The sequence below is a fragment of the Anolis carolinensis genome, chromosome 6 (genome assembly GCF_035594765.1).
Source record: "Anolis carolinensis isolate JA03-04 chromosome 6, rAnoCar3.1.pri, whole genome shotgun sequence".
NCBI classification, from domain to species: domain Eukaryota; kingdom Metazoa; phylum Chordata; class Lepidosauria; order Squamata; family Dactyloidae; genus Anolis; species Anolis carolinensis.
Window position 1 is genome coordinate 57,087,111 of NC_085846.1, and position 252,456 is coordinate 57,339,566.

A 252,456-nucleotide genomic window follows, 5' to 3' on the forward strand; every position below is an offset into this window, starting at 1 on the left:
AATCATCACCTAATTTGATGTTTAATAGGCTTCTCCTTAATCTCTCCTTATTATCCAACATATTCGCTTATCTAACGTTCTGCCGGCCCGTTTATGTTGGATAAGTGAGACTCTACTGTATATATAAATGTAATGTGCATAATTCCCATGGAGTAAACAACAAAACCACTGGACCAAATCACACCAAATTTGGCCACAAAAGGCATTAGTCATCAAATCAATCTGCATGCGTGTCAGCAAAAATGGCTAGGCATGTCAGTGCTGACACGCGCGTCATGGGTTGGCCATCACTGGATTAGAGGTTTCAGTGTAAGGAGTGTAGTGAATGTACTCTGAGTTTCAGTCCAAACACTAAAGCTATCCAAGATAGTGAACCCTATCTCCAAATAGGGTCAGCAACATGGGTTGCTGCTTTAGAATTCACACAGTGGAGTCACTCCTTACTCCACTAACATCATAAACACCAATCTCTACTGCCACTAACTCTACTGCCACTAACTACACCAAGAGTTATAGAGAGAAGATCAGAGAATGGCATCTTGGAGAAAATGAGGATTGGGCAAGAGTGGATCAGAAGTCACATGATTAGGAGCGTCCAGAGGAGGGCGATTAAAATGATTAAGGGTCTGGAGAACAAGCCCTATGAGGAGTGGCTTAAAGAGCTGGGCATGTTTAGCCTGCAAAAGAGAAGGCTGAGAGGAGACATGATAGCCATGTACAAATATGTGAGGGGAAGCCATAGGGAGGAGGGAGCAAGCTTGTTTTCTGCTGCCCTGCAGACTAGGACACGGAACAATGGCTTCAAACTACAGGAAAGGAGATTCCACCTGAACATCAGGAAGAACTTCCTGACTGTGAGGGCTGTTCGGCAGTGGAACTCTCTCCCCCGGACTGTGGTAGAGGCTCCTTCTTTGGAGGCTTTTAAGCAGAGGCTGGATGGCCATATGTCGGGGGTGCTTTGGATGCGATTTCCTGCTTCTTAGCGGGGGGTTGGACTGGATGGCCCATGAGGTCTCTTCCAACTCTACTATTCTATGATTCTAGGAGGGGCTGCAGTTGTAAAGAACCCTTTGGTCTGGGACTATAGTTAAATAAGAATGAGGACAGTTCTACACAGACACTATAATGCAGTTCGAAGCCGACTGAAGGGTGGGGTGTCCACAAAATGTATTCCCCTAATGTGCACTGCAGCATGCAACAAGTCAGAAATTGTGCGGTGTTTTTTAATTAAGTCTGAAACAAGCCAGATAATGCATTGCAGCCACGGACTATATCCCATGCTGGGCTCAAAACTAATACCAAAAAATGCAGAGTGCTTGTCAGGATATGGCTAGCACTGAAATCCTTTTAAAACCACCCAAACACAGCTTTCTGGAAAGTAAACAAGTACTCCTCTGGGAGAGGAAACTGCAACACTCCCATGGGAATACTCGCTTTCCACCCCTTTGTCCACATTTCCTGTGGCCTGCACTGATCCTGAACTGACATGGAGATTCTCATCTCAGAGGTTAAGAAACAACTATCTAGCTGCGGATACTGAGTTCCTGAATTCATTTTCAATCTGCAATCAGCAGATATTGTGGCCACTGTCTCAGCCTCAAACCAGTTCCTCAGGTACAGTAGAGTCTCACTTATCCAACATAAACGGGCCGGCAGAACATTGGATAAGCAAATATGTTGGATAATAAGGAGGGATTAAGGAAAAGTCTATTAAATGTCAAATTAGATTATGATTTTACAAATTAAGCACCAAAACATCATGTTATACAACAAATTTGACAGAAAAAGTAGTTCAATAGGCAGTAATGCTATGTAGTAATTACTGTATTTATGAATTTAGCACCAAAATATCATGATGTATTGAAAACATTGACTACAAAAATGTGTTGGATAATCCAGAACGTTGGATAAGTGAGACTCTACTGTATTTGTGTAAGCACTGCACAACAGAACCTGTTTGTTTTAATCCGCATTCAAGATGGATTATAGTGTCTGTGTAGAACGAGCTCAGTAGTTTATGGTAAATGTCAGAATGAAGTATTTGAAGAATCAGTTGGAGAACTCATTAGCTGGAAACAACCGAAGAGAGAGAAAGATAAAGAAATACTATATTTACTTGAATCTAATGCTCACCTTTTTGGCTAAATTACCTTGCCAAAATTAGGGTGCAAGTTAGGTAAAAGTAAAGGTTTTCCCCTGACATTAACTCCAGTCATGTCCAACTCTGGGGATTGGTGCTCATCTCCATTTCTAAGCCGAAAAGCCGCAGTTGTCCATAGACTCCTCCTAGGTCATGTGGCCGGCATGACTGCATGGAATGCCGTTACCTTCCCTCCAGAGTGACACCTATTGATCCACTCATATGTGCATGTTTATGAATTGTTAGGTTGGCAGAAGCTGGGGCTAACAGCAGGAGTTCACTCCGCTCCCTGGATTCAAATCGTCAACCTTTTACTTGACAAATTAAGCAGTTCAACGGTTTAATCCGCTGCGCCACCAGGGGCTCCGTAATATTGTAATCTTAGTCCTGAGCCAAAGCAATAGGGGAAGCTGCTTCAGAAGCACCTGGAGATTCTATTTGAGGGATGGGGGGATGTCATCTGTAATTTAATTGTCATAACTCAATACTATGCAATCCTGGGATTTTTAGTTTGATGAGGCATCAATACTCTTTGGCAGAGAAGGCTCAAGACCTTTTACAAACTCCCATGACTCCATAGCACTGAACAAAGGCAATTAAAGTGGATTCATTGTATAGCATAATGCACCGCAAGGTTTCTTTTCCATTGCTAAAGACTTTGATGTTCCAACACAATTGTTTTTAAAGAAGGAATTCTAAGCAGGCAACAACTGTAATGGGCATATTACAAAGAGTGCACTTTTTGCTGCTGCACATGACATTTGCCAGCAAATACTTTCTTTGGTTTCAGGGTTTTGAAAACTGAGGTGCGCATTAAAAGTAAAGGTAAAGGTTTTTCCCTGACGTTAAGTCCAGTCGTGACCGACTCTGGGGGTTGGTGCTCATCTCCATTTCTAAGCCGAAGAGCCGGCGTTGTCCGTAGACACCTCCAAGGTCATGTGGCCGGCATGACTGCATGGAGCGGCGTTACCTTCCCGCTATTTATCTACTCACATTTGCATGTTTTCGAACTGCTAGGTTGGCAGGAGCTGGAGCTAACAGCGGGTGCTCATTCTGCTCCCAGGATTTGAACCTGGGACCTTTCAGTCTGCAAGTTCAGCAGCTCAGCGCTTTAACAAACTGCGCCACCATCCGGGGCCCTTGAGGTGCGCATTAGGCTCGAGTAAATATGGGTAACAAGTCTGGTTTTAGTATTACCCTGTTTCCCCGAAAATAAGACATCCCCAAAAAATAAGACCTAGCAGAGGTTTTGCTGAATTGCTAAATATAAGGCCTCCCCCGAAAGTAAGACCTAGCAAAGTTTCTGTTTGGAAGCATGCCCGCCAAACACCAGAGCATGCAGGATTGGTAAATGTAACTACAATAGGGTGTTATACATGGAAAAAATGGAAGTAATAAGAAATTCTTGATAGGATCCACATTTTGTCTGCTATGCTGGTTGGTGATGACAACTACTGCACAGTATATAATAAATGTTCATTTTTTTGTTCAACAATAAATGTGAATTCTTCTTCATGGAAAAATAAGACATCCCCTGAAAATAAGACCTAGCACATCTTTGGGAGCAAAAAATAATATAAGACACTGTCTTATTTTCGGGGAAACACGGTATACCATTTGGTAGGCAGTGGTAAGGGGCATCACATCACTTCAAGCAGCAAGATGTGTGTCTGCTTTGCAGACTTCTTTTCTGGCTGAAATAGTTTGATTAAGGATATTTTCCTCAATGCCAGATTTTTTTTCTTTAATTGGAAAAATTACTTTTTAATGCTAACTTCTAAAAAAAATCCTTAACTAGGACGGCCATGCTGGCTGGAGAATTTTGAGAGTTATAGTCTGAAGCTCTATGTTTATATTTCCTGTTATTTCCAGTTAAGAATGTTCTCATTTTCATTCTGTTAAACTGCTGTATAGCTGCAGCATTTCTATTTGAACTTGATTTCAGAAAATAGACTTCTAAAGCCAAGTGAATGCCTTTAAAAACAACTGCTGCCGAGCTTCCTCCTTTTGCCTTTTTCTGTGATAATTAAAGCTTTTTCTCAAGTGAAAAACAGGGAGCGTAAAATCAGTTCAGTTGCATAGACAGACCAAAACATTACAAAATTTTGTTTTGCAAGGCGAGATGGATTATGGTGTCTTCTGCTAATATGCATTCCTCAGAACCTTAGAGCCCAAAATAAAGCTGTATACAGTAAACAAGAGATGATGGATTTTAGATAAAAGTTACAGATTTCTTTAATCTCCAGGGGCTTTGTATTTATTTCCTCCAGTCATCAGATGTAACTGCAGTGTTCAGATTAAAGAAACAGACTTATGTCAGTGCATGAATAATGAATTTTTCATCACAGAGGAAAGCTTAAAATGGTTTCTGCACTGTTATGATATATCGGTGCATTTCCAGCAAATGTTTGCAACTTGCAAACAGAAGGAAATAACTTCTTTCTCATTATTTAAATTCTAGCTTTCTTTGCTTTCCTTGCTTCCAGGTGTTAAATTACACAATAATTTAGAACTGAAGCTGACAGCTGTGAATTTCTCCACCACTATCTATTTATATTAGAGTAAACACAGGGGACCCAATATGGAACAGGGCCTTGATATGTGCGGTTTAAGCCTTCACTTTACACTGTTTAAAAATGAATAAGTTGCTTTGGCCTGAATTGTTTGTTTTTCAGCCTATACTGAAGCAGGCAAGTTATTATTGAAATGGACTTTCTAGCGCCCTATCCAGTGTAACTTTATGCAAGAAGCTGCAATTCAGCAGTATCTGAAAGCATGAAAACATGAAAGAATTAATCATTGTAAAATCCAAACATGAAATATCCTATGCATTAAAAGGACACATTGTTGTTTCCTTTTATTAGCCTCGGCGTGATTCACTTGCATAGAGCTGTCTGTGTTAAGAGGAGTGCTCCTTCTTAAAACCTCAACACACTTAAATGGATCAATTGATTTCAAGCAGAAGGAGATGAGAACAATTGCCTTGGCTAGACATTGCTAATGTAAATGACTATATTCTCCCCTCCTGCCAGTGTACCCACATATGCACGCTAATAAGTTATATGCCAGGAATACATATCAAGATGTGTGCAGGAGGTGTGTAATTATTATCCGAACCATTTTAAAATGTTTTAAGCTTATGTAGATTGGTTGTTGCACTGCTCAACAGGTATTCTAACAACTTGTACATTTGTCAGAAAAATACTATTTATATTTAATTGAGTCGGCTAGTTAAATCTGCTGAAAAGGACCCATAGGAAGGGCAGTAATGAGAATGCTAGTCAGTCAAGCAGTCAGCCATACTGCAGAGCATAAGAGCAAAAGTGTTGTAAGGCATGATTTAATGATTCCAGCAGGAACCATAAAGCTAGACTCTTTGTTGAAACTTTTTTCTGTTAAAGTGAAGAAGCTGCAAAGATTAATACCCTTCCAATTCCCTCTTCCTTGTTTACACGGTCTTCCATTGATTTTACAGTATTGACTTCTGGAAGATAAATGAGAAAAAAGGGGAGTTTGCTATCTCTGTGGGTCATTTAGTATGAACGATTTGTCTACTTGGTTTGGATTCCTGATTACAAAATATATGTGCTGCTTGTTTCATGTGTAGGAAGGAAGGACACATTGTAAATCAGTCCTTTATATTTATGAAAGCAGCTTGATTTGTAGACATTAGCCAGCAAGAATGCTTCTTCCTGTAGCACCATAAGGTAATTTTGGCAAATGAAGTTTTTGTTGCAAACCTAGGAGCAGGGTAGTGGTAATTTGGCAACCTTAACTATGAAGATATTATGTCTAGATTTGTTTCTTCATAGAGAAAGCACTGAGTTGCATTTCCATTTATGCATATTCTTGTCTACAAAACTATCATGTAAGTGGCCAATAACATTATTATTCCTTCATTGTCCCTTTTCTGATACTCTAGGGCACTGCTTCTTAAACTATGGTCCCTGTACTTTAATGTTGGAGGCTCAAACAAATTGGCAAAAGGTTCTGAACACTAACTAGTGGTTGTTTAAGATATTACATGAATCTATTGTACAGTATTTACTAGACTTGTGCATTTTGGGTGAATTACTGTCTGTTTCTGCTTGCTGGGTACCGGAATCCCCCCATATCCGTTTTCCAGTACCTCCCGAAAACGAGCATGCTGCTGAATGGGCATTTTCGTTCCACATCCAGAAAAAAAAGGCTTTTTTGGCCCAATGGGGAACTTACGAGGCTCCCCTTTCTCTTGGGACCCTTTTCTTTCTTCCCTTCAAGGGAGCTTGTGTGTCAACAAGCTCAGGCCATGAAAAGAAGAGAAGCAGGTGAAACCCCATTGGATAGAATAATTAGAAGGAAAATAGAAATAGATAAAGGAATGACTGGGCTATGGTATGACGAACTAATCACCTTAACTTATAACACAAAAACCACACTTATAGAGAACTGGAAAAAGGAAAAAAACTTTACTGAGAAACGAATAGGGTCTTGGATCAATAATATTCATAAAATTAATCATATAAGGATCAAAGAAACACAAAGGAAAATAATCTCTAAAGAGCCCCGGTCCAATTAGCACATATAACAGGAAATACCTGGAACAAGTGTTGGCACAAATGTGGGGAATAGGTTCATTCTCCCACATGTGGTGGGACTGTAGAAAAATTCAGATCTTTTATAGAAAAATAAGAAAAGTAATGGAAGAAATAATAGGGAAAGAATTAATATGGGACAAAGCCAGATATTTGTCTCTCACAATAAAGGTAAAGGACGATAACAATAATTGGACCGAGATCCTAAAATATATGACAGCCGCAATACAAGCCACAATAGCCCGAGGATGGAGGGATGAGACAAAATGGGACGTAGAAACTTGGTGGTCTTATAGATCAGAATATATAATTAATGACTTCATTAATCAAAGGAAAAGAAAAGATACAAATAGCCTAAAAGAATAAGACTGGTTCAGGAAATGGTCAGTCCTAATTGACAAAATAAATGGAGATGAAAGATACACTACCTTGAACCAGGTGTTCCACACAGTTAAAATTATACAATGATAATATTTTAAATTGCTGTTTCAGGGGGGAGGGGGGAATGGGGGGAGGGCAGGGGGGTGGGTGATACATTTCAAAGAATCACTGAAAATGTCATTTAAACATTAATTACTTCTGGTATTATGTATACTGAAATAAGATGTATTGCAAAATTTGTTAATTGTTGGGATGTATCAAAGGAAAAAACAACAACAACGCAGTTAAGAAAGCACCATATCCAGCCCATTGTAAGGGGGACTTCCCACAGGCTCCCCTTCCATATCTCTGGATCCTTTCCCTTCTGATATATATTCTTTCCTTTCCTTACTTAGGTTATCCATACCTCACAACCTCTGAGGATGCCTATCATAGATGTGGGCGAAACGTCAGGAGAGAATACTTCTGGAACATGGCCACACAGCCCGAAAGACATACAACAACCCTGTGATCCCGGCCATGAAAGCCTTCGACAACACCTTTCCCTTCTGTTTGTAGAGGAGGAGACCAGATTTCATGCTTCTTAAAGCCATTCTACTCTAGAGGAGAGGTAGGTGTGTGCGTTTTTTCTTCCAGCACTAGCAGCATGCCACGCAGCTTTCCAACTTAGGCATTTTAAGGAAAACCAGGGAAAGAAAAGTCATGACCTGGAGCTCCATGGAGCTATCCTTTAAAATCCCCTCTCTTGCCTGCAAGGCTGCAATCTCCTTTCTGCTTAGGGTTTTGCTTCCTTAAAGCTGTGTTTCTACTTTCTACTCCAGAAGAGAAGTAGGCTTCTCTTTTTGTTTGCTAGGATTACTGTTATGATTAATAATTATTATCCTTTAGAAGTATTTTCTGAAGGAGAGGAAGGGAAGGAGAAAAAGAAGCTAATAGAGTGAAAATCCCCAAATGCGCACACCCCACCCACCTTGCCTCAGGTCCCCAACTCCCTGTCAGGACAACTGAATGAATATAAATTCCATGCAAATTGAGCATAGCACATACACAGAGAGGGATAACTGAATTTTGTTGAAAATTTTTAAACTATTAAAATTTCCTAGGTATAGTGTGATAAAACATGCTGCTGCTGCTCAGTCGTTTAGTCGTCTCTGACTCTTCATGACCTCATGGACCAGTCCACGCCAGAGCTCCCTGTCGGCCGTCACCGCCCCCAGTTCCTTCAAGGTCAAGCCAGTCACTTCAAGGATACCGTCCATCCATCCTGCCCTTGATCGGCCTCTCTTCCTTTTTCCTTCCATTTTCCCCAGCATCGTGATCTTTTCCAAGCTTTCCTGTCTCCTCATGATGTGGCCAAAATACTTCAGTTTTGCCTCTAATATCCTTCCCTCCCGTGAGCAGCCAGGCATTATTTCCTTGAGGATGGACTGGTTGGATCTTCTTGCGGTCCAAGGCATTCCCAGGATTTTCCTCCAGCACCAGAGTTCAAAAGCCTCTTCCTTCACTCAGCCTTCCTTATGGTCCAGCTCTCGCATCCATAGGTTACTATGGGGAATACCATTGCTTTGACTATGCGGACCTTCGTTGCCAGTGTGATGTCTCTGCTCTTCACTATTTTGTCAAGGTTGGCTATTGCTCTCCTCCCAAGAAGTAAATGTCTTCTGATTTCCTGGCTGCAGTCTGCATCTGCAGTGATCTTCGCGTCTAGAAATATAAAGTCTGTCACTGTCTCCACGTTTTCTCCCTCTATTTGCCAGTTATCGATAGGTGTAGTTGCCATGATCTTGGTTTTCTTGACGTTTAACTGCAACCCAGCTTTTGCACTTCCTTCTTTCACCTTGGTGATAAGGCTTCTCAACTCCTCCTCGCTTTCAGCCATCAAAGTGGTATCATCTGCATACCTAAGGTTGTTAATGTTTCTTCCAGCAATTTTAACGCCAGCCTTGGATTCCTCAAGCCCCGCATGTTGAATGATGTGTTCTGCATACAAATTGAATAGGGAGGGTGAAAGTATGCAGCCCTGCCGCACTCCTTTCCCAATCTTGAACCAGTCTGTTGTTCCGTGATCTGTAATTTTCCTAGGGGGACCAATGCTTGCAAATATCTTTCAATATATTTGTGTGAGTCACGAAATTTGCAAGCATAATTGGTCCCTCTAGGAAAATGAAGCTTACCACATTTTAGACAGCCAGGTGTGTATAAGTATGTGTCCTCCAATCCCACATCTGGGAGGTTATAATCATTTAAATGTTTCCCAAAAATGTGTCTATGTTTAATATTCACTTTGCATGAAAAGTGTTTGTGTGTGTGTTTATGCAGTGGGAGTTCCTTTTTGCAGTTTATTTGCTTCTCCACAATAGTAAGTGGAGACGTGTGAAGCTCAGTTTTCTAAGGTGAGGTTCTAATTTGGACCTGATTACAAGGTTTGCATAATTAAAGCAATGGTATTCCTCGTAGTAACCTATGGGTGCGAGAACTGGACCATAAGGAAGGCTAAGAGAAGGAAGATAGAGGCTTTTGAACTGTGGTGATGGAAGAGAATCCTGAGAGTGCCTTGGATCGCAAGAAGATCCAACCAGTCCATACTCCAGGAAATAGTGCCCGGCTGCTCACTGGAGGGAAGGATATTAGAGGCAAAGATGAAGTACTTTGGCCACATAATGAGAAGACAGGAAAGCTTGGAGAAGATAATGATGCTGGGGAAAATGGAAGGAAAAAGAAAGAGAAGTTGACGAAGAGCAAGATGGATGGATGGTATCCTTGAAGTGACTTGCTTGACCTTGAAGAAGCTGGTGGTGGTGACAGCTGATTGGCATGGGCTGTTCTATGAGGTCACATAGAGTCCGAAGCGAATGAACAATAAACAACAAAAACAATCCTATGGCCTTATATTTGGTGGACATCCCTAGGGGCATTGAAGACCAACCTAGGCTGTATCACCGCATCAGCTCTTTATCTGGGAGGCTCACACAAACATAGTAAATTGACATAGTAAATTGGGCTCGGGCTGTGGCGCAGGCTGGAGAGCAGCTGCAATGAATCACTGCAATGAATCACTCTGGCCAGGAGGTCATGAGTTCGAGGCCCGCTCGGAGCCTATGTTTGTCTGTCTTTGTTCTATGTTAAAAGACATTGAATGTTTGCCTATATGTGTAATGTGATCCGCCCTGAGTCTCCTTCGGGGTGAGAAGGGCGGAATATAAATGCTGTAAATAATAATAATAATAATAATAATAATAATAATAATAATAATAATAATCAGAGTGCATTGCATTAGGAAAAAAATCATTATTAGAGAAGAGAAGGCTAGAAGGGAGGAAAAACCACCTTGAAATAATGAGCTTTTGAAAGCTTTGCATTCGGAACAATGCCTCACAATTGAAGGTCCAGAGTTTCAAGATATATCAAAGTATCATGGAATCACATGCGACTTGCTTTTAAAAGGTTCTTCAAAAGATAAAAGGAGATGGAAGCATCATAAGGTGCTGCCTCCTTAACAAAGGCGCAGCTGAAAGAAAGAAGAAAAATGCTTCACTGGACCAGGTACAGAGATGTCATCTTGCATTTAGACTGCCTAAGTGACTGCTGTGCACAGGAGAGGCATCCATTTTTCACGGTTGCTAGTTCTATTTGTAAAAGCAAAACAAAACAGAAACTGTTTGGATAATCAAAATGCAAAATCTGACAGCAATGTTATCTTTAAAAGGTCACAACTGTCAAAAGAAATACATTAGAAGGACTAACAGCAATTGTATTGGTCATCTGTGGCAGGAGCAAATTTGTTGATTAAGCCATAGTGACACCCGTAGTATTTTTAAAGACTTAATCTTCCACAGTGAAAATAATTGTGGAGAGATTAAATAGCAATTCTAAAAATCCTACAAGTACATGGCCTCTCTCTCACTGTGGACACCAACTAGTTCGTGCCTCTGGCATAAGGTCACCAAGATTTACTTAGGACCTTATCTCATAAGGAGAGGAAAACGGGAGGAATCGTCTTCTTACCGTAGTGTTTCGTTCCAGCCCATTTATAAAGAAAACGGATAATATATTTACCCCATCACACAAGATGTACTTTCGTCAATTTCTACTGTAATCCTCCACATTCTGGGACTACCGGCAAGTGTAGTCCCTGCCCATTCCACATTCTTCTTTTTTAAAGGAAAACTTCGCAGAATATAGGTTTTTAAAATGGACAAAATATAGCCACAGTGAAGTGTTGATCTATTGAAATCGTGCAATTCCTGAATAATATTTTTTTAATTACAGTAGAGTCTCACTTATCCAGCATTCACTTATCCAATGTTCTGGATTATCCAACACATTTTTGTAGTCAATGTTTTCAATACATCGTGATATTTTGGTGCTAAATTCGTAAATACAGTAATTACTACGTAGCATTACTGCCTATTCAACTACTTTTTCTATCAAATTTGTTGCATAACATGTTGTTTTGGTGCTTAATTTGTAAAATCATAACCTAATTTGATGTTTAATAGGCTTTTCCTTAATCTCTCATTATCCAACATATTCGCTTATCCAACGTTCTGCTGGACCGTTTATGTTGGATAAGTGAGACTCTACTGTACTATAAAGGTTTCATGCAAGAGGATTACTAGTGAGATAAGGAGCACCAAGGCTCATTTCGAGACCATCAACAGGAACAACAAAACAATCTAACACAGGGCAATCGGACAGTTCCCATCCCACGTGTAATAATCACCTTAACCCATTTCTGCACGAATCAGGAGCGCTGAAAACAATTGCTACGCAACTCCTAAAGCCTCAATTTCTAACTTCAAACATGTTTTTCAGATGGAATCCCACGTTTTGCATCATGTGGTGGGTTCCATTTTAATTGTCTTTAAACTGTTTTTAAAGTGTGTAGAAACGGGGGATCTTGCATCTGGTGAGGCCCTTTGGGGCCTGCCATTCCTTCTCTTTGAGGGTGAAAGAGTGTGATTTGACCGCAGTCAGTGGGTTTCTATGGCTAAGCAAAGGATCAAAGGGGTCTAAACACTGAAAGCATGTTAACTCTCCATGTTAACCCTCCTTAAATACTCCATGCAATATATTACAGTAGAGTCTCACGTATCCAACATAAACGGGCCGGCAGAACGTTGAATAAGCGAATATGTTGGGTAATAAGGAGGGATTAAGGAAAAGCCTATTAAACATCAAGTTAGGTTATGATTTTACAAATTAAGCACCAAAACATCATGTTATAAAACAAACTTGACAGAAAAAGTGGTTCAATACGCAGTAATGCTATGTAATTACTGTATTTACGAATTTAGCACCAAAATATCATGATGTATTGAAAACATTGACTACAAAAATGTGTTGGATAATCTAGAATGTTGGATAAGCGAATGTTGGATAAGTGAGACTCTACTGTATTTAGAAAAGAGGAAAATAGCAAATTCCCAAATTCCTTTATAGAATACTAGCTGTGCCCGGCCACACGTTGCTGTGGCGAAGTATGGTGGTATGGGAAATAAAAGTATTGAGGAATTGGTGGTAGTTAAGGTAAAGTGTAAAAGTTTTACCATTCATTAAGTCCATTATAAATGGGTTATATAGCTGTGTGGAAGGGCCTTGAGTTTACACTGCGATATAATCCAGTTAAAATCAGATAATCTGTATTTTATATGCAGTGTGGAAGAGGCCTAAGTGAGGCCTAACTCTGCCTGTCCCCTGGGCTGAGTGGGTTGCTAGGAGGCCAAGTGGGCGGAGCTTAGCCTTCTAACTGGCAGCAATTGGATACAAACAATTATTCCTCTCCCTCTAATTAGGACTTTATTTTTCTTTTCTTTTTGTTGTATGAATGTAGAGGCATGGATGACGGGTTGTGCTGCCAAGTTTAGTGTTTCTGGGATGTGCAGTTTTGTTTTGTCCTAGGCCGAAATTTCATTACCCTTTTATATATATAGATTTTCATATTTTCCATACTGAAAATGTAAGTAAAATTTGTAAGGAGCTAGTGTTGTATGTGCTGTATAGCAATCGAAACACTTACATTCTCTCTCACACACACATACATGATATATGTGAACAAATGCTTCGACTGCTGTTCCATACATATCACACCAGCCCCTTGGAATTCAAGTACAAGGGACACATTGAATCAATCAAACATTATTTTTTGTAGTAGTTTCTAGGTTCCAATATGTAGTGTGAACAATTGCCTCTTATGTTTTAGTTACAGTTGGATTACATTTATGAGAAAACATCAAACAATAATCTTTCCTGCCCAGTCCCACCCTCATACGAATGACACCACAGCTATGAAGAAAAGAGGAAGAGGAAAACCAAGACAAGAGCCAGCTTCTGTGAAATAACTGTCTCCTCAGGAGGCATTTCCTTTTGATGTTGCGTTGATATTTAGAAGACCCATTTTCAGAAATTACTGGTAAGTCATACAACATTTGTTCTATCATGTAGTAGACTGCTGTTGTCTTTTTAGGGTTGACTGCCTCTCTTATGCTTCTGCAACAACTGTCTCTAGCATCTACGTACTGAAACTGGGAAAAACATCACCTGTACTCTTTTCTGTGGAGCCCCGGTGGAGAAGTGTGTTAAAGCACTGAGCTGCTGAACTTGGAAATAGTCAGTGTTTGGTTTCTGGTTTAACGAAAGGACCTATTAGAAAGTGTATAACGATATAGGTGACTTACAAGTCCCAACATCATGGGTCAATTTTCACCCAAACACCGTCAGTATTCAAAACTGGTCATGTTGGTTATGCATCCATTGTCGGCAGGGTTCACAGTGCTCTTTGACTGTGCAAGAACTATAACTCCCAACCTCCAAGATCAACTCCCTCCAACCCCCAGTATTTTCTGTTGGTCATGTTGGCTTTGTGTGCAAAGTTTGGTTGAGATCCACTGTTGGCATGAGTCACTGGATGTGGGGTGAACTATAACTCCCAAAATTCATGGTCACCCCCCCAGCGCAACCCCGGTAGTATTTTCTGTTGGTCATGAGGGATCTGTGTAACAAATTTGGTTCATATCCATTATCGGTAGGAGTCACAATGATGTCTGGAAGTGGGATCTATCTCAGGAATTGCCCTCTCCCCAAACATGCGTACATATATACAAACATAATTTCACTTTTTATATATATAAAAGGGTAATGAAATTTCGGCCTAGGACAAAACAACAAAACTACACATCCCAGAAACACTAAACTTGGCAGCACAACCCCTCATCCATGCCTCTACGTTCATACAACAAAAAGAAAAGAAAAATAAAGTCCTAATTAGAGGGAGAGGAATAATTGTTTGTATCCAATTGCTGCCAGTTAGAAGGCTAAGCTCCACCCACTTGGTCTCCTAGCAACCCACTCAGCCCAGGGGACAGGCAGAATTAGGCCTCACTTAGGTCTCTTCCACACTGCCTATAAAATACAGATTATCTGATTTTAACTGGATTAAATGGCAGTGTAGACTCAAGGCCCTTCCACACAGCTATATAACCCATTTATAATGGACTTAATGTCACGGGAAAACCTTTACCTTAACTACCACCAATTCCTCAAGACTTTATTTCCCATACCACCATACTTCGCCACAGCACAGCTAGTATTATATATATATAGATATACAGGCAATCTCTGAGTTACAAAGAGGGGTGGGAAAACAAGAAGTGAGAGAAATCTACCTCTCAGAAGGGAAATTCACTCCTGGAAGAGTTATCATGGGGGAAAGGTCGTCTCCACTGAAGATTTGTCACAATTTCTTGTTTCTTGTTTCTACAACAAGCCAATTTTGGGGGGGAAATTGAATTATCACAGGGACAGAAAGTGAGGTGAAATCTTCTGAACAGAGATACAAACAGCAGAAAAAACACCACAGGGGTGTTAACCCTTCCCTATGCCATCCAACTTGGGAATGCCTGTAGATCAGTGGTTCTCAACCTGTGGGTCCCCAGGAGTTTTGGCCTACAAGTCCCAGAAATCCTAGCCAGTTTACCAGCTGATAGGATTTCTGTTGAAGTTGAAGGCCAAAACATCTGGGGACCCAGAGGTTGAGAACCACTGTTTTAGATGAACAACTACAGTGGTTCTCATTATATTTTTCTTGAAACCACATTCACATAGTAATCTTGTTATGGGGGACTAATCAATCTCATCAAATTGTAAGTCTCTTTACATGGTGACCCATCTATCTATCTTATTTATTAATTAAAATATTTATAACTTGTGGTATACTCAAGGATAGATTATAAGAATAATTTAAATGCTAAAGGCTTAGTAAACCATATGACACTTGAAACACGACATTTTTTACAACAGTTAAAATGGGGAGAGGTGGGTAAGAATTATTATTACTTTATTGTATGACACAGCAAACAAGATAGGTATGCTGGATTTCGTATCACAAAATCACAAGTCGAACACTTCCCAAGTGTCTAGGACTGTGTGATGTATTTTCGGAGGATGCGCGCAGATCCCAGTAGGGTGGCCTTCTGCAGTTGGCAGATCGTGATTTTGTCAATGTCTATTGTTTCCAAATGCTGGCTGAGATCTTTTGGCATGGCACCCAATGTGCTGATCACCACCAGGACCACCTGGACTGGTTTCTGCCAGAGCCTTTGCAGTTCGATCTTGAGGTCCTGATAGCGGCTGAGTTTTTCCTGTATTATTATTATTATTATTATTATTATTATTATTATTATTATTATTATTATTATTATTATTATTACACAGCAAACAAGATAGATATGCTGGATTTCGTATCACAAAATCACAAGTCGAACACTTCCCAAGTGTCTAGGACTGTGTGATGTATTTTCGGATGATGCGTGCAGATCCCAGTAGGGTGGCCTTTTGCAGCTGGCAGATCGTGATTTTGTCAATGTCTATTGTTTCCAAATGCCAGCTGAGATCTTTTGGCATGGCACCCAATGTGCCAATCACCACCGGGAACACCTGCACTAGTTTCTGCCAGAGTCTTTTAATTTCAATCTTGAGGTCCTGATAGCGACTGATTTTTTCCTGTTGTTTTTCATCAATGCGACTGTCACCTGGGATGGCGACATCAATGATCCAAACCTTTTTCTTTTCCACAACTGTGATGTTTTTCCTGTATTATTATTATTATTGTTGTTATTGTTATTATCATCATCATCATCATCATCATCATCATCATCATCATCATCATCATCATCTATGTGTAGTGGCTTGCTCCGAGATAAGAGATAAGCCAAAAGAGTTCCCCCATGGCATAAAGAAGACTAGTTTTGATCGATTATACAGAAATTGGTTGCCATGCAGAGAGAGCTACCATGCGGAATAATTTAAAGTGGGCGCAACATGTGTCTGCATTGAACTTGGAGATGGAAAACCTGCATGTAACCTTGACTGACAAAAGAAGAAGCTCTGGCCTCTACCCCTTGTGTCAGCTGCCAAAGCTGGAGTTCTTGTAGTTTTTGTAATTGCTTTTTTGCTTCCATATCAGCACACCTTCATATGACTGCCCTTGAGGTTAACTGCAAGAATGAGAGTTTGACCAAAAAAAAAGTTCCTCTTTTTTCAAAGTTGCTTTTTGGGATATCCAGACAGTTTCCTTTTGAAACTTGTTGAGAAAGCTTGGAATATCCTTGTCAGTGTCAGTTGCAAGACAGCTGGTTTCAATAAATACTTATAGCTAACTTCTTAAGTATTTTAGTATTCTCTCCTTATGAGAATGAACAAAATGCATTTGATTCCATGTTTCCTGCTGCTACTAATGAAAACTGTCTAACTTGTGTGAAGTATAGTAATGTCCATGGGAATTTTTTAATTCATCTCTTCCTTTTCCAGTTATGTTTTTTTCTTTATTTCTTCAGAATCAGAATGGGTTGGAAGATGGCCCCTTCCTCAGTCTTCCTGCTCCTCTTCCTGCTTTTGCCAAATGGCCTTTCCTCCCTTCCAAATGTCAAACAAAAACTGCTTTATGATGACAGACACCAGAAATTTACCTGTATGGGTATGTATTCAATAATGGGTTTTTATGATGGGGTTGCTTACTCCATTCTTGATTCCATTAAGGTATGAAAAGTAAATTACCAATTGGCAACAATTAATGTACTTTTAAAATTGTGGGTTTATATGGAGCTACATGATTGGAGGAGCCCCGGTGATGCAGCGGATTAAACTGCTGAGCTGCTGAACTTGAGCTGCTGCTGTTAATCCCAACTTTTGCCAACCCAACAGTTCAAAAACATGCAAATGTGAGTACATCAATAGGTACCACTCCGGCAGGAAGGTAACAGCACTCCATGTCAGTCATGCCGGCCACATGACCTTGGAAGTGTCTACGGACAGCGCCAGCTCTTCAGCTTAGAAATGAAGATGAGCACCAACCCCAGAGTCGGACATGACTAAACTTAGTGTCAGAGGAAAACCTTGACCTTGACCTTACATGATTGTATGTTTAGTTTCTTGTGGTCGATCTGCGGAGAAGGCCCTTCTCAGTCCCACCCCCATTGCAAGCACAGTTGGTGGGAATGAGAGAGGGGCCCTTATTTATTTATTTATTTATTTATTTATTTATTTATTTACAGCATTTATATTCCGCTCTTCTCACCCCGAAGGGGACTCAGGGCGGATCATATTGCACACATAAAGGCAAACATTCAATGCCATAACATAGAACAGAGACAGAGACAAGACGCAGGCACGGGCTGGCCTCGAACTCGTGACCTCTTGGTCAGAGTGATTTGTTGCAGCTGGCTTGCTATCCAGCCCGCGCCACAGCCCGGCCTTCCCTGTGATCACTCCCCGATTCTGGGAACTCCCTCCCAAAAGACCTAAAAACTGCTCCCTCTCTCATCACCTTCAAAAAGCTGCTTTTTTATCATGTTCAAAAGCAAATTGAGAATATACTGCAAGTCGCTTCTGGTGTGAGCGAATTGACTGTCTACAAAAACGTTGCCTAGATGTTACCATCCTGTGGGAGGCTTCTCTCATGTCCCTGCATGGAAGCTAGAGCTGACAGATTGGAGCTCATCCTGTCTCACCAATTCAAACCACCGACCTTCAGATCTTCAGGTCAGCAGTTCAGCCGGCACAAGGGTTTAACCCATTGCACCACCGTGGCTCTTAAAAAGCTGCTAAAAACCCATCTATGCACTCTGGTGTATGGAGAGGAGAAAGAATAACACGCCTCGTAGTAGCAAATTTTCGTTGTTCTCTTTTTTTCCTAATGTAAAACTTGAAGTCTGATATCTTTTGGTTTATGGCAGTAATTGCTTATTTGTGGGCAATTATTTCTCTCTATGTCAGTTGCTCACAACAACAACCAAAGTGCTGAACAAAAGCTGTTCTAGGTTCCTCAGATTTGTGAGTAACAATGTCCCAGGGGAATTGTTAATAGGGAAAATAATAAAGATTAATGATCTTCAAACGAAAGGGATCATGAGAACAAGTCCTCACTAGTGGCAAGCTAGCTTACCGTTTAGGGAAATAACCAATGACTATGTGTTCATATTATTTACCTGAGTATAGTTGCAACTGTGAAACTAATTACTGTATATATTCGAGTATAAGCCTAGTTTTTCAGCCCTTTTTTAGGACTGAAAACCCCCCTCCTCGGCTTATACTCGGGTGAGGGTCCTGGTGGACATATATACAGGTTGACTTATACTCAAGTATATATGATAAATTTATTATTTTTCTTTATTATTATTGGTATTGTTACATTTATTATTTTACTGCCTTTATTATTATTATTATTACATTTATTATTTCACTCTATTATTATTAAAATGATACATAAGCACATTTACATTGAAGAAGATGAAAATAATGATTTAATCAGAGTTGAACAGTCATATCTTAAATTACAGTTTGATGTAAACATTCAAAAGCATTTAAACTACTGATGCCTCAATTAATGTAATTTTATTGGTATCTCGGCTTATACTAGAGTCAATGTTTTCCCAGTTTTTTGTGGTAAAATTAGATGCCTCAGCTTATATTCAGGTCAGCTTATACTCGAGTATATATGGTATTCATTAGTAATCTCGACTGAACTATTTATAAGCAAGTGACTTCAATACGAGAGCCTTTGTATTTTAATCATGGTAACAGCACGTATAAATGAGGAATACAGATTTCTTTTAACAGCAGTACAAAAATGTTTTAGACTGGCTTCACTGGCAACATATTTTTGTAGGTTGGCACTTTTAACAGGTGGCTGAATATGCCCTTCTGGTGTGGTAGTACTATTGTCTAAGAATTAAGTCATTTCGGCAGCTCCCCAGCCCAGGCATTTTGTCAGCAACTGTGAACACTGCTATTCCTTAATCTTCGGGCTTGGTTTACAATCAGGACAGGCTGAGCATTATCTGCAGTACAGAATTCTCAGGCAAATCTCAAAAACTGAGCAAACTATTCAGTGCCATAGCTAGTATCTAGTATCCTGACTTGGACTCTCTTCTCAGCTTGCATTATGTCTCCTCCTCTCTGACCACGGACTGGCCTGACTACACTCTTGCTTCTTGTTTGGGCCTTTGTCTTACTCCAACCTTAGATATGCACTCCACAACCTTTTTAAAAAAAGATAGAGGGAAGCGCTCTAATAAGGATGGGTATACAAGTGCCTGCTTTGTTTGGGTGAGGGCCATATCATACAATCCTGCTCCTTATTGCGAGGATTTCATGCTCAAGAGGAATCATGAAGTCCATTTAAAGGCACTTTTGAATGAGAATGTGTTGACTCTGATGTCTACCACTTTGACAACTTCATCAAAACCTACTCTGAAAGGCAAGGGTTTAGCCCCGCCAAATCAGTCAGTTCCCCCAAAGTCCTTATTAGCACCCTTGATCCTGTCAATCCTGATGAAGCTCACCTCAAATTCAATGTTGGTACTGTCCAACACAATTTTCAAGTGAATGCAAACAACAATGAGGTTCTGAATAGGAAACTAAATGACCTTGGAATGCAGGTTGTTTTCTCACCAGTCCTTTCAATTGAACATCATGGCTGTGCTGGTACGGCTGTACCAGAAGCTCCAACTTAATTTTCTTTCTGCTAATGTTTGCAGTCATAGGGCAGGCTGCCTGTCCATCATCATTAAGTTTGGTTCTGCCCCTTGTTCAGGGATCTGGGAGGGAAGGAGCCATTTTTAAGTCAGTCTCACTTAAGGAAGCTAAGCTATAGGATGTAGACCAGCTCGTCCCATAGAAAAGCTTCATATCTCAAGAACATCTGGGGATGTAGAACATCCAGGGATATAGAACATCCAAGGAATCAGAAACACAAATTCCAGGGGAAAGGTCCCAAAGGTTTTGGCTAAGAGCGCACAGCCTCTCAGCCTCACAGCTCCTGAGGGAAACAGCCCTAAAGTTTCCAAAGAAACCTTGGAGAGAGAACAGCACCACAGATCCATGGAACCCCAGCTGAAACATCTGCAAACCTTGGTTGGTAGGTCCACTCGATATCCAGACGCATTTGGAATCGGTAGTGGGTCCCACATCAGCATATTATAGACAGCCTGGGAGAGGTTATAAGGGGGTTTTCTTCTTATAGAGAAAGCACAGTTATCCAAAGCCAATTGTCTGTCCCCTGGGGACAAGACTGAAAAGGCCAACAGTTTATTAAGGAAACCTTGAAGTGTTATTTGATTCCTTGAAGATTTATTCTTTGTTCAATAATAAAGACTTTATTATCTCATTAAAGACTCAAAGGACTATCCTTTTCAGGAAAATCCTCAAGAACCTCTCTTTGAGGCACCCTGGCTTCCCAATGGGCAAAAAGTATACGTCCTATACAAAGACAATAGCTACAGGCCCAGGGCGTGACAGAACAATGGCCCAGAAAGAGAAAGAGGAATACTATATGTGAATAATTGGAAGTGCAGATGTATCATCAGGAAAGATTTTATTCTTGGACCATGGTGTGAGTTTTCATGAAGAAGGACTTCTGGCAAGAAATGTGTTACACTTAATTATGATTGGTAAAAAATGCCATGAACCTGGTTGGAGGATTTTACACTGTATTCTGTGGTGGAGAGGAAGACACCAAGTGTTGAGAACAAGAATACAAATAATGCAGAAGAAACAGACTATGATACCGTGTTCCCCCGAAAATAAGACAGTGTCTTATATTAATGTTGGCTCCCAAAGATGCTCTAGGTCTTATTTTCAGGGGATGTCTTATTTTTCCATGAAAAAGAATTCACATGTATTGTTGAACAAAAAAATTGAACATTTATTATATACTGTACAGTGGTTGTATCACAAACTAGCATAACCAGACAAACAGTGAATCCTATCAAGAATTTCTTGTTACTACTATTATTTCCATGTACAACACTCTATGGTACGTACATTTACGGATCCTGCATGCTCTGGTGTTCTGTTTGGCAGGCATGCTTCCAAACAAAACCTTTGCTAGGTCTTACTTTTGGGGGAGGCCTTATATTTAGCAATTCAGAAAAACTTCTACTAGGTCTTATTTTCTGGGGATGTCTTATTTTAGGGGAAACAGGGTATGTGATTGGGGTTGTTGTATGTCTTTCGGGCTGTGTGGCCATGTTCCAGAAGTATTCTCTCCTGACGTTTCGCCCACATCTATGGCAGGCATCCTCAGATGTTGTGAGGATGCCTCTGAGGATGCCTGCCATAGATGTGGGCGAAACATCAGGAGAGAATACTTCTGGAACATGGCCACACAGCTTGAAAGACATACAACAACCCTGTGATCCCAGCCATGAAAGCCTTCGACAACATAGGGTATGTGATTCTTTCAGTCGACACGAAAAAAATAAAAGGAAGGAGATGAGAGCACTATCTCTGCACTATTGTAGAGAGCATAGGAAGCAAACAAGATGAATCTGAACTCTTAACAGAGAAAGGCAAATATGATTTAATACACAACCCTGAAACTTAATGACATGATATTTATGACTGAGATGTAACAATTCAGCAGTATAACTTATTCAGAATGAATTAATCAAACAAGAAGTAGGGGGAGGAGTAGCCTTATAGGTCAAGAATGTGTACATCTAAGTAAATCCATGACTTAGATTTGTATTTTCCAAGCTATCTGATATGGAAGTCCAGCAATTTCCTCCATCAATGTTCCAGAGACTGGTGCTATATCTGTGCCCATTGCCTGCAGTTCTTCCTTTCTTTCCTGGAAAATTACCAGCAACCAGCAGCTTTGGCATCATTCCACTGAATAATACTTTGAATATCTCTGACTTGCACCATGGCAGATAGGTTGAAAACATTTGATTTTTAAAAAAATATAAGGGAGAAAGAACAGTGGCAACATTGTTGAGAGTGTTCTATAGACTTGTGTGCCAGACAGAAGACTTGGATGAGGCTTTCCTAAAAGAGATTACCAAAAATTAAGAAAATGAGATATAACAGTATTGGGGGAATTTAACTACCCCTAGTACCATCTAAGAATGAGGGGAGTTTTCAGTGCAGTTTTGAATGTTAAAGGCTAGGTGTTAAAAGTAAAAATGAAGATATTTTCTACAAATTGTTGTTGGTAGTTGTTTTTCTGAAAGGATGGCCACAAAGCTGTGTTAGACTAGTGGGAGTTGGTTGCTTTTGTGTACCCCACGCTATTATGAAACTATTTCAGAGATTCTGGTTTTCTGATGTAAACAGTACAAAACACCCCCAATGCATTTGAGTATAAGAGCTATTTCCCTTATGTTCTTCAGTTATATAGAGGCATATGGAAAGTCTGAGGCTTGATATCAAATAAAGCAAAGAAAGAAAGCTGTTCATTGTGATATCTATAAAGATGTAAAGTCTTTGAGAAGAGATACTTGCTTTCATAACAGTCAGTTTTTCTTCTCTACAGAAAGAAAGCAGTGGGCTTTGTTACATCTGTCCCATTGAATCCGATCCACTTTTCATTGCATAGAACTCTGTTGGTGTTTTAATAACTAGGATAATTCATTTAACTGAGCTATTGGAGGCACAGAGGAAAAGAAAGCAGTCACAATCCAAATCACTTTGTTCCTGTGTGTTTATTTTGAGAACTATAATAGAACATTAACAAATATATTACATAATACAGTAGAGTCTCACTTATCCAAGCCTCGCTTATCCAAGCTTCTGGATTATTATTAACATTGGTAGTCAATGTTTTCTTATATATATATATATATATGGCGGGGTATAAATAAAGTTTTATTATATATATATATATATATATATATATATATATATATACATACACTAGCTGTGCCCGGCCACGCGTTGCTGTGGCGAAGTATGGCGGAAGGGCCTTGAGTCTACACTGCCATATAATCCAGTGCAAATTAGATAATCTGTGGAAGAAGCCTAAGTGAGACCTAAATCTGCCTGTCCCCTAACTGAACCCTGGCTGTCCCTTGGCTGAGTTGGTTGCTAGGAGAGCAAGTGGGCAGAGATTAGCCCTCTAAACTGGCAGCAATTGGATAAAAACAATTATTGCTCTCCCTCTAATTAGGACTTTATTTTTCTTTTCTTTTTGTTGTATCAACCTAGAGGCGTGGATGATGGGTTGTGTTGTCAAATTTCGAGGTTGGGGGGCCTGTAGTTTTGTTGTTTTGTGGGTCGCCGTGATGCCATCACTCATTTATATATAGATAGATAGATAGATAGATAGATAGATAATTATTAGAGCTTTTTTCAATATACATATTAAAATGAAAAAGATAGATATCCTAGGTTAGATATCTATCTTTTTCATTTTAATATGTATATTGAAATATATCGTGATATTTAGGTGCTAAATTCGTAAATACAGTAATTACAACATAACATTACTGCGCATTGAACTACTTTTTCTGTCAAATTTGTTGTATAACATGACGTTTTGGTGCTTAATTTGTAAAATCATAACCTAATTTGATGTTTAATAGGCTTTTCCTTAATCTCTCCTTATTATCCAAGATATTTGCTTATCCAAGCTTCTGCCAGCCCGTTTAGCTTGGATAAGTGAGACTCTACTGTAGTTCCAAGCCGTGAGTCGGGGTAAGCTCCCAACTGTTAGGCCTAGCTTCTGCCAACCTAGCAATTTGAAATCATGAAATGCAAGTAGATCAATAGGTACCGCTTTGGCAGGAAGGTAAAAGGGCACACCTTGCAGATATACAAAACATGCCGGCAACTGTTTGGAGATATCAACAGATAACAGACTTCTAGGCATGGAAAAATGGAACAAGAGCACCTCCCCATAGCTAGAAGTTCAGCATCGCCTCCAGACTCCGGAGTTGAAAAAGGGGGAGGACCTTTACCTCAGTCTGTGTATTGTATGTCGTTGTGTAAAAGGCATTAAATGTTTGCCTTACATGTGTTGTGTAATCTGCTATGAGTCCCTCCGGGGAGATAGAGTGGAATATAAATAAAGTGTATTATTATTTAATTCTATTTTAATATTTGCATTTTTGTATATTTTAAATTGTATATTAATGCTTTTATGTCAAATTGCTTTGAGTCTCCTTTGGGGAGATAAAGCAGGGTAATAATAATAATAGTAATAATAATAATAATCTGCACGCATCATCCGAAAATACATCACACAGTCCTAGACACTTGGGAAGTGTTCAACTTGTGATTTTGTGATACGAAATCCAGCATATCTACCTTGTTTGCTGTGTCATAAAATAATAATAATAATAATAATAATAATAATAATAATAATAATAATAATAATAATAAATGTGTCATTTCAACCAAGACCACAAAGTAGCACTTCCATTGTAAATGAGAGAGGGTTATGGAAAAGTACCTTGTTATCTTGTTTTCATATTTTCTAATGCTAACTTGTTCCCATTTGGTTACATTAAGGTGAATGGGATTATTCAGAACACCACAATATGTAAATATAATAACACAATTAGGCATTATTCCTGTATGTCAAATCCAGATGCCTTTAAAAAGCAACCTTTTTTGCCCAGCCTTTTATCTGCATCCACTGGTACCATTCTAATTAGAATTTCCTTTGTGTGTTTGCTGCAGAAGTGGATTAATTTAAGCAGTCTGTTCAGCTTGCCAGAGGGTTCGTGGCCAGCAACTCTCACTTTGGCTTTATTAGCTGGGATGTAGTTAAAAGAACCCTCTAGTCTATTGGAAATGCCATTTTGTCATTAGACACACACTCTTTTTATGCTATGATGGGAGAGCAGTTTCTTAAAACATGAATTTTCAGATTACTTCTGTTGAACAGTATGAGCACAGAATCATCTTATGCCCATCATAAATCAATAGCAGGTGGAACAAACTCAAATATCTGAAAAGTGACAGGCAGTTTTATTAATGCCCAAGTCAAGCTTTGAATGGATGATAGACACTGTAATACCAAGACATTTCTTCAAATGTGAAAACATTCTTCATTCTATCAAGGAATAGAAAGCAATTGTCAAATGTCACCTAAAAGTCAATCCTTTCACTAGTGTCTTAAAAATAAAACGGCTAAATGTTGCTCCTGAGTTTCAAAATGACATGGAAACAGATAGAGAAAGGATGAAGGAAGAGCAGGAAGTCCAGCTGTAGTTTTGTTTTAAAGTACATGCTAAGTTTTGAAAGGGTAAGAATGATCTTATTTAAACCAAACATGTCGTAATATTGTCAGTTACATATCAGGTATGAAATCATTTCAGCACCTGCTAGCCAACAGCATCACCAAAGCTTGATCCAAAAAATGTAAAACTAAAATGATAAAGCCAGAATTGAGGGAATAGTCTAAGGCAGCAGATGCTGAAAATCAGAAAGGCACTCTTTTGAAGGCTCAGGGTGTTTTCCTTGCTTATGCAGGCTTCCCTGACCTAGTTGTTTCATTTCACAGGTACATATTTTTAGTTTTGGAGGCAAAAGTTGATGAAAAATCTTAAACTTCTCTTTTTTGTGTGTGGTGTAGGAATCTATCTCTACTCCTCCTGTGTTATTTCAGCTCCTGGTATCAAATTTCCTGTTAAAGAAGTTATGCTTAGGATCACATCTATTTTGTTAACGGTGGTATATCTGTAAAGTACACTGTTTATATTAAAGAGTTATGCTTCAGTTGCTCTCTCAGAACTGATCCGCTTTGATCTGACCTTAACTTGGTGTCATTTTATCTTATCTTTGTCTTTGTACCTGATAAGCAGGCCTGTAGCGAGGGGGGGGGGGTTAGGGGTTCAACCCCCCCCCCCCCCCGAAATTTTTCAAGTTATAAAAAAAATCTCATTTACTCATGAATTTTAACTGGTTAACCAAATCCCCATGCTAAGTCTATGAGATGCAAAACATTAAGAGTCCCTCCAGGCACTATCTCAAGCAGATATTGACAGGTTTGTAGCGAGGAGGAGGGGTATGTGCTAGGGGTTCAACCCCCCCCCCCCCCGAAATTTTTTTCTGGCTACGGCCCTGCTGATAGGCATACCCTGTTTCCCCCAAAATAAGACAAGGTCTTATATTATTTTTTACTCCAAAAGATGTGTTAGAACTTGTTTTTTCTAAATTGACATTTTAAATGAACTATATCTAGGGCTTATTTTTGAAATAGGGCTTATACTTTGGGCATCTTCAGAAATGCTGAAAAATCATGACAGATCTTATTTTCGGGTAAGGTCTTATTTTGGGGAAAACAGAGTACGCTACTGAACTTTTTCCTGTGCTATTCTTTCCATTTTTCTGTCTGTATAGGATTCATGTTTTCTCTTCCTCTTATTCTTTCCTGTTCCTGTATTATGAGCCTTAATGTTACAGGTTATAGATTCCCTTCATTTCATGGTTAATCTCTGGATCATGGAGAAACATGTTTCTAGAGGAGCATCATGAGATTGGGTTCATACTTGAAAGGTGTGGTTTGTTACAAGTCCGCCCTTCCTGTTCTGTCATGCGCTGGGCCTGTAGCTATTGTCTTTGTATAGGACGTATACTTTATGCCCAGCGGGAAGCCAGGGCGCCTCAAAGAGAGGTTCTTGAGGATTTTCTTGAAAAGGATAGTCCTTTGAGTCTTTAATGAAATAACAAAGTCTTTATTATTGAACAAAGAATAAATCTTCAAGGAGTCAAATAACACTTCAAGGTTTCCTTAATAAACTGTTGGCCTTTTCAGTCTTGTCCCCAGGGGACAGACAATTGGCTTTGGATAACTGTGCTTTCTCCATAAGAAGAAAACCCCCTTATAACCTCCCCCAGGCTGTCTATTATATGGGCTTAGCTGATGTGGGACCCACTACCGATTCCAAATGCGTCTGGGTATCGAGTGGACCTACCAACCAATGCTTGCAGATGTTTCAGCTGGGGTTCCATGGATCTGTGGTGCTGTTCCCTCTCCGAGGTTTCTTTGGAAACTTTAGGGCTGTTTCCCTCAGGAGCTGTGAGGCTGAGAGGCTGTGCACTCTTAGCCAGAACCTTTGGGACCTTTCCCCTGGAATTTCTGTTTCTGATTCCTCGGATGTTCTATATTCCCGGATGTTCTTGAGATATGAAGCTTTTCTACGGGATGAGCTGGTCTACATCCTATAGCTTAGCTTCCTTAAGTGAGACTGACTTAAAAATGGCTCCTTCCCTCCCAGAGCCCTGAACAAGAGGCGGAACCAAACTTAATGATGATGGACAGGCAGCCTGCCCTATGACTGCAAACATTAGCAGAAAGAAAATAAAGTTAAAGCTTCTAGTACAGCTGCACCAACACACTTCCATTAGACAAAATGATCATGTTTAGGATGACTAATTATTTTGTATTTTGTGTTATTTTAATTGCATTTTTACCGCTAAGGATGAGGGTGAATATATTTGGTATTTTTCTGCATCATTCTCTAAAATAACGTGCTTTGAAATGGCTGAGGGACCATTTCTTGCTTTGCTTCAGACAAATGGTTTGCTTGGAGCTCCATATGTGGATACATGGACCTCAAGGCCCTGGACCTTTTCTTCCAAGAGGGCCACCATCTTGCACTTGCTGTGTGTTCTTGCCCATACTCTCGGAAAAGAACACACATATTCCACAGTTGTTGCAGGGGACATTTGAGTTCCCTCACCTTCTATTTTTAGCAGAACATTTTTAACCTCCCCCTCAAACTCCCCCACTAAATACTGACACCAAGCACCCTGTTTGTCTCTCCTGTTTGCCTAGCTCCTGTACACATTGCCTATATTATCAAGAAATATTCTCTTGCGTGGACTGGTCCATGAGGTCACACATGAGGTCGGAAATGACTATGCGACTGAGAGAGAGAGACAGATTCTTCCTTCATCACCAAGATATTTTTTATAAAAACAAACACTTTTATTATTAATACATAAAAGGCTTTAGTAGTTTACTAGAATTTCAGATGTGTTTAAATCAATGTGAGTAACATCTCTCTCTTGGAATTTGCAGGGTGTGTGCTTATAGTTTCCATGGTAGAGCAGCTTGCTCAGGTCCACAACTCTACTGCAAAAGAAGCTCTGGAGAGATTCTGTGGCTACTTACCTGGTAAAAAGCATTGCACCACATGTCTGTCTGTTCTCTGTTAATTATGAATTCACACTTATAAATATAAATGTTGTCCCTTATCAGTCATGGCAACGTGGATTGATAACTTAGAAATATAGCAAAGATTTATACGTGGGATCTATTTTTACTGTTTCATGTGATAACATTTACGACCTCATCAAACGAGGCTGATTTCAGCGACATATGCCAGTTCCTCTCTAGTTTAGCTATGGAGCCCGCTGGCTCCCATCCCTTCTGTGGATAATCTAAAGCTGAACCGGCCTATGCCATGCCGCAGCAACATGGGAAGATTCCCGTGTTGCATAGAGATCAACAGTGGGAAGCTGGGAAGCAGAAGCTTTCCTGCATGGGATGGGGCCTGGGGTGAGTCGGGCAATGCGGGGCATGGGGTGACAGATTCTCCACATTCCCCGCCGTACATGACCGGATTCGCCACGAACCATAGCAATTCCAGTGACACATATTATGAGATCCTTAGATGTTTATCTTGTTAGAGACTGTAAGAATAGTAGTGGCGAGTCATTTGGGAGGCCATTTTATACAATAAAAAGATAAATAATTTTGTCTTGGGTTGTACCTTTTCCGGCTGCAGATGGAGAGGAGGCATATTTGAATCTGCCTGCCAGTCTTCATAGAATAACATAATGCAAGAAAATAAACCTTTTTATCTCAAATTGCTCAGTTTCTATTTACAAAAAGTATCTGTGGCTCTATTCCATCATCTTTTTCTCAAACAATTGCTATCTGATGCGCTACAATACAGAAAGACCAAACACTTTTATGTTTCTGTTGCTGAATACTGAAATAGGTAGCTTTGTTTCTTCTTTTTAAAAAGTTGTGCCAGAACTTTGAATCTTTTTTTTTTTTTGGACCACATCTGAGAGAAGGCCCTGTCTTAATGATCTCAGGGCCTGGCCAAGCTCATGAATTGAGTTATGAGCTAATAATGGAATAGACTACCTTAATCATGTCAGTAGTCCCATGTAAAGTAAACTTACTAAGTGATTCAATGACTATGTAAATTCAGTTGATTCAATAAGATTCCTCATTGGACCAACCAATACCATTGAGGTCAAAATATTCTTGTATTTTCTTGTCGTTTTAATGGAGTTGAATTTTCTTTTTGTTTTATTTTATTAAATTTTAGTGTTGAGTTCTCAGCATTTCTTTTTTAATTTTGTGCAGTAAATTCCACACTGCAGTAAAATTGTGCAGTAAATTTTGTCTTTTCTACTTGATACTTCTCCTGAGTAGCAAAAGTACCCCATTCGGGGCTTGCTTACTAATGGCATTAATGTAAAGAATTCATTATCACAAAAGATTCATTCATAAATATTTATTCAGGTAAGACTTTTCCCCCAATTGAGAAAAAAAAAGAAAACTCATGGTACCTGATAAGGTGTAGGAGGGAAAATTAGAGCAATGGGTTAAATAATCACCCAAGTAAAAAATGAAAAAAGTCTAAAAGGGACAGGACACAAATTTAGGGCAAAGAAAGGAGAAAAGGCAAAAGGAAAGGAAACCAGCAGTGTTTTGTTTTTGAGCATTTTGAAGGATCTTGTCGTCTGTAGTTGGAAAAGGATGCATTAAGTGCCGTATAACGTGTTTGTTTTTCATATATTTAAATGCCATCTTCTAAGCCTGAATGTGCTCTTTTAAATGTGTCATTTTCCAGAAAAATGGACCTTACAAGACATTTGCTTTCTGATTTCTGAAATATTTGGACCAAGTATAATTAAAATGTAAGTATTCATGAACCAAATTATCAGTCACCATTTCACATTGGCAGGGTGGAGATGAAACTGCAGAGCAATATTATGCCTAAGTTGAATATGTTAGAAATGTTCATAATATTTATAAGATATAGCTCACAGTACTTTAGATTGGTACAAAGCAAGGATTCAGTTGTCAGGTAGCCAGACATTTGTACAATAGTACCAATAGCTGAATGCTGTGCTGACATGAAGTGGCAGGAATCTTGATTTTACCACATGGTGACATCATTTCAAGCACTGCATTCAGCATCTTGGAAAGTGTCATGCCAGTTTACTACGTAGATGGGTAACTGCTGGAAAATACTGAGTCCTTCCCCCCTTCTTTTAACCAAACAAAAAAGGGGTTGCAACTATTAAACTGTGATGACTATTAAAAGGTAATGTTAAGTCCAGTCGTGTCTGACTCTGGGGGTTGGTGCTCATCTCCATTTCTAAGCCAAAGAGCCGGCGTTGTCTGTAGAAACCTTCAAGGTAATGTGGCCAGCATGACTGCAAGGAGCGCCATTCCCTTCCCGCTACTTACATTTGCATGTGATGACTATTACACAGTGAAAAATATTTACAGCTATGAGCTTCCCTCGACTGACAGTCAAGAAAGGTGGTAGGCGGTTGGTGTGACTATTATGCAAGAAACATCAATTATACCAAGTTTGGCATCTCAAAAAAAGGGGGGGGACTATTATGTGATGGCAACTCTTATGCGATGAAATATGATATTTCAGAGTCGGCTAATTTCAGGTCACTTCTGAATATGCATTGCCTAAGAAAGCCCTATGGCGTTTGCCATAAATTTTCAGGTGACTTGAAGGCATACACACAAGCAAATACAAACATAAATTGTGTAACTTAGTAAATAATACGGTAGTGGCAATGTTAATCAGTTACTTAAGATTGTGTGATAATTTTGCAATAGTTGCATATCCAATTAAGATTATAAATAATAGTTCAAGCCCATATGACTTGCTTAAAGATTTGTACCAACACAGAGTTCCATAGATGCTCCCATTTGACAACAGAGCTGTTCTACCAGTTACTAGACTTCTAATCAACTTAAATGGAAAGCTTTTAGAAAGCTAAATCTGGTTGCAGATTGGATTTATGCAATCTTCTCCCTTTTCTCAGCTGCTGATCTTTATTGTGCACCTCAGAATTCTGTGAATTGCTGCAGCTTCATTTTACATTAAAATCAGAGTGTGGAAGCTCAGCAATTATGTAATATTATTCTTTTTAGAACTTACCAACCTAAAATTAAAATATTGATTTTATAATTAAAAATTCAGTAAAGTAATTTGTCACGTATTCAATAGTAAATGTGTCCAAGAAAGAAAGACCACCCCAATGAATGTGATGCATTCTTAAGAATATATGCTGAGCTTCATGATCAACATCATACTTTTAATCTTTATTTTGCATACAATTTGCAGAAACAGAAAAATCCAAATGTTTTATTCAAGAACTATCCCTAAAGCACAGTTTCTCCACTATTGGTAGAAGGTTCAAAATGCTGTGTTGAGTTTAGAGCAGAAAATCATTGCACACGCACTGATCTAAGATCACATGGACTACAATTATGGAGTAAATCATAATTCAGTATTTGTAAGATTTATCTTTTCAGCAAAGGGCTTACAGTTTTCTAATAATGAAGAGAACCTAAAATATGTTTTGTTTTGCCCCATTTCTTTTCAGGATCGAAAGGAAAATGAATGCTGATGTAGCATGCCATGCCCTTCAGCTATGTAAACAGGAGGCAGGACAACCATTTTGTCATCTTTATCCTCTCCCTAAGGTGAGTTTGACTTGCAAATTGGAAATGAGAGCAATGCAAAAACCCAAAGGAAGAACCATTCACTATTTTTTTCAGCATGTCACCAAGGTGATTTTGATGACAGTTTGAACCTACTAATTTGTGTACGAGCAAATTTTAATATAGAAATGTGGTGTTCAGTCAATCCAACAATCAGATGGATTGTTTCTACTCATATTTTTTCTCATCTAAGAGCAATTTCATTCCATTGTTATTCCACTGTTTCTATTGAGTTCAAGGTGGTTCATATATTCCCCCACAACTGATCCTCAAAATACCACTCTGAAGTAGATTAGACCATCATAGGCAATCACTTGCATCCAAGTGTGATTGGCTCCAGCGGTAGGGTCTTGGTGGTGGGTCCATACATGACTGTGAATACATATTCTGCATACACATGGTATTTCACAATGATGACATAGATTTTATGATGGAAGGCCATCACTACAAGGATTGGCCTGGTGTTCCTTCCTCTTTGCATGTTTCTCCATAGCACCATTGATAACAGCTGACCTCTAGTAACAATGCTCAAGTGCCCGTTCTTGGTGTTAATACCACATTTTTAAGGTTAGCTTTAAATCCATCTTTAAATCTGTTTTGCTGTCCACCAAAATTCCATTTTCCGTTCTTGACTTGAGAATGAATTAACTGTTTTGGGAGACAATGACTGGACATTCAGATATGAACATAAAGGTGTATAGCATGAATTGTTAGGCCATAAATGACTTTTGTGGCTTTAAAAAATCCCTGTGCATCATGAACATCTGCAAAGTGTTGGATTTCTTGAGCTTTTTTTGTTCTTAAGTTCTCTGATTCTTTTTTGGACATCGGTTTTTCCAATAGTGGAGATATTTTTCGTAGTGGCACAGTTGGTGTCTCTTTGCCATATTTGGAAAGCATTCATTTTCTTATTGATTATATATTGGATTGTTATAATTCTTGTCAAACCAATTTTTAAAAAAACAAATAATTTTTATTAAACATTTCCAAATGAAAGTAAAAATAAAATTGATACTAGGAGAGAAAAAGGTGAGAGAAAAAGAGAAGGAAGAATAATAATCTGAGGATAGTAGATCTGTTATTGATTGGTTGCATCTTTACAAATATCTAATATGTCACAAGGAAAGAACAATGAGAGTGTGGGTCATTAGGGTATGGGGAGTTGTTTTCAAAATTATCATTATTACAACTAAGTCTTCTTCTCTAATACTTTAACATACATTTAATAAAAAATTGAAGATTCTAACAATTTTAATATTAAGTCTATTGATTTTATCTTTTTGTGTCTTTTGTCTCACATTGTCTCATGATCTTCATCTCTTCCTTTCTTGTCAAACCGATCTTGATGTTTCTTAGTTTGATATCCAGTGATTTGTTCATAGACTGTAATGATAGAAGTCTTAAATTGTTCATTTTATGCCTTCACTTTCTTTCTTGGAGTATACATTTGGAAGCACTCTTGATGGCCATTGTAGATCGAATTAATTGATGATCTGTCCAGTAGTCATCAGTATTTGTCATGGTTCTTGTGAGAAACACATCATGGCGGTCTCTAGCACAAATAATCATATAATGAAAGAGGTGCCAATGCTTTGACTGGGGATGCTTCCATTAGGTCTTAAATTTTCATGTGGCCCAGGGAATTATGCGACATTCTACAGAGAACACCCCTATATTAAATTTTGAAGGATATGGATTGTATTTGGGATTGTATTTGGTGGCCAGGAGGGCCTTTGCACAATTAAAATGGGTGCGCCAACTGCGCCCGTACCTTGAGAAGCCAGACTTGGCAATGATGATCCACGCTTTGGTTACATCCCACTTAGATTACTGTAATAGGCTCTACATGGGGCTGCCCCTGAAGAGTGCCTGGAAACTTCAATTTGTTCAGAGAGCTGCAGCCAGGTTGCTTACAGGTGATGGATCCAGAAAGCCACTGTTTGGCAGGCCTTTAGTGAAGGAAACTAATCTGGCATGATAAGAAACACCATAATGTTATGGATTAGAACAAAGTGCAATAAAATCTGACTTGATGCTACAAGAATGTGAATATATATTATTATTGTTTTAAATTGTTCATTTTATGATGTTTCATACTTATTATTGATGTTTCCAGATTGTTGTTAACATGATTTTAATATGTTGTAAGCTGCTTTGGGCCCCGTGAGGGAGAAAAACAGGATATAAAGATATTATTGTTCTGATGGCTTGCTCCTGGGCTGCAAGGATCAGGCCTTCTGTCTCCTTTTTCAGGGTCCCATTTGTGAGCCAGAGCCAGGTCTTCTCCTTATCAGCTTTTCCTTCAATTTTGTCAAGGAACTTTCCATGCAATGTTTTGTTGTGCCAGCTATTATTATTATTATTATTATTATTATTATTATTATTATTATTATTATTATTATTTTATGACACAGCAAACAAGATAGATATGCTGGATTTTATATCACACAATGACAAGTCGAATACTTCCCAAGTGTCTAGGACTGTGTGATGTATTTTCGGATGATGTGCACAGATCCCAGTAGGGTGGCCTTTTGCAGTTGGCAGATCGTAATTTTGTCAATGTCTATTGTTTCCAAATGCCGGCTTATTATTATTATTATTATTATTATTATTATTATTATTATTATTATTAGGAGCACAAATCCATCCTGGGACCATTTGAATACATACAGCAGAGAGGTGAAAAATACCTGAAATGGACCACAGTTCTTTGAATAGTTTTGATTGAAATGTTCTCAGTAGGTAATGATAAGAATTAACAAATGGGATCTGTCTACTGTGGTACATCCCAAAGAATAAAGTAGAGGTTTATAGAAAAGATTCACTTTTCTAGACAGCAGATTGGACTAAATCGAACCTGATTTAACTGTCCAGATTGTCTGGAAGTGGAAAGATACTTGGGAGTTTCCAGTAAACTCCAGAGTATGCCCTGACCTTTCCTGAAGTGGGACAAAGATGGATGAATAAAAAAATTGCCAAGATAATAATTGGAAATATCTTTGTGTTATTATGACAGTCTTCCATTCAAGATGAGGCTAGTTTTGCTAGAAAAGCCCCTAGTTTACTACAAGGGACTTTATGCTTACAGCTGTATGCATCAGCTTTTGGAAAAGAAATAGTATTTAGGTATGTGGAGGTGTTCTAGAAGGGGAAGCTTACTAACCAGGGCATTATGTCCCTACATGTGCAATGAGGGATGGATGAAGGAAAAATAATTCAGTTATTTTTGTCATTTATAGTGCTGGGGGATTACATTCCCTTGGAACACAGGTTGATTAAAGTAGTAAAGAATTTTTATAACCTTTTGACTGGTTGAATGCTGGGGGGAAAAGGCCAAGGGCAAAGACATGCTAGTAGGAGGAATAAATCAAGCTGACTATAATTTGCTGTGGAAAACAGAATTTGACAGAAATCATGAGTGCCTTGTGTCCTTTTTGTCCCAATTTGGTCCAGTCATGCCTATGCTGGTTACAAAAAAGAACACTTTTTGTTTATTTTGTTTATTTACCTAGATTAATGTCCTGCCCTGTTTCAAAGTCTCAGAGCAGCTTACAGTTATGGAATAATATTGAAAAAATGGAAAACCCAGTGCAATTCACAGTTAACACAGTTAACAATTCGAAGAGCAGGGATAGAAATAGAGGGCAAATGAGTGCAGCATAGCTGCAGTCAGATGTGTGTTTCCTCAGAAGGAAGCTGAAGAAAGATTGAGTTTCCTTTAGAGAAAAGTAGGTTCACAATTGCAACTGCAGTAGTTAGAATACTGGTAATAAAGACCTCAGTCCTATTGCTAGATAGGGAGTCAACCCTTACGTTGTTGAAGGCTATCATGGTCGGAATCACTGGGTTGCTGTGAGTTTTTCTGGCTGAATGGCCATGTTCCAGTAGCATTCTGTCCTCATGTTTCACCTGCATCTGTGGCTGGCATCTTCAGAACTTTTGAAAATGCCAGCCACAAATGCAAGTGAAACATCAGGAGAGAATGCTACTGGAACATGGCCACACAGCCTGAGAAACTCACAGCAACCAACCCTTATTTTAACCCCCTTGATTCAGGGCCCATGCTGTAAAACCTGGAAGTAACCAGGTTAAAGGAGTGGTGACTAAACAACGTTTAGACAAAGTACTGGAGGGATCGAGTTAAGAGCCAAAAAAGCACGTGTTAAAAAGGGGAGCTTATAACTCGATTCTGCCTGAAAAATGTGCACCTTTGCATGACTGTTATAATAGAACGATTGCAAGGGGAAAATCTTTTTATAATATCCCACCGCTGCCACCAATATAAAGAAATACGGGGCAAAGCGGGGAGGCAAGGCTGGGAGACTAATTATAACAGATTTTCTTTTTAAAAGGTAGCTGCCACCAACCTAAAATGTCTTTATGATTTTTGTTGTTAAATGTGTCTGAGGCAAACTTCTCCCATTCCCTGCCCACACTGTTTCTACCCTTGGCTCCCAAACTGATGTTCACTATGAGGCTTTTCTGTGGTATTTTATTGTTGTATTGCTGGAACTTTTATTAAGTCTTCTCGATGGAAAATATACACTGTGGAGGCTCTTGAAAGTTGAAAATAGAATAACAATTTATTTTCTTTAAAACAGGTAAATGATTACTTCAGAGAGGTTCATAAGCGTAATTGGTTACAGACGTTCTTCAGCTTAACTTAGTTGTATGTTTCAGATTAACTTCACTTAGTTTCAAACAGTTCCAACCAACCAATCTAACTATTGGTCACAAAAACCCTCGCTCTATTTGCTGAGAATAGTCACGAGTTCCCCTGGGTTGTTAATTAACTCTAACCTTCTATTAACCAGCCCAGTAGTGAGAGTCAATCCCTTGAGTTATCTTCCCCCAAGAGATTCAAACTGCCTGACTTAGCCTATCAGTTTCCACAGCTTTCAGTTCTCTCTCACACACACACTCCCAACTCCAAAACCAAACTGCTCTCTTCAAATCCTCAAACAGAACTCACTGGAGCTCTTTTTTTTCTGCACTCTAAGACTTGGCTCCTCCCATCTGCTCTGGTTGGCCAATCCTAAGAATCTCTCTCTAAGCTCCTCCCCCTTTCTAACCACACTCAAGATGGCTGCCTGGCATTCCTCAACAAAATGGAGGCTGCCTCACTCACTGTTACCAAGGCTTCATCTCAGGCCTAATAGGTAAGGTTCACTACAACTGTGTATTTCTGCAGTCATGTAAAACATGTGTTTTCCTTCCCTCCCCCCATGTAGACTGCTCCAACACACATGCGCTTTTCAAAAGCCCAAAACAGCTGATTGGGCTGTCAAACAGACATGCAGGTGGTTCAAGGGAAGCACAAATGGAAAGCAATTAGAACTCTCTGAAATACTTTATTTTACACTTAAAAAACTTAAATAGAGGTTGAATTAAGAATTGGGAAAGAGAGACATCTGATGAAAGTTTTTTTTCATTCCTTCTGTTATACATTGGACCTCACATGTGCTCATTCGTTAATTTCGAATTTTTTGGGGGGCAAAATGCGTAAATATCAACAAAAACGAAACACTGCCCCCCTCTAGTTTTGAAACGAGTTTAGAATCAAATTTTTCATGGATCGATCAAGCCTAATAAATAACATTAGAAAAGCAAATACTGTCTGAAACGGGTGATAGAAATAGGACTGGACTTTAGCACAGCAGGTTAAACCACCAGCTGCAATAAATCCTGTCAGTCAAAAGGTTGACAGTTCAAAGCCCGGGTCAGGATACACTCCTGGCCTTTAGCACCAGGCCTTTAGCTTCTGCCTACCTAGTGGTTCAAAAGCAAAATGTGAGTAAATAAATAGGTACCACTTAAAAGCAGAGAGTATTTTAAGGCACTCGTAAAGAAATGCTAGAAAAATGCCGGCGATTCGATCAAGGATGAAGTTTACAAACAAAAGCTCTTTGGCAGGGTGATGGAGCGACAGCACCCCCCCCCCAAGATGCCAAAGATGAGAAAAGCCTATATATATATATCTCTCTGCTGCTGCTGCTGCTCAGTCATTTAGTCGTCTCTGACTCTTCGTGACCTCATGGACCAGTCCACGCCAGAGCTCCCTGTCAGCCGTCACCGCCCCCAGTTCCTTCAACGTCAAGCCAGTCACTTCAAGGATACCGTCCATCCATCCTACCCTTGGTCGGCCTCTCTTCCTTTTTCCTTCCATTTCCCCCAGCATCGTGATCTTTTCCAAGCTTTTCTGTCTACTCATGATGTGGCCAAAATACTTCAGCTTTGCCTCTAATATCCTTCCCTCCAGTGAGCAGCCAGGCATTATTTCCTGGAGGATGGACTGGTTGGATCTTCTTGCGGTCCATGGCACTCTCAGGATTTTCCTCCAACACCAGAGTTCAAAAGTGTCTATCTTCCTTCACTCAGCCTTCCTTATGGTCCAGCTCTCACATCCATAGGTTACTCTGGGGAATACCATTGCTTTGACTATGCGGACCTTCGTTGCCAGTGTGATGTCTCTGCTCTTCACTATTTTGTCAAGTTTGGCCATTGCTCTCCTCCCAAGAAGTAAACGTCTTCTGATTTCCTGGCTGCAGTCTGCATCTGCAGTGATCTTCGCGCCTAGAAATATAAAGTCTGTCACTGCCTCCACGTTTTCTCCCTCTATTTGCCAGTTATCAATAGGTGTAGTTGCCATGATCTTGGTTTTCTTGACGTTTAACTGCAACCCAGCTTTTGCACTTTCTTCTTTCACCTTGGTGATAAGGCTCCTCAGCTCCTCCTCGCTTTTGGCCATCAGAGTGGTATCATCTGCATACCTAAGGTTGTTAATGTTTCTTCCAGCAATTTTAATTCCGGCCTTGGATTCCTCAAGCCCCGCATGTCGCATGATGTGTTCTGCGTCCAAGTTGAATAGGGAGGGTGAAAGTATGCAGCCCTGCCACACTCCTTTCCCAGTCTTGAACCAGTCTGTTGTTCCATGATCTGTTCTTACTGTGGTGCTTGGTCTTTATACAGATTTCTCAGGAGACAGACAAGGTGACTTGGTATCCCCATATCACCAAGAACATGCCATAGTTTATTATGATCCACACAGTCAAAGTCAATAAAGCAGAAGTAGATATTTTTCTGAAACTCCCTGGCTTCCTCCATTATCCAGCGGATATTGGCAATTTGGTCTCTGGTTCCTCTGCCTTTTCTAAACCCATATATATATATACCTCTATATATGTACAATTGTCTGCCTTGTCAGTATATAAACGGCATTGAATGTTTTCCGCATATGTATGTTTTGTGATCCACCCTTCGGGGTGAGAAGGACAGAATATAAATATTGTAAATAAATAAATACAAATAATATTCTAGATTATGTAATGCTGGGTTATATAGCTGTTGCCTTTCCTGTTCTAGGTGGGGTTAAAGGTAACTATGAAGAAACCAGAAAGAATGGCCACAGTGAAGATCCTGGTAAGAAATAGTGCCAGTAGATTTTTTTTTCTCACTATTGCACTCAAAATCCAATAATGTTGAAGCCAGGTGAAAATAAAACATACCGAAACATTCCAGAATGAACATTAGACATTTTGAAAAGCTACTTTCTGTCTCTGTATAAAGATGACAGCAACCATTAAGGAGAGAAAAGATTGATAACCCCCCTCCCAAAAAAAAAAAGGAAAATGGGGATCTAAAAAGTAGCCTTTGCCAAAATCAATGAAAGAAATGAGGGAGTTTATTAAATGAGCACCCAACGTTCTAATGAAAATCTAAAATTCGGATAAAAATGACCAATTAGATCTAAAGATAAAAGGAAATGTTTGCACTTGAAGTTCAGATGCACCTTTCAGTCTTCACAGTATATCAAATAAAGTTGTTTTCTAGATTCTAAAATAACATTGCACTTAACATTTTAAATGCAAAATATTCATGATCCTTAGAGAACATTTGTTCCCTTCTTCTTTTTAACTATGATTCAGATTTCAAATTAAATGACTAATCCAACAAATTCCCTTAACCTTTTGACTTTGGTCCTATTTTGAAATGACGGTTTTGCCTCACTCATTCTCCTGAAGTAATTTATGAGAAGTAGTTACATGAGCCTCTACACGCAGAGATGCTGTACATGAATTGTAGCTTTTCCATGAGTAGAACAATCATTTCTTGTTCATTGCTGTTCATGAAATGATGGATTTAACTGTTAGGTTGATGGATTGTACTGTAGCTCAATGGTAGAGTATATGCTTTATATGGTGTGCTCTTCCCTTTTTAGCTAGCAGTAAAAATGGAAAAACTTCTCAGATTTTGGGATCTAGATTACTAGGGTGGGGTTGTGGAGAGCTGTAGAAAAGCTAACAGGTGTTCATGCATTCCTGGGGGCACACACTTTCCACATCTCTGCTTTAAACAACGTTGACCTAAGTAAACCAATGGCCTGATTCCTATGCTTCTAAATTCTTGTACTAAACTTCCACATGAAAGGACGGATCGGATTTTTTAAATCTGAGGTGTGAATGCAAAATAATGCATTAGGTTCCAGTATTTTGAGGTTCCAGTGCACTGAACTCATTTTACCTAGCAGGAAAGCAAACAAGCAAATTCCCTTCTGCTTAGCTAGACTTTCAGTTTTATATGTTGACTGAAGTATACAGATTGCTTCCAGTTTTCTCTGGGTATGTGATTTGCATACAAATGTGTTCGTTGTTTGCAAAGGGATTACTGTATTATTTCTCAAGTTATTGCTGCGAAGCTGGTTACAGAAGCGAAAATTGTGTTTTCTAATTAGCCCCTAGGTTAATTTCAAGCAATGGTGCCAAGGCAATAAAGTATATGCTGTAAATAAAGACTTTCAATTCAGATGTAGGAAAAGCAGAAAAAACATGAACGTTAACTTTTCTGTTAATTACTATCTTCTCTTTTGCTACAAATTGCTTGGATCAAAAGGTAGACATTGTTAACACAGTGGAAGTTATACATCCATAAAAGGTAAAGGTTTCCCCTGACGTTAAGTCCAGTCGTGACCGACTCTGGGGGTTGGTGCTCATCTCCATTTCTAAGCCAAAGAGCCGGCGTTGTCCGTAGACACCTCCAAGGTCATGTGGCCGGCATGACTGCATGGAGCGGCGTTACCTTCCCACCGGAGCGGTACCTATTGATCTACTCACATTTGCATGTTTTCGAACTGCTAGGTTGGCAGAAGCTGGAGCAACAGCGGGCGCTCACTCCGCTCCTGGGATTTGAACCTGGGACCTTTCGGTCCGCAAGTTCACATCCATACTTTTTCAAATTCAGATGGCACCATTCTTTTAGTGTACTGATTATTGCCCAATGGTAGTACCTACGCAGGTTAAAAAAATTGGGTTGCTCCTATGCATTGCTGCTTTGGACCAGCCCTGGTTACTGCTTTGGTGTTCACACCACTCTCCTCCTGAACCACAGCAGGAGCAGCAGTAGAATCCTCTCTGTCCAGTGAGACTGAGCCTGGTTCAGTGGTTCAGCCTCACTTGACAGTAACCCTTACCTGTATCATTGTTCATTATCATAGAGTGGCCCCATCTCCAGAGAGCTTGTTGCCATTGCTCAGTATCCTTACCAATGTAAGCAATGGCATCCATGCAGAGCCGGCCCTAGGTATTTTTCAAGTGTAGGCAAACAGAATTTTGGCGCCGGCCCCCCCAAACCAATCACTGAAAAGTAAAAGCATTGGATAAGCGAAAATGTTGGATAATAAGGAGGGATTAAGGAAAAGCCTATTAAACATCAAATTACATTAAGATTTTACAAATTAAGCACCAAAACATCATGTTTTACAACAAATCAACAGAAAAAGCAGTTCAATACATGGTAATGTTATGTAGGAATTACTATATTTGCGAATTTAGCACCAAACATTGAACAGGGATATAGGGCAGTGTGGACTTAGATAACCCAGATAGCCCCCATTATTTAAAAAAAACCCCTCAAAAATCAGGAAATAAATAAAGAACAACACTCTGAAAACAGGAGAAATCCAGACATTCGTTCTCGCCAGGAAGGCGTTTGGGGCTTTGGGGAGCAGAGAAGCGGCACTTCTCTGCTCCCCAAACCACCGAACGCCTTCCTGGCGAGGCCTTCCTGGCGAGGCCTCACCAGGAAGGTCTCTCCAGGAAGGCCTCGCCAGAAAGGCATTTGGCGGCTTCTCTGCTCTGCAAAGCCCCGAACCCCTTCCTGGCGAGAAGGAAGGTGTTTGGGGCTTTGAGGAGCAGAGAAGCGCCGATTCTCTGCTCCCCAAAGCGGCGACCTCGGCTCCTTCCTTGCGGAGGGAGGTGCGGCAGCGGAGGCAGGTCACAGGAGACAGGAGTTGTCTCAATGGCGCCCCCAACAAGATGGCGCCACAGGCAACTGCCTAGTTGGCCTGGTGGTTGAACCGCCTCTGCATCCATGTGACTCAAAGATGAGATGGGAGAAAAGAGCGGGCAATACCTCTCTCCTTTCTGAATTGTGTAGGCATCTTTGCCTACATCTGGAGCTCTGAGGCTGCCTCTAGGGTGATGAACAATGCACTTCATCAGATGGAGGGAGGGGAAAGCAGGGGAAAGCAGAGGGAACCATCTGAATCCATTCCCATCCCTCTTTCCCCATCTTGAGGAATGGCCAGCCATCTCACGTTCTTACCTGTCTTTCTACTGTCAGGAATCTGTTTGGTAACACCCAACTTCTGAAGATGAGCTTTGAGGTTGTTGTGTGGCCATGTTCCAGAAGTATTCTCTCCTGACATTTCACCCACATCTATGGCAGGCATCCTCAGAGGTTGTGAGGTATATGGAGAAACTAAGCAAGGAAGGTTTATATGTCTATGGAAGGTCCTGAGTGGGTGAAAAGAACGCTTGTCTGTTGGAGGCCAGTGTGAATGTTGTAATTAATCACCTTGATTAGCATTAAATGGCCTTCCCAGCTTCACATCCTGGCCTGGGGAAATACTTTGTTCAGAGTTATTAGCTGTCCCTGATTGATTCATATCTGGAATTCTTCTATTTTCAGAGTGTTACTCCTTATTTACTATTCTGATTTTAGAGTTTTTTTTAAATACTGGTAGCCAGATTTTGTTCATTTTATTTTATTTTATTTATTTATTTGCGGTATTTATATTCTGCCCTTCTCACCCCAAAGGGGACTCAGGGCGGATCACATTATACACACATAGGGCAAACATTCAATGCCCATAAACACATCAAACCAAGCCAGAGACAGACAGATGCAGAGGCAATTTAACCTTCTCCTGAGGGGATGTTCGATTCTGGCCACGGGGGGAGCAGCTGCTTCATCATCCACTCTGATGGCACTTCCTCACTTCCTCATTCCAACGTCGTAAATTAGTTAAACTTGCCTGCCCACTTTTTATAAGAGGTACCTTATTTCCTACTTGATAGATGCAGCTATATTTTGGGTTGCTAGGTCAGCAATGAGCAGGGGCTATTTTTTATTTTTAATTGACGGGTACTCACCCCGCCATGGGCTGGCCTTGAACTCATGACCTCATGGTCAGAGTGATTTATTGCAGCAGGCTGCTCAACAGCCTGCGTCACAGCCCAGCCCCTGGTTTCCTCATGGTTTCCTCCTTTCTGTTGAAATTGTCCACATGCTTGTGGATTTCAATGGCTTCTCTGTGTAGTCTGACATGATAGTTGTTGGAGTGGTCGAGCATTTCTGTGTTCTCAAATAATATATTTGCTTAGTTTCTCCATATACCTCACAACCTCTGAGGATGCCTGCCATAGATGTGGGTGAAATGTCAGGAGAGAATACTTCTGGAACATGGCCATACAGCCCGGAAAACACACAACAACCCTGTGATCCCAGCCATGAAAGCCTTCAACAACATAGTGAGCTTCAGGCTCTGTTTCTGTGTACTACAGAAATGAAGCCCCACAAATTCCCACCGGAAGTGCCTCCACGTCATGTGATAGCCTCCGTGGCACTCCATTTCCTAAGTACATAGAAATGGAGCCTGAAGTCTGTGGCATGAAGTCCAATGACACAGGTAAGTGCCTTCCTATTTTCCCCATACCACAGAACATGGGTATGTATAATGGCACTGATCCATATAAACAGCAGGGCTGGCTTCAAATCAGAATCAGTGCCACTATTCACCCCCACCCCCTGAAGTGTAGGGTGCTTCAGAGATTAAGCCTAACTGTGTTAAGTGGCTGTGCCCCATGCTGAGGTTGAGATGGCTCCATTTGCCATGTAAATGCTGTAGAACCAATTCTGCCCACTTTGGGTCAAAGTGGCCATGTAGATATGCCCTATGTCAATATAAACATCAAAGGAGTATATAATGCCATATGTACACATATATTTCACTAGCCAGCAACAACTATGCTTTGAGATTAGTTCATGTTTTCTGTATCTAAGAAAAGACTTTTCATAGAACATTAAAATTATGATTCCTACACATACACTGACGTCTATGCTTTTATTAAACCACTTCCTTTAATAACAAAGAAACTTAGTTCAGTGACAACATTTTCCACTATGAAAAAAATGTTCTCTTTATTAATCTTATTAAGGTAATGTACAATTGTTTCATGTCACAGTGAAAACTTAAGCCATCATTTGGTTCCACGTGGGCTTAAATCTCTGTGTTGGGAAGTGGATATATAGACTTCCTGAACTAATAATCTCTTTTCTATTTCTAGAAGCATATTCCTCGGTTACTAGGCTTGTGTTCACTTCCTTTGCTCAAGAATTTGTGTAAGAAAATTGAAGGGTGTGTATTGTGCTTTTTAAACATTCATTTCTAAACCACTTTATTCATTTCACTCCAGAGTATGGCAGACAATTCAGGGGGTGATTCTGCATGCTGAATCTTAGAATCATAGAATGATAGAGTTGGAAGAGACTACGAGGGCCACCCTGAGCACACCTAGATATTTTATTTCCTCAGTCAAGTTTTACCACCAATTGCACCAGACAAAGTGAATTCCAGAAACTTCCCTTTGTCAATCCTATAACCAGAAGCTGATCTTGTTATTCATCTGACCATTGCAGAACCTGTTGAACACTGTCTTACTCTCTGTTCCTGACTTGGCATACAGTGATGCTACACAGCCTGTTGACGTGTCTAGGGCCCACCCAAAGAAAAACCACAGACAAAACTAGAATGTATCACCTGCTTTCTGCATCTTCCTTCCATTGCTTCTTTGACATTGAAATCACTTGTAGCACAAAACAAAATGGCAGATAACTAGAATAGGTAAGATACTGTATTTGTTTAAATAACTTCCAATGCATCTCCTTACAGCCCATTCCAACCCTACCTCCATCGGCCATCTGCTTAGGTGTCAGTAATGAATGAAAGGTCATTAAAAAATATATCACTATTGTTACCTGCTAGATTTTGTTCAAAATTGTTCAGTCACTTGTTCAGATCACTACGTTAAATATAAAACATCAGCTGTACACTTTTCTTTACCCTGTGCAATTTCATTAGGCAACCAAAATACAGGAGAGAAAAGCCCCTAGTCTAAAGAGAGAGAGAAAAAAAAAGAAAAATGAGTAACCAGATTAGAAAAAAGAAAAAGTTTTCTAAAGATTATAATTTTTTTCAATTCTAAGACACCATTGATTGTAAGAACCTCATGACATTGATGATTTGCCAGCCTCCATGGTGTATCGGCGGGGCAGGAGGGCAATCCCAGCATCCCATGTCTCGGCCGGCCGGCTGGCCGCAATGCTTCCCCATCACACGCGGGGAAGTGTCACTGCACAGCTTGTCCCTGAGGTATCTCCTTGTTCTAAGTGGAACACGGGAGGCTTCCATGTGGGTGGCACAGAGTCCTACCACACTGCTACACCAGTTGAGCAATGAAGCCCCGCCAGAAGTGAGGCTACTTTGTGTGATGGGCAGCGTGGGGCTCCGTCACTCAACTAGGGTGGCAGAATCCTAAGACACTAAAAATTGGTAATGTGATGAGGTCATAAGACACACACTATTTTCATTACCACCACCAAAAGAAATCCTTGCAATATATATATATATATATATATATATATATTCCAATTTCTAAGAGATTTCTTAAAATTCTTAGATTTTGGACATGTCTGTGTTACAAAACATCACAACTTATGCCGTCACACCCGGGCATCTATGATAAACTAAGATGTGCTTCTTTCTTTGCCGGGTGAACTGTGGAGGCCTTACTTAGAAGCTCAGTAATCCCAGTAACCAAGGCCACTTCAAGTTGAACATCAAGCAAGATTTTTGTTTTCTCAAAGTCCTTGACAGACTTGGCACATGTAGTTAAGGTTACAAATATAAACAGTCAACTTATAAAATCATGCAGATATTTCTTTCTTGCTTTTACCCTTAGCTGCTGGGCTAACTTCCTCCAAAGGCGAAGAGATCGTGAGATGCTCTCTACCCTGAGCTGCTATATTAGAAAGAGCAGGTCTTTCCCTATCTGAGCTCAAAGCTAGCTTGGAGACAAAGTAGTTGGAGCTTCTTCCAATGGCAGAGAAATCCTGAGATATTCTCTGCCCCAGTGCTGAGTTGCTATATTAGAAAGAGCAGGTCTTTCCCTATCTAAGCTCAGCACCAGTTTCAAAGGCAAGAGGTCAGTACTTACAATGGCTTGTCTGAGCTGACCTGGCTTGGCCACGCAAGCACATCTGAGTTCTTTTCTCTTCTGTAAAAAGCAAAAGAGGCTTCTCAAAGAGGCTTTCCCTCCCAGGAAAAGGGGTGGTCTCAAGAACAAAAGGATACTTTGCAAGCTTTCAACAGCAAAAACCTTGCAGAATGGTTACAAATGTCTGCTAATGGTTAACTATCAGGGAGTTGCTGAGTCTGTAGCAACCCTGGAAGAAATGCTAACAGGTGCTATTTCCTACAACTATGGGAAAATTCAAATCAAACCCCTGGGAGACTGAACACAACTTGTGAGAATCTTCCTTTCTTAGGCCTTGTAAAGCATTTGGTTGTTGCTTTACATGAAAATATGGATTTGCAATCATTTCTCCAACAATGAAGATTAACTTTGCTAATGTCAAAATGTCACTGACATGCCATTGCCTATCTTTCAATGTTTTTTTTAAATGGCAATCTTCCAAGAGGTTGATTTCCTACCTTTAGCAGTGGTGGTCTTTCTTCTCTTTTTGAGGAATGCAGAGATCATATGTTCAATTGAATTTGTGCTGCAGAACATCATTTGTCTGCAAGAGGCTTTAGAACAAGCGGAAATGTATCATAACTATAGCCATTTGTTTTGCGCATCTTGACATTAATATGGTTTTAAATTATGTAGTCTTTGTGACTCAGTTTTGTCATCTCCTTCAGAAGTTGGAAATGCTTTGATAGCCTTTACACTTAGGATATAAATATACATGCTGATATGACTATAAAATGTCACTATAATAGTCCTGCAAGATTTGTGTAATCTCGTAATGTGAATCCCACTATCAAACCTACTGATGCCAGCAATGAATAGAGCAATTTAGATGTAGGTGTAAAAGATGGTTACAGTGATTAAGGAGCAAAATAAGGAAAAATAAAAGGATATCTTAGAATGCAGAGTTGATAGAAAGTATTGATTATAGCATCCCCGAGAAACTAATTTCATGCACTTGTAAAAATCTTTCAGCTAACACTGTATTGTTTATGATTGCAGTTCTTCAGCAGGGTAAGAAGGAAAACTAATGGACCAAAGAAAAACCCAGAATGACATCCAATTTTAGATAAATCCTGTAATGTCAGTTCGAGATTTATATCATACCATTTGTGTTACTAAATTCCAGGGCCTGAAAATGAAAAGCAACCAAGTAGAAAAAGCTCATATGTGTTAAAATGTAGGAATAAAACTGGTTTTCAAAGAAAAGGTAGCTTATAATTTATTGGAATTATACTTTAAAGTGTCTCTTTTTTACCCTCTGGCCGTGGGGCAAAATGCAAACTTCAGAGAATCATTAAGCCTCATTGAGCATAGATTTCAGCCAAGGCCAATCCAGTATGTGTGTACTCAAAAGTCATTTGGTGTGCCTAGAATATCCACTTTAAGCATTTTAGTGAAGTAAATTGGTTTTCCTGAAAAGTTGATTGATTTATTTCTGGTGGTTTGTAAACATTGTCAGATCATACCAGGCACATGACTAGCATTGCAATATGCCAACATCTTCATGGCTTTCATAGAACAAAGCTTTCTTAATTCTTGCACCCAGAAACTTCTCCTCTGCCTGAGGTATATTGAAAATATCTTTATAATCTGGACTCATAGAGAGGACTCACTCAATATATTCCACCAGAATTTCAACAACTTCCACCCCAACATCAATTTCAGCCTTAAATTGTCAACAGAACAAATGCATTTTCTGGATACCACAGTACAAATACACAGTGGATATCTGATACTGCATTCTGATACTCTCACCACCACTCATAGGGATATCAACTCACCTTGACTTTAGGCAATATCTTCCCCTCTGCCTTTGTCCCCTCAACACTGTACCCTGAGGTTTTGCATTTCAACCTACTTATAAAGATATGTTCATGGGCTCCATTTAGTTGTGGGAAAAGTCTTAAGGTCAAGACTTTCTGTATATATTTCAGATTTCAATATTAATGTCAAAAATACATACCGTGTTTCCCTGAAAATAAGACAGTGTCTTATATTAATTTTTGCTCCCCAAGATGCTCTACGTCTTATTTTCAGGGGATGTCTTATTTTTCCATGAAAAAGAATTCACATATATTTTCGAACAAAAAAATGAACATTTATTATATACTGTACAGTAGTTGTCATCACAAACCAGCATAACCAGAGAAACTGTGAATCCTATCAAGAATTTCTTGTTACTACCATTATTTCTATGTATAATACTCTATGGTAGGTACATTTACTGATCCTGCATGCTCTGGTGTTCTGTTTGGCGGGCATGCTTCCAAACAAAAACTTTGCTGGGTCTTACTTTTGGGGGAGGCCTTATATTTAGCAATTCAGCAAAACCTGTACTAGGTCTTATTTTCTGGGGATGTCTTATTTTAGGGGAAACAGGGTAAGTGTAAAGATACAGTTGTCCCATTGCTAACTAATATCCAGAATAGAACATAAGTAACAAACTGATTATAATCATTACAGGCGCAAGAGTAATGCACAGATGAAGACTGTTTACAACATTACATCAAACATTATTTTCATGATTGTATGTTTTTTCAGTAACAGATAAGTATATTCATTGACTGAGCACAACACTTTGAATTTCAGTATTGTCCCACACAGATAAAAGTCTTAGGAATGCATCGTCAATGAAATAAACAACTGATAATTTCTTCTGAAAATTGTGGATAATGTGGATAATGATCCTTCTGCCTTCCATTTGTGAGCTCACAAATGGAAGGCAGAAGGATCATTAACCACATTTGAAGTGCTACAGCAGAGCCACAAACTCCTTAGTGGAATTTACAAAAGCTTCAGGAGATTCTACCACAAACGCATGAAAAAAATCCTCAGAAGCAACCTGAAAAAGGGACCTTGATCCAGAAACGAGGATTGCAAAATACCCGGGAATCCTTGTTGTTCTTTACTCCTTTATGTTTTACATTCCTTTATACGCATCTCCGAGACATTAACTTGTATGGGACAATGGGGAATTTATCTAAAGTGTGAACCACAACTTTCAGAAGAAATTATCAGTTGTTTATTTCATTGACCATGCATTCCTAAGACTTTTATCTGTGTGGGATAATACTAAAATTCAGTGTTGTGCTCAATCACTGAATATACTTATCTGTTACTGAAAAAACATACAAGCATGAAAATAATGTTTGATGTAATGTTGTAAACAGTCTTCATCTGTGCATTCCTCTTGCGCCTGTAATGATTATAATCAGTTTGTTACCTATGTTCTATTCTGGATATTAGTTAGCAATGGGACAGCTGTATCTTTACACGTATTCATAGATTTCTGTGTACTTTTATGGGCAAACTAAGGCCCGGGGGCCGGTGTAGCCCTCTGGGCACTTACCTCAGCCCCCCCACCCATTTTCCCTGTCCTCTTGGCATAAGGACATGGTGATTCGTCACATACTTATGCCAAAAGGATGGGGGAGGAAGGCATGGAGCAGCTGAGAGCCTCCTGGAGCGCTCTCAGCCATCACATGTCTCGTCCTCCTCTCGGTATACAGATGGTGAGAGTGATCCCACCCTTATGCCGGGAGGAGGACTCGAGGAAGGCACATGGCGACTGAAGCACACTCAGTCACCGTCTTGTCTCACCCTCCTCCCAGTATTCTGCCAAGAGGACAGCCTGAGGATCAAGGAGGAGGATGGGAAAGAGGATTTTATTTATTTATTACAGTACTTGTATCCCTCCCTTCTCACCCAACAGGGGACTCAGGGCAGCTTACAATAAAAACACGTATATAAAAATAATACAGAACATTCAATCAATTAAAATTAAATTTGGAGCCTCTTTGGAGGCTTTTAAGCAGAGGCTGGATTGCCATCTGTCGGGGGTGCTTTGAACATGATTTCCTGCTACTTGGCAGGGGGTTGGACTGGATGGTCCATGAGGTCTCTTCCAACTCTACTACTCTATGATTCTATGAAATACAATAAACATTCCTAAAAATATACATATACCGTGTTTCCCCGAAAATAAGACAGTGTCTTATATTAATTTTTGCTCTCAAAGATGCTCTACGTCTTATTTTCAGGGGATGTCTTATTTTTCCATGAAAAAGAATTCACATTTATTGTTGAACAAAAAAATGAACATTTATTATATACTGTACAGTAGTTGTCATCACAAACCAGCATAACCAGACAAACTGTGAATCCTATCTAGAATTTCTTGTTACTACCATTATTTCTATGTATAATACTCTATGGTAGGTACATTTACCGATCCTGCATGCTCTGTTCGTTGGACATGCTTCGAAACAAAAACTTACTAGGTCTTACTTTTGGGGGAGGCCTTATATTTAGCAATTCAGCAAAACCTCTACTAGGTCTTATTTTCTGGAGATGTCTTATTTTAGGGGAAACAGGATAGTATAATTTTACATAGGATTGGTGCTATATTAGAACAGTGCACAGGCCATATACAATGGTAGAGGGAACCGTCTTACCCTGTTCTCTCCCGTCTCTCCCCGTCTTCGGGGATGGCCAGCCACGAGTTTTCCGTGCCTTTTCGCATCTTTTCCCTGCTTTCTCTCACATTCTGCTGCTTAGAATCGGGTAACACCTGACTTCTGAAGACACCTGCTAGGCTCCATTTCTATGCACTGTGGAAACACTGCCCCATTGAGTCCCACCAGACTGCCCCATTGAGTCCCACCCTTATGTCATGTGATGGCCTCTGTGGGGCTCCCATGGAGCTTCGTTTCCACAGAGCATGGAAACATAGACTTTAGTCCATCTGATGAGGTCCTTAGTCTAGAAAAACCTATGCTACCAACTTCATTCTCTCAGGTAATCTCTAAGATGTTACAAGACTCCTTTATATACCAACATTTGACAAGTTTTGTCTACTTGCTTGCTCGGTTAATAACACACAGGCACCAGACCTAACCTCTTAAATGTGTACTTCTGTTTTATAATTTTTCTTTTCACTAAAAATGATATTGCATTCATTAATCCAGACACCAACATCAATGTATGGTAATATTTATAAAACAAGGCTATGTCTTTTCTTCTTTCTTTTATACCTTTTCCTAGTACTGTATATACTCGAGTATAAGCCGACCCAAATATAAGCCGAGGCACCTAATTTTACCACAAAAAAACTTGGAAAACTTATTAACTCAAGTATAAACTGAGGGTGGGAAATGCAGCAGCTACTGGTAAATTTCAAAAATAAAATTAGATACCAATAAAATTACATTAATTAAGGCATCAGTGGGTTAAATGTTTTGAATATTTACTGTATTTCAAAGAAAAACAGTAAACTAACTCTATAAGTGGAAAAGCAACAATAACTTTATAATCATCATCATCACCAACAACAACAGCTTCATTTGTACCCTGCCCTATCTCTCTCCCCCTGGGGACTCAGGCCAGCTTCCAACATAATAACAGGCAAACCTATAATGCCTACATAAACAATGCAGAGCTAGATATAGATCTATCATTATATATACTAATTTCACATGTGTATTTCCCCCTGAAACCTTTGCATATCCTCTCTCTATGTGCATTTTCCTCCTGCAATATTTCCAGCCCTGATTTATCAATATTTATATCTATCTAGACGTGTGTGTGTGTGTGTGTGTGTGTGTGTGTGTGTGTGCACATGCATTTTCCCTCTGCACTTGAAAACATGTGAGGGTAAAATTCATATAAAATTCATATATAAAATTAATGTATACATATAGGAACAGATATACAGGTACATGGAAATCTCTAGTTATCTATATTTACATAGGATTTGCAAAGACCTGTAAACATATGAGGGGAAAATTCATATATTAATGTATTTTTAGGGGGAACATCTATATAAGTATTTAGAAGCTTTGGGGCATGCATTTACCCAAGGAAGAAATGCAAGCAAAGTCCCCCTAAAAACAACTTTGGCCTCTTTTCTCCTGCCCTTTCCCACCTCTTTTCTTTCTCCCTTTTTCAAACTCTAAAAGTAGCCAGAAAAGGCTTTTTAAAACTTCTCTCCCCCTCCCAAAAAAGCCCACCTCATTTTTGTTTCCTTAGGAATAAAAAGAAATACACACCTTCTGTTGCTCTCTTTTCCCTCCTTCTCTCTCTTTGGACTCAAATGTTCTTGCAATAGTAGTAGTAGTAGTAGTAGTAATAATAACAACAACAACAACAACAACAACAACAATAATAATAATAATAATAGCAATGAATCGTGCAAATTTGCAAGAATATCTTTTTTTCTTCCCCTTCTGCCCATGCAATCTGGCTTGCAAGGGTTTCTCTCACACTCTCCTTTCGCTTTTGAAAACACTAGCTTCTTCTCTGTCTCTCTCTCTCAAAAAAATATAAGATAACCAGCCTGGGAGGAGAAGCAGAGGAGGGAGGTTTTGGAAAAGAAAACATACTGTGGCCTCCAGGCTCAGCTGCTGGCTTGACCTTGACCTGAATATAAGCCGGGGGAGGCTTTTTCAACTCATAAATAAGGGCTGAAAAACTCGGCTTAACTTTGATTACATACAGTAATTTGTCATAGTTGGGTCTAGTATGACCTTGACATACACACACACACACATGAATGTGAATTGATAGGCTGATGCAGATAACTGTAGCCAGCTAAAGTCCTGCCCTGGTATTATTCCCCACACTTTCTTGAACAAGGATAAATTCTGCTCCCTCCTCATAGAAAGTGACACATGTGAAAAAGGGAGGTTCCTATTCACATGTCAGTCACCATGTGAACAAGGATACTGAAAAACAGGAATGTTGTTTCTTTCTTGTGCATTGCCTTTTGTGTGAGGAAAGCAAAAATGGAGCTAGAAGCTCCCCAGGTCCTGAATAACAGACAGCATAATAATAAGTAATGGCTTGGTTGGAATTAAATCGCTTCAGGTGTGTGTAAGGAAGATGTCAGTTTCCACTATAATGGGCTCTTTGCATTATAATACAAATTACTTCTGGTACAGAGGGCTGTGCTTAAGAATAGAGTTGGAAATAATGAATAAATAATAAGTTGAACTTTTTATGTTAGCCCTTGAGCAAAAATGCACATGTGCACTATGTTCCTTTCCCACAGTTTTGTCAAAAACAAGTTACCTTATGAAGACTTCGATGGAGATAAATTCAGCATTTTCCCAGTAAGTAAAGTAAAGCAACATAATTCTAGAATCTTTTAATAGTCATAAATGTTAGTGTGGGATTTGTGTATTGATAGTGTTTAAATGAAATTTGTGTCTTGCCTGTATTGCATACCGATTGCATCATCCAGAGTATACTATAGTCTGGAAAGAGTTAATTACTAAGAAGCTGTGTTGACCTTGATGTGTGGCTGGAACTGGGGAGTGTCCAGACACAAGTGTGTGCATTGCTGATTGTGTCAGTTGAGTGCTGTCTGCTGAGAGTGAGAGTCCTGTGTTTGTCCATTGTCTGCAAGTCTGTTTGTCTTGATTATTACTGCATATAGTAAAACTTGTATATAGTTTTACTAACGTCTCTGGGTGTCTCTTCGTTCTGCGTTCCACTGACTCCATCCAACTACTGCTGCGCTGCAATTACTCTGACAATAAAACCTTTTCTTTCATTAAAAAAAACTATTAATAAAGAGGCAAATGTTCTTTATAGTCTTGAAGAAGCATTTTCTTTGTGGGGAAGAAAAATAATTATTCCATTATAATCTGTCTAGAAGTCTGACCATGACATTACTCTGCCCCAAGAAGCAAATTGAATTAAATTAAAATCAAATTAAAAGATGAAGCAAAGTTATCTGAAAGAAATACTAGAATTGTCAATTTCATTCTGCATTAATATGAGCTATGTGTCATTTTTGTAAAGACAGCTAGGAGAGAAGGGGTTGATTTACCAGCTATTTCGTTCTTGTCTCTACTCAGAGTTTTATTTTTAAAGTTTGATGCCTAGAAGGAGGGGAAAAGTAATAATGTGACATTTTATCTGTGCTTCTATTCCTGGTTAGACCTTGAGGGGGTATTACTGGAGAGGCAGAGATTGTGATGATGCAGACGCCGCTGTGTATCCGGGAAGACGGTAATGTGAATGTTTCAGCTCTCTTGCGAAAGCAATTACTTCTTTTAATTATGAGAGAATTAAGCCTCCAAAAGTATTTTATATTAGAGTACAAGTCCAGTTGTCCCAGTTATTTGGGTTGGAGAGGGTCTCACAAGCTCTTTGCTTTATTCAGTAGTTCATATTTCAGTTTTCATGAGAAAGGAGCAGTTCATAGGGGAGGTTTACAAAGGGAAACTTGATTCATAAATATTTTGTCTGTATTACTGTTTCCCTATTTATCTTCTACTCGTAGGTGTGTTTTTCCTAAAAGTTGACCATTTTGAAATGATTAAAACTAATGTGATTATGTTATGTTATTTTATTTTAATTGAAACAACGTCATCCTTTTCTTCAAAAAGTCCTCAAGGTGGTCATCTATAATAAAAATAAAATAATAATAGCACCACAACTAAGAAAAAGCAGCAGAAATTTTTAAGAATAACCAAATGACACCTAAAATTGATAAGAACAACTTTGTAACATTTAAGTGGAATTCACCTTTAAAAGAAAAGTTCTTACAATATGGCAAAAGTCACTAAAGATACTGGATTTGCTCCCCCCTTTTTTTTCTTCTTCCTTTTTTTTCTATCACTTATTCCTCTATCTAACCTATGATATCTATCTTTTCATTTTAATATGTATATTGGAAAAAAAAGCTTTAATAAAGATTATATTAAAAAGGTACTGGATTTGTCTTGGTCCTCCCACAGATAGTGAAAGACCCTTTTCTTAGACCTAACCTAGATTTTAGGGTTACCAAACCTACATATCACATTTCTCCTTTTTTATGTGTGTTCTCAGCTTATCCTCTGCAATATGTATAAGATCTCTTTGAGTTTCAAAAAATCAACTAAGCCTCTTATACTCCTACTTCTTTCCCTGAGGACTTTATTTGTGTTATGAAAGATAGGGTCATTCCCGATATCCTAGTAATCACTGCAATAATTTTTGTTGAGGACACTGCAGTCTAGGAAACACCTGGTGTGTAACGTCCCATTCCAGGTTCATGTCCAGCAAGCAGGTTTAATTTTAATCATTGTTCTGTGTATTTTAATATACGTATCTCATACAAATGTGTTTTAATATGTATTTATAATGATGTGTTTTTAACTACGTGCCCTGCCTCGAGCCACAACAAAAGGCGACTAAGAAATAAAATAATTATTATTATTATGATTATTGACACAACAACATTGTATGACACAGCAAACAAGATAGATATGCTGGGTTTCGTATCACAAAATCACAAGTTGAACACTTCACAAGCGTCTAGGACTGTGTGATGTATTTTCGAATGATGTGTGCAGATCCTAGTAGGGTGGCCTTTTGCAGTTGGTAGATCGTAATTTTATCAATGTCTATTGTTTCCAAATACCGGCTGAGATCTTTTGGCACGGCACCCAGTGGACCACCTGCACTGGTTTCTGCCAGAGTCTTTGAAGTTCAATCTTGAGGTCCTGATAGCGGCTGAGTTTTTCCTGTTGTTTTTCGTCAATGCGACTGTCACCTGGTATGGCGACATCAATGATCCAAATCTTTTTCTTTTCCACAACTGTGATTTCTGGTGTGTGGTGTTCCAGAACTTTGTCAGTCTGGATTCAGAAGTCCCACAGAATCTTTGCGTGCTCATTTTCCAATATTTTTTCAGGTTTGTGATCCCACCAGTTCTTTGCTCCTGGGAGGTGGTACTTGAGGCATAAGTTCCAATGGATCATTTGGGCCACATAGTTGTGCCTCTGTTTGTAGTCTGTCTGTGTGATTTTCTTACAACAGTGAGGATATAATCAATGGTTTCGTCGGTTTCCTTGCACAGTCTGCATTTTGGGTCATCAGCTGATATTTCAATCTTGGCCTTAATTGCATTTGTTCTGATGGCTTGCTCCTGGGCTGCAAGGATCAGGCCTTCTGTCTCCTTCTTCAGGGTCCCATTTGTGAGGCAGAGCCAGGTCTTCTCCTTATCAGCTTTTCCTTCAATTTTGTCAAGGAACTTTCCATGCAGTGTTTTGTTGTGCCAGCTGTCAGCTCTAGTTTGTAGTGCAGTTTTCTTGTACTAATTTTTTGTCTGCTGTGCTTTGAGGAGTTTCTGATTTTTGACTTCAATCAAAGCAGGTTCTTCACTTTGCTTCACATATTCTGTCAGGGCATGTTCTTCTTCTTTGACTGCTTGTTTTACTTGTAAGAGTCCTCTGCCCCCTGATCTTCTAGGCAGATATAGCCGGTCAACATCACTTCGAGCATGCAATGAATGATGAATGGTCATGAGTTTTCTTGTTTTTCTGTCCAAATTGTCCAGTTCCGCCTGTGTCCAGTTTATGATGCCAGCAGTATATCTTATGACAGGTATGGCCCAGATGTTTATGGCCCTGATGGTGTTGCCTCCATTGAGCTTGCTTTTGAGAATTTTTCTGACCCTTTGTGTGTAGTCTTTGCTGACCACAGTTTTCACATGTTCATACTTGATGTTATCCAACTGTAATATGCCCAGATATTTATAGACCTCTGGCTGGTGACACTTTATTGTTTGGCCATTAGGCATATTTATGCCCTCACTTTTAATGATTTTTCCCTTCTTCACTGCCACTGTCGAACATTTGTCCAAACCAAACTCCATGCTGATATCAGTGCTAAAAATTCGGACAGTGTTGGTCAGAGACTGGATTTCAGTTTCCGTTTTCCCATACAGCTTCAGGTCATCCATGTACATCAGATGTGAAATTTTGTGAGATTTCTTAGATGTTTGATAGCCGAGATTTGTTTTTTGTAAGATTGTTGACAGAGGGATCATGGCAATAATGAAAAGCAGAGGGGACAATGAATCTCCCTGGAAAATTTCTCTTCTGATATTGACAAGTCCATAGCTTTCATCATCATCATCATTATTATTATTATTATTATTATTATTATTATTATTATTATTCCTGTAAACCGCTGTGGCTATGCCTATCAGTCCATTCTTCTTTACCATCTCTCTGTAACAATATTTGTTTTCTTTGATGATAGTGATCCTTCAGTATTTGATATCAATTGTTATAAAAAGCAACCATTTCATTTTTACAAAGCAGAATTTACTCTGTATATATTGCTGCCAGATATCCCATTTCTGGGTTTTGTCCACAAATCTAATTTAGACAAGGGCAAAATATACCCTGCCCATCTCCTGCTCCTTAAAACTCCTTATAACTCCTTAAAGATTTTTTTTGAAATATAATCCACTTCATGACTGGGTCATACTGTCTCTTGCCCAGAGTACAACCATTATACAAGTCTAATTCTCCTTGTCAGTCACCATGAGGAGTAAGAGCCTTCCTTAGTCTCTTGGCTGCTAACTCTTAAATGGCTTTGTACATGCTTAGACTGTCACTGTACCTCTTGCCAAAGCTTGGGAGCATTATTCCTTTCAACCACAATTCTCAGAGCTGTGGGGAATGTTAACTCAGGAATTCTAATAGATGCAATCAAAAACCCCAACTTTTCCCAAGCATATGGAAACAGAGCCCTAAACCTATGAAGTCCTAAGTGTCTATCCATGGTTTGGCATTTGATTTACATCAATATTTTTCCCTTGACATTTTTGTAAAATGTGTTAGATTTCAGACTTTGATAAAACAATCTAGGCCATAGACTTCTTGTAACAAAATAAGTATAGTAAACTAAGTTAGAAGCCCCGGTGGCGAAGTGTGTTAAAGCACTGAGCTGCTGAATTTGCAGACCGAAAGGTTGCATGTTCAAATCCCAGGAGCGGAGTGAGCGCCCACTGTTAGCTCCAGCTCCTGCCAACCTAGCAGTTCGAAAACATGCCAATGTGAGTAGATCAATAGGTACCGCTCTGGTGGGAAGGTAACGGCGCTCCATGCAGTCGTGCCAGCCACATGACCTTGGAGGTGTCTATGGACAACGCCGGCTCTTTGGCTTAGAAATGGAGATGAGCACCAACCCCCAGAGTCAGACATGACTGGACTTAACGTCAGGGGAAACCTTTACCTTTAAACTAAGTTAACCATCACCAATGGGAAATTATAAATGCCACATAAATTCATTTCTAGTTGCTTGATAGTTACTATTAACAGTAGTCCTAACTAATACTATACCTCATACTATACCGTACCATAAATTCTGTATTGGCTTGATATTATTAGAGAAATACTGTAATAAAAACAAAATGAGATGAATAAAGACTTAACGTAACACAGCTTTGCTGTATTATAAAAACAGCTTTGTGAATGTAATCTGCAATTTTAGTTAAATGGCAGTCAATAAACTTTTCAACTTCATGTGGTGCACAAAGTGTGGGCTTACTGCGTGGAACACCGCGTTGACTTACATTTCTGTTGAAAATTGATGCTATTTTAAGTTATATTATTTCTTTGATTTTTTGCTGGTTCCTTGAGAGTTTCAGTTGCTTAAGTTCCAGATAACTGAGAGTCTGTTGTAGTATGAAAAAATGTAAATGGTTTGGAAATGTATAATCCATGTATTTTACAATGATTTGGGAATCTGCATAACCTTTGATGGTGTGGGTGTAATAGCTAAATAAAATCACTGATGTAGTGATGTTGGGTCATCCGCTAGCATTCTCATTCAGACTAAATGTGTATAGTTTTCTTAAAGTCTATTATTGCCAAATATATTTCTTGGATGTGTTATACACCTCATTCATCTACTAACATATACAACATAACCTAAGGACACAACCTGATGAAAGAACCCCCGGAACAAGGACTATGTACCCAGGATTACTTGTTGTTGTGTCATGTATATATCATATACTAGAACTGTTGTCCTGTTGAGATTGATATAAGTTATGTTGTATATGTTTAGTAGATGAATGAGGTGTATAACACATCCTAAAAATATATTTGGCAATAATATATATACTTTAAGAAAACTATACACATTTAGTCTGAATGAGAATATTTACTTTAGCATTTCTTTATGGCTACTAGAACTACGTGAACAAAGTAGTGAGAAGTAAAAATTGTTTTCTAATTTTTATCTTTATTTACACCATTTGTTTTGTATTCTGAAAAATCTAGAACAAAGACATTTTCTGATTCTGCTAAACATTTCTGTTTTTAGCCCTGATCAGTGGGATGTAAAGGTGGATTCTAACTGTAATGGAATATGGGTAAGTTGCTAAATATGCTATCAAAACCTTATCACCTTTGATCTTTCTCTATTTTAGAATCAGCTTTTTTGTTTTTATGTCATGGATTTGTGAAAGAGTATATTTCTGCAAACTAAGCATAACAAAACTGTTACCCAACATAATATAGTGATAAATTAGTCCTGTACCAATAGTGATAATATGAAAATTGTAACAGAGAAATTCTAATCTTTCTGATTTTTTTTTTTTTGGACAGTGAAACAAGTTAATTCTTGTTTTAGATGGCGAAGTGCGTTAAAGCGCTGAGCTGCTGAACTTGCAGACCGAAAGGTCCCAGGTTCAAATCCGGGGAGTGGCTTGAGTGCCCACTGTTAGCTCCAGCTCCTGCCAACCTAGTAGTTTGAAAACATGCAAATGTGAGTAGATCAATAGATACCGCTTCGGCGGGAAGGTAACGGCGCTCCATGCAGTCATGCTGGCCACATGACCTTGGAGGTGTCTACGGACAACGCCGGCTCTTCGGCTTAGAAATGGAGATGAGCACCAACCCCCAGAGTCAGACATGACTGGACTTAATGTCAGGGGAAACTTTTACCTTTACCTTTAAATATGATGAGGCAGTTTGGAAAGTTACTTTTGAAAATTAATTTGGTTCTTTCATTCATTATTATGCTTCTAATCTCCCCTCTTTGGGCAAAGTCTTGGAACGTGTGGTCACCTTGCAACTTCAGGTGTTCTTGGAAGAAACAGATTATTTGGATCTGTCACAGTCTGGCTTTAGACCGGGCCATAGAATTGAAACAGCCTTGGTTTCTTTAGTGGATGATCTACGCAGGGAATTGGACAGGGGGAAGGGTGTCCCTGTTAGTTCTCTTGGATCTTTCAGCAGCCTTCGATACCATAGACCACGGTATCATTCTGAGACGCCTCGCAGAAATGGGGCTGGAAGCACTGTCCTACAGTGGCTCCGGTCCTTCCTGGGGGGTCACACTCAGAAAGTGTTGCTGGGGGGTACCTGCTCGGCCCCGCAGCCTTAGTTCTGTGGGGTCCTGCAGACTTCAGTATTGTCCTCCTTGTTATTTAACATCTACATGAATCCGCTGGGAGAGATCATTCGGAGTTCTGGAGTTCAATGTCATCTGTATGCAGATGACATCCAACTCTATCACTTCTTTCCACTACTGCTAAGGAGGCTGTCCAGATCCTGAACCAGTGCTTGGCAGCTGTGATGATCTGGATAAGAGTGAACAAATAGATATTGAATCCAGACAAGACAGAGGTACTCCTGGTCAGTCGAAAGGCTAATCAGGGTATAGGTTACAGCCTTGCTGGACGAGGTTACAATCCCCCTGAAATCACAGGTTCGCAGCTTGGAAGTCCTCCTGGATTCATCACTGAGCCTGGAACCCCAGGCCTCGGCGGTGGCCAGGGGAGCTTTCACACAATTCATCATCATCATCATCATCATCATCATCATCATCATCATCATCATCATCTAATTACTTATTAATCGCCCTCCATCCAAGATGCTCTAGGCGATTTACAAGCTAAATTGTAGAAATACATACATACATGGCCGTAGCCAGAAAAAATTTTCAGGAGGGGTTTTGAAAATTTGGGGGGGGGGGGGTTGAACCCCTAACACATACCCCTCCCCGCTACAAACCTGTCAATATCTGCTTGAGATAGTGCCTGGAGGGACTCTTAATGTTTTGCGTCTCATAGACTTAGCATGGGGATTTGGTTAACCAGTTAAAATTCATGAGTAAACCTGATTTTTTTTATAACCTGAAAAATTTGGGGGGGGGGGGGTTGAATCCCTAAAACCACCCCCTTGCTACAGGCCTGCATACATACAAATATTAATAAAATTAACATAAATCAAAAGCTCTAGTAAAAAGCCAGGTCTTAAGTGCTAGGGTAAAAGGCCCTAACTCACACATGGCTCTCATATAGGGCAGCAAGGCATTCCATAAGGCAGGGGCAGAAATAGAAAAAGCTCTGCGTCTGGTCCTTTCCAGGTGCACTTCTCTAGGACCCGGTACATAAAGTAAGTCGCATTGGGATGGTCGTTGTGACCTCCGATGATGGGAGAAGGAGAGACGGTCCCTAAGGTACGATGGGCCCTGGCCGTAAAGAATTTTAAAGGTCAGAACTAGCATCTTATATAAACCACGGTAATCAGTTGGAAGCCAATGCAAATGCTGCAGGACTGGTGTTATGTGGCATTTCATGGGTGTTCTTGTGAGAAGCCTGGCTGCCGCATCCTGAGCAATACGGAGCTTTCGGGTCGTAGACATCGGAAGGCCAACATACAGGGCATTGAAATAGTCCAGCCTAGACGTGACCGTGGCATGGATGACTGTTGCCAGAACCTCATCAGATAGATAGGGTGCCAATTGTCTCGCTTGATGTAGAATAACATTTGTGTGTCGGTTGTGCCCATACCTTGAGAAGCCAGACTTGGCCATGGTGGTCCTAGCTCTTATTACATCTCAAATCGACTACTGCAATGTGCTCTACATGGGGCTACCTCTGAAGACTGCTTGAAAGCAATCTGAGCAGCAGCCAGATTGCTCACCGGAGCAGCGTACAGGGAGCATAGCCTCCCCCTGTTATGTCAGCTCCACTAGCTGCCAGTTTGCTACTGGACACAATTCAAAGTGCTGGCTTTACCCTATAAAGCCCTAAATGGTTCTGACCCAGCTTACCTATCTGAATGTATCTCCCTCTATGAAGAAGGCTAAGATCTTCTTAGAGAGGGAGCTGCTCTTGGTCCCATCTCCTTCGCAGGTGCGGCTGATGGGGATGAGAGACGGGGCCTTCTCGGTGGTGGCGCCTCGACTGTGGAACTCCCTTCCCAGTGAAATCAGATCAGTTCCCTCCCTCCTGCCCTTTAGAAAGAAACTAAAAGCCTGTCTATGGGACTAAGCTTTCAAAGAGCAGTCAGTGCAATAGCTGGCAATAAAGTAATTGTAACATGACTAGAAAGAATGACTCCTGGATTATGACTTCGGATCTTGTGTGGTTTTACTAATTGATTATAATGTACAGTAGAGTCTCACTTATCCAAACGTCGCTTATCCAAGTTTCTGGATTATCCAAGGCATTTTTGTAGTCAATGTTTTCAATATATCATGATATTTTGGTGCTAAATTCGTAAATACAGTAATTACAACATAACATTACTGCGTATTGAACTATTTTTTCTGTCAAATTTGTTGTCTAACATGATGTTTTGGTGCTTAATTTGTAAAATTATAACCTAATTTGATGTTTAATAGGCTTTTCCTTAATCCCTCCTTATTATCCAAGATATTCGCTTATCCAAGCTTCTGTCAGCCTGTTTAGCTTGGATAAGTGAAACTCTACTGTATTGATATGCTATATTTTTTAAAATTTACTGATGTTAATGTATGCGTATATTGTATTTTTTGTTTATGTTTGCATGACATTGAATTATTGCCAATTTGGAAGCCACTCTGAGTCCTCGTTGGGGTGAGATAGAGTGCAACAAAAAAAAAGAAGTAAATAAATAAATAAATTGGGATTTTTTTTTGTTATGTTATTAATGTTGAAAAATTAATGTACTGTATTATGTTTGTTGATTTTTGTTGCATTTTTGCTTATTGTTTTGGAGGTGTTGTTTGGGATAAAAAATTATAATATAACTAGCTGTGCCCGGCCACGCATTGCTGTGGCTTATGGGAATCCTTTGTTGGCCAGCTGGAATAGCAGTGAATAGCCTTGCAGTCTCAAAGCCTGGCCATTTTCTGGAGTAGCTGGAGCTTTTTGTTGTATGAACGTAGAGGCATGGATGAGGGGTTGTGTTGCCAAGTTTAGTGTTTCTGGGATGTGTAGTTTTGCTGCTTTGTCCTAGGGCGAAATGTCATTACCCTTTTATATATAGAGATGTCATATAACCTTTATAATTTTAGTCAAAATACTTCAAAATCCCTACAATTCCTTTTTAAAATAACATTTAAAATTAACGAAAAGAGATATCTGATTATGCCAAGAAAGTTACTTCATTGTCCTTCTTTGAAATGCATTTCATTTAATCCTTGTTGTTACAACTAGTTCTTAGATGCAGTTTAGGTCAGCAAGCACAGCCCGGAGCCCCCTAAGACCTTCAGATGTGATGGGTGATAAACCACAAATATAGGGGAAGAACTGAATTGTTTTCCAGCATGTTCTAAGGCACCACTTTAGGGAATTTTCATTCCTTACACCATGCAACAAGCCTCATCAGCATGTGTGTGTCTAAAATGTATTCTGCTGGAGCCTAACTGATCTAGAAGATTAGACTGAATGTGTTTTCTTGGTCATGGTGTATTGCTTATGTAATAACCAAAAGAAAATAGAAAATGCATTAATTAATTCATGTTGTCAGGGGTTTCAGAGACACAAGTTAATTTTGTCTTTTCCCGTGTTAGGGTGTGGATCCCAAAGACGGCATCCCTTATGAGCAGAAATTCTGTAATGGTAAGTATGTAAAAATTTAAAAATATAGGTGAGAAAGCATTGATAGTATTTTTATTTTTTTAATTGCTATCATTGTTCAGACTCATTAAACTGTTTGTACTAGTTCTCTAAACTTATGTATGTCTATGTATGTATGAGAAAATAGTAGGCATGTAGGTTTGTCATGGATAAATATGAGTACAAATAAATGATGAAAAAGATACATACTATAGCTTTTACAAGGAAAATGTAAATGTGTCAGTATGATAATTTCAAATAGTGAAGGCAGAAAATGTTGTTTTCAATTTCAAATGGTGAAGGCAGAGCACATGAGTGTGGTTTGCAATATATACACACAGTTTGAACCATTTGCATGATGTGGGACATCCATTGTGTCCTAAACTAGCTCCCACAGCAAGGACTGCTGCAGCTTTGCCAGGACAAAGCTACTTAAAACACATTACAACTCACATGCTGTCTTTTGTTAAATCTGGAGATATGACCTTGGTAGGCAGTGGCTCAGTCCCCTTCATAGAATCATAGAGTTGGAAGAGGTCTCATGGGCCATCCAGTCAAGCCAAGAAGCAGGAAATCGCATTCAAAGCACCCCCAACAGATGGTTATCCAGCCCCTGCTTACAAGCCTCCAAAGAAGGAGCCTCCACCACAGTCTGGGGGAGAGAGTTCCACTGTCGAACAGCTCTCACAGTGAGGAAGTTCTTCCTGATGTTGAATCACCTCTTCCTGAGGTGGAATCTCCTTTCCTGTAGTTTGAAGCCGTTGTTCCGCACCGTAGTCTGCAGGGCAGCAGAAAACAAGCTTGCTCCCTCCTCCCTATGACTTCCCTTCACATATTTGTACTTGGCTATCATGTCTCCTCTCAGCCTTCTCTTCTGCAGGCGAAACATACCCAGCTCTTTAAGCTGCTGCTCATAGGGTTTGTTCTCCAAACTCTAGATCATTTTAGTTGCCCTCCTCTGGACACATTCCAGCTTCTCAACATCTCCCTTCAATTGTAGTGCCCAGAATTGGACACAGTATTCCAGGTGTGGTCTGACCAAGGCAGAGTAGAGGGGGAGCATGACTTCCCTGGATCTAGACACTATACTCCTATTTATGCAAGCCAAAATCCCATTGGCTTTTTTAGCAGCCGCATCACATTGTTGGCTCATGTTTAACTTGTTGTCTACGAGGACTCCAAGATCTTTTTCACACATATTGCTGTCAAGCCAGGCATCCCCCATTTTGTATCTTTGCATTCCATTTTTTCTGCCAAAATGAAGTATCTTGCATTTGTCCCTGTTGAACTTCATTTTGTTAGTTTTGGCCCATCTCTCTAATCTGTTAAGATCGTTTTGAATTCTGCTCCTGTCTTCTGAAGTGTTAGCTATCCCTCCCAGTTTGATGTCGTCTGCAAACTTGATGATTGTGCCTTCTTACCCTTCGTCTAAGTCATTAATAAAGATGTTGAACAGAACCGGGCCCAGGACAGAATCCTGTGGCACTCCACTTGTCACGTTATATGTCATAGGATGCTGTTAAGTAATTTCCACTTTTAAAGTGTTGGTACTGTGAACTAGCCAGTGTTTATCAGCATTTTGTAATTTTGCCCTAATAGACAAGACCATAGGCTATCCTTTCAATACTATGATTGAGCTGAATGATTTGAATTTATTGACCTTGCAGATGCTACAAATTTGTGTTTCTCCCAAAATCCATGTTTAAGTAATGACCAGAGGCTTAAAATAAACCTAATAGAAATTACCCTAATTTAATATGGACTTTTTGTTAAACTGATTGATGCATCCATTTCACCTAAGTTATTTATAGTGCAGATGAAATGCACTGTATGTCAAGGATGTTTTGAATATTTATGTTTACACCTTTGAAGACATGCAGGGCTTAAATCTTGATAAACAGGTTGAGAGCATATGGATAAGAATTAATGAAACAAGGACTGAAAAAGATGTAGTTGTGAGGGTGTAGTAAAGACCTCCAAGCCAGACTGAAGACGTGGGTGAAGTATTCCTTGAACAGATGATCAAACACGCAGAATGAAGAGATGTAGTAGTAATGGGAGATTTCAACTATTCTGATATTTGTTGGAAAATAAACTCTGCCAAGAGTCCAACAAATTCCTTACTTGCCTTGCAGACAATTTTATTGTCCAGAAGGTAGAAGATGCAACAAGGGGATCAGCTATTCTGGATCGGATCCTAGCCAACACTGATGACCTGGTCAATGGAATGGAATTGGTGGGATCCTTAGGTGGGAGTGGCCGTGTGCTCCTGGAGTTTGTGATACAGAGGAAAGGGGAAACTAAGAGAAGTCAGACAAACTTTCTAGACTTTAGGAGAGCTGAATTCAGGAAATTTAGTCCTCAGAAGAGAAGGCTGAGAAGAGACATGATAGATATGTTTAAATATTTTAAAGGCAGTCATAAGGAAGAGGGATCAAGCTTGTTTTCTTCTGCACTGGATTCTAGGACATAGAGGAATGGGTTCAAATTTCAGGGAAGGAGATTCCATCTGAACATTAGCAAGAATTTCCTGACTGTGAGAGCTGTTCAACAGTGGAACTCTCTGCCTCAGAGCGTTGTGGAGGCTCTTTCCTTGAAAGCTTATAGACAGAGACTGGATGGCCAGTCAGGAGTGCTATGTCAGGAGTGCTACTGTTGTGCTTTTCCTGCATGGCAGGGGGTTGGACTGGATGGCCAGCATGGTCTTTTTCAGCTCTATGATTCTATGAAGTGGAAAATTGTATGCCATGTTTGAAATGAACACAAGTGGTCAATTCATTATTTTGAATATTTTTTCTACTAATGCTGTTGCATGGGTTTTAATATAGCTGTGCTTCCAGCCACGTATAACTTTGCATCATGAGAAAAGTCCATGAGAGTTCTGAAATTATTAACAAAATTCCTCCCTCAGGCACAGAGTCCAAGGGAGTCATTATTCTGGGAGATTCAGCTTCAGCCCACTTTCATATCCCTCCTGAATGGGTGACAGCTTCACAGATGTCAAGGGTATGTCACTTTGCTCATTGCTACTGTATGGTGCCTGTTGACTATCTGAGAATTTATTTTCTGTGATGAAAGATACTCAATGAGAATAAAGGCTGAAATGCCATTTATTTTTCTGGGAATCATCACTTTCTCTGGAGGAAGTTACCATGATAATAATGCATTATTGCAGTTCATTACAAGAGATGCTCAATGTATATTAATAGACTGATAGGATAGGAAGGCTAGAAAGAGGCTTAATTTTTAAGAAGACCCCTAGCAATAGAACCAGTAGCAGAGGACATGTTGACATCCTGGCCTAGAGAGAGTCCTTTAATCAAAGTTTTCTGGTTTGGACATACTGGAAACTGATACTGATCTGTGATTTTAGAAATCACTGCAGCCAAGCAAATAAGAGGGAGACAAGAGGTGACAGATCAGAAGGTTTTCTCAACTCTGAAACTTTTTTCATATATAAACAAACTACTGTATATACTCGAGTATAAGCCTAGTTTTTCAGCCCTTTCTTTAAGACTGAAAAAGCCCCCCTCGGCTTATACTCGGATGAGGGTCCTAGTTGGCTTATATTTGGGTCAGCTTGTACTCGAGAATATATGGTACATTTATTATTTTTCTCTATTATTATTGGTATTATTACATTTATTATTTTTCTCTATTCTTGTTGCTACGATTAGATTTACTTTACTCTATTTTTATTATTATTAATACAGTAGAGTCTCATTAATCCAAGCTAAACGGGCCAGCAGAAGCTTGGATAAGCGAATATCTTTGATAATAAGGAGGGATTAAGGAAAAACCTATTAAACATCAAATTAGGTTATGATTTTACAAATTAAGCACCAAAACATCATGTTATACAACAAATTTGACAGATAAAGTAGTTCAATACACAGTAATGTTATGTTGTAATTACTGTATTTACGAATTTTGCACCAAAATATCATGATATATTGAAAACATTGACTACTAAAATGGCTTGGATTATCCAGAGGCTTGGATAAGTGAGGCTTGGATAAGTGAGACTCTACTGTAATACATTTATTATTTCACTCTGATATTATTATTATTGCATTTATTATTTTACTCTATTTATTATTACTTGTATTATTTTCCTGTATTGATTATTATTATTACATGTATTATTTCACTCTATTATTATTAAAAGGATACATAAGCACATTTACACTGAAGAAGATGAGAATAATGATTTGATCAGAGTTGGACAGTCTTATCTTAAATGTGAGCTTTATGTAAATATTCAAACACATTTAACCTACTGATGCTTCAATTAATGTAATTTTATGGGTATCTATTTTTATTTCTGAAATTTACCACCCTTGGCTTATACTGGAGTCAATGTTTTCCCAGTTTTTTGTGATAAAATTAGGTGCCTCGGCTTATATTCGGGTTGGCTTATACTCGAGTATATACGGTATTTATGGGTTGTGAATATCAGATCCAGAGAATAAGAGTAAAAGAACAAGGTGAGTCGAAAGAGCCTAAGGGACTGCAGGGACAACCTGGAGTAGAGATCTGTCAAATATCGCATTGGTCATGCTCTAGAACAAGTCTGCATGTGTTTCTACAGATTGGGGATTCTAACTCAAAGGTCCTGAATTGTCCAGAAAAGCTAAGCAAAGTCCTGGCCAAATGCAATAAAGGAAACATAATATTTGATAGTAAAAGACCCTAAAGATTAAGTTTCCCTGGCAGGCTCTGTGGCTCAAGAATAGTAAGGACATCATCATAGGACAGTCCATTTATCTCATCTGATGACGTCCTAGCTCATCTATACTGGCAATTTATGAAATAAAGTTTTGTACTTAACAGGAAATTATGTGATAATACGCAGTTTATCCCCAACACTAAAAGCTAAGCACAACAGCAACCATGACCACTATTTTGTATTTTAATTGTTGCTTATTTTGTTGCATTGTTTTCAATTTTTATTTTCTCTTTTGAGAGCCCAAAAGATTTAAATATTCTAGATTAGCAGTTGTTGTTTTTTTTAATACTTTATGAGAAATTGTTATAGAAATGACACTCATGATGAACAGGTTATGAATATAATAAATCAGAGTCAGGAGCAATTGAGATTAGCATGCCTAATAAATATGGTGGGCCCCTGGTGGCACAGTGTGTTAAAGCACTGAGCTGCTGGACTTGCGGACCAAAAGGTCCCAGGTTCAAATCCTGGGAGCGGAATGAGCACCCACTGTTAGCCCCAGCTCCTGCCAACCTAGCAGTTCGAAAACATGCAAAATGTGAGTAGATCAATAGGTACAGCTCCGGCAGGAAGGTAACGGCACTCCATGCAGTCATGCTGCCCACATGACCTGGAGATGTCTATGGACAACGCCGGCTCTTCGGCTTAGAAATGGAGATGAGCACCAACCCGCAGAGTCGGTCACGACTGGACTTAACGTCAGGGGAAGCCTTTACCTTTACTAATAAATATGGTAACAAAACTAATGATGGTGACATCCAAGGAGCATGAAAGTGATGTGTTCAACCTAGCACTTAGATTGCGTCAGTATGACTTTTACAAAGCTTTCATGACCATCTTGTCGAAGTTCTATGCACACATTTTATTCTATATCTATCTATCTATCTATCTATCTATCTATCTATCTATCTATCTATATATATATATGGGTAATGAAATTTCGGCCTAGGACAAAACAACAAAACTACACATCCCAGAAACACTAAACTTGGCAGCACAATCCATCATCCATGCCTCTACATTCATACAACAAAAAGAAAAGAAAAATAAAGTCCTAATTATAGGGAGAGGAAGAATTGTTTTTATCCAATTGCTGCCAGTTAGAAGGCTAAACTCCACCTACTTGGTCTCCTAGCAACCCACTCAGCCCAGGGGACAGGCAGAGTTAGGCCTCAGGCCTCTTGCACACTGCCTATAAAATACAGATTATCTGATTTTAACTGGATTATATGGCAGTGTAGACTCAAGGCCATTCCACACAGCGATATAACCCATTTATAATGGACTTAATGTCAGGGGAAAACCTTTACCCTTTACCTTAACTACCACCAATTCCTCAGTACTTTTATTTCCCATACCACCATACTTCGCCACAGCAACGCGTGGCCGGGCACAGCTAATAGTATATAGGATCCTTTTTGCTCTGTTTTAAAGTGGTATTTTTATGCCATGCTTTGGGGCTATGTGCCCTGATCTCAGACCTCAAAGCCTCTTCTACAGCTCTTCACTCTGCAGTCATGAAGTGCACAGGGCCAGCCATTGTATCCAGCAGAGTGAGGCAGCTGCTTCAGGCAGGATTTTGGGGTGAGGGTGCAAAGATGTGGGAGGGCAGATAACAGGATGCTGCCATGTCCTCACTGTCAAAGTGAGATTTACCCTCAGCCTTCTGAGCTTATAAATATGGCATGATATGGGCTTGTCCTCTGCATTAGACAGCAAGATGTGATCTGGGACTCATATCAGATTAACCCTAAAATCTGCTTTAAATTACAAGCCTCAGGCTTAGAATACACAAAGTATTGATGCTAAAGTCAGAGCTTATTATTTATGTATTGATTTATATTTTCCCAAGTTGGAACGCAAGACAGCATACATAAAATTAGATATCCATATAGTAGTCTGTGTCAGACCTGCTCCATGTCAGCAGCATTGCTGTATCAAGTGGACTGTGGAATGACCTGCTGGAAAAAAAAATTGACAGCAAGATCAGCAGCTAGACACAACTTGAAGACCCATATCTTCTGGCTGGCTAGATTCCACCTGAACATCAGGAAGAACTTCCTCACTGTGAGAGCTGTTCGACAGTGGAACTCTCTCTCTCCCCCGGGCCGTGGTGGAGGATCCTTCTTTGGAGGCTTTTAAGCAGAGGCTGTCTAACTTTCGATAGAGTTACGAGTTGGGTCGATACAGGGAATGCTGTGGATGTAGCCTACCTGGATTTCAGTAAGGCCTTCGACAAAGTCCCCCACGACCTTCTGGCAAATAAACTAGTAAAATGTGGGCTAGACAAAACTACGGTTAGGTGGATCTGTAATTGGCTAAGCGAACGAACCCAAAGGGTGCTCACCAATGCGTCGTCTTCATCATGGAAAGAAGTGACAAGTGGAGTGCCGCAGGGCTCCGTCCTGAGCCCGGTTCTGTTCAACATCTTTATTAACGAATTAGACGAAGGGTTAGAAGGCACGATCATCAAGTTTGCAGACGACACAAAACTGGGAGGGATAGCTAACACTCCAGAATACAGGAGCAGAATTCAAAACGATCTTGACAGACTAGAGAGATGGGCCAAAACTAACAAAATGAAGTTCAACAGGGACAAATGCAAGATACTTCATTTCGGCAGAAAAAATGGAAATCAAAGATACAGAATGGGGGACGCCTGGCTTGACAGCAGTGTGTGCGAAAAAGACCTTGGAGTCCTCGTGGACAACAAGTTAAACATGAGCCAACAATGTGATGCAGCAGTTAAAAAAGCCAACGGGATTCTGGCCTGCATCAATAGGGGAATAGCGTCTAGATCCAGGGAAGTCATGCTTGCCTTGGTCAGACCACACCTGGAATACTGTGTCCAATTCTGGGCACCACAGTTGAAGGGAGATGTTGACAAGCTGGAAAGCGTCCAGAGGAGGGCGACTAAAATGATTAAGGGTCTGGAGAACAAGCCCTATGAGGAGCGGCTTAAAGAGCTTGGCATGTTTAGCCTGCAGAAGAGAAGGCTGAGAGGAGACATGATAGCCATGTACAAATACGTGAAGGGAAGTCATAGGGAGGAGGGAGCAAGCTTGTTTTCTGCTGCCCTGGAGACTAGGACACGGAACAATGGCTTCAAACTACAGGAAAGGAGATTCCACCTGAACATCAGGAAGAACTTCCTCACTGTGAGGGCTGTTCGACAGTGGAGCTCTCTCCCCTGGGCCGTGGTGGAGGCTCCTTCCTTGGAGGCTTTTAAGCAGAGGCTGGATGGCCATCTGTCGGGGGTGCTTTGTATGCGATTTCCTGCTTCTTGGCAGGGGGTTGGACTGGATGGCCCATGAGGTCTCTTCCAACTCTACTATTCTATGATTCTATGATTCTATGGCCTACCCAATCAATTTTAACTTATGAATTTTAATCTGCATGTCATCAGTTAATTTTAACTTGCATTTTAACTCTGTGTATCTAATGGTACGTCTTTTCATAATGTTTTTCTCTTGTTTTAATGATGTTGTATCCCGCCTCGAGCTGCAGGGAGAGGCGGGTAATAAATAATTTTTATTATTTTATTATGACACAGAAAACAAGATTGATATGCCGGATTTCGTATCACAAAATCACAAGTCGAACACTTCCCAAGTGTCTAGGACTGTGTGATGTATTTTCGGATGATGCGTGCAGATCCCAGTAGGGTGGCTTTTTGCAGTTGGCAGATCGTAATTTTGTCAATGACTATTGTTTCCAAATGCCGACTGAGATCTTTTGGCACGGCACCCAATGTGCCGATCACCACCGGGACCCCCTGCACTGGTTTCTGCCAGAGTCTTTGAAGTTCAATCTTGAGGTCCTGATAGCGGCTGAGTTTTTCTGTTGTTTTTCGTCAATGCGACTGTCACCTGGGATGGCGACATCAGTGATCCAAACCTTTTTCAACTGTGCTGGCTGGTGTGTTGTGTTCCAGAACTTTGTCAGTCTGGATTCAAAAGTCCCACAGTATCTTTGCATGCTCATTTTCCAATACTTTTGCAGGTTTGTGATCCCACCAGTTTTTTGCTGCTGGGAGGTGGTACTTGAGGCATAAGTTCCAATGAATCATTTGGGCCACATAGTTGTGCCTCTGTTTGTAGTCTGTGCGATTTTCTTACAGCAGCTGAGGATATGATCAACGGTTTTGTCAGCTTCTTTGCACAGTCTGCATTTTGGGTCATCAGCTGATTTTTCGATCTTGGCCTTAATTGCATTTGTTCTGATGGCTTGCTCCTGGGCTGCAAGGATCAGGCCTTCTGTCTCCTTCTTCAGGGTCCCATTCGTGAGCCATAGCCACGTCTTCTCCTTATCAGCTTTTCCTTCAATTTTGTCAAGGAACTTTCCATGCATATTATTATTATTATTATTATTATTATTATTATTATTATTATTATCCTTACTTGTATCAAGTATTTCTAAGATGGTCTAATAATGTATATCTTTACCAGAGTTTACCTCATTAATGCAGAAACCTGGGTCTTCTAAGGCATACGATTCACGACAATAATATTAACCTGGCACCAACCTTTCTGTTTTGTGGGACAAATATGCATCCAATCTCTGTTGGCTGGCTCTTCATCTTTTGAAATTTAGTTATGTCAAAATATGAGATGACTGACATGACTCTAAGATCCACCTGATGTCCAGCAATAAAGCCACAGAGGAATAGGACTGTGACTTATTACCAGCACACCAATATATACATTTACATGTTCCAGTTAAACTGATGCCTCATGTGTAATTAGTACAACTATTCAATTTGATTAAAATTAGTCAAAATATTTTCAACTACAGGAGAGTCTCACTTATCCAACACTCGCTTATCCAACGTTCTGGATTATCCAATGCTTTTTTGTAGTCAATGTCTTCAATATATCGTGATATTTTGGTGCCAAGTTTGTAAATACAGTAATTTCTACATAGCATTACTGTGTATTGAACTACTTTTTCTGTCATATTTGTGATATAACATGATGTTTTGGTGCTTAATTTGTAAAATCATAACCTAATTTGATGTTTAATAGGCTTTTCCTTAATCCCTCCTTATTATCCAACATATTCGCTTATCTAATATTCTGCTGGCCCATTTATGTTGGATAAGTGAGACTCTACTGTACTTAAATGTCCCTTTGTTCTTTTCATGCTAACTGATAACTAGCAAATTAATTACTCAAGTTTACTACAAGAAGGCAAAACCACACTGATTTCTTCACCTCCTTTCCAGAAAGCATTTTCCAACCTTCCTGAGGCATTAACCAACGAGCTCGATTGGCCCCAGTTTTCAGAAGCCACTGGATTTCTCAACTCCACCATTGGGTAAGCAAACAGCAACTAAAGCCTCAAGTCCGAATACATGAAGAATGATGATCGCTGTAGGTTTCAGCAAAAGTACTGAAATGTTGCTATGGTCTTCTTCTAAAAATTGTTTAGTTTCCTAATGTTTCCCAGTGATTATGAACTGCCACATTTAAAGTAAATGCAAAGTGTTAGGTTTTAGGTATGTGGCTTGGGCCTCAGCTGACCTCATTCACACCTTACTAACATGTAGATCAGAATGCAGTTATCTTTTCAATTGCACGCTTTTCTGAATTTTGTAATGTACTATTTCTCAGCTCCCTGAATATACCAAAATGCATGTTTAAGTGAAGAATGCATTTAGCGATGCAACTCTTATGCAAAAAAATATTCTTATATTGTTTTGTGTGAATTCAGGAAAGCCACATAGTATTGCAGGAAAGAGAATGGATGGAATTATGAAATTACTCATGTGAAATTAACGGATGCTTTAACTGTAAGCAATCTTCATCACCGCTGCCACCTGTGGTTTCATTGCAGGCCAGGTTTTCTGTTTCTGTTTCGCAATATTTACTTAATTTCAGGCTCAGGCTATTTAACCGCAGCAAGCCCACGTCCCCTTAATTTCCCATCTTAAGATGTGGCAGAGTGTAGTTTAAGGCCCCTTCTTACACAACTGTATAAAATTCAGATTATCTGCTTTGAAGTGGATTATCTGGCAGTGTAGACTCAGATAATCCACTTTAAAGCAGATAATGTGGATTTTCTGTCTTGATATTCTGGATTATATGGCAGTGTAGAAGGGCCCTAAGTAAGAAAGTGACACACATGCTAAACCTTTCTCAGTTCTTCAGGCAATAACATCTTGACTGGGATCATTCTACTTTTGCCATCTGAATGGGATATGCTTTCATTATCATTATAGAGCAGTGGTTCCCAACCTTTGGACCCCCAGGTGTTTTGGACTTCAACTCCCAGAAATCCCAGCCAGATTACCAGCTGTTAGGAAGTGTGGGAGCTGAAGTTCAAAACACCAGGAGGCCCAAAGGTTGGAAACCACTGCATTAGAGGGACCCCACCTATTTGGCTCCCTTACGTATACCCAGCTTCTGCCAACTTAGCAGTTCAAAAACATGCAAATGTGAGTAGATAGGTAAGCGGGAAGGTAACGGTGCCCCATGCAGTCATGCTGGCCACATGACCTTGGAGGTGTCTACAGACAACACTGGCTCTTCAGCTTAGAAATGGAGATGAGCACCAACACCAGAGTCGACACGGCTAGACTTGATGTCAGAGGAAAACCTTTACCTTTACTTATTTATCCCCAGATGCCCCTTAAATTTCTAAAAAAAAACTATAGGAAACTAGGGGCAGAGATGTCACAACAGATGAGATAGGGATAGGACTCTCTCTGGCATTGAATTATCTAGATAAAAATAAAGGAGAGTTTGCAGGAGTAAGAGCAGTAGACTACAAACTCTATTAGGTTTTTAGCTACTATATGGCACAATTGAAAGTGTCGTACGGTGGGTAAATTTACCCATGTGATGAAGTCCTAGGACAGTGATGGCCAACCTATGACACGCGTGTCAGCACTGACACGCCTAGCCATTTTTGCTGACACGCTGCCGCATGCAGATTGATTGGATGACTATGTCTTTTGTGGCCAAATTTGGTGTGATTTGGTCCAGTTGGTTTTGTTGTTTACTCCATGAGAATTATGCACATTACATACATATATATATATATATATACACACACACACACACACACACACACACACACACACACACATACTGTATATTAGGCTTGATCGATCCATGAAAAATTTGATTCTAAACTCGTTTCAAAACTAGAGGGGGCATTTTTTCGTTTTTGTTGCTAATAACGAATTTGGCCCCCAAAATTTTTCGAAATTAACGAAAATTCGTTATTTTCGAAATTAATTCGTTAATGGCGGACGCGCATGCGTGGTGGCCCAAAAACAGCCCGAAGGGGGGGGGACCTAGGGGGCTCTCCCGCCCTCATTTTTTGAGTGATCTTCTTCAAACTTGGTACAGTGGTAGAACACATTTAACACTGATAGCTCACCAAAATGTGGAACGTTTCCCTTATCCTCTGATTTTTGGCAAATTTTCATAGCTTTTATAATAAACCATTTTTTAATAATTGCAGAAATCTGTTCCTGGTTTGAAAGTCTTATTTCCTGTTAAATTGGGTTGTCTTTACTGTGAAAGTCATTGCTCTACTTCAGAAACTTTGTTTTTGTGGCTGAAACTTTGTTAAATTGGTGTAGTCCCCGGCTGAGACACAAGCAGCCCCGCTTGTGTTTGAGAGCGGTGAAGGGACAAAGGCACCCCCCTTCTTTCCCCAAAAGGAGTTGTATTTTGTACAGGGAAGTATGGGATATGCAACTCTTTCCCAAACTTGGCTTAGGATTATCAGAAAGCGTCCCTGGCTGAGACACAAGCAGCCCCGCTTGTGTTTGAGACTGGGGAAGGGACAAAGGCACCCCCCTTCTTTCCCCAAAAGGAGTTGTATTTTGTACAGGGAAGTATGGGATATGCAACTCTTTCCCAAACTTGGCTTAGGATTATCAGAAAGCGTCCCCGGCTGAGACACAAGCAGCCCCGCTTGTGTTTGAGAGCAGTGAAGGGACAAAGGCACCCCCTCTTCTTTCCCCAAAAGGAGTTGTATTTTGTACAGGGAAGTATGGGATATGCAACTCTTTCCCAAACTTGGCTTAGGATTATCAGGAAGCGTCCCCGGCTGAGACACAAGCAGCCCCGCTTGTGTTTGAGAGCGGTGAAGGGACAAAGGCACCCCCCCTTCTTTCCCCAAAAGGAGTTGTATTTTGTACAGGGAAGTATGGGATATGCAACTCTTTCCCAAACTTGGCTTAGGATTATCAGAAAGCGTCCCCGGCTGAGACACAGCAGCCCCGCTTGTGTTTGAGAGCAGTGAAGGGACAAAGGAACCCCCTCTTCTTTCCCCAAAAGGAGTTGTATTTTGTACAGGGAAGTATGGGATATGCAACTCTTTCCCAAACTTGGCTTAGGATTATCAGGAAGCGTCCCCGGCTGAGACACAAGCAGCCCCGCTTGTGTTTGAGAGCAGTGAAGGGACAAAGGCACCCCCTCTTCTTTCCCCAAAAGGAGTTGTATTTTGTACAGGGAAGTATGGGATATGCAACTCTTTCCCAAACTTGGCTTAGGATTATCAGGAAGCGTCCCTGGCTCGGATCCCTTGTTTCCAAAAACACTTTTGCGTGGAAAAAAGAAAGGAGAAAGCCCACCCCGCCCGCAAGAAGAAAAATGGCGTAGCAGAAAAATTGCTGCGCCAGGAAAAAAACACCCACAGGACAGCCCTTTGCAAAAACAAAAGAAAAAGAAAGACCCAACTAACACACACCACCCAAACTCAGCCAGCCACCCCACCTTTTCTCCCGGTCTTCACACAGCCATGCTGTGACGCAGCAATCTTTCCTGCCTGCCAGTGCCTGCACCAAAATCTCCCTTCCACCCTCTCCAAAATTCCCAGTGCGACTGAGCCACGAGGCGTGTGCACGCTCAGGACGTCCTACCAGCCCCTCCCCCTGGTTAAACGTGCTCTCTGATTGGCTACAAGGTGCAAACAACACGCTAGATTGCCCCAGTGGACTTAAACAAGTTTGGATGATTTGCCAAAGCATTTTTTAAAAACGAAAAAAAAGGCGCCATAACGGAAAACGGCCAATCGCGGTTCGAAACCGCGATATCCAGGCGTGTGGACAACCAAGGTTCGATATTGCTTCAAAACAAACAAAAATAACGAATCAATAACGGTAAACGGGGAAAACGAATTATTTGAGCAAGCCTACTGTATATATATACAGTAGAGTCTCACTTATCCAACATTCGCTTATCCAACATTCTGGATTATCCAACATATTTTTGTAGTCAATGTTTTCAATACATCGTGATATTTTGGTGCTAAATTCGTAAATTCAGTAATTGCTACATAGCATTACTGCATATTGAACTACTTTTTCTGTGAAATTTGTTGTATAACATGATGTTTTGGTGCTTAATTTGTAAAATCATAACCTAATTTGATGTTTAATAGGCTTCTCCTTAATCTCTCCTTATTATCCAACATATTCACTTATCCAACATTCTGCCGGCCAGTTTATGTTGGATAAGTGAGACTCTATTGTATATATATATATAATCATTTTATTATTATTCTATTATTATTGTAGTATATTATTATTACTATTATACAGTAGAGTCTCACTTATCCAAGCCTCCCTTATCCAAGCCTCTGGATAATCCAAGCCATTTTTGTAGTCAATGTTTTCAATATATCGTGATATTTTGGTGCTAAATTCATAAATACAGTAATTACAACATAACATTACTGCGTATTGAACTACTTTTTCTGTCCGATTTGTTGTATAACATGAAGTTTTGGTGCTTAATTTGTAAAAATCATAACCTAATTTGATGTTTAATAGGTTTTTCCTTAATCCCCCCTTATTATCCAAGATATTCACTTATCCAAGCTTCTGCCGGCCCGTTTAGCTTGGATAAGTGAGACTCTACTGTATTATTATTATATTATTCATTATTCATGACTACATTGAAACTACAATAGAGAGAAATCAGCGTGGAAATTGCAAGAGATACTATAGATTGTTGCACATGGAAATAATGATAGTAAATAGTTTTTGATTTATTAAATACAGTTATATATTTCAATTATATATTTTTGTTATTTAAACTGCAGTATATATATTGTGAAAATATGGTTTTTTCTCTTAAAGTTACACACCACCCAAGTCAAGTTAGGTTTTTTGGTGAATTTTGATACACCAAGTGCAAAAGGTTGCCCATCATTGTCCTAGGACTATAGTGGAGGGAAATAAAACATCCTTTTCCCTTATTAGGATCTCAGTCTAGATCAGGGCCCTCTGCCTAATGTGTCAATAATTAAATAACAGGTATCACATCTGGTTTAGCCTTTACAAATTAGAACTCAATATTACTCAAATAACTTTGTGAACTAGCCCTTCCAAATATAGTACTGCTCAAAACAAAGTCTGTCTGCTCTAATTAGTTGTGTTTCATGCAGCTGCAGTGGCTTTCTCCCCCAAGGGTTTATCTTGATAATTTAATCCCAGTTTAATTATTTCCATTTGTTTAATCCTGCCATTGAATACCTTCTTGCACTTTACTTATTCTGAAAAAACATCCTTTTTAAGGACCTCATCACATAGAGGTCCAAAGAGTGTGCAGGCAGCATTGTGAATCTGGCAGGCAGTAGAGTAAACCGTTGCCCCACGCCCGCATCAACCCCTTGCCCATCCCATGGCATTATCACATGAGTTTCTGATTTCTGTAAAGTGCATTTATTCCTGCAATCCCATTGCTGGTTCTTTTCTCGTGGATTCCCCAAGGAGCTATTTTTTAGCTTTGTAGAAGAATATGGGAGCCCCTGGTGGTGGCGCAGTGTGTTAAAGCGCTGAGCCGCTGAACTTGCAGACCGAAAGGTCCCAGGTTCAAATCCCGGGAGCGGAATGAGCGCCCGCTGTTAGCCCCAGCTCCTGCCAACCTAGCAGTTCGAAAACATGCAAATGTGAGTAGATAAATAGGTACTGCTCCAGCGGGAAGGTAACGGCGCTCCATGCAGTCATGCCAGCCACATGACCTTGGAGGTGTCTATGGACAACGCCGGCTCTTCGGCTTAGAAATGGAGATGAGCACCAACCTCCGGAGTCGGTCACGACTGGACTTAACGTCAGGGGAAAACCTTTACCTTGGAAGAATATGCATCCGTTTTGGTCAAATATTGAATTGAAAGTTTTGTGAGGCTGCTTTACACTAATTCTGTTGCTGCCGAATAAGGTTATCACATTATTTTTTAACTCGAGATACAGCTTTCTCAGTGATTGCGAAAATCAGTGCATGATACATCTATATCAGTGCTGGATTCATTGGCAAATTATAGGTGGGCAATAGTTTATAAGGAATTATTGGGACCCATATTTTGGCCTCAGAACCCATTTCCATCAGGCTTCAATACTTGTGCAATGTCCAAACCTCCTTTAACATTGGGGTGGGGGCAATGAGGGGGATGAGATGTCCATTGTGAACTCTCCTGTCCTTCTCCACCAGTCACAAAATAACAAATTAACCATTTCTCCCCAGTTATTTATATGCTTCATGTACCTCATGGGTTTGCTGAAACTGATTTTTGAAGCTGGTTGTAGCACTAGCAGCAGGAACATAAGAAACAGGAGATTGTGGTAGCAACGTTACTGTTCTTAGCCTGTTATTTACACACTGTTTTGTTACCTTTGTTTTCAGGGGATGGACAGAGTCGATTTATCTACAGCTGCTCAGAAGAAACCGCTGCAATCACCGAGATTACCAAAATCTTTCTAAAAATGGTATCCTATTCTCATTCCCCACTAGCACTGATGCATCTCCATTAAGCACTCATAGAAGCTGTGGCAGGGTGTTATCAGAAGCTACATGCTCAATACCACACAGATCAGAAGATTCTGTTTTTAAAACAGGAGAATGGTTCAGTGATAGACTACAGGATTTGCATGCAGAAAAGAAAAGTGGTTGGTTCAATCCCTGACATGTCCAAGCAAAGCTGAGACCTTGTCCCTGTCTGAGACCTTGGTCTTTGTTCTCAATTGATCACAGGCCAGATGTGACCCTCCAAATCAGTGGTTCTCAACCTTGGGGTCCCCAGGTGTTTTGACCTACAACTCCCAGAAATCCCAGACAGTTTACCAGCTGTTAGGATTTCTGGGAGTTTCAGGCCAAAACATCTGGGGACCCACAGGTTGAGAACCACTGCTCCAAATGTTGCTGAGCTACTTTAATCACAGCCCAATACCATCTGAAGGGCCAGATAATGATCTCTATTCCTGGTGTGGATAGATGCATAGTTCAGGAAACAAAACCAACCTCTGTACATGGCATTCATTGACTTTGCAAAGGCATTCTACACAGTGAATCGCAGCGCTCTCTGGACCATCCTCCAAAAAATCGGGTGCCCTGACAAATTTGTGAACATCCTGCGGCTCCTCCATGATGACATGATGGCAACAGTCTTGGACAGCAAAGTGACCCATTTAAGGTGGAATCAGGTGTCAAGCAGGGATGTGTTATTGCCCCTACCTTATTTTCCATCTTCATCGCTATTCCTGCAATGCCAGGAATACAGCTTAATGGTGTAACATTAGAAAATGTTGACCATTTCCGCTACCTTGGCAGCCACCTCTCCACAAAAGTCAACATTGACACTGAAATACAACACCGCCTGAGCTCTGTGCAGCATTTTTCAGAATGAGGCAGAGAGTTTTTGATGATCGAGACATTGGTAGAGATACCAAGGTGCTCATTTATAAAGCCATTGTCCTCCCAACCCTGCTCTACGCCTGCGAAACGTGGATGGTCTACAGAAGTCACACTCAACTCCTGAAGTGTTTCCATCAGCGTTGCCTCAGAAAAATCCTGCAAATCTCTTGGGAAGACAGGCAGACAGATGTCAGTGTGCTTGAGGAAGCAAAGACCACCAGCATTGAAGCAATGCTCCTACGCCATCAACTCCGCTGGACTGGCCACATTGTCCGAATGCCCGATCACCATCTCCCAAAGCAGTTACTCTACTCCCAACTGAAGAACGGGAAGCGTAATGTTGGTGGGTAGGAAAAGAGATTTAAAGATGGGCTTAAAGCCAACCTTAACATCTGTGGCATAGACACTGAGAACTGGGAAGCCCTGGCCCGTGAGCGCTCTAATTGAAGGTCAGCTGTGACCAGCAGTGCTGCAGAGTCGAAGAGGCACGAATTGAGGGCTTAAGGGAGAAATGTGGAAGGAGCGTCAAGCCAACCCTGACTGGGACCGCCTTCCACTTGGAAACCAATGTCCTCACTGCGGGAGAACAAGCAGATCAAGAATAGGTCTCTTTAGCCATCTACGGACACACCCCCAAGACGGAAGACAATCATCCTCGAACTATGAGGGATTGCCTAAGTAAGTAAAGTAAGATGCATAGTGGACTGAATCACCATAACAGAACTTCCTATGTTCTTAGGGAACTATAGAACTTGGAGACATTACAATTTCCTTATCCTACTCGCCTCCAGTCAATTTGTGCTGCAAACAATAACTCTTTGAGCTCTGGGCAAAAAATTAAACATCTGAATATTTGTCAACAAAAAAGATAAATTTCTTAACTTCTGGTCACAAACATTTTGATTTTTTTTATTGCACACAATGCACTGCTTTGTTCACAACAAAGATGTTAGAAATTATGTACAAACAGATATATGAGCATAGTACTTACAATTCTTCATAATCAAGACATTAAATAATTTCAACCACCCAGTTTTTTTCAGCAGCATAATAGTGGCGAGTATTCTTCTCATTCTTCCAAATGTAGACTGAGCTAGGCTTTGACAGTAATTAAAAAATGTACTTGGTAGTTTTTTTAAAAAAGTGTGACACCTTAGACGAGCATCTTTTTGTTTATCACATCTACGACTTCAAATGCAAATAACTATATCTATATACGAGGGTTATCCAGAAAGAACATTACGTTTTGGAATTAAAAATGAACAAAGTATAGGAGAAAACATTTACCATATGCAGTTGAAAGCCACACCCAAATACCACATCTCACGTAGTTGCCATTTTAATCTAGGCACTTATCATAGCGATAAATGAGCTTGGAAACTCCATCCCCGCTAAATTCTGCCGCCTCCGTCCTCAACCCTTCCCCCTTCCCCCTTCCCGCAGCTGCGTAGCGTCACCAAAACGCTGTGTTGCCAGCCACATCCCCATTGTTGGAAACAAGTGGTTGAGGACACAAACAGCAGAATTTAGTGGGGAAGGAGTTTCCAAGCTCATTTATCGCTATGATAAGTGCCTAGATTTGAATGGCGACTATGTTGAGAAGTCGTATTTGGGTGTGGCTTTCAACTGCATATGGTAAATGTTTTCTCCTATACTTTGTTCATTTTTAATTCCAAAACGTAATGTTCTTTCTGGATAGCCCTCGTATTTCAGAATGGCCTGTCAGTCATTATATTTTGGATGTCCTTTCCATCTCTCCTACTTACTCCTAGTGTATTCAGTATACCCAGAGGTATATTCAACTTCGATGCAGCACAATATTCCTGTTATATATGATGAATGAAAAGCCTCTTCCTGAACTTTGTTCCCCTTGACTTTACCATTTCTCACTGTTGCGTTGTCACATTCTGTGATGATGGATATTGTCTCGATTCTGAATATCTCTAGTTCTGTGTAATTTCATGAATTATCCAGCTGATTGCACATTAGGAGGCCCAATATTGCATAGTTGTGTAGAGCGGTGAAAAGTCATCTTAACCCTGCTTGCCCTTGGGGATTATAGTTCACCTGAATGCAATACAAAGAATCTTAGTGTCTTCTGTTTGCACCACTAATTTTTATACTTTCTTTACAGCTTTTGGGAATAAAACATTTGTTTAGCCAAAAGATAAGTGCAATAAGGAGCCAAACTGTACTTGTAAACAAAGGTGGTAGTGTTTTTTCTTAGTCCTATATTTATTTATTTACAGTATTTATATTCCGCCCTTCTCACCCCGAAGGGGATTCAGGGCGGATCACATTATACACACATAGGGCAAACATTCAATGCCCATAAACACATCAAACAGAGACAGACAGATGCAGAGGCAATTTAACCTTCTCCTGAGGGGAAGTTCGATTCTGGCCACAGGGGGGAGCAGCTGTTTCATCATCCACTCTGACAGCACTTCCTCATTCCAAGTCGTAAATTAGTTAAACTTGCCTCCCCACTTTTATAAGTGGTACCTTATTTTCTACTTGATAGATGCAACTATCTTTCGGGTTGCTAGGTCAGCAACGAGCAGGGGCTATTTTTTATTTTTAATTGACGGGTGCTCACCCTGCCACGGGCTGGCCTCGAACTCATGACCTCATGGTCAGAGTGATTTATTGCAGCGGCTGCTCAACAGCCTGCGCCACAGCCCGGCTATATAGTCTGATCTGTTCCAAAGCCTTTATCCTTCCCTGCAAGGCTTGATTCGGATGGCTGGGGCTCTGAAACAGTTCCAAAATAGGCACATGTTTGAGTTATTCTAAAAGTGCAGGCATTTACATTACATAAAAGAATAAGTACTAAATGAAATACAGAGTACCTCAGCATATGAATGTTAATGCATGAATCCAATTGCCTGATCCCATGCATTTTTATTCTGTTAGTCACATAACACTCAGTTAATGAAATGGGGAAGAAAAGGAAACAAGCTGCACCATTTTACATCAGCATTGGGTCCCCTGCTAATACAGGGCCTGGAGCTGCTATGCCAACTGAATCATAGAGACTTTTTCATAGGAATTTAAGTTTAATGGCTTTCAATATATTAGATGTCTGTTGGTTTGATAATGGTAAACTTTATTTTATTTAATGCTTTACTTCATCATATAGGTGGTTCTTCAGAAAATGTTCTAGATCTACTGAAAAGGTATGTTGTTTTTCATGGAATTGAATAGTTCAAATAGTTGCAGAACAGTGGAACATCCTATCAGTACCAGCATAACATTAAACAGGTTTTCAGCGACTCCAGTAAGGAGAAAATTATAGAATCCTTTATCAATGATCTATGGTCAATTTTACTCTAAAAGTGCATTTGACTATTTGTACAACCAAGATTATTGTTAACAAAGGAGAGAAACTGAAGTAGAACAATTTTACTCTGAATATCCATTCTTTGTCAGCAAGGGAATGAAGCAGACAGGAAAGTGTTAACTCCCTCACCCATTTTGTCCTGCAGAGCGGAAAAAAATGGGTCATCTAGAAAATTAGACTTGCTTCCTTCAATATCTTCCATACTATGAATCTTTTAAATCTTTTAAAGTCATCCAAACCAATGACTATCGCCATTCATTCTGATAAAGTTTGAGAGAGCAATAATATGTCTTTTACAAGAGATGCTCATATTCTTTCCCTCCACGTACTTGTTTATCAGAAGAAACTGCTATATTAAGCCTAAAACAGTTATGTGATGATAGTACTTAACACCTTGATATTACAATTACACACACACACACACACACACATATTTGTAAATGGCTAGGAATGTTCTTTTCCATCAGTAAGTTTAGCTTAGCAGGAACATACTGTACATTACTATATACAGAGAATTATTTTTCAGGGTTTGTGTAACGCTGAGATTTCTCATTTATTTTTTCCATTTTCAGCTTGGCAAGGAATCAACAATTTGACAAGCCGGCAATAGTTTTCTTTTCAATGGTTGGGAATGATGTCTGTAATGGGTAAGATTTCAAGAAACATATAATGTATGTTTCCAACTAAGATGAAAACTGGCTTTACTGTCATTTCCCATCCCCAGGGAACCATTTGGGATTTGAATTCAGTGGCTGGGGCTTCCATATCATTAGGGTGGTAAATTCCTCTCTGGGTTTTAGTCTGAGGACCCTTCCAGACAGGCACAAAACATCTGTTTCGGGTTTACCTGAGGCATCCAAATGACACTTCCAGTAAACTGAATTAATCCGGAGTAAACTGGTATTTCCCAATTTACTCTGAATTAATTAAACACCTGGAAAGATCCAGACCTTAATGTAAAAAAAAAACCAAGGTTTGGGATGGGTCTGAGGTCTCAATCCCATGACAAACTGGGATAAAAGATTCCAGTTTCTCCAGGGATTGAGGCCTGTCTGGAAGGGCCCTGAGCTTTAAAGGATCTATACCAGTGGTTCTCAACCTGTGGGTCCCCAGATACTTTGCCTATCAACTCCCAGAAATCCTAACAGCTGGTAAACTGGCTGGGATTTCTGGGAGTTGTACGCCAAAACATCTGGGGACCCACAGGTTGAGAACCACTGATCTATATAAAGTTAATGCTCCACCCAAAGTAATTTCAACAACGTGGATAGCATTAAAATGTAAACTAAAACCCAAAGTAGATTTGCCACCCCACCACCATGAAGACCAACATATTTTATTTGGGAGGGATATATGGGGATATAACGGTGCTCCATGCAGTCATGCCAGCCACATGACCTTGGAGGTGTCTATGGACAACGCCGGCTCTTCGGCTTAGAAATGGAGATGAACACCAACCCCCAGAGTCGGTCACGAATGGACTTATCGTCAGGGGAAAACCTTTACCTTTACCTATATGCGGAAATTACTGATGTCTCCACTAAAATACTAAACTAAAATACTAAAATAGAGTAGGGGGAGAAACCGTTGGAGTTGAACTAGTATTAGACTAATATAAATGTGTCTTGAAGATATTTTTTACATCAGGGGTCCCCAAACTTATTAAACAGGGCCAGTTCATGGTCTCTCAGACCGTTGGATGGCCAGACTATAGTTTTTTTAAAAAACTATGAACAAATTCCTATGGACACTGCACATATATTATTTTGAAGTAAAAAACAAAACAGGAGCAAATACAGCCTCAATGTTAATAATAATAATAATAATAATAATAATAATAATAATAATAATAATAATAACAACAACATCAACAACAACAATAATCATCATCATCATAAAAATTATAAAGAGGGTTCAGAGAAACTTTCTCTGAACTTTTTATTTGGATGCTTATAAATAGTTTAGTCATTAAGGTCTAACTTTGTTATTCTTTCTGTCTTACATGCTTTTTGTAGTCTGATAACATTCTGATAAACTGCCTGTCTGCAACTGATATTTTCGCATTCGCATCATGTAGCTGTTAATCTGCCATTAATGCAACAAGATGCGGCATTTCCCTTAATATTCTGATGCCTTGTGATGGTGAAAAACATTGTTGCAGCAAAATGTGCCATTTAATTGCCCCTTGCTTTATCTTCATTCCTGTTTTCCTCCAGTTTTATAGGGCCCAATATACTATGTATATGAAGTATAGCATATAAAGCTGTACTAATAAGCATCAGGGAAGATGGCACACCATACTTCAATACTATGGGGTTAGGGTAGGAATCCTTTGTAGACCCCAAATAAAAGACCAGTTTAAGTTAAGCGGCATATTTTTTAAAAAATAACAAAGTGGTTCACTTGACCAGGGACCACTTCAACCAGGGACAATTCTCCAACATTAGTACCAAAAGGGTTAGGTAAAGGTAAAGGTTTCCCCTGATGTTAACTCCAGTCGTGACCGACTCTGGGGGGTTGGTGCTCATCTCCATTTCTAAGTCGAAGAGTCGGCGTTGTCCATAGACATCTCCAAGGTCATGTGGCCGGCATGACTGCATGGCGCACTGTTACTTTCCCGCCGGAGCGGTACCTATTAATCTACTCACATTTGCATGTTTTCGAACTGCTAGGTTGGCAGGAGCTGGAGCTAACAGCGGGCGCTCACTCCGCTCCCAGGATTTGAACCTGGGACCTTTTGGTCCGCAAGTTCAGCAGCTCAGCACTTTAACGCACTGTGCCACCAGGGGTTAGGAATTTTGATCAACTTTAGATTCAGTTTGGTTGTTTGGGGTGATGATTCAGGAAACTGCATTGGATAGACCACATCAGCTCTAGTTTCTGATACAGAACATATGCCATCCAGTAGTCACCATCTGCTTGCCCACAGAAAACCATATATAATAATTTAGAGCTGGTGTGATCTATCCAATGCAATTTTCTGAATCAGCACCCCAGGAACAGACATAAAAATGAAGACACCAAGGTACCCCAGCTTCCAGGCACCACACGGAATGGCTCTGCTCAGGGAAAGAGAGGAGGAGGAGAAGCAGCAGTCAGAAGGCTTGTTGTCAAACCTTTTGTGGGTATTCAACCTCTCCCCTCCCGACATCCCTGTTGCTTCAGCACTATAAGATGGTTTTGCGAGACCAGTTGCTCTCGTAACTGTGAGGCCACAAACCATATTTTAGTTCTTGGGGACCACTGGTGATCCACGGACCACAGGTTGGGAACCATTGGTATAAAGCATTTGATCTGCTAAAGCTCATTAGTCTTAAATTCATCCTTGGATTTAACACTATGCATAACTTTGCTGACTGGCACAGGGTAATAGGACTTGCTATCATTTTTCTTGTCCAGTCTCAGTAGCAAAGAAGTGACTTTGTGAATATCAAGCTGTTCATTAATCTTCCAGGAGATGAAACTGTGTTTAGGAAAACAGAAGCACTGAACTGAGCAGTTTTTCACAAGAGTGGAGTTTTTAAAGGCTAATGGCATTTAAGATTTCACCATTCTGTATAAACCCATTAGTCTGATATCTAAAACCATTAATTCAGGGCTGTATTAATGCAGATACTGCAGAATCATACTTCAACCAAATACAGTAAAATGCTAGAATTTCAACACAAGTGTGGCAAATGAGAGATTGAAAAAGGAAGACATTTGTAAGTGACAGAGATAATGAAATTGGCAGCCTTCCCCAAATTGCAACAGCCAAATGAGAAGGATGTTCAAAAATATAGACAGATGGCACATATCTCACAGCATACCAAGGTGCAAATGTAGGACATAATAATAATAATAATAATAATAATAATAATAATAATAATAATAATAATAATAATAATAATAATTTTAAGGAACATGGAAAATTAAATCACAAAAGAACTATGGAGGAATCCCATGTGTTTTTCAAAGAACAAAGAACCAAAATTATTAGATTTTCTGTTTTCTATAGCTGATTGGTCCTATGGTATTCTCTCCACTATGCAACATTTTATCAGTGACATAAAGCCATGATAACAAGAGGAAACAAGAGTTGACTGATTGGGGCCAGAGGCAATCTGTGCTTTGAAATGAGGGACAACAGAAAGAAATGATAGAAAGAGATTAAACTGCTGTAATGGTAAATCAGCCGTTACTGAGGCTTCACTGCCAAAACGCCCCCAGTTTGGACATCGTTTTATCTTGCAGGCAATTCTGTTAACTGTGGTGTGTGTGTGTGTGTGTGCACTGTGAACCCTCCCCCCCCCCCCAAAAAAAAAGGTCTTAAGAAAGTAATATTCCAGCTTTGTTGAAGAACATCAAGCACACAGATTAGTGATTTTGAAATGTTAAGGGGAACAGCAAGGGAACAATGAACATAGTCTAGGCCTACGTAACCTGGTGAACTGTTTTTCAAAATAGATCTCCATTCTTATATGGCAGCCAAATGGGGTCCAATCTTTCCAGTTTTGCTGAATGGCTCGGACAGCAAAAATTAAGCAGTTGGCTCAAAACTTTGTAAGCCTAATGTAGTCTCAGTCTGGTACCCCAAATAACAAGCTCATAAAGGTTGTAAAAGCATACCCAAGCAGGATTCAAGTTCGTACTGTGTTACCTTTTTCCTTATAGGTATCCTGACACCGTGAAACACATGACACAGCCTGAGAAAATGCGCAGCAATGTTTTGCAGACTCTGCGTCACCTAGACAGCCATCTTCCAAAAGGCAGCCATGTAATTTTAATTGGCTTGGTGGATGGCCGCTTCCTGTGGGATAACTTGCATAAGAGATACCATCCTCTTGGTAAATATACCATCTTCTATTCATCCCCCCTTTTTTTGTTGTTTTTGTTGCTTCTGTTCATAAGTGTGACTTTGAGGCTCTAGCTGCCAAAAAATTCATAGCTGGCATCATGATCTAGGTCAGGGCTTCTTAAACTTTTTCTACTTGTGACTCCTTTCTTTTGGAAAATGGGAATCTCCATAACCTTTCGGAGATTTTATGATCTTTGAAAAGGCATGACCTTGTTAGAAGTCATAACCTTTTGAAAAATGATGCCATAACCTTTTTTGGAAAACGGCATTAATGCAAGGCAATTAGGTTTCTCAGTTGTCAAACTGATGTACCTCGATACCTCTTTGAACTGTTAGGGACAAATATATGCCAATGCACAAAAACATATACATAAACATACATACATATATATGTGAGCTGCTGAACTCAAATGGTTCAAATCCCTGGAGCGGAGTGAGCGCCCGCTGTTAGCTCCAGCTTCTGACAACCTAGCAGTTTGAAAACATGGCAATGTGAGTAAATCAATAGGTACCGCTCCGGTGGGAAGGTAACGGCGCTCCATGCAGTCATACTGACCACATGACCTTGGAGGTATCTACGAACAACGCCAGCTCTTCGGCTTAGAAATGAGCACCAACCCTCAGAGTCAGACATGACTGGACTTAACGTCAGGGGAAACCTTTACCTTTATATATATATATATATATATATATATATATATATATATATACACACACACACACACACACACAGTAGAGTCTCACTTATCCAAGCTAAACGGGCCGGCAGAAGCTTGGATAAGCAAATATCTTGGATAATAAGGAGGGATTAAGGAAAAGCCTATTAAACATCAAATTAGGTTATGATTTTACAAATTAAGCACCAAAACATCATGTTATGCAACAAATTTGACAGAAAAAGTAGTTCAATATGCAGTAATGTTATGTTGTAATTACTGTATTTACAAATTTAGCACCAAAATATCACGATATATTGAAAACATTGACTACCAAAATGGCTTGGATTATCCAGAGGCTTGGATAAGCGAGGCTTGGATAAGTGAGACTCTACTATATATATATATATATATATATATATATATATAGAGAGAGAGAGAGAGAGAGAGAGAGAGAGAGAGAGAGAGAGAGCAGAGTTTCAGAAGTGTTTTTTTAGTTGCCCAAAAACATCTACTCTCCCTTGAAATGTATTTGCCTTTAAATCATACTCTCAAGGGACAAAAAGCAGACTTCTTTGAACGTAACATAGTTGGCTTACTCACAGACTTCATGTACAGTGTTCCCTCACTACTTCGCAGTTCACTTTTCACAGATTCGCTGTATTGCGATTTTTCAATAAGCTCTAAAAGACTATTAGAAATCATAAAAATTACAATTTACAGCCTATGGAAGGGAGGAAGGAGAAGCCAAAGGGAGAGAAAAGGAGCCCAAGCGGCAATGGGAGGAAAAGAAGGCGATTTATCAACACAGGATTAGTTGATAAAGACTTAAAATAGTGTCTAACTACTAAAATAATGTATAAACATTAAAATAAATATAGTATCCCTACTTCGTGGATTTTCACTTATTGTGGGTGGTCCTGGTTCTATCAGCAATAAGTGAGGGAACACTGTATTACTATTCAGCATACAGGTACTAAGCATATCAATCCAGTTACAGATAGGATTTGAAGTAGTTTTTCTGTGTAGGTAACACAGGGCATCTTTCTTAGAATCAACAGTCCAAAGTCTAAAGGCTCTCTGGTCTGAGAATCTAATAGAGTCTCTGTTTCTACACTGAAAGTCTAATGGCTTCTGTACAGCATTCTGTTCCTACTGGTGTCTGAAAGTATACATCTGTTTCTACTAAATTCTCTATGCATACTATTTCTAAAATGGAGTCTGAGTCTTGAACAAGCCCAAATCTGATCACATGGTCTTCAGTCCCTCCCACAACAAAGAGTTAAGGAAAACTGCAAACAAATACACACATATACAATATAGTAAGCAATCTCAATTATATACATAACAAATAACTAGTGGAGGCTTGAAGAAGGTTGGTATTTGCAAAATTTTCTATCTAAGAAACTTTTACATGACCCCAGTATATAGGTATATAAAATAGATATAAAATACAGTAGAGTCTCACTAATCCAAGCCTCGCTTATCCAAGCCTCTGGATAATCCAAGCCATTTTTGTAGTCAATGTTTTCAATATGTCGTGATATTTTGGTGCTAAATTCGTAAATACAGTAATTACTACATAGCATTACTGCGTATTGAACTACTTTTTCTGTCAAATTTGTTGTATAACATGAAGTTTTGGTGCTTAATTCGTAAAATCATAACCTAATTTGATGTTTAATAGACTTTTCCTTAATCCCTCCTTATCATCCAAGTTATTCGCTTATCCAAGCTTCTGCCGGCCCGTTTAGCTTGGATAAGTGAGACTCTACTGTAGATATAAAAATCAAACATTTACTGATAATAAATCAGCATTTTCAAGGCTTGCTAAACAGGCGGATTTTTCTTTTTATGAAGAACAGCTGAAGCATTGTCTGCAGAGTCCACTTAAAACGCTGCACAACAGAGTCATGTAATGTCTAAAACAGTCACTAGGTGGCATTCAGAAACCTTTTACCATTGCCAAATTTTTCAGAATTCCAACAATGAGCTAAGGGGACCCCACTTGGAATTGGGACCCACAGTTTAAGAAGCAATAATCTAGATATCCATTTGTCTTTATGAGAATGAACAATAACAAGCCACCTTTACAACCCTGACCTATATGAAACATTTTATGGGAAAGCTATTGTGTATTTAAAAATACTTGAATTCACTTCTCCCACAAAGGGAAGGTAATGATTCGCTGTGTGACAGAAGATATTATTTCCACTTTAGAACCAGTCTATCTGAGATACAAAAACAAAAAACGTGATTCTACGCAGTCAGTTTCAATCTTCCTTCTTGATGTGAAATGGCTAAATTTGTTTTGGAGAGTGAGAGGATTGTTAATGGGGAAAACATCAGTCACTCACCCTTGAGATTTGAACTGACTGTTATGTGATTCAGACCTCTTGCTAGCGCAATTGGCTGAAGGTAGAGGAGAGGTGTACACATGCAGGGTAACACAAAAAAAAGTTCTATACTTTTGGTCTGAGACAAATGCTATTTTTGAAATCTGACTAAATTGTCATAGGGAGGAGGGAGCAAGCTTGTTTTCTGCTGCCCTGAGACTAGAATGCGGAATAATGGCTTCAAAGTACAGGAAAGGAGATTCCACCTGAACACTAGGAAGGACTTCCTAATTGTGAGAGCTGTTCAGCAGTGGAACTCTCTGCTGCGGAGTATGGCAGAGGCTTCTTCTTTGGAGGCTTTTAAGCAGAGGCTGGATGGCCTCTTTGGCGTGCTTTGAATGCAATTTCCTGCTTCTTGGCAGGGGGTTGGACTAGATGGCCTATGAGGTGTCTTCCAACTCTATAATTCTATTATTTATTTGCATGATCTCCTGGCTAAAATCTTCCGTCTGTAGGTAAAGAAGTAAAGAAACACTAGTGATTTCAAGGAATCACACATGGCCATAAGATGCAAATCAGAACCTATTGAAAGAGTTACCTGGTTGTTAAAATTGCTGCATAATTGTGTCGGTTTCTTTTCTTTTTCAAAATGATATGGCGCTTGAAAACTATTATGTTACTTGGATTACATGTGATAGGACACAAGAAGGATGCAGTTGGGTCCCATTAGAAATCATGTTGGTTGGTTACACAGCTGTTTTGGCACAACATCCAGGTAATGAAGATGTGCTCTGTGAAACAGTTTATGGCACTTTCTTTTTGAACTCAGTTAAATAGATAACATAGGAATGGGACCAAATAAATGCTACAGTTATTTAAATGCCTATTAAGCCATCCTCCATGGCTATTATGGATAATATTACTTATTCCACACCATTATAGGTAAAAGTAAAGGTTTCCTCTGACGTTAAGTCCAGTCATGTCTGACTCTGGGGGTTGGTGCTCATCTCCATTTCTAAGCCAAAGAGCCGGCATTGTCCATAGACATCTCCAAGGTCATGTGGCTGGCATGACTGCATGGAGCACCGTTACCTTCCCGCCGGAGCGGTACCTATTGATCTACCCACATTTGCATGTTTTCGAACTTCTAGGTTGGCAGAAGCTGGAGCAACAGCGGGTGCTCACTCTGCTCCCGGGATTTGAACCTGGGACCTTTCGGTCCGCAAGTTCAGCAGCTTTAACCACTTCGCCACCGGGGCTCCTTACAGTTATCCTCAAATAAATACTAGGCTGTAAGCACGATTTTTAGTTACAATGTTTAAAGGCTGGGCTTGTACAGATTTGTAATGAAATCTCCCCAAAGAGACAGACACTGCAATGCTACGCACAGTTCATGCGGACTGTACTGTGCATATGATAACCATAAAATATAATGATTGTGGTTTTTTTAATGCCTTTTAAATTTATTTGTGTGTTTTTGTATTTGATATTATTGTATGCTGGTTTTATATCTGTAAGCTGCCCCGAGTCCCTCTGGGGAGATGGTGGCGGGGTACAAAAATAAAATAATAATAATAATAATAATAATAATTATTATTATTATTATTATTATTATTATTATTATTATAAAATGGTCATTGCTGGCCAACAAGAAGCCCATGATGGCAAAATTGGCGGGTACCTGATTGTACACAATATGAAGTCTGATACCTCTTTAGTTGTCATGACACCATCTTCTTGAACCCTGGGGTTTGTAATTTGGTGAAATACTTAGAATTTTCTGCGAGAGTGTTCAGGAAAGTGACAAGAGCTTTCTAGCAAAGTGAACTTCACCACACTGCAAATCTCACAGGATGAGGGATGGCAGTAAAAGTGGTAAGAAACTGCTATAACTGTGCAGTGTAGATACATGTGTCAAGTAGCCTCCTATAAGGCATCACTTCTTGCAAGGATCGTGATAGGTTCTGTAATTGTTAGATTTGAAAACATTTCTCTTTTCCAGGCCAGTTAAACAAAGACGTCACATATGAACAATTTTATTCATTTCTTAGCTGCCTTCGGGTAAGTTGTCTAGATATTCCACACTATTAGATCTTGGGGAAAAGATGCAAAATAGTCAAACATGACACTTTCTGTTGTATTTTTGGTGTGAATGTTCAGCATGGAACTATACAAAGGTCCTTTAAAAGTATCGAGAAGTAAGCATTCTCAAGAAGGTGAAGGCGCAGTCCATTAGCACTGGGATATTCCCTCGCACCACCTGATCATGGCAAGAGATCAAATTACAAAACTATTTTAACTTCTATTTTCTCTTCCCTTCAGTTTTTCTTCTTTTGCCTTGCCAGTTAGTTGACATACACTCTCTCACAAACTAAAATTAAAATTAAATTGGGCATTAGGTTGGAGAAAATTAACATGGAAATGATAGGGAATCTCTTAAAGAAAAAGGAGAAACAATGCAATTCAGATGGCGATGGGGAGGTTCTCATCTACTCATAGAAGACTGTTCAGATGCAGAGGTAAATGCTGTGAGCTGCAGCCAAAGCGCAGGCAGTGAAGTCTCAGTGAACACCATAGATTTTTTTTTTTTTGCCAAAACTCAAATCTTACAGCTGAGACTAAGGAAAAGTTTTTGAACTGCTTGGTTATGATGGTCTCTCAGACTCAGATACAAGATTACAGTTCGCTTAATGCACTGCCTCAATTGGAATGAAGTGTTCACTGGGACTTCAATGCCTGTGATCTGGTTGCCACTCACAACATGTGCCTCTGCAGTTGAATATATCATTTACGATAGATAGATAGATAGATAGATAGATAGATAGATAGATAGATAGATAGATATGCAGATAGCCAGATTATATGCTCATGATATATAGGTAGATAGACAGTAGATAGAGAGCAGATAGGTAGATAGATAATCAGATAGCTATGCAGATGATAGATAGATATCCAGATAGATATGTAGATGATGGATAAATAGATAGAAAGGCAGATAGAAGTGCAGGTGATAGACAGATTGATAGACACGTTCACCCACTTTATTCTGATTCTTTCTATGAATAACTCTTAAGGATAAAACATGCAAGGTTATGTACCAATACTGAAAGGGAGAAAGAAGCGGGCAACAGTTTAAATGGATAGCAAATTTTGGACTCCTATCTTGATCATCTAACATGTGAGAATATCTCAGTGGTTTTGGCTTGCTCCTTCGGCCTTCCTAGAATGATTATTCACAGTAGGTATGAACCTTTTAAAACAAACATTGTAACCATTGAAACAGTTTTAGACTTAAGTTGGCCCTTTAGGCTGGCCCTTTGTGCAATGTCGAAGAGAGTATAGATAGAGCAGTGGTTCTCAACTTGTGGATCCCTAGATGTTTTGGCCTTCAACTCCCAGAAATCCTAACAGCTTGTAAACTAGTTGGGATTTCTGGGAGTTGTAGGCCAAAATATCTGGGGACCCACAGGTTGAGAACCACTGGTATAGACCTTTAAGTTGCAGCAACAAAATGGAATGTTTCTTATTCTTCTTTACTGTAGTACTGTCATCAAATCTGTTGGACTCAATAAGCTCCAAGACCTGGTGGGATAGCTAACAATCTGGACTGATAGCATCTCAATGGCATTAGGAGGGAAACGGCACCATTTAGTTTTGGGGAGTAATAAAACATTGTAATGTTCATTATAGAAGAATAATAGATGATTGTTATTAAATATGTTATCAGAGCAACTGTTTCCTGACTACCTGTTACCCGTCTGCATTATCTTCATTCATTTTATATTTCTGGTATAAAGGTTGCATGTATATGAAAAGCTCTTCCATTTGTCCAAACAGCTGATCATTGTGATGTTTTTAGAATCTTGTTCAACTATTCTCCTGATAATGTTCTCTTTCTCACTCATTTTTGTACAGCTATAAACAATAATTAAACAATGTTTTTCCACCTTCACACAGATCAATCCATGCAATGGCTGGATGTCTTCAAACAGCATGCTTAGGGACTTGACCGCGGAGGTACATTTAATATAAACATTATTGTGTAGATATCCCTTCTTTTAAAGAAAGTCCTTGTACTTTTTGTAAGGAAAAGAGGAATATTACTGTGTTGTCGAAGGCTTTCATGGCTGGGATCACAGGGTTGTTGTATGTCTTTAGGGCTGTGTGGCCATGTATTACTTCTGGAACATAGCCACACAACCCGAAAGACATACAACAACCCAGGAATATTACTGTTGGTTGATACTACTGCTACTAAAGAAAACAAGTTTCCTGATTTCTAATAAGGTTAATTGTCTAAAGCACGTTCTTAGTCTTTGGTCCTCCAGATAATTTATACTTCTAGCTCCAATGAGCACTTCTAGGAGTTAGTCAAAAACATCTTGCAAGTGAAAGTAAGCCACCTGACTAAATAGTTTTTATTGAGTTTAAGATGCACAGGTTGCATGTCATTTGTTACAAATATCTGTAGCCTATGAATAGACTGTAGCTTCTTATTTTTTCCAAAGCAAGATGCAGCTCAAATCTTTCAGGCTGTATATGTTCTGTATGTTTGAAAGCTTTGCATATACACCACAAAGAAGGCCTTAGTGTTCTCTGTGCTGCCCACTTGCAAGAAAGATTGACATGGAGGTCCTTGCAGACAGATGCTCCATCTCTACATATATTGTGAAGTAAGGCAGTCATGAAGAATGTTCCATGTATTGCCTTGAACTTTTGAAACAGTTCTAATTGAAGTGGGTGAAAACAAAGATATAGGGCTCTTCCAGATTACAAGATAAATTCTGCAGGTTCGTTGTTAAATTGAATTTGTATGTAAATCAGAAGAGGCCCGGAGTACACTCTGGCTGGTAAGTAAGAGGGTGCCATAGTGACATAAAGTGCACCCTAAAAAGGTGCACTGTTGCACCCCAAGGCAGCTTGAACACTGGAAACCAAACAGAGACCAATAATCTTATAATATCTTTATTAAAACAATAATAAATTCAGGAAAGAATAAGTGGAAAGGATGAGTGAGCAATAGTCCTTTAAGAAATTGTATGAATTAGTCCAAAGAGTTGAAGAAATATGTCCAATATTATTGTCCAAAGTCCAGAAACCGAAACACGCTCAAAACTGTTGAGCAGTTCTTGAGTGGGGAAACAACAAGAAAGGAGGAGTGGATAACAAGGTCCAAAGTCACTAGGAAGTCTTGGATTTCAAGACAGGCAGAAGACAAAGCTAAAAGCAATCTGGATTCAGGAACAAGGCAAGGACTTGAATTCACTCCGGATTAAACCGGGAGTCACGGCTTGGCTTGGTGAAATCAGGGAACTGGAAACGGTGAAGTCACTACGTTGACACCACAACTTGTTCACAGTGCAAGACATTTTTATAGAAGTTAGATCTAATAACAGCGAAGGGAAAGCAACTCCCCAAAGGTTCCCAAGGCAATCTGCTATCCAGTATCCCCTCTAGATGCCAATCGTTGACTCCTTCGAAGCTGCTGTGTCTGAGATCTCTGTTGCTGCAAAAATGGCCTTCTGTTAAAGGATACATTCCCTGGGGAGCTCAGAACATCTGGTTCTTCCACGGGAGTAATGTTATCAGTATCTCTCCCAATTAAGGATGCATCAGAGCTATCCACAGCTGGGGTCTGTAATTGGAAGGAACTCGGAGGGGAACTGGGTGAAAAGTCAGAGTAAGCTTCATCCTGGTCAAAGTTCATTTCTGAACCAGGTTCAGAACCCAAAGGTGGCTGGGATATAACATGCACATTACAGTTGTTGCATGCTTAGCATTCCTTCTTCAAAACCAAAAGTGTTAGGACACCAAAGCTTCCAGCAATGGAAAATAACCCCAGAGAAATAGATAACCCTTCCCTAGATCCCCTCCTGTTTATCCCACCTCCACTACCTTGGGGTACCTCTCTGTGTAGAATGAATGCAGATTGACATTACTTTCCCTGCCCTAGTTCAATGCTATAGAACCCTGTGGGCTGGAGTTTTACAAGGTCTTCAGCCTTCTCTACCAAAAAACATTGCAGCATCACCAAATTGCAAATCCCTGGATTACACATTATTGAGCCATGGCGATTAAAGTGGTGTCAGGGATGGAGCAAAGCAAAGGGGGGTGAAGAGATACTGGAGTATCTACACCAGGGGTCCCCAAACTAAGGCCCGTGGGCTGGATGTGGCCCTCCAAGGTCATTTACCTGGCCTGTCTTAAACTTTAGTCTTAGGGTTGACCTAAGTCTAAAACGACTTGAAAACAACAACAATCCTAATTTTGGAGTATTTCATCATAGTCTGGCCCCCCAACAGTCTGGGGGACCATGAACCGGCCCTCCCCTTAAAAAGTCTGAGGACCCCTGATCTACACTGTCATATCATCCAATTCAATGCAGTTAATCTGGATTCTGAAACCACATAATATGGCAGTGTAGATTGGGTCACAGGCATGATTTAACTCAGCACTAAGACTTCGTGGAAGAGCAAGATGGGAGAGGCCTGTTCATAACTAGGAGTCATAAGTAAATCAGATATCATGTTTGTAACCCGGGGGTTACAATCCTGCAAAGAAATGACAGCTCCCACTACAGAGAGCTGCACTTATTTGCAGTTGGTGGCTCTTCGTGTCATTTCTAGATCTAAACTTATGCTACTTCTTGTAATAAGCTAAAGGAACCTCATACAGCTCTTATGAAAATAGATAACTTGGCAATCAGCATGAAGATCTCTTTGGTGCCTTTTCTCTGAGCTGCAGGTTTCTTTTTTGAAGGAGCAATGTTCTGAAAATCTTAATAAGAGCGTGAAGAATTCTGTTCTCCCTTTCTCCTCCAGGCAGTGAGAAGGAGGAATGACCAGGGAATATAGTACAAACAGCAAATATAGAACCATATAGTTCCCTTGAGGTTTTCTTTTGGGGGCGGGTGGAGTGGCAGTATACTCTGGTGGGAAAATGTAACATGCATACCAGGCTAAGAATCTAATATTGATGCTGATTTTGGGAATTGTTACCATAATCCTCTGTGATAACAAAACATTGTCTGTTTATTTGCTTTTTTAAAACTGAGAGCTACAACAAATAGAGCAGCCAAACGCTAAATAATGTCTGTTTACCCCATAACAGTTTACTCTGTTTCAGCATTAAAAGGATATGAAGGAGTCCTGTAGCAACTTTTGAGATTGTCAAAAAAAAAAAAAAGAGAGAGAGAGAGAGAGAGAGAGAGAGTTTCCTAGCATAAGCTAGTGCAGATCTTGTTCTTATAGGTCCCTGTTTATATTGTAGGATATCCAGAATTAGTTTTTGCCAGTTTTGGAAAATTACTTTTGGGATATCACACTATTGTTTTTAATAGCACATTTATAAATAAGATCAATTGCTTGGTAGAAAGAGCTCATTTTTAAGCTGATTTGCAAAAGTCATCTTGAACATCACTATTTTTGTGTTGTCAGAGGTTTTCATGGCTGGAATCACTGGGTTACCTTGAGTTTTCCGGGCTGTATGGCCAGGCTGTGGCATAGGCTGGTGAGCAGCCAACTGCCAGTTGCAACAAATCACTCTGACCAAGAGGTCATGAGTTTGAGGCCAGCTTGGAGCCTGTGTTTGTCTTTGTCTCTGTTCTATGTTTAGGCATTTAATGTTTGCCTTTTATGTGTAATGTGATCCACCCTGAGTCCCCTTCGGGGTGAGAAGGGCGGAATATAAATACTGTAAATAAATAAATAAATAAATGTTCCAGAAGTATTCTCTCCTGACGTTTCACTCACATCTGAAGATGCCTGCCATAGATGTGGGTGAAACATCAGGAGAGAATGCTTCAGGAACATGGCCATACAGCTCAGAAAACTCACAGCAACCCATCACTATTTTTCCCTGCACAGAAGCTGAAGTGCTCATGTGTTGTTTTACTGTTTTTATTATTGTTACCTGATCTGAACACTGGGCACAAGAGATAGTTAAGACTTTTCCTAGCAATAAAATATATTTATTATGGATTCCTTTTCTTTTTTCTAGAGAGCTTCACAACTTTCCGATATTCTGAAAGAAATAGAAAAACTTGAGAAATTTACTAATTTTGATCTTTTCTACATGAATTACCCAATCAAAGAAAGTAAGTTAATGTAGAAGCTTAATAACCAGCTCTTCAACATGCATTACTTGAGAAAGAGATGTCTACTTGCATTAAAAAAAATTCATTTCATGTTCCTGAAAGATAGTGGAAAGAACGGAAAAGAATTTGATGTCAAACAACAGCTTATGATGCTAAAAGCTGTTCCCAGGGTTTGTTCATAAAAAAGGGTACTTAACTCTGATGTATATTATAAGGACGTCTTTGAGGACTGAAAAAAACACCACATTAGAAATATCAATTGTGCTTAATCCTTTAATGATGTACTCTAGTAGATATACCTCATCCTTTATCCAGTAGTGACTTTTATAATAATCTGCAGGCAACAGTTTATTGTATAAAAGTTGAGTATTGCTTATCCAAAATTCTAGTTTTGCATATTTTATTTTTTATCAGGTTTTGAAATACTGCAGATGGGACCTAAGTCTAAACTTGAAATTAATTTATATTTCATGAACACTTTAGACACATACCCTGGGGATATGTTTATAAACAATATTTATAATAATTTAGTGAACGAAACAAAATGTGAGTAGATTGAACCATCCGAAAACAAAGGTATCACTCTTTCAGCAGTTTTGGATTTTGGAGTATTTTAGATTTTGAAATTTTAGATCAAAAATACTTTACCTGCATACCCTTGTATACCTATTTGTGTACACATACACACACTGTGTAGATGTTTCATAGTTCAGAGATTGAACTGTGCTTGAGCTAGCAGACTTTGCAGCTCCATCATCTGCTGTGCAGATGATGTAATATATATCTTGATATATTTATGAAGTGGAGACTAGAAGCCCTCTTTCTGATATAGCAGTATTGTGTGGCCCTTCCCTCTCTGAACCTTTGCTTAAAAAGCTGGGGAAGAGCTAAACTGGTGGAAGGCAGAGCACTGGATTTTGACCTTAGTCTTAGCCTTAAAATTAAGAGGAGCACACAGAAGGACTTGGAAGGCACTGAACAGACTGCACTCTGGCACGAGACGCAGAGCCAACCTTAAGAACTGGGGCCACAAAGTGGAATCCATGACATACAATTGTGGAGAACAAACCACAGACCATCTATTACAATGCAGTCTGAGTCCTGCCACATGCACAATGGAGGCCCTTCTTATAGCAACACCAGAGGCACTCCAAGTGTCCAGCTACTGGTCAAAGGACATTTAGTATAATGCCAAGTTTTAAACTTTGTGTTTTTAAATACATTACAACTGTACCCTCACTTCTGATACAATAAATGAGGAGGAGGACGACTTTGGGGAAGAGGAAAGGGCAGCAGCAAATAAGGAGAAAGTTATGAAATAAGTCATGCTAATTGGAGCAGGATGCCATTCAACCTTGGAATAACAAGACTGTAAGCAATGACCAGCACCTGCCACTTCAGAAATTCTTCAGTGAGGTAGTTTAGAAGTGCAACTTTTCTGGATTGCAGCTCTCAGAATTCCTCAGGCATATCAATGTCGTTGGCAATTCCAGCACTTGACTCATTGGTCGCAATGGTGGTCAAGCTGCTTTTGCATTTGCCACTACAGCAAATGCTAGAATCACTGGGTAAAACGTTTAGCCACTTACATCAACAGATTTCTCTCATGTTGTATTGGGTTGGAAACGCTCCAGTCTGAGTTTGAAGTTCAAAAACAAGACTTTGAGTCAGAAGAGATACATGCATCTAGCAAGTAAGGACAGTCAAATGTGGGGAACATTTTACTCCCAGGATGTTTGATACTACAGTGTCCAGGTTCTTACCATTGTCCATGTTTTCCGAGGTTCTGCAAGTTGAAGTTCAAAGCTTTCCAATCCCTGGCCTATATGGATATGCACCTGATTGAATCCACTCAAATGTGTGTGCATCAACCTCGCTGCCTTTGCTTCTTGATTAGGATGCTGCACATTGAACAAAGAGTGTTATTGTTCTGCTACAAAGAGGAGCAGATTGGTGTTTTCTCCTGCTTGGTGGAGAGGAGGGAGCTGGCCTTAATCCTAGCCAGGATAGGGGAGAAGGGGTGAATTTGAAAATATGGCATATTGCAAGGGGCAAGCTTGTTTTCTGCTGCTGTAGAGACCAGGGCATAGAGCAGTGGATTCAAGTTGCAGAAAAATATATTCCACCTAAACATTAGGAAGAACTTCCAGATGGTAAAAACTGTTTGGCAGAGGAATATGATACCTCGAATCTGGTGTCTCCTTCTTTGGAGGTTTTTAAGTAGAGGCTGGATAGCCAGTGCCATCTTTCAGGAGTGCTTTGACTAAGTGTTCCTACATGGCAAAGAATTGGACTGGATGACCCTTGAGGTCTCTTCAAGCTCAACGTCAAAGGAAAATGGCATGTACGGATTTACTATCATTTTTAGATCTTTCTCATTGGGCTGGAATATGCGTGCCTTGAGGCTTACTGACCTCAATTACTGTTATGCAATCACTTATTATTTACTTACAATAAATTATTAAAGGAGCAGTTGCTTAAACCAAAACAATTCTGAATGCCTTCTTAATATTTTATAACAGCCATTACATGATTGCTGATGAGCTAAATTACTTTGAAGAGCTAAATATATCCAGTCAGATTTGGAAGGCAAAGAGATCAATATGATTTGCTTCCTTTCATTGGTAAACAAAGTCCAATCACACCCCAACAGAACCTTTGGCAATGTATTTCACAGCCCTATAAGCATGTTTGTAATTAAAGGTTTCAGCTTAAGTAGAAGTGTCAGTTGTCAAGTTTCTCTTCTAAGCTGTTTCTCCTCTAATCGCTGACCTATTTTCCAGTTCTGCTAAAGTTGGTGCAAACCCTTTCTGGAGTCTCAAAGTATAAAATATTTAGCAGCAATAGAAATCTTTTTCTTGTTTTGGCTTTGGATACAGTGCTAACTTTTGGAATCAAAGTATTCTGGCATAGATTTCATTGAGGGGCTAGTCTCCGTCCCAATTTTTTGGAGCACGTAGTTTTTAAAGGTGAAGCTGTTCATCATCATTTGTTTCTTTCAGGCTGAAAAATTGATGTTTTATTCTGAAATCCCCATTAAACTAATTGGGCTGAAAGAAGCAATCGTTCAGACAACTGGATGTAGTGGTTTAAAGTTACTGGAGTCTTTAGTAGTATCTCTTTTCACAGGTTTAATAGTCTAAAACTTTAAAAAGCTAGTGGAACAAAATAACTAGATATGGCATACAATGTGGCCAGTTAAGGCTCCGTTTACATTTAACTCTTTTAAACTAGCAACTGTTTCTGTAGTCTTGAGTTCAACTGACATCTTTGATTGGTAAGCTGGTTGTATGAATTCAGGTAAGTTGGTTTGCATGCAAGAAAATGAAAACCGCCTCTCAGATCACGTTCTAGTGCAAAAGTAGGTCAAAAATAGATAGGTTGTAGGTATGGATATGTTTCTGCCCACCTTTTTTTAAAAATAAAGCAACAACGGTATTGTGAGATTAAGAAGAAGAAAATCTGAAAAGGAAAGTATGTAGGATTTTTGAGTAAAAGTACTGCTTCATCCTGAAGTGGGAAACAGATTATTGTTCTAAGCTCTGGGTCATTGTCTTTGGTCTATGCCTGCCCCGAACGGTTGTTTTGCTCTTTGATTCAGTTAGTGGAGTTTGAGACTCTGCTATTCTGGCAGCCTGAGGTTTGCCTATCTCTAGTCCAAAATAAACAGAATAGTTCATTTGGACAAATGTATGAGATACTTAGATTGTCACCTCTATCTTTAAAAGTCTGGGAACTTAAGATACAAATTATTATTGGGTATCTGTTAGGTTGAATCCAAGGTGTGGTTTCTATAGGTAGAAAGGCTCCACTGACAGAGGAAGTCTCTAACATATCAAAGGGACCCTCTCTCAGTCCATGTCACAACTCATCCAATTAATCCGTTTTCCAATCCTCTGTGTAGAATTTTCAGAAGATGCAAGAGATGCCATGGGAAATATGGGGAGGAGACGGCTGTTTCAGCGTGATTTCAAGGTTTTAGTAAGATCTCCTTTCATCAACTAGAATCTATGAAGCTGCATGGGTTACATCTTGAATACAGTTCAAATTGAAACAGTAATAAGAAAACCTGTATGTTTATTTTAATGAAAATCACAGGCCTGAAATCCCCTAGGAAACCATTTTTTCTTTAAACAAGGAGTGCACTCAGATGTGTTGTTTTCAGCAAGAGTGGCTGTCTTCAATCTGAAAATGTTTGTCCTTCAATTCACCCACAGAATTTTAGTGTTTGAGGATGCTGTCTCTGTTGGTTCTTAGGGAGGGGCAGGAAACATTGCCCCATAGAAATACTTTACTTGGGACTAACAATAAGATTTAGGGTTATTCTTGCAATTTCTATATCTAAATCCACATTAAAGACAACAATATGATGCCTTGCCTCAGAGAAACAAATCTTGCTAAGAAAATCTTGTGTCAGAAACAGCTTGAAGGCGGACAACAACGAATTCAAGGATATATTTATTTCCATTACATGCACATGCATGCATGTACACATGTACACAGAGAACAGCCTTGAGATTAATTTTCCCTAAAAGTTAATACTTTTTCAGAAAGGTTATTTATTCTTAACAATCATGCAGTCCTGGAGATAGCATACCTGAATACTTCAGGCCAAAAACATATATTTTGAGAGCAATGATTTTAAACATTTGTATTGAGAAAGATGCAGAAACCATAGATAATGACCAGAGAGGAGATGCCTGGCATGTAAAAGGCAGAGATGAGAGTATTGGCTGAAATCGTATTACCAGTTGCAATGAGAGTAGGCCCTGCTCTCGGTCCCGCCTGCCACACAGGCGCGGCTGGTGGGAACGAGGGACAGGGCCTTCTCGGTGGTGGCTCCCCGGCTATGGAACACCCTCCCCAGAGATATACGGCAAGCCCCAACCCTTTTGAGTTTTAGAAAAGCCTTAAAAACATGGCTTTGTGCCCAGGCTTTTAATGAATAAATGATAAAGACGACCCAGATTGTTATATGGATAAAGTTGGAGGATATTGGACGAACGGATTTTAAACACGTTTTATGTTTTATACTGTATTTAATTGGTTGTATTTTTTATATGTTGTTGTTTTTAATGATGTATCGGCATCGAATTGTTGCCAATTGTACGCCGCCCTGAGTCCCTCCGGGTGAGAAGGGTGGGATAGAAATATTTGAAATAAATATTTTGAAATGAACTCACCCACTGTTAAGTCAACATTCTATAACTTTCATTACTTCAGTGAGTTTGCTCTAATTGGAACTCATAGTACTCAAGCCATCAAATATTGAAATGAGGTTTGCCTCATTTAAACCTTATTTTTACATGGAGCTGGGCTGGATATGAATTATTCTGCCAGCATATATATTCAGAGCTTTTCTTGCATAAATGTCTTGAAAAGGCTTAAATGCTGCCTGGAAGGAAGTGGATTGAATATAGCATTGGCTTTGACAATATTATATAAATCATCATAATCTTCATGTGCAGCAGTCATTTGCTAAAAATACTGCCTGTGATGCTGTGTGAAGTAAATGTGATGTTTATACGTGTGGTGCATAATCTTCTATAATTATCTGGTTTACAGTCACAGAAATGTTGCAGAAGATGGGAGGAGAGGCCTGGCAGCTAATAGAACCTGTTGATGGATTCCATCCGAGTCAGGTAAAAGATAAGGAAGAGGGTGGGTAGAAACAAAAAACACAAAAAAATCTAGCTGTCCAATGTGCAACATGGTCATGTAGGAGCTAATGTTCTTGAATGAGCAACTTGAAGCTTGGTTGCAAAGAGATGTCTTGATAACATGTAGACTTACTTTGTGGAATCTTTAAAATCATTATGATTTTAATACCAAAGCTTTAGGCAGATAAACTCTAATCCATGTAAAGCCTCTTTTTCACATTCCGCCAAACCTATGGTAAATATCTGTGCTTGCTGTGGGCTGGCTTCCTAATAGGGGCGGGATGAGCTGAGTGAGTTGGGAAAGAGACTGAGAGCCCTATGGCAGAGAATCCAAAAGGTAAACTACGTTTACTAGAATTCTGCTCAGCAGCAGAAAGCCCCAATTAGGATAGAGGAGAGATGTGTCCCTCCTCGCAGCAGCCAGAGTTCCAATAAATTGTTGAATCTGCAAAGAGGATTGACTGATACTTCAATACTAGTAAGTAAATCTGTGCTGAGCTGGGAGGAAATCCCTAAATTGAAGTTCTATTGGTAAACACATTCAATGAGATAGCTGTTGTGGCTTTTTAAAAAATGTTTTTGTTAGAACTTTAAAAAATTCCCAAAAATCATTAGATGTATAAATATTAAATTACTCCATTATCTTGTGTCATTGTATATAAAATTCAAGGAGATAGATTTAGTAGATTTCTTTTAAAAAATGTTTATAGAAACTTTGAAAATTCCCCAAAAATCTGTGGATAAGTGAAACATTCTGAAACTTGATGGGCTAACAGTGGTAAATGTGTTCTATAATTGTAGCAAATGTCATGCCAATAGAGCTAACAATGAGGGGGAAAGGAGCCCCTAGAATCATAGAATAGTAGAGTTGGAAGAGACCTAATGGGCCATCCAGTCCAACCCCCCGCTAAGAAGCAGGAAATCGCATTAAAGCACCCCCGACAGATGGCCATCCAGCCTCTGCTTAAAAGCCTCCAAAGAAGGAGCCTCCACCACAGCCCGGGGGAGAGAGTACCACTGTAGAACAGCTCTCATAGTGAGAAAGTTCTTCCTGATGTTCAGGTGGAATCTCCTTTCCTGTAGTTTGAAGCCATTGTTCCGTGTCCTAGTCTGCAGGGCAGCAGAAAACAAGTTTTCTCCCTCCTCCCTATGACTTCCACTCACATATTTGTACATGGCTATCATGTCTCCTCTCAGCCTTCTCTTCTGCAGGCTAAACATGCCCAGCTCTTTAAGCCGCTCCTCATAGGGCTTGTTCTCCAGACCTTTGATCATTTTAGTCGCCCTCCTCTGGACGCTTTCCAGCTTGTCAACATCTCCCTTCAACTGCGGTGCCCAAAATTGGACACAGTATTCCAGGTGTGGTCTGACCAAGGCAGAATAGAGGGGTAGCATGACTTCCCTGGATCTAGACGCTATACCCCTATTGATGCAGGCCAGAATCCCGTTGGCTTTTTTAGCTGCCGCATCACATTGTTGGCTCATGTTTAACTTGTTGTCCACGAGGACTCCAAGATCTTTTTCACACATACTGCTGTCGAGCCAGGCATCGTCCCCCATTCTGTATCTTTGATTTCCATTTTTTCTGTCGAAGTGAAGTATCTTGCATTTGTCCCTGTTGAACTTCATTTTGTTAGTTTCGGCCCATCTCTCTAATCTGTCAAGATCGTTTTGAATTCTGCTCCTGTCTTCTGGAGTGTTAGCTATCCCTCCCAGTTTGGTGTCGTCTGCAAACTTGATGATCGTGCCTTCTAACCCTTCGTCTAAGTCGTTAATAAAGATGTTGAACAGAACAGGGCCCAGGCCCTGAAGTTTCCCCACTGACACAATTAAGTAACAAAAAAGTAGTTAATTCGTTATAGTTACGATATGGACCCCATCCTATTTCGAAAACATTTTAGAAACTATTTTACCCCCACACCCAATTTTCATAATGAATATTAAAACTTTTTTTCATTGATCGCACAGGCCTACTTCCTAATAATGGCATACACTCGTATAAGTCTATCTCATGCCAATGTATGTGTTGTATGCACAATTGCAGGTTGGTAATCCCTTCTTCCCATTGTAACAATCAAAACCTCCACAGGACTCACCCTGTGACCGTGATAGTTGCTCCCAGTGATCATTACTGACGGCGAGCAGAGATTAGTAGCATCTAGCTTTATTCCCATAGGCATAGAACAACGGCATGATCTGTGACAACTCCAGAAGATCCTAGTGGATGTTGGTGGATGTCTTTGGTTTGTGCCTGGCCATCTGGACATAACCAGAGACCTCTGACCCCAATCAGGACCTTTACCTGCCACAGAAAGCTCATGGCAAAGAACTATCACCGTGAATCATCAGGGTGATGAATAGGGAGCTGTAGCAGAGTTCTCTATGTGGAGCCCTTACCCTACATATAACCATTTAAAAGCCGATCCATTGAGTACTTGGTGTTATGTGTACTATCACATAAAAGTGTATACATGTGGGTTTCTAGAATCATAAAGTTGGAAGAGACTAAAACGGTCACCCCATCCTCTCCCTTGTCATGTAGGAAAATATAATTAAAGCACTCCCCGTACAGAAGGAGCCACAACCACACTCCAAGGCAATGTAATATACATGGATCTCAAGTTGAACATCAGGAAGAATTTACTGACTGTGGGGGCTGTTTGGCAGTGGAACTCTCTCCCTGTGGTGGAGACTCCTTCTTTGGAAGCTTTTAAGCAGAGTCTGGATGGCCATCTATCGGGGGTGCTTTGAATGTGATTTCCTGCTTCTTGGCAGGGGGTTGGACTATGCCATGAGGTCTCTTCCAACTCTACTATTCTATGATTCTAAGTTTCAAAAATCATCACTTCCCAGTATGGGGATGGCTAAGACTGTAAAGGAATGCTATAAATTAAGATCTGATATTAGTGATGCAGGATCCAAATAACTGTCTTTCTGTTTGTTTACTAAATTTGTAATATTTAGTCCTATAGAGATCCATTTAATATTAAAATCACCCTTCAGAAGGGAATATATTTGCAAGTATCTTAGAACCCAAGGGATTTCCACAGAAAGAGGCCATGCTAACTAGTCATACAAGACAGTTTGGGAAACATATATGAAATGTGAAACTCCAGATATCCAAGCAGGACTCAGGAAGAGACACTAGAAATAACATTGCAAATATACATTGGAAAATGGCAGTCTCATGATTAATCAAAATTCTTTGATATTTCACAATAAAATCAGTCAGTGCCTTAACAGGCTATATCAAAACCTTGGGCTGCACACATCTTGAAAAACTGTGAAGCACTCAGGAATAAAAATAGGAGGAAGAAATTTCAATCACAAGACAAGCTGATATTTCTTGAAGAAATAAGTGAGGACTTGGAATATCTACTGAGGAAAATTAAGGAAGGTGCAAAACCAGAATTACAGCTGCATATTAAGGGGGAGGGATCCACATATGACTTATATAAACTGTGGGAACCAAGAAGTTTTATTGAATTTTGTTTTTAAGTTACCACAGGACAGGTTCAAATTATGATCTTTTACATGTTGCTAAACTATAACTCTCATTAGCTCTTTCAGCATAGCTAATAGTCGAAGGATGGGTGGTGCACTTCAATATGGAGACATCCACAACCTCCCAACTGTATATAAAATATGTATTCTAGGTACAAAAAACAGGGAAACAAACTGAGCAACGTTTCCCTTAATATTTGTATATTTATACGAACACTAGTGTATATACCAGGTGTTGCCTGGGTTGGCATTTTTAATGCAATTTATTATTACCTAAGTCCTGTCATCCTAAGGACTCCCTTCTCCTTTATCCAGCTCACTTCCATCTTTGCCTATTCCTGAAAAGGCTTCCTTTAGAACGTATCTATGGCAACACTCTGGCCCTTTGAAAGAGATTCTCAGAGTGTCTTCCAGCTGCTACTTGAGCCCCCTTCCATTTGTCACCCTTCTCTGAGGAAACTTTTTTATTTATCGAATGCCCTCTTGTGGTAATAGTAAATTTATTGATTAGCCATTAGGCCACATCACAGTACCAAACCAAACAAAAAGGGTTGATAAAACATGATTACACTCTATGTAAGAAGTTAAATAAAACACTTATAATACAGTAAATAAATATGATAAAATGTAATATATACATCATGTAAATGTCCTCTTGTGGTTGCCTCTGAGCATACATACATATTTATTCGTTTTGGGTGCCCAACACATGAACAGGGTGGATTTTAAGTTGAAAGTGCAGTATGCATGGGGATTCATTCAGGGGTTTTTTCAAACTATAGTCTGGCTCCCCCAACAGTCGGAGGGACCACTAACAGACCCTCTGCTTAAAAAGTTTAAAGACCCCTGCTTTAAGTCATTTTTCACTATAAACTATCTATGTCTCAATAAAAACAGTCAAAAGTTACCAACGTCTTTGATAATTTTAGTGTTTTCAACTATTTTGAAGGACAGATTTCTTTATTGTTATCAGCAGCCAGCTGTGCCAAACTTTACCACTTGAAGCACTTCTTGAAATGAAGACTAACATTTTTGTTTGAACTACTTTCTAGATTGCTTCTGCACTTGGAGCTAGAATTGTCTGGAACAAGATACTCCACAAATGGCCACGTGTCCTTGGACAAGAAAATCCATTTAATAATGAGATTGCTATGATCTTCAAAGATCAAGGAGGGCACTGATCTCAGTACTATGAAACGGAAGTGGGAATCAGTTCTTCATGAAGATTTGAATCCTCTTGAAGATAATCTGTCATCAATTACAGAGCTGTGCTTTATTTTTAATTATTGAATTCATCTGTGTCACATCACTTGGGTAGAGCTTTACACTTATAGTTCTGACTGGTCAACATAAAATTTTTGTTTCTGGTTTATTTTATGTGTATTTTATATAACGTATGATTATGTGTTTCATACGCCTTGAGCCCATGAGATGAGGCGAACAGGAAATTAAATTTATTGGTATTATTATGAATTTACTCAGTATGTCACAATGGAGAAGTATAGTACTAATTACAGAGAATAGTGTCACATTAATTATCTTGACATATTTTAGCATAAACCTAATGATTCTAAATACCCATCCTTTTAAAAAAGAAAGTATTGCAAGACAACACACTCATTGGCTGGAATCCCATTGATACATTTTTATTTATATATGCTGAGAAGTTCTTGTTCCTTGTTTTAAAACAGCAGAAAAAGTGGACATTGAAAATAATAATACAAAGGATGACTTGAAGAGGGGGAAGTTGAAAGAATTAGTGTTTTTAACCATAGCAATTAAGACAGTGTCCTGCAACTAATATTTTAAAATATGCAGCACTATCAGCGCCAACACAGCACAATGTGGTACTCCATTGAAAGCTTTTATGAAAACTGCGCATATGCAGTTTACCTGAGTAGCCATGATATTTCACTGATCGGTTAAAATTATTGCTTTAACAGGCTTAATGACAGACTATATGAAGTAATACTTTGTTTATAGCAGCCCTGCAGTCTGAATTTTATTTAAAAAATACTGTTCTCTAGTGCCTAAAGACCAGTGAATTTTTTACATCCAAACTATGAAACATAGATTAATATGGCTTGGAGAGGAAAGTAATGATAAAAGATGCTGTTCTTAAAGCAGCTTAAAGCATTCCAGATGCTTGTTTCATAGCAATATGTACAAATGCCCTGCATAACTGATATATATAAACCACACTGTGCGCAAAATCATGCATCAAAATATCTTATTTTCACAATTGGAATATGTTCCTATTTTATGCAATTTTCTTTGCAAAAAGTGGTACTTTTTGCAAATGACAGGAATTAAAACCTCAAACTATTTAACACCTAAAAGGTGATTTGAAAAAAGACCACTAATTATATTTTTAAAATCCTAATATATATAAAAAGTGGAAGTTCCTGTTTCAGCTCTCTAGTAGAACTGAATCAATTTGAGGCATACTTGTTAGGAAAAAATGTTTACTGATAAAACTTCCTAGATTGTTCTCCTCCCCTTGTGCAGAATCTTTTTATTCTTGAAATAAAGCAAGCTTTGATAATAGAAACCTTTACTTTAAAAGTGAACAGAACTACATATTTCAAAAAGTTTTATAATATAGAACACATTTAGCACAGCAAAAGTGCTTAAAACAGCTATCTATCATACCCCAGTACTAGAGTTAAAACTCTAAAGGCAGCAAATAGTCCAATACAATGACCATCACATCCAGATATATTAAAAGAGCAGGGTTTGTATCTGACATTGGAAGCAAGCTCTTACGAGAAATTTCTTCTGCAATTCAAGGCTTTCCAACAGGAACATAGCAAGCGTCAGGCTGCCACATGCGAAGGTCAACAAGAACTTGGTTGAGTCTTTGCATCCACAGATTACGCTCATCTTTAGTATCAGCAGATAACCAATTCCTTGTTTAAACAAAAGAATCAGGGCCAAAGTATTAATCCACAGGGAAGAAAAAACAGAGGATGTCATTAACAATTAAAGTTCTCCAGGAGTAGATCTACAAAAATAACTACTAGTAAAAGTATTGTATAATAGCTTACTTGGTAACACACAAAGTGTCTTTGCATTGGCTAACAAGCGTTTCCTTGTCATCTTCTCTCTGTGGCCGAACAGTAATTAGCTCAAAAGTGTTGGGCCGAGCACAGAATTCTCTGTTGGCAGGTTCAATTTGACGACTGGTGCAGTTTGCTAGGTTTATTGAGCCCAAAGGATGCTGAAATGTAAAGATCAGTATTTCTTAGTCTTTTGATATTTGTCAATTTGCAAATATTTACACTGCTCTGAATCTGGAGATTTCATTAATGACAAGTAACCCATAGCCTCCTCTGAAAAACTGCGTAAGAGGTTGTTGTAAAAGCCATCACCCCAACCATCATGCCACTTCAGGCTGTAAATACTAAAATAAAATAAATAGATACAGTCTCTACAGTAAATACTTATGCAAATTGAGAGTTACCTTTCGTTTTTCATCGTCTGGGTAAGTCCAATAAGAGATACAATTGCCAGAAAGAGCACACCAACGCCGATGCCAAGCCCCAAACCCACTGACATCTTCAAACATAGTCTAGGAAGACACAAAAACTCTCCTTGAACAAAAATGTCATTTTTATACATTTACAACAGTGGTTCTCAACCTGGGGTTCCCAGATGTTTTTGGCCTACAACTCCCACAAATCCGTTTACCAGCTGTTAAGATTTCTGGGAGTTGAAGGCCAAAAACATCTGGGGATCCCAGGTTGACAACCCCTGATTTACAATTTAGGCTCCAGTGAATTAAGTTCCAGTGTCATATAGATCTTAGCAACTTCAACAGTTCGTATATTGCTGGTCTTTTAGCCTACTCCTCATAAAACATCAATTCTACAAGACACATTCCAATGCAATTGTTACACTTGATCATTCTTCTGCTCTTAGATGCTGGCTACTATCACTTAATATCTGTCAATTTTTGAATTTTTCTTTTTTTAACAAACAAAAGCCATCTTTAAAAAGTACCGTAACATTTGAAACACTTTAATGTTCAGGTAGACTATAAACATCTGATCAACACAGCACAATATTTTCATTACACAGCTACCCTGAGATTTTACAGCATTGAATGCCGATCATCTTAACAGCTAGCTGTGATTCAACAGGTGTAATCCTGTCAATGTTTACTTTTAAGGGACCTTTTAGATTAGGCATCAGATTGTATGAAGACACTGGGTAAGCATCTCCAATGTACTCCAATAGCCAATACTGACCACATGAGTGATGGATATCGACACCTTTGTTTTCTGATACTTCAATATACACAAACTTTGTTTCATGCACAAAATTTAAACACTTTGTATAAAATTGCCTTCAGGTTATACAGTAGAGTCTCACTTATCCAAGCCTCGCTTATCCAAATTCCTGGATTATCCAAGCCATTTTTATAGTCAGTGTTTTCAATATATCATGATATTTTGGTGCTAAATTCGTAAATACAGTAATTACAACATAACATTACTGCATATTTGAACTGCTTTTTCTGTCAAATTTGTTGCAAAACATGATGTTTTGGTGCTTAATTTGTAAAATCATAGCCTAATTTGATGTTTAATAGGCTTTTCCTTAATCCTTCCTTATTATCCAAGATATTCGCTTTTCCAAGCTTCTGCCGGCCCGTTTAGCTTGGATAAGTGAGACTCTACTGTATGTATAAAGTGTGTATGAAACATATTGTTTAAATGTGGATCCCATTTAAACACAATACGTTTCATGCACACCTTATACATCTCTAGGATATCTCATTATATACACATGCATAACCAAGTATTCCAAAATTTGGGGAAAAAAACATCTAAAATCCAAAACATTGGATCCCAAACATTTCATGTAAGGGATACTCAAGACTGTGTTTCCAATTTCAAAATTTATCAGAATACTGATACACTCAAAATATCGGAACTACCTTTGATGGGCAATTCTAGAATCCCATTCTGAATTGAGATAGGTTTACTAACTCTATACATGCAATGACAACTTACCAAAAAGCCTCTCTCCTCCACACAGGAATCTATTTGACATTTAATTTTCAGATATATATGACCTTCTAGAGGGGACAAAAAAGGAACCTGAAAAATAAGTATGTTGAAGATTGTAAAATTATTTCTCTCTAAGAAGTCACAGCCACTTGAAAGCAAAGAACAATTCCCGGCAAAATCTGAAGCAAAATGCAACAAAAACCTACATATTCAAATTTTAATGTATCTAGTCTCAGAATTACCATTATCACATACATTCCAAATAAAGGTTTTAATTCTCAAAATCTAGAAAGAACATGAGAAAAGTTACTGTCAGGGAAAGAAGTGCTATCTGGCCACATAAGACATTCAAGAAAAAATTATAGGAGGTTGCTAACAATTGCTACAATGGCTGAAGATGGAGGTGGAGAGTAGCCAAACATTGATGGCACATGCCTTGATATGCTGTTTAAATATAAATGGCAGACATTTATCAGACACATTCTGAGAAAGTTTAATTTTTGTTCAGAGTCTTAAAACAGAGGGTTTGAAATGTCCATTATATCTGTCATCATCTCAGGAATACAACTTGGGTTGAGTTCAGGAGTCTTCCCTCCACCCCCAGCACACATATCTGAATAATGTGGCACAGTTCACATCACACATAACTGGTGTGAGAAACTTAGTCATCCAATTTGAAAAGAAGCCAAAAGCTTTCAGAAAAAAACCATTCTGGCATCAAGAGTAATACTTTTCAAAATATAATATTAGTTGTGATGGTATGCATTATCCAGTACAGTCAAGCAACATCCAAAAGCGGAATGCAACATTGCTTCCAGCAAGACACAAACACTTAAGCCTGTAGGTTAGTGCACAAAGCAGCGAGTCCACATTTCCCAGGAAAGAAGACAGCACGCTTGAAGGACCAAAGCAAGTTTTTCAAAGTTTGTTCACATCACTACAATAAATCTTAAATATATACTATCTCTACATATTCAGCAAAGTTGTAGCTAAAGAGAACTTTCACTGCATTTATAATTGAAGCATGTCCCAACACAGCAAATCTGAATTCAGCTCTGACAACCAACTCTGTAGAACTAAATGTATAGTATGCCTTAAAATCCTCTCTAAATCTTATGTGGCTTTGTTTTGTCAAGTGTGCCAAGTCCAGTGGCTTAAAGCAAAAGAAGCAAATTGCAATTGCATGCTAAGTTTATCTCTAAAATGTATAATTTCTATTAAAATCTGAATAATATATACATTTACCTACATCCAAATATTATTTTCTCCCTTTCAAATTAAATTCTCCCTACTGAGTCTGTGCACCTCCTTGAAACAAAAACTGAATAGAGGTTTGTTTCCAAAACAATGTTATTTGCAATAGGACATCCTTGACCCCAACTGTGCTGACCTCAGTACAGGAAATGCAGCACAAACTTCTCTATTGGAAGGTAAGATGCATGGCAGGACATTATTATTATGAATTCCAATATTTGTCTAAGAGCTTACAGATATCAGTTCATTCTTAGTAAAAATTAGCCACCTAACTCAGAAGAGGGAGAATTTACAGAAGAGTAGCATAGGCCAATTTATTGCTCAAACCTAGAGCATTTTTACTTAAAAAAATCAGTAAAAAAATAGTAAAAATAATCTGCTTTTATCCACACAAAGTAATTTTCTCCAGTACACTATCTTTTATTTAGGATGTAGTGCTTATGAAACAATTTATTTACAGTAGTTTATAATGAGCAGGTAGGCATGTTTCCCATAAGCTTTGTCATACAATCGCTCTTGTCAGGCAGCAAGTAGCAAATTACTCACCCCACAAGTATAAAGCTACTTCATATTTGTGCATTTACTTCAAAAAGTTCTCCTTTTGGATTTTGCTTGTCTTAAGTATACTAGCATATGCGCTAGTATACTTCACAACTATAGCAACTTCTTCAGTCTCAAATTCCTTTGCCATAAATGCTATGCAGAGCTACATTTCAACTACTCTTCCCATGCTTCTAAAAACTGAAATCAGAATGACCTGACTTGAAAATTAAAATACTAAAGAGTGAACCATACTTTTATAGCCTTGCAAACTGAATTGCTAATTTGATTTTATTTTTTGTTTTGCCTTAACATAATATATCCAGCAAGAAAAATATATATATATATATGACAATTTCTGTCTTTGTCAGCAAGGGCACTCTTATTTTCAGAAGCATACTAGGATAGCTAGCAATCTAGAAAGCATTAGAAATTTGCAACACAGAAAACGTAAAGTCTTCTCCAAAAAACCAAGAGTGTCTACTAATGCTAGCTTTTGTTACAACCATGGGATGCAAAGTCTTTTACTTACAGATTTGCTTAACAGGACAGCACAAAGCGAACTATAGGGACATTTCATCCTAAAATGCCATTCAACAAGTCTCCAGTTTAAAAACTTGAAAGTGGTCCTTAAAGCAGTCAGTCATTGTAACCATAAACAAAGTTTAGTGACAAGACATGAATAGCATGCACTGGGAATTCTTTTTGAAGAAAGCATAGCAACCTTATCCTGGAACATATAACCCAGTAGCTCTCTCTCCTTAACTCCATAATTTATCTAGGGGAAAACAAATGGGCAGTGCTAAATGCAACTAAAAGCAAAGTAAAACACACAGCACTGTAGCACTACTTATGTGCATTACGATAGCCTACTTTAGCTTTTAAGAGGTTCATTAGATCAAGATATTAAATCAGTTTTTTGAGAAAAATGAAATAAATTATAAAAATAATTCAATGGTAACTGGCAGCCAAGGCAGTTCAAACAAACAAGTGCTCACAGATGGAGTTCCTATAGCCAAATGTGAAGGTTAGTAGTTTCCTAATTCAAGGGCCTTTGTTTTTGCTCTCCAAATATGGCACTACCGGGACGCCTATCACTTCAATTGTGCATTTCTCTAAATTGTATTTATAAGATGTGTATTTCTGCTACTAGCACATACAAGAGAAAAGGAAAAACAGCAATTGTCAAGAAAGTCTACTTAGAAAATCCAGGAATTCCTGTCATTTATTTATTTATTGCTAATTTCCATTTCAAATTATTATGTATCATAATACAAACAATGTCATGCTATTTCAACCAATATGTATTATATATTGCTAATGAATCCATCCAAAACTTCTCCGCATTACATCCTGCTTCTCGATCAAGACAACTAATGTGAAATTCCTTTAAGTACTGGACAACAAGCTTTAGTTTAACACAGCAACCACAATCATGTTGTTCAACTGAAACAATTCTAAGTCCAGGATCAATTGATTTTTGCATACCAACACTGAATGCAGCTCACCACTTCCATCAACTTATGGTTGCCCTAAGCTTTCTTCATTTTAGTTTTGTAATTTAGACAAGGAATGTTGCCAATATTATTACAAAAATAATGTCAAAAGATCACTCTCATGCCCATCCCCAGCATTACCTTGTCCAGCTGGAATTTGGTATTTCCTAGTGAAGACAGTGAAATTGTGCATGAACCAACGAGAACAAAGTTACTAGTGCGCACAGCATTTGGTCCACCTGGACTGGCCATAGCTATATAAAAAATATTAAGCACGTTATTAGAGCCACAATCGTAAATTGATTTACCTAACCTGTTCAAATAATTTTAAATCATTATATCGACTTTACTAAATATTTAACTAACACAATATGCAAATGACAGGCAACATCTTTTGAAGAGGCATTTTTCCTAAAGTGTGAGGAAGTTCTTCATGCTGGGTCTGGTTCCTACTTCACTGGCTGAGCTTTCAGTCAGTCACCTTTCTATCCGAAGAGGGATGCCAGTCTCACCTTCCTAGTTCCCTTTTGCCTTGGATGGTGACAAGGTTTTTATTGCCATGGCTAAAGCTGGATTTGGAAATCATTTGCTGAGGATTTTCTGTATTAGCCAAGGGATCAAAATAATTGAGCCGTTAGCATCTTTACAAGGATAGTCTACCTCAGGGCCTTAACACTTCACTCCTGTAATGGGGTGTTCTTGAGATGACAGCTAGAGTATGTAGTTCTGATCTCTTCTCTCATAAGGAGTAGGCAATGGACAATATGATAGAAGACACTATAGGATTGGAATGGGCAGTTTTGCTAAAGGTTCTGTAGATCTACAAATGCAGTTGAAGAAAATAGTGAGATTTTGTGTGCCAGGACAGGCTATACACATCAGCTGACTAGCATGGTTTCGGCTGTGTCAATGAATGTGGTAGATGCTACTGCTTCCTTTCTACCCCTGGTAATCTATGGGTAAGAGCTCCTCACAGAAGCTTTGTAACTGTATTTCTTTCACAGCCAGGCAGTCTGCCGGATTCAGAGGGTGAAGGGGAAGCAGCAGTGAATTCACTACTGGCCCAAGATGACAGGCAGCTTATGCATCCCAGGGATCCATCACCAGCTCTTTGATGTCCTGGGTTCTCAGAAGCAGATACCAGTAAATAATCTTTTAAAAGCCTGGTTTGAACTTGATTATGTGAGTCCACACTGCCATATAATCCAGTTCAAAGCAGATAACCTGGGTTTTATATAGCAGTGTAGATGGGGCCACAGTCATGATGGGCAGAAAGGATAGTTATTGTCCTGAAAATGAAGTTTCTGCCTGAATATATTTCTCTTTGTTTCAATCTGAGAATGGAAAGTGGAAAACACACCAGACCTGAATGTTGATACCATATTTCTTCCATTGTAAGACACCATCAATTGTAAAACGCACCCTAATTTCAGTACCACCACCAACAAAAATACATAAGATACACCTGCGATTCTAACATGCACATCGTTTTCAAAATTGTTTATATAGGAAAAAATTGTGTCTTAGAATTGAAGAAATGCAGTAAACATGGTATCTTCTTCCATCTTGGCATGCTGTTTGAAAATATGTGCTGAAGTGACCTATATGCATAGCTCCTTGTGGGCACCAGAAGGTATTCAGTCATACTTCACTCATAATACTGCCACTTTGGATTCTGCAACATGAAAGATTGTCTCCACACATTGCAAGAAAATGTAACACTGGCATTCAACCATTAAGGCCCATTTTTTGTGGAACAGAATCCTTCCCACCCTAGCTGGTGGCCACTGGCTATTGGCTTTCACTTTTTCTAGAAATCTGTCAGACGATCACTATGAAGTGGGACTGTCCTCCCACTTAGGATGATAAGGATGATTGAGAAATTAAATGCTCTGCCTGTGAAGCATGAAGGAGGAGCCAGACTCAGCACAAAGGATTGCCTCCATACCACTGTAAGAAATGATCCTTCACTGTGAGTATATATATATATTCATGTTTATGAATGTAAAGTCCTCTGCATAGTTGAATAACAAACTAGGGCTCCACCTATACTGCCATATAATGCAATTTCATTATGCAGTTTAACTGCATTGAACTACATATTAGTCTACACTGACATATAAAGCCGGTCAATTCAGTTAACCTCAATTACAATATGGCAGTGTAGATGGGGCCTAAGGTTAACTAGATTAGGGCTTCTTAAAACTTTTCCACTTGGGACTCCTTTTGGGTTTAAGTGAACTAGATGACAGCACTACATTCTAGTCCTGATCAAGAATGCTACATTTACTGTTCCATTAACATTAATTCTGACTCATTGGGCAAATTGCCATCTCAAACTGAACTTCCCACCTGTGAAATTGAATAGATAATCAGATGTCTCAGAGAGATTATAACTAGTGGAAATAGTGTTTTTCATAATTTGCTATTGAGATGAGAAAACAATGCTGAAATATACAACTAATTATTCTCTTCAACCCCATCTCAATTTTTTAGCAAAATGAGAATGTTCTTGCTTACCTGGTGTAAGAAGATTACTCTTCTAGAAGAAATAAAACATGCAAGTAGAAGAAGTTATTTCAGAAATATTTTAGGCAAGTACACTATAACAATTACATGGTATTTAAAAAGGCTATCGTTATGGATTTCTTTAAATTAAAAAGTATAGTGAGAACAAATATCCAAAAACTCAGAAATAACTATGCCACACTACAAAAAAAATGTTCACACCCAAATTGAGTTTTTTGTGATGTCGAGTTAGTTATGGGGAAATTATTGCAAGATTAGAACTTACAGCAGTAATGGATGTCAGTAATCTCTTTGGAGTAATAGCCTATGACATTAGAAGAAACAAAATAAAGTGATGAACCGCAAATGTTACAGACCTTTAAATTGTACATGCTGAAATAGAGACAATTCTACTATGTTTGCTTGAATCAAATTGTAGATCCTTTGCTTTATTTCTATGTTCACACACATAAAGATGTCTCCTCACTATAAATTGTATTCCATAGAATCGACAAGTTTCTCTAGGTCAAAGGTTTATTTGAAACCTACGCATTACTCATTATATAAGCTACAGCTAAGCATTTATATTATTTGCATCCATATTTTTTCAATTTTTTTTTTTAAAAAAATTTAAACATTTACACCATCACAAAAATACTTGGAATGGGGCTACATTATCATGTAAGGAAAGTGAAATCTGAAAAATTGTGTAAACTGTGTGAACATATGGGATGTACTACCAAAGAAGCAAAATCATTTTATATTCAAATGTAGCAACCAGCTGCATGTGCAACAAGCAGGATTATTCTCTGGCTTGCTAGAGGATAAATAAAATACTGTTTAAATTTTACACAGTCTCATATCATGCATGTCTTTGAAGCAAAGCAATTTATGATCTGTTTTGCCATAATCCACAACAGCGAAGTAGTAAACATAAGTTTAGCATTATTATGGTTGAGGAGAGTTTTAGTTAAAATGAAATCAAATGTGCTAGATTGGAAAGTTTGGTCTTTCCATTTTGTCAGTGTCACCAAGATATTATGATTATTCTCTTTACCTTTGACTTAACAGCTTTTTTCTTTTTATCGGTGCCTGTGGATTCTTTCTTCTGTACCTAATACAGAAAAACATCCTTTAAAAACCTGCTGCTCTCCCCAAGTATGCAGTAAAGATGAAACATATCAAAAGAGAATGATACATACCAAACTAAAAACTTCAATATTTATCTCAAAGTCATTGGGCACATCTTGCCTTTAAAAATAAAGAGAAAGAAGATTAGGTTCAGTTCCCTGTCAGGTTTTACAATCTCAATAGATTTAATCTATTATATAATAAGGTTCAGGCAAACTAATGGCCCAGACAATCTCAGAGTCGTGGTTGTTTGCTCAAAAATTGCAAATAGATATCAGTCCCACATGCTCCCAAGCCAATTCCTTGATGATCAAGTATTTCCAAGATTGTCCTCAAAAGTTAGATGTCAGGACTTTAAATAGATGACTTGTACTAATGCACGTATCCCAGCAGCTCTGCTGCTCTTCAGTACACTCAGACCTTCAGTACAGTACTATATTAGAATTTTATCTCAAATATGCTTTATGTATCCATTCCGTAAATAGTTTTCTTTTTATTTCAACAAGAAATAAAAATGAGTGGAATTTGTCAAGAGATCATAGTACAGTTGGCTGTTTACGTAAAGCAAATAGCAGCTGCTCCTAGGAGGTAAGTTGTAAATCTCTTCAGCAGTCAAAAAGGATGTGCACATAAGAACTGTCATAGCTTTCCATCTAGAGAAGAACAGCTGGATATTTGAGACCTTGACAAGATGGCAAAGTGTAGGCTCCCCCCCTTATAAATTCCCGAGGGGGAAGCCCCCACCTGCAGAGATCACCAGTGCTAATGGTCTCTTTGGACTGGTGGAGATATCCTCCTGGGATGAAGACTTTCACAGGGTTCAGTTTCTGCTCTGCTAAGAAATTTGTCTTAGCATTTGTCCCAATGGCAGGAGGGACAGTTAGGGGCCAAGAAAAGGAGTCTTGCCACAGCTGTAAGCACTATGAATTCACAGCATGAAACAGTGACAGTTGCTCGATTTAATCATTAAGATGTCCCCTGTCTGCTGGTCACTTAATCTCCCTTTTGGCTTTTCTTTTACATGTTGGAGACATGATGAAAGCAAAATTGCTAATTAGAGTAATAAAAGGAATGAAACAAACAGAAATGTGGCTACAATCATAAAAAGGAAACTCCCCCATGTTTGAGCAGTGGTATTAAAGAATTGTAAAAAGGGCTATTAAAGGCCAATAAATCTTGAAAGGAATGGTGATGGTTAACAACAGCTTATGTGACTAACAAAAAAATTAAGTTTGTTTTACATTGGCTTATCTTCAGAGACAAAACAAAGAAAGCTTCCCAGGACAAAAGTTTGTAGGAAACAAGTATTTGAACATTTGGGTATTTGAACATTCGGAAGCAATAGGATTCCCTAACAACGGTAACTAGTACAGTAAAGAAAGAAAGTGTACTGCAGTACCAACATGTGAATAGATGCATCATTACAAAAAAAAAAACCCAAATTGTTTTAAAGAACTGTTCTCACTCCTGATACATACTGAAAGTTTAAAGACAGCTAAAATTATTTTAAAGACAGCTAAAAGAGGCGAACACCCATCTAACTAAATCAATTGAATTAGCTCAAATCTTTATTGAATTGAGTTCAATGAGAAAGGACCTCTCTCTTGATATTAAAGAAATACATAATTCTTTGAAAAAGCTGACTGGAGAGCTAACCGAGGTGAACCAAAAAGTAGAGAAACTGAAATCTATAACTCAAGAAGTGAAGTCATTTACAGCAAGATTAGTGGAACCCAGACCTCAAAGAAAGGGAGGAAACCATGATAATTTGAGGTCTACTAGCACAGAATAGGGAAAATAATTGTGCTAAAGCTCTCACTTCCATAAAGATTTTAGTTGGGAGATTGAAAAGATGCATCAACAGGACTCTTATGTAATCAGACAGAGACATTTTCTCAGAGATGTGATGATCAGCTTTGTAGGATCCCATACTTATGATTTGATTCTAGAATAGAACCACCTGAACAGCTGACTTTGCGTAAGGATGTCCCCTCACAGAATTTTGAAAAAAAGAATATACCTTCTTGACATAAAACTTGGCAAAGGATATTGGTTTATATGGATGAAACTGGTCTCAGATTTAATAAAAATAAAAAGACTACAGATGAAGGGGCACTGTGCATCAACACCATCACCCCTGATCATTAGTTATGCTGAACTGGGAATGGTAAGCTGGTTTATAAGGGGTGTGTGTGTGTGTGGGGGGGGGGGGGGAAGCATAATCTCCTGTGACCTTTTAAAATAGAGTTAATCTTCAGAATAAATAGACACATTTTCTTAGTTTTGGGATTGGATCCTGAGTCCTGCCAATATTTAATATTACACGGGGAAGTAGATTAATCCACAAAAGAAGAGGAAATATGCCTACTGCATTTTGAAAACATTTTAAGATCTTCTGAAATAGCAATTTATCTGATTTTTTTTTAAGTGGGGGAGCTTCTTAAAGAAAAAAAATCCTTATCTAATCCACTGGCAATTTAGCTCTACTTTAGTTCATCAGAACCTGAAGAGGATGAGGTCTAAATGGTACTTTGCTACCATCTAGTGGCTACTTTGCTCTTTTGCATTGAATTACAAAAGCAATAGATTTACATTTTCAGGTATCTAAGAAATCCGGTGTACTCCAGAAAAAGTACTCTTCTTATTGAGTGCTAAACCTTGGAAATTTCAGCTAGTTACAAAAAGCATTTCTAATCATGACAACAGCATAAACCACAGCTTCTTAAACGTTTTTGGCTTGCAACTCTTTATGTGACCCCTTTATTTAAAAAATAAAACTTGAAAAAAATCAGAGAAAAGTTGTTTAGGATCAGGAATCATTAAGAAAAAGGAGGGGTTTATCTGATACCTCCCTTCTGTTCACAATAACTGAGAGAAGCCGGGGGAAATCAAATATAAGAACCTAGAATACATTCTGGCATTCCCAAATGTCAGGAGATGTGACCTACACTGGATAGCTCCCATATTGAAGAATAGTGGTTTTTTGTTCTTTGGTTTCCAGAGCTGTTATTCAGTTCAGTAAAACTGTTTTAAACAGGATTTTATTGTATTTGTCAACCCCTTAGGGGTGTAAAATATATGAAATCAGCAAAAAATATACATTTGGGATACATAAATATAGTACAGAATAACTAAAGAAATACTTACAATGTGAACGTTGTTGAAAAAGTAAGAGCATCACCACTAAGGGAATTTGCAGTACTTGCTAAAGGTGTAGCAACCATGTTTTCTGTGCCTGCTTTCAACATGATTACGTAGTAGTTTGCAGTATCTGTGAATAGTTTTATAATGCAATTTGTTATAATCACAGATTTGCAAAAGCTGCTAACATAGAGATAGAGACAAAAATGTTTTGTTGAACATTTTACTGCTAATCAACTTATATTTATGAAGTTGCATACATTAGCTTGCTGATTTATGTTTAAAAGGAGTGTGGCGTGTTAGCAGATAAAATCACTGAGAGATGTTTCAAATAGTTGTTGTTCAATATGAGGTTTAAGAAACATTTAAACTTGGTACAAAACCAAATAAAACCATGAGTAGCCGCTATAATGCAACAGCTTCTGTACTACATAAATATTACCTGATTTCAGCAAAGTACTGCATACAAAGTCAGCTTTCAGAGGCAGACGCATTTCTGACAGAGTAACTGATCCTTTGGATGGAGAAACTCCAGCAGGCATAGCTTTAATCTTCTTTTTAGGGCCTCCATTTTTTAATTTGTTCAGCTCTTCCAATAATGCTGCTCTTTTTTCAGCTGTACAAACATGACATGGTTAAATTAAGGTAGTTTTCCTTAGCAATCAGCTTTTTTCAAATTCCTATCCATTTGAACTGTGCACTATTTAGTATAAAAAATCTTCACTGAATCAAACCCATAGTCCATCCCTCATTTCAAGCAGATATCACTTAAATGTTTCTATGTGCTCCAAAGCAACTAAAGGAAGGTGATATTTTTCTCAGTTTGCCCATCATGCATGAAATTCAGAAGTATAATGTCTTTCTAAATAGAAGCTTCTTTTCACTAACAGTTAGCAAGGTTAAAGCCTCAAAATGGTATTGGAAAATGAAATATTAAGATAATTCTAGTTTATTTTTGTTAACTGCCTTCTTCAGTGATAGTAAACAAACATATTTATCTCAACTTTTTAAACATAGCATTTTAATTGTAACATAATGCAAACTGACAATGAATAACACCAAATAGTTCTGTACAAATAATACTAATACTAATAATAATCATAATTACTATTATAATTATTACTTTGTTATCCACCTCTCCAAATGATGTGATGTGGGGTGTAACATAGCAAAAACACCCAGATAAAATAGAACACCATTAAAATACATACATCAAAAGACATAGGAAAAACATTAAAACATGATACTAACAGAATGTAATTTTGGAAACATAAGAATAAAGTTCTATATATTCTTCACTGAAAATAGACTAAATGCAAATCACTATACACAAGCAAATGTTAAACAAATAAAAGACACCATACTTGCAATGAGAAGTAGTCTCTCAGCTTCTGCTTCTTCTTGCGATCCTTTTCCATGTTCCTCATCAATACAGCAGTTCAGAGCCTGGCTTGCTTGATGTATGACTGTTTGTTGCAGATTTATTTCATTATTCAACTCCTAAATGAAGTGAAGTGAGTGGACATAGCAAACCAAAGATGCATTAGAACACCACTGCAACATTTTACTCAGGGCCAACAATTTTAATTATTTGTTTAATTTAAAAACAGTCATGAAAGAAAATATCTTAAATTTTTCATAGTAAAACATCCATATTACACGTTAGGACTGAAGGTGGAAACAGAAAGCCTATCTTTTGTTAATCCAATCAATCAAAAAAGAATTCTAACATGTACAGGCTGAGTATCTCTTATGTGAAATGCTTCAGACAATAAATGTTTTGCATTTCAGACTTTTTTTGGATTTTGGAATACTTGTATATACTGAGATATCTTGAAGATGAAACCCAAGTCTAAACACAAAATTCATGTATGTTTTGTATACATATTACATACATAGCCTAATTTCATACCCAATATTTTCATAATAGTTTTGTGCATGAAATAAAGTTTATCAATACTGAACCATCAGACAGCAAGAGTGGCACTCTCTCAGCCAACTCTGAGGACAATTTTGGAGTTCAAATATTTTCAAATATTGGAATTCTGGGTAAGATAGTCAACCTGCATTTAAAAATTGTCCAGCCACAAGGAACATTTCATAGAGCATGGTGGATGCCAGTCAATAGTTAAGGAAATGTACTGGTCCCTTGGAGAACCCCATTCTTTTTCTGAAAATGTATTTTAAAGACAGGAAAAACCCTTTTGGCCCAGAACTCAGCTCCTGGGTCACTTCCTTTTGGGAAAACGGCATCTTTTGTGCCTAAATGAAGGGTGGAGGTGGGGATTCCGCTCCATGCCTAATTGTGGATATTTGGGGGCAAACAAAATTCCTTCAGATTACATTCCCAACACATAACCTTAAATATTGATTCAGTTTACTGAGGTTTTGCTGACTTAAGCACTGGCAGGCCTGTAGCAAGGGGGCGGTTTTAGGGGTTCAACCCCCCCCCCCTGAAATTTTTCAGGTTATAAAAAAACCTGGTTTACTCATGAATTTTAACTGGTTAACCAAATCCCCATGCTAAGTCTATGAGACACAAAACATTAAGAGTCCCTCCAGGCACTATCTCAAGCAGATATTAACAGGTTTGTAGCGGGGAGGGGTGTGTGCTAGGGGTTACCCCCCCCCCCCAAAAAAAATTTCAAAACCCCTCCCGAAATTTTTTTCTGGCTACGGCCCTGAGCACTGGTTTTGCCTAGGTATCACATTGCCACTTAAATTCAAATACAAAAAGAATAGACGACGCAGGTGAGACACTGATTGTGATGGTGTAGTCATGCCAAAGTTTAGTGTCTTGTTTGAAGGCCAGAACAAATAAATGTTTCTACATCAAATCTGTCCTAAACTGACCCAAAAAGAAAATCCTTCATGAAATTCCCACTGATAGACAACTTTACAAAATGAAAATAATTGAAATGCAAGTATTGGTAGTGAATATGATACAATATGTACCTATTTAATTTTCCACAACTAGAGGTCAGAGTTTTACCTACCTGCAATTTGCTTTTAATGTTAATTTGGTCAGAATCTCCATTCTTTTTCTCCTCAATCCTGGAAGAAACATCTTCTTTACGAACAATTACTTGCTTTATTGAAGGACGATCAATTTCCTTGACCCGCTGAGACCGATAGGCATCAATGCTTAAGGAAGAAAAAAATCCCGTTTTAGAAAGATGAGGAGCAGACTGTTTGACCCAATCTACATTTCAGAAAGCCTCAAATGAAATTGTTGCTTTACTAATCTTGCTAATATTGGTATGGGAATATTACTTGCTCTTATGGCTCCCCTTAAGGTGGACTGAGAATGTGGCAGTATGACTTTGTACCATACAAATCCCTGAATAAAGCTAGGTGAAGAGATTCCCTATAGTCAGTGTGTTCCAAAGTGTCACACTAATGCCCTTCAACTTTTCCCATGAATCTATTCTCCAGAAAAGACACTTGGCCACTCTTCAATACTGCCAAATTGTTTCATTCTCTTTTCTTATGTTTTATCACTATTACTTCAAGAAAGATCAGAAAATTCAATTCAGCATTCTAAACTATGAATATATACCTATACAGAAGACTGCGTTCCTCTGACAAGGAACCAAAGCTGCTTGAGGATTCAGTTCTACAGACAGACATTCTCTGAAACTTGCTTGACCTTGGACTGTCATCATTTCCATTGCTTCCTTGGCCCACTGATTTACATGGGGAGGCAAAAATCTTGAGGACAGAGAGAAAAGAGGCATAAGTAGTTAACCATTCTTCAACTTTTAAAGTGATATTTATTTGAAGAGATTATGTGACTATACGGAACATAATATAGACAGACATTTCACGGTATATAATCCATTTCCTGGCAGTTTACTGTGATATCTATAAATACTCTGTTTCCCCGAAAATAAGACATCCTCTGAAAATAAGACCTAGTAGACGTTTTGCTGAATTGCTAAATATAAGGCCTCCCCTGAAAGTAAGACCTAGAAAAGTTTTTGTTTGGAAGCATGCCTGCCAAACATAACAATAAAGCATGCAGGATTGGTAAATATATGTACCACAGATGGTTGTACATGGAAATAGTGGTAGTAACAAGAAGACAGGATTCACAGTTTCTCTGGTTATGCTGATTTGTGATGACAACTACTGAACAGTATATAATAAATATTCATTTTTGTTCAACAATAAATGTGAATTCTTCTTCATGGAAAAATAAGACATCTCCTAAAACTAAGACCTAGCACATATTTGGGATCAAAAATTAATATAAGACACTGTCTTATTTTCGGTGAAACGCAATAGTACTATCATATTTAATATTCTATCTTACCTCTGGACTTGCAACAGCAACAGACTCGGTCAAGGGTGTTAAGAGTGACATGGATGAAATATTCAGAGTTTCTTCTGCTTCCTCTTCACTATCATATTCTAAGTTAATTCTCATGTCCTTTTTAAGTTTCTCTATGTCAGTCCCACCATCCTGAAGAACTTCATCAAATATGTCATTGATCACCTTTGAACTATTCATTTCGTTATTCACCTCAGTTTCTTCACCTAAAAAATGAAATCCATAAATTCTTAACTCTGACTAAATATTCTCACACACGCCCAATGTTTACTCATATAGATACAAACAAAAACAAAAACCCACAACCAAGTGATGCACAGCCCCGAAGCTTATTTAAACTTCTACTTCCTGGTAATAACATAGAAGAGTCTCACAGGACTCAGGCAAATGGTTTGGAATTTCTGATTTCTAGTATGAAGTATCCTAAAACATTTTGCCAAAAAAAAAAAAAAGAGTGCACAAGACTGGTCTGATCCATCTACAACTTAAATCAAACAAACACAATACCTGAGAAGGTACTTAGGACTAAACTGTATATTACATAGGATATTAACAATTCAATTTCTTATATAATTATATGTAGCAAGAGTTGAACTGCCTATTCAAATACAGCAAAGGTTGCACCCCTAACTGATACTGCTCTCAGGCCAGCCATCCATTACTGTTTTTCCTGTGGAAATCACAGCTTTCCATTGGCTCTTTCCTAAGCACGCTTAAATTTGTCATTATAAGTGAGAAAAAGAGGAGAGGTCTGGAATATTTTTTTTAAAAAAAATTATGAAGGTGCAGAAGTAAAAGGTAAAAAAAGCATAGGCTAAGAAAAATGAACATAATAGATTTAATATGAAAGGAAGAAATGAAAGAAATATTTAAAAGGTTCTTGCTGGCAAGGCAGGACAGTAAGAGTCAGCAGTAAACAAAGAAAGCTAATGAACTTCAGCCTTTTGAGTGGGCATGAGGGAAATAATTATGTAGATTGTTCCTTGCACTATCCAGTAAATCAATTGATCACATGAATATTGTGCAGTTTGGTCTTAAAACTTACAGTAACATATGCATATTCTACTCCCAGAAAAACTACAACCTTTTCCAGTGCCTTTATTTTTGTCATACTCTCACACTCACCATGTAGACTCCCTTTTATTTTTAGGAAAAAATAGCATTTTCACCATTACATTTTTATGGTATCATTTTTCAAAGCAGCAAAATTAGATTCTGATGCCTCTACATCTATGTCATATTGAATCAAAACCCACAGTACATTTAAACGATCTGTTCTCCAGCTATGCTTTCCCCACATCAAAACCAAACTACCATTACCCGATTTTTGGCAACAGATAAGTTTCATTGGCCTAAATAAAACTGTTAATCCAACAGAGCAAACACATTAAATCTATGGGATTTACAGTTGCTGAGTTGTCATTCACCAGATAATTCAATGACTCAGATCAGTTGGGAGTAGCAATTGAATGTAGGCACTTAGGTTTTGAAGGTAAGCCATGCAGCTACTTTTAAGAAGTATTTTTAATATTGGAGCCCCTGATGGCGTAGCGGATTAAACCGCTGAGCTGCTGAACTTGTTGACCAAAAGGTCGGTGGCTCGAATCTGGGGAGCTGAATGAGCACCCACTGTTAGCCCAGCTTCTGCCAACCTAGCAGTTCAAAAACAGGCAAATATGAATAGATCAATAGGTAAAGATCCATCGGGAAGGTAACGACACTCCATGCAGTCATGCCGACCACATGACCTTGGAGGTGTCTACAGACAACGGCTCAGAAATGGAGATGAGTACCAACCCCCAGAGTTGGACACGACTAGACAATGTCAAGGGAAAACCCTTACCTTTACTATTTTTAATGTTGTGGTCTAGAAAAAAGGTTAGGTTCACATAGTTTTGATGGTAGAGCTCATACAGAAATATGTAGGAAGTATTTGCAACTTCCCAAGCCAGGCTTCCAGCCATGGTCAGTGGCATCCCTTAATAACTGTAGGCAGAAAGTAAGTCCAGTTTTTAGCAGGCCCAGGACATAGTTATACTCACAAGTATCTGCTTAAAGAGGGAGGCCCTGCTTATATGTACAATATGCCCTGAACTTTTAAATTTGTTGTAACCTGCCTTGATCCACATGGAAAGGCAGGTAAGAAATTAAATTTAGTTCTAAATAATTCTGCATGAGCTCTTTTACCTGAACTGTGTGAATTTAACCCTTTTTTCTAGATGAAAGTATTAAATACTTCTTCTTAAAAATAACTGCCTGGCTCACCTTCAAGACCAATAGCTACTAATTTAGACACTAGGGTTTAGTGTTCTGGACATTACATAAAATTAATCAATTTAGATTTGAAGATATTTCTTTAAAGTTGTTAAATATAATCTCCGCTGCCTACTAATTACTAGTGTTTACTTGGCCAGCCAACTTGTTGCTTGAGTTTCAGTACATCCAGAATGTAAACACTAAAATACATGCTTCATTCTCCAGTAGCAAAGAGTAGGCAGTGGTATTGAGGATTGATGTAGATATAAAAGATGAGTCAAACACTAGTCAGAAGGTGATTGGAAACAAAAGCAACAAAAGAAAATATCCCAATGCTATATTAAAGCAAACACCTCAACTAAGATGCAGAGCTGTGACTCTAACACATTTACTTTTGTTTTAGTCATGATTTCATATGCTTAGGAACTTTAGGAAGGCAGCTCCAAGTACTTTGCACCTTTTGATTAGCCTAATAGACACCAATCACTTGCATATTTCAGATTTTGTCTTATGGTCAATAGTCATATTTTTATATTAGTCTTTTGACAAACCGTTTTGTTTGGCAGGAAGTTGCTCAAGGCTTGAGTTAGACACTTTATCTCCAGAAATCTTCGGCGAGACAATCTTCAGTGGACTGTGTTCTTCTGTCTTTTTACAATCTGATTCCACATTATAATCTGGAAGTTTCCAGAGGAATAAAAAAAATTGTAAACATATTTATTGCAAATGTTAATAACAAAAATCTTCTACATAGTTCTCCTGATGATTAACTGCATTTATGGGAAGTGCATTTCAGTATGTTTTCTTTTTTTCCTTTTTGGATTTCTAATTGCAATATTTTTATGAGATCAAGTAATTCCAGTAATAGTCACATAACTATACAATTCCCAATTTTGCAAAAATTTGTTCCATCTCTTATTTGTGTCTTTTCAGATACATTCTACAGATTACAACAGCTTTCTATTATTGGTTTGAACTTGATGTGTTTTAAATATATAAACATGCAACGATTATTGCTGATTAATGCTATTTGGTTTCGATCGCATGCTTTACATTTTTAGATTCATTTCGTACTTTATAGAGATATCTTTAAATAATTTAATTATGAATTATATTACTGTACAATAAAACAAGTTGTTCCAAACACCAATTTTAACAATGTCTTAAAGATCAAACACAGTTCATTGAAAAGGTTTATGTCTACTGATTTTTGTAAAACCTATTTTGAATAATATTAAATGAGACTAATTGAATATACAAAGTTAGAAAACACAAACCATTTTGTTTTTCAGAGAGTTCCTCAAGCTTTGAATTAGAAACGGTTTTTGTAGGAGTCTTTGGTGGGAAGGTTCTCAGGGGAGTGTGTTCTTCTGTCTTTTCATCTGAAGTACCTAAAGATTTCCAGGTAATACTTAATAAAGCAATCAGCTTTTAAATAAAACTCAGCAAGGTCAAGCTACTTTTCAAATGATCTGCGTAATTCTAGATTTTTCAAAAGACTAGGAAATCTCTACCTTCTGCTTTCTGAAGAGAAACAAGTGGCATCTTAATTTGGCTGGAGAATTTACTAAAATTCTAAGGTTCTGGTTAACATATCAGTATTGGACATAGCCAACAATATCTTAAAAAGGCATATTTTCCCCAGTGTGTGACAGAGACTATACATTTACTCAAATGTCCTTTCCCAATTTGCAACAAATAGAAACAAGGCTCACAGATGGTTACTAATCACACCACATTCATCTAATCCATGAGACCACATATGCAATTTGAGAGGATGGGAAGTGTACATATAGAAGCTAAAGAAATGTTCTGACAGAAGCTTGGGAAAACAGCATCTGATAATACATAGAACATGTATATTCTATACAAATATTGCTAACTCAAATATCAGGAAAAAATACTTTGTACATTTTATTAAAATGTGGAAGAGGCATTTTATTAAAATGTGGAAGAGGCAGGGAGAGAGCTTAGCTATGTATACCTGTCATGCTTCTATGAGGGAAATAATCTAGCTCTATGTGTTGCTTTACATATATTTTGGATTATAATTTCAACCAACCCATTAAACATGCTCAATAATGAGGATTCCTTAGAACTGAAATCCAAAGCCTTCATATCAGCTAGCTATTTCGTTTCTTACACGACAGTAAAAAAATGCAAGTTCCTACTTGACACAAACTTTTAAAGCAAGTATTTGGTTTCACTAACAATATTCTAACAATCGATAATATAAACTTAGATATGCACTAAATATTTATGAGGTCAGGATTTAAACAAATCTTTCTTACCTTTACTAAACCATCTTTCAAATTCATATAACCATTTGTAACCTAGAACATGACTTCTTAAACTTTTTCCAATTGTGACCCCCTTCTGCCCAAGATATTGTTAAGTGGCTCCAGGTATATAGGTATATAAAACAGATATAAAAATAAAACATTTACTGATGATAAATCAGTATTTGCAAGACTTGCTAAACAGGCTGGCTCTCCTTTTTTATGAAGTACATAAAGCTGAAGCATCTTTTGTAAAGTCTACATTGAATCTACACTGCACAACAGATGTACTGCATGTGAATTCCTAAAACAGCCATTAGGTAATGTTGAGAAACTTTAACTTGCTGCCAAATTTTCGGAGCTCAACACTGAGCTAAGGTGATCCCATTTAAAGATGGAACCCACAGTTTAAGACGCAGTGATCTAGAGTATACTCACCTGAAAATGTGCTGTCTGCTGTTATCTCACGTCTTGTGACTTCTTCTGTTGCTAACTGGGAATTATCAACTGAACTAGTGATGTGCTTTGAATTAGCTTGAATCCGAATGTCCTAGGAAAAAATACATCATGGTCAGCCTATGTAAAGTACCAGAATTATAGTTCTTGTGCTATGAGATCTTAAAAAGTAAATCCAGGCTATTCCTTTGAATTCAAAGTGCATGACAGACTCTTTTTTACCTTCATCCTATCTCATGAAAATGGCTTGGAACAAAATGAGACATGAAAAATGAGAAGTAACTTAACATAGCAAAACTGTAATACACTACTTTAGAGCAGAGACCTGAGTCAGACATGGGAATGTCTTGTTCTCGACAGAAGTGCCAGTCTGAATTCTTACAGTTAGTACTTTCTTTCACCTTACAGATTTCTTGGGCCTAGTAAACTGATGCAGAATGAAGCTATATCATGACACAGGTACATAGTACATGGTACTATGATGCTGGTTGCAGGAAAAATGCATAAAGCCTACCCATAGGGATACACAAGACTAGCTTCTGTAAAAATGGTGCATGCCCTATATCGTGATTCATTATTTTAACATGCAGAGTATGCAGGACAGGTCATCTCACAGAAAGCTTCTGTGTGTATCTAAGGAGATGTTAGCCATTTCCTTAAAACAAGATGCAGCATTTTACCTGTTTCGTTTCTTGATCTTTCTTTTTCAGTTTCTCTTCTTTTTCAGTACTCCACAAGTTGCCCTTATCAAAACGACCTCTAATGCATGCAAGTTCTCGTTCACGTTCCTGAATATATCAAGTATAGGAAAAGGTTATGTGAACCCATATGGACTCATTATTCCTAACAATGTACATTACTTGTCTGAACACTCCTCACAATTTTAACTAGATGGTAAATCATACCTTTTTGATCTGATAAGTTAGATTGGCAGTTGAGGATACTTCAGTCTGTCTGAAGAGTCTTTCTTGGATTGTCTTTGTATTTGGAGTGATAATGGGAGTTTTGTGTCCTCCAGTGATGACAGGACTTTGTGTACTACGCTCCTGGCACCGTTCTCCAAAGCGTTCAAGAAAAGTCTTAATGCCTGATCCTCCTAGAAGAAAAATGGGTTTTGTTTCACTCACAAATTAGGTTATTTAGAAATAATTGGAAATATAACATGACATTGTTTTTTAAACTTTACTTCTAACTACACAACTGCATGCCAGCTGCTAGATTCCATATATGAACATGTTCCGATTAAATACTAAGGAGAAGGAAAAGATACCTGCACCTTCAAAACACAAAATTGATGACTTTAAAAAAAAAACCACTAGGCTCCTACAGAGTTCCACATTTCTGTGTGAGGAAAGGACATCCCTTTCTATGATAGCTCATTTAATTACTATACTGATTACAGTCCACTTGTTCACCTGCATTGAATTCCATTAAATATCCTGTATGCCATTGGTGGCCACCAGGTTTTTTTTTTCTTAAATCAACACTGCAACATGCAGAACTGGTTATTGGTGTTTTTCATCCAGGTGGTGAAGCTTTACGATGCCCCACACCTGCCAATAAACCTCTGTGCTTTTCATTGTATGGGTGGATGTTGTACACATTCAGCCGCTTAAATGTACCACTTATAGATAAGTATCAACCTTTGCCATTCTAATATGAACTAAAATTAAGCAAATCTTATCCAAAAAATCCCACCTCCCAAAATTAACATTTTTTGTTTTGTACTTTTAATGAAAAAGGATGCATGACAATGAACCATAAAATTAGAAGCAAAATGTCGTTTGTAAGAACATCAACACTTTCCAAATTGTTCAATAGAAACTGAGAACCAATCTATTAGGATTCTCTATGTACCGTATTTGTACTCCATTTCAAAGATCTAGACTATATTCCAGGGGTCCTCAAACTTTTAAAGCAGAGGGCCGGTCCACAATCCTTCAGACTGTTGAGGGGCCGAATTATCATTTGAAAAAAACAACGAATAAATTCCTATGCACACTGCACATGTCTTATTTGTAGTGCAAAACAACAACAATAACAATGAAAGACCAATACAGTATTTAAAAATGAAAATAATTTTAACCAACATAAACCTATCAGGATTTCAATAGGAAGTGTGGGCCTGCTTCTGGCCAATGAGATAGTCAGGTTAATTAGGATTGTTGTTGTTGTGTGTCTTCAAGACTTTGGGCGAGCCTAAGTCCAAAATTATTTATTTATTAATTTACTACATTTATTTACTACATTTATATCCCGCCCTTCTCACTCCGAAGGGAACTCAGAGCAGCTGTATGTACATACAATCTATATATATAAAAGAGTGATGGCATCACGGCAATTCACAAAACAACAAAAGTACAGGCCCCCCAACCTCAAAATTTGACAACACAACCCATCATCCACGCCTCAAGGTTGATACAACAAAAAGAAAACAAAAATAAAGTCCTAATTAGAGGGAGAGCAATAATTTTTTTTATCCAGTTGCTGCCAGTTTAGAGGGCTAATCTCTGCCCACTTGGTTGCCTAGCAACCAAGGGACAGCCAGGTTTCAGTTAGGGGACAGGCAGATTTAGGCCTCACTTAGGCTTCTTCCACAGATTATCTAATTTGCACTGGATTATATGGCAGTGTAGACTCAAGGCCCTTCAACACAGCTATATAACCCATTTATAATCTTATATTATCTGCTTTGCACTGGATTATCTTGACTCCACACTACCATATAATCCACTTCAGTGTGCATTTTATACAGCTGTGAAGAAGGGGCCTCATATAATCCAGTTCTGAGCAGATAATATAAGATTAGAAATATACAGTAGAGTCTCACTTATCCAAAGTAAACAGGCCGGCAGGATAAGTGAATATGTTGGATAATAAGAAGGGATTCAGGAAAAGCCAATTAAACATCAAATTAGGTAATCGTTATACAAATTAAGCACCAAAACATCATATTATACAACAAATTTGACAGAAAAAGTAGTTCCATGCGCAGTAATACTATGTAGTATTTACAGTAGAGTCTCACTTATCCAACACTCGCTTATCCAACGTTCTGGATTATCCAATGCATTTTTGTAGTCAATGCTTTCAATATATCGTGATATTTTGGTGCTAAATTCATAAATACAGTAATTACTATATAGCATTACTGTGTACTGAACTACTTTTTCTGACAAATTTGTTGTCTAACATGATGTTTTGGTGCTTAATTTGTAAAATCATAACTTAATTTGATGTTTAATAGGGTTATCCTTAATTCCTCATTATCCAACATATTCGCTTATCCAACGTTCTGCCGGCCCGTTTATGTTGGATAAGTGAGACTCTACTGTACTGTATTTACAAATTTACCACTAAAATATCATAATGAATTTAAAACACTGACTACAAAAACATTGATTATGAAAAGGCAGACTGCGTTGGATAATCCAGAACATTGTATAAGCGAATGTTGGATAAGTGAGATTCTTCTTTAATATGAAATAATTACTGGGATAGAATAATGCAGAACAATATAATCTCTAAAACCAGGACAGTAAATAAACAGGGGAATTCCACACAGGAAACAATCAGGGCCAGCTAACACCTCCCAACAAAAAATTCACTCAGGGAGGAAACAACCAGGCTTTAAAGCTGCAAGGCCATTACATCCTAATCATTTTTCCTAATTGCAGCATTCATACTTGCCTCCAACAAACAAAAAAAAACCAATCAGAAATATTGTATATTCACAACCTTTAGGAAATAATATCCCCTGATGGCGCAGCGTGTTAACGCACTGAGCTGCTGGACTTCTGGACCGAAAGGCCACAGGTTTGAATTGGGGGAGTGGAGAGAGCCCCCACTGTTAGCCCCAGCTTCTGCCAACCCAGAAGTTCGAAAACATGCAAAAGTGAGTGCATCAATAGGTACTGCTCCGGCGGGAAGGTAACGCCGCTCCGTGTAGTCATCCCACATGACCTTGGAGGAGTCTACGGACAACGCCGGCTCTTCGGCTTAGAAATGGAGATGAGCACCAACCTCCAGAGTAAGACACGACTGGACTTAATGTCTGGGGAAAACCTTTACCCTTGACCTTAACTACCACTAATTCCTCAATACTTTATTTCCCATACCACCATACTTCGCCACAGCAACGCATGGCCGGGCACAGCTAGTATATTATATTATTAGCATAGCACAATATTAGCATTATATATTACTATATTGAACTATACCAGTATACTGTAATATTATATGTAATATATAACATATAATTAATATTATTACAGTATATGGTAATATTATTAGTATTATATTGTATAAAATGATATTATTATCAATATCATATGTATATACAATATATTATATTATTAAAATTGATATAAAAATATTATATTATAAATGAAGGTGGGGGCCAGGTAAATGACCTTGGAGGGCCGCATCCGGCCCCCGGGCCTTAGTTTGGGGATCCCTGCTATATTCAGTCCACAGTATATCATATTTGTACATAGGACTGCAGCCATTTACCCTGGTAGTAAGGCCAAATTAATATAGTGGGACTTAGGATCGCAAACAAGCATGCATAGCTTCAGGTCAAAATTTTAGGCAAGTATGGACAGGTAGACAAGTAAGGTGTTTGTAGCACAGCCACTTTCTAAGTGAAATGGTGCTAAACATCAGAGAATACTGAAGCCATAATTTCTTCATGTTTCCATTGAGCTTACATAAAGAGCTTTGGTCTTGGTCTAACAACTGTTTGCTGCCAGAGGCAATTCAAGCTATTTTTATTATTTAAGGATAGTTATAATACCAGGTGCTGTAATCTATGTTTCAGACAAAGGAACTGGTAAATACCACTTAGCGTTCCTTGCCTAAGAAAACCCTTATGAGTTCGCCATAAGTCAACAGGTGACACACACACACAAGCCATTTATCACACAATACATTAATACATCTAATTACACTTTGATAGTGAGAAAGAGCCAAATAAAACTAAAAACAAAAATGAACACTGAAAACACTTGTACATGTGTTATCTTTTTACCTGGTGTTGTTGGCTTATCCTTGCAATCAACTTGTACATGTGTTCCTTTAAATCGTGCGTCTTTGGCAGGAAGCTGTTGAGACAACACTGGTTTCAGCGAAGCCTTAACAGGAGGCTTTTCATGTGACAATTTTGATACCTCTGTTTCTTTAGAATGATGGTTGGTTATTCCTGAGTTTTTTGTTGCAGAACTATTAGGTCCCTGGAAAGTAGAAAATAAAATACTTGATTCACTAGATTCAAAAGGATATTGAAGATTATTATGCATTGAGTTTATTACAGTATCTGAGAAATGACATTAGCCATTCTGGCATCACTGCTCAAACACTGACGCATGCTTTTAACACTTCTTCTAAGAGGCCTCAACAACTGCCTCAATCCCGTCATACTGCATTTTTTACCAATGTACATTAACAAAGTGGAAATCAGCATTCTCCTAGCGTATCTTCAAGTATTAACATTTTCAAACTTGGGGAAACTCTTAACAGGTAAATGCCTAATTAAAATACAAATATAGCCAATATTTTCATCTTACAGAGTCCTATATTTCGTCTTTAAAATAGCTGCACACAAATTCTCAACAGATTGACCCAGATCACAAATTTAGTAACGTTAGACCAAGTTAGTATCTCATGACTATCCTGATCTATATCATTCAATTTCTGTAAAAATAGCTGTATACCACAACTCTAATTTCCTCTCCTAAAAGTGTTCCTTAAACAGCACAATTCTAAACAAGTTGCCTTCCTGAGTTCCTAAAGTTTTCATATATTCAATGCTTTTCCCCTAGTAATACCACTTAGGATAGCTGCCACATGTCAGCCTCTGCTCTGCAGAACTAGGAAATCACATGAGATTGAATATGACTTACCAATATTCCAGAGATTGCTGGCTTATTCACAGATGACTCAACAGCCCTTTGCGAACAGGATGCAGCATCCTGCTTCACACTGTCACTATTGATTCTAGCAGATGCTCCACTTGTAGTGGACAATTTGGATAAACAAGTAGTACCAGGCTCTTCTTGTGTATTGTTTTGTTTTCCAGATGTATGACTTACGTCATTTTCCCAGGAGCCAATTGTAGCAGCAAGGTTAGCAAGTCGGCCCCTTCGTCCTATTGGGGTGTCTGTTGTAAGTGGAAATTGCTTGGGTGGAGAAGCAACCCATTCTTTTGATTGGACGGGAGAGCTGCAAGAACTTTCAGACAAATCTGGAAATTGAGATAGTATAGAGAGCAGTATTGTAAAAACTATGCGGCACATGACTGTAACTACTAATGAAACTGAGGATTTTCTGAACCAGCTAAGAGTACATATATTCTATATAACCTAGGCACAAAAGGCTACTTTTCACCTTCTCACTACAAATGAGATAATTAAAAGTTGATGTCAAGGCATTACTCAACTTAAGATGCTAAAGTTCTACCTACAGAGCTTCTTGTAGAGCACTGTAAATATGATATAGATATGCCCTTACGCATAATAGGATTATCATCACTTGTTCTATAAATCAACACCAGGGGTGTCAAACTCATTTTCATTGAGGTCCACATCAGCCTTATGGTTGCCTTCAAAGAGCCATTGAATTCATGGACAGAGAATTCATGCATGGTAAAAACATCTGGGCATCTCCTGGGCAATGTCCTTACAGACAGCCAATTATCTCACATCAGAAGCAACTTGCAGTTTCTCAAGTCGCTCTTGTCACACAAAGAAAATCATGGATATATGTAATTTTTAACATAGTGGTCAGTGCTCTTTAGTTTTTATCCCATTTGGGTCCCCAGATGTTATTGAATGACAACTCCCATCACTTTTGATTATCCACCATGCTGACTGGGGATAATGGAAATTGTAAATCAATAGCACTTGTGGTTCTGCAGTTGGGAAAAGTTAAAAGACATTTTGAAGTCATACAACATATCCTTAAGCCTTGTATCTAAATTCAGACCTGAAGATCCTGAATAAACTGCACTGCAGCCTTCCAGATGTTACTGAATCACAACACCCATTGGCTCTAGTCATGGCATCTAAATATGAGGAATATAGGAGTTGTACTCCAGCTTCTGGGGTGCAACATAAAATGACATGGCGGGCTGGATTTGGATCGTGGGCCTTGAGTTTGATGCATGCAATCCACAGTAACTGTATGGAATAACTTTTCTTGGAACCAAACCCCCATGGATACCAAAAGCCCAGTGTTCTGCTACTTCTTTGCTCTAACTGCCACAAAGGCAACCTGCCTACTTGGGGGGAGTTCGGGCTAATCCAAAACACAAGTACAGTAGAGTCTCACTTATCCAACATAAACGGGCCGGCAGAATGTTGGATAAGCGAATATGTTGGATAATGAGGAGGCATTAAGGAAAAGCCTATTAAACATCAAATTAGGTTATGATTTTACAAATGAAGCACCAAAACATCATGTTAGACAACAAATTTGGCAGAAAAAGTAGTTCAATATGCAGTAATGCTATGTAGTAATTACTGTATTTATGAATTTAGCACCAAAATATCACGATATATTGAATACATTTACTACAAAAATGCGTTGGATAATCCAGAATGTTGGATAAGCGAGTGTTGGATAAGTGAGACTCTACTGTATATCTGTTTTTCTGACTGAGCCAATTTTCTTAATTTCTAGAAAGTTGCATAATGTATATGACCTCAAATTGAAATCTTGTGTTTTGTTTGTTTATATTTTTGCATTGCTTCAATTTCTGACTATCCAGTGGGAAATGTAACAATTACAGCATAGATGCTATATGCACAATGTTGAAAGAGGTCAGGCCTTCAATAGAAGAACAGATTGTAAACATTTCTGGAACAGCAGTAATGAATAAGTTGCTATGATGAACAAAGAAAAAACACGCACAAACATTCACAAAAAACTGGGAATAATTTCTAAATTCTGAAAAGTTTTTCTAGTAGACTTCTGTTGGAATTTTTAAATAACTGTTATGCTAGAAAGAGGAATGGAAAATATTGTAAAAGAAAAACATAACTGTACTTGACTATTTTCAACTCGAAGGACAAGTGGGAAGACGGAATGGCATAGTTAAGTACAATCACTGTTTAGATGTTAGAAAATATTGCACTTCATTATGTATATTTTAGAACTGTGCAATTGAGGGAACACATTACAAAATTGGGAGTACCAGAATTTTGTTTCTAAAGGTATCATTAGTGAAAATTTCGTTACTATAACGAGTAACAAAATTTTGTTACTTTTACATTGTAATAATTGCGCATGTAGGGCAACTTCAATGGCTCCTTTCTCCCCCATTTTTACAGCTATTGGGATGAAACTTGCTACCATGGTAGAACATATTAACCATGGTTAGTCCATCAAGTTTCATAATGTTTCACTTATCTACAGATTTTTTGGAAATTTTCAAAGTTTTTATAAACCACATTAAAAAAAAACTACAAGAGCTATCTCCTTGAATTTTCTATACAATGACATAAGATAACAGGGAATCATTCCCCCCAACTTTCAGAAATATCAATCCATCTAAGTATTTTAGGAGTTTTTTAAAAAATGACAAAGACTTTTTTTTAAAAAGCCCCAACAGCTATCTCACTGAATGTCTCTCATAGTAACGAATAGAACCTCCATTTAGGTTTTTCTTCTCAGCCTAGCACAGAGATTTACTTACTAGAAGTATCAGTCAGTCCTTTTTGCAGATTCAACAATTTATTGGAACTCTGGCTGGCTGCTGCCACAGAGGGACAAATCTCTCCCCATCCTGACTGGGGCTTTCTGATGCCAAGCAGAATTCTAGGAAATGTAGTTTAGGGTAGGGCCTTTTGAATTATCTGGCATAGGGCGCCTTACCTTCCCAAACTACAACTTCCCAGAATTCTGTGCTTTCTCGGTTTCTTTCCCAGCGAACTCTGCTTTCTCCCTTGCTACTTCCTTTCTTAATGGCGAGAGGCCATTAATTTAAAGAGGAATGGCAGTCTTTTTAGCTTTGCTTTGCTTGCTTGCACTGAAAATGAAACTGACTTTGGGAGGTTTCCAAGGTTTACAAAATTCAAACAAAAAAGTACTGGGTCAGTTTGGATTCTTAAGTTTTTGGTGCAGGCCATGCCCATGTCCCCACCGGGGAGAAAGAACAGGATAGAAATAAAGTCTCATTCATTCATTCACATGTCAGATATCATATCGTAAGTACGAACTTGGTGTGACTTACAATGCATAATGAAAAAACTGAACATCCCTAATATATATACACACATGTGTATAGATGCATTTATTGTTCTTTTTTATAAATATGCAATATGCAAATTTAAAATAAAAGGAAAATGAAACATTTACCACTATCCCAGTAACGGCGTTGGTCAGCAAGCTTTTGCATACGTGTTTTAACTGAAGAAATTGAGACTTCAGATTTAGGGGCCGGCTCTTCATTCTTTATGGGTGATGCAACAGGGTGAGATATAGGTTTATCTTCAGGAGCAACATGGTTTATAGAAGAGTTAATCGGGCATGCATTCTCTGAATGAGAAATTGGGACATCTACATTGTCTGAACAACGTCTTTTGGATGGTGATGGTTTTGTACTTGGCTTTTCTGTAGAAGTTTTAAAAGAAAATAAATTTCAGGATGAAACTGCAAATGGAAGCAAAAATATAACTATGCTAGGAATATGTTAAGACGTGTGATTACTAGCATAAGAATTCATCTTCTTTAGACTCTCCATATGAGACAATAACCTGTTGTGTATAAGAAGCTTTTATGGTACCTTGCTTGAAAAATATATACTAAGGAGCCAGATTACCTACATCACAGTTTTGTCTATAAACCTCCTTGAATGTAGGAGTAATGTAAATGATAGCAGATATCATACAGGCCCACAGTGTCATTTAATTAATAACCATGTGAACCAGGGGTCCTCAAACTTTTTAAGTGGAGGGCCGATTCATGGTCCCTCAGGATTCATGGAGGGGCCGAATTATCATTTGGAAAAAAAAAAATTCCTATGCTCACTGCACATGTCTTATTTGTAGTGCAAAAAACAAAAACAAAACACCAGCAACAATTACTTATTTACTACATTTATACCCCACCCTCTCTCACCCCGAAGGGGACTTAGAGCGGCTTACAAGTTGTATGCACATACAATATATTATATTATTAGCATAGCACAATATTAGCATTATATATTACTATATTATACTATACCATTATACCATAATATTAATAGTAATATTACATTTAATATATAATATATAATTAATATTATTATATTATACAATATTATTATATTGTATTATTATTATTATTAGCCGCCCTGAGTCCCCTATTGGGTGAGAAGGGCGGGGTAGAAATACTGGAATAAATAAATAAATATTATATGTATACACAATATATTATATTATTACCATATCATTCATTTACAATATTTCATTTACAGTATTAGTAAATGAAAGAACAATACAATATTTAAAAATAATAATTTTAACCAACATACTGTAAACCTATCAGGATTTCAGTGGGAAGTGTGGGCCTGCTTCTGGCCAATGAGATAGTCAAGTTAATTAGGATTGTTGTTGTTGTTGTTGTGTGCCTTCAAGTCATTTCTTGAACTGAGGGCGGGGGGGCAGGTAAATGGCCTTGGAGGGCCGCATCTGTCCCCTGGGCCTTAGTTTGGGGACCCCTGATGTGAACCATTAATATTGCTTTTTAACGTTAAATAAATATTAAATAACATCTTCCCACAAAAAAGGTCAATTGATAAAGAAATGCATAACAATAATAAAAACAATATTAAAAACTAATACTGTACTCACAATTTAAAATGCTAAATTAAACAGAATTAGCTTTACCACATTGTAATATCAATTTGCTAGAAGAAAAGACATTACTAGAAAAATGAAGGTGCAAGGCACAGAAACCAGCAAACCTAATGTTTGTGGGAAAATACCTTCGTTGCTTGGCTGAAGTGGCTGATTACCAGCTTCGGACAATGGTTCTCTGCTCCTTTTTGTTTGTGCTGTAGTTCGCAGTGCAGCTGTTGGCCGTCCCGCCATTTTCTTCTGTAAATTTTCTCTCCTCGCACGGGTTCGTTCTAGAAGTTTCTAAATATTTCATAGATATCATAGATAACTTTTTGCATAATTCTTATGATTAAGAGTTTCAGTGTAGGAAAGTGAAACGTTAATAACTCTTCCTTTAAGGTGTTGTCGAAGGCTTTCATGGCCAGGATCACAGGGTTGTTGTATGTTTTCAGGGCTGTATGGCCATGTTCTAGAATTATTCTCTCCTCACGTTTCGCCCACATTTATGGCAGGCATCCTCAGAGGTTGTGAAGTATGGAAAAATTAAGCAAGGAATGTTTATATATATCTGTGGGAAGTCCAGGGTGAGGGAAGAACTCTTGCCAGTGTGAATGTTCCAGTTAATCACCCTAATTTGCATTGAATGGCTACATCTGCTAGTTACTTTCTGCCTGGGGGCATTCTTTGTTAACTGCCCCTCGTTCCCATGTCTCAGAGTGTTGCATCTTATTTACTGTTCTGATTTTTGAGTTTTTTAGTACTGGTAGCCAAATTTTGTTCATTTTCATGGTTTCTTCCTTTCTGTTGAAGTTGTCCACATGCTTGTGGATTTCAATGGCTTCTCTGTGTAGTCAGACATGATAGTTGTTGGAGTGGTCAAGCATTTCTGTGTTCTCAAATAATATACTGTGTCCAGGTTGGTTCATCAGGTGCTCTGCTATGGCTGATTTCTCTGGTTGAGTTAGTCTGCAGTGCCTTTCATGTTCTTTGACTCGTGTTTGGGCACTGCGTTTGGTGGTCCCTATGTAGACTTGTCCACAGCTGCATGGTATATGATAGACTCCTGGAGAGGTGAGAGTATCCCTCTTGTCCTTCGCTGACCGTAGCATTTGTTGGATTTTCTTTGTGGGTCTGTAGATGGTTTGTAGGTTGTGCTTCTTCATCAGTTTGCCTATGCGGTCAGTGGTTCCCTTGATGTATGGTAAGAACACCTTTCCTCTGGGTGGATCTTTGTCTTGACTTTCATGGCTTGTTCTTGGCCTTGCAGCTCTTCTGATGTCTGTGGTGGAGTATCCATTGGCCTGTAGAGCCCAGTTTAGGTGGTTTAGTTCACCTTGGAGGAGGTGAGGTTCACAGATTCTTTGTGCACGGTCTGTCAGGGCTTTGATTGTGCTTCTTTTTTGACTTGGGTGATGGTTGGAGTTTTTATGAAGGTATCTATCTGTGTGTGTAGGTTTTCTGTAAACTGTGTGGCCCAATTGTTGATTGGGTTTGCAGATGACCAGAACATCTAGAAATGGCAGTTTTCCTTCCTTTTCCTTTTCCATGGTGAACTGGATGTTTGGGTGGATGTTGTTAAGGTGGTCCAGGAATCCGCTGAGTTCTTCCTCTCCATGGCTCCAAATTGTGAAGGTGTCATCTACGTATCTGAACCAAACAGTTGGCTTTTTTGGTGCTGTTTCCAGGGCTTGTTTTTCAAAGTGTTCCATATAGAAATTTGCTACTACTGGGCTGAGGGGGTTCCCCATGGCCACTCCATCTTTCTGTTCATATAATCCATTGTCCCACTGAAAGTAGCTAGTGGTGAGGCAATGGTGAAACAGGGCTGTGATGTCTTCTGGGAAGTTTTGTTTGATTAGTGTGAGGATGTCAGCTACTGGGACCTTGGTAAATAAGGACACCACATCGAAGCTGATCAGGATGTCCTTGGTGCTTAGCTTGAGGTTGCTGATCTTTTCTATGAAGTGTGTTTAGTCCTTGATATAGTGCGCAGTTTTTCCATACCTCACAACCTCTGAGGATGCCTGCCATAGATGTGGGCGAAACATCAGGAGAGAATACTTCTAGAACATGGCCATACAGCCCGGAAAACATACAACAACCCTCTTCCTTGAAGCTCTCTACAAACCAATAGATGAATTTCTGTGTTCTCTTCAGAGCAACAGAGATCCAAGCAGACTTGGACACTGAAGAACAACTATAGAACTTGCCAAATTAAAAGATGACAGGATAGATTGAATTAAGCACTGGCAAATAATGAGAGCTGTAATCAAAACTATCAAGTTGCAGCCTTGAAACCTGTCAATTTTAATCAGCAGAGTTTCAGAAAGCTACTTGAAACCTAATGGTTCTAAATTGATAATAGACAACTAGTAGCTAATGATAGAGCTCTGAAATTATAGCAAAATATGTCACAATAGTTACACAATTCGTCAACTCCTTCTTGATCTCTGGATATCATCCAAAATACTGGGGCGCGGGGGGGGGGGGGAGGAGGAAGGAAGGAAGGAAGGAAGGAAGGAAGGAAGGAAGGAAGGAAGGAAGGAAGGAAGGAAGGAAGGGATGGATTGTGAACAAGCATAACCAGTTGGGGGTGCTATATCCTCTAGCTGAATTGCACAGCTTAAGTAAACAAAATACTTTGATTACAAGTCATTTTGCTCGTTTTGAAAGTACTGTATTCATTTCATATTTACATGCATAATAAACAACAGCCATAGCTCAAAAGATTTTTCAAGAGTTCAATCTGAGTAATTATTTTAGGTATGGATACAAAGTTCACCAACATCCTAACACTAAATCAAGGGTGGGGATAGGGTAAGCTGCATGTTGCCACCAGACTTATTTTTGTCATCTCCTATAGTCATAATGTACTGATATGAACCTGCATGGGTGAGAAGGAGTAAAAACTGCCCCCCCCCCAACTACACATAGTTGCCCAATCCTGCTCTTAATCATTCTACTCAAAGAACTGGGTTATTTAATTATATCAAAGTTTTCGTTTGGCATTCACCCGCCACATTCAATTAAATTGTTCCAATTTAGACTTGGTATGCTGACATGCCATATTTAACTACTGAAAATGTTGATGACATTTTATGTGATGTACATTTGTTTTTACCTTGTGTGTTTGGCTGATAAATGACCTCTAAAAATACAGAGATATTTTTGAGTTGTATACTTTCAAATGGCTAAAAACTGATCAATAACATTAGCCTTGGCTTCAATTTGAAGATTATATAGAGGATGTAGATTCAGGAGCTGACACACAATTTAATTATCAAAACAGGACAAAATGTCAAGATAAAAAAGCAATTGAAATGGAATGGAAAACAGGCCTCTCATGCAAAGTCTGTAAATAATGCACATTTCTAGATACTTTGATGAGGTGATTATCTTACACTCCACCAGACTACCTGGGGATCTAAGAAAGCTGTAGGCAAGAATATGCTCGCTGCCTCTCTTCTGCTACTGAGTGAGAACTGCACAGATATTCAACTTATGGAAAGATCTGTAAGCATGGACAAACTTGGACACAGATCTACACAAAGTCACTTAGAAATTCCATCAGAAAGCATGACTGAAATAGATATTTTAAAGTATTGAGCTGTTGATATAATCTTTATACGGAGACCTGAAAGTGCTTTCAAGAAATTCTCTGGGATAAATAGGGTGAAAAAGACTGCAATAGAAGGAGCTGTCATCAAAAGACTAGTTGGGTTATTTTAATTCTAGTTTATAGAAAGTTAACATTTAATACATGTTATATTTCCAATAATTATAATTTTTGGTGGAACAAAGAAATTATCCTTTCAAGAGTCAGATACATTAAGAAAAAAGCACACCCACAATTAAATGAAAAACAAGTTTAACATTGGCAGACCACACCTAAACATTCATTCCATTGGATCTATAAGCAGGGTGTGTATCACTGGGAAAACTTCCAAGAATACTGGCACACATACAATGAAGTTCAGTTTAATAAACAGAATTTGAAAAAAGGAATGTCTTTGGAACTAGTTGTCTAGTCAGTGATTACCAAATAAGGAAAAAAACAGTTTAGATGCAATGTCACAAGCAGTAAGATGACCATCCATTTTGCCATTCAACAGTTTGTGCAACCAAAAGAACTGATCTGAAATGATTTGTCAGCAGAGTTGCTTTTAGTCTCTTAAATTAATTTATGTTAACTGAACTATGGCACCCATAGCACAACTCTATGCATGTCTACTCAGGAATAAACTCTACAGTGTTAGGTACAGGAAGTTAGTGTGGCATATCAGGGCTGCACCCTTTAAGAGTTGCTAAGGCCCCTTCCACACAGCTTAACAAAATACCACATTTTCTGCTTTGAACTGAAATATTTATCAGTGTGGACTCAGATAACCCAGTTCAAAGCAGATATTGTGGGATTTTCTGGCTTGATATTCTAGGTTATATGGCTGTGTGGAAGGGCCCTTAGGAATGAAACACAAATAACTCACATAAGTTTCATTTTCTCAGTCAACAGTCCACACATTTATCTGGGGAAAAAGGTCAATGAACTCATCAATTTTGAAGAAGTTTGTACCATTACATCAATCTAGGGTTGTCATGCACACTTACTTGGGAACAAGCCTCAGTGAACTCATGGGATAAATGCAATTTTAGTCCCTACTAAAGCAGACGGTTTGGAATTAATTAACCTGGTTTGGAATGAATCATGCAGTCCTAGTATCAATCTCGTTAATTTAATGAATCATTGTAGCTGGGACTAAAATTAGATTTAGCCTAATAGAACTACTAAGCAAATCCCCATAGAATTGCAGTGTAAGGATTGTGCAGAATTACAGACAATACACATCAATATTTATTAATTCATTTAAGAGAATACTTTATAATTGTTTTAGTTTACCACAAATATAGTCAGAATCCAAGTGTAATCATTTGTTGATTGGTCCTATAAAGATGTGACATTAAGAGACGGCAGCTGTAGGACTGCAGAGACTGCAATAGTTTCTGCCATTAGTCAGGAGCCGAGGGACTATTGGCAAACTGTGCCACCTTCTCCCGGGGCAATTCCGCCCAGAACATCTATCAGTGAAAGGGCAACTCTTCTAATCTTTGCACTTTCTCCCCTCCCAGACATTTTATATCACATCTATTACTGCGTAAGTCTGAAGGGGGATTATCCTCTTTGTTTTAGACACAGGTTTTGGAATTTATGGCGTGAACTCACCATTTAACTATTGTCTCAGTGAGTCTACTCCAGCTGAGACTATCCAAGGCCCCATATACACTAAACAGCTACATAATGCTGTTTCAAACTGTGGTGTACGGTTAGTGCAGATGCATATAATGTTAAACTGCATAATATGAGTCAACGTATGTGTTGTCAAAGGCTTTCATGACTGGAATCACTTGGTTGCTGTGAGTTTCAGATTGTATGGCCATGTTCCAGTAAGATTCTTTCCTGACGTTTCGCCATCCATGGCAGGCATCCTCAGAGGTTTATGAAATTAGGAAATTAGGCAAGTGGGGTTTATGTATCTGTGGGTTGAACAAAGAACTCTTGCCAGTTTGAAGCAGGTGTGAATGTTGAAATTAGCCAGCTTGGTTAGCATTGAAAATCTTTGCAGCTTCAAAGCCTGGCTGTTGCTGCCTGGGGGCATCTTTTGTTTGGGGGGGGTTGATAAGTGGCACTTATCCATGTTTGTGGATTTCAATGGCTTCTCTGTGTAGTCTGACAATTCTAGATGACTCTGGGCCCTTCCACACAGCCCTATATCACAGAATATCAAGGCAGAAAATCCCACATTATCTGACTGTGGACTCAGATAACCCAGTTCAAAGCAGATATTGTGGGATTTTTTGCCTTGATATTCTGGGATATAGGGCTATGTGGAAGGGCCCTTTGACAAGCATCATGTCAGACCACACAGAGAAACCATGGAATTCTACAAGCATGTGGACAATTTCAACAGAAAGGAATAAACCATGAAAATGAACAAAATCTGGCTACCAGTATTAATAAACCCAGAATCAAGACACCACCCAGGACCCTTCCACACAGCCATATAATCCAGAATATCAAGGCAGAAAATCTCAAAATATCAGCTATGATCTGGGTTATCTGAGTCCACACTGCTATATATTCCATCTAAAAGCAGAAAATGTGGGATTTTATTCAGCTGTGTGGAAGGGGTCTCAGAAACGGGAATTCCAGACAACTAACAATCAAGTGCCAGTTAATGCTTTCCAAACAAAGGATGCCCCTAGGCAGCAACAGCCAGGCTTTGAAGCTGCAAAGCTATTCAATGCTAATCAAGTTGACCAATTGCAACATTCACACTTGCCTCAAACTGACAAGAGTTCTTTCTCCCATCCTAGACACTCCACAGATTATTATTATTGTTATTATTCTACAGATATATAAACCCCACTTGCCTCATTTCCAACAGACCTCACAAACCTCTAAGGATGCCTGCCATAGATGCAGGCGATACTACTGGAACATGGCCAAACAGCCGGGAAAACTCACAGCAACCCTGAGTCAACATAGTTCAATGCAATTAAAGTGCATTATACCAGTCTACATGGACCATATAATACAGCTTCAAACTGCCCAATAGGTTCCAGTCTCTGTGTTGTAAATAACACTATCTAACAACATTCGAAACCTTATCTGTTCCTTGTCTGAAAGTGTTATTTCCTGTTTAATTGTGCTGTATGCACTTTGAGAGTAGTTGTTCTACTCCAGAAACTTCGTTTTTGTGGATGCCGATGCCCCTTCCACACAGCTGAATAAAATCCTGCATTTTATGCTTTGAATTGGAATATATGGCTGTGTGGACTCAAATAACCCAGTTCAAAGCAGATATTGTGGGATTTTCTGTCTTGATATTCTGAGTTATATGGCTGTATGGAAGGGTCCTAGATCTACACTGCCCTATATCCCAGGATCTGATCCCAGATTATCTGGCAGTGTAGGGCCCTTCCACTCAGCTATATAACCCAGAATACCAAGGCTGTTAGGAATTGTGGGAATTCAAGTCCAAAACACCTGGAGAGGTGAAGTTTGCCCAAGCCTGGTGTAGATCCAGCCTATACTGAATTGGTTGCGAGTGAATGAGATATTCACTGAAAAAACTATAGCAAAATGCTGCAGGACATCTAACCCTGGAACAAAAATCGTGTTACATATTGTGATTATTACGCCCTACAAGAAAAATGCTGGAGAAAATGTCCAAAGAAAGGGGCCCTGCAAACGCCTCAGGTTCAACGCCCAAAAAAGAGCCTGTTTGGAAAAGCCCCACCCGCTGGCCTCATTCCTCTGAGTAAAGAAAAAGGAGCCGTTTGTTTCCACGCCAAGGAAAAAGACACGAAGCTCAAGACAACTATCTGCAAGAGGAGAAAACGGAGAGACTGTCTTGGCTTGTGCGCAAAGACACTGGAAGACAGGCCTTCCGTGGGACAGAAGGCCTGAAGGGAAACAACGGGACTTATTCTCAGGGAAATATACAGCCTCATAAGCTGCGTGGCTCAGAAACAACCCCCCTCGGTTTATTAGGGCTTTTTCCAGAGCAAGAGAAGAATGTCCCTTCAAAATCTCTTCTCTCTCCCACACACACTCACCTCAGTGAAGGGGTCCATGGCGGAGGCCCCTCGCGCGCCACTCCTCTCTGTCTAACTAACTGGCTGACTCTTCCGTCTCGAGCCTCGGCAACTGCTCTGCAGATTTGAATTTCAGCGCCTGCCACAGTCGAGCCGCGCACTGCGCATGCGCCCCTCCCAGCCAGCTGCTTCCACTCCGCCCAACATTCTTCCCTGCTTCCTCCTCCTCCTCTGCGGTCAGATCCCGAGGCTGTCAGTTCAACCTAACTTGAACTTGGCTGCACAAGAGAAAATTGTAGGAAGTGGGCGGGGGAAGAGGTGACTGGCGTGGAGCTCAGCCAGTAAGGGAGGATCTTCCACAGCTGTTGCCGAGAAAGGCGCCTTCCCCAATGATTTCGAATGGGGCGTGGGGGGATTGGGGCCCTTTCACACGGCCCTATATCCCAGAATATCAGGGCAGAAAATCTCACAATATCTGCTTTGAACTGGGTTGTCCGAGTCCACACTCAGATAATGTGGGATTTTCTGCCTTGATATTCTGGGATATAGGGCCGTGTGGAAGGGCCCTTAGGCTCCTTTTTGTCTTATTTTGCTGACAGCTCTTCCCATTAACCCTTTGAGCTAGCTCAGGCCCCATCTGCACTGTCCTTATATCCCAGGATGCTTATCCCAGATTATATGGCAGTGGAGACTGAGAGCCCTTCCACATGGCCATATAACCCAGAATAACAAGTCAGATAATTCACAATATCTGCTTTGAACTAGGGCCCCTTCCACACACCTGAATAAAATCCCACATTATCTGTTTTGAACTGGAATATATGGCAGTGTGGACTCAGATAGTCCAGTTCAAAGCAGATATTGCGGGATTTTCTGCTTTGAGATTCTGCGTTATATGGCTGTGTGGAAGTGCCCTAGGGCCCCTATCACTTGGCTGAATACAAGCCCACATTTTCTGCTTTGAACTGGAATATATGGATAGGCTAACATATTTATTAGCAAATAATCATGGCAAGCCAAAAAAGCAAACAAACTGGGACTCCATCAAGGACTACTTAAAGAGTGTGAATGTTAAAATTCTGATTTAAAATACAAATTTAGAAAACACATACAATGGTGGAGGCTGGGTGTAATGTACAAGACACCAATTTATATCTTAAATAGTAATTTGTCTTGTACATTACACCCAGCCTCCACCATTGTATGTGTTTTCTAAATTTGTATTTTAAATCAATGGATGGAAACACAAGACTACATATATTGACAATGTGTGAATATATATACAGTAGAGTCTCACTAATCCAAGCCTCGCTTATCCAAGCCTCTGGATAATCCAAGCCATTTTTGTAGTCAATGTTTCCAATATATCGTGATATTTTGGTGCTAAATTCGTAAATACAGTAATTACAACATAACATTACTGCATATTGAACTACTTTTTCTGTCAAATTTGTTGTATAACATGAAGTTTTGGTGCTTAATTTGTAAAATCATAACCTAATTTGATGTTTAATAGGCTTTTCCTTGATCAGTCCTTATAATCCAAGATATTCGCTTATCCAAGCTTCTGCCGGCCCGTTTAGCTTGGATTAGTGAGACTCTACTGTACTAGGTTGATGCAAAAAGAAATTGCAGTCTTCTGGAGACAACTTGAAAGCTTGTTTCAAAACACATCCAGAGGTGATACTTTTGTATTTCCATTTTCATGGGCAAACTTGTACATCTGTTTTTGCAACATGCTTGGATTAGTGAGACTCTAGTGTATATATATATATGTGTGTGTGTATGTGTGTGTGTGTATACATATATATATATATATATGTCACGCCATACACCTTCCCCGCCCCCCCCCCCCCGTGTAAATATATATCAACTTCCATCTTAATCCTACTGACCTTACCAATTTATATCTTAAATGGTAATTTAAGGTCAGCAGGATTAAGATGGAAGTCGATATATATTTACACGGGGGGGGGGGGGGGGGAGGTGTATGGCGTGACATATATATATATATATGTATACACACACACACACATATATATATATACTAGCTGTGCCCGGCCACGCGTTGCTGTGGCATTGTCTGGTGGTGTTGGTGAGGTAGTGGTGGTATTGAATGTCTGTTGTATGGTTGTCTTTATGTTTAGTATGCACACTGAAGTGGATTATATGGCAGTGTGGAGTCAAGATAATCCAGTTCAAAGCAGATAATATAAGATTCTAAATGGGTTATATAGCAGTGTGGAAGGGCCTTGAGTCTACACTGCCATATAATCCAGTTAAAATCTGATAATCTGTGGAAGAGGCCTAAGTGAGGCCTAACTGTGCCTGTCCCCTGGGCTGAGTAGGTTGCTAGGAGACCAAGTGGGTGGAGCTTAGCCTTCAAACTGGCAGCAATTGGATAAAAACTATTATTCCTCTCCCTGTAATTAGGACTTTATTTTTCTTTTCTTTTTGTTGTATCAACCTAGAGCCGTGAATGATGGGTTGTGTTGTCAAATTTTGAGGTTGGGGGCATGTAGTTTTGTTGTTTTGTCCGCTGCCCTGATGCCATCACTCTTTTATATGTATAGATTCACACATTGATCTTGTTTTCCCTTATTTTTACGGGAGGTTTTTTGGGGACAGGAAAGGTGTGCTTCTTGCAAAACCTTAGAAGAGCACCTTCCTTGCAGGCATCTGAAAAACAAAAGAGCGATCCAGGAAGATCGTGTGGAAAGTGAGCTCACCACTTGACAGCTGAGGGAAGGGAAGCCAGCCTGGTTCAGGACGCAAGCCAGGCGGGAATCTTGGGGGGGGGGGGGCTTTTCAAACACTTTTATCGCTATGATAACTACCTAGATTTCAGTGGGGACTAGGGTGAGAACTAGTATTTGGGTCTGGCTTTCAACTGAATATGGTAAATGTTTTCTCCTATACTTTGTTTATTTTTAATTCCAAAACGTAATGAACTTTCTGGATAACCCTCATATATAGTTTAAGTCACTGTAGGGAGCACGTAGTCTATGTTTGTTACTGTTCTTATATGTACTCTTTTATATTTTCAACTGTATTTGTATGTCACTTTTCTGGAAAATCACTAATAAAAATTTATTTTTTTAAAAAAGAACTGGAATATATGGCAGTGTTGACTCATAAATAGGTAAAGGTAAATTTTCCCCCTGACATTGAGCCTAGTTGTGTCCGACTCTGGGGATTGGTGCTCATCTCCATTTTTAAGCAGAAGAGCTAGTGTTGTCCATAGACACCTCCAAGGTCATGTGGCCAGCATGACTGTATGGAGCACCATTACCTTCCTGCCGGAGCAGTACTATTGATCTACTCACATTTGCATGTTTTCGAACTGCTAGGTTGGCAGAAGCTGGGGCTAATAGCGGGAAGTCACTCCACTCCCCGGATTCGAACCGCTGACCTTTTGGTCAGCAAATTCAGCAGCTCAGCGGTTTAACCCACTGTGCCACCAGGGGCTCATAACTCACAGATTAATAAAATACAGTAGAGTCTCACTTATCCAACATAAACGGGCCAGCAGAACATTGGATAAGCGAATATGTTGGATAGTAAGGAGAGATTAAGGAAAGCCTATTAAACATCAAATTAGGTTATGATTTTACAAATTAAGCACCAAAACATCATGTTAGACAACAAATTTGACAGAAAAAGTAGTTCGATACCCAGTAATGCTATGTAGTAATTACTGTATTTACAAATTTAGCACCAAAATATCACGATGTATTGAAAACATTGACTACAAAATGCGTTGGATAATCCAGAATGTTGGATAAGTGAATGTTGGATAAGTGAGACTCTGTCAGGACCCAGGCTGCAGAACACCAATAACCATGCGCAGAGACCAGAATCTATCTAATATCTTTATTAAGGAAATATATAAAGTCAATAAAAAGAAGTGTAGAATATAGTTCAGAAGTAGACCTTTCAGGAAAGGTCAAATATAGTCCAGGAAAATAATGTCCAATATGCAATATTAAAGTCCAAAGTTATAATCCAATAACCGAAACACACACTTTGCCAAGCAAAGTGTGGGGAAATGACAGGGTCCTTTAGTCCAATGGAACTTGACAAACAAGGCTGGAAGCAAACTAGATTCTTGGCAAACAAGGCTTGATACGTGGCAACAAGAGGCAAGAAGCAAGGACTAGGTCCGTGGCAAGGTCCGTGGAAACAAGGAAAGCTTGATGCTAGAACAGGGTCCGTGAAACAAGGCTTGGAACTTGGTCCTGGAGGCAAGGAACTGGAGTAGCGTAGTCCACACACGATCTCACTCCACAAGGTGACGAATTGACTCTGCAAGGATTTCCTAGCGGGTAAACACCTATATAGGATCTTGTTTTCCCGCCAAGGAACACTTTCCCTGGGGAAGCTGACTTCTTGTGGGCAAACATCTTGCAGGTGCGAGGGCTCCGTTTCTGGCTGAAACGGTAGGAAACCCAAGTTTTCCTCTTCATCTGCCACAATAGTACTGGGAACGGGACTACATGGCCCATGAGTCATCACAGACTCTACTGTACCACTATATTTTCTTTTAACTGGGTTATGAGTCCACACTCATTGGCAGTGTGCATTTTGTGGCCTCTGGTTTCTAATGGTCTTGAAGCTGCATTAAATGGGCAGTGTAGATGGGCCTATGTTGCAACTAGATGGAGTCAAAAGTTTCATGTTACTGGTGTGTTCTTAACTGAGTGAATAAAAACCTTATCCTTGTCCCTGTCCTCTAGCTGGAGGGGGCTGGAGCAGAGGGAGGTCTCCAGATGTTGTACTAGAAGTCCCATTTTCCTGGCTATTAGTCATGATGGCTAGGACCAATGGAAATTTAGAACCAATCCCAGCGGGTGGGCCATAATGAGACACAGCATCCTCCCTGTTTCTACACACTTTAAAGGCAGAGTCCTACAGAACCCATCATATATACGGAACCCAATATAAAACTACTTCTGGCTGTTCCTTGTGGGACTCCATCTTAAAGCATGTAGAAACTGAGGCTTTAGGAGTCAGGTAGCAATTGTCGTCAGAGCTCCTGATTCACATGGAAATGGGTAAATGCACTTTTTAATGTGTAGGATGGAAACTGTTAGATTTCCCCATGTTAGATTTTTTTTTAGTGAGATTAAAGAATAGGTGTTCTGGTGAGCGGTCTCATAATGAGTTTCGATGCTCTTTTTCTCACCAGTAATCCTCTTGCCATAAACATTTATGGTAATTTTTAAAAATAATTTACTCTTTAGGAATTGCACAATTTTGATATACAGTAGAGCAGGGGTCCTCAAACTTTTTAAGCTGAGGGCCGGTCCACAATCCTTCAGACTGCTGAGGGGCCGGATTATCATTTGAAAAAAATACAAACAAATTCCGATGCACATTGCATATGTCTTATTTGTAGTGCAAAAACAACAACAATGAAAGAACAATACAATATTTAAAAATAAAAACAATTTTAACCAACATACATTTATCAGGATTTCAATGGGAAGTGTGGTCCTGCTTCTGGCCAATGAGATAGTCAAGTTAATTAGAGTTGTTGTTGTTGTTGTTGTTGTTGTTGTTGTTGTTGTGTGCCTTCAAATCATTTCAGACTTTGGGTGAGCCTAAATCTAAAATGTATTTATTTATTTATTTATTATTTACTGCCTTTATTTACTACATTTGTATCACACCCTTCTCACCCCAAAGGGGACTCAGAGTGGCTTACACATTATATGTACATACAATATATTATATTATTAGCATAGCACAATATTAGCATTATATATTACTATATTGAACTATACCACTATACTGTAATATTATTAGTAATATTATATGTAATATATAATATATAATTAATATTATTATATGGTATTATTATTAGTGTTATATTGTATTACATTATAATATTATTATCAATATTATATGTATATACAATTTATTATATTATAAAACTGAGGGCGGGGGCCAGGTAAATGACCTCGGAGGGCCGCATCCGGCCCCTGGGCCTTAGTTTGGGGACCCCTGCAGTAGAGTCTCACTTATCCAACATAAACGGGTCAGCGGAACGTTGGATAAGCGAACGTTGGATAAAGCCTATTAAACATCAAAAAAGATGATTTTATAAATTAAGCACCAAAACATTATGTTATACAACAAATTTGGCAGAAAAAGTAGTTCAATACACGGTAATGCTATGTAGTAATTACTGTATTTACCAATTTAGCACCAAAATATCACAATGTATTGAAAACATTGACTACAAAAATGCGTTGGATAATCCAGAACGTTGGATAAGCGAGTGTTGGATAAGTGAGACTCTACTGTATCACCACTTCGCTGAGGCTAGACCTAGATTTTGGATTTGCGAAGTTTTCCTTTAAAAAAAAAAAGAATGCGGAATGGGCAGGGACTACACTTGCCTGTGTGATAGCACAAAATGGGGAAGATTATAGTAGAAGTGGAGAAAAGTACATTGTGTGCAATGGGGGTAAATATACTATCAATTTTTCTTATAAACTGAATTGAATGCTATGATAAAACGACAACTGCTCTGCTTTCCTATATTCATGTGATGAGGCCCATAGGAGACATATAGCATTCAGAGCTTGGAAACCATTCCTAGAATTCTCTAGTCAACTTGGCTAATGGAATTCTGCTCGAAAAAGTGACTTTTCCAAGTTGTGGTAGCAAATGCATTTTTTTTTACTGTTCAAGCACCTTCTTTGGAAGAAAATGACCCAGTCTCACATTTTAACTAACATTTTTTGTTGGATAGTTTTTGAATCCTAAAGAAAGGGAAAATAATAGACAGAAACTTTGGCATCTACAATCTAACTTTACTCACCAAACACAGTAACTATTTTTCAATGACTTGTGATTCAGTAAAACCAGCTTAAAATTATACTGTTGTTAGTGTTTGTCTCAAGTAAAGCTAGTGGGATAAAATTCCACTATGACATCATAGAACCTTCAAAGCAATGTTCTAGAAAAGCAGGTACAGAGTGTCAGTTTAGATTTATAGTCAAAACCGGACCATCAATACCAGTTGAGGCGGGCCTTCAAGCCAACTGTAGAGGTGTAACTTCCAGAATGAGGGCTGTAAGCTTCGCCAAAGGCCTAACCTTTTGGTTTGAATGCAGTTAAATTTGGAAGGTCTTAAAGTATAGCAAAATAATTCATGTTTCAAAATAAGACTTTTAAACAGTTTTCAATCACTTGCCTTGGATATACACAAAAGAGCTGCGAGGAATAGAATGTATCTCAGCACTCCTCGAATTCATCACTGCTGCAAAATACTTTTTTTAATTTGATGAAATAATAATATTGTGCTCAGGTAAGTCAAATTTACTTTTAGATATTGATAAAAAAGAATCCTCCCCATATATATCCACACACATGCAGTCATGTTCATGAGGTCTGTTAAGTTCAGTGTTCTAAACATTTCAGTTGAAATGAGGCAGTCAGTTCCATCTTTTGGCAAAGTAAAAGGAGAATAAGCATGTGTTGTTATAGATTGCAGCTTAAAAGGTCAATCTCTTTTCTTTCTAGTTTACAATGTAATAAAATATATTCCTGGGCATTTCTTCTTTAACACAAAATCTCATACAGTAGAGTCTCACTTATCCAAGCCTCGCTTATCCAAGCTTCTGGATTATCCAAGCCATTTTTGTAGTCAATGTTTTCAATATATCGTGATATTTTGGTGCTAAACTCGTAAATACAGTAATTACAACATAACATTACTGCATATTGAACTACTTTTTCTGTCAAATTTGTTGTATAACATGATGCTTTGGTGCTTAATTTGTAAAATCATAACCTAATTTGATGTTTAATAGGCTTTTCCTTAATCCCTCCTTATTATCCAAGATATTCGCTTATCCAAGCTTCTGCCGGCCCGTTTAGCTTGGATAAGTGAGACTCTACTGTACTAGGTTGATGCAAAAAGAAATTGCAGTCTTCTGGAGACAACTTGAAAGCTTGTTTCAAAACACATCCAGAGGTGATACTTTTGTATTTCCATTTTCATGGGCAAACTTGTACATCTGTTTTTGCAACATGCTTAGAATAGCTAGTGAAACAGTGTTATCTACACTTCCCTTCTATCTATGTTTTGCTATTCATGTATGCTTAATGAATGTTTGCTATTCATGTATGCTTAATATAAATAAATAATTAAATAATTTGAGATTCTGGAGATAGCTGTTGTTACAAAGGTAAATTTGCTAAATTCTACTTTTTCTCAGGACACAGAACCAGTGTTTTAGACACTGGTTCCAGCCCACATTATGTAGCTTTGTAGAACCAGCCTCAGTTCAAGGCTTGCTTGCTATTTCCTGGAGACAACCTGCAACACCCTGCTGTAAACTCCAGACCTCTACCAACTTTTAATACTCCTTTAAAAAGGACACTTTCAACTGGAAAGGGGATTGAGTAGTAAAAGCCTTGGGGAAATGCCTTTCACTAGCAGAGGCTGTGTTAACTGATATATGCATGTACTATAATTGGATTGCAATGATTATTCATTCTCCCCTAGGGATGTACACAGCTGTTGGAGAGGAAAAAAACAAATTTGTGCAGAGCTAGTTATGATGGGAAGCAATAATGACTTACAAGGTGAACATCTCTCTATTTGGATTTAACTAACAAGGTTAAACTCTCACTCTCTCACTCTCTCTTTCCCTCTCTCTCTGGGATTTGGGGGCCAATACTATTGGCCTGGCAGGAAATCTGGAAGCTGCTTGAGAATATAGTTTGCAAAAAGGTGCTGAAGGATCATAGTGTAGAACAGTGATGGCCAACCTATGACACGCCATTTTTGCTGACATGCTGCTGCATGCAGATTGATTGAATGACTATGTCTTTTGTGGCCAAATTTGGTGTGATTTGGTCCAGTGTTTTTGTTGTTTACTCCATGGGAATTATGCACATTACATTTATATATATATATATATATATATAGTATATTATCATATTATTACTATTATATTATTATTATATTATTCATTATTCATGACTACATTGAAACTAGAATAGAGAGAAATCAGCGTGGAAACTGCAAGAGGTACCATAGATTGTTGTACATGCAGAGCCGGCCCTAGATAATTTTCAAGTATAAGCGAACAGAATTTTGGTGCCCCCTCCCGAATTTTGCCATCCCCCCCCCGAATTTTGCCACCCCCCAAAAAAACCAATAGCTCAAAAATAAAAGTATAGCAGAGTCTCACTTATCCAACGTTCTGGATTATCCAACACATTTTTGTAGTCAATGTTTTCAATATATCGTGATATTTTGGTGCTAAATTCGTAAATACAGTAATTACTACATAGCATTACTGCGTATTGAACTACTTTTTTCTGTCAAATTTGTTGTATAACATGATGTTTTGGTGCTTAATTTGTAAAATCATAACCTAAATTGATTTTTAATAGGCTTTTCCTTAATCCCTCCTTATTATCCAAGATATTCGCTTATCCAAGCTTCTGCCGGCCTGTTTATGTTGGATAAGTGAGACTCTACTGTATTGCTACATTCACACTTGCCTCAAACAGACAAGAACTCTTTCTCCCACCCTGGACATTATTCCACAGATAAATAAACCCCACTTGCCTTTCTTCCTGAATCCTACAGACCAGAAGTAGGGAACTTTATTTTTTGATTTTATTTTATTTTTACATTTTCCCCCTTTTTATTTTTTCTCTTTTTCTTTTGTCTTTTGGCATTGCCATGTTTCTTTTATCATATATATGTAAAACCTGAATAAATATTTTAAAAGAAGAAGAAGAAGAAGTGGTTTGATAAAGCTATATGAAGTTATCTGAACCAACTCTGTACCCACATATTCAACCATCAATAGCTTGAAAATATTTTTTCAATCCAAAAGGACATCATTTCACTAACCCACTGGAGACATGATAGTTACCTTTATGCAGGATGACTTGAAAGAAAAAAAGAGGAGAGACTTGAGAGAGAAAAAAGGACCTGTCCTAACAGATGACTATCCAGCCTCTGCTTTAAAAAAGCACCAGATAGGCAGATAAGCAGACTCCCAGGCAAGGAGATACAATTAAAACCCTCCCGACAGATGGCCATCCAGCCTCTGCTTTAAAAAAACACCAGATAAGCAAACTTCCCCAGATTCCCAAGCAAGGAGATACAATTAGAACCCTCCCAATAGATGGCCATCCAGCCTCTGCTTTAAAAAAGCACCAGATAAGCAGACTCCCAGGCAAGGAGATACAATTAGACCCCTCCCAATAGATGGCCATCCAGCCTCTGCTTTAAAAAAGCACCAGGGAAGGAAATTTCCTCAGACTCCCAGGCAAGGAGATACAATTAGACCCCTCCCAATAGATGGCCATCCAGCCTCTGCTTTAAAAAAGCACCAGGGAAGGAAATTTCCTCAGACTCCCAGGCAAGGAGATACAATTAGAACCCTCCCAATAGATGGCCATCCAGCCTCTGCTTTAAAAAAAACACCAGATGAGCAAATAAGGAGACTCCCAGGCAAGGAGATACAATTAGAATCCTCCCAATAGATGGCCATCCAGCCTCTGCTTTAAAAAAAAGCACCAGATAAGCAGATAAGCAGACTCCCAGGCAAGGAGATACAATTAGAACCCTCCCAATAGATGGCCATCCAGCCTCTGCTTTAAAATAGCACCAGATAAGCAGATAAGCAGACTCCCAGGCAAGGAGATACAATTAGAACCCTCCCAATAGATGGCCATCCAGCCTCTGCTTTAAAAAAGCACCAGATAAGCAGATAAACAGACTCCCAGGCAAGGAGATACAATTAGAACCCTCCCAATAGATGGCCATCCAGCCTCTGCTTTAAAAAAAAGCACCAGATAAGCAGATAAGCATACTCCCAGGCAAGGAGATACAATTAGAACCCTCCCAATAGATGGCCATCCAGCCTCTGCTTTAAAAAAAAGCACCAGATAAGCAGATAAGCAGACTCCCAGGCAAGAAGATACAATTAGACCCCTCCCAATAGATGGCCATCCAGCCTCTGCTTTAAAAAAAAGCACCAGATAAGCAGATAAGCAGACTCCCAGGCAAGGAGATACAATTAGAACCCTCCCAATAGATGGCCATCCAGCCTCTGCTTTAAAATAGCACCAGATAAGCAGATAAGCAGACTCCCAGGCAAGGAGATACAATTAGAACCCTCCCAATAGATGGCCATCCAGCCTCTGCTTTAAAATAGCACCAGATAAGCAGATAAGCAGACTCCCAGGCAAGGAGATACAATTAGAACCTTTACAACAGATGGCCATCCAGCCTCTGCTTTAAAAAAGCACCAGGGAAGCAGATAAGCAGACTCCCAGGCAAGGAGATACAATTAGAACCCTCCCAATAGATGGCCATCCAGCCTCTGCTTTAAAAAAACACCAGATGAGCAAATAAGGAGACTCCCAGGCAAGGAGATACAATTAGAACCCTCCCAATAGATGGCCATCCAGCCTCTGCTTTAAAAAAAAAAGCACCAGATAAGCAGATAAGCAGACTCCCAGGCAAGGAGATACAATTAGAACCCTCCCAATAGATGGCCATCCAGCCTCTGCTTTAAAAAAAAGCACCAGATAAGCAGATAAGCATACTCCCAGGGAAGGAGATACAATTAGAACCCTCCCAATAGATGGCCATCCAGCCTCTGCTTTAAAAAAAAGCACCAGATAAGCAGATAAGCAGACTCCCAGGCAAGGAGATACAATTAGACCCCTCCCAATAGATGGCCATCCAGCCTCTGCTTTAAAAAAGCACCAGATAAACAGATAAGAATACTCCCAGGCAAGGAGATACAATTAGAATCCTCCCAATAGATGGCCATCCAGCCTCTGCTTTAAAAAAGCACCAGATAAGTAGATAAGCAGACTCCCAGGCAAGGAGATACAATTCCCTATAGATGGCCATCCAACTTCTTTCTCCCACTCTGGACCTTCTACAGATATATAAACCCCACTTACTTAGCTTCCAACAGACCTCAAAACCTCTGAGGATGCCTGCCACAGGCCCCTGAGGGCGAGCGAAGGGCCTGGAGGCCGGGAGAAGGCCCCGTTGGGTGGATCCAGGCCTCGGAGGCCGGGAGAAGGCCCAGGAGGGCGGATCCAGGCCTCAGAGTTTGGAGAGAGAGAGAGAGAGAGAGAGAGAGAGAGAGAGAAGCAGGGAGGGGGGAGAGAGGAGAGAGAAGGGAAGAAAAAGCCATGCCTGCCGCTGCCGAACATGGAAGGCTTCAACTGAGGCCTATCGCATTAGCCGTCGACGGAGCCAGTGGTCCCCGCGGGGGGGGGGGGGGGGCGCTCAATGGCGCCCCTGGGGACCTGCGCCCCAAGCGGGGGCTTCATTGGCCTCCATATTGAACCGGCACTGTGTACATGGAAATAATGGTAGTAAATAGTTTTTGATTAATTGAATACAGTTATATATTACAATTATATATTTTTGTTATTTAAACTACATATATTGCAAAATTACAGTTTTTTTTCTTGAAGTGACACACCACCCAAGTCATGCTAGGTTTTTTGGTGAATTTTTACACACCAAGCACAAAAAGTTGCCCATCATTGGTGTAGGAAGTCTTCTGTAGGTCAAGTGACCAATTATCCTGTAATTGTATTAGACTCCTGTATTGATCTACAATTTCTTCCATACATTTCATTAACACTCAAGATCATATACAGGAGAGTCTCACTTATCCAACATAAACGGGCCAGCAGAACGTTGGATAAGCGAATATGTTGGATAATAAGGAGAGATTAAGGAAAAGCCTATTAAACATTAAATTAGGTTATGATTTTACAAATTAAGCACCAAAACATCATGTTATACCACAAATTTGACAGAAAAAGTAGTTCAATACACAGTAATGCTATGTAGTAATTACTGTGTTTACGAATTTAGCACCAAAATATCATGATATATTGAAAACATTGACTACAAAATGCGTTGGATAATCCAGAATGTTGGATAAGCGAGTGTTGGATAGGTGAGACCCCTACTGTATTTCATATATCATATACAGTGTTATTACTTCATTACGTTGTGGTTCACTTTTCGTGGACTCGCTTTTTTGCGTTTTTTTTTTAAAAAAACACTAAAATAATATTGTAATCATAAAAAATATTATTTACAGTTGGGTGCAGGTGTTGGGGTGGAGAAAGAGCCCAAACGGCAGCGGGAGGAAAAGGAAGCAGTGCCATGTTTCCCTTCCTCTTTCTTCCCTCCCTCTCTCTTTCTACTTCCTTCCTAAGGAGAAGCCTAGTGTCCCTACTTCGTGGATTTTCACTTATCGCAGATGGTCCTGGAACATAACCCTCGCAATAAGTAAGGGAACACTATTTCATTTACAATCAAGATGAGCCTGTACACGTTAGTTTGCTTTTTCCTCACCCCAGGCTTCTTCTCCCTCTGCCAGTTTCCCTCTTCCTAAAAGCTGGCAGATGGTATTGATAGCAGTCATGTTTCTGCAGGGAGACAGTGGCAAGTGGCCAGTGATTTTGGAAGCTTCCTTCCTTCCTCCCTCCCAAGATGCATTACAGCATGCCAAACAACTCCCTGTCCAACCACCTATTTACTCAAATCTAATGCTAATCTTTTTTGGCTAAATTACTTTGCCAAAATCAGGGTGCACATTAAATTTGCCTAATACACTAATCCTAGTGCTGAGCCAAATAAAAGCTGAGCTCTTGGTGGTGCAGTGGGTTAAATCCTTGTGCTGGCAGGACAGGATAACTTGAAGGTTGGGTTGCTGGCCTGAAGGTTGTTGGTTCGAATCCAACTTGGGGAGAGCGCAGATGACCTCCCTCTATCAGCATCAGCTCCATGTGGGGACATGAGAGATGCCTTTCACAAGGACGGTAAAAACATCCGGTAAAAACATTCTTTGGCAGAGAAGGCTCAAGACCTTATAAACCTATGGCCCCCATGATTTCATACCAATTAAAGTGGATTCATTCTACAGATTAGCTGCACCCCAAGGTTTTTTTTTTTCCCATTGCTGGAAGCTTTGGTGTACTGACACTTTTCTTCTTAAAGAAGGAATTCTAAGCGAGCTGTAACTGTAATGCACAACTTTTCTGGTCAAATTGCATAGAGTGCACTTTTTGCTGATGCATCTCACATTTGTCAGTGAATACGTTTGAGGGTTCTAAACATATCTGACCCTGGTGCAAGGGTGTGTTTGCCTCTCCCACCATCTTTCTCCAACTTTTCCCACCCCTTCCTCGTTCCACAGATTCTAGTCGAGCACAGCATGCCCTACCTACTGGTTACATTAAATACAAAATATTCTTTTTAATTCTGTATTGCAGCTTTTATGTTATATATAATGCAAATTAATTGTTTGGTTTGATATTATCCAGATTAGTGATGCCAAGCCACGCCACGCCACTAAAAATGTACAAAGTCTGTTTCACATTTATACCAAGTTTCTTGTCCTGTTGTGTTAAAAGCCTATGACTTGAAATTTACTTTATTTTAAATCAATGGATATATTTATGTAAAAGGTAAAGATTTCCCCTGACGTTAAGTCCAGTCGTAATCGTGCTCATCTCCATTTCTAAGCTGAAGAGCCGGCGTTATCCATAGACATCTCCAAGGTCATGTGGCTGGCATGACTGAATGGAGCGCCGTTACCTTCCCACTGGAGCGGTACCTATTGATCTACTCACATTTGCATGTTTTTGAACTGTTAGGTTGGCAGGAGCTGGGGCTAACAGCGGGAGCTCAATCTGCTCCCGGGATTTGAACCTGGGACCTTTTGGTCCGCAAGTTCAACAGCTCAGTGCTTTAACACACTGTGCCAGCAGGGACCCCTATATCTATGACAAAAGTCTGAAAGAGTATTTTAATGCTGCTGTTAAGCAGACTCAAGTTCTTGTGTCTTCATAGCTTTTCATCTGTTAGATTATTTTATTACACAATGAAGTAAAAATATTCAAATGCCGTGGTGGTCTTTTGTGGTGCTTTCTCTAATTTTAGCAATTTTATATATCAAATAATGGAGTTCAGAACTGTGATTTGAATCTCATTTGTAGCCATTTTGAGTCTCCTTTGTGGAGAGAAAAAGCAGGGCATAATAATGATGATGATGATGTTCATATCTCACTTTAAAAATTTTTTATTACCATAGAGTTTCACTTATCCAACATAAATGGGCCAGCAGTTGGATAAGTGAATATGTTGGATAATAAGGAGGGATTAAGGAAAAGCTTATTAAACATCAAATTAGGTTATGATTTTACAAATTAAGCACCAAAACATCATGTTATACAACAAATTTGACAGTTCAATACACAGTAATGTTATGTAGTAATTACTGTATTTACGAATTTAGCACCATAATATCGCAATGTATTGAAAACATTGACTACAAAAATGCGTTGGATAACCCAGAACATTGGATAAGCGAGTGTTGGATAAGTGAGACTCTACTGTATGTTTATTTATATCCCTTTTTTATCTCCATTAGGAGACTTAAAGTGGCTTAGACTAAAAGCATTTCAATACAACTTAAAATATACAAGTATACAAATATTAAAACAGAATTAAACAATAGTATTAAAACAATCCTGTTTTAAAATAAACATAATAATAATTTTGTGTTCTCAGTGTTATGAGATAGTTGAAAATGAACAGAAAGGGAAACTACAGCTGTGTGGCAAAATTGCTTTCATTTTAATCAAAACAGCTAGGCAACATTAAAGCAGCTGTTTCAAAAAACCATACTAAATATTTTATAATGAATTCATTTTCAGGCCATTGTTTTTTCATTCATTGGACAAAACCCAAAAGCTTTTGTTTGACTCGTGTACATTCTGGTGGTTATTTCAGTTTGAACATAGCTGTCTGAAAATTCATCATCTCTGTTTGGCAGTTAAAATTCATTCAACAAACCCTATTAGGAAATGTTATGTGCAATGACTTATACAGAGAAATATTTGAATTGCTTCCTTTGTTCACTCAGCTGTAGATTTTTAGTACCGTTATAACGGCAAAAATAAAGAAATGTTATACAAGTATGTTATTTCTCCATCTACATGGGGCCTCTTCTACACAGCCATATAATCCAGTTCAAAGCAGATAATCTGGATGTTATATGGCAGTGTAGATGGGGCCTGAGGGCTCTTCCACACAGCCATATCACCCAGAATATCAAGGCAGAATATCCCACAATATCTGCTTTAAACTTGGGGCCCTTCCACACAGCCATATAACCCAGAATACCAAGGCAGAATATCCCTTTGAATTGGGTTATCTGAGTCCACACTGCCATATAATCCAGTTCAGTGTGGATTTTACATAGCTGTGTGGAAGGGGCTTGAGTCTGTCATAATTCTTTTCCTGTTTTTTATTTTGCTTTAAAAATATTATATTTCAAGAACTACATATATATTGTCTCTATATGGGATATTTCCTGGTAAATAATGTTAATCCTGTTTTAGGATTATTTTAGAATTGGTAAATATTTTATCATACACAAACAATAAATTAATTAGAACTTGTATCTGTCAATCAATGCATCCATTATTTCAAAGTATTTTAAATACAATATAACCACATTTTTAATTGGTTAACGTTTAAGTCTCAACATTCTTAAGCTATTTAATACTTAGCAATATCCACATGGTATTGCTAATTCCTGGGTTTCCAGTTATTGAAAAATATTTCCTTCTCTTCATCATCTCTTTTTCCCCACGTTCGGTTAATGTTGCCATAGCAGCTCTTTAAAATGTTTCAATAATATTTTTAAGTGCTGGTAGTTTCCTATTGATAGCTATGAATATTTTGGCATTTGGAAAGAAATCCAGGTTCATTCCTAGTATTTATTTAATATTGTGTCTTATCATATTATCTTAATAAACAACATTTGGCCTTTCAGTGCCACAGCTTCATCCTATGAAATATTAGTCTTCTTAAACTGCCTTTCAAACTGTGGCTCCCAACCCCAAATTTTGGCACCCCAGTGTTGGGGTCCCCAAAAAACTGACAGCAGTAAAAGTTTACTGAATGTCACCTAGTGGTTGTTTTAGACATTTACACAAATCAGTTGTGCAGTGTTTAAGTGGACTCTGCAGAAGATCATTCAGCTTCATAAAAAGGATAATCAGTCGGTTTAGCAAGGCTTGTAAATGCTGATTTGTTACCAGCAAATGTTTGATTTGTGTGCCTATTTAATATATCTACTAGCTTGCGTACTTGGCGTTGCCCAGGTTATTTGAAAAAGTCAATTTTTAATTGTACAAAATGCATAAGATTGCGGGTAAACTACAACTCACATCATGCCAGGTTAACTCCAAAAAACTCCATCAGTATTTCAGTTTGTTATGTTGGGCATGTTTGCTGTAGATGCATCATTGGTGGGGTTCAGTGTGTTCTCTGGCTGTAGGGTAAACTACAACTCCCACTATGGTGAGTCAGTCCTCTCAAACCCCTCCAGTAGGTAATAAGTCATGGGGGTTCTGTGTGCCAAATTTGGTCCAGGTTCATCATCGGTGGAGGTCACAGTTTCTCTGGTTGTGGGTCAACTACAACCCACAGAAAAGATCAGTTCACCCCCACCCCCAAGTAATAAATTTTTGGCATATCAGATATGTTGCCAAGTTTGGTCCAGATCCATTGGTGTTGTTCACAGTGCTCTCTGGATGTAGGTGAACTACAACTCCCCAAATCAAGGGGAACTTTCCCTAAAGACCTCCAGTACTTTTTGCTGGTCATGAGAGCTCTATGTGCCACGTTTGCTCCAATTCCATCTTTAGTGGAGTTCAGAGTGCTCACTGATTGCAGGTGAACTATAAATCCTAGTACCTACAACTCCAAAATGTCCAGGCCAATTCCCTCAAAACCCACCAGTATTGAAATTTGGGCATATCAGGTATGTATGCCAAGTTTGGTCCAGATCCATCATTGTTTGGGTTCATAGTGCACTCTGGATGTAGGTAAACTACAACTCCTATAAATAGCTCTAAATATAGCCAGTAATTTTTTTCCTGGTCATGGGGGTTCTGTGTGCCAAGTTAATTCCAGGTCCATTCTTCAAGAAGGGAAAAAAGAACGACCCAAACAATTACCATCCGGTCAGCCTCACGTCGATACCAGGCAAGATTCTGGAAAAGATCGTTAAGGAAGTGGTCTGCGAACACTTAGAAACAAATGCAGTCATTGCTAATAGCCAACAAGGATTTACCAAAAACAAGTCATGCCAGACTAATCTGATCTCTTTTTTCGATAGAGTTACGAGTTGGGTCGATACAGGGAATGCTGTGGATGTAGCGTACCTGGATTTTAGTAAGGCCTTCGACAAAGTCCCCCACGACCTTCTGGCAAACAAACTAGTAAAATGTGGGCTAGACAAAACTACGGTTAGGTGGATCTGTAATTGGCTAAGCAAACGAACCCAAAGGGTGCTCACCAATGCGTCGTCTTCATCTTGGAAAGAAGTCACAAGTAGAGTGCTGCAGCGTTCCGTCCTGGGCCCGGTTCTGTTCAATATCTTTATTAACAACTTAGACGAAGGGTTAGAAGGCACGATCATCAAGTTTGCAGATGACACCAAACTGGGAGGGATAGCCAACATTCCAGAAGAAAAGAGCAGAATTCAAACGATATTAACAGACTAGAGAGATGGGGCGAAACTAACAAAATGAAGTTCAACAGGGACAAATACAAGATACTTCACTTTGGCAGAAAAAATGGAATGCAAAGATACAGAATGGGGGACGCCTGGCTCGACAGTACGTGTGAAAAAGATCTTGGAGTCCTTGTGGACAACAAGTTAAACATGAGCCAACAATGTGATGTGGCTGCTAAAAAAGCCAATGGGATTCTGGCCTGCATCAATAGGGGTATAGCGTCTAGATCCAGGGAAGGTATGCTACCCCTCTATTCTGCCTTGGTCAGACCACACCTGGAATACTGTGTCCAATTCTGGGCACCGCAGTTGAAAGGAGATGTTGACAAGCTGGAATGTGTCCAGAGGAGGGCAACTAAAATAATCAAAGTTCTGGAGAACAAGCCCTATGAGGAGCGGCTTAAAGAACTGGGCATTTTTAGCCTGCAGAAGAGAAGGCTGAGAGGAGACATGATAGCCATGTACAAATACGTGAAGGGAAGTCATAGGGAGGAGGGAGCAAGCTTGTTTTCTGCTGCCCTGCAGACTAGGACGCGGAACAATGGCTTCAAACTACAGGAAAGGAGATTTCGCCTGAACATCAGGAAGAACTTCCTCACTGTGAGAGCTGTTCTACAGTGGAACTCTCTCCCCCGGGCTGTGGTGGAGGCTCCTTCTTTGGAGGCTTTTAAACAGAGGCTGGATGGCCATCTGTCGGTGGTGCTTTGAATGTGATTTCCTGCTTCTTGGCAGGGGGTTGGACTGGATGGCTCATGAGGTCTCTTCCAACTCTACTATTCTATGATTCTATGATCATTGTTGGTGAAGTTCAGAGTGCTCTTAGATTGCAGGTGGACTATACATCCCAGTACCTACAACTTCTATAAATCATGGTGAATTCTCCCCAAACGTCTCTAGCATGATCAGTTGCTGATCAATTCCTCTGTTTGCTGTGTACCATAAAAAAAAGAATAGGAAAGGGAAAGGGTTATGGGAGAGGCAGTGGGCAGGGTAGTGAAAATTCCACACCAATGGAGAGAGTAAGAAACACTGGGATGTCTGTGGTGGAGGAAAAACAGAAAATCTAGGATGAAATTGTCCCCATATAAAAGCCTTCACTTGGGTGGTGAGCAGTATGGTGTTTGCAGAGGACATTGGCAGGGCTCTTGTACATGTTCACGGCACTCTCTATAACCTGTAATGTCATTGGAGGGAGGGCCATTGGTGTCTCCTGTGCAGTGGCAACTATAGCTGTTTGTGGAGGCAGGAGCTTGTCTGTGTAAGTGGACAGCCCCGTCATACACACACATACATATTTTACTTTTATTATGTGTATAGATATACCTTGGTCATGTAAAAATATATTGGGTGGAAAGGGGTTGTCGTGAGAAAAGTTTAGGAAGCCCTTCTCTAGATGGCCCAACTGCAGCTATGTATGTTTACGCAGAACAAGCAAGCTGAAACAGCTGCCTGCAGAATCCCTTACTGAGCATGTTTGAAGAGCAAAACTGAAAGAAAAGGGGAGCACATTAGCATGACTCATCAGCTATTCCGGCATGCTGAAATAGCATAGATCTAAAAGCTCTGCCACCAAAATAGAAATCATTAAAAAAAAAAAGACCTGAGGCTGTCAAAAGAAAAAAAAATCCCAAGATAAATTTTGGAAGTGATGTCTAGAAGGTTCAAAATGTTTTTGTTTACTTATCAAGGCTTGCTTGACCCAGTTGTTTAATCTCACATGTGAATATCATTTGTTTGGAATTAAAAGTTTACTGAAAAACGTTGAACTGCTCTTCTTTTCCCTGCTAAAGAAGTAAAGCCCAGGAACTCATCTACTTTAACCCCTTCTATACTGTCCTTCTAGGACAGTGGTTCTCAACCTGTGAGTCCCCAGATGTTTTGGCCTTCAACTTCCAGAAATCCTAACAGCTGGTAAACTGGCTGGGATTGTAGTTGTAGGCCAAAACACCCGGGGACCCACAGGTTGTGAACCACTGTTCTAGGATCTGATCCCAGATTATCTGTTTATCCCAGATTATCTGATAGTGGAGACGCATATAATCCAGTTCAAAGCCGATAACTTGGGATCAGATCCTGGGATATAAGGACAGTGTAGAAGGGGCCTTTTTTAACTAAGGAATATTTGTATTTATGTCCAAATATCCAACCAGTAAGAATGACAGGGTTGTTGGACATGTTGGACAGTGACTTGGAAGAACAAGTCTAAAATGCTTACTGAACTGTAAAATTAATTGAATCTTCAATCAGTTATGTTTTCTTAACCTGAACGCCTTCACAGGGTTGTTGTAAGGAACAAATGGAAGAGGGCCAAGCCATGGTCATCCCTTTGAGTACTCTGGAGGAAAGATAGGATCCAAAAGTGACAAAACGTTGTAGTAAATATTTGCTCATGTTACACTAGGAAAGTTGCATAATATTATCTGATACTATTTGGCCCTCTCCTTCTCTTTAGGTGCTTTATCCATGCCTGGGAGATCTCCAAAGTACAAAGCTGCTTCTAGAAAGAAAAAAGGTATCTATGATTGACTGATGACAAAACATTTGTGGAGCAAAATTGAGATCCGACGCGTGCTGCCCAACTGTTCCAGTTCTGGCAGGAATGGTCTGAATTAATCCCCTCTCGTCACACATTTTCAACTACTTTTAAAATGTTCTAGTCTCTCTCTCCTCCTCCACACTGCCATACAATCCAGTTCAATGTGGATTTTATACAGCTGTGTGGAAAAGGCCTGAGCAAAATCATACTTCTCTTACCCTGACTCCCAACATTCCAACAGCCAGGCTTTGAATCTGCAAGGCCATTCAATGCTAATTAAGGCGGCCAATTGCAATGTTCACACTTGCCTCAAACAGACAAGAGTTCTTTCTCCCACCCTGGATATTCCACAGATATATAAACCCCACTTGCCTAGTTTCTAATAGACCTCACAACCTCTGAGGACGTCTGCCATAGATGTGGTGAAACGTCAAGAGAGAATGCTTCTGGAATGTGGCTATACAGCCCAGAAAACTCACAGCAACCCAGTTATTCCGGCCATGAAAGCCTTCGACAACACATTCCCTATCATTGGTTGAAATGACAGTACTGTTTCATTATCTCAGTGGTTCCCAAACTTATTTGGCCCACTGCCTCCTTTCCAGAAAAAATATTACTCAGGGCTCCCTGGAAAGGGGGTGTGGCTTAGAGGGGTGGGCGTGGCTCCTGCTCAAGAGGGCGGGACTGAGCCTCTCCCCTAGTCCAAGATGCAAGGCTGGGAGGGGGAGATGGGCAGGGCCACAAATGGGCAGCCAGGACTGGGATGGGCGGAGTTACGAGCTCTGAGGCAGGGCTGAGCTTCTATCCCTGTCCTGCGGCGCCTGCCAGGACACAAGGGGTGGGGCTAGAGGAGGGGGTGTGGCCTCTTCCCAAGTGCCTGACGGAGCTGAACCTCTATACCCCGCCCCCATGTTCTAACAGGCGCCTCACGGGAGGTATACAGAGGCTCAGCCGTGTCTCGCGCTCTTGGGAAGAGGCCCCGCCCCCACCCTTAGCCCTGCCCTTTAGTCTTAAAAGGCCTCTCAGGAGAGGTATAGAGGCTCAGCCCTGTCTCGGGCTCTTGGAAGGAGGCCCCGCCCCTTCCCTAGCTCCGCCCTCTAACAAGCACCTCCGGAGAGGTATAGATTCTCAGCCCTGTCTCGGGCTCTTGGAAGAAGCCACGCCCACTCCTCTAGCTCCACCCCCTGTGTCCTAACAGGCGCCTCAGGTGCTCAGCCCTCTCTCCGGAACTTGGGAAGAGGCTCCACCCCTCCCCTGGCCTCACCCCGTGTCCTAATAGGTGCCATCACCACCCCCCAGGATCGCTGCAGCACCCACCAGGGAACGGTAGAACCCACTTTGGGAATCGTTGGATTATCTGGATGGAGGCCACTAGGTGATGCTAGAGAGAGAAAGATAGTCCATCTTATGGGGGGAGTTGTTGGAAGAAAACCATTTCCCCCGTTTGTGCTGGTCATTCCCACTCCCCATATCATAAACAACAGTTGTTTTCATGATGGGGGCATGGATCAGAGGATTAACAGGAAAACAGGGAAATTGTTTTCCTCCTTCATCCCACCCTCCACCCCCCATAAAATGGACTATGTTTCCCTCTCTTACACCCCCTAGTGGCCTCTGCCCGGGTAATCGACAATATGGAAATGACATTGGCTTTATTTCTTATTTATTTATATCTCACTTTATCTCTCTATACGGAGACTCAAAGAGGCTCAAATCAAAAACATTACAACTTAAAATATACAAATATGCAATAATAAAATAGTATATCATTATATATTATTATATATTGCCAGTAATAATGATATCTAATATATTAGTATTACTATATTACAGTATTATTATATTATTAGTATTGCATGGTATTACATTATAATATTATTATTATTATATGCATATACAATATATTATATTATTAGCATTGCAAAATATGAGTGGGTTGCTGTGAGTCTTTCTGGCTGTATGGCCATGTTCCAGAAGCTTTCTCTCCTGACGTTTTGCCCACAACTGTGGCAGGCATCCTCAGAGGTTGTGAGGTATGTTGGAAATAAAGCAAGGGATGTTTATATATCTGTGTAAGGTCCAGGGTGGGAGAAAGAACTTGTCTTTTGGAGGCAGGTGTGGATGTCGTAATTAACCTTGATTACCATTTGATGGCCCTGCGGCTCAAAGTCTGGTTTCTTTCTGTCTGGGAGAATCCTTTGTTGGGAGGTGTTAGCTGTCCCTGGTTGTTTCATGTCTGGAATTTCTTTTTTCAGTGTGTTGTTCTTTATTTACTGTTCTGATTTCAGAGTTTTCTTTAATACTGGTAGCCAGATTTTATTCATTTTCATGGTTTCCTCTTTCCTGTTGAAACTGTTCACATGCTTGTGGATTTCAATGGCTTCTCTGTGTAGTCTGACATGATAGTTGTTAGAGTGGTCCAGTATTTCTGTCTTCTCAAACAATATGCAGTGTCCAGGTTGGTTCATCAAGTGCTCTCCTATGGCTGACCTCTCTGGTTGAGTTAGTCTGCAGTGCCTTTCATGTTCCTTGATTCGTGTTTGGGCAATGCTGCATTTGATGGTCTCTATATAGACCTACGTATGTCCCTATACACAATATTAGCATTATATATTACTATATTGTACCATACCACTATAAAAAAGGTAAAAGTCTTCCCCTGACGATAAGTCCAGTTGTGACTGATTCTGGGGGTTCGTGCTCATCTCCATTTCTAAGCCAAAGAACCGGCATTGTCCGTAAACACCTCCAAGGTCATGTGGCCGGCATGACTGCATGGAGCGCCGTTACCTTCCCACCGAAGCAGTACCTATTGATCTACTCACATTTGCATGTTTTCGAACTGCTAGGTTGGCAGGAGCTGGAGCTACCAGCGGGTGCTCATTCCGCTCCCGGGATTTGAACCTGGGACCTTTCGGTCCGCCATATACTATATATACATAATATTATATATAATTTGAGGATTAATTTTGTAGGCTGATTCATCTGCCCACTCAACAATAGGATGCCTGGCCATAATTACTTGCACTTTATTGATTATTTTAGCCATGAAACTACCTTTCCCATGTGATGTCTTTTGCACTTTGGCCCAGATCTGTTTTTAGCCTCCCGTTTTTAATATTTTATGCAGTATATTGATTTTTATGACTGGTATTACTGATGTTGATGTCTTATTGATGTGAAAAATTGTTTTTACTGTTTTATTGCTGTGATTGTACTTTTATGTCGGGCATGGCCCCATGTAAGCCGCTCCGAGTCCCTCCAGGGAGATGGGGCGGGGTATAAAAATAAAGTTATTATTATTATTATATAATATACTATGCTGCAATATTATTAGTAATATTACATGTAACATACAATAGACAATTATTATATATTATTGTATTGTACTACAGTAGAGTCTCACTTATCCAACATAAACGGGCCGGCAGAATGTTGGATAAGCGAATATGTTGGATAATAAGGAGGGATTAAGGAAAAGCCTATTAAACATCAAATTAGGTTATGATTTTACAAATTAAGCACCAAAACATCATGTTATACAACAAATTTGACCAAAAATGTAGTTCAATACACAGTAATGCTATGTAGTAATTACTGTATTTACGAATTTAGCACCAAAATATCATCATATATTGAAAACATTGACTACAAAAATGTGTTGGATAATCCAGAACGTTGGATAAGCGAGACTCTACTGTATATTATTATACAATACACTAGCTGTGCCCGGCCACGCGTTGCTGTGGCGAAGTATGGTGGTATGGGAAATGAAGTATTGAGGAATTGGTGGTAGTTAAGGTAAAGGGTAAAGGTTTTCCCCTGACATTAAGTCCAGTCGTGTCTGACTCTGGGGGTTGGTGCTCATCTCCATTTCAAAGTCGAAGAGCCAGCATTGTCCGTAGACACCTCTAAGGTCATGTGACCGGCATGACTGCATTATATGGCAGTGTGGAGTCAAGATAATCCAGTTCAAAGCAGATAATATAAGATTCTAAATGGGTTATATAGCTGTGTGGAAGGGCCGTGAGTCTACACTGCCATATAATCCAGTGCAAATTAGATAATCTGTGGAAGAGGCCTAAGTGAAGCCTAACTCTGCCTGTCCCCTGGGCTGAGTCGGTTGCTAGGAGACCAAGTGGGTGGAGCTTAGCCTTCTAACTGGCAGCAATTGGATAAAAACAATTATTCCTCTCCCTCTAATTAGGACTTTATTTTTCTTTTCTTTTTGTTGTATCAACCTAGAGCCGTGGAAGATGGGTTGCGTTGTCAAATTTCGAGGTTGGGGGGCCTGTAGTTTTGTTGTTTTGTCCGCTGCCCTGATGCCATCACTCTTTTATATATATATAGATATAATAACAAGGTGTTTGAAAAAGAACTCCCTATTCACCATTTAAATTAAATAGTGAATAGGGAGTTCTTTTTCAAACACCCTGTACACTACCAGTATATTATACTAAGGCTTGAGACCAACATCATCTGGAAGGCCGGGCTGCCCATTCTGATCTAAAATGTCTGTGGTTGTAGGGTGCCTTCAATTTGTTGCCAACTGATGGCAACCCTAGGGCAAAATAATTTGCCTTTGTTTTTCTTCCCCTCAAGCTGAGAGAGTATATGGCTTTTCCCAGGTTGCCCTATGGGTTACCGTTCCAAACCAGCGGAGATTCGAACTCTGTCCCTCTAGAGCTGTAGTCCAGCGCTCTAACCACTACACCATGCTAACAATGAAGCGCGGGTGCATTCTTCCAACTTCTAAGAAAAGCAGACCACCTCCTGCTCGTCGTTCTGAGGCTGGTTCCATTCTGCCAAATTGCGCAGCCGCAGTTGAGAGCGAGCTGTGGTGGGCGGGGATTGGCGGGTGTCCTAGCAACGGAGAGAACCGCTCTGGGGCGGCTGCCTCCAAGGAGGGAGCTAGTAGTAGTACAGAGCCTGGCAAGCCTAGTGGTCGTAACCACTCCATCCTCCCTTTCCATCACAACTGGGCAGTGCCATCTTTGGGGCAAAAAGTAAAAAGGGGAAGGAGAGACAGACACAGAAACGGCTCTGATCACGAATGATGCTGGAGTCAATTTGTGTCACTGGTGAGTACAGCTCTTCTTTCTTGCCTCTCATCCCTCAAGGGGTTTTCTTTGGCCATTAGATTACAGGCCCCATCCCACTAAGGCCCCTTCCACACAGCCATATAACCCAGAATGTCTAGACAGATCATCCACAATATCTGCTTTGAACTGGGTTATCTGAGTCCATACTGCTATATAATCCAGTTTAAAGCAGATAATGTGGGGTTTTATAACCTGTGTGGAAGGGCCCTAGGCACCTTCTACACTCCCATATAATCCAGTTCAAATTTGGCTTCAGAAACTGGATTGTATGGCAGTGTAGATGGGGCCTCTAGAGTCATGCAGACCAAGTGTTTTGTTTTTCACTGTGTTAAACCCATCTGCCTCAATGACAGACATTAGTTGAGTGGATAATTTTGTTTCTTCCTGCCTGCTTCTTTTTTCTCTCCCTTATCATAATTATTATTATTACTATTACATTTATTTATATAATGTTTTTTTCTCACGAAGAGACCCAAAGGGATTAAAATACAGTAGAGTCTTGCTTATCCAAGCCTCACTTATCCAAGCCTCTGGATAATCCAAGCCATTTTTGTAGTCAATATTTTCAATATATTGTGATATTCTGGTGCTAAATTCGTAAATACAGTAATTACAACATAACATTACTGCGTATTGAATTACTTTTTCTGTCCAATTTGTTGTATAACATGATGTTTTGGTGCTTAATTTGTAAAATCATAACCTAATTTGATGTTTAATAGGCTTTTCCTTAGTCCCTCCTTATTATCCAAGATATTCGCTTATCCAAGCTTCTGCCAGCCCGTTTAGCTTGGATAAGTGAGACTCTACTGTAATACAATGCACAATTTAAAACCTGAAGCCTATAAAGACTAGAACCATGAGGAGAGGCAGGGAGCAAGTTATGATTATTATTATAGATTATTTTATATTGTAAACATTTAAATAGAACTAAACCTAGTATTATTTTTAAAATGAATAATTGAAGCTGTTAAAAGTGTTACAACTGTTTTAAAAGACACCACGGTGCTTATTATTATATTAACTTGGGTACTCAGCGATGTATTTTTTGTTTTTGGATATTATGAATGGACCCATTAGAATTTGCTGTAGATCCATTTATTATTTGTTTATTTCCAACATTTATACCCCGCTCTTCTCACCCAGGGGGACTCAGGGCGGCTTACAACAATTGGCAACATTTAATGCCAAGAACATAATAATAAAACAGTACATATCAATTAAAACTATAAAAATACATCATTAAAATACATTATACATATTTAATATGGCAAATCATTGTTCAAACAAAGAAGCAAATACTTAAGCTTAGATGGGGATTTGTTTTGAACTCCATCTTTCTCCTTTTTAATAGATGTTGATCAGGCACACAGCCAATACTTTTCTGATGTGTTACCAAGTTTTGTTGGGTACCATTAGTCTTTCTCCTTAACAGCCATTGACTTGGATCCCATTCCATGGTGATTCTTGTGACTGTCATAAGCTGTGAGAAATAACTGAAGCACTTTCCATGCTCCAAGCATGTAGCCTTTGGATGTGGGTGAAGCTACAGCAAATCCCATCATCCAAGGTCCATCCTCCCACAAACCTTACCAGGACATAAAGTGGGTCATTTGCGGGTCTGTGTGCCAAGTTTGATCTATATCCATGGCTGATGGGTTTTCAGTAGTTTCTGGATGTGGGTGAAAGTACTGCAAATCCCATTGTTCATTGCCCAGCCTCCCTCAAACCTCACTAGGACATAAAGTGAGTTGTGGGGGGAAGGGGAGTTGTGTGTCAAGTTTGGTCCATATCCTTGGCTAATGGGTTTTTAGTAGTTTCTGTGGGTGAAGTTACTGCAAACCCCATCATTCATGTCCCATCCTCCCCCAAACCTGATCTAGATGTAAAGTGGGTCATGGGGAGTCTGTGTGTCAAGTTTGATCCATATCCATGGCTGATGAGTTTTCAGTAGTTTCTGGATGTGGGTGAAGCTACTGCAAATCCTATCGTTCATTGCTCACTCTCCCTCAAACCTCAATAGGACATAAAGTGTGTCATGGGGGATCTGTGTCCCAAGTTTGATTGAGATCCATGGCTGATGAGGTTCGGGATTTGTGGTAATCTATGGAAGTTGGTGATGGTACAGCAAATCCCATCGTCCATGGTCCATCCTCCATCCTCCCCCAAACTTCAACAGGTTGTAAAGTGGGTCATGGGAGGGTCCGTGTCCCAAATTTGGTCCAGGTCCATCATTGGTGGGGGTCGCAGTGGTCTCTGGAAGTGGGAGCTAATAGGAAGTCTTTAAGAAACATATGCACACGCATACATACAAGCACTGACTTTTATTACTATTTATAGGTTTCTGGATGTGGGTGAAGGTACTGCAAATCCCATTGTTCATTACCCCACCTTATCTCTCCTGAAGGAGTAGATTCAGTGAAATCAATGGGAAATAGTCACAACTGAAATCTTTTGGGTTCCGTAATGGAATGAGAAGATGCCATTACAGCAACAATTATTTGTTCCTTTGGTCCCCAATGGTCTCCTGAGCCCCAAGTGTCTCTTGGCTTAATTAAAAATGTAGTTCAGTTGTGTTTAAAGCAGAGCGTCTACTCTAGACAGATCAACATTAGCCCTTTTTCCCCTTCCAAAACAGAGGATCTTTTTGTCTATGAAATCATTTTTGTAACATAAAACAAATGCTATTAAAGCAACTATTTTCTTTTTTCTAGTACAGTCTTAAGTTTGACAAAGAGATGGACTTACAAAACATTGTCTGTTGTATATTTGAAGGTGCATTTCTCCCTTTCTAGATTTGGGTTGCCAGGATTTATAGCTGGCCCTTCATAGTCGCAGATTCTGCATCCACAGATTCAATCATCAGTTTGAATTTCCCCCTACAAACCCTAGGAATGCCATTTTATTGTACCACTGTATAGTAGTAGTAGTAGTAGTAATAATAATAATAATAATAATAATAATAATAATAATAATAATAATTTTATTTCTTACCCGTCTCTCCTTGTGGCTCGAGATGGGTTACAACATTGCTAAACGCATATAGTTGTCTAAGACATTCTATAAAATACATATATTAAAACATACTTCTACAAAATACATACTAAAATATACAATATCAAGATTAAACATAAAACACAAATTTAAAATTCCTGATTCAAACTGGCTGGGACTTGAGCATCTATGAGTTTTAGTATCCACAGGGGTTTTTAAACCAAGCCTCAGTGGATACTAAGGTCCCATATGTAGCCATATTTCTTATGGTGTCATATGACCTCCAAGTTGCTGTTGTTGTTGTTGTTGTTGTTGTTTTCTCCATTAACATCCGTAGTATGGATTCATGTAGAATTAACTACATGCTCAATGATTCTGCTTTTAGGAAACCTCTTGTGCACTTTGTCCCTGACCGGTTTCATGCAGAGACATGAGAGAAGCCTTCCACAGGATGGTAAAACATCAAACATCCGGGCGTCCCCTGGGCAACATCTTTGCAGACAACCAATTCTTTCACACCAGAAGCGACTTGCAGTTTTTTAAGTCACTCCTGACACCAAAACAAAAACAAAACAAAACTTTCCTAGGTTTGTCACTGTTCCCCTTCAAAGTTCTGATCTTCTGAATTCTTGATTGTCCTCATCCATTTTAATAAAAAGTGGAGTTACAAAAATATTTTAAGCTGGTTTGATGTCTACTAATGTACAAGGTCTTTAAAGTAGTGTTGGAGCAAAAGTGAATTTTATGAGGAGTTTTGTGAATGGGGAAAATAGATGGGAGGAGAGAGAGAGAAAAGAGCGAAGAATGAAGGAATTGGGTATAGATAAGCATTGCTGAGCACGAGGACAGAGGTTTGGGTGAGAGGTAAAAAGAGAGATCAAATTGGCCTGACAGAGAAGAGAGGAGGGAAAAATGCACCAAAGATGGTTTAGAAAAAGATTGTTTTGTTTTGGAACAAAGAGGGACAAGATGTTTAGGAACAAGAGAGATACAAGGACGCTGAATTGAAGGATAAAGCTGAGAGGGAAAAATACAGAAAGGAAAGAGAGGAAAAAGGAACTTTTATTATATGTATGCGTGTTTGCATCAATCTGAGACTATAAAATCCATGATGCAGGAACAGTCAAACATGGCACCATCTTGGCACTTTCTTGGCTTGATTTGATTATAACCACCCCTTAGTTCTTCAGCAGAATTTAACTATTGTATTTTAATCTCCTCGTTTCTAGTCTCTAATTAGGAATAGGGACTAGAACTATTTGGGCACTGAACCTCAACAGTACATATAAATAAGAGGCAGCGTATGTATTTTCGAAGGCTTTCATGGTCGGAATCACTGGGTTGCTGTGAGTTTTCCGGGCTGTATGGCCATGTTCCATAAGCATTTTCCTCAGAGGTTGTGAGGTATGAGGGGCAGCATATTTACTCATTGTATTTTTCTTTATTTCATACAGAAAAACTCCACTGGCCTCAGCAAGAGCTTTCCAAGAAAACAGTATTGAGTCCTGAAGAACACCAGTCAATCCTTAAAAATGAAAACAACAGCACTCAGCACATATCCCGGCCTCGAATTCTTAAGGACACATTCACCACAGGGACTAGTAGTTATAATGTCATCTTGCAGAGCAAAGAGGAGAAAAAGCACCTTTTCCAGAAGCATCCATCAACTTGCTACAAAAGACTGCGGAAATCCACAAAACCAATTAGTGGTTCCCGGAGCAATGAACGTCACAAGGCCCCTGTGCCTTTATTCAGAAATGGGTGGTGTTGCCTCAATAAACAGGCTTCTCTTTTTATCACCAGCCCAGTACCTAGCAGTGTCAAGTTAACGCACAGCATTTCTGTGGCAGGAAGCAGCATAGGATTGCAAAGTCAAGCCAAAACCAAGGCGAAAAGGCATTCCTTCACCAACCTGACGAAGCCAAAGCCGTTGCAGATGTCCAAAAGCTGTTTAAAAGAAGGAGACCCAGCTGGAAGGAAGTTCTGTATTCTCACTGCCATCAAGCCTTCCAATGTGGAGAGGGAGAAGATGAAGTTTTTCAGTTCAGATTTTATCTACAACCCCCAGTTTGAGTATGCAAGTTCTACTCTGTCAAATGTGCTAGCAAAGTACAGTCAAGCATCTAACAGATTTCTGAAGCAGGTAAAGGTAGTTTTGCCATGTATACTACTTGGACATCTCTTGCCATGCCTCCCAGTACCTTTTTTTTCTGTTTTTTCTTCTTGAGTTTGGATCTATTGTCTTTGAACCTATCTCCTTTCAATCTGCTTGCTACCTCCAACCCCAAATTAGCATTTATCTTATTGATCATCACATACCTTGAAAACTTTGCACTCAGCTATGTACCTAAAGTCATCTTTGGTGCAGAGGTATTCCTCTAGTTTTCCCATTTCTCTTTTCTATCACACCTAAGTTGCCTATTTCTAATCCTATTCGTTCTCTGTAGAAGATAGAGGAAATAAAAGGAGGGATATTATAGGCCTGCAGAACCTGTGGCCCTCAAGGTGTTTTGGGCTTCAGCTTCCAGAACTCCTGACCATTCAGTATAGATAATCATTGACCATTGGCCAAGCTGGCCAGGGCTTCTGGGAGTTAGAGTCCCAAAACAATTGCATTTGAGCCTGAAGAATTTCCCTCCTGTCTGGTGGCAGAAAGATGAACCCTCAGTAAGCCTAGGAAGTTTTGTTCAAAGATCCAAATATGAGAACTAGTATATGACTCCTAACAGTCCTCTGAAGAATCCTGGCAACTATAGTCCAAAAAGTAACTTTACCATCTCTATTTTCCTCTAATCTCTGCTTGCAGAGTGCATACACAGAGTGTTCTGCCATTTCAATCTCCTGCAAGCATTTCTTCTATCTAAATGGAAAAGGGGGACATTGTTTGAAAACACTGGCTTTGGGCTAGATAGAACACTCAGCAGGAATAGTGGCATATCATATTAAAAGTGGCAGAAAACCCAATACATAAAACCAATCATTCCTTGTGTTTTCTTGCTCACAGTTGTGATTGAATGACATGAATTGCATCTGCACTATGTAATTAATGCACATTGACACCACTTTAACTTCCATTGTTTTGAGTCTTAGAAGTAAGAATGGTTTCCATTGAAGGGCTTTTGTTCACATGAATTATATAATACACTTGGATTTGGGGTAATTGAAAGCTAGCACAGGAAAAACAGCAATATGCTTTAAATGTGCATTCAGAGTATATATCTCTCCCCCCTACCCTGTCTGGTTACTTTTGATCAATTCTTTTTAATGGTTGAAATCAACATTTTAGGTTAGAGGACAAAAAGAGAAATAAATGGGCCATTTTCATACCAGGTTTTAAAAATATTTTAAAATGATAGTACATTGTGCTACTTATGAAGTTACAACAGTCTAATTAATATGTAAAATATAGTATTGATGTCAGTTTGAGGCATGAGCATGTTGCAATTGGCCAGTTTGATTTGCATTGAATAGCATTGCAGCTTAAAGCCTGGCTGCTTCCTGTCTGGGGAAACCTTTGTTGGGAGGTCTTAACTGGCCCTGATTGTTTCTTGTCTGGATTTCCTCTGTCTTCAGTCAGGCCAGTTAACACCTCCCAACAAAGGATTCCCCCAGGCAGGAAGCAGCCAGGCTTTGAAGCTGCAAGGCTATTCAGTGCTAATCAAGCTGGCCAGTTGCAACATTCACACTTGCCTCAAGCAGACAAGAGCTCTTTCTCCCACCCTGAACATTCCACAGATATATAAACCCCACTTGTCTAGTTTCCAACAGACCTCACAACCTCTGAGGATGCCTGTCATAGATGCGGGTGAAATGTCAGGAGAGAATGCTTCTGGAACATGGCCCTATAGCCAGGAAAACTTACAGCAACCCAGTGATTCTGGCCGTGAAAGCTTTCAACAACACATAGGATTGATGATGCAAAGGAATTAGAGAAAGAAACAATATGGTTTTTGCTTGCCCTGCAGTCACAGTGAATACACTAACATGCATTGATTTGTGGTTGCTGCCTAATTAACCTTGGAGACTTCTACATAATGTATTTTGTTCATTTAGGCAGTGGGCTGAGTTTGTGATTGTCACAGAGACGGGTAGAAAGCAAGCTTGGGCGTGCTGTGATCAATTATTGTTTAGCTATTGACATATTTCCAGGTTCAAGGTCTGTAGTCCTGTGATTTCTAAGCCACAACTGTCATAGGTGTGGACCCAGTTTTAGGCACACATGCCCCCGGGTTGGGGAAAGTTGTAGAAAGCAGCTTGTCTTGTTTCTAATCCCCATAGTTAGAAATTAGATGTGATTAGAGTTTCAGCTTTCAATCAACATACGTGTTCCTGTTTCAGTGGAAGGATAGGTATGATTAGATTGGCAACCTTCAAGTGAGAGCTTTGGTCTTGCATTAGTTGACTTTGTCATTCGCTTCAATGGAAAGAACAGATCCACAAATGCCATTCTCCACTGAAGTGAATGGGAAGGCTTTTCTTCATAGAGGACTTTGAAGTGGGGCCTCATAGCCAGTTTGAGGTGGAGCCACCAACTCTACAGTTAGCAGGTCCTTACTTCTACTGCATCTTCTGCTGCATAGGCTGCTACACAGTAGTAAGGGCCACACTCAATCTTCACAGCAAGATACATAATGGGAGCCTTCTTTTCAAGCAGAATCTTGCCTTTGTGTACCTTATCATAAAGATCGAATCTGGCAAATCCAGACAAGGTGGGAGAAGATTTTACAGACCATATAGTACTCAATTGTTTTCTAGGTAGACCAGTGAATTCCCATATTCCACACAGACAGCAGCAAACTTTAAAAGATTTCCTCACAAAGCTGGTACAATCAGAATAGATGTGGTGTTAAACAGATCTGCTTCTGTGATGTCTGCCTTGGCATAAGCTATTAAGATTTCATGAGATGCCAGTGGAAATCATGCTTCTAGTTCCTCTGACTTGGAAAACAAACCCCCAGCTGCTTTTGTTTTCTCTCTTATGCTTTCCCCTTGCCCTTTGGTGCTCTAAAACAAAAAGGACATGGAGTGACGAAAAGGATTATGCGAGAAGATAAAATATTAAAGAGAACAGCCTGTTTAAATGAACCAAGTGATAGTTCAGAAGAAACCAGATCTGTGTGATGAGTAATGGCTGACTAATACGCTCACTATGGAAACTGAAATGCTGTCATTCTGAATTATTTAGTGCACATTTTCCACCTCTACACTAGACAACATATTTTCTTTTAAGTTTCTAGAGTCTAGGCCACACTTCAAAGTCCTTCTTTACAAAGGATAGTCCTTTTTAAAAAAATTGTGGTTCAGCCAGATGAAGATAAGGGGATTGGGGTTTCAGAGCCTGGGAGAGTGATAGAAGGTTCTTTAGATGAGGAGAAGGAGGGGATTTCAGAGCAAGATTCTGTTTCTGAGACTGTTTGAAAGTGGAACTGTTTTGGAGTCCGGGAGACAGGGAGAAGACCTTTCACCCATAAGGAGCTTAGCAACTCTTGATAAAGACCTGACAGACCAAGATATCTTGTCCGAGGGAACAGGTGGGTTAGACAGGGATACCAGGCTGCATCTGAGTGGGAAAATCATTAGGTGCAGGAAATCCAAAAGAATCCATGAGAAAGAAGTGCAGAGAAAGGAACCTCAAGGTCAAAGAAATGCTTTCATGTTTTGCAGCCCTTAAATCAGAGAGCGTCTCGTTGAGATTTTAGTTCAGGCAACACTGCTGAATAGTAAGGATATTTTACTTCCTGGGAGTTTTGATTCATGTTTTAAGAAGTTCTTACAGCCTTGGTTTTTCTTGATTCATGTTCATCTTTTGATTCTTGTTTTACTTGAATTATGCTCATGTTATGATTCTTGTTTTCCTGTTTTCCATTTGGATTATTTGGATTATTGCCTTTGAAGTGTTTTCACAAAAATAAGATACTGTCTTATATTTATTTTTCCTTAAGAAGACACACTATGGCTTATTTTCAAGAGATGTCTTATTTTTATTAAGTACTAGCTTGGGGACCCGGCGATGCCCGGGTCATTTGAGAATGGTATTATTTGTCTTTTAATGTTATGTATTCTGTTTGGAGTGGGTAAACTACAATTCCTAGAATTGTGTGGTGCAGTACTCTGTGGATGGGGGTGAACTACTGCAATTTCCAGATTCCTGGGGTAATTGTCCCGAAATATCTATCAGTATTCACAGCAGGCAATATTCAGTCTTTGTGCCAAGTTCGGTCTGTGTGCCAAGTCTAGATTCGTCATTGGCTGGGTTCAGTGGTCTTTGGATGGAGGTGAACTACAACTCCTAAAATCAAGGCCCCTTCCCACAAATACCTGCAGTATGTTCAGTAGGTCATGAGGCTTCTCTGTGTGAAGTGTGCTCCTAGTGCATTGTCAGTGGGGGTCATAGAATCATAGAATCATAGAATCATAGAATAGTAGAGTTGGAAGAGACCTCATGGGCCATCTAGTCCAACCCCCTGCCAAGAAGCAGGAAATCGCATTCAAAGCACCCCCGACAGATGGCCATCCACCTCTGTTTAAAAGCCTCCAAAGAAGGAGCCTCCACCACAGTCCAGGGGAGAGAGTTCCACTGCCGAACAGCCCTCACTGTGAGGAAGTTCTTCCTAATGTTCAGGTGGAATCTCCTTTCCTGTAGTTTGAAGCCATTGTTCCGTGTCCTAGTCTGCAGGGCAGCAGAAAACAAGCTTGCTCCCTCCTCCCTATGGCTTCCCCTCACATATTTGTACATGGCTATCATGTCTCCTCTCAGCCTTCTCTTCTGCAGGCTAAACATGCCCAGTTCTTTAAGCCTCTCCTCATAGGGCTTGTTCTCCAGACCTTTGATCATTTTAGTTGCCCTCCTCTGGACGCTCTCCAGCTTGTCAACATCTCCCTTCAACTGTGGTGCCCAGAATTGGACACAGTATTCCAGGTGTGGTCTGACCAAGGCAGAGTAGAGGGGGAGCATGACTTCTCTGGATCTAGACGCTATTCCCCTATTGATGCAGGCCAAAATCCCGTTGGCTTTCTTAGCAGCCGCATCACATTGCTGGCTCATGTTTAGCTTGTTGTCCACAAGGACTCCAAGATCTTTTTCACATGTACTGCTGTCTAGCCAGGTGTCCCCCATTCTGTATCTTTGATTTCCATTTTTTCTGCCGAAGTGAAGTATCTTGCATTTGTCCCTGTTGAACTTCATTTTGTTAGTTTCGGCCCATCTCTCTAGTCTGTCAAGATCGTTTTGAATTCTGCTCCTTTCTTCTGGAGTGTTGGCTATCCCTCCCAGTTTGGTGTCATCTGCAAACTTGATGATCGTGCCTTCTAACCCTTCGTCTAAGTCATTAATAAAGATGTTGAACAGAACCGGGCCCAGGACAGAACCCTGTGGCACTCCACTCGTGACTTCTTTCCAAGATGAAGACGACGCATTGGTGAGCACCCTTTGGGTTCGTTCGCTTAGCCAATTACAGATCCACCTAACCGTAGTTTTGTCTAGCCCACATTTTACTAGTTTGTTTGCCAGAAGGTTGTGAGGGACTTTGTCGAAGGCCTTACTGAAATCCAGGTACGCTACATCTACGGCATTCCCTGTATCGACCCAACTCGTAACTCTGTCGAAAAAAGAGATCAGATTAGTCTGGTCAGTGTTTATCTGGTTCCAGGTGAACTATAACTCCCTTTTCCCCAAACATGTCCAATATGTTGTATTGGTTATGGGGGCTCTGTGTGCCAAATGTGATGCTCATTCATTGCAAGTGAACTATAAATCCTAGTACCTACTACTCCTGAACTTCCAGTCCAGTTCCCCTCCAAACCCACCAGTAGTCAAATCTGTAGGTGAACTATAACTCCTGTATATTCCCCAGTAGGAGTGACAGTGCTCTGACTTGATGCAGGGTGAACTACAACTTCCACCATGTGGAGTCAATCCCTAAACTCCTCCAGTAAGTTTAGTTGCAGGTCAGTTCTGCTCTGTTTGTTCTGCAGAGAGATTGGAAAGGGAAGGGCAGTGGGCGGGGCCATGCAAATTCCACAGCAATGGAGAACCCTGGGATGCCTGCCTGTGGTGGAAGAAAAAGCAAAATCTAGGAGGAAATTGTCCCCAAATGAAAGCATTCCTTGGGTGGTGGGCTGTAGTGTTTGGGAAGGACATTGGCAGGGGTTGGGCTGCATTTTTATGGCACTCGCTGTAACGACAATGTCAGTGGAAAAGAGTGACTTGCTAGATTTTTAACCCTGGGAAGTATAGTCTGTTTGTGGAGGCTGGAGGCTGTCTGTGTGAGCAGACATCCGTGCCACATACACACATATGGGTTTTCACATTTATTATGGATTTAGATATAGATATAGATATAGATAGATAGATTAGATTTAGATAGATAGATAGATAGATTAGATTTAGATTAGATAGATTAGATTAGATGGATTATTGTAGTTCATTGGCAGAAACAAGAACCATGACCTCCAATTGGAAGTTGTAGACTGTTTAACTTCTTATATCTCCTATGCTTTTATTGCTTGTACAGGCCATCAATATTATGGAACTGACTTTGGAAAAATATGGAAGCTATGAAAATTTTGAGCAAGCTACTGGAGGAAGCCTGCTGCCCAGAAGTCGTATCTGGAATCATGTCCGGAAATATATGGTGAAAGAAGGCTGCCTCGGCGAGGTTGGACTACTGATTGGAACATCTCAGGCTATAGCAGCAAAGCTTCCTATACATTCCCCATTACATCCTTTAATACATCTTAACATTGATTGCTAATAGGAAAACACTTCTCTTGCTGCAGATGTCAAGTAGCATTTCAAAAAAGTTGTGGTCATGACACATTTGGGTCCTTTTTAGAATAGTGGTTCTCAACCTGGAGTCCCCAGATGTTTTTGGCCCACAACTCCCAGAAATCCCAGCCAGTTTACCAGCTGTTAGGATTTCTGGGAGTTGAAGGTCAAAAACTTCTGGGGACCCTAGGCTGAGAACAACAGCTTTAAAAGAAGGCCCTATTTAGTGTTTTCATGCTGGGACATGACAGAATAGGGATAATAAATGGGAGAAATGTTTGATAGTAGCATGCTTGAGCAAGGGATGGACTGAGATAGATGTTATAGCCTGGGACATTTTAAAACTAGTGTATAGCATTCCTACGAATTTCAGTTTACATATGAGTAGAATGCATACCAGGGCCTTCTTGCTTGATGGCTTGAGAAGCGATATGAAAAAAATCTACTGTATAGCCTACTGCAAAGTAGTTTGGAAATGCTTAATGTGTGGTTTGGGCAGCATGCTTCTGTCCTATAGGAACATAAGAAAGGAAGTTTGAGACAATTCCCACATGAAAAATGAAATAGAGGAAATGAAATATTTGAGGGAGGAGATAAGTAGCAAGTATACAGAAATGAGAATGTCTAAACCTTTAAAATCTCACATCTCTGTCTTTCTTCAGATTGCAGTTCATCTCTCTGAAGACTTGCTTTCTCGGGCCTCAATGACAGTGGTGAATGGCCGCCCTACTCTTACTATCAATGTTTCCACTGCACGAGAGCATTGGTTGGAAGGAATGCTGAGGCATGAAATAGGTACCCAAATAATGTGACTGCCTATTCTACAGGGTGTTTCAAAATGAGGGGCCCAGTTTCAAAGCAGTTTGTGTCACGATGACAACATGCCACATTTACACAAAAAGTTACAAAAATGTTTAATGAGTTATTGTTATCAAATTGTTTTAACCATTTTGAGCCAGAATCAAATCTAAAAAATAATTCTGCAAATGGAGGATATCTCCTTAGCCCTTATGTTGTGGGGGTCTGCCATCTTGTAAATGACTGAGGCTAGGGGGCATTTGTGTGCTGGGAGAGTCATCAAACAGTAATAATTGGAAATTCTATGCCCTACTCTTTCATATGGTAAAAGTTTCATTCATGGGCAGTTATGATCGCAGAGATACAGCGATTGGAAATTGGGTCCATAATTTTAAATCATTCTGTATATTAATATAAAATATTATTAATTATGTGCCATACTAACAAAGGTGCAGTTGGATATTGTGTTCTCTGATAGAATATGTGTGACATGCCAAGATTCGGGATGCTGCCCATGTGTCCTAAGGAGGAAGCAAGTTCTTTAGCTTGGGAAACTGGAACCTGTAGCTGGCATTTAAGGAAGCATTTTCGCAAATGAGAGCCTGTGGCTACATATCAATAAGAAGGTAGTAGAAACGCACAGGCCTGGATTTTAAGTTAATTTCAGGACCAAGCTGGGACTCCCTTGTGGCCGAATAGGTGTTGTAATAGGTATTTCAAAGCTTCTTATGAGATCAAGCTATGCTGGTATAAGAAAGAAGCAGATAGGGCTAGAATGGCAAGAGACAAGATTGCAGAAAATAAGCTCTCCTGTTGCCATTATAATAAATTAATCTTCTCATATCACAATCTTGTGTTTGTTTCATAAGGAAGGCTTGTGGGCCAAGTAGTCAAACCAAATGCTATACCAGTGGTTTAGTGCCAATGCATCACTCCGACTGTTTTAATTCCTTCTCCTGCTTCAAAGGAGGATCCAACATTTGAAATAAACCTGTTGAGGGAATAATATTGGGAAAAGATTTTCAGGAGGTAATAAGTAAGTGCAAAAAAGCTACGTTAACATAGAATCATAGAATCATAGAATAGTAGAGTTGGAAGAGACCACATGGGCCATCCAGTCCAACCCCCTGCTAAGAAGCAGGAAATCGCATTCAAAGCACCCCCGACAGATGGCCATCCAGCCTCTGCTTAAAAGCCTCCAAAGAAGGAGCCTCCACCACGGCCCCGGGGAGAGAGTTCCACTGTCGAACAGCTCTCACAGTGAGGAAGTTCTTCCTGATGTTCAAGTGGAATCTCCTTTCCTGTAGTTTGAAGCCATTGTTCCGTGTCCTAGTCTGCAGGGCAGCAGAAAACAAGCTTGCTCCCTCCTCCCTTTGACTTCCCTTCACGTATTTGTACATGGCTATCATGTCTCCTCTCAGCCTTCTCTTCTGCAGGCTAAACATGCCCAGATCTTTAAGCCGCTCCTCATAGGGCTTGTTCTCCAGACCCTTAATCATTTTAGTCATAGAATCATAGAATCATAGAATAGTAGAGTTGGAAGAGACCACATGGGCCATCTAGTCCAACCCCCTGCTAAGAAGCAGGAAATCGCATTCAAAGCACCCCCGACAGATGGCCATCCAGCCTCTGCTTAAAAGCCTCCAAGGAAGGAGCCTCCACCACGGCCCCGGGGAGAGAGTTCCACTGTCGAACAGCTCTCACAGTGAGGAAGTTCTTCCTGATGTTCAGGTGGAATCTCCTTTCCTGTAGTTTGAAGCCATTGTTCCATGTCCTAGTCTGCAGGGCAGCAGAAAACAAGCTTGCTCCCTCTTCCCTATGACTTCCCTTCACATATTTGTACATGGCTATCATGTCTCCTCTCAGCCTTCTCTTCTGCAGGCTAAACATGCCCAGCTCTTTAAGCCGCTCCTCATAGGGCTTGTTCTCCAGACCCTTAATCATTTTAGTCGCCCTCCTCTGGACGTTTTCCAGCTTGTCAACATCTCCCTTCAACTGTGGTGCCCAAAATTGGACACAGTATTCCAGGTGTGGTCTGACCAAGGCAGAATAGAGGGGGAGCATAACTTCCCTGGATCTAGACGCTATTCCCCTATTGATGCAGGCCAGAATCCCATTGGCTTTTTTAGCAGCCGCATCACATTGTTGGCTCATGTTTAACTTGTTGTCCACGAGGACTCCAAGGTCTTTTTCGCACACACTGCTGTCAAGCCAGGCGTCCCCCATTCTGTATCTTTGATTTCCATTTTTTCTGCCGAAGTGAAGTATCTTGCATTTGTCCCTGTTGAACTTCATTTTGTTAGTTTCGGCCCATCTCTCTAGTCTGTCAAGATCGTTTTGAATTCTGCTCCTGTCTTCTGGAGTGTTAGCTATCCCAGTTTTTTGTCGTCTGCAAACTTGATGATCGTGCCTTCTAACCCTTCGTCTAAGTCGTTAATAAAGATGTTGAACAGAACCGGGCCCAGGACGGAGCCCTGCGGCACTTCACTTGTCACTTCTTTCCATGATGAAGACGACGCATTGGTGAGCACCCTTTGGGTTCGTTCGCTTAGCCAATTACAGATCCACCTAACCGTAGTTTTGTCTAGCCCACATTTTACTAGTTTGTTTGCCAGAAGGTCGTGGGGGACTTTGTCGAAGGCCTTACTGAAATCCAGGTACGCTACATCCACGGCATTCCCTGTATCGACCCAACTCGTAACTCTATCGAAAAAAGAGATCAGATTAGTCTGGCATGACTTGTTTTTGGTAAATCCGTGTTGACTATTAGCAATGACCGCATTTGTTTCTAAGTGTTCGCAGACCACTTCCTTAATGATCTTTTCCAGAATTTTGCCTGGCATTGATGTGAGGCTGACCGGACAGTAATTGTTTGGGTCGTTCTTTTTTCCCTTCTTGAAGATAGGGACCACATTCGCCCTCCTCCAATCTGCTGGGACTTCTCCCGTTCTCCAAGAACTCTCGAAGATAATTGCCAGTGGTTCTGAAATAACTTCCGCTAGTTCCTTCAGTACTCTTGGATGTAGCTGGTCTGGCCCTGGGGACTTGAATTCGTTTAGAGTGGCCAGGTGTTCCTGGGCAACTTGTTTCCCTATTTGGGGTTGGATTTCCCCCAATCCTTCGTCCATTCCATGTTGCTGAGGTTGAAGATGGCTTTCTTTTTGTGAGAAGACCGAGGCAAAGAAGGCATTAAGTAGTTCTGCCTTTTCCCTGTCCCCTGTCGCCATCACCCCATCTTCTCCTTGCAATGGCCCTATCGCCTCCTTTTTCTTCCTTTTTCTACCAACGTAAGCAAAAAAGCCTTTTTTGTTGTTTTTTATGTCCCTGGCAAGCCTGAGCTCATTTTGCGCTTTAGCCTTGTGAACCTTTTCCCTACAGGTGTTGGCTATACGTTTGAATTCTTTTTGAGTCCCGGTTCCCTTGATTCTTATCCAGATGCTTTCAAGCTGGTTTCCCGGATTACAGTCTTGCATTTCTTCTGCAACGTAACTGTTTTTGACATATAAAGCTACCCCCCCCTCCTCTCCCCTTTGTTCTATTTCTGTGAAAGAGGTTATAGCCCTCAATGGTTAAATTCCAGTGATGGGAGTCATCCCACCAGGTTTCAGTGATGCCTATGACATCGTATGTGTGGTGCTGTGCTAGGAGTTGGAGTTCGTCTTGCTTATTTCCCATGCTCTGAGCATTAGTGTAAAGACATGTAAGCCCCTGTGACCTCCCCTCGAACTGTTTATTTGGGATTATTGTGCTCTCTGTACTTGGTCCTTGCTGTGTTTGTGCAGCCCTCCGTTTAGCCTTTTGGCGGTTCCCTGTGGTCGTGGGTAATATAGTGTTCGCCAGGCTGTTGTTCCCCTCCCCCAGTGGATCTAGTTTAAAGTGCGCCTGATGAGGTTTGTGAGTCTGTGTGCAAAAAGATGTTTTCCTACTTGTGTGAGATGCACCCCATCGCTTGCCAGTAGTCCATCCTCTTGGAAGAGTAGACCATGGTCAAGGAAGCCAAAATGCTCCTCTTGACACCATTTTCTGAGCCAGTTATTGACCTGTACTATTTTTCCGGCCCTTGTAGAGCCGTTTGCACATGTGGTGCAAACACATGCACATCCTGCTGTTCTGCTTCATCTGCCTCTTTATGAATACAGTAACCACAAATGTGTGATTGGAAACCTGTTTTTGCCAAGGAAATGTAATTCTGCCCTTCCTTGCAGGGAAAAAGGAGCCAACATAAATAATAGTAGTAATAATAACATTAATATTAACAAAAATGTTATTGTTACCCTTCTATCCTAACAACTCGAGATGGAGTACAATAAAATCAAAACATATGAACATAAAATACATAGATAAAAATTCACAGTTATAAAAACATACACCAAATACAGGGTAGAAAAATCAGCATATAGTGGCAAGAGAATACATATTCAAAACTCATGATTCAAAGTTGACCAGGTATGCCTGCCAGAAGACAAGGGTCTTTAATTCTGTTTTAAATTCTAACAGTTCATTAATAGTCGAAGTTCTTCTGGCAGGCCATTCCACAGTCGTCGGGCAGCTGATGAAAAGTTCCTATAGGTGAATGTCGCCAGTCAGGTTCTGGCTAGTTGAAGTACTGTATATACTTGAGTATTATCTGACCCGAATATAAGCTGAGTGACCTAATTTTAACACAAAAAACTGGGAAAACTTATTGACTCGAGTATAAGATGAGGGTGGGAAATGCAGCAGCTACTGGTAAATTTCAAAAATAAGAAATAAAAATAGATACCAATAAAATTACATTAATTGAGGCATCAGTAGGTTAAATGTCTTTAAATATTTAGAAAGTATATTACGTTTTGGAATTAAAAATTAACGAAGTATAGGATAAAATATTTATTATATGCAGTTAAAAGCTATACTTCAATAGTACCTTTAAACATAGTCCCCATTCAAAATTAGGCCCTTTTCAGAACTATTAATGAGTTTACAAGGTTCCTACCCTCTGCAGTTTCCCGCCACGTCCTAAAACTCAGCCAGCTGAAGAATGAACGCAGGAGGGAGGAGCAAGCAAAACACCCGCTCTCACTTCTTTTGCAAGATCTCAAGAATCAAAACATTGAGCCTTTCCCTTCCTGTCAGCTCAAGGAAAAGGCGTGGGTTTATCTCTCCTCGCAAGAAGGAGCAGCCAGAATCGGCCAGGACTGTGGCTGCTTTTCCTCGGAGGCTACACTGCTTTCCTCCATACTCGGGTTTACCTCTCCTTCTGAGGAAAAGCAGCCAAGAAGCCCTGAAAGCCCTTGAAGTATGGCTTTTAACTGCATATAATAAATATTTTATCCTATACTTCGTTATTTTTTAATTCCAAAATGTAATATATTTTCTGGACAGCCCTCATACATAAAACTGTAACTTAAGATAAGACTTTAATAAGATAAGACTGTCCAATTCTGAGTCCCATCCATGATTTGATGGGATTTGAAATGAATAAATAATAATAATAATACCTATATACTTGAGTATAAGCCAACCCGAATATAAGCCAGCCAGGACCCTCGCTCGAGTATAAGCTGAGGGGGGCTTTTTCAGCCCTAAAAAAGGGTTGAAAAACACAGCTCATACTCAAATATATATGGTAAGCATCGCCCAGAGGACCTCATTGTCTTAAGGGACAGATTGTGCAGGAGAAGGCGATCCTGTAGGTAACCTGGACCCAAAGCATGTAGGGCTTTAAAGGTCAAAACCAACACTTTGCCCGGAAATTCGTTGGCAACTAGTGGAGTGACTTTAATATGGGTGTAATGTGCTCACTCCTAGATGTTCCAATGTAAAGTTTGGCCCTCTCAGCTAGCTGTGTCCTGATCTGGCACTTGAGAGCCTGCTACCAAGTATTTGCTCCTCCTGCCCTTACTGTGTCCAAGGAAGAAGCAGGAGGAGTAATGATTAGTTGATGGGTATGGTGCTGAGTAGAAAAGCTCCACCTAGTACATTGCCTGGGGAATCAATGGTGTCACTGGGTGTGAGCACGTTATTGGACTGACTTAAAAGTTCATCATCATGGTAGAGATACCCCAGAAAAAGGATATTACCTAAAATGCCATGCCTCTAACTACTAAATGTTTTCCATGAAGTTTCTTGCATCATTTTCCATATCCCCCAACATACTGATATTGCATGTTTTGGTTTTTTTTTTTTTAATTGCAGGAACTCATTATCTGAGAGGCATTAACAACAATAGCCAGCTGTGGAGCAACTGGAATGGACGTAAAAAGCATGGGTTAAAACCAATTAACCCCACTGAGGAAGGCCTGGCAAGCCTCCACAGTGTTCTTTTTCGAAAGGATCCATTCTTATGGAGGGCTGCCCTCCTGTATTACACTGTCTATCAAGCCAGTCAAATGTCCTTCCGGGAGTTGTTTCGGGATATCGGTAAATTTGTCACGGACCCCAATACAAGGTGGGACTATTGTGTTCGAGCCAAGAGGGGCTGGACTGACACTTCCCAACCCGGTAAGGCATTTGTATTTTTGTTAGGTTCAGCTCAAATATCTTCTTTTAAGCCTTAAGATCAAGCTCAAGAAACAAAACACATTAGGAAAAAAAATATCCTTGCAAGCCTTGAAAGGGGAAATAATTTTTTAAAAAGTGAAAGGGACAGCATCCTGGTTGGATATGTAGTAGACAGAAATGATACAGATGATTCAGAAGTATGAAGAGGATTAAATTGTATTATTATTATTACTATTATTATTATTTTATTGAGAAATGTTGATTATCGGCCTTCTTTAATATTTATGATCAAGCTCTTGTCTTAGATGCCACTAAAGGAGTTCCTAAGATATTAGAACTTCAATAAGATAAGACTGTCCAACTCTGATTACCTATATACTCAAGTATAAGCCAACCCAAATATAAATAGGCCAGGACCCTCACTCGAGTATAAGCCAAAGGGGGCTTTTTCAGCCATAAAAAGGGGTGATGAACTTGGCTTGTACTCGAGTATATATGGTACATTTGAATGTGGAGAAATATGTTGATCTCCTAATATGCATCCTGACCCTAAATGTATTTAGATAAAAATGAATCCCACTGAGTTCAATAACAAGTAGTCTGGGTAAGTGTGTTTTAGTTTTAAAACACAATTCTTTGCATAACCTTCAGAGTGAGTTTAAATCTGTATTTTATCTGTGTATTTTTGTTATATGCACCTTAATAGTGGGTTGTTGTATGTTTTCCAGGCAGTATGGCCATGTTCCAGAAGTATTCTCTCCTGTCGTTTCGCCCACATCTATGGCAGGCATCCTCAGAGGTTGTGAGATAGGGTTGTGAAACATCAGGAGAGAATACTTCTAGAACGTGGCCATACAGCCCGGAAAACATACAACACTTTAATAGTGTTATCTCTTTGTTTTAACCATGTTGTACCCCACCTCGAGCCACAAGGAGAGGCGGGAAATAAATATATGATGATGATGATGATGATGATGAAGCAATTCCCTAAGTAGTTGTATGTTTTCCGGGCTATATGGCCATGTTCTAGAAGTATTCTCTCCTGACGTTTCACCCACATCTATGGCAGGCATCCTCAGAGGTTGTGAGGTAGGGTTGTGAAACGTCAGGAGAGAATATTTCTAGAACATGGCCATACAGCCCGGAAAACATACAACAACCCTGTGATCCTGGCCATGAAAGCCTTCGACAACACAATTCCCTAAGTGTGCATAGTATTGGAGCATTATCCTGTGCGTTCTTTTAAAATAAGTAAGGTTGGTTGATTTTTTTTATCGTGTCAGAAGCGACCTGAAAACATAACTACAAGTCGCTTCTCGTGTGAGAGAATTGGCCGTATACAAAGACGTTGCCCAGGGAACGCCCGGATGTATTACCATCCTGTGGGAGGCTTCTTTCTTGTCCCTGCATAGGAAGCTGAGGCTAACACATGGGAGCTCACCTCGTCTCGCGAATTTGAATCACTGACCTTCAGTCAGCAGTTCATCTGGCACAAGGGATTAATCCCTTGTGCCTCCGTGGCTCAGTTGGTGAATTCACCTGGATTTTGATAATGTCAATTATAATTCAGTTTTTGTAATATACGTTTTAGAAATCATCCTGGGATACTATATAATTTTTGTGCACAGACTTACATGAGTAAATGCTTTGCTTTTTATAAAACATGAGGTTACCGCACTAAATCCAATTCTTTTAGGTTGCTTCAGTAAAGATCAGGTCTACTTGGATGGCATCCTTCGGATTCTGAGATACCGACATTCCATTGATTTCTACTTACTCACAGCTCTAGGCAAGGTTGGTGGAACCATTGGCTGAATAAACTAGTACAAAGTTTATGTGTGGAGCACAAAGTACTAAAAATGGTAGAGCTGAAAGCTGGAAAACAGTGGCATAGAAACAGCACAAGCTGTGGTCAATAGATTAGGGAACAGTGTTGCAGACACTAAGCTTGATTATCTTGAGGCCAGGGTTTTCAGAACCATGAAATTAATTGTTCGTGGGCTGTATTTCAAAAATGTACAATTTTTTCCTTTCACCTAGAAAAAACATACTGAATGTCTCGAATATATGAGCTGCTGGCCTTGTCCTTTCAGTAATGTTCCTCTACACCTTCTCACCATTCCCTTATGCAATTTGAAGCCCTCCAGTTCCCTCTGAACCTTTTGATGTAGATGGGTTTATGTGTGCAATTCTAATGACCCATTGAATCTAATGCGTACCTCAATTTTGGCACTCTAATTTACCGTGTTTTCCCGAAAATAAGACAGTGTCTTATATTATTTTTTACTCCCAAAGATGCGCTAGGTCTTATTTTCAGGGGATGTCTTATTTTTCCATGAAGAAGAATTCACATTTATTGTTGAACAAAAAATGAACATTTATTCTATACTGTACAGTAGTCGTCACAAACCAACATAACCAAACCATACAAACTGTGACTTCTGTCAAGAATTTCTTGTTACTACCATTATTTCCATATACAACTGGTATGTACATTTACCAATCCTGCATGCTATGGTGTTTTGTTTGGTGGGCGACGGCATGCTTCCAAACAAAAACTTTGCTAGGTCTTACTTTCGGGGGAGGCCTTATATTTAGCAATTCAGCAAAACCTCTACTAGGTCTTATTTTTTGGGGATGTCTTATTTTAGGGGAAACAGGGTAGCAAAAAAAAAAAAGGCGAGCATTAGACTCTTGTAAAAATAGTAAATTGGGTTGATTTTTTTTTCTGTGTCAGGAGTGAGTTCAGAAATTGCACGCTGCTTCTGGTGTGAGAGAATTGGCTGTCTATAAGGACGTTGCCCAAGGGACGCCCAGATGTTTTACCATCCTATGGGAGGCTTCTCTCATGTTCCCACATGGGAAGCTGGAGCTGACAGGCAGGAGCTCACCACTCTCCCCATGTTCGAACTGCTGACCTTTTAGTCAGCAGTCCTGCTGGTACAAGGGTTTAACCCATTACACCACCAGCAGCTCCACAATTGAGTTGATGATCTCGTATATATCTTCTGTTCTACTTTTTTTGTATGTCTTCCCATGATTTTGGTCTAGTGCTAAAGAGCCAGACAGGACACTTAATGATGTAGTTGAGCTCAGAACATGTCTGAAGAGATCTCACCCTGGAATGTACTCCTTCTTTCTGATGTATAGGTTTCCTATGAAGATGTTGATCGGCTGAGGACTTTAGGGATCACTGAAAACATGAGGGTGCCACACTTTTTGCATGACTATGGCCGGTACATGGAACATTTGGAAAAGATCATGGAAGTCAATGAGCTGTCCGATACTGAGCTTCAGGATCTTGTGCCCTAAGCCAGCCGCTCTTTGATTCATCCCCTCTTTGCTTTTTTTTTTTTTTGAACTCTGGGATATGTGCACTAACCTATTTTTATGCCTCTCAAAATGCACATTATTTAGATCTGCTTCTTTTGTTTTGCTTTTAAGAAAGAAAAAAACTGGGCTCCAAAGTCACTTTCTTTCAGGTTTCTTATAAGCTAATTTGCACCCTTCTCTCAGGGTATACGAGATGTACATTTACTGTCTTAAATTATAGCTGGAACAAAGTCATATCCTTTAAGAATTCCTTTGTGTAGATTCTTCTACATTATCCTTTACAGAATCATTTTTTAATTGGTTCATTCAAGGCATATAGCTATTTCTATTTAAGTATTTAATGTTTTTATTTTTTAGATGTTCTAATTTTTAAATCTCATTGGCTCGTTTGTTGAGTGCATTACTCAGCAATATTTCAACAGTTTTCAAAAAGTCAAAAAACTTCTATATATTTGTTGTGTCAGCCATCCTTAATGCTGTGTTGTGTACCCTGCTTTCTTCCCTGGATAATATATTCATGGATATGTATTTCCTACTCTTATATGGAGCTTGCTGTTCTTCACTACTTGGTTCTTTTCATGTGTTAATATTTTAGATTAGGTACTTCACATCAGAGCTGATATATCACGGGGGGTAATGTTATTCAGAGATCAGTAAACTATGTACAAATATAATCTTCTGAAGTAGGCCTTCTGAGACTCAAAGAAATGTGTCCTTTTTATCTGAGGGAACACCAGGTCACTACTGCATACTAGAAAGTTCAGGGAAGCTTGGATCCTTTTCTTTGCCACCATGGTCATAGAACTTCCTGCCTTGGAAAACTCTGGTTGGATTGTTCCAGAATTCATTAATTGTATGCCTCCAAAAGGCCGTAGTCTTCACAATAACAAAGGATCTCCTGGCAATGTCAATGTAATGCTTTTTCCACTTTTATTTTATTAAGGAGGAGAGAGGTAGGTGAAACAGCAATCAACAAAAATGCTTTTGCCAGAGTTCATGATATTCTCTCAGATAGTGTCATAAAAACATTTCCCCGCGTTGCATAATACAGTAGAGTCTCACTTATCCAAGCTAAACGGGCCGGCAGAACCTTGGATAAGCAAATATCTTGGATAATAAGGAAGTATTAAGGAAAAGCCTATTAAACATCAAATTAGGTTATGATTTTACAAATTAAGCACCAAAACATCATGTTAGACAACAAATATGACAGAAAAAGTAGTTCAATACGCAGTAATGTTATGTTGTAATTACTGTATTTACGAATTTAGCACCAAAATATCACGATGTACAGTAGAGTCTCACTTATCCAACATAAACAGGCCAGCAGAATGTTGGATAAGCGAATATGTTGGATAATAAGGAGGCATTAAGGAAAAGCCTATTAAACATCAAATTAGGTTATGATTTTACAAATTAAGCACCAAAACATCATGTTAGACAACAAATTTGGCAGAAAAAGTAGTTCAATACGCAGTAATGCTATGTAGTAATTACAGTATTTACAAATTTAGCACCAAAATATCATGATATATTGAAAACATTGACTACAAAAATGCGTTGGATAATCCAGAACGTTGGATAAGCGAGTGTTGGATAAGTGAGACTCTACTGTATTGAAAACATTGACGACAAAAATGCCTTGGATAATCCAGAACCTTGGATAAGCGAGTCTTGGATAAGTGAGACTCTACTGTAATTTCGGGGTACTTAATTCCAGTAAAAGGCACTTTGTTTCTTCTTGTATTTTTTAAATTATGTAAGAGGGGTCCAAACAAAGAAAGAAGATGAGAATTAGAATCAGATTTCAGGACGTGAGTTTTTTTAAGTCTCAGGTCCTTACAAATTTGTGCTGTAGAAGCCCCACTTTGTTCTATTACCATATTTATTTGTGTCAGATGCTCACCCTTTTTTGACTAAATTACATTATCAAATTGAGAAGCATATTAAGATTCAATGATGTGTTAGACTCACGCATATAACTTGCGTTAAAGGGCCCGGAGAGACACAGAAGCTAAACAGGAAGGTGGGATGTAAGGAAGCTATTAACCGTGGTGGCCTCAGGGAAGGAGGTGTAACACTTAGTTGGTTACCTAGTCATTCCTGCTACTTAGCTGTGGAGGGGCCGCAAGGCCTTCAGACCCCTCAGGCCAAAGGAGCAGTAAGCACTGCTCTCACTGTGTTGTCGACATCACAGCCCTGTTTCACCATTGCATCACTACTAGCTACTTTCAGTGGGACAATGGATTCTATGAACAGAAAGATGGAGTGGTCATGGGGAGCCCTCTCAGCCCAGTAGTAGCAAATTTCTATATGGAACACTTTGAAAAACAAGCCCTGGAAACAGCACTAAAAAAGCCAACTGTTTGGTTCAGATACGTAGATGACACCTTCACAATTTGGAGCCATGGAGAGGAAGAACTCAGCGGGTTCCTGGACCACCTTAACAGCATCCACCCAAACATCCAATTCACCATGGAAAAGGAAAAGGAAGGAAAACTGCAATTTCTAGATGTTCTGGTCATCTGCAAACCCAATCAACAATTGGACCACACAGTTTACAGAAAACCTACACACACAGATAGATACCTTCATAAAAACTCCAAACATCGCCCAAGTCAAAAAAGAAGCACAATCAAAGCCCTGACAGACCGTGCACAAAGAATCTGTGAACCTCACCTCCTCCAAGGTGAACTAAACCACCTAAACTGGGCTCTACAGGCCAATGAATACTCCACCACAGACATCAGAAGAGCTGCAAGGCCAAGAACAAGCCATGAGACTCAAGACAAAGATCCACCCAGAGGAAAGATGTTCTTACCATACATCAAGGGAGCCACTAACCGCATAGGCAAACTGATGAAGAAGCACAACCTACAAACCATCTACAGACCCACAAAGAAAATCCAACAAATGCTATGGTCAGCAAAAGACAAGAGGGTTCCTCTCTCCTCTGCAGGAGTCTACCGTATACCATGCAGCTGTGGACACGTCTACATAGCGACCACCAAACGCAGTGCCCAAACACGAGTCAAAGAACATGAAAGGCACTGCAGACTAACTCAACCAGAGAAATCAGCCATAGCAGAGCACCTGATAAACCAACCTGGACACAGTATATTATTTGAGAACACAGAAATGCTTGACCACTCCAACAACTATCATGTCTGAGTACACAGAGAAGCCATTGAAATTCACAAACATGTAGACAATTTCAACAGAAAGGAGGAAACCATGAAAATAAACAAAATCTGGCTACCAGTATTAAAAAACTCTAAAATCAGAACAGTAAATAAGAAGCAACACTCTGAGACATGGGAACGAGGGGCAGTTAACAAAGAATGCCCCCAGGCAGGAAGTAACTAGCAGATGTAGCCATTCAATGCAAATTAGGGTGATTAACTGGAACATTTACGCTGGCAAGAGTTCTTCCCTCACCCTGGACTTCTCACAGATAGTTTTTCCATACCTCACAATCTCTGAGGATGCCTGTCATAGATGTGGGTGAAACGTCAGGAGAGAATACTTCTAAAACATGGCCATACAGCCCGGAAAACATACAACAACCCATTGCTCTCACTGCCTCCCTCTGGCCAGGGCTCGGCCATGCATTCTGCCTCCCAGGCAACCCTTGGGGTGTCTTACTCATCCATCCCTGAGGCTCAGCCACGCGCCATTCCCAAATGGTCTCATTCATGAGGCCTTCAAAACTGAAGGGGCTGGGTATGTTTGAAGGTCTCGTGAATGAGGCCAGTTGGGAACAGGGCAAGGGATGAGGAATTCGCCAGCCTTGGCTGGACAGATGAATGCTGCTTCCCAGATGGCCTCATTCATGCTGCCTGTCTCCCTGATGCACATTGCCTGCACTGTTGGGCACATTACATTTGATGGCAAATCCATTTTTTGTAATGTGTACCATCAAAATTCAATGATATATACACTCAAGTAAATACGGGTATATACATTCTTTATTAACTAATGTAAGTTATGCATGGTGATGCCATGAAATGAATGTACATTTACTTTTCTCAGTACAGATGTATCTTTCTTTGTAGTGGCCCTAACTTATTTGCTAAACAGTTTTCCGTCTAGAGGTAGTTGACTGTGATTTCATTGCTAATGGATGTTCCTTTCCCAACCAGTAGCTCACTAGTCTAGGTATTCCTGAACCACTCTGTCTATTTTTCATTTTCTTCACATACCAACACTTTCTTGTTTTGATCTGGACATCTGCCTTTCTTCACCATGAAACCGATTGGGAATATAAACTGTGTCTGGAGTAAGATCCAGGCATGTGACCACCATTCAGGAAGAGCCCACAGCAACTGAAGGGTTTATGCCTTGTCAGAAACATGTTTTATTTTCTATTAGGATTTTGATATTATATAGTCACCACAAGGCAGAACCTGTTTCTCTTCTACATTTTCAGATTGCTCAAATAGCAATTTCAATGATGTTGAATAGTTTATTTTTAAAAACCTCTAGTTTTAATTGTACACAGAATCCCATGAGAGTTTTAGAATTAAATCCACAGCCTTCCCTACCATACTATTTATCTAGGGTTTTTTTTTTTAAAAAAAACTTGTGTTTATTAATCCATTCAAGTATAACTGCAATGAATTCAAGTATAACTTAAACATACCCATAAAATGCATTCAGGCACAATGATCATTCCAGTTTGGAAATTAAAAGTAGATTTGTGGTGTCTAGAAGCTTGTAATAAAGATTATCTGACTAGAAGATACTGAAAATTTTGAATAACTCACAAAACTGAATGCCTAAAAATGGCATTGCGTAAATGGAGTGATAAATTGAAAATAGCATTCCACAGAATACCTAACAAAACTTGGACCAATAAAATAGCCTTAATTTTCTATTCTTAATTAACACTTTATTTACGGAAAATTGTGGGATACACTCCTGAATGCACAGAATTAAACTGGGAGCCTTTTAAAATGTCTGAATCAACTGTTGAATTCTCCGTTTTGAACATACAGACATTCTTTAAATTGATCACTTCTGATTTTGCATATTTTGATCCAGTTCCACTAATTTGCATGAACACTTTGTCACTATGCTGTAAATAAAAAAACACCAACAGCCTAAACAGTGTGAAGAAGAAAGCTAAAGCAGCATTGTACGTGTCTTTGGTTCAGTATTTGATACTATTTAATAGACAATAGATTGGAGGGTTGCATTACAGAGTATCTGTGTGATATATGAAAAAATAATATCTCAGGTCTTACTGTAGCACAAACTGCTGCTTAGCGACTTCCTCTACTCTGTATTCTCTCCCTTTTCTAATCTGCTGCTTCAGTCCTTTGAGATTGTACTGCCAGAAACCGACAGGTCAAGGGGAGATTGGCAGAGATCTTTATTCATAATCACACAGGAAAATATGGTAGAATATTGATACAAACTGATACATTACCCCACCCGTGTCTTATTACGAAGGCGGCTGAAAAAAGGTGTAACCTTGGGTGGCCCAATCACTGTAGTACCTAAATCATACCTTTCTACATCTCTTAGGTAAAATAATAATTTATTCTTAGGAGACTACAGTTGGGAACAATGGATTTGCATCAAGACAGCTTTAAGCCCAGGGATGAGAATCACACAACCTTTCAAATGTTTTTGGATTTTCGCTCCCGGCATTCCTCACTACTGGCTTTTCAGACTAGTGATTGGAGTAACGTTCAAACCAAAACTGGAGAGTCAAAAGATTCCCAGCCCTGATTACGATAAATGTGTCAATGTATGAACACTTTTATCCAAAGGCCATGCATCATTAACTAAAAGAATCTGCCTTTATTTATTTACTTACTTACTTGATATTTTCATTACTTCATTTTTCTCAAGGTATCGCCAGTTGTCTTAATGATTGATTTGCCTTGACTTGATTTTTTTAGCTTTGTGAATATCATCAAACCATAATTATCTGTATTTTCGTCAGTTAAATGGTTCCTCTATATTACTCCATACCTATCAAATTCTTAGTTCCAAAAAGCCATGCATTTATTTTTATACATTCATGTCTTGCATGAGACTGCTTTTTCACAGTATGATACTAAAGTCTTTTTACTGTACTTGTGGTCATGTACTCCTCTTTGTGATAGGACTAGAAGTTGTGATATAGTATTCTTTAAATCCAGCCTTATTTGCTTTGCTCTGTTGTTGTAAACCTAATAGTTGTCTGGTTTTCTATCAAGGATTTATTTATTTATTTATTTACAGCATTTATATTCCGCCCTTCTCACCCCGAAGGGGACTCAGGGCAGATCACATTACACATATAAGGCAAACATTCAATGCCTTTAACATAGAACAAGGACAAGACAAACATAGGCTCCGAGCTGGCCTTGAACTCACGACCTCTTGGTCACAGTAGTTTGTTACAGCAGGCTGCAGCTGGCTGGTTGCTCACCAGCCTGCGCCACAGCCCGGGATTTTGACTCTAAATTAGGTGCCATTTACATTTGTAATAGTCACATTACATTATTCTAGCACACAAGTATAGTTCAGTACATGTTGAGATTCTGATAGTTATATAGTACATGTCATTCAGCCAGCTATTTGTTAGAACCAGCTTTGTTCTATTTTTACATAAATGCTGTAGATAGGTAATGGTGGTTTTGTAAACTGTTTTGGATTATATATATATTGACAAACATGTTATAAAGTTAAAGTAAACAACATATTTCAAAGTAAAAGGTTGAAAGGTAGCATAGGTCTGCCCAGAAAGTCTTGTGATGGTTATATATGGCTGATAAGAAATCTTGAGTGTTTTTATAGAGCTGTAGTCACTTTCAGTAAAAGAGTGATTTAGTTTGAGGAGTAACAAGATACTGCCAGCTTGAGGAACATTCAGCCCAAGACTCCACAATTAACTAGAGCCTTCACAAGTTACTTTTTATACTAGATGTTCCAGTGCCACTGCATGACACATGGAAACTAACTTTTCTAAACCCTTAACAGAAACATTCTAAGATATCTCATCCTCATCCTGATGTTTCAGAGCAAATGTGCCTAATGGCCATTCTGTCCATTAACTGACAATTGTAATAAACACTTCCATGAATACTAGTTGTTATGTCATATTCTCTTCAAGTCCTGAGCCCACTGTTACATCAAACTTGGCAAGTTCTGGTCTTCCACAGTAACCATTCAGCATTTGTTCCAAATATATTTAGAAAACTGGATCTGTAAAACTTGTTGGATTTTTGGGAAAGACAGAAGCTAATCCAGTGGAATTCCAAGCCTGGGTTTTCATATCCACCTCCAGGATCTGGCAAGGTCTACCTAGAGTGGACTATGTTTTTGCAGCTATAGGATGAGCTCGAATTCCATTTTATTCTTTTATTGCTGAGAACATCCTGAAAGAGAAACTGCTTTGGGAAAGGCAATGACCTGATTGACTTGATGAGAGATGGTTGGAAAATCTGACCTCAGAATGGAGACCTGACAGATTCAGGCTGTAAAACCACTTTAGGAGATGGTCCTGGAGTTTCTAACATTGGGCTGCAACATCAGCTTTGTGAAGGCACAAATATTCTTTGCAGAAGTATGACTGTTTGATCTGTGCTTTTCATTGTGCTAAAGATAATCTGTGGAATTTAAAAGAGAAACATGGTTTTCTAAAACATCTTTTTACGTGTTACTAATGCAGTCAGCCTTGCTACCCATTAACAAAATGCCAAGTGACATCTGTCTTTGCTTCCTACCCTTTTTCTGCTCGCTATTGTCTCACACGCTTTCAGTCCACATTAAGACATGCACATCTGTTTTTTAAATTGTGTCTTGACCTTTACTACAACTAATTTCTGCCATGAAATGCTTTTCCCTATGGAATGAATCAAGTCATAATATAAATTAGCGAGTTTTCCTTTTCAGATTCTGAAAAGATCATTACATCTCAAGATGTGATATATCACTTACTAGAAATAAATAGGAATACAAGTGAAATAAAAGACACTTGTTTTGTAGGGAACATGTAATTTGTTTACTATTAAACAGGTCCATCTTACAAATTACAGTACTATTTTCTTTAGTGCTTTTCACCACCTTGTTTTACTCTTTAAGCCACAGATTTAACAGTTTCACTAAAGGCAGTACATCTCTTCACTTTCATGAGATGTAGGGCCCATTAACACTATACTGTTACAAAAATATATTTCCTTAACTTCTGTTAAAGGGCAATACTATATGGAAGCCTGGGATTTACAGTTTGAAGAGCAGCATTTAGAATTTTCAGCCACAGAGATCTAAATTACAAATCCTAGGATTCCACAGAATGTTGCCATGGCAATTAATATGGAATATACTGAAGTATTATAATAGTGAAGTTTAGTGCTCATAACATTATACAACTTTTAGAATATAGGAGCAATTTTTTTGACAGAACCTGTTTACTGGTTTATCTAAAGCGCTGCATTACAGAGTTGATAAATGAATATACAAATGACAAAAATGAATAATTACTAATGCTCCCAAAATTCTCTCCACTTCTTCTGTACTAAAGGCAGATGACCCTATTTTTGACCCAATCACTTAAGGCAAAGTATAAGAACTGAGTCAACTTTGTCTATTGTGATATTATCTTTTTGAGGTGTGCTAGTTGAGCCAAGGTATGATTATGCGCTTTGTGGTTTTATCTAGTAGATAACATACTTCCTGATACAGGAAGAATTGACTTGAAAGAAACTCAAACAGTCCTCTAAGGGTATCAAGAGATTGTTTACACCACTTACAATTAAGACATGGAGATTTCACCTTCCAGGTTGGGAGTTCATAACCTTTACCCTGCAAAGGTGTTCTTTTGGTATGAAAAGGGAATTGCTTTTTAAAAAGGGAAATGCCTAATGCGGTGCTTTAAATGTCAAGTTAGATGTTTAATCAAATCAGCTGTTCAGAAGACAATTCAGCCTTCATGTTCATTTGGATTGTGGTATCCAAATCATCAAGTAAATTTATACTTTGGTTTTCATGCACAATATGTCACAGAATGTGTGCTTGTGCCTTTAAGTCACTTCTTGATTCATAGCAATCCCATGAATTTCAGAGTTTTCTTAGGCAAGGAATACTCAAAGGTAGCCACTAGTTTCTGCCTAAAGGCACCAAATCCTGTCAGATTTTGGAAGTTAAGCAGAACCAGCTTTGGTTAATACTTGAATGTGAGACTGCCAACGAATACGAGGTGCAGGAGGCTATTTTTCACAGAAAGGAACTGACAAAACCATCTTTGAGTAGTACTTGCAGAAGAAATTCATGCCACATGTCGACAGGTAATCTGAAAAAACATACATATGAACATCATTAAATAAGCAGCAAGCGGGTATTATCTGAATTTATAGTAGTGATTTAAACAGAAGTCTTCCCTGTGCTTGTTTCCAAATTGCCCTGCCAGAAAGGTTCCTACTATGCAAGCATGGGAAATCTTACTGTCTCATGAAGTGAATCTGCAAAATTGAGTGTGTTCTTCTGAATATAATACTGTATCTCTAACTCGCCCTTGGAGCCCCAGTGGCAAAGTGTGTTAAAGCGCTGAGCTGCTGAACTTGCAGACCGAAAGGTCCCAGGTTCAAATCCCAGGAGCGGCTTGAGCGCCCGCTGTTAACTCCAGCTCCTACCAACCTAGCAGTTTGAAAACATGCAAATGTGAGTAGATCAATAGGTACCGCTCCGGCGGGAAGGTAATGGCGCTCCATGCAGTCATGCCGGCCACATGACCTTGGAGGTGTCTACGGACAATGCTGGCTCTTTGGTTTAGAAATGGAGATGAGCACCAACCCCCAGAGTCAGACATGACTGGACTTAACGTCAGGGGAAAACTACCTTTACTAACTCACCCTTACATGAAACAGTTTAAGATCTTGTTATGCCCAGGTTGTATACTTGCTAAAGATTTAACATCTGCAGAACACTGACCACCTACTTCGTGCGAGTAGTTTCCAGAAAAACCTACTTGAGGGCATATTCAATTGAAGTCAACCAATTAAAAATGAAGAACAAAATCATAGTCCACATAGAGGTGGCTCTCACCAGGCCTGGAATATAAGATATTGTCAGTGTTCATGTAGAATAAATAAACCTCCCAAGCTTCCAATGTTGGAACATCATGGGAGTCCAGATAGGTGAAGAATGTTTAAATGTATAGCTCTCAAGGTGCTATCTTTTCAGTGGTGGTTTGAAGTCATGTGATGCAAATGTGAGAAAACACAGCCCAGTGAGATCAGGGTGTTGCCAAAAGGAAATAAACCTGGTAAAATAGAATTAAGTTACAGTAGAGTCTCACTTATCCAACATAAACGGGCCGGCAGAAGCTTGGATAAGTGAATATCTTGGATAATAAGGAGGGATTAAGGAAAAGCCTATTAAACATCAAATAAAGTTATGATTTTACAAATTAAGCACTAAAACTTCAAGTTATACAACAAATTTGACAGAAAAAGTAGTTCAATACGCAGCAATGTTATGTTGTAATTACTGTATTTACGAATTTAGCACCAAAATATCATGATATATTGAAAACATTGACTACAAAAATGGCTTGGATTATCCAGAGGCTTGGATAAGCGAGGTTTGGATAAGTGAGACTCTACTGTATATGCAGTATAGAACAACTGAGTACCACTTACCTGTATATATAGATAGATAGATAGATAGATAGATAGATAGATAGATAGATAGATATAATGAACATATTTCTTTTGAAATGTCAAGGTCTTCAAATGCCTGGAGTTTTGGCAATACACTACAAATCAATGGAAAATAATAAGCAGCTTTCATGAAATTAATAAAAAAAGTATTTGGCATATTTTGAAGCATATCCACTGAAACTAATGGGATTTTTAACATGCCCAATTGATTTCAATGGGTATGCTCTAAATATTACTAACTTTAGATACATTCCACCGATTCACTGGTAAAATGTCTTCTATATCCTTATAACGCCACATAGAGGCAGTATGTATCACACACAGCCTGCAGTGTTTGATGGCATGGTAATGATGGTTCTGATTTTTGTTTTATGAGCTGATGGGACCAATTTTAAGAGTCACTGATCAGTGTATGTGTATGATGACCACAATTCCAAGGATTAGTTTCAAATATTCCCAGAGGTGTACTGATCATGATTCAATATACCCAAATTTCAAGAGTCTACTAAAAGTGATAAGATGAGATTACATCATATTAGAACACCCACCAAGCAAATTTTCTATACAATGTATCATAGAATATATTAAAAACTAGTGATGCAAATCTACCCTTTGAGGATTACATCTATTATGGTATTTTATTAGAAATCAGAAAGCATAAACATACAGTATTAAAAAGTGCATTTTATTTGAAGTTATCCAGGTATTCAAGCATAGATGTGTTGACCATGACTCCATAAAAAGTCATGAATCACTCATGGGTATAGGATACCCTAAAACATCCATAAAAGGGTACAGAGGTAGGGCGGGAAGGGGCGGTGTTAAAAGCATAAGCTGATCTTTTTAAATGAGAAAAAGGCAGTTCTGGTTCATCATCAGGCCTTGAGCAAAGCGATCTTCTGACTATCCCTTCTGGGAAAGGGAATGGAAGTTTGTATTTTCTCTCATCATCGTTCGTGTTTAATGTTCAAATCGCTATTTTCCACTATCACTCCATTTCGAGTTGCATCCTTCTTACTCCAGTCCTTCTCTGTGTAAAATTCAGCTAACACTGGGCAATGGCTTGATGCTACTCCACCCCATGACCAGTTATCAGGGATCCAGGGATTTGTAAGGCCTTCTCTTACAACTGCCCAGTGACCTGTGGAAACAAAATTTGCAAAGCATGAATGACAACATAGTTTGTATTTTGACATATGTCATACAGGGCCTGGATAAAATTATTCTGAATTTGATTTTCCCGGTTTCTTAAAGCGCCCCCCCCCCCCCCGCCCAAAATGTAATATTTTCATTGTTGTACTGCTGAATTAAGTGGACAGGAAGCTAATCAGTACCACTGGATGACCTATGAAAACTCACATTTCTAGAAAAGCATAACATAAATAATAAAAATGTAACTAAAAAAACACATTTGAACCCATTAGCCTGTGCTTATGGTCAACCTGACCTCTTGAATCTTTCTGAGCCAGAAGTAGATTTCTAAGCTGTTAAAATGAACCTTCCTGATCTAATAAAAGTGAAGATAATTTTGTGGAAAAAAATTAAGTGGGAAGGAAAGGTGTACACCTCAAAACATCAGAAATATGCATGATACATGCGTCAAGAAGCTGCTAAGGGGTTCTCCTCTGTTTGCCTGCTGTCCTCAGGTATTTATTACAGCATACATGGTAAGCAAACATAACCACAGCAACCTTGATGAGTGTGTGCAAGTAAAATGTAAAACAGGCTATGAGAAGTTCAACATGAAATTTGCAATCCTACTGTAACTCGGGTTTACAAGCCACAGATCTACAGCAGAATAACCTTTTTCTTGTTACTTCTGAACCAGTAGGAGACATAACTGAGGTAAACAATCACCAAAGTTTGGTGTTCTGAATTTTTGCCTCTTCCACAAATGAAAACTTACCAGTAAAAACCTTTTTCAAACTACGGCTGATCCAGATGTTATCCAAAGACTTAGAACCCTGAGGGTTCTTTGTGCTGATGTTCGTAAATGTAGTGACAGGAACCAGATGATGGAATTTTTCTTTCCTCAACACATCATGTTCGCTACAGTCTGGTGCTTGACCAAAGTCTCCTAAGATGATCACATCTTTTTCTCCTAAGGTTGGGAATAATTAAAAAGTAAGAGAAGGGTTAAGTTATGGTTCATGAAGAAACTACAAATCCTTGATTACTCCTCTGGCTCTTGCCACCCCCAAATCCCTTCCTCTCTGAGAAAATTCTGTACAATCTCCCTTGCTGCTTCCTAAATATGAATTCCCTTCTGCAAAAGTATGTGATGTTACCATCATTTTTCACAAATCCCTTCTCAAAGATATAGATTTACTATTTTTCCCACAAGATGAATTGCCTTCAGGCTCATTCATAAGGAGAAATTCAATCAACCCTTTACATTCACTGGAGTAAGGATCTACAGATTCCCAGAGAATGTCCTCCAGCATAACTCCATAGTATTACACTAAGCTGTTTTGTTCAACTTTAGAGGAGACAAGAGTGCAACTGCAGTAGCCATGTCCACGTGTGTGAATGGAAATATTCTAATATTTGGTAAGATTAAACGTCACTCACAGGATATTAATCATCAGTGTCGTAAGGTGAAAAATTGATCCTATTGTGTAAAAAGCTGGTGCCTAGCCAAGCCAAATTACTGATGACGAATAGGAGAAGGGTATGGATGGAGCATATAGGCAGGAATACTCTAGAGATAGTCTTCATATGCAACTTTTCCATGTTCTGCTATGGGTGTTCATATGTCAAGCAGGCTGGATTTCACACACAATCTATATAACGGACCAAACCTTTGGCAGTTAGATTGAGAGGGAGGGGGGACACTGGAAACCACACTCTCTCACTTGAGTTGTCTCTTCTGTTTTTGTCACAAAGACAATTTCTTGGTTTTGGGACAACTGCAATATGTTAGAAAGTTGCTTTATACTAGTTTGTCAAACCCATTATTATCAGTAGTAATCCAGACTCTCAGACAAATGAGGGTAGTGAATGGGACCTAAGACCCTCTGCCTGAAAACCTGAGCTGCATCACTGAATTATGGCTTCTTTGCCAAGTTTTTGCATACTTCAGCTCTTCCCAGTTTTAAAAGTAAAATTAAAAGTAAATAAATAAATAAATCAAGAAAAGAAATACAGAACAGAACCAAAAAAAAAGCCAAGAAAAAGAAAGAAATCAAAGGGGGAAAAAAGAAAAAATGGATGACCTCTGATCTATCCTCATCTGAGCAAAAGAAAACAACTTAAGTTTCACCCTCTAGGCCTCCCAATGTTAACTCCGTTTTCGAACAATCCCTCTCCTTCAGAGGTCATCTGTTTGTGAAGGCCCCGTGCTCTAACAAAGAATGTACATCCTAATAGTGCTGGACTGAGAAAGACCAAAGTCTCAAAACTGGATAAATGTCTATAATTAACATGCTAAGAATCCACATTCTTTTATGTTTTGAAAGGCTAGGAATGTATTAATGGATATTTATTATTTGCAGAGTAGGAAATATTTTCAGAACATCTGTTGTTGACTCAAATTTAAAGTCTAGAATAATTATGTTTCCACTGCCATGCAGTCAGACAGCCGGCAGAGGGAGCAAGCTTCCAATAGCAAAACCCTTAGTATTTTCATTTACTCAGCCCTGCGTCAAGTGAGGTCGTAAAGATAACTACTACCCATGAACCACCAAACCTGCTGCCTCAAACATTACACATGTTCTACACTGTACAGAGAAAAACCCCCACAAAAACCTAATAATAGCTAGGGATGGGAGGCAGACCAACAGCAGGATGCACATAGTTTCATTGCCTGCCTTATGCTCCCACTCTTTCATATACCTGACTAGCAGTCAAGGATATAGGTTTTGACCTTTAAAGTCCTACATAGATTGGGTCCAGGAAATGTAAAGGCTCGACTTCTTCTGCACAACCCACCCTTAAGGACTCTGAGGGATGCTTACCAGCCAGAACCCAACTGGCGACCACCCAGAGGACCTTTTCAACAGCGGCCCAAAAACTGTGGAATGATCTGCTGGAAGAGCTCTGACAGCTCTATGAATTTAAACAAATTGCCAGAATTTAAAATGCAATTGAAGACCCATCTCTTCCAGCAGGCCTACCCAGTCAATTTTCAATGATGAGTTTTGATTTACATTCTATTGCTACTACAGTGTTCCCTCACTTATCGCGGGGGTTAGGTTCCAGGACCACCTGCAATAAGTGAAAATCCGCGAAGTAGGGGCACTATATTTATTTTAATATTTATACATTATTTCAGTAGTTATACACTATTTTAAGTCTTTATCAACTAATCATGTGTTGATAAATCGCTTCCTCCTCCTCCTGTCACCGCTTGGGCTCCTTTTCTCTCCCTTTGGCTTCTCCTTCCTCCTTTCCTTAGGCTGTAAATTATAATTTTTTATGATTTATAATAGTCTTTTAGAGTTTATTGAAAAACCACGAAACAGTGAATCCACGAAAAGTAAACCGCGAAGTAGTGAGGGAACACTGTATATGTCAATTCTGTATTTGTGTTTGATGCAAGTTTTGATATTTTTGTGTTTTTATCTATATAATTTATGATATGTATTTTATGTTTATATGTTTTGACTTTGTTGTACCACATCTCAAGCTATCAGGAGAGGTGAGTAATAAATTATTATTATTATTATTATTATTATTATTATTATTATTATTATTATTATTACTATAAAGGTTGATAAGGAGAAGACCTGGCTATGGCTCACGAATGGGACACTGAAGAAGGAGACAGAAGGCCTGATCCTTGCAGCCCAGGAGCAAGCCATCAGAACAAATGCAATTAAGGCTAAGATCGAAAAATCATCTGATGACCCAAAATGCAGACTGTGCAAGGAAGCTGATGAAACCATGGATCATATCCTCAGCTGCTGTAAGAAAATTGCACAGATGGGCTACAAACAGAGGCACAACTATGTGGCCCAAATGATTCATTATAATTTATGTCACAAGTACCATCTGCTGGTAGTAAAGAACTGGTGGGATCACAAACATGCAAAGGTAGTGGAAAATGAGCACGCAAAAATACTGTGGGACTTTCGAATCCAGACTGACAAAGTTCTGGAACACAACACACCAGACATCACAGTTGTGGGAAAGAAAAAGGTTTGGATTATTGATGTCGCCATACCAGGTGACAGTCGGATTGACAAGAAAAAAAATCAACCGTTATCAACCATTATCAAGACCTCAAAATCGAACTGCAAAAACTCTGGCATGAACCAGTACAGGTGGTCCTGGTGGTAATTGGCACATTGGGTGCAGTGCCAAAAGATCTCAACCGGCATTTGGAAACAATAAACATTGACAAAATAACTATCTGTCAACTGCAAAAGGCCACCTTATTGGGATCTGCGCACATAATCCGAAAATACATCACACAGTCCTAAACACTTGGGAAGTGTTCGACTTGTGATTTTGTATGTATATCTCGTTTGCTGTGTCATACTATGTCTTTATATTATTATTATTATTATTATTATTATTATTATTATTATTATTATTATTATTATTATTATTAGCATGCATTATGGTCTGGTAGACATTAGAGATGTGAAGGCATATTGGTTGCATTTTTGTTGTATTTTTGAGACACACTAGCCAATTCATCTCATTCAAATTAAACTCTGGATTTTGTGACTTTTCTTTCCTGTCCTCAAGACACTTATTTTGGTATGCATTTCTACATGCTTTAACCTTCAGATCCTGTTCTTTTCATAGGGAAATGTAACACCATATGATTTATTTTCCATCCCTAACAAGGACAGTGTTTGGATCCACAATGAAAGAAGTAAGGCGTGTCAAGATGGTCTACAAAGAAGTGAGAAACCTAGATATTTCTGAATGAAAGAGATTGAAAGGGACTGAATGAAGTCCAATAAGCTTATGGATACTGTATGGAAGCCATATATGAAGCTCTCCTTATGGTGCACTTACTACATACACTCACTAAGGGGCAATTTGTACAGAATTTTATTTTGAGATTTCATTTTGAGTAAATACCCTTTGGATCACATTGGAAATCTCACAAAATGTTACTGAGAGTGGTTCCATTTAAAAGAGAAATCATTATCATTTTCAATTTAATCTGAACCAGCAAAGGAGGGGGATCAATACTTGCTTAATGGAGAAGGGAAACATTCTGTAAACTAACTTTAAAATGCATGTTTTTTTTTAAATGGCTAAAAGCAGGGGCAGTTTTAATTATAATTCAGCACAACATACTCTGCTTTAGTTCCAGCCTTTCAAAGTAGTTCTGAGCCCAAACTAAGTCTGTAGAGCTCTTTACACTTAATATAGGATAAGTGAAATCAGAACAATATAAATTATGCCTTGCAACCAAAACAGAATTTCTTCATACACCCCCTTCTGAAACTGGAGATGGGCATTGCTTCTGGACATTTTAAACTAATGGCCTTAATTTTTAAATATATTTTAGAATGGTTGTATGAAAGAGAGAATGATGTTTTGCCATTATAAACAAACAATAAAATATCTCTGTACTAGATAGTTAATAGGAATGAGATATCTTTATAGAATTTTTTTTGGTTTCTTTCAACTTACTGTTAATTTCCTACAAGTTAAAATATATGTAGAACTGTAAAAACTCATTAAGTTAATTCTGAATCACTTGGTGGGGAAAAGTGTGGCCCTGAGGCCATGTGTCACAGTATTTTCTCACTACACACAATGTTGGCATTATGATTTCACTTAGGGTGAATCCTATGTTAACTCTGGGATTTGTTGTAGAGGAGCTCTCAATCTGAGAATTTTAAATACCTCCCCCTAAACTGCAAATCCCATAATTCCATAAGATGCATCCCTGGCATAGTGTTATAACTGTGTCGTGTGAAAGGTCCCCTAGTAGCACTTTATGCTACTCAAGACAAAAGCTGAAGTGGCCAAAGTGGTACAAAGGACTAATAGCTATTCCTGAAAGGGAAAAGAACTGAGGTGAGGATAAGGGCAGTAATCACAGGCCAAAGGTAAGGATGCTCCCAGTGGGAACCTATTAGGGTTGGGGTGAGTCTGAACAGGCTGGATAAGGTCAGGGGACAGGGTCACATTCTCTGATGTTGTCAAATTTGTAGCTAAAGCCTGTCTGGGCTTCTCTTACCAGCTCTCTAGTTGGAAATCTGACCACATTTCCCATGTTGGGTAAAAGTACAGTGTTCCCTCACCTATCGCTGGGGTTAGATTCCAGGAACAATTGCAATAAGTGAAAATCTGTGAAGTAGGGGCATTATATTTATTTTAATATATATACATTATTTTAGTAGTTATAGACTATTTTAAGTCTTTATCAACCAATCGTGTGTTGATAAATCGCCTCCTTCTCCTTCTGTTACCACTTGGGCTCCTTTTTTCTCTCTTTGGCCTCTCCTTCCTCCTTTCCTTAGGCTGTAAATTGTAATTTTTTATGATTTAGAATTTATTGAAAAACCGCGAAACAGCGAATCCGCGAAAAGTGAACTAGTGAAGTAGTGAGGGAACACTGTAATGCCAGGACACAATCACTCTAACTTCACAATGGGATCATGGAAAGCAATAATTCTCCACTGCTGAGATAAATATAGAAATATTACAGCACATTCTTGCTGCCTCTCCCGCCACAACACACTAACCTCACCTCATCTTTGTTCCTACACCCAGGTTTCCCTTTCTACATTAGTACTTCTCAAACTATCTGATGGAGCATGGCTAGCAATTTTTTCCCCTCAGTGTGCCAGGGATTAGTGCCATATTTGTGCTACAAGTCTTTCTTTCTTCTTTTCCTGGAAACTCATCAGGAATCTAGGAGCCACCACTCTGTGTAGAACTGATCTATATACAATGCATACCATTTTTTAAAAAATGAGACATTATTTTTTCTCATATCAACTAATTGATGAGATGAATTGACTAAAATGTATGTGAATAACTGGTACTGATGTTTCAATTTGGACACCAGCCAAACTTCGTATGTGTCTTTTGAGGATCCTCAGTAGTTCACAGAGAGGAAAATGCCAGTGTAGAACAATTTTTCAGAATGTAGACCTGCAAAAGGTTCATGTAAGCTTCAATAATTGAAAGGTCACACTGCACAGTTTTTGTTCTTTTCAACATAACTGGTGACACTGGATGCAAATAGGCTTACCTTTTAGTGTTTCCTGCAGAGTATGTGCAAATGCTGCTGATTTGTGGCTATTATGGTTCTTTACAGCATTGTCTCCCACTGAGGGTAGTGGGACCAGATGAAGATTCACTAGGGTTAGGTCATTCATTCCAACCTATACAAAGCATAAAAAGTGTTAACAAAGGCAGGCTGAGGAGCTTCTAGAAGTACAAGGGTCACATAGGTCAGCATTTGTAACCTTCCCTTTAAAATAAAATACTAGAGTTTTCCTTGTAGCCCTCCTGCTTGCAAATAATATTTATGTCATAGTGGTCAGGACAGCCCAAGCATGATTTTGAATAATGGAAGGGAATGCCTCTGAAATAGGCCCAGAACATGTTCAGTGAAAATGAAATACAATTTAAAATGATAATTTTGGAGATCAAGATCTAGATTTCAAGACTGTAATCCTATATCCACCAATCTATGGTGAACTCAATACAGCTTATTTATGAGTAGAGAATTGTAAGGCTGTGTAAACTGAGAATTCAGAATTCTACATTTGAAATAAACATATGTCTTTCCTCGACAATGCATATACAAAGATATGTTGACTGTTTATACATATGGGAAATACATTACTATTTGATGTTCTGTATTTGATTTAAGAGCATATTCCTAGAATATTCCATACATTGTGAGAGCCAGTGTGGCACAGTGGTTTGAGTGGTGAATCTGGACTCTAGGAGACCAGTTTCACATTCTCACTCGGCCACAGAAACCCAGTGAGTGACCTTCCGTAACTCATTCTCTCTGAGCTTTTCAGGAAAGCAATGACAAGTCTTTGCTAGATAAATCTTGCCCAGAAAATCCTAGATTCACTAGTTTCAGGACACTTAACAACAATACTGCCTGTTTAACTGATCAGAAAGAATAATCTTTCTGCTAGATCTGCCTTCTAATTACTGTAAAAATATTTTCTTTCAATAAAATATATGAAAAAATATAAAATAATCTTTAAAAACACCTGCAATATTTAAAAGAGATTTGTGTTACTTAATTTTGAACAGTTCCTTGAATTCTTCACCCAGAAAAATGGAAAGTGTCTCTTGAGTACTCTTACCTTGAAGTGTGCAATATAAGGTTCAGTATATGGGTGCCGGCCATTTCCATTTGTTTGTGCATTCTCCTGGGAGGCAATGTCCTTCAACTCTATCCCTGCAGTTGTGTCCCACAAGAAACCAGAATATTCCACACTCTAGGAGGCAAAGAAGTAAACTTAGATATAGTAAGATGATTCATATTTTTGTAAGGACTAAAATTGTATCAATTTTAGTGGGTATCCTCTAGGCACCATTGAGTCTGGATTTGCTATATATATATCTGCTTGCATTGTATAAGGTGCTGTATGCTAACAATTCTAGGACACTTTTTAGGGTCATATAGATTTTACCCTTACAATTTTGTCTAGGTACGGAAATCATGAGCTATTAGATTAGTAGCTATAAAACTGTTAATCAAGAAAATAACTTTCCTGCACAAAACTTGCTGCCATTGGACAAAAAGAGTTTTCCAAAATCAATAGAAAGGTCCAGGGAAAAGCCTGTTATGCAAGTATCAGTGCAAAAATTGTTATCTTAACAATAACAAAAATTGTAGAAATCTCTAACTCAAATATATGCATTTCTATCCTTGCATGGCAAAAATAAAATTTCGGGAAAGATTCAAGATAGCTATCTTGGGTACCTTCTGTGGATGGCTTGAGGTGTTCTCTGAAACCACACACTTCCAGCTTCCTCGGGATCCTTTCCATTTGCGGATGTTTGGCAGAGTTGGCTGGTTTAATTCTATGCAAAACTGCAAAGGGACAAAAAGCAAAATCAAGCTGTTATTAATTCAGAAACATTTTGTAGGTTTTTTACAATAAGGTCAAAGGATGTCAGTTTTTCACTTATGTGAGAGAAAAACGTATTCCCCAGGTTTACTGCTATCATTGTTTGACTGTTATGTGCTGTTGCACAACCTCGGGAAGCTGGGCTAACTGAAAACATCAAATTAAATGAAAACACGGTTTAGGGACAGCTATTTTGATGGCCTAACAGACCAGTTATCCTCAAACCGAGTGTCAGGGTTTCATGAGCATGGAATATGACAAAAAAACAAGTCTCGTGGCACCTCAAACAGGTTAAACATATGAATCAGAATGGGGATTACTTCCTCAAATACATGAACTACACAGAACACAATGTCAGTGGGGATAATGCCAGTCTTTATTCCCTTGGGAGGGAGTCCCATGATGAAGATCAAGATATCACTACTGAGAATATTTGACTCACCAACTAAGTTTCAGCACAGCCTGATGTTAGCAAACTCTTCTCTAATCAGAAAACACAGGCAGCTGCCTCAAACCATTGGTTCATGCAGCTCGGTGTTGTCAATGCTGAATGATAGCATTTCTCCAAGTTTCAGGCAGGATTATTTCCTAACTCTATCAGGAGATTCTTGTTATTCCATGACTCGTATCCAACTACAAACCAGGATTTCCACTTCTTATCGTACAGAATCAGACAAGAATGCAAGTGTTCAGTGTGGTATAGTGATATTCAAGTAAGAGGCAGAGCATGACATTTATGTGGAGAGTGACGACGGCTTCCTTGAAAGGTAGGTAGTTTTGCTGCTTCAATCCTTGGCCAAGAAAAAGCTGGATTATATGTCTCACACAGTTCATGCATATTTACAAACCTGACTTTATTTTACATCATTTGTTTTGCTTTTATTAGCTGTGAAAAAGGACTATAAGTGGTGCAGGGAATTTAGGCCAAGCTTTCTATCTATCTAGATGTGACTAAACATCCTTTTACCACCTGTGCCTTTTTCATTCCTAAAGCCTGCAATCATCTATCTTTTTAAAAAAAAGACTGAAGTATAAAAGTCTCAGAATGTTGGCTTTTGTACCAAACATCCAATCCTGCTTTTCCCCCAGGTATGTGAGGAAACGCAATATAAACACTGGCTGAGCTCATGCCTGGTAGGGACACACAGAGAATGAGATAGGTAAACTATTTATTACAAAAAGGTAAGAGAAGAATGTAAATATGAATGTAGAACTTAGCTGATGTTGGTTTGGGATATGGTTGAAGGCCCCAAGAAAGACCAGGTTCACAGCCCAAGGGTACTCCTGGACCCTGTACTGCTCTCCTGGGTGGCCAGGTAGCTGTTGCGGTCAAGTGTTCCTTTCCCCAACTAGTTGGTGTGCCAGTTGCACTTCTTCTTGACGGAGACAGATTCGACTACGATGATTTGTACCTCAGTAACCTCCTGGTCACATACATAATGTACTTTGAATGGAGATGTCCTTCAAAAGTGTTTGGAGCCACAGCTGCTGCAAAATGCAGCAGACAGGAAGTTATCTGATGAGCATGTTACAAACTATAAGAGTTTCCTATCAACTGCCCTGGCTTCTCACTTGTTCCTGAGTTCAATTCAAAGTATTGGATCTGACATGCAACATTGTAAATGCCTTAGGGCTAGAATATCTGAAAGGCTGTGTCCACTTTTATGAATCTGTCAAAAATAGGTAGTCCTCAGCAAAGGCTCTGTAGTACTTGTCACCATCCCAAGATACCAGGTTGGTAACTACATGAGATACCAGAAGCTGCTTGAATTTCACTCCACTCTGACCAATACACCCTCCATCTTGAACTCAAGGGAGAAGCTCAAGGAATATATTTTCAATCTCAGTGGTCACCTGGATAGGCAGGCTATTAATAACTCAAAATTTTCTCACTGGTACAGACTGTACAAACTTGACCATGAGAGGGCTATCTACCTGACTAGGCTCACATTCCCAAAACTTAGGCAAGCCTTCACAGCCCTTCATTTCCAAAGTATGCCCACAGCTGTGATTGATGGTAGATATACAGGCATCCCTCTGGCTCTTCGTTTATGTGTGTGTGGGGCCCCAGAAATTGAGGATTTGCCTCACTATTTGTTTTCCTGCCCTTTGTATTCTGAGCCAAGAACTAAAATTCTGGGACCTATTCTTTATATCCTCCTAATGAATACGGTGTCAGAAAGGATTTTCTACCTTCTGTCCGACATTACTCAAAAGGTGGCCCTTTTTGCCCTGGCTGCTCAGAAAATCCGGGCAAAACTGATCTCCGATGTCGCGGTCAACTGTGCTGGGGATGCTTTTAACTAATAGTGGTTTTTTATATCCAAGGTGTTTACTGCTTGGGTTTTAATAATGCTGTACTTACTTGGTTTTATCTTGTTTTTAATTATGTTGGTGCTAATCCATGACATATGTAGTATTTGAAGGGCATATCCTGACATTGATATTTGCAGCATTTTAATGTTTTAATGATTTATATAGGGTTTTAATGGCATGTTTTATATTGTATTTGATGATCTGGCTTTTGTGTATTTGTTTGTTTGTCTTGCATGCGAAAGACCTATGGTCTAAGCATTAAATAAATTTGGAATTTGGAATTTGGAACTACATGAGACAGTCCTTCTGAACAGCAAGAGCTTGGTTGTCAGGCTGGCCCCTTCTCTGCCCAGTTTCCAGCAAGAAACTATCCTAAGAAAACCCTGTGATGGGGTGACTTTTGGATCATGGTGTCTACAAGACAGAAACAACTTAAGGGAACACAACATGCAATCAAGAAGAATAAACAACCAAACTTGATAATGACGCTTTAGGAAGAATAATATTTCTAAGGGATTTTTAAATGAATTAAGAAAACAACTAAATTCAAAAGACTGGAAAGAAAGAAAAAAGATCACTAAAAAACTAGCTGACTTGATTTTCAATGAGGTTGTATTGTTTTACATCTGGCAAAATATCCTGATGTAAGATTCTGAAGCAGTCTGAGCAGTTGGAAGAAGTTAAAGACTGCAGTGCCTATTATAAATCAAGAATGAACGCTTCCTCCATATAAAGGGGGAGATGGCCAGTTTCCAAGTGTTCCAGTCCACATTCGGGCTGACTTACATTCCACTCAGTTCTCTCAAAGAACTGGCTGCTAGCATGTTGCAGGTGGCATGTTGATCAGATTTGTCTCTAAATGGAATTCACAGAACACAGCCTGTGTTAGAAGTGAAGCATTCTAAGTATGGTGCCCATTTTCAGCTTATCCACCAAGTCAGGCAGTCATGCTTTATTAAAGCCTGGTAACAAGGATCAGCATATGTGCAACTAAATGTACAAATGTACTGCCTTTTGGGGTTGGAATTGGGTTGTCCTTCTGTTAATGTGAGAGGAGAAAGTAACCTTCACCTACTGCAAACCAGAGAAAGACCTGAAAGATAATTATGTGGCTGCAGGGGAAGATGTTAAGAAATAAAGAAAAAGAATCCACAAATTCTGCTATGCACATGGAAAGTTAGGATTCATGACACAATGTATGCAGTGTTCACAACATAATGCAAACTTTTAAGAAAGATTTTTTTAAAAGACACACTTTTGCCTTAAGAAGATTGAATCTAATACTTTTTGATCTCTTATTCTTATAAAACAAACCACCTTTCTATCTGCAGATGTGAAATGATAATATGATATACATATTGTGAATTCACAAGGACTATTTTATTTAATTTTACTTTAGATAAGTCTGGCCTTGGCATCAAGAGCCAGCATTAATTTGGTCCAGCATCTTTCCTCTAATACTTAAACATATTATTTATTTATTTTATTTATATTCTGCCCTTCTCACCCCGAAGGGGACTTTGGGCAGATAACAGAACATACATGTGTAGCAAACATTCAATGATGTTTATACACAGACAAGACAGACAATTGTACATAGAATAAAGGTATCTATAGGCTTTTCCCATTTTTGGAAATACAGCACAAACATATAAAGGAGCTACAATTAGAAGAAGGAATCAACTTATTTTTATAGTGCTGGTGCCCAATAATAAGCCAAAGTACAGACTGAGAGGCACTAGCAATTACTACTGAGTAAAAACCTGAAGTACTCTCCAAAAATCTCGATCTAAACAACAGGTTTGTATTATTTTTTTAAAAAAAGGTTGTATTGTTCACATGAAAGGGACAAAACAAAAAATCGCTTGATTGTCCGAGAAAAGAGCACATCTATGTTAGACAGATAATACAACAGAGAACAAACCATTCTGCTTGCTCGGGCAGATAGCCATTTCTTAGCAGCAAAGATACCATGTTTCCAAAATCTAGAAAGAACAAGTAGTTTTTGTCACCTTAAAGACAAACATAAAGCGTTTGTAGGGAACCAGCCCAGGAAAAATTATACCTTATGTGCTTACTGTCACAGCTCAGTTTGCAGCCATTAGCCATACATAGATTTAGAGCAGTAGAGAATGTTTTCTTTTGATAAGGGCACCCATTCAGTCCCTGATATTTCATGTCAAATGATCAAGTTGCAGATGAATGGAAAAGTGATTCTCTGTCCCAGTGACCAAAGAGCCACTTTCAATCACAGCAAACGATATTAAGCTAAATCATGAAACTTGTGGCTTGTCATAGGTCATGAGATTGCCTTTGCCATCATCCCCCTCCATTGGTTATGATGTCTGTAATACCACATATTCCTCTCCTAGGCTAAATGTGGACTTTGCTTCCAAAAGGTACCAAATGCCCACAAAATGAAAAAGTTATAGGTGGCAGCACATTGTTGGCTAGGAGCAGAATATTATGTACAGTTCAAAACTATCAAAATGTATCAGATCACTTTGGCACAGGGCTTAGAAAACTTCTTCCACCTGCCCATTTTTCACTGTCTACATTTCAGATGCCAAAGTGGTCTTCTCCAGTCAAGCAGGTAAATGTAGCTGGCATTTAAAAAGCCATAAAACACAGAAACATTGCAAGGCAGCGTGGCCAGAAGTCAGTTTTGTCCAGTTGAGGGTGGCCCCTTACCATACTCTGGTGGCTGAAAGATCAGGGCTGGGAGGCCCAGTGGGTACCTCTCCTGCCATCCTATGGGCTCATCGACCAACAGGCAGGTTGGTCAATGCTTGGATCCAGACCCATACATGGGCCAAACCTTGTACACAAATGTAACCAAATAAACTTTTGGCCTGGTATTTGGGTCTTTTATGCAGAACGTATCTCACACCTGAACACATAATGCTGGTTGGGAAATTCTGGGAGTTGTAACCCAAAACATAACTTTCTCAACTCTGCTCCTACTCAAAAGTTTAAAAGATCATGCTGGAAAAAATGTTAAAAAGTAGGAATGTGGCTAGTATTCCACCTTACAAGGTTGTTTTAATCATTCTTCACAATTGGGTTCCCTCAAACTGAGGATTCTTTCCCATTTGTTTATGCATGCAAAATAAATTTGAACACTGGAAATAGTAAAAAAACCAAAAACATTTCTAGCTTTTTGCTAAACAAAAGGGTAGAAGTTGGTATATTTATTGTTTCCCAAAACAGTGTCCTCAGATTTTTAAAAATGTACGGTGAACTAACAGCTGGTGGGAACTTGGGTGGATTTATTTGCTGGCACAAAAAGTTTTAGGCTAAAGTGTTAAATTCAAGTGGGAAATTTATGCGAACTTGGAATGATGCAAATTCCTGAGGTCAACTTGGTTTAATTTATTTCAATATGCATCACCTTTAATAAACTAGCAAATTGCACAAACCAAAGACAATGTGTACTAATTCAGTTAGTTTTGGCTGGATGGCTTAACAATTAATCTTGGCTAGACAAAACAAGCAAGCTAAGTGAATTACACAAGACTAGAGCTGATGTAAGCATTTGCAATGTTTCTAAACTGCGGTTTTATTGTATGCTTCAAGCTTTAAATTTTATCACAGAGAAGGGGGGGGGATCACCAACTGACTTGTGCACAGGATGTTGGATTATTCTCCATGATATATATACCTGGATTTTTCTGGGGTAAAACGTAACACCTTCACTTTCATTTTTCTTTCTCTGACATTAACTAGGAGAATTAACTACTATCAGTATTATTCTTATCAAAAAGATAGGAATAAAATTCTTCCAGATTGAAGCTGAACTTTGGACATGTACAGATTATCTGGTAAAACAACACCACTTCAACCCAGGGTGCTTATAAATAGGAAGGGACACAAATAGGTGGATTCAGATAAGCATTTTACTACACAACTCCACCTTAAGTAACATTAAAAATCTATTTTATAATTTTGAGCAAGACACAGATAAGCAAATTACACCTCTGATCTTATGCATTCTTACTTGAGAATAATGCTTACTCTCCTCCCCGAATGTAGTCACTGATGTTGGAGCAAAACCTCTATAAACTGTGCTATAAGGGAAATTGTTCTAAAACACCTTGATATTCTCAACAAAATCTGTACCCGAAAGTGTTGAGGATCCATTGACCTTAATGGTGGCACTAAGGCCCCATCTACATTGCCATATAAAATACAGATTACCAGCTTTGAAATGGATTATATAGCAGTGTAGACTCACATAATCCAGTTCAAAACAGATAATGTGGATTATCTGATTTGATAATCTGAATTATATGGCAGTATAGAAGGGGCCTAAGAGAAATGAAAAAATAACATTTTTTCTCCCCAGCTGTCTCCTCTTGTGTCCTCATTCTGAACGCTTCTGGAACTATTGCTGATGTTTTCAAGCCAATGTAAAAGGCAAGGCATTTAAAAATACTATAACTGCATGTACATTCTCCCATTCAAAAGGATCACAAGTGGAACTTTCTGTACTGCAACCAATTCAGATTGAGTTGAAAATGATACTTTATTTTAAAGGAGAAAGTCAACACAAAGCAGTAAATTGGTGTTAGCAAATTTTATTGTTCTGCCTATCAGCAGAAACACCCTGAATTAAAACAAGAAAATCCCCATAAATTCTCAAAAAAATGTTTTAAAAGCACAAGTTACCTGGGATTACAAACATATATTTATCTCGAGGTTGGTCTTAGTTTTGGTTTTCAGTAATTTCTGAAACTGATAACTCTGGACTGGCCAGATCAGTGGTAAAATAGTGAATTCTTGAATTGTGTCCTGTCATTTTTTTTTCTTTTTGTACTCCTCTCACTCAACAGTCCAGACATAGTCTTCATGAACCATGCTGTCTGAGCCTAGATGTAGGTTTGGGAGTAAACTCAATCTCAGCCTGGCTCTAATCAGCTTTGAAAAACTTTAAAGCAAATGGTCAGATGACAGCCCAAAAGCAGCAAATGAGCACTCAGCAAAGCCTGAGACCAGGCAAGGTGTTTGAGGCCATCAAGGGCTGCTGTGCCTTTGTAGTATGATTTTATATGCTTCTATGGTTTTAACCTGGATTGTTTTAATATTAATGTTGTTTAATACTGTTTTAATATGTGTATAAGTGTATATTTTTAAGTTTACTGAAATGCTTTTAGTTGTGGACCGGTTTGAGTCTCTTTATGGAGAGAAAAACTCGGATATTAATAATAGTAGTAGTAATAATAATAATAATAATAATAATAATAATAATATATACATCACACAGTCCTAGACACTTGGGAAGTGTTCGACTTGTGATTTTGTGATACGAAATCCAGCATATCTATTTTGTTTGCTGTGTCATAATAAAATAATGTAATGGCTATGGTTGCCTGGGTGAAAATATTTATACAGATACACATAATAACAGACAGCACATCATTAACAATCTTAAAATTCACATCTTTGCATTTAAGTCAAAGCAAAGTAAGAACTGGGGAGGAGGAACAAGAAACAAGTCTCTCTTCTTAGTAGTCTTATGGACAGTCTGTTTTGCTGCAAAAGTGATTTAGAACTAACAAAGATAACAATGGTTTTAATCACGATGAAACACAGATTAAGCTGAAATGCACTCTGTCACCGATGAGGGTGGGGGCAGGAAACTATTACAAATGCATTATACTTCGGAAATTTTCTGTAGAATCTGTCCAAAATGCCAGCTAGAGCAGGAAGAAATGCTATATTGGACTAATGAAACAGCAACACAAATTAACTTGTATAAACACAAAATTAAATATTTTCAAAATCTTGCAAAACATTTTGTAGTTGTTTTACAGCTCTCAGTTGGCTCCTCCTTATGACAAACTTACTCTGTGGTTTTCTTGACAAGATTGATTCAGAAGTTTGCCACAATCTTTCCTTAGGCTAAAGAGAGTATAGCAGGTAGAAGGAGAATATAGCATGCTGAAGGTCACTGTCCAGTGGATTTTAATATCTGTGAGGGGTTCAAACCCTGGTCTCCCAGATTCTTATTCCACTATTCAAACAATCACACCATATTGGCTTGCAAACCCATACACATCTGTTAATTTTTGGATATACTTACCCAACTCAGCTGGTGAGTCCTAACAGAAACGAGGCCACAATGGGCCACTGAGAACTAAGGTACGGTAAACATTCCTCTAGTTTTGTGAATGATTTTTAATAAAAACTAGCACCCTGGCCAAAAAACTGCTGAAAAAATACTAACCACTTTCAATAGCCATGAAAAATTGAGAGTCACTGCTAGAAAAGAAAACTGAGGTGAGAGTGGTGAAGTAGAATAGCCTGGCTGGCTGGAGGAAAATGTAACTGGCTGGCCAAGATCATGAACATCTATTATTTCTATGAAGATATAGTGTAACATTCTGTTGTAGAGTCTATGTTTATTTATTTATTTATTTATTATAATACTTATATTCCGCCCTTCTCACCCATAGGGGACTCAGGGTGGCTTACAATAAAACACAGTATAAAAATATTACAGACAATTCAATCAGTTAAAAATTAAATACATTAAACATTGATAAAAAATATGCATATAAATACACAGTTGGCGCATTTCGAATCTGATAACTTGTCTGTCATTGAGTTCTAAGATGGTGATAATTGATGCTGCTGTTATTAATCGAAAGCCTGGTCCCACAACCAGGTCTTAACTTTCCTACGGAAGGATAGAAGGGAGGGAGCCTGTCTGACATCATTTGGGAGGTCGTTCCATAGGTGGGGAGCCACTACTGAAAAGGCCCTGTCTCTCGTTCCTGCCAGCTGCACCTGTGAGGCTGGCGGGACCGCCAGCAGGGCCTCACCCGAAGATCTTAAATTTTGAGGTGGGTCGTAGCAGGAGACACGTTCGGGAAAGTAAGCTGGGCCGGAACCGTTTAGAGCTTTATAGGTTAATGCCAGCACCTTGAATTGTGCTCGGTAGCTAATTGGCAGCCAGTGGAGCTGGCGTAACAGAGGAGTGGTACACTCCCTGTATGCCGCTCCGGTTATCAACCTAGCTGCCTCCCATTGGACTAATTGAAGCTTCCGAACAGTCTTCAAAGGCAGCCCCACATAGAGCGCGTTGCAGTAGTCTAATCGGGATGTGACAAGAGTGTGGACCACTGTGGCCAAGTCCAGCTTCTCAAGGTACGGGAGCAGCTGGTGCACAAGTTTTAACTGTGCAAAGGCTCCCCTAGCCACCGCCGAGACCTGGGGCTCCAGGCTCAACGATGAGTCTAGGATCACCCCCAGACTGCGAACCTGTGTCTTCAGTGGGAGTGTGACCCCATCCAGAACAGGTTCATAGCTCATAGCATTTCTCAATTATTTTCCACATATAGGAAGAAAGCCACAGGTATCAGGAAATGAAGAGAAAATTTACCGAACCCTAAGATCTGCATGGCATTGTGAAATGCCATGTCATTTGTGAATTTCTTTATTCCTTCACCCACCCAATTGAACAGACACATTTGTTTTCCACGTACAAAACCAGTCATGCTGCAAACAGAATTCAAAAAAAATCCCAGTTTTACAGGGAGTTGTTATGTAGTATAAGAGATGGCCGTTGGGTCTAGGGTAAGAGGCAATAATCCTGAACCTTCCTACAAAAGAGATGTCACTGCTTGCTGTAAATACATTTTAAGATGTAAATAGGTTTTTAGGCTTTAGGTTTCAATTCCGTACAAGGACTATGTTCTGTTTTACCATATTTGAATGGTATTAACAAATGCTGGTGCTTATAGAAGACTTGGATACACTATAGTTTAGCATTATTGCCAAATTCATCTGACAATGTATTGTTTGTTTCAGTACAATCCAGACCCCAGGACTAACTTAGCCTATTAAAATATGCAGATGTACAACACATAATCTAGTAGCTAATAAGAATGGGAGAACACTAGCAGAGGAAAGTCATTGCTATCATGTCCACTTCCACATTACACAGATATGACTCCAATTTAACATCAGGAGTCATGGAATTTCCACTTTATGGAGGGGCATTGACAATTCTCAATGAGAGTTCTACTGCTTCACCAAACTATAGAGTTCAACATTCTATGCGATGTTACCAAGGCAGTTAAATTGGGATCATAGTGCTGCAATTACATAATGTGAAAGGACCCCACGAAGCAGAAAACATGAAGATTTGGGGAGCCACAGGAAGGAAAACATAAATCATAATGAATAAGGAATTCATGTGTTCATGTAAGAATTGTGCTTGAATAGATTTGCATTGCTATAAAAACAGTTTAAAATACCTTTTCCAGTGCATCTCTGTCAACCAACTCTTGCACGGCCAAAAGCTTGATGCTACAAGAAGAAGAAGAAAGAGAGAGAAAAGAGAACACAGAAAATGTGTCATTTAAAACCACAAACTAGCTCTGGAATGCTGAAAACATTACAAAGCATTAACTTATGGAACATTAAGTAGCAAGTTAGTCAAGTGATAAGCAAACATTGTTCTAGTACCATCAACCTATCTTCCTCTGTGCAAGCCGTCCTTTTTGCTTGACCTTGTGAAGGAATGACCTGCAAGAGTTTATATTGAGTTTATATTATCATCTGACATTGATGACATTATATGCCCTCCCCAAAGCAGTTAGAGCTTCTGTAAATTGATTTATAGCTGACAGCTTCAACTATTCCACTAAAATTCAAAATGCAAGAGCCACCATCATGAGATGTGTGTCATTCAACTGTAATAATGGGAGATGTGTGAGCTGAATTAAAAATCTGATTCTCCTTGCTTCCGAGTAGCTCACAATCAGAACATGTGTGCGATAAACAACCTTGATATTTGATCAAGAGTTGGAAGTATCCCACTTCTCTGTCTTTATGAATTTGATCTTTCACAACCATAGGCCTAAGCTAATGTTCATAATCACATTTTACAAAAATGTTCCACAGAAGCATGAGTGCGTCATCAGATAATATAAACATATTTGACCATCATTAATCTAAAACGTCACTTGGCAAACTTCAAGAAATCTACTTTGTTTCTCAATAATAACCATATTAATTCTGACAACCATTTCATATCACAGGATACTCCAAAACATTATAGAAAGAAAGCAACAAGGGACAGAAATAAGATTGTGGCTGGGCTCCTGAACTGACTAATTGAAACCACTGGGTTTTTTAAAGGAAGCAGCATTGCCAAGTGAGGATTTATAGCACAGCATAGTGAAAGAGAAATCAATTCATCTAAATTGTAGATGGCAATCTGGCACCAGTGCTGGTATATAAGGAAGAGTTGATTGGATGCCCTCAGTGATTTTTACAGAACAAATCTAAAAATAGGAGATGGTTATTACTGGATGTCTAATATGTTGCACTTCTCCAAGGACGACTACAAAGGTTGACTTTTTGAAAAAAGGTTTTGTGCAATTATACACCTAGCGATGGAGAATGATCATCCAAAGAACAGCCATAGTGTTGAAGCCAGGATTCAAAACCAGAGAGATAACTGTGTAGTAGGCTTGTGCATTTGTTCGTATGCTAGTTAAAATTCGGATCTAATTCGGATCTAAAGCACTTTTGAAGCGAGTTCTGACCCACCTGCTTACTGCCTTCCCAATATTAAGAATTTGAATCAAAAGGAGCTTTCATTTCTTATGTCTCTGATGTCTTCAGATGTAGATGTGACCAAGCTCCACTGAGAGGTGAAGCCAAACATGCTGGCATGCCTCTCAGCCAATCAGGACTGATGGAGGAGGGGAAAAAATGTTGTTGTTTTTTTTTAATTCCCAAAAATCTGTGGATGGGTGAAACATTATGAAACTTGATAGGCAAAGAGTGATAAATATGTTCTACCATTGTAGCAAGTTTCACCCGAATAACTTTAAAAATGAGGGAGAAAGGAGCCTCTGAATTTTTCCCATTTATAGTAATTTAATGGGAAGCGAGGAGACGCCACAATGTCTACACTGAACTACATTTTCCAGAAAGCATTGGGCTGGAGCAGTGATCTATGGCATTGAGGGACAGTCTATTATAATATATACAATCATGGAATCTGCAAAGAGGAGTTAAGGAAATAATAGTACAGTAGAGTCTCACTTATCCAACACTCGCTTATCCAACATTCTGGATTATCCAACGCAGTTTTGTAGTCAATGTTTTCAATACATCATGATATTTTGGTGCTAAATTCGTAAATACTACATAGCATTAATGTGTATTGAACTACTTTTTCTGTCAAATTTGTTGTATAACATAATGTTTTGGTGCTTAATTTGTAAAATCATAACCTAATTTGATGTTTAATAGGCTTTTCCTTAATCTCTCCTTATTATCCAACATATTTGCTTATCCAACATTCTGCCGGCCCGTTTATGTTGGATAAGTGAGACTCTACTGTATATATAAACCATACTCTCAGCCCCAGAAAACCAAATCAAACAGGAAATAACACTTTCAAATCAGGAACAGATTTCCTTATTCAGAGGATGATAGTTATCTTCTGGGAGTGGTTTCACGGTGTACTATGATTTTTGTTCTTGGGTGATAAATGCCATTTCCTAATTGGTTCTGTCATAAAAACATGGCAAAACTTTATTATACTGCCAGAACATTTTCTTTGAGCAAGGGACATTTGTTCTATAAATAGCACATTATGGTTTGTTGAGTCTCTCTCCAGAAATTTAACAAAGTTTCAGCCACAAAACAAAGTTTCTGAAGTAGAGCAACAACTTTCAAAGTAAAGACCAACCAATAAAACAGGAAAAGCACTTTCAAACCAGGAACAGATTTCTGTTTGTATTATTAAAAATTTGTTTTATAAAAACTTTGAAAATTTGCCAAAAATCTGAGGATAAGTCAAACATAAATTTGGTGAGCTAACAGTGGTAAATGTGTTCTACCACTATAGCAAGTTTCATCAGGATAGCTCAAAAAATGAGGGAGAGAGAAGCCCCTCAATTTTCCCCATTGACAGTAATGCTTTTCTTCATGCGCGTCTGCCATTAACGAAGTATATACGAAGATTCGAAAGTTTTGAACTTTTTGCCTTCAAAATTCAGAAATGACTTTAGAAACAAAGCACCAGCACCCCCTACCTTCGAACAGAGTTTAGAAAAAAAAAATTCTGGATCACACATACTTACTGTGTAGTATAAAGAATGGTAGGCAAAAACTCTATATGCCATTACCCAAATTGAAGTGATGAACTGCAGCCACATTTGCAAGAATGCCTAACATTTATCCCAGTAATGAGTAACAATACAGTTCTCCATTTGCTGCAGTTCCCAGCATTCCTGGCTATGTTCACTAGGACTGATCAGTAGAGGATGATGCAGCCTGATAATGTCTGGAGGGCCGAGCTTTGCCGACTCCTGCATTGTACCAATGGGCCACAGGAAGTCAAGCTCTAGACTCCTGTACCTAAAAATTTACTTCCTGTTAATTTATATCTAACAACAATAAAACAGTTCTAAAACTTTGAGATAATACACCTCTAAATCTAAGGGAAATCATTAGCTATTTTGTGTACGGAATAAGGATAAAATAAAGAGTTCTGTACTAAAAGCAATTATTTGTGTCCTGGACTGGAGCAAATGCATTCAAAGAGGAAAGCATAATCAAAATCAAGGAAGAGAACTCGGAACACTTTTTCTTAATTGGAGAAGCATCATGGTTCCAAAACAGTGCAGTGATACAGGCACCTATTTTCCCACACATTTGTACCTGGCATGTATTACATTTTAATGGGATTTGGGGACTAATGATACAGACCAGGTTCCCAATCTTCTCAACCCTCCAGATGCTTTGGACTTCAATTTACAGAAACCTCAGGCAGCACGGCCAATGATCTGGGATTGTAAGAATTGAAATTATCCAGAATCAGTGGCATAGACAACCAGTTAGCAATACTTTGCACTGCGCACCATGACCAGCTATCACTTCTTCCATACACATCAATGAACAATTGGTTAATGAGAGGGATATACATAATCTTGCATTCTGTTGCTTAATTCCAATTACACTAGACCTATTGAATCACTTGCTGAACACCTAGGTAATCCCATTGATTCAATGAATCTATTTTAATAATAGCTATTGATAGGTATCCTAGGTAAAGAGGTATTTCATTTTCTACCAGTCAACTCCTTTATAAAAAAAATTGACTGATATATGGGGAAACCATTGAGTATACATGCTTCCTCATCCACCACTTATTTGACTACTTTGCAACCTCTACCTCAGCCTTTGGGTAGTGTGGTTCTCACACCTATGTTGCTGATGGGTTCAATGGGAAACTTTTTCTTCTTCTGTCTACCCTAATAAAAGATCAAGAAGCAGGCATAGCTTTAAAGGAATTAGGAGTCTTTAAAGAAATAAGAACCTTGGATAAATACAATTCATTTAAAAATGCAACACCTTATTTTCACCAGTAACTTTGTGAACATTGTTCCAATGGATCTGTATGTTTTCTAGTACTATATCTGGCAATACCAAATGGAACAGTTACCTAGAAGAGAAGCAATCCTTACAACAAGCCATGGTATCTGTTCATCCATTAAGCAAACATAGTAAGTAGCAGGAATAGGACAACATATGGAAAAGTGGTACAGTATGTCACTGAGAGTTGCATCAAGAAGAGACATGAAAACAAATTCATCTGTTGGAAAGCTATTTTGGAAAAAGGTGGAAAGTTTAGTGAAGGAGCATAAGAACTTAAATGTTTTGTTTTAGTCAACACATTAAGTAAAACTTCCAACAGTTTTAGTTATTTGTACTGGGATAAGTCCTGTTAAGCATTTGAGATACGTTTCATTTCAGAAATTGAAACAGCTCACAATATGTTTTGCCATGACAACATTAGTAAAGGTTCTTGAAACTAACCCCTACATGTATGATATTCATTTTGCTTTAACCCGTCATAAAGTAATTTATTCTACATACTGAGGATAATATATGGCAGATGGCCACACTTCTACCAACTCCCCCTTTCACTTCTATTTTTCCTGGGTTGTCTGTTTCCAGGTAAATCAAGATTAAAAACACTGTGCCTATCCCCCCTCCCCACCAGATAATGCATCTATGAAACAAGAGGATGAATTACATTTTGGTCCAATGCCAATTCAATTCTTCTAATATGGACTCAAAAGAAACATAATTTTAAAAATAATGCACTGAAGTTAGAATGTAAGTGTCTATATGTCTGATTGCCCTCATAAGAAGAATACTATGGTACTTCTTGAATTGCTGAACAGATTTTGCCTCAGGTGATGATGATGAGCCTATATTTCACAAATTTAATTAGCTGGAATTCTTTTCATGTTGTATCTAAATGATAGTGCTGAGTTTCCAGAAAACTTTTCAGGAATGGTAACAGTGCCAAAGCTAATGTTGCCAAAAATGTGCAGGATATCACTTGGGCTTACACAAAGGCAGAAATTAGGAACCTCTGGCCCTCTGGACATTTTGGACGTCAGCCTTTGAAAGCCCCAAATCGCTCACCTAAATATAAAGGATTGTGAAAGCTGCTGAAAACATTTGGAGAGGTTTATCACTTCTGTGTGAGAGAAAACTCTAGCTCAAACTGGAGATCAAAAGCAGCCTACAGGATTGGGGTATCTGTCAAAGTGACACCAAGTATGAAAAAAACATCCCTATTCCTTTTGAGAAAGTAAACATTTGATGGGGGTATTATTTATGTTAAGAACATTAAAACAGTACAGAAAAAGGATGGGGAAGCATGTGCCTCATTTTGCTTTACTTATCCTGCAAAATGCCCCTGGCACAACAATTAAGTTGAGAATTGGGAAATCTTAACCCAATGGCATCCTCTTCATTAAGGAGAGAGAAAGAGAGAACTGGGAAGAAGGAAAGGGAGTAAATGGGGTGGCAGAGATTCAGATGTAACAGAAAATGTGAGAATGGGAGTGGACCCACTAACTGTCAACTTATGTCCCTTCTAGGGCCCAAGATAGCTCATAGAATAATTAAAAGAGATAACTATATATTTAGTTTTGTATAACTATTGCTAGGAATGTTACAAGTCAATGTATATTATTTTTTTCTTTATATCTTTTTGTCATTTTGTAGTGTATTAAATTTTTCTTTTCTGTATATTTTTTTCCTTTCTTCTGTTTTGTTATTCTACATTCTTCTTTATTATACAGTACAAAAATACAAATACAACAACTACGCATTGAAGGCTGACAGTAAGCAGACAGTTAGTTACTAAAACCTCACTGGACAAAAGGGTAAGTTCTCCTTCTGAGTGCATATGACATTTTACCTGGAAAGAGTTTCCCTACAAAGATAAAATAGAAAGGCATTTTATTATGCCTTTGGAACAGGCAGGTAAGCCAACGCCTCCCAAAAACAACTAGACAGCTGCCCCATTCAAAGCAACAATATGCAAGGAATCACTGTGGTGAGTCACTGAGACCTGGCACAAGACCCATCTAAGCAGGAGTAGGGTAGGGGTGAAATAATAATAATTTGGAGTCCAAGAGAAGTATTGTTTGCAGAAGAATCTCAATTTCAATATTCTTGCCCAAAATGCAAAGCTTTTCCAGAGCACTTGTGTAGTTGAGCAAGGCAGGAGAGTAAGAAGGGAGGGGTGAGAGAAGAAGCATGAGGAAAGAGGGCAAGACCATATGGAGTTTTGAGCAATAAGGATTTTTTAAAACTTGCCTAGGTTAAGAAGATGGGAATGGTAAAGAAAACAACTACAGTCTTGGCATTCCCTTTCCCTGCTGGGAGAGAAGGGTGGCTGGGAGAAAGAAATCAGAATTTTGGAGATGTGGTCAGGAAGGCTTGCAACTTGGTAAGCCTTCTGCACAGGGCACGGCAGAAGATATAATGTCTCCTTCAAATATGCTTTCTGTGCCTGGGAAGCCAGCTGGAGAAGGAAAAACAGCAGAACATAGTTTTACCCTCTCTCTTTGTGGCCCCCTGACAAGGAACTCTCATCTAAGGACAAACTAGCTTAACCCAGCCAAATTCTCTGGGGATCAGTAGTTGCTGTCTCTTCAGGCTACTCTGGAGAATATTTGCACATTTCTCTAAAAAAATGTGAACTCTGATGTTTTATACCTTAAATCTCTCTAACAGATGGTGAATTGAGTAAAACTGCTAACATTAGAGCTACTTCAGCTCTGTCAGAACACACCCACCTCTCCAACTACTCTCAATATGGAGATTGCTTCCCCCATTAACATCTAGGTCCAGGAACACATTTCTAAAATAAATCAAGATTTGCCTGTATCTATATAGTCTCCACTTTCCTGTCAAAATGAGGATTTGTAGCACTGATCATATGAAGAGAAGAAAAGTTGTGCAATAAAATGAATTTCCCATATATGCTGCTTGTTAGAGATTGTCTGTATATCATCTAAACCAAATTGGCAGCACCCAAATTGGTATTTAAGAAAATACTACTTTCAAATAAGCCAAATCAAACTGCATTGTTGAAGTCCTGCCGAACCAATGCATACAAGCATTTTCAGGAACTTTTGAACTAAGAGCCTTTCCAGACATGGCAGAAACCCACTTCCTCCCAAGTTTCTATCTCTACCCCAACTCAAACCCTGGACTTTTCCTTGAGGGGTAGCTAGATGCCATGCCAGGGCAACCAAAGATTGACTCGGGATGGCATCCAGCCCCCCATCCCTCCCAAAAACACTTACTGGAGGGGCCTGTCAGCAGTGCAGGCCCTTCTACACAGTACTCCTCATGTGAAAAAAACAACATCAGGAAAACCCAGGTTTCTCCACATTAATTTGCTTTTACCTGCGGCATCATTTGGATACCTCAGGTAAAAGCAAGACAGGTCCCATGTTTTGGGCCTGTCTGGAAGGGCCCTAAATCAGGATTGGTGTTTACATGGTCCTCCAGATTGTTGTTGAATTACAATTCCCAGCAGCCCTAGCCTGCATGACCAATGGTGAAAGTTGCAGAGCAATATTTGAAGCCCTCCTGATTTCCAACGTTGGCCTAAATCTCACTGCTAATATCATCTAGGACAGACCAGTCAAATCAAGGCCCTTCTACACAGCCATATAACTCAGAATATCAAGGCACAATATCTGCTTTGAACTGGGTTATCTGACTCTGTACTGCCATATAATCCAGTTCAATTTCAATTTGATACAGCTGTGTGGAAGAGGACCCAATGGGATTTGCACAAGCTCTGATTCAGCGTTTGATTCAATATGCTTCTTCAAGTTGGGTCTGGGACTGGATAAATAAGATGCTGGTTTAAAAATTACAAATAAGAAAATTTCTGCTAAAGGACACAAATTTCCTCTCCATTCTATAGCTGTTCTTTACAAGGGGTTCAGGTGAAACAGTCAGTGAGCATTTATTTTTGAGATTGGCTTCTAATTTTCACAGAAACTGTCAGAGGGTCCTTCCACACCACCATATAACCCAGAATAACAAGGCAGAAAATCTCACAATATCTGCTTTGAACTGGGTTATCTGAGTCTACACTGCCATGTATTCCAGTTCAAACAGATAATGTGGGATTTTATTCAGCTGTGTGGAAGGGGCCAGAGAGCTATCATTTCTTTATTTGTAGTACATTCTTCTATTGTAACAATTTTCTGAATTTGTACATAATCAAACCTATTTTCACTTGCTCTTGCCTTAAGAAATGATATTTTGGATTAAACAATATACAATAGTAATAACAGAAAACCCACTTAAAATAATTACAGAAAGTTTGTGTTAGTAAAATTAGACTGGGAATTACAACCTCTACAGGTCTTTTTTTCTGGAGCATTTAAAAGAGATTGGAATGACTCATTTAACTGATTTTTAACTTACTGGAAGAAAAAAAGTCAACATAAGAAATAGGGCTATAATGGTTAAAAAACCCCCCAATAATACTTGGATTGTGACATGAAAAACATAGAATATTAATATTTTGCAAACACACAATCTATTCTATATGGCTCCTTCACTTTATTCTTTTAATTTCCCTTGTGGATTGTTCTTTGATTTTGTGATTTTGTTCTCCCTGATTATGTGGAGGAGCAAGGTAGGGCAGGCTTTTTAAAAGGAAAAAAATGCCTTATGATTTTTCAGCATGCCTTGACATAAACTGCAACTAAAATAAAATTAAAGAACTATAGGAGGAACCCAGAAATAGCAGCGGATTGTTTCTCTTAAGGGTTTATCGTCTCAGGAGCTTAGTTCTGCATCCTTGCCAAACAGATTTAAGCCCTGGAAGCAATCAAATGTAATTTAAGGTTGTCAGATTCCCTGCTTTCATGGAGTGTCTCAGCTAAATCCTATTCAGCTCTTTCAGTGAGGCTCACATCTCCCATTAACTTGTAACAGTGTTTGACCCACTTGCACATTACAGACTTTTAACAAAGATCTTTTCAGGGCAAACCACCTATCAGAAGCAAATGTTTTAAGGCAGCTTCATAAATAACAATATTCTAAATTGAACTGATTTTTGTAAGGAATACAGCATTAAACTCTTTGCTGCTCTCTTTGTGCAATTACAAAAATGTTCATTGTGAAGCCACAACCAATTACTTCTGCAAAGTATGTTTATATGGAGTAAAAATCCAGGTCTGGATAAATGAACATGGATAGTGAAAAATCAACTAAGTATCCTCCTAGCATCTTTCAGTGTAATAAATACTTCCAGTCTCTTTCAAGAGCTGTCATTTAAAAAAAATCCTGAGGCCTATGGTTTTGACAGCAATATTGTATAAAGACACTGGACAAAGTAGTAGCCTCAACTATGGTATTAAATTAATCTAGGAGAGAGGAACTCCCCAACAAATTCCACACAGTGGGCTTCAGAGCTGAACATATCAACATGTAGTTTTGACAGCTGAGCTCTGCACTACTTTGACTATGCCAGAGGCAACTTCCTCAAGTCACACGAATCACTTCATTCATTTATAAGGATAAAGCAGCTCAATGAAACATATGATGCTTAGCACAAGGAGATCACCTTGAAACACCTTTTGTGTGCCTCAGCATGCAGAACCAGATCTGAATGGGATCCCAACCCCTTCTGGTGGTCCATTAATTTCGTTGGTGGGCCCTGCTGGGTTTACCTGTCAGTATGTAGTATGTAATGTCCTGAACAGCAGTGGACATTCAGATATAGCCATCATCTTAATCTCAAATATCCTGTACGATTGGCTATTCAAGAAAATCATGAACTGATGCTGTCCCCGTGTCCAGTAAGTCCTCTCGTCGATATCAAGAATCTCTAAAACCTACAGATACAAATTATTCCTCTTTTGAGTACAACTCAGAGCACCACCAACACAGCTTTGAACAGCACAGTTGATGCTGGCAATTATACTCAAAGATTAGAAGCTGCCCAAACTCCGAAGATGTAGTATATGAAAAAGCATCAGTATGATGGTTGGTGTTTCATTTAAAGTTGTTTGACATTTCTCAGCTTCACGCCTGGCCAACCTCACAGCTTTATGATGGAAGTGAAAACTGAAAGCATATATTCCATAAAGTATGGAGGGCTGTAGGAAATTGCAGTGGAAATATGTCTATTTGAAACATCATTAAAAACTGAAACTGGATATCAACACCCATTCATTTTGCTTTATAATTTGAAGACGGGCTCTTTTCAAAGCAGCTTTGGGCACTCACACAGATGCCTTTTTCTTTTTTTAAATTAGGCCATCTGTCTCAAGTTGTTAGGCAGAACTTTGTCATTTCACAAACATCTTATTAGTTTCATGTTGGAAGCTGCATGATAGTTAAAAGTCGCAGTGGGGAAAATTAAACTTGTGGCCATTCTGAATGCCCTATTATAAATTCTAAAAACCATAAAGTAAACAAGATGATTTTCCCCATTGGGACCCAGCTGTTCCCTTGCTTTGATAATGATGAATTTAATGGGGTTATACCGCTATATGGAATCTTAAGCCTCAGACTGAGAGTAGAGATAGCCTCTCACAGCTACTATTCTATTATTCTTTGTGTTACACATATTAATGTTGCTGGAGATTTCAATGCCAAATGACACGTCCTTTCAATTGAAAGTTTCAAGAAATGGCTCAGCTTTCTTTGTCATTCTAACCCAAAGTAGCATTCACTTTTTCCATGAGGACTGAATATGCAGAATCATATTAATAACAGGGCTTCAAAAATATCTTTTTTGATTTATACCTCCATGCTAACTGGAAGATTTCGAGGGAAATGTTTGGATTTGTAGAGAATGGCAACATTATTGCAAGTAGAGTTACTTATGTATTAATGTTATCACAGTTAACAATTCAAGCTGCTTACCACAAGAAGATAACGCTAGATCTTAGATTTCTGCAAAACAGATGGGATGTATGCTATAGACTTAAAACAATATTCCTTATCTAGAAACAGTCATTTTTTGGGGATGGATACTTCTTAGCATCACCAAAAGGCTATAATTCCTATAGTTCTTTGAGAGAGGGCCACAGTTTTCTGTATAGAACGTCCCAGATTCAATCCCAGGCATCTTTAGTGAGAACCAGAAGTATTATTGCCAGTGCCAATCAATGTCAACAATACTAGGAGACCACTCACATTATGCAATTATAGCACTATGATTTTACTTTAATTACCGGTTTCCATCCTGTGGAATTCTGGGATTTGCATTTTAGGATGGGCATTCAAAGGTCTCGGCCAGAGAGCTACTGCTAGGGAAAAGTGGAATTGATGTACTATCAATGGCTGGATCTAGACTGCCATATAATCCAAATTATTACATGAGATAATACAGATTATCTGTTTTGAACTGGATTATATGGCAGTGTAGATGCACATAATCCAGTTCAAAGCAGATAATGTGGATTTTATATGACAGTGCACATGGAGCCAGTGTGTAATGTGAAAGGGAGCAGCCTGAACCAGTGGTTCTCAAAGTGTGCTCCAGGGAGCCCTTGGGGCTCCATGAAGTATACTGAGGGGCTTCGTAGTTTCCTCCTCCTCCTGCCTAAGCTTTCCCTCCTCCTTCCTCCCCTCCCCCTCTCTCACCACCAAAAGTCTTTTTCCCTTCACTTCCCTGGCCCCCAAAAGCATTTTTCCTCATCTTCCCTGCCATCCAGGTCCTTTTCCTCTTGCCTTCCTTGCTTCCAAAACATTATTTACCTCCCACTGCTCAGAGAGTACTTGGATTGTGCTTTTCCTGCATGGCAGAAGGGAGTTGGACTGGATGGCCACTAGGGCTGCTGCTCCAATTATTATTATTATTATTATTATTATTATTATTATTATTATTATTATTATTATTATTATTTTATTATTATTATTATTATTATTATTATTAATATTATTATTACTATTAAGGCTAGAAGGGAATCTGTTGGGGGAGCTCTGATTGTGTTTTTCCTGCATGGCAGAAGGGGGTTGGATTGGATGGCCCCTGGTGTCTACCACTAAAATATTGTTAAGTTTATGTTGGTCTAAAACAGTGGTTCTTAACCTGTGGGTTGCAGCCCAGCAGTGGACTGGCAGAAGAAAAATTTAGGTCGTGAACCTTCTTCTTAATTTAATTCAATTTAATTCTGACTGATCTTTTATATTGACTTTATACCGGTAAATGTGCAGTTCCCAGCACATGTTGCAGTTGCGTTGCTGCACCTCACAATGTATATTTTTCATGCTCTGTTTTATCCTGCTTGCATTCTGTTGGATTTTACAGTGTTTTGTATAGTTTGTTTGATGTTATTTCTGTAAATTCATATGACCATTGATAATTTAATGCTGCTCCTTTATGCAGGGCTGACTATCCTCACCTGCCCCTTTGCCATCCCGGGTCGCCACCACTGTTCCCGCTACCTCCCTCTCTGCTGTTGCCTGGGCCCACCCCCATTCCCTCAGAGGGAGGGAGGCAAAGCCCCTCCTGGCTCTGTCCTCCTCCTCCTGTAGAAGAGGACTCCACAAGAAACGTTTGCTTTAAAAAGGGCTTCGCAGCTGAAAATGTTTGAGAATCCCTGGCATAGACCAATGGTCTGGATCAAATATTGAGTGAGTACAATCAAGGGTCCAATGTTCCTAAGGTAGACAAAGGCTGGATCTACACTACTCTATATCCCAGAATATGATCCCAGATTATCGTCTTATCCCAGATTATCTGGTAGTGTAGAGTCATATAATCCAGTTCAAAGCAGAAAACCTGAAATTAGATCCTGGGATATAAGGACAATGTAGAAGGGGCCTGCCATATACTCCAGATCATCAAAGCAGATAATCCACATTCTCTATTTTGAAGTGGATTATATGAGTCTGCACTGCCATATAATCCAGTTCAAATCAGATAATCTGGATTTTACCCAGCTGTGTAGAAGGGGTCTAATTTTAAAAACCATAATATTTGTAACATATAACCTTTTCAGATGTCAGTCTAAAGGTATGCTCCCAGGAGTGACATTCTTGACTCATTCCACTCCACCCATTATGCAACCACTATCTCAGGTAATAAAAGAGGATACAATCGCTTGGTAACTGTCTCCAAACTCCCTGTGAGATAAACCTTTATTAACGAGAAAAGCGAGATATGTGAACTGACCTTGATAGTTCTGTTATAATTATGGATGAACACTATCTATAACAGCTTTGTGAAGGAAGACACAGGGTTTTGTTTTGTTTTGTTTTTAAAGTAAAGTTTAATAGGTTATGCTAAAAGCTTTCTACTTTAGGCAATATGGGATAGTGTCTTATGCTGTGGTTAGTTGTGTTATGACCACCACCTTGAAGTTGTTCCCAGTAGCAGAATTCTTTCTCTGGAAAAGACACTTGGAGTCTATGCTATTTAAGGTATCATTCAAGTTTGATATACCCAATTGGCATCCAGTACTTTCTAGTCTCTACACAGCAGCTCTGCAGCTCTTCAAAATTCTATTCTCTTAAAGGCGTGGTAACTAGTATTATTGCAGATCTCTCAGCAAATGGCGAGCAATCTCGCAACTAAACTGCAACAATACTATCTTGTGTGATCTGACAGCAGGAATGTCTCATAGCAGGTGGAACACAGAGTAGCACTCCATATGTTTTAAAGTCCTATTTGTCCTCCCTATTTCAACATGTATCAATTTATCAGAACAACCTTCATTTTTTCAGTGTAATATATTGCTTCCCGCCATAAAAAATAGTTGCAAACAAAAAGAAAACAAAAATCCACCACAAATATTACAGAAGAAGAAAAGAACTTTTACAAAACTATAAAATCCTAATTAGCATTGGGCTTTTCTTTAGCAGACAACTTTTTGGTTCAAACCAGCCTTCACCTTTTAACTAGTAATAACAGACAACTGTTTTAACATGTTTACTGTATCCTGTTTAAAAAGTTTTCTGCCATTATGAGTTCAAATAATTTAAATACATATTCAGTGTATTTTAAATGTTGTAATTGGATTGTCTATTTAGTGTATTTTTCTTCAAAAATGTACGATATGTTATTTTAGCAATGTTTTGTTCTAATTTGCATTGTAACCTGTCTTGGATAGTATACTGGGGAAAAGGAAATAATATACATTAAATAAATAAGCAGAGGACACAACCCCAAATAACAAAAACATATTTAAAAAACATGGAATGCTAAACATGATTACCATACACATACACGTCAATATTCTCCAATATCCCACTCAATTTAAGAGGAACATCACACAAAAAACCCAAGTATGCGATAAGGTCCCCCCCCCCCTTTTATTCCCTCATGAAGACTGCATAAACATCCATGTGTGTGTGAGTATTAAAAAATAGATATATGCCAACTATGCCATTCTTCTATGAGCAAAGTTTTGTTTTACATTTGATGTGGGATTGGGTGAGACCCACCTGCTTCTTTGCATTTTAAAGGAGTGAAATCCAAGAAAGCTTCATCACTTGATTCTTCTCATGAAAAAGTCATATGAGCACCTCACTGGACACATGACACAAGTTATCTAAGCACAGGTCAGTGGCAGGTTGACAGCTTTTCACAGGCATGCAGCAGGTAATCATGCAGAAAAATGCCTTATCACCTGCTTGTCAAATGTAGGTATGACAGCCTTCCTGCTTTGCTCATGTAAATTACAGCAATGCCATACAAATGATAACATATGATTAAGACGACTACCTTGTATGAACAAAAAGGAGTCAACCAACTGCACTTAGACACATGATTCTATTGAACGTGGTAATGACCTAAAGGAACCAGATCCTTTAGGATCAACTTGGATAGAAGACTGCCAAGGAATAACTATTATAGGCTGTATTTTGGAACTGGTAACACCACCTCTGAGTATTTCTTAAAGAAACTCTCTGAAGGACATGGTCTTGAAGGTACATTCACACACACAATCTGAGGAGAAAAGAAATTCAATCTCACTCCTCTGCCTAAGCTCAACACTCACAACTTTCCACTGAAAGCCTGTTATTGGACTACAGTCCCAGCATTCCTCACTACTGTTTATGCTAGTTAGGGCTAATGGGAATGGTCCCATGACATCATCAAGCTTTAGCTGGCTACCAAAAAGCACAAGGTATAAAGTTATCACACAGCAATGCAATATTGCTAGTTACATAAACTTGAGGAAAAAGACATTCATTAAAAACTGGCAAGAATCTTTGTTTTATATTATAAAACATTCATTTATAGATGGTCAGGGGTGCTCAATGGCGTGGGCACCCTGCAATGCAGGAGCAGGGAATGGTTGATCCATGGGCAGCACCAAACCCACCTATCATATTTATGTAATCTCCCAACACCCCAGGATCCATACAAAGCTCCCTTCTTTTACAGTTTAGGAGGAAGGCTTTCACTCCAAGATAGCCTTGTTACAAAACTACACCAAATGTATGACAATTTTGCAGTCCTCACTGCCCTAACTGCCCCCCATTAGCCCCAAATAGGCCAAGTAGGAAATGCTGTCCCATCACTGTGGTTCCAGAAAAATGTAGCCCAGTTTACAGCAAATAAGCAAGACTACTTCTTAAACATTCATCCACATTTTATGCAACTATTTACTCTGAAACCTAAACTCTTGTGTTTTCCTTGAGATCTGGTAATTTAAAATAAGGATATAATCTTTTCAATAAAACAAACAAGTAATAAAATACTCAATATGGTGCATGGGGCATTTCTCTCTCCCCTTTGCCCTGCTCATGTCTTATCATGCACTACAGTAAAAATTCCCTGATGAGTGTATTCAGACCACAATGACCTTTGCTATGAGTAAGTTCATTGAACTCAAGTAACTCAAAAATAGGAAACGCGCCAAACAGACAGCACAGAGGTTGTTAGGATTCCTTGCTGAAAAAGAGAAATGTGGTTGTTTTATTTGCAGCCTAGAAAGTGTAAGAATTGCAGAGAAGTCCCATGACATGCACGAAAGAGCGTCTTCAATTCATTAAAAGGAATTGAGCAATACTGAAGTAAGGATTGCTCAAAATTCTTTCAACAAACAAGAAGTATCTTCCAAACCATCTAATCAGGATAAAGAACTATTATCTAGATTAGCCTGTTTTCCAGATGCATTGGGTTGCAAAACCATCACCCCAAGTCTATTGTAGTCATAACTTGGAGCAGAGATTGAAAGTAATGTATTTTCTTAACCAATCATGAGTTAACTGTATTAAATCAAGTTATGTTAAAATGAAGGTAAGGAATGAAACATTTTGAATTGCCATTATATAAATTAAGGGCATTAGTATAGAAATCATCCAGGCCAGGCCCGTAGCCAGGATTTTGATTCGGGGGTGCTGGGATTTTGCTTCGGGGGGGGGGGGGGGTGAATCTGGGTGGGAGAGGATCTACCCTCGCAAACCTTTTGTATCATTATCCCAATACCCCCCTTGCATATGGGATGTATTGAGCATGGTGATCAGATCATGATATGAATAAACATAACAGTTTAAATAATAAATGTAAGGCCTTCTCATGGACCACTCTGAGAATTTGGGGGGGGGGGGCTGAAGCCCCTCAAGCCCCCCCCCCCCCCCCGGCTACATGCCTGCTCCAGGCATCCCCTGGGCAACGTCCTTGCAGACAGCCAATTCTCTTACACCAGTCTTGCAGTTTCTTAAGTTGCTCCTGACCCAGGAAAAAATTTAGAAAGGACTATAAAAATGTCATATACACTTTTGTTGGCAATGTTGCTACAAGTGAAATATTTTGTTTTGACTCCCTCAAAAGTGGTCTTTTTACACTTTAAATGCGCTTCCCTCATTTGTACACACCTTCCAGATGTGTATAGATCCCACAATCAAATTGCTAACTGTAGATAATGAGATTTGTAGTTCAGCACATCTAGAGAATGCTAGGTTGAAAAAGGCTATCCTGAAATACAGGATCTCACAGAATGGGCACTTCAGTTTTACCACTGATCTTCAGCTGAAGTATTACAACTGATCTGATGCATCTCTTTCCTTCTTTCTACCTTTGCCTACCCACTCATATATTCTCCACTCATCCTCCAAACACCATGGAATATTTAAAAAATAATCTGAGCAATTCCTGACAAAATGCCTCTAAACATTTCCCCAAAAGCACTTCCAAAATAACATTCAAAAAGAATTCAGCCCATGACTCATTATATCAAATCAGTTGGTGTCATTATTGCTCACTGTGTTACTTTTAAAATGTAATTTCATAAGAACTTAATTGCCTGGGAAAAAAATTCACAACAGGTAACCATGCTGTGTAATTCATTATTTTGTAATCTGGGCAAAAGTTGTGGTCCAGCCCATATACTAAGAACACCAGGCTTGGAAAATTGGCTCATGCAGCTCAGTACCTTACTATTCACAAGTCTCAAATCCAGAAATTATGTGGCTTAGAAACAATTTCAGCCCTTCAAATGTCAAGAAGCCCAAATTCCCAGGACCCTTACCTTTAGTCTCACTGGCCAAAACTGATGGAAGCTGCACTCTTAACATCTGGAAAACCACAAATCGCCCAGTGCCACCTTAAACAAAGATGTTGCAAAACTGAACCTGGAGTTTCATAAAGGCAATATTTCAGTTACAGTTTCAAAGACTAAAGTTCTTTGGGTGTCCTCAGGGTATACTGAAAGAAAGTGATCTGCCCATCTCAGATATTTCCTTCCTTTAAAAAAATATGAATGGGCTTAGTGCTGGAGGTTAATCATACCATAGTTGCAGGAAAACACCTACTGTTTGTTTCCCCACCCAAGGAGTGCTCGTGACCCCAGCAATGCTGCCAGTAACTTCTTGGCTAAAACAGTTCTATTAAGTTCTTAGGAGCTCCATGACAACACTCCAATTTTAGCACCTTTCATCATGTCTACATGCAAAATATTTGCAGACTTGCTTGACATGGAAAGATGTTAGAAATGATCTGGCAAAAGTGTAACATATTGCTCAACGAAGTGCCATTTCTTTACCACTTTCTTTTTCACCACAGTCATTGCCACAACACTGCATTCAGAAAGTAGGCCACAGGTGCCCTGTTGAATTGACATATGATGGACACTTGTCATTTTAAAAAGCTGGAGTTGGGAGCAACTGCCCTCGCAATAACCTTGTCCAAAAAGGAAGATTTGATACTGGTTGTTTAGGTCCAGGGGTCCAGGGAGGGCATTTTAGAAGTGGTTTTCCACCAATTCTTTCAAACAGAATGGAAAACTTCTCTCCCAGAGCAATGCATTAATACTACATTGCTACATCTCTTGACTGGATGGCCAGCCAAAAGGAACAGGAATCAAGAAGACTAGTTGTCATCCTTATTCAATCTAGCAACCCGTCCACATCTGCAGTACTCATCAGCAGAAAATGACCCCCAGTGTAATCTTTCTAATGGAATTCCTAGACATCTCATTGACAACTTCTGCTATAACAAAGGCATTTCTTATCTGAGAGATTTTGCTTTTTAAATTATTTTAAAAGCATCACAGCAGACTACTGAGGACAACTGGATTCAGAGGGGATATTTGAAATAAAATAGGATGGATAATCTATACCCTTTTCTCTGTTATTGAACCAAGACATGTTTTAGAAGAAATAATTCTTCTGCTACTCTGAAAAGGATACAAGAATTGTTTAATTTATATTGAAAGCACTTCATCCAAAAGGAAGCCAGTGCTTACAGCCCATTTTTTTTGATGAAACCTAAGAGACATATTAAGCTTGGCTGTGTGGGCTTGGGTATGGTGGTTGAACTCACACTCTGCTGGTGTCAAAATCTCAGCAGAAAGAGCTGTTTTTAGATACAGCAACAGGGAAAAGCAAGTAAGCTAATGCTTAAAAACAAAAACAAAACCAAGGACAGCCTTTCTCTGTACTGATTAAAATCTCTTAATGGTATCCAAACCAGGATTTCCAGTTTGGAGAAATAATTTGGGGGGGGGGGGGTGTTGAGCTTGTTCATATAAAATAAAATTACATAGTTCAACTTTTATATGAGGAACACCCATTCTCTTACAAAATCCTTAATAGCAGTAATAACAGATGCAGCCATCGTCTTTAGACTGGATTCTAAGCAAAACAACAACAGGAGGGGCAGGGGAGCAAGAAGACTGGATGTGATGGCAATGCACGCCTGTTGTTCATATCACTCTTAGCTTGGCATGCAAAAGATGCTAGCCCTGTCACTACCAATTCTAGGGCAGCTAAAAATTCACCAACATTTTATTACTTAAATTTATTTAAAACCACCCTAATAATAATAACAACAACAACAACAACAACAACAACAACAATAAAGTTATTTCTTACCCACCTCTCCTCACAGCTCGATGCAGGTTATAACATTCTGCATCTTTTTCTATGAACCGGCATGAGCTTTAAGATCTACCGGAGAGGCCCTTCTTTCGGTCCCACCTTCCTCTCAAGTGTGGTTGGTGGGGACGAGAGAGAGGGTCTTCCTAGTGGTGGCCCCTTGGCTCTGGAATGCCTTCCTGAAGGAGATCAGACTAGCTCCTAACCTACAAACCTTCTGCATACAATTACTACAAAGACC

The 252,456-nt window shown here is 39.1% G+C and overlaps 4 protein-coding genes across 11 annotated transcripts in view; 2 read left to right on the plus strand and 2 right to left on the minus strand.

Annotated features, from left to right (window-relative positions):
* The first annotated feature begins 7,475 nt into the window (after positions 1–7,475).
* aoah (acyloxyacyl hydrolase) lies at positions 7,476–113,694 on the plus strand. Of its 4 annotated transcripts, none has more exons than XM_062983736.1 (24): positions 7,476–7,705; positions 13,298–13,507; positions 16,929–17,068; positions 28,403–28,498; positions 30,195–30,261; positions 31,981–32,080; positions 39,464–39,520; positions 44,725–44,795; positions 53,741–53,801; positions 54,635–54,705; positions 59,803–59,851; positions 64,267–64,315; positions 67,224–67,318; positions 74,266–74,357; positions 80,684–80,766; positions 84,834–84,870; positions 85,607–85,681; positions 89,688–89,860; positions 94,866–94,924; positions 96,821–96,880; positions 100,862–100,958; positions 104,863–104,939; positions 106,524–106,600; positions 111,175–111,246. In XM_062983736.1, the coding sequence occupies exons 3-23, from the start codon at positions 16,936–16,938 to the stop codon at positions 106,566–106,568; spliced, it is 1,647 nt and encodes a 548-aa protein (XP_062839806.1). In that variant the 5' UTR covers positions 7,476–7,705; positions 13,298–13,507; positions 16,929–16,935; the 3' UTR covers positions 106,569–106,600; positions 111,175–111,246. The 4 variants fall into 4 exon arrangements, with proteins under 4 accessions (XP_062839806.1, XP_062839807.1, XP_008111056.2 ...); XM_062983737.1 differs by having other exon boundaries at positions 104,863–104,933; XM_008112849.3 differs by lacking the exon at positions 104,863–104,939 and having other exon boundaries at positions 7,481–7,705; positions 111,175–113,694.
* On the minus strand, positions 111,748–153,164 carry anln (anillin, actin binding protein). Of its 3 annotated transcripts, XM_016994425.2 has the most exons (26): positions 152,963–153,164; positions 145,495–145,648; positions 143,886–144,140; positions 140,432–140,772; positions 139,561–139,762; positions 135,437–135,627; positions 135,212–135,319; positions 134,514–134,625; positions 133,074–133,187; positions 132,348–132,473; positions 129,523–129,746; positions 128,767–128,918; positions 128,204–128,351; positions 126,572–126,707; positions 125,650–125,823; positions 125,214–125,337; positions 122,138–122,186; positions 121,993–122,049; positions 121,222–121,260; positions 120,948–120,969; positions 118,569–118,681; positions 117,656–117,709; positions 115,141–115,227; positions 113,586–113,693; positions 113,170–113,342; positions 111,748–113,031 (listed from the first exon to the last, which is right to left on the minus strand). In XM_016994425.2, the coding sequence occupies exons 1-26, from the start codon at positions 152,978–152,980 to the stop codon at positions 112,908–112,910; spliced, it is 3,405 nt and encodes a 1,134-aa protein (XP_016849914.2). In that variant the 5' UTR covers positions 152,981–153,164; the 3' UTR covers positions 111,748–112,907. The 3 variants fall into 3 exon arrangements, with proteins under 3 accessions (XP_016849914.2, XP_016849915.2, XP_008111058.2); XM_016994426.2 differs by lacking the exon at positions 121,222–121,260; XM_008112851.3 differs by lacking the exon at positions 117,656–117,709 and having other exon boundaries at positions 152,963–153,161.
* Positions 153,165–159,879: 6,715 nt separating this feature from the next.
* matcap2 (microtubule associated tyrosine carboxypeptidase 2) lies at positions 159,880–217,907 on the plus strand. Of its 3 annotated transcripts, XM_062958107.1 has the most exons (9): positions 159,880–160,259; positions 161,463–161,542; positions 174,014–174,073; positions 183,648–184,336; positions 190,707–190,850; positions 191,623–191,755; positions 197,936–198,241; positions 199,938–200,035; positions 201,392–208,654. In XM_062958107.1, exons 2-9 carry the CDS (start codon positions 161,515–161,517, stop codon positions 201,551–201,553), a joined length of 1,620 nt encoding a protein of 539 aa, XP_062814177.1. In that variant the 5' UTR covers positions 159,880–160,259; positions 161,463–161,514; the 3' UTR covers positions 201,554–208,654. The 3 variants fall into 3 exon arrangements, with proteins under 3 accessions (XP_062814177.1, XP_062814176.1, XP_003222374.2); XM_062958106.1 differs by lacking the exons at positions 159,880–160,259; positions 161,463–161,542; positions 174,014–174,073; positions 201,392–208,654 and adding exons at positions 178,951–179,178; positions 216,940–217,907; XM_003222326.4 differs by lacking the exons at positions 159,880–160,259; positions 161,463–161,542; positions 174,014–174,073 and adding an exon at positions 178,958–179,178.
* Positions 212,894–252,456, minus strand: part of eepd1 (endonuclease/exonuclease/phosphatase family domain containing 1) — a 67,857-nt gene continuing 28,294 nt past the window's right edge. The window contains exons 2-7 of the mRNA XM_003222324.4: positions 232,829–232,880; positions 222,104–222,214; positions 221,481–221,615; positions 220,400–220,532; positions 214,136–214,330; positions 212,894–213,370 (exon numbers count right to left, since the gene is read on the minus strand). Of these exons, the coding sequence (XP_003222372.1) occupies positions 213,177–213,370; positions 214,136–214,330; positions 220,400–220,532; positions 221,481–221,615; positions 222,104–222,214; positions 232,829–232,880 (820 nt within the window). The 3' untranslated portion in view covers positions 212,894–213,176. The remainder of the gene's footprint in view (positions 213,371–214,135; positions 214,331–220,399; positions 220,533–221,480; positions 221,616–222,103; positions 222,215–232,828; positions 232,881–252,456) is intronic.

What these genes read in the sequence shown, in the direction of transcription:
- anln (XM_016994425.2), bottom strand. An exon ending in ACGCCGTTACTGGGATAGTG is followed by an intron (nt 140,773 to 143,885) that starts GTAAATGTTTCA and finishes CTCAATTTCCAG; the next exon opens with ATTTGTCTGAAAGTTCTTGC. An exon ending in AAGATCAAGAAACGAAACAG is followed by an intron (nt 134,626 to 135,211) that starts GTAAAATGCTGC and finishes ATTTTTTCCTAG; the next exon opens with GACATTCGGATTCAAGCTAA.
- aoah (XM_008112849.3), top strand. Translation starts at nt 16,936, where the DNA reads ATGGGTTGGAAGATGGCCCCTTCCTCAGTCTTCCTGCTCCTCTTCCTG. An exon ending in ATCTTTATCCTCTCCCTAAG is followed by an intron (nt 32,081 to 39,463) that starts GTGAGTTTGACT and finishes TTCCTGTTCTAG; the next exon opens with GTGGGGTTAAAGGTAACTAT. An exon ending in GGGAATGATGTCTGTAATGG is followed by an intron (nt 85,682 to 89,687) that starts GTAAGATTTCAA and finishes TTTTCCTTATAG; the next exon opens with GTATCCTGACACCGTGAAAC.
- matcap2 (XM_062958106.1), top strand. Translation starts at nt 179,151, where the DNA reads ATGATGCTGGAGTCAATTTGTGTCACTG. An exon ending in GGAGTCAATTTGTGTCACTG is followed by an intron (nt 179,179 to 183,647) that starts GTGAGTACAGCT and finishes TATTTCATACAG; the next exon opens with AAAAACTCCACTGGCCTCAG. An exon ending in AATGCTGAGGCATGAAATAG is followed by an intron (nt 191,756 to 197,935) that starts GTACCCAAATAA and finishes TTTTAATTGCAG; the next exon opens with GAACTCATTATCTGAGAGGC.